General features: G+C 48.2%; 13 protein-coding genes and 2 pseudogenes across 34 annotated transcripts; 5 read left to right on the top strand and 10 right to left on the bottom strand.

Moving 5' to 3' along the window:
- Positions 1-211: 211 nt before the first annotated feature.
- NME4 (NME/NM23 nucleoside diphosphate kinase 4) lies at positions 212-26,301 on the bottom strand. Of its 3 annotated transcripts, XM_084763118.1 has the most exons (6): positions 4,902-5,018; positions 3,748-3,833; positions 3,495-3,628; positions 3,239-3,340; positions 2,998-3,110; positions 212-624 (listed from the first exon to the last, which is right to left on the bottom strand). In XM_084763118.1, exons 2-6 carry the CDS (start codon positions 3,824-3,826, stop codon positions 501-503), a joined length of 552 nt encoding a protein of 183 aa, XP_084619244.1. In that variant the 5' UTR covers positions 3,827-3,833; positions 4,902-5,018; the 3' UTR covers positions 212-500. The 3 variants fall into 3 exon arrangements, with proteins under 3 accessions (XP_084619244.1, XP_084619245.1, XP_084619243.1); XM_084763119.1 differs by lacking the exons at positions 3,748-3,833; positions 4,902-5,018 and adding an exon at positions 26,250-26,301; XM_084763117.1 differs by lacking the exons at positions 3,748-3,833; positions 4,902-5,018 and adding an exon at positions 5,029-5,183.
- Positions 25,878-36,413, top strand: PGAP6 (post-GPI attachment to proteins 6). 2 transcript variants are annotated; one of them, XM_084763062.1, is made up of 13 exons: positions 25,878-26,141; positions 28,873-29,047; positions 29,130-29,337; positions 29,571-29,698; positions 29,906-30,174; positions 30,270-30,589; positions 31,002-31,092; positions 31,174-31,297; positions 31,523-31,659; positions 33,305-33,483; positions 33,559-33,705; positions 34,798-34,914; positions 35,217-36,413. In XM_084763062.1, the coding sequence occupies exons 1-13, from the start codon at positions 26,015-26,017 to the stop codon at positions 35,511-35,513; spliced, it is 2,319 nt and encodes a 772-aa protein (XP_084619188.1). In that variant the 5' UTR covers positions 25,878-26,014; the 3' UTR covers positions 35,514-36,413. The 2 variants fall into 2 exon arrangements, with proteins under 2 accessions (XP_084619188.1, XP_084619189.1); XM_084763063.1 differs by lacking the exon at positions 25,878-26,141 and adding an exon at positions 26,303-26,434.
- Positions 36,414-36,683: 270 nt separating this feature from the next.
- MRPL28 (mitochondrial ribosomal protein L28) lies at positions 36,684-39,648 on the top strand. The gene is made up of 5 exons (XM_084763112.1): positions 36,684-37,041; positions 37,855-38,007; positions 38,434-38,568; positions 38,651-38,737; positions 39,252-39,648. The coding sequence occupies exons 1-5, from the start codon at positions 36,754-36,756 to the stop codon at positions 39,360-39,362; spliced, it is 774 nt and encodes a 257-aa protein (XP_084619238.1). The 5' UTR covers positions 36,684-36,753; the 3' UTR covers positions 39,363-39,648.
- Positions 39,649-52,879: 13,231 nt separating this feature from the next.
- Positions 52,880-109,304, top strand: AXIN1 (axin 1). 3 transcript variants are annotated; one of them, XM_084763060.1, is made up of 11 exons: positions 52,880-53,253; positions 56,997-57,955; positions 87,718-87,858; positions 95,654-95,750; positions 98,129-98,266; positions 101,703-102,220; positions 102,571-102,741; positions 103,961-104,206; positions 106,361-106,468; positions 107,657-107,824; positions 108,445-109,304. In XM_084763060.1, exons 2-11 carry the CDS (start codon positions 57,078-57,080, stop codon positions 108,569-108,571), a joined length of 2,592 nt encoding a protein of 863 aa, XP_084619186.1. In that variant the 5' UTR covers positions 52,880-53,253; positions 56,997-57,077; the 3' UTR covers positions 108,572-109,304. The 3 variants fall into 3 exon arrangements, with proteins under 3 accessions (XP_084619186.1, XP_084619184.1, XP_084619185.1); XM_084763058.1 differs by lacking the exon at positions 52,880-53,253 and adding an exon at positions 53,290-53,510; XM_084763059.1 differs by lacking the exons at positions 52,880-53,253; positions 106,361-106,468 and adding an exon at positions 53,292-53,510.
- Positions 64,085-64,812, bottom strand: LOC311586861 (NADH dehydrogenase [ubiquinone] flavoprotein 2, mitochondrial-like; annotated as a pseudogene). The gene has a single exon. The product of its transcript is annotated as an NADH dehydrogenase [ubiquinone] flavoprotein 2, mitochondrial-like (transcript).
- A 231-nt stretch (positions 109,305-109,535) lies between the features above and the next one.
- Positions 109,536-112,880, bottom strand: PDIA2 (protein disulfide isomerase family A member 2; the record flags this gene model as incomplete). Of its 2 annotated transcripts, XM_084761249.1 has the most annotated exons (11): positions 109,536-109,659; positions 109,756-109,863; positions 109,972-110,153; positions 110,235-110,355; positions 110,436-110,633; positions 110,711-110,836; positions 110,978-111,094; positions 111,166-111,303; positions 111,380-111,513; positions 111,618-111,824; positions 112,457-112,679. In XM_084761249.1, the coding sequence occupies 11 exons, from the start codon at positions 112,662-112,664 to the stop codon at positions 109,615-109,617; spliced, it is 1,584 nt and encodes a 527-aa protein (XP_084617375.1). In that variant the 3' UTR covers positions 109,536-109,614. The 2 variants fall into 2 exon arrangements, with proteins under 2 accessions (XP_084617375.1, XP_084617374.1); XM_084761248.1 differs by lacking the exon at positions 110,978-111,094 and having other exon boundaries at positions 112,457-112,880.
- Positions 112,811-114,955, bottom strand: ARHGDIG (Rho GDP dissociation inhibitor gamma). 2 transcript variants are annotated; one of them, XM_084761250.1, is made up of 6 exons: positions 114,744-114,955; positions 113,865-114,044; positions 113,666-113,749; positions 113,393-113,469; positions 113,249-113,312; positions 112,811-113,170 (listed from the first exon to the last, which is right to left on the bottom strand). In XM_084761250.1, exons 1-6 carry the CDS (start codon positions 114,814-114,816, stop codon positions 112,971-112,973), a joined length of 678 nt encoding a protein of 225 aa, XP_084617376.1. In that variant the 5' UTR covers positions 114,817-114,955; the 3' UTR covers positions 112,811-112,970. The 2 variants fall into 2 exon arrangements, with proteins under 2 accessions (XP_084617376.1, XP_084617377.1); XM_084761251.1 differs by lacking the exon at positions 114,744-114,955 and adding an exon at positions 114,506-114,596.
- A 1,754-nt stretch (positions 114,956-116,709) lies between these two features.
- Positions 116,710-126,296, top strand: RGS11 (regulator of G protein signaling 11). The gene is made up of 16 exons (XM_084764717.1): positions 116,710-116,791; positions 117,042-117,258; positions 117,324-117,430; positions 118,134-118,185; positions 118,284-118,342; positions 119,017-119,093; positions 119,259-119,340; positions 120,115-120,183; positions 122,499-122,522; positions 122,598-122,659; positions 122,753-122,866; positions 122,971-123,086; positions 123,223-123,310; positions 123,390-123,528; positions 125,378-125,460; positions 125,552-126,296. The coding sequence occupies exons 1-16, from the start codon at positions 116,723-116,725 to the stop codon at positions 125,661-125,663; spliced, it is 1,470 nt and encodes a 489-aa protein (XP_084620843.1). The 5' UTR covers positions 116,710-116,722; the 3' UTR covers positions 125,664-126,296.
- A 2,665-nt stretch (positions 126,297-128,961) lies between these two features.
- On the bottom strand, positions 128,962-164,629 carry FAM234A (family with sequence similarity 234 member A). Of its 4 annotated transcripts, none has more exons than XM_084763078.1 (13): positions 164,384-164,629; positions 142,178-142,283; positions 136,227-136,523; positions 134,204-134,320; positions 133,708-133,899; positions 132,841-132,980; positions 132,274-132,406; positions 131,922-132,051; positions 131,381-131,521; positions 131,045-131,120; positions 130,709-130,864; positions 130,136-130,238; positions 128,962-130,055 (listed from the first exon to the last, which is right to left on the bottom strand). In XM_084763078.1, the coding sequence occupies exons 3-13, from the start codon at positions 136,489-136,491 to the stop codon at positions 129,844-129,846; spliced, it is 1,665 nt and encodes a 554-aa protein (XP_084619204.1). In that variant the 5' UTR covers positions 136,492-136,523; positions 142,178-142,283; positions 164,384-164,629; the 3' UTR covers positions 128,962-129,843. The 4 variants fall into 4 exon arrangements, with proteins under 4 accessions (XP_084619204.1, XP_084619203.1, XP_084619206.1 ...); XM_084763077.1 differs by having other exon boundaries at positions 136,227-136,526; positions 164,384-164,628; XM_084763080.1 differs by having other exon boundaries at positions 132,850-132,980; positions 136,227-136,526; positions 164,384-164,626.
- Positions 138,221-139,967, bottom strand: LOC311586373 (V-type proton ATPase subunit F-like; annotated as a pseudogene). Its single transcript has one exon. The product of its transcript is annotated as a V-type proton ATPase subunit F-like (transcript).
- A 5,380-nt stretch (positions 164,630-170,009) lies between the features above and the next one.
- Positions 170,010-200,176, top strand: LUC7L (LUC7 like). 9 transcript variants are annotated; one of them, XM_084763090.1, is made up of 11 exons: positions 170,010-170,211; positions 172,154-172,248; positions 176,498-176,596; positions 185,522-185,632; positions 187,562-187,705; positions 188,826-189,002; positions 192,011-192,099; positions 193,326-193,355; positions 194,342-194,509; positions 195,809-195,963; positions 200,076-200,176. In XM_084763090.1, exons 1-10 carry the CDS (start codon positions 170,151-170,153, stop codon positions 195,945-195,947), a joined length of 1,113 nt encoding a protein of 370 aa, XP_084619216.1. In that variant the 5' UTR covers positions 170,010-170,150; the 3' UTR covers positions 195,948-195,963; positions 200,076-200,176. The 9 variants fall into 9 exon arrangements, 8 of the variants coding, with proteins under 8 accessions (XP_084619216.1, XP_084619217.1, XP_084619221.1 ...); XM_084763091.1 differs by adding an exon at positions 195,281-195,387 and having other exon boundaries at positions 195,809-200,176; XR_014775677.1 differs by having other exon boundaries at positions 170,011-170,211; positions 195,809-196,018.
- A 1,371-nt stretch (positions 200,177-201,547) lies between these two features.
- On the bottom strand, positions 201,548-202,402 carry LOC311586862 (hemoglobin subunit alpha-like). Its single transcript, XM_084763122.1, has 3 exons — positions 202,250-202,402; positions 201,924-202,128; positions 201,548-201,781 (listed from the first exon to the last, which is right to left on the bottom strand). Exons 1-3 carry the CDS (start codon positions 202,342-202,344, stop codon positions 201,653-201,655), a joined length of 429 nt encoding a protein of 142 aa, XP_084619248.1. The 5' UTR covers positions 202,345-202,402; the 3' UTR covers positions 201,548-201,652.
- Positions 202,403-217,048: 14,646 nt separating this feature from the next.
- On the bottom strand, positions 217,049-218,687 carry HBQ1 (hemoglobin subunit theta 1). 2 transcript variants are annotated; one of them, XM_084763121.1, is made up of 3 exons: positions 217,882-218,687; positions 217,566-217,770; positions 217,049-217,452 (listed from the first exon to the last, which is right to left on the bottom strand). In XM_084763121.1, exons 1-3 carry the CDS (start codon positions 217,980-217,982, stop codon positions 217,324-217,326), a joined length of 435 nt encoding a protein of 144 aa, XP_084619247.1. In that variant the 5' UTR covers positions 217,983-218,687; the 3' UTR covers positions 217,049-217,323. The 2 variants fall into 2 exon arrangements, with proteins under 2 accessions (XP_084619247.1, XP_084619246.1); XM_084763120.1 differs by having other exon boundaries at positions 217,566-218,687.
- A 2,669-nt stretch (positions 218,688-221,356) lies between these two features.
- LOC311586863 (hemoglobin subunit alpha) lies at positions 221,357-222,210 on the bottom strand. Its single transcript, XM_084763123.1, has 3 exons — positions 222,058-222,210; positions 221,732-221,936; positions 221,357-221,590 (listed from the first exon to the last, which is right to left on the bottom strand). The coding sequence occupies exons 1-3, from the start codon at positions 222,150-222,152 to the stop codon at positions 221,462-221,464; spliced, it is 429 nt and encodes a 142-aa protein (XP_084619249.1). The 5' UTR covers positions 222,153-222,210; the 3' UTR covers positions 221,357-221,461.
- Positions 222,211-225,742: 3,532 nt separating this feature from the next.
- HBZ (hemoglobin subunit zeta) lies at positions 225,743-227,227 on the bottom strand. Its single transcript, XM_084763245.1, has 3 exons — positions 226,919-227,227; positions 226,098-226,302; positions 225,743-225,987 (listed from the first exon to the last, which is right to left on the bottom strand). Exons 1-3 carry the CDS (start codon positions 227,011-227,013, stop codon positions 225,859-225,861), a joined length of 429 nt encoding a protein of 142 aa, XP_084619371.1. The 5' UTR covers positions 227,014-227,227; the 3' UTR covers positions 225,743-225,858.
- Between the last annotated feature and the right edge of the window lie 5,450 nt (positions 227,228-232,677).

Here is a 232,677-nt window from a genome sequence, read left to right as displayed (position 1 = left end):
AGGTCACCTTTGTTTCTGTGGCTAACCTCGCATGCATGTTCCTGGAAGCCGGGCCAGTAAACGCCTGGGTTCACCAAGCTGGGAATGCATGGGATTGTTACCATGGTCTGTTGTTGGTGCCCTAGCGGGGACAAACAGACATTTATTTGTTCACATCTCCCCACGAGAGGTCACACAATGCTGAGATGGCAGAAATAATAAGTATACTGTCCCCATTTTTAAGCATAACATTTTAATATCTCTCTTTTGAGGCAGGTGAAGTCACCTTTGACAGTGGTGCCCAAAAGGCTGTCTGGCACTTTGGTATGGAAAGATATGGCCCAATATCGTGCTGGCTTTGGATACAAAAAGGCACATAAAGTTGAGGCTTAGACTCCCCTGGACTGGAGTTGGACCAAGGGTGAACAGGAGTGGTTTGGGAAGGGTGTGGGCTTGAGTTCTTGTTGACAGAGGTAGCTGGTCATGGGTGGGCGCTGAAGTACAAGGGGCAGTTCAGACCCTCAGGCTGGGTAGCAGCTGCCGTGGTGACCACCGTCTGCCCAGTTCAACAGTTCGCTGCTCTCAAACCACAGTTGGATCTCCCTCTGGGCCCCCTCCACAGAATCACTAGCATGGATGACGTTCCTGTGAGAGGTGGAAAAGGCGAAGTCTGTGCTGCAGTGAGTGGGCCCCAGAGATAACTTGCCTCTAGCCTCCTGCCCTCTGTCGGGGGACTAAGAGGAATGTAGAGAAAAGAAAGGGATTTGGGAGCTGCTGATGGTGCTACAAGCCTCTAACACCAGCACAGAAGAAGCTGAGCTGGCAGGATTGCCTTGAGTTCATGGCCAAACTTGGAAAGGAAGAGATGGGCTGCAGAGACAGCTCAGCAGCTAAGAGCACATCCCACTCTGGCGGAGAGCTGGAGGTTGGTTCCCAGCACCCAAACAGACGGCTCACAACTAACTACCTTTAAGTCCAGCCCCAGGGCATCTAGCACCCTCTTCTGGCCTCCAGAGGTACTGCAGGCACATGCACAGACACTCAACACACCCACACGTACAGTTAAAAAGGGAGATGAGGGCCAGAGACTTTAGCTTCATTGGTAGAGTGCTTGCCTACCATGCACAAAACCCTGAATTGAATTCAATCTCCAGCACTGTAGTCCTGTAAACAGGAGGTAGAGGCAGGGAGCTCACAAACTCATGGCTGAGCTGGGCATGGTGGCGCACACATTTAATCCCAGCACTCTGGAGGTGGATCACTGTGAGTTCGAGGCCAGCCTGGTCCTCAGAGGGAGTTCCAGGATAGCCAAGGCTAACATAGAGAAACCCTGTCTTGAAAAAACAAAAACAGCAACAACAAGAAAAAAACCCTCAAAAAAAAAAAAAAAAGAAAAGAAAAGAAAAAGAAAAGAAAAAAACCCTCATGGCTGTCCTCAGCAATATAATCAGTTTGAAACCAGCCTGGGTTACACGAGATCCTGTCTGAAATAAATGAAGGGGAGGAGGAAGAGAGAGTGGGTGGGCAACAGTGGGGGCTGGAAATCTGCATCTAGCCTGGCCTCCGGTTCTCGCAAGTTCGGGGGCCACCTTCTGAGAACTGCCTCTCCCTACCAGTTATCAGAGCCAACCCTCATGGTTGTCGACCAAAACATAATACTGAAGAGGTTTTCAGTCAGACATGGTAGCATACAGTAAGGTCAACACCCAAGGCAGTAGAGGCAAGAGGATCAGGAGTTCGTGACAGCCTGAGCTACACACGAGCTCAAAGCTAGACTGGGCTTGCTGAGAATTTATCTCAAACATAAGTAAATAATGCCGGGTGTGGTGGCGCACGCCTTTAACCCCAGCACGTGAGGGGCACAGGCAGGTGGATTGCTGTGAATTTGAGGCCAGCCTGGTCTACAAAGTGAGTCCAGGACAGCCAAGGCTACACGAAGAAACCCTGTCTCAAAAAACAAAAACCAAACCAAACCAAAATGAGCAAATAAATAAATGAAATGAAAATTAAAAAGTTGGGGGACTGGAGAGACGGCTCAGAGGTTAAGAGCACTGGCTGCTCTTCCAGAGGTCCTGAGTTCAGTTCCCAGCAACCACAGGGTGGCTCACAACCATCTATAATGAGATCTGGTGCCCTCTTCTGGTGTACAGGTGTACATGCAGGCAGAACACTGTGTAAGTAATAAATAGATAAATTTTTTTTTTTTAATTTAAAAGTTGGGCTGAAGAGATGGCTCAGAGGTTAAGAGCACTGGCTGCTCTTCTAAAGGTCCTGAGTTCAATTCCTAGCAACCACATAGTGTACATAATTAATAAATAAATCTTTAAAAATAAAAACAGTTTTTTCCCTCTTGGTTTTTCAAGACATGGTTTTTCTGTGTAGCCTTGGCTATCCTGAACTCACTTTGTAGACCAGGCTGGCCTCGAACTCACAGCGATTCACCTGCCTTTGCCTCCTGAGTGCTGGGATTAAAGGTATACACCACTACGCCCAGCCGAAAATAAAACGTTTTTTAAAAATCTTATAGCAGAGGCTGGAGAGATGGCTCAGTGGTTAAAAGCACTGCCTGCTCTTCCAAAGGTCCTGAGTTCAATTCCCAGCAACCCCGTGTTGGCTCCTAACCATCTGTAATGTGATATGGTGCCCTCTTCTGGCTTGCAGGAGTACATGCAAGCAGAGCACTGTATACATAATAAATAAATAAATCTTTTTAAAAAAATATTATAGCAAACACCCCATTATCAGAAGTCTTCTGACTTTAAGCATGGCAAGACACCTACTTGCCAAGGATCTTTTTTTTTTTTTTTTTTTTTTTTTTTTTTTTTTTAGCCAGAGCTTCTCTATGTACTTGTCCTGGAACTTGTTCTGTGAACGGGCTGACCGGCATCAAACTCAGAGATCTGCCTGCCTCTGGCAGCTCCCCAGTGCTGGGATTAAAGGCGAGCACCACCACACCCCAGCTAATACTGGCCTTCCTTACCACACATTGGGAGACTAAGGGTGTCAGGGCGTCCATACCTGCTGATGTGGACGCTGAAGTCTCCCCTGATTGTCCCAGGGGCTGCCTCTGTGGAGTCAGTATGTCCTATCATGGCCCTTGAGATGTGGACCACATTGTGCCCTTCCCAGACCTGCAGCACAGATATGAAGGTTAGAGAGAAGTCTAGGGGCCCGGGGGCCCTGGGCTCAGTCCAAGCCCTTTCCTTTACTTGGGGGAGGACACCCAGACACCCAATCCGTCGCTCCCGCCCTGCTGTACCATGGCCACCACAGGCCCAGAGCTCATGTAGGTGATGAGGGCTGGGTAGAATGGTTTCCTCCGGAGGTCCCGGTAATGCTCAGCAAGGAGGTTCTCTGGTGCCTGTGTGGAAAGAACCCTTGGAGAGTAAACCCCCAATTGGTGTCCTGAGTTTGGGGCACCTTTTGGACACAACTACAGAAGCTGGCCCCCCGTGTGGTCTCCTCCCAGTCCTTGCAGCTGCAGTGCTGGGAGACTTTTGGGGCACCACGGATACCTGCAACATCTTCATCCCCACAAGCTTGAAGCCCCGCCTCTCAAAGCGTTGTATCACAGCCCCCACTAGCCGCCGCTGCACCCCATCTGGCTTCACAGCAACCAGGGTCCGCTCCTGAGGCCGGGAGGGCCCTCCTGTAAAAGAGGCAACGTCAGGGGTGAGGATGGGCCACATTTTCAGGTCTCTCTCACCTAGATCCCTGACAGAGGCTCAGACATGGCGGGACATGGCGGGACAGGAAAATGTTACCCACCACCACGCAGGCAGGTCTGGAAGAACAAACACCAACAGGGCCAGCCCTGGCAGTAGCAGAAGCTGCCCAGTGTGGACATGGTTTCCCTTAAAAAAAAAAAAAAAGGCTCAGATAACTTAGGGGCCAGAGAGGCCTCGTGATCATGTCCCCCTGGGAAGAAAACTTGAATCTAGCCTCGTGTGACTCCAGGGTCCCACACTGCCCTTTAGGTGTGGATACATGGCGTGAAGCCAATTAGAGTTACTGCACCACGTCTAGGCGGGCCGAGTCCTGGGAACCAAGGGAAAAGGGCTTGAGAAGGACGAGGATGCGGGATGATCTACACTGCAGGGCAGGAACTCAGCTGCCAGGCGGGGAGCAGGCTGCCCCTCAGAGCACTGTCAGGGCACTGAGCGGCTCCTCCAAGACCAAACGCTACTTCTGGGAGGGTCCTCGCCCCTGGTAGTCTCACAAAAACCGTGCCAAAGTTAGGAGAAACACTAAGAGTTTAGAAAGGGGCCCGGGCGTGGTGGCGCGCGCCTTTAATGCCAGCACTCGGGAGGCAGAGGCAGGCGGATCGCTGTGAATTCCAGGGCAGCTTGGTCTACAAAGTAAGTCCAGGACAGCCAGGGGCTACACATAGAAAGCCTGTCTCAAAAAAAGAGTTTAGATCCAGGACAGCCAAGGCTACACAGAGAGACCCTGTCTCGAAAAACAAAAACAAAACAAAACAAAAAAAAAGAGTTTAGAAAGGAGGGGCCAGGCTCCATCCTCAGGCCATGATGGATGCCCACTAAACAGGGTGACTAAAACCCCAGGCAGGAAGTCTCGCTAATTTGCTTATTCCTCAAACGGAGACGACAGGAGACCCAGGGTAGCCCCAGAACTCTGACGCCTGCTGGTCTGTGCCTTGGTGACACTATTCAATTTCCAGGGTTCATGAAAGGAACGCCGCCGGTCATTTGACTCTCAGAAAGGCACCCCATGAATGGGTAGCAAGGGCCGAGCCCCCAGGAAGTGGCCGGGTTGTCTTAGGCCTGCTCTGGCTCAGGCTGGCTTTCAAGACCCTGGGGACAACGGCTCCGTGAGGAGGACGTGATCCCGCACCCTTGGGAGTCACGAGTCTGCTAGTCTCCCCGCCTAGGCTTTGGCTTTCTTCTGCTAAAAGCCCTGACCCTAGCTGCTGAGAGTTGCGCTTGCACTGTCCTCCGGGACAAAAACCGAGCTTTCGGCTGCTGCACGTGCGCAAACAAAGGCCGCGCAGCCGCCATCCGCCCAGCTCCCCGCGAGCGTAGGACTCACCGGAACTGGGGCGCACCAGCAGGCCTGGAAAGCGTGGCCCGCACAACAACGCCCGCAGCGCGGCGCGCCCAAACAGGCAGCCCATGGTGCGGGCTGGAGGGGCGCGGGATGCAGCGCGCAGAGGGCAGAGGGCGGTGTCACACTTCGGCCCGCCTCGCCCCGCCTCCACCCCAGGGGCCCGGTGGGGCCCCCTACACCCTGTCTCCCCCACTACTAATCTTCTTAGAATCAGGAGGAAAAAACGGGTAGTGGGCAGCTCAGTGACAGAGCGCTTGGCTGTCCTGCGCAGAGCCTTTGGCTTGACCTCCCCACTTCTGCAGGGAAATAAAAAAGAAATATCTACGTGTGTGTGTGTATGTATGTATGTATGTATGTGTATGTATGTATGTATGTATGTATGTATATACAAAAAATGCAATCAACTATTCAGTTTTTAGATTATACTTGTCTTCGTACCATACAGTCAAATACTGTTAAGTACACTTTATGGAGACGTAGCCCTCGTAAATACCAACTGGCTGTTTAACTGGGTTTAGCAATTGGACTATTTCTCAATTCTGTTACTATATCCTTAACTTTCAGAATATTTGTTTATTTATTGGAATTAATTTTTTTCTTTTTAAATATTTATTTATTTTTTTCTCTGAGTGCTCTATCTGCATGTCCACCTGCAGGCCAGAAGAGGGCGTCAGATCACCTTATAGATGGTTGTGAGCCACCGCGTGGTTGCTGGGAACTGAACTCAGGATCTCTGGAAGAACAGACAGTGCTCTTAACCGCTGAGCCATCTCTCCAGCCCGTAATTTTTTATCTTAAGCATTTTTCTTTTTCTTTCTTTCTTTCTTTCTTTCTTTTATTTTTTTCGAGACAGGGTTTCTCTGTGTAGCCTTAGCTGTCCTGGACTAGCTTTGTAGACCAAGCTGGCCTCGAATTTACAGCGATCCGCCTGCCTCTGCCTCCCGAGTGCTGGGATTAAAGGCGTACACCACCACCGCATTTTTCTTTTGGATCTATCTACCTACCTACCTACCTACCTACCTACCTATTTTACAAACTGGGCAATAGTGATGTCTGTCTGTAATCCCAGGACTCTGGAGGTAGAAGCAAGCAGATCTCTGAGAAACTCTGCCTCAAACCCTCAGTCTCAACCTCCTTCCCCCAGAACATACGTTTGTGTACAATCTACAGTTGTGAGCTGACAAGCCTGGGTGCTGGGGACCGAACTCAGGTCTCTGGAAGAGCAGGAAGTGCTCTAAACCACTCAGCCATCTCCCCAGCCCCATTTGGTTTTAATTTTCTGTGTATGTTGTTTGTCTGAATGTATCCCTGTGCACCGGATGTGGAAGCTGGGAATTGGTTTCGTTTGTTTTTATGACCAAGGTGTATTCCTGTTGATGTCCCTGAACTCCATATGTAGCAGATGCCGGTCTTGAACTTTTTTTTTTTTTAAGATTTATTTATTATTTATACAGTATCCTGCCCACACGTGTGCCTGCCCACCACAAGAAGGCACCAGATCTCATTACAGATGGTTGTAAACTACCCATGCTTCCCATGTCATCAGTGCTGGGATTACAGGAATGCTCTCCCGGACTAGGGTCAAAGCATTTAATTTTTTATTTTATTTTATTTTAGTGTGTGTGTGTTTGTGTGTGTGTGTGTGTGTGTGTGTGTGTGTGTGTGTGTGTGTGTACAGGGTTTCTCTTAGACTAGGCTGGCCTCAAACTCAGAGATCTGCCTGCCTCAGCCTCCCAAGTGCTGGGGTTAAAGGTGCACACCACTGCCCAGCTTCATTTAACTTTTTAAATTTATTTTTATTTTTTAAACTTTTTTAAAAAAGATTTTTTTCATTTACAGTATGAGTACTCTATTTGCATTTACACCTGTATGCTAGAAGAGGGCATTAGATGACATTACATATGGCTGTGAGCCACTATGTGGTTGCCAGACATTGAACTCAGGACCTCTGGAAGAGCAGACAGTGCTCAAGCCATCTCACCAGCCCCCTATTGTGAAACAGACTGCCTGAATTTTAAAAATTGGTCAAGTGAGCTATGGTGGCACACACCTTTAATCCCAGCACTCAGGAGACATAGGCAGGAGGATCTCTGTGAGTTTGAGGACAGCCTGGTCTACAGAACGAGCTCCAGGACAGCCGTGGTTACACAGAGAAACCCTGTCTCAAAAACTCTAAAAAAAAAATTTTTTTTTAAATTTAAAATCTGCCCAAATTTTGGGAGTGGTGACTTGCAACATCAAGCAAGCTCTGTATTTCTTCTTCTTCTTCTTCTTCTTCTTCTTCTTCTTCTTCTTCTTCTTCTTCTTCTTCTTCTCTCCAAACAGGGTTTCTTTGTGTAATAGTCCTGGCTTCTGTCCTGCACTTGCTTTGTAGACCAGGCTGGCCTCAAACTCACAGAGATCCACCTGCCTCTGCCTCCCGAGTGCTAGGATTAAAGGTGTGTGCCATTGTGCCTGGCTTTGATTCTATTATTATTATTATTATTATTATTATTATTATTATTACTTTTAATTTATATGTTTGTACTGGAATGAGTTTGTGTAAATCACACACACGCAGGTGTCCTCAAAGGCCAGAGGATATCAAGTTATAAACTGTTGTAAGTGACCATATAGGTACTGGAAACTAATTCAAGGTCTACTGCAAGAACAGTAAATACTATTAACCATTGAGCCATCACTCTGTACTGATTCTTTTGTTTGTTTGTTTGTTTTTCAAGACAGGGTTTCTCTGTGTAGCCTTAGCTGTCTTACTTAGACTCACTTTGTAGACCAGGCTGGCCTCAAACTCTCAGTGATCTGCCCGCCTCCTGCCTCTGCCTCCCGAGTGCTGGGATTAAAGGCATGTGCCACGATGCCCAGCTCTCTGTACTCATTCTTTTTTTTTTTTTTTTGAGACAGGGTTTCTCTGTGTAGCCTTGGCTGTCCTGGACTCACTTTGTAGACCAGGCTGGCCTCGAACACACAGAGATCCACCTGCCTCTGCCTCCCGAGTGCTGGGATTAAAGAGGTGTGCCACCAAGCCCGGCTCTGTACTCATTCTTAAGGTTCACTGGGCTGTTTGAATTTGTTGATTAATGTCTTTCTTCAAATTTGAAAAATATAGATATTTCAACCAATTCTTTTTTCTGCTTCGTTCTCTTATTCTCTTTCCTGTTCTCTTGGAGCGCTAAGTTCCCTCCTCACTCCTGCTAAGGTTACGGCTGAAGGCATGCAGGGGCGAGGGCTGCGCCTCTGTGGAGAGCCCATCTGCCAGGCTGGAGGCATGCAGGGGTGAGGGCTGCGCCTCTGTGGAGAGCCCAGCTGCCAGGCTGGAGGCATGCAGGGGTGAGGGCTGCGCCTCTGTGGAGAGCCCAGCTGCCAGGCCCGGTAAAGTGATGCCTCCAAGCCAAAGTACAATGCTTGATGACCTCTGTCCCTGCATTGCTTGGAATGAGCGAAACCACTTCCTCTGGTCCCCTGTTCCAGCACAGAGGGACCTTACTCCAGCCTTAGCACAGGCCGAATGTTTGCTTGAGGTTGCTGCCTGCACTGTTTATCTTCTGCTTCATCAGTACCCAACATCCAAGACAAGAGAGGTAAATTAGTCCACTTAATGGTTAATTTTGGTAGTCAGTGGACTAAGATCTCAAGTTATCTTAAGAGACAAGCCCCTGGACTGGTCTGTGAGAGCTCTACTAGGAAGTATTAACAGACAGGGAAGACCCACCCTCAGAGTAGCAGCACCTAATTTGGGGGCTGGGTGTGGCGGCCGCGCCACCGAGGTACCGAGTGGAGGGCGAGGGACTGCAGACACACACTCATGCACACACACACACACACACACACACACACACACACACACACTAACACAGTGGGTCCTTTGTGCTAAGAGAGCAGCAGCCGCAGCAGCAGCCACGGCAGCGGTTTATTATTCTTGTTCGTCCCTTCAGAGTTCCAAAGAGCCTTCTTATAGGCAGCAAAACAAGAATCTTCCTCCCAGGTGAAATCCCTCAAGAGGTGATTGCACACAGCAGGAAAAGTCTTGAGGAAGGGAGGGGTGCATTCTCAGAGCAGTAAACATGACTAGCTAACCAAGATAAACACAGACATGGAAGCTGCTAGAAACAGGACATGAAACAGCAAGACAGGCAGGCAGCCCAGTCGGGCCTGGTTCCTACACTGGGGGCAAACATAAAGAGGTCAGAGGTAAGAGCTGGGCTGCTTGCTAGCCATGAGGGCACTCAACCTTTAATCACAGCACTCAGGAGGCAGAGGCAGGTGGATCTCTGAGTTTGAGGCCAGCCTGGTCTACAGAGTGAGTCCAGGACAGCCAGGGCTACAAAGTGAAACCTTGTCTCAAAAAAACAAAGGAATAAACAAACAGGGACTGGAGAGATGGTTCAGAGGTTAAGAGCACTGGCTGCTCTTCCAGAGGTGGTGAGTTCAATTCCCAGCAACCACATGGTGGCTCACAACCATCTATAATGTGATCTGATGCCCTCTTTTGAACTGCAGGTGTACATGCAGGCAGAGCACTGTATACATATTAATAAATAAATAGTTTTTAAAAATGAAGAAACAGGAGCTGGAGAGATGGCTCAGAAGTTAAGAACACTGACTGCTCTTCCAGAGGTCCTGAGTTCCCAGCAACCACACGGTGGCTCACAACCATCCATAACGTGATCTGATGCCCTCTTCTGGCCTGGAGGCATACATGCAGCCAGAGCACTGTACATGTAATAATAATAAATAAATATTAAAACAAGCAAAAACAAAAATAAAACAAATTGCGGAGCACTGAGTGGTGGGGAAAGGGCGGTGCTATTGTGATGGGAATTAGCTACATGAATAAAAATGTGTAAATGACAACATCGATTAACCCAAAGTGAATAGGAAATGGAGAAAGAAGGGCTGGTGGGGCAGCTCAGTGAGTAAAGGCCCTTGCTGCTGGAGGATGCAGCCTAAGGACCAGAGTTCAGTCCTCAGCAGCACATAGAGGAGGAAGGTGGGAACTGACTCCAAGGCTGTCCAGTGGCCTCCACAATGTACTGTGCCACGCAGCATACAGATCTACATCGTACACATGTGCACATATAACGATGACGACGATGATGATGACGATGATGATGATGATAGGGCTAAGCATGATGACATCCAATTGTAGTCTCAACACTTTGGAGAGACAGGTGGATCTCTGTGAGTTTGTGGCCAGTATGGTCTACATAGTGAGTCCCAGCCAGGGCTACATAGTGAGACCCTCTGGGAGAGAGAAGGCGAAGACACACACACACACACACACACACACACACACACACACACTCACAAACAGAAAACAAAAGAGAGAGAAGACAGGGTGGGGAGTGGGGGGGGGGCTTAATCCTTACTTAGAACACAGGGTTTCCCTGTGTAGCCTTGGCTGACTGTCCCTGGACACACTTTGTAGACCAAGCTAGCCAGGAACTCACAGCGATCCCCCTGCCTCTGCCTCCTGAGTGCTGGGGTTAAAGGCATGCGCCACTGCGACCAGCTAAGCACACTAGTCTTTAAGGCTGATTAGAATTGGGCTCAGCCAAAAAAAAAAAAAAAAAAAAAAAAAAAAAAAGCCAGCCATGGTGGCGTACTCCTTTAATCCCTCCTGTTTGGATCAAATCGTTTCTTCCTCCGCAGAAAACTGAACTGCTGGCAACTACAGAACGGAAGGCAGGGACCCGGAGGATACTTAAGTCTGGGTCCAAGGCATCAGCACCACTGCTGTATCCCGTTTTACAGGGTGCTACAGATGAAGAGTTAATTTTTCCTCCGCCTCCCTATCCTTCCCCTCCGCAGCGGCCACTTCCGCAGGAGGAATCTATGGCTCCGCAGGAGTCCCCGTCACCTCCTCCAGAACCACCATCGCCAGATACAACTCAGACATGGTCACGACCAGCTCAGGGAACTAGAGGTTTAAAAAAAGGCCACCCCGCAAAGCCCGGACTTTACCTGAAGAGCAGCCGGTCCTGCAGATAGGAACGGCCATCAGCCCTTATCATTGGCTGTTTGCTACTAGTGACCCCTGTAATTGGAGGACCCAGAATGCTCCATTCTCTGAAATCCCCAAGAGTTTATTAGTTTACTAGAAACTGTTTTGTTCACTCATCAGCCAGCATGGGACGATTGCCAGCAATTGTTACAGGTTCTGTTTACAGCAGAGGAAAGGAAACTATCCAAATGGAAGCCAGGGAATTGGTACCGGGCACCACTGGAGTTCTCGCTACAGTGGTGATGCTGGCTTTCCGTTGGCTAGACCTGAATTGGATTATAGTACTGTTGAAGGTAAGGAAGGGGAGACTCTCGGTTCATCGCCAGACTCTGTTGGTAGGTCTCAAAGTAGCCGCTCTTAGGCCAACTAATTTGTTTAGGGTATATGATATTAGTCAGGGATCAGACGAAAGCCCAGCTGCATTCTTGGAGCGAATCATGGATGCCTTCCGCAGGTACACTCCATTAGGTCCTGAGGCTAAAAAAAATACAGCCGCTGTGGTCAGGGCTTTCTTCAACCAGTCTGCAACAGACATAAAGAAAAAGCTGCAGCCTGGCGTGGTGACGCACACTTTTAATCCCAGCACTCGGAAGGCAGAGGCAGGCGATAGCTGTGAGTTCAAGGCCAGCCTGGTCTACAAAGCGAGTCCAGGACAGCCAAGGCTACAAGCTTCACAGAGTAGAGAGATTGGGCGAAAAGAGCCTGAGACTTAGTAACTGTGGCAGAAAAAGTGTCTAATAATAGGGACAGTGCAGAGAAAAAGCAAATAAAAGCAGAAGGAAAAAAAAAGGCAGCACAGGGACTTGGCGAGAATTCTGCTAGGAGCCGCCGCAGATCCAGAAGACTGGAGGAGGCGTCTGTGTCAGGAAAAGACGGTAAGGAACAATTCCAGAAGAAAGAGCCACCCCAGTCAAGGAAGAGCCAGTGTGCATTCTCCAAGGAAGAAGGACGCTGGGCAAGTGAACGCCCTAAGAAGAAGGCCCATGGGTACAGGGAGCCACTGGGGTGAAACAATATCCATGGACTACCAGAAGGACGGTGGACTTGGGAGGGGGCCAGGTAGCCTGTTCTTTTATGCTCATAACAGAATGCTCCTACCCCTCGTTGGGGCAGGCAGGATCTATTAACCAAACTGGGAGCCCAAATACACTCCCCCCACCCCTGGTTTTTCGAGACAGGGTTTCTCTGTGTAGCCTTGGCTGTCCTGGACTCACTTTGTAGACCAAGCTGGCCTCGAACTCACAGTGATCCACCTGCCTCTGCCTCCCAAGTGCTGGGATTAAAGGTGTGCGCCACCATGCCTTCTTTCTTTCTTTCTTTCTTTCTTTCTTTCTTTCTTTCTTTCTAGAGTCTCACCGTGTAGTCCTGGCTGTCCTGGCCAGATCCAGATCTGCCTGCCTTAACTTCTGGAGTGCTAGGATTAAAAGCACTCAACCATCATGCATGGCTAAAAAAATAAAAATTAAAATTAAAGAGTTCCAGCAGAGTAGGGCATCCTCTGTGGTGGAATATTTGTGTTTGGAGGGGGAAAAAAAAGGATCTGGAGAGAGCTCAGTGGCTAAGTGTTGGCTGCGCATCCAGGAGGACCTGACTTCAGATCCTGCCACCCTCGTACCAGGCCAGCTTTGTTGTTGTTGTTTTTTAAGGTTTTATTTTTTTAATTTTATTTATGAGTGCTCTATCTGCATGTGCACCTGCACGCCAGAAGAGGGCATCAGATCCCAGTATAGATGGTTATGAGCCACCCTGTGGTTGCTGGGAATTGAACTAAGGAAGAGCAGACAGTGCTCTTAACCTCTGAGCCGTCTCTCCAGCCCCCAGGCCAGCTGGCATGTAATGTGTGCCTCTAGCCCTGTGCTCTCTGAAGCCTGCCAGCTGCCAGTCTAGTGGAGAAATGGAGCAACAGGATCAGGTAGAGACCCCCACCACATAAGAATAGGTCAGAGAGTAGTGGAGAGCACGACCCCCTTCCCGGTCCTCCATGAGGCACACACATACATATACCTGCACACATGCACACACAACACACAAACAGGAATTAAGGGGAGGAAGTCCAAGACCTGAGTTTGATCCTGTGACCTTGCATAAAATTAGGAGGAGTTGGATTGGAGAGATGGCACAACAGTTAGGAACACTGGCTGCTCTTCCAGACGTCCTGAGTTCAATTCCCAGCAACTCCATGGGTGTTCATAACCATCTATAATGAGATCTGGTTCCCTCTTCTGTCCTGCAAGCACACATCAGGCAAAAGACTGTATACATAATAAATACATCTTTTTTTTTTTAAGTGGAAGTTGGGGCTGGAGAGGTGGCTCAGTGGTTAAGAGCACTGACTGCTCTTCCAGAGGTCCTGAGTTCAATTCCCAGCAACCACATGGTGGCTCACAACCATCTATAATGTGATCAGATGCATACTATATACATAATAAGTAAATTTAAAAAAAAAGTGTAAGTTGTCCTCCACACTCTACGACACATTCCATCCATCATGCATATATACAGTATGAAATGGTTTTTACACTGATTTTTGTTATTTGAGTGTGTATGTGTATTTGTGTACATGGGTATGTAGATGTCATTGCAGGTGCCCTCAGAGACCACAGGAGTCTGAGTCCCTTGGAGCTGGAGTCACAGGCAGTTGTGAGCTGCCCAACGTGAGTTCTGGAACTCAAACTCTGGTCGTCTACAACAGCAGTATGTGCTCCTACCCACTGAGCATTTCTCCAGTTCATAAAAAATAATTTTTAGACCAAGAAGAGACTTGATACCCTATGAGCATATAAAGGGGGAGGAAGTCCCCCTCAGTCACAGTCATAGGGGAGGGGAGTAAGGGGAAAATGGGAGGGAGGGAGGAATGAGAAGATACAAGGGATGGGATAACTATTGAGATATAATATGAATAAATTAATAAAAAATAAATAATAATAAAAAATAATAATTTTTAGGGGATGGAGAGATGGCTCAGAGGTTAAGAGCACTGCCTGCTCTTCCAAAGGCCCTGAGTTCAATTTCCAGCAACCACATGATGGCTCACAACCATCTATAATGAAATCTGCTGCCCTCTTCTGGCCTGAAGGCACACATGCAGGCAGAACACTGTATACATAATAAATAAATCTTTTTTAAAAAATATTTTTTAGCTGGGCGTGGTGGCGCACGCCTTTAATCCCAGCACTCAGGAGGCAGAGGCAGGCAGATCGCTGTGAGTTCGAGGCCAGCCTGGTCTACAAAAGCGAGTCCAGGACAGCCAAGGCTACACAGAGAGACCTGTCTCGAAAAACCAAAAAAAAAAAAAAAAAAAAAAAAATATATATATATATATATTTTTTTTTTTTTTTAAAGCCTACCCTATTTTTTGGACTATAACACGCATTTCCCCCAAAAGTGGGTGGAGGGAATTAGGGTGTGCCTTATGGTCCAATTGTTGTTTTTTACTGTCTTTCTTGTTTTACTGCTCTATAAACTGGGTGCATCTTATGGTCAGGTGTGTCTTATGGTCTGAAAAATATGGTACTTTATCATTATAGAGTATGAATTTCATATTTTCTTCTCAGAAAGTGATCCTTATGAACTCATAGACGGTATTTGAATTTGCTTTTTCTTTCTTTTTTTTGGGGGGGGTAGTTGAATTTGAAAAAAAGAAGTTTCTTTTAATATAAGCAAACTTTTTTTAGTTTTTCAAGACAGGGTCTCTCTGTGTTAGCCCTGGCTTGTCCTGGACTTGCTTTGTAGACCAGGCTGGCCTTGAACTCAGGGATCCGCCTGCCTCTGCCTCCCAAGTGCTGGGATTAAAGGCGTGCGCCACCACCGCCCGGCTATATTTGGAAATCTTATGCTGGTAGAATAAGGTTTAAAAGACCAATTGTTAGATATTGATTTATTGACTTGTTTAGTGATTTACTTAGAGCTCCGCCTGTGTCGCTCATTTGCTAACTTCTGTTGCGGCCTGAACAGAGTGGCCTGGAGGAACGGCTGAAGGTGTGGGCCGCTGCTCTTAACCTGCTGAGTGCCATGTGTGCTTCTGTGAAGCAGTTTCTGCTAGCCTGGCCCCTATAAAATGAGAATGGAAATTGGATCTGGGACTGAGGTCTTTCAGGAACCATCCTGGTTTCCATCCACGGTGACATCTGCTCTCTTCCGCGCGCACCGGCGTCCGGGTGCTTATTCCAGAAAGATTCCTGCACCATCGAAGAGAGTATTTCTGTATCTGAAACCCACACATCTAGGCAGCCCTGGTCTAACTCTAACTCACACTAACAAGGTGGGGTACTGTGGAGGGAGAGGGATAGGTTATCTGTCTCCCCTCCTCCCTCCAGGTCACACAGGATACAGCAGGTGGCCTTGAGCATCCCTTGGTCCCTTTGTGGGGTAGACAGGAGCAAACCCTGCCTTCACTTCCTTTCCTCCGTTGGGCTGGCTCAGGAGCTCGGAGGCATCCCTAAAGGCACAGCTCTAGAGCTCATCCTCCTGTTATTTGGTTCAGGCCCACCCCTAGAGGCTCTTCCACCCTCCCTCCTTCCTTTCCTCCCTTGTCCCTGCTTTCCTTTCCTTTCTTTTGATACTGGAGGCTTTGTGCATACAAGGGAGGAATATTATAACTTAGCTCCAGATAGGAATCTTTTGTTGTTAAGCTTTTGAAATTTGTACCCAAAGCATGGGTAGTCGGACCAAAGAGCGCATTGTCTGCGAAAACGGATACTGTGCTAGGGAGGGGGAGCTCAGAGCTTCCCCTCAGCCTAGAAGTAGGACAAATTCATGTTTTTCAGCAACTAGATCCTCCCAGTGTAGCAATTACTCCTCCAGAAGATCCTCAGATAGACCTAAGAGTTGCAGAGAAATTCAAACCATGCTAGCTGTGGTAGTGCCTACCCATAACCACGTGATGAGGTTTGAGCTGAGGGTCAGTTGTCTGGGGGTCTGGGCTCCTTCCTAAGGGTCAACTGTCTAGGGATTCAGGTTCTTCCAAGAGGTGAACAAACAACTGGACACCTAAGAGCAGAAGAAGCAGAGACTCAGAGAAAGCAGAATTAGGTGGTTGCAGGAAGCAGTGAACTCTCTTCTGGGGGGGTGGGGTCCCTGGGCCCCCCTTCCCTGACTCCCCTACTTCATTCCCACTTCCCTTTTTGCCTCTCCCCTCTCCTACTCCTTTATTTCCCCACCGGGATGGGGGCATCATGGACTGATAACAGCTCTAACCTTTACATCAGGATGCTATCTACTCTTGAACCTCTCCCTTAACTCCCTATTGCCAGCTAAGGCCTCACATCCCCGTCCCTCAGGGTAGTTAGGCTTCTGTATGAAGGCAAAGGGACAGTGACTGAGGTGGCTTCTTCCTGCTGTGTGTGTTGGAATTGGGGGTCCAGAGAGAGACATCCTCTTAGAGGTCAGAGGATGGCAGAGAAAAGTGTAGGGCATGGGCTGGGCATGGTGGCGCACGCCTTTAATCCCAGCACTCGGGAGGCAGAGGCAGGCAGATGACTGTGAGTTCGAGGCTAGCCTGGTCTACAAAGTGAGTCCAGGATAGTCAGGACTGTTACACAGAGAAACCTTGTCTCAAAAAACAAAACTAAGGGGTTGGAGAGATGGCTCAGAAGTTAAAGAGCACTGTCTGATCTTCCAGAGGTCCTGAGTTCAATTCCCAGCAACCACATGGCGGTTCACATCCATCTATAATGAGATCTGAGCCGTCTTCTGGCCTGCAGGTGTACATGCAGCCAGAACACTGGATGCATAATAAATAAATTAAAAAAACAAAACTAAACTAAACTAAAACCAAAAAGAAGTCCAGGGCATGGTCACAGTGGCCCCTGCAGACCACCATGATTTAATGGCCTCAGTGTGCTGAGAGGTGAACCTGGTAACACAGTCGAGGAGACAAGGACAAAAAATGAGGGCCACGAAGTCCTAGGAAAGAAACCAGCCATGGTGTCACAGCCTTTAATCCTAGCACCTCGGAGACAGAAGCAAGTGGATTTCTGTGTATTCAAGAACATCCTGGTCTACAATTTTAGGTCCAGGACATTCAGGGCTGTTAACACAGAGACACCCTGTCTCCAGAAACAAAAACATAACACAGCACAACAAAACAAAACAAAAAAGATTGCACCCAGCCTGGCAGTGGCATCCTGTTGGCTAGTCCCTGCCAGGCTCCCTTTGTTTACTTTGCATACTTTTGTACACCTTGCAGGAAAAGTGTCCTGTCGCCTCCTGAAAGAACTCCAGCAGCGAGAGCTGGCAGCTTCATGTTTTGCCTCTGGGCTCCCCTACATCTTTTCCTGGGTGCCCCCTCTTCAGCTCCCCTGGGTACCACTCACTGTGCTCCCTGAAAGGGGTCCTTGGATCTGCAGGCTGTGCTGCTGGCCCCTCCACACCCCTGGGTAGCAACACCTCAGAGCTCCAGAGCGGCTAAGGCTAAGTCTCCACAGCTCTGGGACCCGAGAAAGTGGAGAAGCTGAGAAACTGAAGCCACAGAGAGAGCAGCAGCCCCCAAGGCCTCAGCTGTGGCTGTTGCTGACAGGGAGCTCTGTCAACTGGAGCTAGTTTGTGAGCTCCAGGGCCATCTTTGTGGCAACCATGTATAAACTAGCCATCTCTCCGAGGCAGGGAGCTTTGCATAATCTGACACTGGCAGTTAGGGACCAGAACTAGAAATCTGACCCCATAGTATAAGTTCATGGTGTATTATGGAAAGTTGTTTTAAAGTTCAAGTCTGAGCTGGGCGTGGTGGCACATTCCTTTAATCCCAGCACTTGGGAGGCAGAGGCAGGGGGATCATTATGAGTTCACAGCCAGCCTGGTCTAGAGTCTAGGACAGCCAAGGCTAACACAGAGAAACCCTGCCTTAAAAAACAAAAAAACAAAACAAAAAGGTCAAGTCTGTGTAAACCCCTTAGGGCATGAGCTATTAGACCCCTCCCCACACCTCTCTAACTGTCAAACTGGGAGTTCCAGCCTCTAACTGTCAAAATGTCCATCTCTACCCCCTCAGTGGGACCCCATTCAGATTTATGCTAATTTTAGGTGAAAAGACTGAACAAAACCCCACCAATCCCTAAGCTTTGAACTTGAAATCCCACCAGTCCTCACTCTGAAAATCTCAGGGGGGTGGGGGGTGGGGGGAGAGGGGCAGGATAGGAGGGGAAGGGGGAGGGGGAGGGGTGAGGGGGAGGATGGGGGGAGTACTATGTTTGCCCAGTTCTCCACTGTCTTCACCAGAGAGCAGAGGCAGCCACTCTTGGATTCATTGCCAGCCGGGTGTGGTGGCGCCCTCCTGTAATCCTAGAACTTGAGGAGGCAGAGGCAGGAGGATCTCTGAGTTCAAGGCCAATCTGGTCTACAAAGTGAGTTCAGGACAGCCATGGCTACACAGAGAAACCCTGTCTCAGAAAACAAAACAAACAACAAAACAAAACAAAACAAAACAAGAAGCAAAAAGAGAGATATACTGCCTGGTGTGACTTTGTCATCACATCAGAAGAAGCCAAGAAGCCCAGAAGAGAAAGGAAGAGGAAGCAGAGCTCAGGCTGCTCAACTCCTCAGCGGTTGGGGTAACCCTCCCTTGGGAGCTGCAAGGTCCCTGCTGAGGAGGCCTCCTCTCAGCTGTGTGGTTCCTAGGCTCCTGTGTCTCAGGGTCCCCTTCCCTTAGGACACTGTCCCACCCCAGAGCTGTGTGGTTTCAGGATGCCCTTGCCTTGGGTATACTGTCCTGCCTCAGAGCAGGGATACCTTCCCAGGCCTTGGAGTTGTGCGTTTCCTGGACACCTTCCCACCTATCAGGAAGGGCAACAGGTACATACTTTTAATCCTTGTGGTGGAGGCTGAGGCAGGTGGATCTCTGTGAACTCAAGGCCAGTCTGGCGTACAGAGGAGGTTTCAGGACAGGCGGAAAAGAACATGTGACAGCAAGTGAAGGAAGCTGGAAAGAGACCACTGTCTCAGGCTGTCAAGTCCCTGGAGTGCAGCAGAGGACCCTCATGTAAACAAAGGGCTTATTAAAGGTTGATTAGAACATATGCGTAAGGCAGATTTGGGCCCAGGGGTCCCGCTCAAACTAAGGCACCAGCCAAGGACAATACAGGCAGTAAACCTTAAGCCCCTACCCAGATCTAGCCAATGGACAGAACACTCCCCACAGTAGAGTGGAGAGTGGGATATGACTTTCTCACATACTCTGGTGCCTCACCTTTGACCATGTCCCCTGGAGGGGGAGACCTGGTGGCACTCAGAGGAAGGACAGCAAGTTACCAAGAAGAGACTTGATACCCTATGATCATATAGAGGAGGAGGTAATCCCCCTCAGGAACAGTCATAGGGGAGGGGAATAAGGGGAAATTGGGAGGGAGGGAAGAATGGGAGGATACAAGGGATGGGATAACCATTGAGATGTAACAAGAATAAATTAATAAAGGAGAAAAAAAAAGAACATATGCGTAAAAACTTTACAAGATGAAGGAGATAAAAAGATTTGAATCTGCAGAGCATTGGGAGCACACACCTTTGATCCCAGCACTTGGGAGGCAGAGGCAGGCGGATCTCTGAGATGGAGGCCAGCCTGGTCTACAGAGTGAGTCCAGGACAGCCAGAGCTACACAGAGAAACCCTGTCTCTAAAGGGGGGAAAAAAAGGAGGGGCTGGGAGATGGCTCAGCAGCTTAGACTGGAGTCATATCCCTGAGACCCTCATACTGGAAAAAATAAAGCTTTCTCCTACACACAAGTTTGTTTTGTTTTAAAGATTTATTTATTAAGTATACAGTGTTTTGCCTGCATGTATGTCTGCACATCAGAAAAGGGCTCCAGATCTCATCAGAGATGGTCATGAGCTACCATGTGGTTGCTGGGAATTGAACTCAAGACCTTTGGAAGAGCAGGTGGTGTTCTTACCCTCTGAGCCATCTCTCCAGCACCCATATACAAGTTTTGTTTTTGTGTTAAGACAGGGTTTCTGTTATACAGGGTTTTTTGTTTTGTTTTGTTTTGTTTTGTTTTTGTTTTTGTTTTTCAAGACAGGGTTTCTCTGTGTAGCCTTGGCTGTCCTGGACTCATTTTGTAGACCAGGCTAATCTTGAACTCACATTGATCCTCTGCCTCCTGAGTGCTGGGATTAAAGGCATATGACACCAAGCTTGGCTACATAATAGGGTTTTTTTTTGTTTGTTTTTGTTTTTGAATATTGGGTTTCTCTGTGTAGCCTTGGGTGTCTTAGACTTACTTTGTAGACCAGGCTAGCCTTGAACTCAGAGATCTACCTGCCTCTGCCTCCCAAGTGCTGGGGCTGGGATTAAAGGCATGTGCCACCATGCCTTTATGTTTAAATTAAATTTATATATTGATTAATTTTATATGAATGGATGTTCCCCCTCCCCCATGTAGATTTGCACACCATGTATATACAGTGCCGGATGAGACAGAAAAGTCAGATCTTCTAGGACTAGAGTTAGAGGTTATGGGGAGCCCTGTGGGTGCTGAGAATCAAAGCAGCTCCTTTTCAAGAGCAGCAAGTGCTACCACTAAGGCATTTTTCCAGCTCCTACAGAATGGTTTTAAAAACAATTTGGGGAGCTGGAGAGATGGCTCAGTGGTTAAGAGCACTGACTGCTCTTCCAGAGGTCCTGAGTTCAATTCCCAGCAACCACATGGTGGCTCACAACCATCTCTAATGTGATCTGACTACCTCTTCTGGACTGCAGGTAAAACACTGTATACATAATAATAAATAAAGAAATCTTTAAAAATAAAAACAATTTGGGTTATATAGTCAACTTGTCTTGGAAGAGAAATAAGGTTTTGGAGTGCATCTCTATTCCTTATGCTGTTGAGAGCGCTCTTGGCGTTTACACTAGCAGGCAGCCCTGAGTGCTTTCCTCCTCAGATCCTGGAGTTCCTGCCACATCTAAGTGTTAGCACATTAATTTCCAAGGGCTGAGGTTTTAGGAGGCACTTAGCTGTTTTTGCTAAAAAGCATTGATTCACTTGGAACCAAAATATAACTTAAATAATAATAATTAAAAAAAAAAAAAAGAAAATGTGGTACTTTTTGCCTTTGTTTCATTGACCTTGGGTTGGACTCCGGCTTTATGCACGCAGGGTCATCAGGAAGGAGTCACTGTCACCCAGTTCTTTCCCCTACCAGGCCAAATGCCAAAAGAATTGTTGTCCTAAACCTGCAGTCACCTTAGATTCCAGAAACAGTAAGGCTTTGCAGGTAGGATGGACACATCCACTTCTGGACCCTCTTCCCGTTGTCTCTTCAGGGCCACCTGCTAAAGATGAATGTGAGAGTGCTGTCCTAAGACCAGGACAGTTATTTATAATTTATAATGAAGAAGCTGCATTCTGAGCTGATAATTTTGTTGGAATCAGATCAGCTCCTTTAGGTGGAGATGGTGATTAACAGATCAGACAGCAATTAACAACTTTGAAAAAAACATTTCCATTTTTAATTATATGTGGCTCACCAGTGCCTTCGGACCCAGAAGGATTGGCTGGAGTTCCCGGCAATTGTGAGCCACCCAATATAGATGCTGGGAACTGAAATCGTGTCCTTAGGAGAGCCAAACATACTGGACACTGAGACCTGATTAACAACTTGCAGAACACATTTCCAGACTGACGGTGAGATGATGGTGGTGGGCCCAGCCTTGGGCTAAGATTATGTGTAATTCTAGGCTCCAGTTAGAACTCTCCCTCTATTCATTCCCGAGGTTCATATTAGTACCCTGAAAGTGGCCCTGGGGTCACTGGAACCCTTCATCTGTTCTGATTAAATTACCTCTGATCCCGCTTGGGGTGTGTGTGTGTGTGTGAGTGCGAGCGTGTGCGCTCGCACCTTTAATCAGGAGCATTTGGGAGGCAGAGGCAGCCTGGTTTACAAAGTGAGTCAAGGACAGTCAAGGCTACACAGGGAAACTCTGTCTCAAAAAAACAAAATTATCTCCAATTTTCACCATTTTTATTATTATGGGTATAAGGTCTCACAGTGTAGCCATGGCTGGCCTATAACTCACTGAGAAGGGCCTGCCTCTGCCTCATGAGTGCTAGAGCTAAAGGGGAACACTACCATGACAGCTTTTTTTTTTTTTAAAGATTTATTATGTACATAATGTTGTTCTGCCTGCATTTGTGCCTGTAGACCAGGAGAGGGCACCACATCTCATTCTAGATGGTTGTGAGCCACCATGTGGTTGCCTGGAATTGAACTCAGGACCTATGGAAGAGCAGCCAGTGCTATTTTTGTTGTTTTGTTTTTGTTTTTCAAGACAGGGTTTCTCTGTTTAGCCTTGGCTGTCCTGTACCCTCTGTATAGACCAGGCTAACCTCAAACTCACAGCAATCTACCTGCCTCTGCCTCCCTAGTGCTGGGATTAAAGGCATGTGCCACCATGCCCTGTTCAGCCAGTGCTCTTACCCTCTGAGTCATCTCTCCAGCCCTTAATTTATTTATTTTACCCCTTTTTAAAAATGTCTTATGTGTATGAATGTCTGTGAGCCAAGTGTATGCAGTGTCCAAGGAAGCCAGAAGGCAACATGCAATCCTTTGACACTGGAATGGCAGATGGTTGTGAACTGACACGTGGTGCTAAAACCTGAACCCAGGCCCTCTAAAATCGTGAAATGCTTTTCTGAGCCATCTCTCCAGTCCTATTGCTCATCTTTTAAAGCTGCTAGAACCAGGGCTCTTGCTCCAAAATTCTGGCTACAAGGTAGTTCACAGTCCTGCAGAAAACTGCAGCAAACTGTTGCAGTGTGTGCTGACCAAGAGGCCAACACTGACAGGCCAATAGGACAAAGTGCATTTTTGCACTTCCTGTTGGTTCCCTAACCACAAGGGCAATAGAGCTACATTTCCTGGTAGCGTTCCTCTCGTTCTTCGGCTGTTACTCGGCAGAGGCTCTTAGACTTCAGTCCACGGCTGAGTGTCCACCCTCAGCTCTGGCTCTTAAATGGGTACTGGAGGGAGTGCTGCTGCCTGTGTCCCACCTGTAGGCAAGGCAGCCCTCCTCCACAGTGACAGCCCTCCTCCACAGTGGCAGCTCTCCTCCACAGTGACAGCCCTCCTCCACAGTGACAGCCCTCCTCCACAGTGGCAGCCCTCCTCCACAGTGACAGTCCTCCTCCACAGTGACAGCCCTCCTCCACAGTGACAGCCCTCCTCCACAGTGACAGCCCTCCTCCACAGTGACAGCCCTCCTCCACAGTGACAGCCCTCCTCCACAGTGACAGCCCTCCTCCACAGTGACAGCCCTCCTCCACAGTGACAGTCCTCCTCCACAGTGACAGTCCTCCTCCACAGTGACAGCCCTCCTCCACAGTGACAGCCCTCCTCCACAGTGACAGCCCTCCTCCACAGTGACAGTCCTCCTCCACAGTGACAGCCCTCCTCCACAGTGACAGCCCTCCTCCACAGTGACAGTCCTCCTCCACAGTGACAGCCCTCCTCCACAGTGACAGTCCTCCTCCACAGTGACACACTCACGGAGGGAGAGAGATGAGGGGCCCTGAGGCCAGTCTGGGGCAACCAATAGAACAGACCTCAGTACCGCCCACTGCACATGACTCTGGGCAGCTTCAGCAGGCACCCAGCAGTACACTAAAAACAGAACTCAGCAAAAACTCCAACTGACCTCTGTTCCTTTAAATAGAGAGCTGCCTAGGGGCCCCCTGCAGCTGCGGTTAGAAGGGCTCTGCCTGGATTCCAGAGCAACAAAGGGTCTCCTTTGGCTTTGCATATGGTGCCTCCTTCCTCTGTGACCAACACCCTCCACCTGCTCTGTGGTCTTGACTACCCTGTTGCTAGCAAGCTTAGCTCTCCCTTCTTCCCCCTACAGTGTAAAACATTCAAGAGCTACAAAGCAGGCAAGGTGCAGCCCTCCATCCCTAGCCACGTGCTCCCCTCCCCCAAGGCCTGTTGAGACAAGGGTTGATCTGGGTATTCCAGGCTGCCCTGGCACTCCCTCTGTAAATCCGGCTGGCCTCTGCCTGTCGGCCTAGTGCTGGGATAAAGGTGTGCTCCACCACACTTGCTTTCAGTGTCAACACCTGGTGACCAATTTATAGGTGCATCTATCAGGGTAGCAGTGGGCCCATGCAGTCCCACGCTTCACGGGACACTGGAAGGATAAACAGAGGAAATAGTCTGACTGCAGGTTTTGGCTATTTTTTGAGAGTCCAGAGGCTCCCTGGTGCCTATCTTTCCCTGAAAGATAAAGCGTTTTGATCTTTGTTTGGCAAAAAGATAAAAATGGCCTCGCTGTTTAACATTCTCTAATACAGGAGTCAGCCCTGTTTTAGTTTGCATAATGCTTTAGGAATGCTGTAGCAAGCACCTTGACCTTTATCGCTCCCCTCCCCACCCCCCCCCCCAAGACAGGGTTTCTCTTAAGTAGCCCTGGCTGTCTCAGAGATCTGTAGGCCTCTGCCTCCCAAGTGCTGTGATTAAAGGTGTGTGCCTCATCCCCGGTGCTCTGGCCCTTTTATAACCTTTTGTTTTTGTTTTTCAAGACAGAGTTTCTCTATGTTATCTTGGCTGGTCTGGGCTCCCTTTGTAGACTAGGCTGGCCTCGAACTCACAGCGATCCTCCTACCTCTGCCTCCCAAATGCTGGGATTAAAGGCGTGTGCCACCACCACCACCTGGCTTCTTTATCACTTTCTATGAGAAAGTGTTACTCAGTTACTTAACACTGATTCAGGGAGCCCTTTACCAGGATCCGAGCCTCGGCTGGCCTCAAACTCATGGCAATTTTCTTCTTTCACACTCAGCTTTACATGATTGCTGGCAACCTGCCCTCCTTTTTTTTTTTTCTTTTTGCATATATTTTGTAATGCATTGTTCTACTTCTGTTGTTGCATCGAATGACTTTTTAGAAAAGTCTCTCATGACTGTTTCCCCAAGATCTCTTGTAAGGCTTTGTTTGCAACAGTATCTTTAATATGTCAAATAATTACCCTTTGGTACCCAGAGGCGTTCCTCTAACACCGCCATGAAAGTCAGTTACTCAACTCTCAGAGGTGCAAAAAGCACCTTCCGGTTTCCATTTAGTCCTTTATACCTTTGCTGCTGTGTGTGGTTATTCTGTGAAGGGTCCTGCAGGCAGCTGGAGGTTCGGTTCTGGTAGGCAAGGTCAGAGCGCATCTTCCTGGGATGCTAATTCTGGCGTATTACATAGTCTGTACATATTGCTGAGCTCTGTACTACTGCCCTCCGGCTGGAACATCCTACAGATGCCAGTTCACACCTACGCTACCCTGTGTTCCTTCGCGTTTTGCGTGGCTCCTCTGTTCCATCCCCAAGTCTAGAGTTATTCTTCTGCCTCCTGTCCCCAAATGAGTCCCATGTAACACTTCTGCGTGCCCCAATGCCTTCGACATGACCACTTATGACCACTTTATCCATGTGTTCCATGATGCCTCCACTACGACCATTTTCCCCACCTCCAATGTCTCGTGACCCCCAGTCCCGTGTCCTTCGTGTTCCGCTTGTCCCCTCCGCTCTAAATCTACCCAGGTCCTGTGTTATCCCTCTGCTCCGCATCCCGTCATGTGTCCTACGTGGCCCCTTTGCCAGGCATCCCACCTCACCCTGTCTCCCACGTGACGTCTGTCCTCTGTACCCCAAAGCGTTCCACAGGACCCTCCATCCTGTGCTGCCCGTCCCCTCAAGCTGCGTGACGGACCGTGAATCTGCGTCCCCTTCAAATGCGACCCTCCTGGGCCCCTGCTGTATGCCTCCCCTTTGGCCAAGGTGACGCGGTCGGTCTCGCAACCTCAGGGACCCAGACAGCTGGCCGGCTCCCCGCGGGGCGGGGCCTCGGAGGCGGAAGTGCCCCGGGCGCTGGCGGCAGGTCTGGCCGAGCCATGGGACCTCCGGGCAGAGACAGCGGCGCGAGCCGCAGAGGCGGCGGGGGCTGCCCAGGCGGGGGCGAGCGGCGCGGGACGCGGGCGGGGTAGCGCGGGCCGAGCGCGGAGCCATGGGCCGGCCTGGGGCCGGGGGCACAGCGCGGGAGGCAGCGGCCGGGCCACTACTGCGGCTGCTGCTGCTGCTGCTGCTCCTCGCTCGGCCTCCGCCTGCCGCCGCCGGCAACAGCAAGAGGAGCGGTGAGCCCACGCGGGCCTACAGCGCCATCGGCGACGCGGGCCGGGGGCAGGGGGCGGGTGGGGGGGCCGGGACGGATTGTGACTCACGGGGGGCACCTGTGCGCTCACCTGCCGCGGCGTTAAAAGGAGGTTCTCACTCTGGATTGCGCCCCCTGCGGGGCGTCCGGGGCAGAAACCCCCTCACGTCCGCTTTTCTGTTCCGGGCCCGCTGAGTTCGCTCAATTGGAGCGTACCCTCCTGTCCGTCTCCCCCATGCTTTGGGGGGCGCGACTGTGGCACCTAAGTGCTGGGAGGTAGAGGAACCTATCTCCGAAGAATAGTCGAACCGTGGTAGCAGGGCAGAGCTGGAGAAAGTTGGACAGACCCTGGACTAGGGGTCCAGCCAGCATTATTGTTCATATCCCAGTCTCAGAAAGGTCACTCTTGATAGCTGGTTTTGCTTCTTACCGACTGTACTGCCAGCTGGCCCCAAAGAAGCTGGCTGACCAGAATGGATGTAGTGAAAGGGTCCGTCCTTCCAGTAAGGGAGCTTTCCTGCTGCGCCTTGCATTTCCGCTGTATAAGCGGGAGCGGCTTGACTACGGTTTAAGGAGTCAGCTCTTTAGCCCGCTGGGTTCAGCTTGGGCCGGGATAGGGGTAGAATATGAAATGGGAAACGGGCCGGGTGGTGGTGGCTCCCGCCTTTAATCCCAGCACTTGGGAGGCAGAGGCAGGTGGAGCGTTGTGAGTTCAAGGCCAGCCTGGTCTACAAAGTGAGGCCAGGACAGCCAAGGCTTTATAGAGAAACCATGCCCCCCCCCAAAAAAAATAAAAATAAAAAAGACAAGAAAAAGAAAGAAAGAAATGGGAAGGATAAGTACCTTGTCCTATAAGGCTCTGGGGGTCCTTTGTGCCACCTGGTGTATTCATTAGCCTGTTCCTGATGCAGACTCCGCTTCCCCTTTTCCAACCCTCCCCTTTTTGAAATATTGCTCCTCTGAGCTCTTGTTTCTTTGAGGGCTGTTCTTTCTGGTTTCTGAGCTTGGCACAGCTTGAAATGAAAGGCAATGTTGATAAATTGCTCCATACTACATCCTGTTTGCTCCTCTTCCTCCATCCCTGGGCTTAAGCCGAAGTGAGGGTCACGGGCTAGATTAGGGACAAGTGGCTCTATAGCTATGGTGGCTTTGATCTGTAGGTGGGCCGTATCTCTGACATTTGCTGTGGTTTGGAAAGTGTGGGGCAGAGTGCACATCACGGATGTCAGCTCTGTTCCAAGTTCCTCCCTCACGGAGGCTTTGTGGTGCCCAAAGGCTTTTCCCTTCGCAGGTTAAGAGTGCTGCATGCACACTGTAGGGTGACCTCTCATACCCGGCTTCCTCAGAGGTTTGGGTATCTGCCTGTCCAAGACCCCACAGTCCTAAGGGGTGGGGACTCTACCCAGCCTCAGACCAGAGAGCAGTAGTCTGCCTCACAATTTTTCTGCTTCATTATCATAGCACCATCTTAGGGCCAGTTGCAGCTCCTGGCGGTCAGGCCTCTACCTGGTGAATGGGCCCTGCAGATACCAAAGAGCTTGGAATTCTCATTGAGAGAGAGAGAGCTTCGCTCCGCCCTGCCCCCACACCAGGCTTCCTTGCAACTCCCTTAGCCTCCTTCCAGCAGACTTTTCTCCAGGTGTCTCTCTTGGGAGGAATCACGTGTCTGGCAAGAAAGCCAGCTGCTCACCTGACTCCCTCTCCTCTCTCTCCTGGGGGAACCAGGCACCCCTTTCACAGTGGGGCAAAGGGAGGCTTCCTGAGTGGGAAGGATGCCAGATAGTACTGTGTTTCTCTTAAAGCACTTTTTCACTCATTAACTTCAAAGGGACAAGCAGTCTACCTTAGCCTAGCCTTGGGGATGCAGAGATCTAGAGAGGTAAAGGACACCTACGATCAAATAGGCCCAAGGCCTGAGCTGGAGCCTGGAAGCTGATGCAGGGCCTGAGGCCACATGGTGCCCTAGTCTAGGGGCTTTGGGGAGTTTATCTGCCTGGTCCTCTGCTTTATCTTGTACCACTGTGCATGGGTGTACGCCCTGAGGGCATTTGGAGGTCTCACCCATTTGCAACAGAGAGGGCACCGGTGCCATGGTTCTTATGGCTGTCCAAGCTTCTGGAATGTAGTTCCTTATCATGATCTTCTTCTGGGTGGGGATCTGGCTGTGTCATAACAGGTTGGAGAGACCTAAGCCTCCCTACATGCTGGGGAGTTCAGAGGGGGTGAGGCGGGAGAAGCCTTTGCTGTGGTCCAGTGATCAAGGCAAATGTTAGCAGGATGGGGTCTCCTTCTAGACTGCCTCCTGCTGTCGTTCAGTCTCCATCTCTTGGCCTGGGTGTACCCGGATATTGTGCAAAGGGTGGAACTGACTAACCAGAGAGCTGATGGGCCCTGGGTGTGTCCGTCCAAAGGTGGTGGGTGCTGGGGAGGGGGGGGGCTACCAGTTCCATTGTTTGCCAGTCAAGTCGCTGTAGTGTGAGAAGGCAGAGTCTCTGGTGAGTAGGCAGTGGCCATCTAGGAGGAGGAGGCAGAAGAGACACTTCTGATCACTACAGACTATTTGCAGTTGCTGCTACCTTGGCTACGGTCAAAGTCTGAGCGACAAAGTTCAGAGTGGGTCTAAGACTTGATATTGAAGTTCCTTCTGTCTCATGGGCCTCCTTCTTCCTGTCGGCCCCACCTACCTGACCATCATCACCTTTTTTTCCCTGTAGAGGCTGGGCTGGTATCTGAGCGCTTCTCACAGGCCCCACAGAAGCTGTCCTTCTACAGCTGGTATGGCAGCGCCCGGCTCTTCCATTTCCGCGTGCCCCCGGACACTGTGCGGCTTCGTTGGCTGCTGCATGTGTCCCAGGGAGGCCCCTCATGCACCGACGTAGAAATCACAGTGTAGGTACCCCAGGATTCTGCCCCTAGTGCCAATGCCTGCCCGAGAGACCCTGACCCTGACCCTTGACCTGGTCTCTTCCAGGCACTTCCGCTATGGCGCCCCTCCTGTCATCAACCCACTGGGCACCAGCTTCCCTGATAACACCTTGAGCCATGCCTCCTTCCACATCAGGACATTGCTGAGTACCATGCTGCTAGGCAACACCTCTGTTAACATCTCTCACCCAGCCCCTGGGGACTGGTTCCTGGTTGCTCACCTCCCTCCCTCATCCCAGAAGATCCAGGTGAAGGTGAGGGGGCTGCCTTCCCCAGGATGGAGGCCAACTCCTCCCCCCTCCCCCACCTCTGCCCCCCCCCCCCTTGCCCCATGCATGGAGGAGCAGCCTCTTGTCCATCTCTAGGGCAGACCTTACTCTTAGTTACCTGACTGTAGATTCAACTCTGTTCTCTGACAGAGATCTCCTCCTTTGGCCCACCTCCTGCGCTCTCTGACCGTTTCACTCCTTGCCTTGTTCTCTCCAAGGACTTCGTTCCTACCTGTGCCTACATCTTCCAGCCTGATATGCTGGCCGTGAGGGTGGTTGACGTCTCCATCCTAGAGCCTGATGTCCCGCTCCCACAGACGCTGCTCTCCCAGCCCAGCTACCTCAAGTGAGTGGAGAACTGGGGAGGCCAAGTCTGTCCTTTCCCCCCAACCACTGGGTTTAGAGTGGGTGGTGCCACCATCTCATCTTGCAGGCGAGAAGGCTGTCCCTTAGAGACATTCTGGGAAGAGGGGCCAGACACCTTCCCTAAGCAGATTAGAGGAAGTAGGTGCTCAGTGTGAGCTAGTGAGTCTGAGTTGCCACCTTGCCACAGGATCTTTGTCCCTGAATACACCCAGGAGCTTCGGTTGGAACTACAGGGCTGTGCGTCCAGTGTGAGCCCTGGATGCCCAGTACGTCTCACAGTGGGTGCAGCCACCCTACCTAGAAACTTCCAGAAGGTGCTGACTTGCACTGGCCTCACTCCATCTTGCCATTTGCTTCTGTCCTCACCACCCTGGGGCCGGTGGCTACAAGTGACAATTGAGAGCCTGGCAGAATCTCACGTGCCAGTGGTCTTCACTGCTAAAGCTGAATTTACAGGTGGGCCACATGTGGGCAGAGGGGTGGACTGGCTCTGCCAACCTCCCACAAAACTCCAAGCTTTCTTCTGGCTGAGCCCCTTGTCTTCTTGACAGCGTGTAGACCATGGAGTGTGACGGTCCATCGTCTTGTGCAAAGCACCCCAAACCAGAGCTATGACATCTCTGCGGGTTATCTGTCCCAAAGCTCTGCCCACTGGGAACTGGGCAGGAGTGGCGGGGTAGGCAGTGGCCCCTTCTGTCTCCTGAACTACCCAGTCCTGAGGGAGGACACGGACGTGGTGTCTATACACTTCCAGCCCCTGAATGGGGCCTTCGTGATGGTGCATTCAAGAATGCCTTCTGTGATGCAGCTCCGCCTTGACACGGGCATGGACAGCGGAGGCTCCTTCATCATCCTCCTGAGGGCTAACCAGGTACCCTCCAGAGCCCACTGAAGCTGTCTGTGGCCTGGGCTTAACTCATGGTATATACAGGGTGACTTCAGCATCTAGACTGGGGTGAGGTGGCCTGTCAGGCCATGGAGTGACACTAAAAGCATGGGCTAGAAGGGGAGCCACCTGAGGGGAGAAGATTTCCCCTAGGTGCAGCCCTGTCCCTGTCAGAAGTGATCATAATTCCATCTGTGCTGAGGGCCAGGGGAATCACTAGACCCAGAGCTAATTGAGGAGAATTCGGACCGTAATGGCCCTTGGGTTACCAGGAGCTCTCCCTGCGAAAAAGTATGGCGCATGACTGAGCTAAAATGCAAGGTGGGGAGGTGAGCTGCCGCTTTAGAAGTCTTCTTTGAGCCCGGCCATGGCTAACCTGCGCTACTTCCCTTTCCAGACAGAGGTCACAAATGGCACCTTGGTAGCGGCTTGCGTGAATGCCGCGTCGCCTTTCCTCAGCTTCAACAGCTCACTCAACTGCACCACAGGTATTCTGGGCAGGCAGTTTCGGTGTAGAGACCGACTGGCCCCCTCTAGCCACCTCTGACAGGCCCTCCCACCCCATGCAGCCTTCTTCCAGGGCTATCCCATGTTTCTGAGTGCCTCATCTCACATGGCCAACCTCATCATCCCCTATCCGGAGACAGACAACTGGTACCTCTCCTTGCAGCTTGTGTGCCCTGAGAGTCCTGAGTATGTGAAGCTGGGCCTGGGCAACATGACATGGGCTGGTAGCGACGAAGAGTGGGAAGCATCTGTGTGTTAAGAGGGGTTCTCCTTTCCTACCTGCCCCCACCCCCTCCCAACAGCTCTAGCAGGGGAAAGGGGGTGCCTCAGCTGTTGGAGCCTGGAGGGCTCAGCTCTGGCCTTGGGAGCCCTCCTAGTGGTGGAATAACCAGCAGAGCGCCTTCTTTGCAGGGATTGTGAGAGGGCCGCAGCGCGTGTGGAGACCGTCTTGTATCTGGTGCCCTGTTTGAATGACTGTGGGCCCTATGGCCAGTGCCTCCTGCTCCGTAGATACGGCTATCTGTATGCAGGCTGCAGCTGCAAAGCAGGTGAGAAAGATCTTGCAGGCAGAGACAAAAGCCCCTCCCACTTTCCCCTGTGCTCCCCCTAATTCCCCCTGCCTCTAGTCCAGGTGTAATGGACACTGAGACGTTTGCAGGGAGGTTTTGCCTCCTGACCTTGGCATTGCTTGCATCCTGCCTGTTCTTGACTGTCCATACCCACACAGTGCCTACAACTGTTTCCCTTGGCCACTCTGGTCTGTGCCTTATCCTACTGCTCACACATTTCTTTTTTGTTTTTTTGAGACAGGTTTTCTCCCTGTAATCCTGGGCTGGCCTGGGCTCGCTTTGTAGTCCAGGCTGGCCTCGAACTCACAAAGATCCACCTGTCTCTGCCTCCCAAGTGCTGGGATTAAAGGCGTGCGCCACCACGCCCAGCATTCTTTTTCTTTCTTTCTTTTTTTCTTTCTTTCTTTCTTTTTTTTTTTTAAAGATTTATTTATTACATTTACAGTGTTGTGCCTGCAGGCCAGAAGAGGGCACCAGGTCTTATTATAGATGGTTGTGAGCCTCCATGTGGGTGCTGGGAGTTGAACTCAGGACCTCTGGAAGAGCAGTTAGTGCTCTTAACCTCTGAGCCATCTCTCCACACAGGGTTTCTCTGTGTACCCTTGGCTGGGTGGACTTGCTTTGTGGACCACGGGAACTCACATAGATCCACCTGCTTCTGCCTCCCTGAGTGCTGAGATTACAGGCACATGCTACTATGCCTGGCCAGAACTGGTTTGTTTTGTTTTGTTTCTGTTTTGAAAATAAAGTTTTCTGTTTTGAAAACAAAAACAAAACAAAACAACAACAAAACCCCACACATTTTTGTGACTTCATATTGATCCACACTTTTTCACGGCAGTTTCTACATATTCACACTTGTTTCCATCTGTGCATATGTGCCACACTGGTTCCTATATGTCCATATATCTCTATATCTGTCCCCACCAACACCCATACCTACACACACCTGCTCACACATCTTTCTTCATGCTCATGCCTGCACACAGCAGGGCATACTTGGCCATACTTACCTGTGTCTACACACAGTCATCCATAGCTATTTCCCATGGTCCATGCCTGCCTGCACCAGCTATGCTTACCCTTACTTCTCCATACCTGACCCTTCCTGATCATACCTGACCATACCTGATCATACCTGACCATACCTGACCCTACCTGATCATACCTGACCATACCTGACCCTACCTGATCATACCTGACCCTACCTGATCATACCTGACCATACCTGATCATACCTGACCATACCTGACCCTACCTGATCATACCTGACCCTACCTGACCATACCTGATCATACCTGATCATACCTGACCATACCTGATCATACCTGGCCATACCTGGCCATACCTGACCATACCTGACCATACCTGATCATACCTGACCATACCTGATCATACCTGGCCATACCTGCTGTGGCTGCATATGCTTGTCCCACCTTGCCCACAGCTGTGCCCACTTGCCCAAGCCTGCTCACACTTGTCTCTGCTAGTTTCTATCGGTACCTATTTCTTCGTATCACACCCGTGGGTTCCATTAGGCCCTCTGGGTGAGGAAGGGGACCCTAATGTTCAGAAGCCTCCTGTCCACTTCCAGCACACACCTGGCTATTGTGTGGCCCCCTAGGTTGGCGCGGGTGGAGCTGCACGGACAACAGCACGGCCCAGACTGTAGCCCAGCAGAGGGCAGCAGCGCTCCTGCTCACACTCAGCAACCTCGTGTTCCTGGCCCCCATCGCTGTGTCAGTGCACCGCTCCTTCCTGGTTGAGGCCTCTGTCTACTTTTACACCATGTTCTTCTCCACGGTAGGCTGGCCCTAAGCCTTGGGGGGAACTTTGGGTGAGGAGGTCAGGGCTGCTGCTCATTGCCTTTCCTCACAGTTCTACCACGCCTGTGACCAGCCAGGGGAGGCAGTGCTGTGCATCCTCAGCTATGACACTCTACAATTCTGCGACTTTCTGGGCTCTGGGGCATCCACCTGGGTCACCATTCTTTGCATGGCCCGTCTGAAGACAATCCTGAAGCAGGTGAGTGGCTCCTGATGCCAAGCCTGGGCACCAAGGAAGCCGAGGCCCTCACATACAGTATGTGAAGTCGCAAAGAGGGATAACACAGAAAGGGCTGACTGTCAAATCTCATACGATGATTAGCCACTCTTGGAGGGAGTTGTAGAAAGTGGTGAAAGAGAGTTGTGGCCATCAGAGCACTCCCAGAAGGATCGTGAGAGTCCAGGACCCTAATCTTGAGGAGGAGTCAGGCCAGGCCTCCCTGGGAAGCCTCAGCTATCTCCTGAGTTCCTTGTCTGAGGCCACTCTGGGGACTTTATGCAGCAGCTGGACAGTAGAGATGACTCTTTGGTCCTTGTGAACTGTGTCCTCTGTGTACAGGCTGGGTACTGCCCATCAGGGGCACCCTTATCATATTAAAGAATGGGCAAAGAAAGTTCCAATGTATGAGGATCCCGTAGGCTGAGTCTTGAGGGTATGATCTTGCAGGCTGTAGGCAGATGTGCTGATGGAAACTTAGGCATGGGGTCCCATCCCAGGGATCATATAAGGCCATCCTGATGAGAGACCCTGGAAGGCTTGGTGTGCAGCATCATGCAAGTGTATACAAGACTCCGTTAGCAGTGGGCATCACCACCCACTCCTCAAAAGGTTTTCTGGACACAATAAAGGGGCTAGAGGAAGGGCACCTCCCTCCCTGGTAGCTGAGCAGGATTGGGGCAAAATCTGCCAATAACAATTCAAAGGAGCTGGCAGTAGTTGGGCATCGTGGCGCACGCCTTTAATCCCAGCACTCAGGTAGAGGCAGGCAATCGCTGTGAGTTCAAGGCCAGCCTGATTTACAAAGTGAGTCTAGGAGAGGCAAAGCTACATAGAGAAACACTGTCTTGAAAAAAACAAAAAAAAAAAAAAGAAAGAAAGAAAGAAAGAAAGAAAAAAGAAAGAATAAAACAAAAAAAAATTTAAAAGGCACTGGCAGAGGTGCCAGCATAGTGGGAAACTGATAATGGGTAGCCAGCGTGCTTGGCCAGCAGTACCTCCTGTGTCTGTGCCATAGGTGATTTCACCCAAAGTCTTCTATGACCCCACAAACCATCCTTGTGTCTCTCCTAGGTCCTGTTTGTCCTGGGCATACTGGTCATTGCCATGTCCCTGCAGATGGATCGCAGAGGCATCTGGAACTTGATGGGGCCCTGTCTCTTTGCCTTTGTGATCATGGCCTCCATGTGGGTAAGGAACAGGGCACACAGGTTCTCCTGTTCAGACTCAGGGAGAAGAGAGCCAGGCCCTTCAATCTGGCTACAATCCCATTCTTGCTGGGAGGGCTCTAGAACTCCACATCTGCTCAGAGCCAGTAGCAGCCACCCATAGAGCCCCAGTATGGCTGTGTGCCTGTGGGCTTGGCGCCTGAGGACCACCAGCCATGAGTCCATAGGCAGTTCTGCTGCCTAGATCTAGGAAGGCCCCTATCGCCCCTGGGAACTGTAACTGCGCTTGGCCTGCACTGACACTCATGTGGCTGTCCACTCCAGATATACCGTTGTGGGCACCGGCATCAGTGCTACCCTACCTCGTGGCAGCGCTGGGTCTTCTACCTCCTGCCTGGCATCTCCATGGCCTGTGTGGGCATCACCATCTACACCTCGATGATGACGAGTGAGAACTATTACTACACCCACAGCATTTGGCATATCCTATTGGCTGGTGGTGCGGCGTTCCTTCTGCCGCCGCGAGAGGAGCAGGCTGAGTCCTGGGCCTGTTTGCAGAAGTTCCCCTGTCACTACCAGATCTGCCGGAACGATCGGGATGAGCTGTACACAGTGACATGACATGGCTGGCTCATGGACATATATGATGCTCTAATGACCTCTTCAGCTAGGACAGGAACGAGAGAGAGGTGTCTGTCTAGCCCCAACCAGGTTTCCATCTGAATAAAATTGCCCTGAGACCCTTGGCTTCTTTCTCCAGAGGCGAGGACCCCTCTACCCCCCAAATCTTTGTGGCTGCTGCTGCCTCCTCTGTAGGTCCCAGGCGCTTCCACCTGGAGACCACGGGTACCATGTGTGAGCAGATCACCCTCGTACGGCTGGAGATATAGATGAGGGATCCCTGTGGTCCATCCCTTTGTGAAGCTGTGATGGAAGGCTGAGACCACCGAGTCCGTTATCCCTGACAGCATGTACCCCTGAATGCCTGCCTTGGCATGGAGATGCCCTGCTGCTGTAGTTGCTGTGGTAGAGTGTAAGGTCCTCAGAGAGCTGATAGGACCCTGGGGTGCCATGCACTGTCCTTCATTCTCTGTTGGAGCCCAAGAGCTGGGGAAGAGCCGTTGCTCAGGTATGTGACCTGTGTGGCTCCAGAGGACACACAGCCCTACTGGTGTGCCCTCCTCACCTGAAGGATCAACGGAGGCTTGAGGAGTGGGTTCTGGAGCCTTGGCCCAATCTTTCTGTTATCTCCTGGGATCTCTGAGCTGACAGCACAGTGGTGCCCTGTCCCTATGAGGCTGGCCCCACTGTGAGAGGCCCACTTGCTCGGAGTGCTGGGATTACAGGTGTAGGCTTTCTGATACCCTTTATTTGGCCACCAAAGCACACTTAAGCCCCTGAAAGGGGGAGACATGTATATACTGTTGGGGAGAGGTGGTAAAATGTTACTGTTCTAAGATATGAAGGCATATTTTTTGTAATTAGGGAATTTAATATTCTACCATGATTTTTCAAACCAAATGAGTGTTTTACTTGTGTGTGGTTTTTTGTTTGTTTCTTTTTCTTTTTCTTTTTCTTTCTTGCATCCCTGAAGGGAAAGGGAGGCTGGACCCAAGGTAGCAATTTGCCACAGGACTGCCAAAGCTGCTGGGGAACTCCTGAGCTGCACTTGGCAGACGGTGCCTTGAACCACTGCATTCTCAGCAGATAATTTTCCATGGTCCCTAAAGAAGGCGGAGGATTAGTTTAGATGGATGGGTGTTACTGCCAATCGGCAGTGAGCAAAGCTCCGCGTTTGGTGACGCTTTTCCGGTTCCGGAAGGAGCGGGCGCGTAACTCAGAGGAGTAGAAGGGTCTCGCAATGCCTCTGCACAAGTACCCTGTGCACCTGTGGCAGAAGCTGCGACTGCGGGAAGGCATCTACGCGCGCTTGCCTGCCCACTTCTTGCGCTCGCTGGAAGAAGAACGGACGCCGACCCCGGTACACTACAAACCTCACGGGGTCAAGTTCAAGATCAACCCCAAGAATGGGCAGCGCGAGCGCGTTGAGGACGTACCCATCCCAATTCACTATCCTCCAGAGTCCCAGCAGGGACTATGGGGTGGAGAGGGCTTAATTTTGGGCTACAGATACGCCAACAACGACAAGGTGGGTGCGGGCCATCTTGGCGGCTTTGCATGCTTTGCTGGGCAGGCTCTCCCCTGGGGGCTGCAGACCCTCAGCCTGGCCAACAAGCGTTCTGTTTACGGAACATGCTAACAACTGAAGCGGCGAGGGGTTGGAAAACTCCAGTGGCAACGTCTAGTGAGATCCTGAAGTGGTGTGGTCCTGATCAGCTACCCTTCAAAAGTCAGGATGGGCCGCGTCGTGGCGCACGCCTTTAATCCCAGCACTCCCGAGGCAGGCGGATCTCTTGAGTTCGACCGGCCTGGTCTACAAAGAGAGTCCACCAAAGCACACTTTGGCCACAGTGAGGGCTATTGCACAGAGAAACCCTGCCTCGAAAAACAAAACAAAACAGAAAAGGGATAGAGTAGGGCTGCGGTGGAGCGGGGTGGTAGCCTGCTCTCCTAGTGTACTTAAGAGCTTGGGTTCAAGTTCCCAGCCCCACAGAAGAGAAAATGAAGGATAGATTCGAGGCCAGTACTGAAGAGGCAGGAGAGGTGAAATCTGGTTGTTACCTGCCAGTTTCTATGAGCATTTGCCTAGTTCTTGTGACAGGACACCGTTCCACCTTCCACATAAAAATCACAGACAGATGCTCGCATCCGGACAGTTTACAAGGGGCAGAGCCTTATCTGGCCCGCGCCCCAGGAGCCTTTTGTAGCGGCAAGGGTTCTGTGGAGCCTCTGAGGAAGGGAGGGGGGGGGCAGGGCTCACATAGCCCAGCTCTCAGAAAGGTGCTTTGGGGCCCACTCGATCTGTAGGGAAACAGTCAACAGGTGTCTCTTGTACACTCAGCTCTCGGCGAGGGTGAAGAAAGTGTGGAAACCTCAGCTGTTCACTCGGGAGCTTTACAGTGAAATCCTGGACAAGACATTCACCGTGACTGTGACCATGAGGACCTTGGATCTCATTGACGAGGCCTATGGATTCGACTTCTATATCCTCAAGGCAAGCAGGGGTTAGTGCAGGAGAAGTCTTGTCGGACTCAAGGGGAGTGCAGAGCAGCATTGCATGGGGTTGGGTGGGGAGACATGGTTGTCAGGGTCGCCACTATAGGCCTTAGCAAAACTCCCGTGTATCGAGTCCTCTTTGGAGCAGCCCCAGTGGGCACTTTTCTGCCTTCAGAAAGGTCACTGGTTGTGAGCTGGTGATGTGACCAAGGAAGCTGAATGGTCGTAGCCACCTCTTGCCCTTCTCTTGGGGTTGCCTTGGGCCTGACCCATGTAGGCTGGGATGCTGATGCTTGATCCCAAGTTCTGCCTTGCTCTAGCTTAGGGCTGCCAGCAGCAAAAAGAGGAACTTGCAGGGCCAGCCGATGGGTTGGGTGGGTGAGAGTCTGCTGTAGCTCCCGGGCTTATGTGAATCTTCTGCCAGACCCCAAAGGAGGACCTGTGCTCCAAGTTTGGGATGGACTTGAAGCGAGGGATGCTGCTGAGGCTTGCTCGCCAGGACCCCCAGCTCCACCCTGATAACCCCGAGCGGAGAGCAGCCATCTATGACAAGTACAAGGTGAGTGTCCCCATCCTGCCTGCTGCTCCAGGCTTCTGGCCTGGCCCTGTGCCTCACGGAGCCCCTCCTTCTGCTCTCTCAGAGTTTTGTCATCCCTGAGGAGGAGGCTGAGTGGGTCGGCCTGACACTGGAGGAGGCTGTGGAGAAACAGAGGCTTCTGGAGGAAAAGGTGAGCTCTGGTGGTGTACTGGCCGACCACAGGTCGCTGAGGATGGGTGCTGGGTCGGAGGTGGAGGTGGGGGCCGCTTTGGAAAGAAAGACTAACACTTAGGGACTGCCACACCTATATCCTGACGAACAATTGGTTCCAGTTTCTTTGAGGAAGCATGGCATGCTTTGTCTCTCTCTTCCCGTTAATGCTCAGGGATCTTTGGCCCTGGGTACTTATTTGGCATCCCAGCATCCCTTAGGATCTTCCTTTTGTGTCTGTTTCCCAGGATAGTTGAGAGATTGTGATGGTTTCCAGTACAGGGAAGCCAGGGGTAGGCATGTGTCCCTTGGTGTCCACGAGAAAGCAGTCCTGTTCTCGTGGTTAGGCTGCCCTCCGGGATGGCAGGGGGTCTTCTGTGACTGTGCCCACCTCCAGCTCCTCTCCGTGTTCAGCCAGAGGCAGCTGTCTAGCACCCTCCTTAGAGCCCCATCCCTGGGCTACGTGGAGCCTTACCGTGAACTCTCCCCTTCAGGACCCTGTACCCCTGTTCAAGGTCTACGTAGAGGAGCTGGTCCAGCGGCTTCAGGAGCAGGTTCTGTCCAGGCCTGCAGTGGCGCAGAAGAGAGCCGGTGACCGCGCCTGACCACCGGCCTCAGCCTCCCCTATGGGCTTTTAGCGCTATGGACACAGTTGGGGTGGGCACAAGGACCACCTGTGGGGGAACCCCACTTGGCATGTGCTGACCACGCAGCACCTGTATGTAGTAGGCTTTTCAGAGAACCCTTCTGCGCCGGGACTCGTGGAGGTGTGGAGCGGAGCACATTGCTGTGCACACTGGTGAAGCCCAGGCAGCATTCTGGTTCTTGGGCTGGAGTAAGTAAAGTCTGAGGTAGTCTGAGCCACAGTAAAGTGTGTCAGTTCTCTTGGAAGTCTGGAATCCTGTGTCTTCTTGGCCTGGCCGTTCCTCTGTCCCAGAAACCCAGGTTGGACTGTTGACACTGACCAGCTGCTGCTGCTGCTGTCTCTGCTGAGCTGTGGAGACCAAGGTCTTCTTTGGTGGCTTATCGTCCTTAGGGAAAGGGTCCCTGGTGGATGAGGCATCAAGGACACAGCAAGTTGGATTACGCCCAGTATACGCCAGCTGGGGTCTGGTTCTGGCATTGGAAGGGTCTCTGCATTATGCCCTGAGGAGCTAAAAGGGGGAAGCTTCCTCCCCCGTGATGATGCAGGAGGGGGTGCCACGTGGACTTAAAGGCCATGACTTCAGCACCCCTATCCTTAACTGCTCCATTACTTGTGGTTGGTGCTATGGCTTGAGGCAGGAAGCCAGGCCAGTGACCTCAGCGCCTTTTTTTTTTTTTTTTTTTTTTTTGCCCTGAGAGCTGGGGGCTCGGAGGCATTGGCACTGAACCCATTCCTGTCTCTGGGAAGAACAGGGAGAGCCTACGGAGCTGTGGTTAGAGAAGATGAGGTGGTGGTGGGAGCCCAGCTCCCAGGGCTCCACACCAGGCTGGTGTAAAAGGGAGCATTAGGTTGCTGCTTGATTGGGTCTGGTCACTGACTGTGGGCCAATGGGATCCCTGATGGGGAGCAATAGGAGTGCCTGTGCTTGGCTGTGTTCGTGATGCCTACTCCAGAGCTGGCATGGAGCCCTTCCACCCATGTAAGAGGGCCCCACACAGGTACATAAAGATTAGGGCTGGCCTTGGAGTCAGAACCCAAGGGGTGTTCCCCAGGTCTCACTCTGTCTATGCTGGCCTCTCTGCCCCTGGATATCACATAATACTCTTGCTCTGTGGATAATTAATAGGCTAGCTTTTTGTTGTTGTTGTTGTTTTTTGAGACAGGGTCTCTCTGTGTAGGCTTGGCTGTCCTGGACTCACTTTGTAGACCAGGTTGGTCTCGAACTCACAGCGATCTACCTGCCTCTCCCTCACGAGTGCTGAGATTAAAGGCATGCACCACCACGCCCAGCTAGGTTAACATTTTGTGTGTGTGTGTGTGTGTGTACACGCACAGGCGGACACTTGCATGCGAAGCTTGCCATGGAGCGTGTGAAGGTCAGGGGACAATTTGTGGGAGTTGATTCTTTTACCTTGTGGATCTCAGGCCTGGGATCTGGCCATTAGGCTCGATGGCAAGTGCCCTTAAACCTAAACCAAACAATACTCAGCTACCTATCCCTTGATGTTCCCACAAGGCTCTACCTACTTGTTTGAAACATCAATATTATCCTCACATCACTGGCTTTTAATTTGAATCCCTAAATTTAAACCAGTATCTCCTAGGTCCTTCTGGGGATGTGGAATAGAATGTCCTTACTGTCACCTTAGTCCAGCTAGCTACTTGTCCGAATATCTCTGCCCTTTCTCACTGCCAAGACCTGTGTCAAGAGCTGTGTAGATTTTTTGTTGCTTATTCTGTTTGCTTGTTTGTTTTTCTTTTTTCTTTTCTTTTTTTAAAATATTCATTCATTCATTTATTTATTCGGGTATTATGCCTGCATGTATGCTTGCATGCCAGAAGAGAGCATTAGTTCACATGATAGATGGTTGTGAGCCCCTTTGTGGTTGCTGGGAATTGAACTCAGGACCTCTGGAAGAGCAGTCAAAGCTCTTAACCTCTGAGACATCTCCAGCCCCATTTGTTTTTCTTTCTTTTTTTTTTCTTTTTTTCTTTTTTTAAAAGATTTATTTATTATGAATACAATGTTCTGCCTATGCTCCAGTAGAGGGCACCAGATCTCATTATAGATGGTTATGAGCCATCATGTGATTGCTGGGAATTGAACTTAGGACCTTTAGAAGAGCAGTCAGTGCTTGGAATCTCTGACCCATCTCTCCAGCCCATTTGTTTTTCTTGTTTTTTGTTTTTTTCTTTTCTTTCTTTCTTTTTTTTTCTCTCTCTCTAGACAGGGTCTCTCTGTGTAGCCTTGGCTGTCTTGGACTCACTTTGTAGACTAGGCTGGCCTTGAACTCACAGTGATCCGCCTGCCTCTGCCTCCTGAGTGCTGGTGTAGCCTTGGCTGTCCTGGACTTGCTTTGTAGACAAGGCTGGCTTCTAACTCATAGAGATCTGCCTGCTTCTGCCTCCTGTGTGCTGAGATTAAAGGTGTGTACCACTGTGCCTGGCTTTGTTGCTTATTCTTATTTATTTATTATATAATTAGTATTCTCCCTGCATGTACACCTGCAGGACAGAAGAGGACACCAGATCTCATTATAGATAGTTGTGAGCCTCCATGTGGTTGCTGAGAATTGAACTCAGGACTTCTGGAAGAGCACTCAGTGCTCTTAACCTCTGAGCCATCTCTCCAGCCCCCTTGTTGCTTATTCTTTTTGAGAGGAGATCTCCCTGTATAGCCCATGGTGGCCTTGAACTCCAGATGCTCATCATGTCCCTATTTTTCCAAGTGCTGGATTATGGATGGATCCTCCCTGCCCTAGGCCTGGCTAGGTCCTGTAGGATTTCTTGTGGCCCCGAGAGACCTGTGGCTGCCTTGAGGGTTAGAGTCAGAACAGGGCAGGGGCTGCACATAAGAACTTGTAAGCTCGAGGGCTGGAGAGATGGCTCAGTGGTTAAGAGCACTGCCTGCTCTTCAAAGGACCCGGGTTCAATTCCCAGCACCCACATGGCAGCTCACAACTGTCTGTAACTCCAAGATCTAACACCCCTACACCAATGCACATAAATTAAAATTAAATAAAATATTAAAAAAAAAAAAGAACTTGTAAGCTCTGTCCTCTATATGCAGAAACAGGTACTGAATGTGGTTCAACAAATCACTGCTAGTTACCTCTGCTGAGGTCTGAGCCCGTTTCTTTTTTTTTGTTTTTGTTTTTTGTGTGTGTGTGTGTGTGTGTGGTGGTTTTTTGTTTTTTGTTTTTTTTGTTTTTGTTTTTTTTTTTGGTTTTTCGAGACAGGGTCTCTCTGTGTAGCCTTGGCCGTCCTGGACTCACTTTGTAGACCAGGCTGGCCTCGAACTCACAGTGATCCACCTGCCTCTGCCTCCCGAGTGCTGAGACTAAAGGCGTGCGCCACCACGCCCGGCCTGAACCCGTTTCTTTTTCCTTCCTTCCTTCCTTCCTTTTCTTTTTTTCCTTTTTTTGAGACAGGGTTCGTCTCTGTAGCCTTGGCTGTTCTGGACTCACTTTGTAGACCAGGCTGGCCTTGAACTCACAGAGATCCACCTGCTTTTGACTCCCTGAGTGCTGGGATTACAGGCATGCACCACGTGCCCGGCTTGTTTCAGAATTGAGGAGTACTCTGGTGTGGCCCTAGCCTTGAGTCCCAGAATAGCCCCATTCTACTGGAATGTGGTGTTTCTCTTATTATATCTTCACATACAAAAAAAGAAAAAAAATTTTTTTGAGACAATGTCTTGCTTTAACCCAGGAAGGCCTAGAACATGAGGCAAATTTACTGCCTCCCCCTCTGAGTTTTGGGATTATAGATGTGAGCCATGCCTCACTTCACAAGCATCCTTGAACCAGAAACCTGTGATGCTCCATAGAAACCACTGGCTTATCTCCTCCCGAGTAAAATGATTCAGGTCAGATTGCACTGCCCTCTAGGGGTGTGGTAGGTCCCAACTTACAGAGTAGGGACTGGGTAGCATGGCAGGCGCCTCCTCACACGCGTGCGTATTCATACTGAGGCAATCCTGTGTTCATAATCCACACCACACATGGAATAGGAACTGAGGTGCAAGCAGTGGGAACCTGTCCGGGAAGCAGCTCTCTGCCTCTGTTTCCTCGCTTGCCACAGGCCCTAAGCCTCCACCCCAGCTACCTCAGCCACTCTCCCTACTTCTGTTCTGTGCCCTGTGAACCAACCTGTCCATCTGCTGGGTGTCTCCAGGCCTGCACTGGGGGCGTGTACTGAGACCAACATGCAGAAGGCAGAAATGGCAGAAATAACTCCCTGCTGTGTTTTGATGACAACAGTCCGGGGTCAGCCCTGATGTCAAAAGGACTGCAGCTGGCTGTGCTGATAAGGGTAGGTAGGGGGCTGTATCATCACCGATTCCTCACTGCTATCATCACTGATTCCTCACTGCTCCCATTCCTGCACGTTGGGGCTGCGGAGTGGAGGCCTGAGAAACCGTGCCTCTCATCGCCCCATTTAAAAATGAGAGCAGCGCCAGAAAGAGCCTCTGCCATTCACAGATGGGATGACACGAGGTGGTCTGTGAACTCCAGAGCTCTGTACATGACTTGTCTGAGAGTCTCACATATATGCCGGTTCCTACAGGTTGGCAGGGGAGCGTGGATAGGCTCAGGGGGTGGGGGTGGGGTCGCTGTTGCTTTGGCACTGTTGACTCTGCTCTGTGCCCTGTCACCCCTCTGGGAGCCCAGGGAGCCCACTGGAGGTCTCATTTCACCCTGCCTGTGTACAGCCGTCTAGCTGCTTTGGTGTCTGCTGCCACCATGGATGGTCTCCTGACAACTTGAACCCTTCCTGCAGACCCAGGTCAGGTTGTGCGCTTCCCAGGTCCTCCTTTCCACTCTGAGCCATCCCAGGCTGGATCCCTGGGCTTAGAAGAGCACAGCCAGCAGGAGGAACTCCACACGACCCCCCACCTCACCTGCTGCATCTCACTCCAACCTCCCGAAGTTTACACTGTGCTGTTGAGTGGAGCCTTTCTTTTTTCTTTTTTCTTTTTGTTTTTTTGAGACAGGATTTCTCTGTGTAGCCTTGGCTGTCCTAGATTCTTCTTTGTAGACCAGGTTGGCCTCGAACTCACAGCAATCCGCTTGCTTCTGCCTTCTGAGTGCTGGGATTAAAGACGCGCTACCACACCTGGCCAAATGGAGCTTTTCTTAGGACCAGCTGTCCCAGGCTGCCATTCCCGTCCATACCTGTCCTGTGGATGAGACTTTTCTACTGGTGGTCTCCAGCGTGGTAAGGAGACCCTTTGAGTCCAGGTGCTGTCCTGTGTCAGCTCAGGGACCACCAGGCCTGACCAGTGTGAAGCAGTTGAGCCCTGAGCCATCTTGGGACTGGTCATTGAGGTACCATTCCGAGCTTGGTTCCCTAAGGCCAGCCTGGCTTGTTCTGACCTGGCTTCTCTGGATGCAAGAACCCCCTGGATCTGTGTTCTCCTGGCTCTTTGGTCTCTGTTTTGTTTTGTGTTTTGTTTTTTCAAGACAGGGTTTCTCTGTGTGTCCTGGACTCTCTTTGTAGACCAGGCTGGCCTCGAACTCACAATGATCTGCCTGCGCTGCCTCCTGAGTGGTGGGATTAAAGGTGTGCGCCGCCATGCCCGGCACTCTTTGGTCTCTTTAGTCTTGGCAGGACCCTCTCCATTGGCTGCTTAGGTTCCTGGAACCTGCCAGGCTGTGCCTTTCTCTAAGGAGCCAGAGGATCATACCTGCTCCTGGAAGCCCCCTGGTCATGTGAGACATGCTGAGCAGGTGTGGTATCTCTCGGTTTTACCTAGGAAGTGAGATGCAGTGTGAGAGCTCCCTGAGAGGCCTTTGCAGCGCTGCTCCCAGGGATGTTTAACCAGACGGGGCTATTTCTGAATGTCACACAACTGGGCTGTCAGTGGTCTTAAAGTTGCTCAAAGGTCCGTCACTGGGGTGGGCAGTCCATGGAGGGATGCTCTGGGGGTACAGTGTTCTCCAGAAGGGTTCCAGAATCTTTCCAGGGCAGGGATCCAAGGTCCATAAAGAGCAGGGCCATACGAAGAACCTTAGGAGGCTCTTGGCAGCATGTGTATGTGTTCAGCAGGCAGTGACACCACAGTCAGACTGTGGAGTGCTTTGTGAGTAGAGACAATGTTCTGTCTGAGGTAGGCTGAAAGTTTGGCTCTTCCTACCTGCAATTGGGGTGGGGTTGCTCCCTACTTTTCCTCCCACTGCCCACCATTCCCCTCTATTCACTGTTTTGTTTTGTTTTGTTTTCTCCTCACCAGCATAGGCCTGGCCTTCAGCCCCTGGGGCAAGCCTGACCTGAAATCCTTTTCTTAGTAGGGGCTCAAAAGATGATTGTTTCTACCTCAGCTAGGGAATGAAGCAGGACAAGGAACAGCTCAGGAAAGGCCATGAGGTGGACAGAGACCCCTTCACATCGGACATGTATGAAACATAACAAAAACGCCTCACAGCTAGTTTGGGGACAGTTACCATGTATCCAGTCCCAATTGCCCTTCTGAAGGGACACTGGCATGGGGCCACTGGCAGCACAGCCTGCTCCCTCCACAAATAGGAGTGGCTTGGGGGGGTGGCGGTGTCTAAAGGGGCTGGTTGCCATGGCTACCATAGGGTTCTGAGGCCCGTCATCTGGTCCCTGCCTCAGCCAATAGGCGGCAGGAGCCCGAGCTGCAGCCTAGAGTCACGCTTCTGCCTCCCAGCCACACAGTAGCCAAGAGCAGGGACCCGCTTCCTGGAGTGGCTGAAAGTGCTCGGACGGACAAACCAAACCCATCATGGCGGACGGCGGGACAGTGGGGCGCGACCAGGCACTTGGAGCCAGGCAGGTGAGGTAAGCCAGGCGGGTGGACAGATGGATGGAAAAATGGGTGGACAGGTGGATGTAGGTGGTCCTTGTAGCCCATTGTTCTCGTGGTTGTGGCCCTGCCCTCAGCCCACCCCACCCTCATCACACACACACTCTCCCACCGAACCGTCACTTGGATCTTCACCCCCCCATGGTCTGTGGAAGGGTCAAGGGACGAGACAAAAGGAAGTCTTATGAGCAGAATGGAGCCACACTACACCACCACGGGCTGCAAACCGCCTTGGTTGGTCTCTCACATCAGATTCCATGCAGAGGCGGCTTCAAAGACCCCCCGACTAGCCCAAGCCCTTGGTGTTCTGACCACCATGCCTGGGCTCAGCGACAAGCCGCCTCAAATCGGCATGATTTAAGGAGCATTTTTTTTTTCCAATAAAGGGGGAAAGAAAAAAAAAAAGAAGCAACAGAAAAAAAATGTCCACCTATAACAGGGGGAGCAGGCAGCCCAGATAGATCAGAAGCGCCAAATCCCATTACTCGGGACTTCAGAGCACAGGCAGCTGCGATTAAGAGCTTGTCAATGGAGTCCCCTTCGGAGATCAAAGGGGCATGCCTGTGAGAGTGTGTGTGTGTGTGTGTGTGTGTGTGTGTGTGTGTGTGTGTGCGCGCACGCGTGCGTGCGCACATGCATGTGTGTGTGTGTAGGAGCACATGCTGTGGGGTGACAGTGGAGGGCCATGTGCCACAGCACAGAAGAGACTGGTGTATCACCTGCCTCCTGTGGTCACCCTCCATGTTGCTTCTGTCCTTGCTGCTGTGTATGACATGCGTGGATGCATCGGGGGCCAGGCTGGGCAAAAGAGAGGCCTGGTCCATAATATATCCACTGTAAGGCAGTTCTGGTTAGACCTAGTCACTATTTCTGGGCCTCTACTTTTTACTTTCATCCTGTCCCTTCCCCAAAGTCTACCCAAAGGAGCCTGTAGGAGCTGGGAAGGCATGCTAGGCCATGGGCAATGCTGGGTGTCCGGGTATATAACTACGGCAGTCAGGTCCTGCTGGGCCCGTGGGCCGTGAGCTCTCAGCTGGCCTGGTAAATGCATCCTGGGGGTTGAAAGCTGCTGTCGATGTGATTGGTAGGTTGTTAGGTAAACTCTGAGAAGCAAATCTTTTAATCCACTGTGGCTAATCCAGTGCACTTTTGTTTGCCAAGACAGATTCTGCAGCAACAAAGGGGCTGGAGAGACCCCAGCATACATAATCACATACTTAGAACTTGGCCGCGGCTGCCCACAGGGTTCCTAGGCAGCAGACAGAGACATCTCAGGACAGCAGTGTAGAGGGTGGGTGGTGGGAGGGGCCTAAGTGGGCTGAAGGTGTGGGCCATTAACCTCTCTTGGTGATACCTTTTCAACCTGTGTGGATGTCCCCTGGCCACCTGCCGGATGGGTAGCTGTTGGGCATTGGGACTTTGCAGCTTTGTGGGGGCAACTGAGCAGAGTCAGACAAAAGGAAAACCAATACCCAATACATATAGGGTGCAAGCTTGGGACACAGAAAGGCTTGTGAAGGTATAATAAGGAGCTGGGGAGGATGACAAATGACATAAGGGGAGGGAACAGAAGGAGGAAGTGACAGTGGGCAGCAGGAAGGCAGGTGTGCCCAGGATAGGAAGAGGAAGTGGTCTGAGGCTGGGAAAGGAAGTATGAAAGACATCCGAAGAGACTCTTCAGGGCCTGGTACACTCACAAAGGGGAACGCTACCTGTCCTGGGAGAACAGTGCTGAGGTTAGGGAGGCCAGCAGGCGCCTTCCTCTTTCTAAGACGTATGCTAGGCAGAGCAGTAGACTTTATCCTGCTACCTGGTCTTGTCCGTGCAGACTTGTGCGTGGACCTCACTTTGCCAAGGAGGACACTCTATTCAGACACAGCAGTATTCAAGCCTCCAGAGTGCTGCTGCCGTTCCCTTACGTTCCAGTGGTTCTGTCATTTGGAGAGGTGATGGGCCTGGTGGCTGGTTACCTTCTGCTTACTAGGCTCCAGGACATCAAAAAGAGCTAACTTAGCTGCCAGGCGTAGTGGCTCATGCCTTTAATCCCAGCACTTGGGAGTCAGAGGCAGGCGGATCCCTGTGAGTTCGAAGCCAGCCTGATCTACAAAGTGAGTCTAGGATAGCCCAAGGCTACACAGAAACCCTGTCTCGAAAAACAAACAAACAAAAAAGAGCTATCTGAGACTTCACACCCTCTATGCCTACCCACTGACCTCAATCTCCTTCCCTGTTCCCTTAGTATCTGCATTCCCCTTCCAGATGCCCCCAAACAAGTCCCGGGGAATAGAGCCCTTTCCAACAGCAGCGTGGACGACTGCCCTTAAGACAGCAGGGAGTCAGGTCCCAGTAAGAAGGCATTGACAGTATCCTGGGAAGGGTTTACTTCTTGGGGTCCACTCAAATGGGGAGCTAGCCCAGCACCCACCCCCCCATGCCTGTTTACACTGCTGCCCTGCCTCACTGACTCTTGACTCCTGGAGGCTGGCAGCAGGGGAATGGTATGCTGGGCCAGGCCTGCTGGCTAGAGAAGGACATGACTGAATACTTCTGGAGTCTAACCCAGGGGATAAGCATGGGCCCGGAACACATAATAACCCCAAGGGCACGAACAGTGACCACAGTGTCCATCTCTGAAGAGGCCACACCAGCAAGGCAGAGTGATGGATTCTCTACTCTTCTGTGGATGGATGCCTCATACCTGGGAGGGGAAGGCAGACACTCAGCCGAAACAGCATTCGGAAGCAGGAGCCATCAGACCCCTCCATTGTAGTGCTGTCTGGCATATAACCCAGTATTTAGCAGTGTCAACAGCGGTTAACACCGCAGCCATATTGAATCACATCATTTAGGATGGTCATACACTTGTTGGGCGAAATGCAAACAGCAGGAGTAATGCAACCTGCCAGCTCAGAACACACATCACCAGGAGGGGTACGAGAAGTGGGGGCCAGCAGAATGGCTCGGCAGGTAAAGGAGCTTGCTGCTGAGCCTGATGGCCCGAGTTCAATCCTAGGGACCCACATGTGGAAGGAGAGGGTGAACTTACAAAAGTTGTACTCTGACTTCTTCATATGGACCCTGGCTGTCTTGTGCCCTTACACATTAAAGAAAACATGTGTAAATGAAATCAAGGGTCATGCCACCACTAAGGCGACTGCTGGTAGAGTTAAGACCTCCCGGAGGCCCAAGCCTGGAGCAAACACGGGAACACACAAGTTAATGCTACCCAGGAGCAGTTGCATCCTTCAGGGGCTCGCTTTGCCATTATGTTGTTCCTGTGGCTTGTTATACATTTGTGTCAACTGGAAGGTGGCAGCCACTGCAGAGTTGTTGAGGCTTCCATGTCACTGTAAGGGTCATGTTTAACTGTATCACTTTCATGAAGAATAAAGTAAAACTCATGCTGGGCTTACACATTCTTGTGTTCCTAGCACTTGGAAAGCCTGGGCAGGAGGATCACAACTTTTAAGACCAGCCTGAGCTATACAGTGAAACTGGTTTGGAGGGGGTGTGGGAGGAACCCTTTGATAACCGCTTCCTTTTAGGGGGCCTATGTGAACCCCCTTTGATAGGCTCTTAGTGCCTTCATAGACTCCATGTTCTGTGACTCAAAAATTAGCATCTCTGGCCAGGCGTGGTGGCGCATGCCTTTAATTCCAGCATAGAGGCAGAGAGGCGAGTAGATCTCTGTGAGTGTGAGACCAGCCTGGTCTAAAAAGAGCCCAGGACAGCCTGGGGTGTTACACAGAGAAACCCTGTCTCTAGCCCTCTCTCCCCCCAAATATATATTTTAATATCATCTGTGTTTGTGGCACTATGGCTTTTCTCCTCACTGTTGGTGTCTCAAATTTCTTGTTCTTTTAGACAGAGAGGCCCTGGCCAACTTCCTTTACCCCTACCCTTCAACCCCCTCAACCTCAATCTCAGAAATGATGGGAAAAGAAGATTTGTGGGGGTGAGGCAGAGGCCAGGATTGGGTTTATGGCAGGAAGGTAGCTGGCTGACAGAGGAGGGAACTGGGCCACTCGAGGTCTCTGAGCATCCCGAGGCATGTTGGGTTCGCATGGCTGCCTTGTTCTAGAATGGTAACTCACACAAGATCAGAAGCCTTCACCCTGCTGGGAACCCAGTTGCCACCCACCACTACCCACTACACCTCTGCACGGGGTAGAGAGAGGGCCAAGGGCCAGACAGCTAGAAACCAGCTGAGCCTCAAACCCTTCTTCGCCCAGAATTGGGGATCAGAAGGGCCCCTTCTTGTCCTCTCTTCCTGAGGTGGGGCATGGGCAGTGGCTGTTCATTTCTGTAGCTGACCTTCTGTAGGGGGTTTCCCTGTCCTGTATCACTGGACTAGACTCTGCAACACACATGTATCACTTTCCATGAATGGTCTTCTTCAGTCACAGGGACAAATATACTAAAGGCTTCAAAGACACTTTATTTAAAAGCATTTCTGTATCATGTCAGGCATGTTGGCGCACACCTATAATCCCAGCACTCGGGGAGGCAGGGGCAGCCTAATCTACAAAGTGAGTCCAGGACAGCCAAGGCTACATAGAGAAACCCTATCTCGAAAAACAAGACAACAAAAAAAGTTATTTCTATGTCTACATTGAAGAAAATAATTTCTGCTCATGAGTTTGTTTTTTAAAACCCTCTTTGATTCCTGGGTAGATACCTGAACAAATGTCATGAAAATTAAGTTAAAGCTGCTAGTGGCAATTCTGGGTGGAGCAAAGAGCCCTGCGTTTGCATTTTAAGGCCCCTGTATATAAGGGGGTACCTCTCAGAATCAAGGCTCCCAAATGCTATCTCCCCCCCACACCCCCATTCTCTCTGCAGGCGTTCCCTCAAGGTCTCCATAATTTAGCCCTCAGTTGAGTTTCCTTCTCTGGTCTGCCCTCCCCTACCCCACCCACTATTTCAAATTCTCCCTCCACTGGCCACCCCACAGCCCACCTTAGCAGGCTGTTGAATTTCCTCCAGGCTTCCTGATTCCCTTCCTGTCCCTGCAGGGCAGGGGCCCCGAGGAGCTGGAGGCCCGAGGGTCCTCTTCTGGTCCCAGGGCTTGGGGATACCCACCACCGTGGGCTAGCAGGAGGATGGACGTGGACTTGATCCCGAGAGCCTGGCCTGGCCGCTGCAGCAGCTCTACAGAATCAAGGCAAGCGCTTGGGGCCCTGGTTTGGGAGTGGGGAGGCAGCCCAAGGCCAAGGCTATCTAGTACTGTGTCTTCCTATGATACGTGGCTGAACGGTCTGGGACAGGGTCTGCGATGGCACTGGGGCTGTTTTAGTTGGGCATGTGTGCACATGAAACCTGTGCTGGGATTTGAGTGGGGCTCCATTGGCTTAGCTGTACAGCACTGCCCGTACCCCCAGGCCCCAGCCCTGAGGCTGAGTGATGGGTCTAGGAGGGGAATTTGGCAGGCTAGGTCACCCTAGCAGCCACAGTTCAGGTGGTCCCCTTCTCTATACGTAGCCACCTTGGGCGTCAGCACTATGCTAAGTGCTCTCAGAGGCAGGGCACAGGGTTAGGACCACCCCAGGCAGTTAGGTGGAAGACGGTCTGTGGGTTCAGGAGTCCTGAACCAATACAACTGCTTTTTACCTGGGAGCCATGAGGGATGAGGGGCCAGGCAGCGCGGGCGAACAATGTGTAGGAGAAAGCATGGTAGTGGCATCAGTAGCAGCGGCATGAGAGTGAAGCATGCTGGTGGGCAAAGCAGATGCAGCCAGGATTGGGTGGTAGGAGACCATAACAGAAGGAGAGATTCTGAAATTTTGTGGGTACCAGGAGTCTTCTGGCCACGGCGAGCCCTGGGTGGGTGTACACTGAGCCTAGGTTGCAACCTCTTGTCTGCAAAAATGGATTACCTCAGAGGTGTCGGGGCCTGTATTCTGGGGTCCTGATCTGCATGGTAGTAATTCCTTGTGTTCATATCCTTCTTGGGCAGTAGCTGACAGAAGGTTGCGGTTGTACTGGTACTGACAGGGTAGTATCCCCCAGAACCGGTGTAGGTGCTGCTGCCAAGTAGAGAGCTGGGCATCTATGTGCCTGATGCTGTGGCCTTGTGTCCTGAAGTCTGTGGTTGGGGTAACATGGAGTTGGCCTGTTGGGCTTGCAGACTCAGGTTCATAACCTCAGCAAGAGATGTCTTGGAGACAGTATGTCTGAGTGTGTGTGTGTGTGTGTGTGTGTGTGTGTGTGTGTGTGTGTGTGTATGTTGGGGGAGCGTCCGGATACCCAGAAGCCCTCTCAGTATAGCGCTTGCAACCAGGCGTGTCGGTCCAGACATGGGCGGTCTGCCTTCAGCACAGTGGGCTTGGTGATGGACTTAGTTGTTGAGCGCGCCCAGGGCTGTTTCCCATGCCACCTTTCGGGACCAGCTATAGTCACCGCCCCATTGGGCGTCCTCCGCGACTACTTCCAAGCGGCGATCCTTGCCCACGCCCCGCCTCCACCACAGCAATACAGTGCCTGGCTCCAGTTTCCAACCCTTGACTATGCCGCAGCCCCGCCTCCCACTCCGTCCCCTCCCCTTACTCTTCATGTCTTTGCCCTCCTACCCCGCCCCACTCCGTGGTCCTGCCTCCACACCGAGATCCCGCCCACACAGCAGCCCCGCCCCACACCGTGGCCCCGCCCTCGCACTTCCGGGCGGCGCCGGCGGGGGCGCTCGGGCCTGGGCTTCAGGGCTCTGGGCTCAGGCTCCCGGCTCAGGGAAGCGCTTGCGGCCGTTGCGGCCGCCGCCGCAGGAGCCTGCTGGGGTCGGGCTGGAACCTCCTTCCAAAGAGGGCTGGTGGGAGTGAGCAGCGGGTCTCGGCGGCGCTCTGCGGCCTGTCTCGCGCTGCCTCCGGGCCACCGGTCGCTGAGCCGTCGCCGCCGCCGCCGCCGCGATGGGGGCCCCCCAGGGCCGCGCCCCCACCGTGGCCCGCCCGTTGAGCCGCCGCTGAGCGCATGGGCCTCCCCGGGCCGGGAGCCAGGCCCCGGGCCGCTCCTCCACAGCCGCCGCGCGCTGGTGAGTAGTGGGAGCCGGCGGGCGCGCTCCTGTGGCGCGGAGGCCTGGTGCCCGGGGCTGCGGGAGTAGGCCTCGCTAGGCCGGCGTACGCGGACCCGGAAGAGAGGGGCGCGCGAGTTGCGGGCGGGAGGCGTGTCGGAGCGCGGCCCGCGAGGTGCGATGTTGTGCACCGCGCGGAGAGGCCAGAGCGCCAAGGGGACGCTGAGCAGGAAGAGGTGCAGGCTCCGCAGTCTGAGTCGAGGCGTGGGGACTGCATGGTATGTTAGGCATATGGGATGCAGGGCTTTGGGGAGCTGGTGTGCCAGGGAAGGGGTGATAGTAGGGCACGGGGAAGGCAAAGGCCTCTATGAACAGGACAAGGGAGTAAGAAAGACCAGGGATTCTAAGAATGATCTACAGATGGATGTGTGTCTGCTAGGTGCTATGTTTGTTGTTGTTCATGGGTCTCGGACACGTTTAGGATGTAGGTGAGTTGGTACTGAGGAGCTGCTGATGCTTAGATGATGATGATGTGTGTGTGTCCTCCCTTCGAGTCATCCCTCAACCCCTGCGAAAAAAGCGAAGTAGGGCTTAGTAAGAGCAACCCAACGAGGGCACTCTGTATTTAAAGCTGTGGTTCGGCGTGCCAGATAGTTGTCCTGGTGTTCTTAACTTGTCTGGTTAATTAATGCCGTATTTACCTTCCTCCAAAACAAAACAAGCCCTTAAAACCCAAGTCCCAGAGTGCACGTTTTCAGTGGGGCATGAAGAAAATAGGAAAGAAAAAAAAAATCCACCAGCTTTCTCGGGATTTTTCTCAGCTCACCCTCAAGCTAACTTTCAAAGAGTTCTTACTACGTGTGTACTCCTCCTTCTGACTCTCACGTGTTCCTTTACTCACAGGCTGTTTTGGAGAACATGGAGTCCAGCTTTACCTTAGAGAGGCAGTGGTGCTAGCCAGTTTCAGTTTTAGAGCTTTATTTCATGGATGAGAAAGTATATGAAGCTCAGGAATTTCGTTTGATTTTCCAGCAGGTGTTGACTTGTCCTACATCTTTCAGAGAAACACAGTGGGCTCTCTATTGCTTGTTAAGACTTCATGTGATGGGGAACTGGATTAGATATGTGATATGGGAGCCCTGACCTTTTAAGAATATAATCAATGGATAGTTAGTAAAACGCTAGTCATGTTATTACTTCCTCGTTCAACCTAAATCATAAGTTTGGAAGTTATACTTGAGCATAATAAATATATGCACATATATACCCAGGGCTGTGTATTTTGACAGTGTCAAAGGGCATTTTAAATATGATACCAGACTTGTATATTACTTTTATGGAGTCACTTTACAGGTGGTGGTTACAGATTTGAGGCCAGATTTGGTGTTATGGGCATTGGACTCTTAACAGGATTTTCATAACTGCTCCATGTGTGGCATTTCTGTGTGTGCCTTAAATGCTAGGTGTCCTCTGTGGGAGCCCAGGGATTATTGGAAATTGGGCTCTTTCAGTGTTAGTGATTTGTGGGATTGTTCATGTCCAGGGCCAGGGGGCCTGGACTGCAGTTCCTTTTTTTCTTTGATGATATCCTAGATAAGAGCATAGTAGACACGATGGGCTGGTGTGGTGTTTCAGACATCCAGGGTATTTGCTGCACACAGACAGAATGCCCAGAAAGTGACTGAGCTTAAAGAGAGGTGCAGGAGGTCTATGAGCAGCAGGATACAGCAGTCATAGGGGCTGTGACCTTAAGAAACAGGCTGGTCCTGCTGAGGCTTAGATTATAGCCTACCTAAGAAGTCATTAGCTGCAGAAATGTCATAATTGTGACCCATCTTTTATTTGTACATGCCTCTTCCTTCTAGCCATTAGTAATCTAACCATCAGCATTGTTAGCAGGTGAAGTGTGTATTGTGTGAGAATGAACACAGGATGGATTTCATGAAGTCAGGGCTCAGCACTGTGGAGTGGTGACCAGGGAGAGCCACTCCCTTATTTTTGGTTGTTGATGAGCATTGTGCTGTTTTTGTTTTGGACAAGGTCTCTTGTAGCCCAGACTGGCCTTCTACTATTTTTTTCTTAGTAATTTATTTTTATTTTATGTGCATTGGTGTTTTGCCTGCATGTATGACTCTATGAGGGTATTGGATCCCCAGGAACTGTTAACAGACAGTTGTGAGCTGCCATGTGGGTGCTGGGGAGATTGACTCTGGGTCCTCGGGTGCTCTCAACCACTGAGCCATCTCCACAGCCCCCTTTCAGCTCTCATGTAGCCAAGAATAACCCTGAATTTCATACAAAGGTGCACCACTACTCTCAGTTTATGCAGTGTTGGGCATCTGGGGATGAAGCCCAGGCCTCAGCTTGCTAGGCAACAATCTAGAGTTACATTCCCCAGCCCATGACCTTGAATTCTTGATCAAGGTCTTGAACTCCTCTTATTCCCAAGTGCTGAGATTATAGATTTGTGCCAATACGCTGGCTTTATTTATTTATTGAGACAGATTCTCATTTTGTAGCTAAGGTTAGCCTTGAATCAGGATGATCCTTCTGCCTCAGTTTCCTGAGTGATGGGGATTACAGGCATAAACCACCATGCCTGGCTTTTGTTTTAAGGATTTATTTTGTGCCATCCGGCTCACTTAGTGTTCTAGGTATCTGACCCTGCCATATGCCTTGCTCCAGCTCATTTTTAGCTGGGACCACTTGGGGCTGTGTTGCTATCTCTCTCTTTGGATAGGTTGAGATGCATTGCTAGAGCTCCTGTGGGAGGTAGCAGGAAGGAACAAAGAGAGCAGAAGTTCCTATCCAAATCTGAACTAGTTTGGACCCTTTGTATAACAACATAACAAAAACTATAGTTCCCTAATCTCTAAGAGTGTAGGTGGTACGTTCTTTATTTGGTAGAGCTAAATCATATTTCCTGTATGCTTCTTAATTGAGAAAGCATACTTATATTTGTAATTGTTTTTTATTTTTTCTTCTGCACCTTTTCTGTCTCTCCCAAGTTCCTAGTCACCATTTGCTATCATAAGGGAATCTCCTTGTAAGAGAGAAATTAGCAGCCAAGTACAGCTTTCTGAATCTTTAAGATTGTCTGTGTTGATAATGCATAGCCACCTCTGAAAGTGGACTGTGTTCTTCTGTCACTGGTCCATGTTGCGGAAGATAGCCTGAGATCAGCTGATCTTTTAGCTGTTGAGAGCTGGAAGGACATCTTGCTGTGTGGTTGCTCATGAGGCATGCCAAGTATGAAAAGTGATAGAGCAGACAAGAAATACAGAGACTGTTAAACTTGGCATGTGCCTATCCACCTGAGGATCTGCAGTGTGCCTGCCTCTTGGTTGCTGAGTGTCAGTAGGGCAGGTGAGGTGATTTTCTTCATGTATGAGGGACCAGCTTACTGATGCTGGCAACTGGGGACAGAGAGGCACCCTTTCTTTTTCTAGCTTTCCTGTCCTCCAGATAATCATTTCTTTAGCCAGAATGGGTGATCTTCAGGCCTCACCACTGAAGACATCATCCCTTGAAGGAAAGATGCATGATCCAGGCTTTCACTTAGTGAGAGAGTCATCCTTGTAAAAGTTTCCAGAAACTGTATTGATAGAGCAAAACTTGAGGCCAAAATATGTCTCTGCTGGAAGTCTGCACTGAGTCTCTGCTCCAAGTGGGAGTGGGAGGGCATCCCTGCACATCTCAAGAGAACCTCTGGTGTTTCCATGGACCACCTTTCCTAATCCTTGTCCTCTTAATGGTTTCAACAGGACAGATTGATTCCCTTGGGAGCTGTAAGTACTGAGGTATTAGGGTGCAGCGCTCATTGTTCACTGACGCAGAGTCCCAAAATGAATGTCCAGGAGCAGGGTTTCCCCTTGGACCTCGGAGCAAGTTTCACCGAAGATGCCCCCCGGCCCCCAGTGCCTGGAGAAGAGGGAGAACTGGTATCTACTGATACGAGGCCTGTCAACCACAGTTTCTGCTCTGGGAAAGGTACCAGCACTAAAAGTGAGACCTCAACAGCTACCCCAAGACGTTCAGATCTGGATCTTGGATATGAGCCCGAAGGCAGTGCCTCCCCCACCCCACCATACTTGAGGTGGGCTGAGTCACTGCATTCCTTACTGGATGACCAGGATGGGATCAGCCTGTTCAGGACTTTCCTGAAACAGGAGGGCTGTGCTGACCTGCTGGACTTCTGGTTTGCCTGCAGTGGCTTCAGGAAGCTTGAGCCCTGTGATTCAAATGAAGAGAAGAGGCTGAAGCTGGCAAGAGCCATCTACCGAAAGTACATCCTGGATAGCAATGGCATTGTGTCCAGACAAACCAAGCCAGCCACAAAGAGCTTCATAAAGGACTGTGTCATGAAGCAGCAGATTGATCCTGCCATGTTTGACCAGGCACAGACAGAAATACAGTCTACCATGGAGGAGAATACCTATCCCTCCTTCCTTAAGTCTGACATTTATTTGGAATACACAAGGACGGGCTCAGAGAGTCCAAAGGTCTGCAGTGACCAGAGCTCAGGGTCTGGGACAGGGAAGGGCTTGTCTGGGTACCTGCCCACTTTGAATGAAGATGAAGAATGGAAATGTGACCAAGATGCAGATGAGGATGATGGCCGAGACACTGTTCCCCCCAGCAGGCTCACCCAGAAGCTGTTACTGGAGACTGCTGCCCCGAGGGCCCCCTCAAGTAGACGGTACAGCGAAGGCAGAGAGCTCAGGTGAGTTTGGCACAGGGTGTCCATTTTCTATACACGCCTCGGAGACCTGGCAAAGGAGCTCGGGAAAGATGTTGGTAACAGGTGGCCTTGTTTTCAAACCCAGCTGAAATCTCTGCTGCTGTTGCTGTTGCTGCTGTTGCTGCTGCTGCTGCTTTTGTTGAATTATGGTTTTATTTCCTATTTTGATGCCTTCATTCGTGTCATTAGGCACATTTTTATACCTACAGCTTTGACATGCAACAAATAATACTTGCCAGTTGTAATCCCACCTACTTGGGAAGCGGAGGCAGGAGGATCAAAAATAGTGTGTCACTCTGGGCATGATGTAGCGATTCAAAATGGAAAGGTGTAGGGGTGTAGCCGAGTTCCCTCCTTAGTAACACATGGACTACTAAACTTAGGGCTTTGTGAACTATTAGAAGTCATAATGCTTATACTTTTGAGCACAATATTAATGTCCTGCATAGAATAAGGACCTGATCAGAGATCCTAACCCTTAATAATGGGAGGGGAATACATTCAATGCATAGAGAATTCTAATTACTTATTTTTATTTTAGACTTACTTATTTTATGTACATGAGTGTTCTGTATGTATGTGCACCATGTGGATACCAGATGCTCACAGAAGTCAGAAGAGGGTATCAGATCTGAGACTGGAGATAACAGATGGTTGTGAGCCATTGTGTAGGTGCTCGGAACCAAACCCAGGCCTTCTAGAAGAGCAGCAAGTGCTCTTCTAAGCCATCTCTCCAAACCCTCCTCCTCGACCTTCCTTCCTTGTTAGTTTATTTGTTTGTTTGTTTGTTTATGGTTTTTCTGAGACAGGGCTTCTCTGTGTAGCCTGGGCTGTCCTGGAACTCACTCTGTAGACCAGGCTGGCCTTGAACTTAGAGATTTACCTGCTTCTGCTTCCCAAGTTCTGGGATTATACGCATGCACCACCCACCTGTTAATTTTTTAAAAAAAGATTTATTTATTATATATACAGTATTCTGCCTGTAAGCCAGAGGAGGGCACCAGATCTCATTATAAATGGTTGTGAGCCACTATGTGGTTGCTGGAAATTGAACTCATGACCTTTGGAAGAGCAGACAGTGCTCTTAACCTCTGGGCCATCTCTCCAGCCCCCACCTGCTATTTTTTAAATGAGTATTTTGGATTCTTTCTGGAGGATGAGACAGTAGTGGGGCAGTTTCTGTGTAGTTAGTTGTTAAAGGGTATAGAAACTCCTGGTGGATGTGCGTGGAGTTCCAGAATTGGACCTTTTTCCTTAGTGGTGTCATTAGTGAATGTCAGTCCAAGCATCTCTGATTGTGTGTGTTCAGATATGTGCAACTTGAAGAGCAGCAGCCGTGCTCTTCAGAAGTGACTATAGCTTTCAAACTTGTTTCTTTCTTTATAAAAACCCTTATTACATTTATTTGTGTGTGTATGTCCACCACAGGTATGGTGAGGTGGGGAGGTACTGCCCTCAGATTGTGGCTTGTGTGTGTGCACGTGTGTAGTAACAGGATTACTTGTAGGAATCAATTCTTTTGGGCGGGGCGCGTTTCGAGATAGGGTTTCTCTGTGTAAAACCCTGGCAGTCCTAGAAATAGGAGTCAGTTCTTATCTTACAGGTTCTAGGAGTGGAGCTCAGTCATTAGGCTTGGTGACAGCTCTCTTTCCCTGCTGAGTTCACTTGCCAGACTAAGCTTTACTATCCTTATAGTTATATAGGAGACTTGTTTGGCTAGATTGGTGCTTGTGGTCAGAATTTGTGTTTCCTGTTTATTTTCCCAGAGCTGATTGCTAGAGATGTAGCTTACCATTAACCCCAACCTGAAAACCTTTCCCAGTTGCTAAGATGGTTGGGTGCTTAGAACCTGGACTGAGCTGGGTGTGGTGGCTCAGGGATCCAGTCAAGTGAGTTGTCAAGAAAGGAGGTTCATTGAACTATAAAGAAAAACAGTAGTCAGCTATGGTGGCGCACATCTTTAATCCCAGCACTCGGGAGGCAGAGGCAGCCAGATCTATGTGAGTTTGAGGCAGAGTGAGTTTCAGGACAGGTAAGGCAACACTTTAGTTTAAGAGACAGCTCAAAGCTGGGCGTGGTGGCGCACGCCTTTAATCCCAGCACTCGGGAGGCAGAGGCAGGTGAATCACTGTGAGTTCAAGGCCAGCCTGGTCTACAAAGAGAGTCCAGGACAGCCAAGGCTACACAGAGAAACCCTGTCTCAGGGGGAAAAAAAAAGAGAGAGAGAGAGAGAGACTATTCAAAGTTACTTTTTATTCATTGTCATTATCCAAGGCTATTTACTTAGCAAGATTTTTTTTAATGTTTTTGTTGATTCTTTGTTTCACATCATGCACCCCAGTCCCACTCATCTCCTCATCCCCTCATATCCGCCCTTTATTCTTGCAACCTCCCCCCAAAAACAGACACACCACCAACAACAAAGTGTAGAAACCATATTATGAAAGCTGTAGTATGTCACACTGTGTCCCACAGTTTATCCCTCTGCTCATACATCTTCCCCTGCAAAGGCAATGAGTCATTGGTCTTGTTCGAGATCTCTGGCTTCTGTGACAGCATCAGTATTGGATCCTTAGGGAGACTCCTCCTGGTTATCCTGTTGTTACCTGTGTCATGGAGATCCTGCAGCTTTGGGACAGAGACTGACCCTTTCACATGTCCCAACCATTCGAAGATGATATAGATTTTGGGGTGGGCCGATTCAGGGTTCTGGATCAGGGCTTGGGTTGTTAGCCTGCTTGCTTTCCCTTGTCAGCACCACCAGGGTGAGCGCTCCAGTACTGCCTCTGTTTGGTGCTGTCGTTGGCAGGAGGCAGGATCAGCTCTCCTGCTCTCATGTCCTTGGGGCTGGCTCATCCATAACCATGCCTCCAGAGCCAGTTCCACTATGCTGCTCAAAGTACTGAGCCTACTCTTCCAAGTATTGTAGTATGTGAGAGGCTGGGCCAACTCTTCTGGTCTCACACCCTTGAAGCTGACTCACCAGTGCCTTTGCCATCAGGGCCAGCTCCACTGTGTTGTCCAGGTGAGGTGCAGGGCCCACTCTCCTGAGTGAGGCCCCTAGTGATGGGCAGGGATAACTCTCCTGAGCTCATGACCCTAAGGCCAGTTTTCTCTTTGGCTGGAAGTGATGAGGGAGGTGGACATCACCTCTACCCTTGTGCCACCCACAGCAGATGAGGGCAGTGTCAGCTCTCCCATACTCATGGCTTTGGGCTGGCTTATCCACACCCTTGCCACAAGGACCAGCTCCACTGTGCTGCCTGGGTGAGGTGTAGAGCCAACTCTCCAAAGTACCACATCCAGTGAGGGGCAGGGCCAATTATGCATAGGCCCTGGATAGTTGCATGGTCTGCGGTGGCTCCTTCATCCAGGGACATCCTCATGTTCTCTAGTGGTAACATGAGCCATGAACTTTGATACCAGTCCCCAGTCCCTGGCACTGCATAGCCAGGGACTCAGACATGGCCCTCAGTGGTACCTTGGGTTGGGACCTCTCCATGGACCCAGATGTTGGGGCTGGGCACTCAAAACAGCCTACTACCTACTCTAGAGTTTCCAGCTCCATCTCTCTTCATAATGCTCAAGCTGCTCCACTTCTCTTTCTCTCCCATCACACCACCACATACTTGTACATTGTGGTAGCTTCTGCTGCAGGTGGGTGTAGAGAAATTTTAATTCAGAATATTGCTGCTCTGGCAAGAGACCACATCCAAATACCTTCTAGGTCTGTGTGATGCTGCTGGAATATAGCTATGTCTTTAATCCCAGGAGACAGAGGCAAGCAGATCTCTGAGTTCAAGGCCAGTCTGGAACAGAGCAAGGAAAGAAAAGCTTAGGTCCAGGTGTGGTGGTGCACCTTTTATCCCAGCACTCAGGAGACAGGCATGCAGATCTCTTAGTTCTAGTCAGGTCTGTTGAGGCTGTTTGGTTGAGTCAGTGAGTTGCAAGACAGTGCAGTTGAGTTCGTGGAATTCAGAGACAGTTTTACCAGGACAGTTGTACAGAGACAGGTTGCAGAGAGAGAGAGAGAACAAGATAGACACAGGTGAAGACAAAACGAGCCAGAGAATGAGAAGGAGCCAGATTAGAACAGACTGCCAAAGTTAGTTTGAGGCCAAGCAGATCAATTCACTCAGAAGCTGAGAGAAGCCAGTTAGAATCAGTCAGCTTGAGGAGGAGTTTTGAGCCAGACAGCTGAGTAGTTGGACCAGCCAGCCAGAATTCAGAAAGAGCTATAAAGGGTGAGTTTATTAAGCCTTAAGACTAAGGCTGAAAACATTTTAGGTCTAGATTAGAATATATGGAGGCTAGAAGTTTCTAGGACTAGGTTAGTAGACAGAGGCAGTAAGCCTCGGAGACAACAATTACAGTTACAAGATACTTTTACAGGTGGGTGCCTGGGTTGGGTAACATCCTTGCTTTCCAGCCCTCTTGGAGTTTACCTGAGAATCTGTTAGACTTATCTGTCAGTTTATTGAGTATTTCTGGTGATGGCTTAAGACTCAACAACAACAACAAAGAAAAGAAAAAAAAGGGTTTTTGTTTGTTTGTTTGTTTGTTTTGAGACAGGGTTTCTCTGTTTCACACTGGCTGTCCTGGACTCTCTTTGTAGATGACCTCAGAATGAGAAACCTTGAGCGTTCTCACCCTTGGTGGCTGGGTAACTCCCTGGCCCTTTAGGAACTTACACCCCCAACCCTCCACCCCTGCCCTGTTCCCATTAAGAAATGTCTGGCATAGAGGCCAGTGAGTAGCCCTGGTGTTAAGTTCCCATGGGATGTACTTTTTTTTTCCCGAGGCAGGGTTTCTCTGTGTGGCCTTGGCTGTCCTGGACCCACTTTGTAGACCAGAATGGTCTCAAACTCACAGCCATCTACCTGCCTTGCCTCCCAAGTGCTGGGATTAAAGGTGTGCGCCACCATGCCCGGCGGTTGTTTTTTTTTTTAAGATAATGTATTTAATTTTATTTTACGTATACTGGTATGAGGTTGTCAGATTCCCTGGAAGTAAAGACAGTTGTGAGCTGCCATGTGGGTGCTCGGAACTGAACCTGGGTCTTCTAGAAGAGCAGCTTTTAACCACTGAGCCATCTCTCCAATCCCCAGACCCAAAATATTAAAAAACAAAACCGTTGTCTCATGTCACCCAGACTGTCCTCAAAGTTGTTCTATAGCTGAAGATTACTTTAAACTCTCAGTTTTCCTGCCTCTGTCTCCTAAGTACTGGGGTTGCAAGTGTGAATCATACAGCTCAAGAAATTAAAACGTTTTTTTAAAAGGTCTTTTTTGTTGTTTGTTTTGTTTTTCGAGACAAGGTTTCTCTCTGTAATAGCCCTGGCTGTTCTGGAACTGTCTTTGTAGACCAGGCTGGCCTCCAGCGCACAGTGATCTGCCTCCTTGCCTCCTGAGTGCTGGGATTAAAGGTGTGCCACACCTCGCCCGGCTTAAAGGTAGTTTTTAAGTGTGTGTGTGTATACCTGCATGTGTACACACACACATACACACACACACACACACACATACACACACACACATACACACACACACACACACACACACACACACACACACACACATACACACACATATTCAGGGACCTACTGAGGCCAGAGATTTGTATTCCTGGGGAGATGGAATTACAGGCAATTGAACTGCTTGCCCAACATGAATGCTAAGAATCAAACTTTGGTCTTTTTCAAGAGCAATACATTCTATTAACTGCTGAGCCTTTTCACCCCTTCTCCTCCAATTTCATATATTGCTATTTGTATGTGTGACTGCACACATAACATGATGTATGTGTATGTCAAAGAACAACTTTGGAGTTCGTTCTTTCCTTTCAGCTTTATGTGAATCCCAGGTATTGAGCTGTTTGCCAGGCTTGTTCAACAGTATGTTTAATCACTGAGTCATCTCAGCAGCCCTCAAGAAATATTTTTTTGTTTGTGAATATCCAGTGAAAAATGTAAAGATTATTTCTGAACTAAGTAAATAGAAGCACTACCTTTTCTTTTTAAGTTGTGGTGATGTACTTACATCTTTAATCCTAGCAGAGGCAGAAGGACCTCTGTGAGTTCACGGCCAACCTGCTCTACATAGAGAGAGCCTATCTCACTTTTTTGGTTTTGCTTTTTTTTTTTTTGTAGATAAGTTCATAGTTTATTTCTCCAGTGAGTGACATTTTACAGTTGACAGTAAGTTAAAGCCCTGCTTGCACACCAAAGCCAGGTCCTTTAGGTGGTTCAGTCAGAGAAGTAAGGCCTCCAGCTGGCTCACAACAGAAGCATCCACTCCTTGGCCCAGGTTTTGGAACTTTCCCAGCTCTGAGTTCATCAATAATCTCTTCAATATCCTTTAGTGTCAGATCCTCATAGTGGTTGTCATTTATTTGAACCATTGGTGCATTTACACAGGCCCCTAAACATTCCACTTCTATCAGAGTGAAAAGCTTGTCAGGTGTGGTCTCTCCAACGTTTATTCCGAGCTTTCTCTGAAGGGTCTTTAATATACTGTCAGAATCTCGAAGCATGCAAGGTGTAGTAGTAGTGCAGACCTGAATATATGGTACTTTCCAACTGGCTTTTGATTATACATTGTATAAAAAGTTGCTACTTCATATACTCTCATAGGAGGTACTTGTAAAACTTCTGCCACCTTGTTCATAGCGGAGATGGGCAGCCATCCATTCTGTCTCCGTGCTAGATCCAGGACTGGAAGAACAGCTGCTGATTTATGCCCTTCAGGGTAGTTTTTCACTATTGCCTCTATCCTCTTACAGTTTTCTGGTGTGAAATCAAATGGAGTATCTGGGTTATTCTCAGGAGTATCTCTGTGCTATACCAAAACACAAGAGTTTTTTCCAAAATTATCAACATCTCCCCTGAAATGTAAATACACAAATAAGGCTCCTCCAGCACCATGTTGCACTGCTGTCTTATGCAGAGTCCTTACATGTCGTCCCCACTGAGCGGTGAGGCCGGCCGCCCTGGCCCGCAGCGCCAAGGAGAACATGGCGGGGTACACGGCTCTCCGGTCCCGGCCTCTCTAGGCTGACTCGGAACGAACGAGCCCGGAGGCCCTTTGGTTTTGCTTTTAAGATAAAGATTCTCTGGGTAACATCCCTCTGGGTAACAGCCCTGACTGTCCTGGAACTAACTCAAGCTCTGTAGGTCAGGCTGTCCTCGACTCACAAAGATCCCCCATCTCTGCCTTCCTAATTACCGGGATTAAAGGTATGCTTTGTTGTTGTTGTTTTGGTTTGGTTTTTGTTTTTTGAGACAGAGTCTCTCTGTGTAGCCTTGGCTGTCTTGGACTCGCTTTGTAGGACAGGTTGGCCTCCAACTCAGAGAGCAGCCTGTGTCTGGCCCGCTGGGTGCTGGGATTACAGGTGTGCACCACCACACCTGCCTCCCAGCTTGTTCTTTTAAGCTTTCTTATATCAGAAGCGGCAGCCCAAACCCTCCTCAACCACCCATGTCAGGTCAGCAGCGCTCCTGGTCCTGCTTCTATGTGGAATGGTGTTGGATCCATATCTCCACTTGCCCTTCTCACTCCTCTCCTATTGGATCACAAGAAACCTCCTGACAAAGTCTTGTTTTCCCAGCTTTACAGTATCAGAGGGGCTCTTGTTTTTTTGCTTTTTGCTTTGGTTTTTTGAGACAGGGCCTCTCTGTGTTAGCCTTAGCTATCTTGGACTTGCTTGTAGAACGGGTTGGCCTCAAATTCACAGAGATCAGCCTGCCTCTGGCCCGCTGAGTGCTGGGATTTCAGGCGTGCGCCACCACGTCCAAACCAGAGGTGCTCTTAAAGATACCATCCCTTAACCAGTCGTGGTGGCACATACCTGTAATCCCAGCACTCAAGAGGCAGAGGCAGGTGGATCTCTGTGAGTTCGAGGATACCCTGGTCTACTGCGAGTCTCCAGGACAGGGAAACCCTGTTCTGGGGGTGTGAGGGAGATACCATCCCTTCTAACATCGCTCAGAGATTTTCAGTGTACCCTAATGTACCTACGATGCTATCTGTACATGCCTATCAAGAGGTGGACTTCCCTGCTTTAGGCAGGCAAAGCTTAACACTTTGACAGAACTCCATGCATCCATGAAGTACTATGGATAGGGATCAGACAAAGGGGTTGGGAACAACTCCACTCTTGAGCTCCCAGGACTTGTGATGCTGGAACCTGGTACTGGTTCAGAGGGTTTATGAATGGGAAGCACTTACACAGACTGAACACTTTATGGAGGCTGTCTGTGTGGACCATGCTACGTTGGCTCTTACCCACAGCCATGCTTGAAAAGAGGAAGGTTTATGTATTTGACACAGGTTCCTGGCATGTGTACAGTTTCATTGTGGCAGCAGTATAGTCTCTTCTGAAATTAGGCTGTGCCTGTAGGTCAGATGCCTGGAGACTGCCGGCCCTTGTGCCAGTATTCAAACCAGTCACAAAAATTCAAATTTGGTCTGTGCCCTCTGGCTCTGCCAATATTTCTTTCTTTCTTTTTTTTAACTTTTATTTTTCGAGACAGGGTTTCTGTGTAGCCTTGGCTGTCCTGGACTTAAACTCATAGAAATCTGTTTGCTTCTGCCTCCCTAGTGCTGGGGTTAAAGGCGTGCCCGCCATGGCCCAGCTATCAATCTGTCTGCAATCTGGGCTTCATATATTTTTGTTTACCATGCAGCTCTTGTTATAGCTAAGTTGTGGGAGTTGGTAGAGAGCATGCTAGTCTGACACTGACAGTTCTTCCTTTAGCCCTGTCCAGTCTATGGCTCTATTCCCTTGTGGGGGAAGGAAATTAGCTTTCCTTTTCCCACTGTATCACCGGTAAGAACACCACTTTGTGAGTCATAACCCTCTCAGAGTTATGAATTCTAAAAAGTGTGATCTGCAGAAACATTCAGGATGTTTCTTCGGTCACTTCTTTGGGACAGGCAGCCATCTGACTTTAAACATCCTCCTGTCACTTAAACGTCTTTCTGTGGAGCTTCCCCACCCCAGCCTTCTATAGGTCATTAATAAGTCTAGAAAGAGAGTGCAGCTGTTTGGTTGGGCAGTAGAGTCAGCCCTGTGCTGCATGTCTCTATCTGGGTGGGTGCTATCCCAGCCAACAGGAAAATCTGATTACTGTGGACCTCTTTTGAGCTCTGTGCCCTTTTAAGTAGTATGAATGTTTTTCTCTTTCTTTTTTCACCCCCTGGGTGGTGGTGGTATTGGTTTTCTTTTTCTTTTCTTTTTTGGATTTTTTGAGACAGGGTTTCTCGTATAGTCCTGGCTGTCCTGGGCTCACTTTGTAGACCTGGCTGTCCTCGAACTAACAGAGATCCACCTGCCTCTGCCTCCCAAGTGCTGGGATTACAGGCATGCGCCACCATGCCCAGCCTGTGGTATTGATTTTCTCCAGGTTGTTACTCGCTCATCTGTAGTCTGCTGGACAATTTTCTGAGGCAGTTGTTCATGCATCTCTATAGAGCACTGAGTTTCCCTCTGCTACCCTTTTATCAGGGTTAGTCCCCCAGGGATGCTCTTCTGTACTGTTGGCTACGTGGGCTTCTTCCTTATTTCTCTATTTCTCTGGCATGCATGTGTTGCTCAGACATACATGCAGGCAAAATACCCATATATATGAAATAAAATAAAGCATTTTGACTTAGCCACGTTGCTTCATAACTTTAATGCCATCTTAGTACTTGGAAGGCTGAAGTCTTCCAGATCAAGACCAGCCTGGTCAAACAAGTGAGACCCCGTCTCAAAAAGGCAAAATAACCAGACAACACTTTACAAAAGGCCTGTGTTTAATTATTTATTGATTTGTTTATTTTGTTTGCACATGTACTGATCCTCTACATTTTTGGCAGCTTTCTCCAACCCCCAACCTGGAGACAGGGTTTCTCTGTAGCCCCGGCTGTCCTGGAATTCATTCTGTAGCCCAGGCTGTCCTCAACGTCACAGTTTAGCCTACCTCTGCCCTTAAATGCTAGGATTAAAGGCATGTGCCACCAACGCTGGGCTTTTTGAGATAGGCTCTTTATTTAATTCTGACTGTCCTGGAATTTCATGTGTAGGTCAGGCTGGCCTCAAACTTACAGAGATCCTTTGACCTCTGCCTCTGAGTGCTGGGATTAAAGGCATATGTCACCATGCCTCAAAAGGTATTCTTTTGAGTTGGGCATGGTACTATGTGCCTGTATTACTTGAGCCCAGGAATTCAAACAAAAAATCCAACAAACCTGCCAGTAAGCATAGCACAGAGACTGAGGTCAGAGAATCACAGGTTTGAGACCATTCTACAGAGTGACTTCTAGTTTGGCCTGAGCTATGTAGCAAGACTCCATCTTGAAAAATCAAAACCTCCAACCCCCTTCTTCTGCCCCCATCCAAAACCAAAACCAAAACCAAAAACAACCCAAAATACACTTTTTTAAAAAGTTGCATGCAGAACAGTTAAATATGTCAGTTGGTAAAGACGCTTGCTGACAACTTGAGTTTGATACCTACACCCCATGTGACTTGTACAAGTTGCCCTCACCTCCATTCACTTGCTAAGACCTGCGCATTCCATCCTCCAAATCAATAAATAAATGTAGGCTGCGCTGGTGGTACGCACTTTTAATCCTAGAATTTGGGGCAAATCCTAGAATTTGAGGCTAGCCTGGTCTACATAGTGAGTTCCAGGACAGCAAGGGCTTTGAGGAAAGACCCTGTCTCAAAAATAAAAACAAAAAAAACAAACAAAAAAATGGGTGCCTTTTTTCTTTTAAAGACTTTTATTCTTTTAAAGTTTTTTTTTTTTTTTTTTTAGATTTTTAAAGATTGATTTATTTATTATATATACAGTGTTCTGCCTGCTTGTATCCCTGCAGGCCAGAAGAGGGCATTAGATCACATTATAGATGTTTGTGTGTCACCATGTGGTTGCTGGGAATTGAACTCAGGACCTCTGGAACAGCAATTAGTGCTCTTAACCACTGAGCCATCTCTCCAGCCCAGCTTAACATTTTTGTTTCTTGTTTTGAGACAGAGTTTCTCTGTGTACAGCCCTGACTGTCCTGGACTTGCTTTGTAGACCAGGCTGGCCTCGAACCCACAGAGATCCTCCTGCCTCTGCCTCCCAAGCACTGGGATTAAAGGCCCGGCTCAGCTTAACATTTTTTCAGATGTATTTGTTTTACTTTTGTGTGGTTTCTTTTAATATAATTTTAGGGATTGTTTTTCCTGTACTAAAGTTAGGTATTTTAACAGTATTAACATAATATTCATTACAAACAAACTTAAGTATCTTTTTACATTTAAAAATTAAAAGAATTAACTGGATGGTTGTAGTGTATTCCTTTAATCCCAGTACTTGGGAGGCCAAGACAGGGGGATCTCTATGAGGTTGAGGCCAGCCTGAGCTACATAGTTCTAGAACAGCCAAGGCTACATAGAAACGCCATCTAAAAAGCCAAAAAAAAAAAAAAGAAGGAAAGAAAGAAAGAATGAATGAATGAATTAGCCAGAGGTCTGACAGTGGTGGTATATCTTTAGTCCCAGCATTTGGGAGGCAGAGACAGGAGGATTTCTGTGAGATTAAGGCTATATTGGTCTAAATCTACAAATTGAGTTCCAGAACAGCTGGGCCACACACAGAAACTCTGTCTCAAACACACACACACACACACACACACACACACACACACACACACACACAGCCTTTTGTTGTTGTTGTTGTTGTTGTTTTATTATGTAGACAGTGCTTGTATTCCTGCAGGCCAGAAGAGGGCATCAGATCATTATAGATGGTTGTGAGTCACCATGTGGTTGCTGGGAATTGAACTCAGAGCCTCTGGAAGAGCAGTCAGTGCTCAACCTCTGAGCCGTCTCTCCAGCCCCCATGTTTTTTGGTTTTTTGAGACAGGGTTTCTCTGTGTAGCCGTGGCTGTCCTAGACTCACTTTGTAGACCAGGCTGGCCTCGAACTCACAGTGATCCACCTGCCTCTGCCTCCCAAGTGCTGGGATTAAAGGCGTGAAAGGTAAACTGTATTGCAGATTAATAGGCCAGTTGTTGATCATGAATCATTCTAACTTTGTTCAACAGTAGCTAAAACTTCTGAAGTTCTTGTTATCTTGATAAAAATGTGCTGTCTGGCTATTGGCGGGACTGTTGGTATTTGGTTCATCCATCAGAGGCTGAGTTGAAGTTAAGATAGAAGATACATGTTGGACTCCATTAACCCTGAAGAATACCTAAACATGGTCATACACAATTGGGTGAGACGTTTTACATAAGAACCTAATGATGCACACCTTTAATCCCAAGACTCAGCAGGCAGAGGCAGGTGGACCTCTGTGAGTTCAAGGCCAGCCTGGTCTACAAATCCAGGCCAGTCCAGGACAGCCAAAGCTACACAGAGAAACCCTGTCTCAGGGAGGACAAAACCTAGTAAATGTTTATTTGGATATTCTTTAACAAATTCTATTCTGAAATTCTGTTAGAAAGTGCTACCTTTCTGTTTCAAGTATTAATTACTGTGCTTCACTGAATGATATTTTTAGTTAGGGCACCACTGACCATCCACAGGTGGGTCCTTTTGCCTTTGCTTGAAATCCATAGTAACTTTCTTTATTCAGACTGGGGTTGGCATGCTCTGTGGTTGCCCATGGTTAGTCTGAAAGAAGTCCTCTATGTCTGCATTCCCATCCCCCAGTGGTCAGATCACTGTGAGTCTTCACTGTTTCTGAAACTGCATAAGCAACCTGTGGTCTTAGATTTTTTTTCAAAGATTAATTTGCTTTATGTATATGAGTGTTCTGTCTTCATGTGCACCTGTACACCAGAAGAGGACATCAGCTTCCAGTATAGATGGTTGTAAGCCACCGTGTGGTTTCTAGGAATTGAACGCAGGACCTCTGGAAGAGCAAACAGTGCTTTTAACCACTGAGCCATCTTTCCACTTAGATTTTTATTTTAGATTTATTTATTATATATATGAGTGCTCTGTCTTCCTAAATCCTTGTGGTAGTCTGGTCTAGGTTAGTTGTCCAGTGGTCCCTTTTTGAGGATTTTGCCACTCAAAAGTGAATATCTCTTGGCTCTGGGGAACCAATTCCAAGCAGAAGAAGGCATCCTTAAAGTCAAGCACTGTGTACCAAGTCCAGGTTGGATGAAGGGAGCTCAAGAAGGTGTGTGGATTAGGCACGGTGGAATGAATGTCTAACAGCGTGCTGGAGAGGGCACCAGATCTCAGGTGGTTGTTAGGAATTAAACTCAGGACCTTTGGAAGAGCTGAGCCATGTCTCCAGCCCCAGATTTTTTGTTTGCTTTGTTTTGTTTTGTTTTGAGACAGGGTTTCTCTCTGTAGCCTTGACTGTCTTGGACTCGCTTTGTAGACCAGGCTGGCCTTGAACTCACATGGATCTGCCTGCCTCTGCCTCCCAAGTGCTGGGATTAAAGGTATATACCACCAACACCTGGCTTCAGTTTTTTTTTTAATTAAAAAATTATTATTAGCTCACGGTAGTGGCACATGTGTTTAATCCTAGCACGCTGGAGTATCCTAGCTCGGAGAGGGAGAGGCAGGCAGATTTCTGTGAGTTTGAGGACAGCCTGACTTACAGAGTGAGTTTCAGGGCAGCCAGGGCTACACAGAGAAAACCTGTCTTGAAAAACATAAACAAACAAATGAAATTATTATTTTATGTGTATGGGTATTTTGCCTACATATATACTTGTGCAGCATGCCTGCACAAGTTGGTGGCCATGTTGATGTTGGGAATCTCACCCAAAAGTCTCTGAAAGAGCAGATAATGCTTTTCACCTCTGAGCCATCTCTTCAGGCACTAAAATTTAAATTTTTTGTTTATTTATTTTACATTGTGTGTGTAAGTATTCGTGAACACCTGAGCGGGCCTAAGGTGTCAGATTTCTAGAGATGGAGTTACAGGAGGTTTTGAGCCACTTGACATGGGAGCTGGGACTAGGCTTGGGTTCCCTGCCAGAGCAGTAAGGGCTCTTTACTGCTGAGCCATCTTTTTCAGACCCCTCCCCCTTTTAAATTTAATTTAATGTAAATGAGTGTTTGGACATGTCTGTATGCATGTACAATATGGCAACTGGCGCTTTTGGAAGCCAGAGAGAGTCAGATTCCCTTGGAACTGGAGTTACAGATGGATTTTAGTTACCATGTGGGTGCTGGGAATTGAATCTAGGTTCTTTGCAAGAACAAGTACTCTTACTGCTGAGCCATTTCTCCAGTCCTGTCGTGAATCTTGTTACACATTACCACCTTGAAGTATACTATACGCTGTAATACATGATTGATAAACGAGTGTTCCCTGAAGATGTGTTTCCCAAAGCCTTCTGTATTCGTACTCTAGCTGAAAGAGTTGCCCTTAGGTATCTGTGGTTCTGAGTGCTACAGTTCTAGGTACTGTGTTACCTTGGTGCTTGGTAGTATGTGTGGTGTTCAGTGTTGTTGCCCTGGGTGCATGGTATCAACAGTATGGGTGGTGCTGGACGCAATGTTCCTAAGATTCTGTGTTATGGTGTGCTATGTATGCTCAATGCTGCGGTAGTTGAGTGCTGTGTTGGGTTAGTATTATATATGATACTAGTTGCTGTTCCTGTATATACATTGTCATACATACTTTGTGGAACCTAGTTGACTAGGATTTAACTGGGTGGCATGCCTCTCAAGTTTTGCAAGTTATGTCTTTATGCTGGAGGTGATCTAAACTAGTGACCCATTCTGTGGCTATGACTTCTTTCCCAGGATGGCTTTTATTTGAGACAAAGTCTTGTTGTGTAGCCCAGATTAACCTAGGATTTGAAATATGCTCTAGGCTTACCTCAGACTCAACAGAGATCCTCCTGCTTGCACCTCCTTAGTGCTGATGATGCTCTTACAGATGTCAGCTAGCACACTTGGCTTTCTTGTTTTCTTTAAGGTGTTGGGGATTGAATCTGGACTCCTGCTAAGTAGGCACACTACTACTGAGCTACATGCCTGCCTTACCCTTAGGATGTCTTTGAATGCGTTCTTTGTTGTTAGTGTTCTCTAGTAATAAATATTGCAAAATTTTCCCTCTAACCCTTCTTTCACTGGAAAGAAGAAACTTGTTTTTCGCTTATGGGTTTTGATAATTTCTTCTCTCTCTGATACAATTTTTTGGATACTTTTGTTCCTTTCCAGTTTACCTGTTTTCTTTCTTTCTTTCTTTCTTTCTTTCTTTCTTTCTTTCTTTCTTTCTTTCTTTTTCTTTCTTATTTAGAGCGCCTGTGAATTATAGAGCCTGGACCATATGAAATGATGCCCTCCCACCCCTCTTGGGGAAGGGTAGTGGCCCTGGCTGACTTAAAACTCAGTATGTGTCTCAGACTGGCCTTGAACTTGGAGTGTTTGCCCTCCCTCTGCCTCTTGAATGCTGGGATTACAGGTGTGCACCACCACACTTGGGTCTTAAAACATTTTTTTTTTAAAACATGAGAATTCAGAGGAAAAAGCGTGGGCTAGTCAGAGAAGGTCAGGTGTGACTCCCATCTAACATGACCTTGGTGGTGGAAGGTCATTTGTCACACAAGTTCATTATGAGGTGCCTATGAGGGGAGATCGCGCCCTCTCAGGGACATAATCTTCTGTGCAGCAGGTGTCCCTACACGAGGCAGCTGACGTCTTGGTTTCTATACACGTGCTTCCCGTTCTTGTACAGCATAGTTTCTTACCTGACCCTCTTGAGGACTTTGCTTATTGTAAGAAAACGGGGCCTGGCCACGGTGTTACACTAAGTTAGCCCCCCACTCGGGGAGATGAGGCAGCCAATCTCTGAATTTGAGGCTAGCCTGATGTACATAGCAAGTTCCAGGCCAGCCAAAGCTATGAAACCATCGCAGCGAACTCAGAAAGGAATGTAGAAGATTGGTTGCTTTTCTGGCAGTAACTATTTTCTGGCCACCAGAGGCCAAGGTAAACAGTACACATGGCCTCACAAAAGCAGAAAATAGGAAAGAACACATTGAGCCCATATGGTTGTTCATTTAAAAGTGTTGTTTCTTTATTGTGTGTATGTATTTGTGTACAGTATGGTGTGCATGCATGTTTTGTGTTTGTGCAGGTGTGCCAATGGAGACAAGACTATCGGGCATCTTTCCTCTCTTTTAGATATATTGAAGCACGGCCTTTCACTTAACCTCTTGGTTGCTGATTCTGAAGCACTAGGATTTTGGGGCAGGGGTAAATCTCATCCATCTGATGTTTACATGGCTGTTAGATATACAAAACAAAGGCCCCTTAGTGAAAACAGGGCAGTTTTACAACCTTGCAGAGTTAGGGGTCAGAGTTGAGGGCCAGCTGATTGAGTGAGTTTTATAACCCTCAACAGAGGTCCCTTCCTCTTTTTCCTCATTGGCTGAGTAGTCAGAAGAGTACACCTTAATGTCATCTCTGGCTTTTGTTTCCCTCTGCCACCTACATTTGTCTAGTTTTCCACAGAGATCATGGATGGATTCATCTCTGTTTTACATCCTATTTTATTTTTCGAGACAGGGTTTCTCTGTGTACCCTTGGCTGTCCTAGACTCACTTTGTAGACCAGGCTGGCCTCAAACTCACAGTGATCCACCTGCCTCTGCCTCCTTGAGTGCTGGGATTAAAGGCGCGTGCCACCACATGCAGCTAATAATTTTCTATTTTAAACTTAATAATTTAGGCTGGAGAGATGGCTCAGCAGTTAAGAGCACTGTCTGCTTTTCCATAGGTCCTGAGTTCAGTTCCTGGCAACCACATGGTGGCTCACAACCATCTATAGTGTGATCTGATGCCTCCTTCCGGCATGCAGATAAAGTACTCATATACATAGAAATAAATACATAACTCAAATGAACTTCTAGTTTAGGTGAGGGGTGAGCTAAACTATTGGTTTGGGTGCAAGAATAGAACTATGTTAGCAGAAACTAGAAAGAGTGTAGTGCTTTTATCTGTATCTGAAGCTAAGCTGGCCCAAGGCACTTCTGAATGTGTGTGTGTGTGTGTGTGTGTGTGTGTGTGTGTGTGTGCCACACATGAACAGGAGCCCTTGGTGGTCAGAGGAGGATGTTAGCTTCCCTCAACTTGGAGTGGTTCTTTGCTGCCATGTGGATGCTGAAGCCAAACCCAGGTTCTCTTCAAGAACAGTGAACACTTTCAAACACTGAGCCCTATTTTTTAAAATTTCTTACATGGGAATCTGAACTCAGTTCCTTAAATGGCAAGCACTTCACAGCTCCCTAGTGCCTATAAATACATTTTGACCTTGGCTAAGTTAAAAAATGCAAAGTGTTTACAGTTTTAATAAGTTGTGTTTTACACACACACATACACACACACACACTCTCTCTCCTCTCTCCTCTCTCTCTCTCTCTCTCTCTCTCTCTCTCTCTCTCTCTCTCTCTCTCTCAAAGTAAGTGTGCTGGATGAAGGGAAGGTACCACATCTGAGAGTCCTTCATGGCTGTCTTTGGGTTAGTGGTAGATACAGACCTCCCTCTACATCCCAAAGAAACATAAGACAAAACATAGGCTGGGTATGGTAGCACACACCTGTAATCTCAGCAGTTGGGGGGGGGCAAAGACAGATGGATCTGCGTGAGTTCAAAGCCAGCCTGTTCTACATAGTGAGTTCCAGGCTAGCCAGGTCTACATAGTGAGACCCTTCCTTAAAAATAAAACAAGAAAAGGGAAGGAAAATCAGATGCACACAACACCTACATGGGTCCCAAAGTTGAAGTTTTTTAGTATTTGCTACTTACCAGTGTTTATTTGACTATCTTGAGTTTATGAAAGAGAATTGACTCCCTCCCTCCCTCCCTCCCTCCCTCCCTCCCTCTCCCTCCCTCTCCCTCTCCCTCTCCCTCTCCCTCTCCCTCTCCCTCTCCCTCTCCCTCTCCCCCCCCCCCTCTCTCTCTCTCTGTTTTTTCAAGACAGGGTTTCTCTGTGTAGCTTTGGCTGCCCTGGGCTCACTTTGTAGACCAGGCTGGCCTCAAACTGACAGCAATCCACCTGCCTCTGCCTCCCGAGTGCTAGGATTACAGGTGTGTGCCACCATGCCCAGCTGAATAGGGATGTCTTTAGAACAGACAGTCCTCTGAAATACCTGCTTATTAGGTCACTTCAAAAGAGAGGGGCTGAGCTGGCGTGGTGGTGCACGCCTTTAATCCCAGCACTTAGGAGGCAGAGGCAGGTGGATTGCTGTGAGTTTGAGGCCAGCCTGGTCTACAAAGTGAGTCCAGGACAGCCAGGGATACACAGAGAAACCCTGTCTCGAAAAACCAAAAATAAATAAATAAATAATAGAATAAAAGAAAAGAAAGAAATCTGATGGAAGCTGTGCAGTCACTCAGGTGCAAGCAGAAAAGATAGGGCTCTCTAGTTTTAGGACCTCACTCCTTTTGACTTGTGACTAGCAAGTCCCATGTGTAGTTGTACAAAGCCTTTTCATTTCAAATTCCTCTTTGCATACATTAGTCTACAGTTTTCACTTTGATGTTTAGAGATACATGGAAGGCTGGGCGGTAGTGGCTGCACGCCTTTAATCCCTAGGCCTTAGGAGGCAGAAGCAGGTGGAGGCAGAAGCTTAGTCTTCAGACCAAGACCAGGACAGCCAAGGCTACACAGAGAAACTGTGTCTTGAAAAACCAAACCAAACCAAACCAACCAACCAACCAAACAAACAAACAGAATAGATAGATTTGCTGCAAGGTAAAAGTCTTATCTTTCTATCACCCAGAGACAACACTATATGGCCTAGGTTCTTGTAGATTTTTCTTAGTACATGTGTAGTTTAGTTTTTAATTCAACAGTGGGATTTAAATCCATACCCACTACTAGTATTTTTAGCTATTTATTTATTTGTGTGTGTGCACACGCACATGTGTTCAAGCACATTTATACCATGCATGGCCTTTTGTGGCATCAGAGGACAGCTTGCAGGAGTTAGTTCTTTCCTGCCATGTGTGTCCAGTAATGGAACTCAGGTGGTCAGAGTTAGTAGTAGTTACTTTTACCATCTAAGTTATCTTGTTTGAGTCCTTTAGCTATTACTTTAAACATTTGCTGATCGGAATAACACTAGAATGTGTAGAAATTGGGATGGAGAGTACATGATGTCAGATGAGGCCCTCACTTACCCACATTATCTTCTGTAGAACCATAGTAGAATCACCAGTACTTGGACCTTGTGGTTCTCATGTTGTTCTGACTTCAGAATCTTGAATTAGTTGCACATTTATGTTATTTAGCTATGACTTGTAGCCAACCTCTCCTTTTTTTCTCTCTCTAAACGGATGCATGGGATACTGGGCCAGAGACAGTATAATCTGTGTTGAGGTTCTTCTGCATTGTATGATGAACCCTTCTCCAAGCATACTAGAGTGAGTACCATTCACTAAGAGCTCAGAAACCTTACAGAGAATCTATTGTCCCTTCCTTCCTTCCTTTTTAAATTTTAGATAGGGTCTTTCCATGTAACTCTAGCTGGCCTAAGAACTCACTGTGATGATCAGGCTGGCCTGCATCCTACAGAGATCATCCTGTCTCTGCCTCCTAAGTGCTGGGATTAAAGGCGGACGCCACCACACTTAGCTGACCATTGTCATTTCTGCTTTACAGTGAGGAAATGGTGACTTGGTGGTACCAAGAAGCTTGGCCAGAAGTCTTCAAGGTCACCTCTAGAGGACAAGTATGATGATATCATTCTCCTTAAATCATCTCACATACATCCATGCAGAGTATGGGGTCCATGTGTCCTCTTTACCCCTATTCCTTGATTTCAACCATAAAGAACATTTGATGTGTTATGCAACTCAAAGTGGGTATGACAGCAAATCATAGTAATAAACACAATGCCTGATGGGGAGTAAGCCCATGTGGCCAACCACCTAAGCATAGGTAACCAGAAGGACCCACCCTTGTACTTGATGATTTCTATTTTCTCATCCTTTTGTTTGTTTTTGTTTTCTTGAGACAGGGTCTCTCTGTGTAGCTTTGGCTGTCCTAGACTTGCTTTGTAGACCAGGCTGGCCTTGAATTCACAGAGATCCACCTGCCTCTGCCTCCATGAGTGCTGAGATTACAGGTGTGTGCCACTGCCCTGGCTTCTCTCATCTTTTTATGCCTTACTATCCTGTGGGGTTCATAGAGCTTCATTAGGTGGTACCCAGCTCAATTAGAAGCTGCAAAGTGGATCCATAGTGAATGGTAGGTTGCTTTAGCGTCTAAGGTCACCTGTGCCTGCCCCTTAAGGGTTCTAACAGCTGATTGGCTAATGTTCTGGTGGAGGGTGCTGGTGGAGGCTGGATTCCTGATTTTAGGTGGAGAAGATGAGATTGTGCCAGGTACTGGTGGCTGATGTGACTTTCATTTTATAGGATACTCTTTTACCTTTAGGTGCAGAGGTGAGGTGCTTGTTCTATAAATAGCTGTGTTTACACAGTAGAGTTATGCCAGGAAGATCTTGTGTGTAGGCCAGTGTTTTGCATTTTATACAGATGGTCATTTAGAGTCAGATATTCCCTCTTACCCTTCTAGTACCATCTTCACTGTTCTATTGTAGTTCTGAAGCCTGGTGTAAGAAGATACAACTCTTGGAAGAGGACTTATCTTGGGAAACTAGTCTCTTATCTCCAAAGGGTATAGCACATGGAATGTGTAGTGACAGATACATTGGTGTCACTGTCATGGTGATCTAATGAGATGGACACAATCAGAATCCAGACACATCATTGCTGTCCATGAGTATACATCATAACATGAGTTGCCATTCATGGGTGAACCACATCAGGATGTCAATAACATGGTGTTTTGGCGGGGGTGGGGAGACAAGGGACTGACAGGGCTTCTCTGTAGTCCCAGAACACGCTCTGTAGACGGCCTCTGCCTTCCAGGTGCTGGGATTAAAGGCTAAAGGCATGCAGCATGCTCTTGTCTGTGAGTGGATATGCATCTGAGCATTGGTGGCATACTATCATTTATGAGTAGACAGTATTATGACATTAATGATAAACTGTCATGCCTTCTTTTATGTCAGCTGTCATCTATCTATCTGGGACCCTTGATGCTGGGACTGGGTGTTATTTCTTTGTTGTGGTGGGGCCACAGCTTGTCTGAGTCATTGCATGGATTACAGGGTGGCCTCTTGTCATTGCATCTGGGAGAGGACTGAGGCTCTATGAGATTAGTGGTTCTGCACCTGGGATGGTAGTGCTCATAATTCCTGAATGTGCACCTATATTTGCTGTGAGCTGTTCTCAGGGCAATATCAGACTGGCGTTGAGGGCAGGCGTGCAGCTGAGGGTAGTTTCTTACCAAAGTCAAGTACAGATCAGGTTCAGGAATTACAGATCTGTAAATGATGAGGTTAGGGACAGATCTGGAGACAGTGACCTCCAGGTAGTAGGGCATGATCAGTCTACTTGCCTGTTTCCTATTTGGCTCTAAGGCTGGCTTTTGTACTTTACTAAGAGTCTGTCCTCACCATTGCTATCTGAGCTCCAGAGATGTTGCAGAGCCAACAAGTATTGGAGGAATTCATCCAGTTTGAGTTGGGTCTCTGGGACTTAGGTGGACTGGGGTAGAGGTAGTCCTAAGAGTTAAACAGACCTTCTTCTCCAGCCCAGAGCCATCTGTTCAACCCAGTATGTCCTACCTGCTTAAAGACAGATTTGCTGCCAGGCGTTGTGACACATCTTTAGTCCCAACACTCGGGAAGCAGAGGCAGGTGGGTCTATGTAAGTTCAAGGCCGGCTTGGTCTACAAAGTGAGTCCAGGACAGCCAGGGCTACAAGAGAAACACTGTCTTGAAGAAAGAAAGAAAACCCAAAATTGTGTGTGCGTGTCTCTGTTTCTCTGTCTCTGTCTTTCTCTCTCTCTCTCTCTCCTTTTGTTGTTGTTGTTTGGGTTTGGTTTGATTGAGTCAGGGTTTCTCTGTGTAGCACATCCCTTCCTGGACAAGTATCACTGGCATGTGGCACCCATCATTAATCTCAGTACTCAGGGAGGCAGAGGCGGGCAGACCCCTGTGACAGGGATATGCTGAAAGGGTTATAAACTCTTTTTTTCTTTTTTAAAGATAGAGTGGTGGCTGCATACACCTTTAATCCCAGCACTTCGGAGGCAGAGGCAATAGATTTATGAATTTGAAGATAGCGGGGGTGAGGGGTACATAGAAAAACTGTGCTTTGAAAAACACACTCGGGGTGTGGGGGGCGGGGTGAGAGAGAAAGAGAGCGCGCGAGCATGAGAGTGCGACATGCACATGCGAGAGAGCGCGAGAACAAGAGCACTTGGAACTCACTATGTAGACCAGACTGGCCTTGAATTCCCAGAGATCCCCCTATCTCTGCCTCCTGAATACTGTGATTAAAGGCATATGCCATCATGCCCAGTTCTATCCCTGGCTCTTTATGTATGTGCAATGGTTAAACTAGGTCCTCATGTTTGCACTGTAGACATACTATAATTGAGCTATCTCCCTGAGATAAGTATTTTCATTAAGCTATGTTAGAAGGTTTCCTGGGAAGCCTGAAGAACATTTAGATGAACCAGGAATTGAGATGCTGTAGCAGTGCCAAAAGTGGGTTTGGTTGCCAGCACCCACCTCAGGCAGTTCATAACTCCAGTTTCAGGAGATAAAACACTTTCTTCTGGCTTCTGTAGGCACTAGGCTTATACATGGTGCACGTGCATACATGAGTATATATTATGTGTCCACTCTGGGTTGGCCATAGGTAAGCAAAGTAACCTCACAAAGGCCTGCATGCTAGTATTAGAAGGGGTGGGAAAGAAGCACTGAGTGCCCAGGATACCAGGGTAGCATGCCAGGGCGTGTTCCTAAGCCAAGGTTGGCAGAGGCCAGGGGAATGGAGTGCTAGAGCATCACTATAGCTGAAAACATGCAGGAGCTACAGAGTTTGACTTTCTTTGAAGTGTGAAATGTAGATCAAAGTTGATTCTTTGGGACTGCATGTCTAGGTGCCAAAGCACCATTTATTGAAAAGACTGTCTTTCCTCTATCAATTCACTTTCGGACTTTTGTCAAGAATAAGTTGGACATGTTTGCAGATTCCACTAGGTTTTATTGTGAGGACTTTAAAAAGTACAGAGAGCTGACTGTGGTGATGCACACTTACAATACCCTCTCCACTGCTCCCCACTTGCAGGTTGATCAGGAGTTTAAAGGTCATCCTTGGCTACATAGCAAGTTTAAGGCCAGCCTGGGCTACATAAAATCCTGTCTCAAAAACCATAGGAAGAGAAAAAGCTACAGAAACTTGAAGAGCCTTATGACCCGTGTGTGTCTTTGTGTAGGTGCACAGGTATATACACTGCTTTCAGGCATACCCAGTCCTCCTCTTTCTGGTTCTCAGCTGGCCTTCCACTTCTCTGTGACATTTCTCTTACACACCATTGACAGGACATTCTTTATCTTATCTGCAAAATCTGTTTTCAGTAGAGCAGTTGGATGGCTGATAGATGATTCCCCTGAGCCAGTACTATTGTATAGGAGTTTTAGATGTATGAACAACTGATAGCTCCCTTCCTCCTCTTGTTTTCTCTCATCAGAGTTGTTCTTTTGGACCTTAAGTTATGAATATATAGTATACATTTATGTGTGTGTGTATATAGTGTACATATATACACAGATTTATACACACACACGATCTTCTGGACCTTAGGGATTTTATATATATATATATAATTTTTAAATAATTATATATAATTATTTTTATATAATTATATATAAGTATATGTTATATAAATATTTTTATATATTTATATTAGATATTGTTCTTCGTTGAATTGTGTGAAACACAGACTTACCACACATGAGAAATATATGCCTGGTACTATGTGGGTAGGATGTGTGCTCAAGGAATTCTCCATTCTGCTGGACTGTTGGATGTGGGCACTACTGAACAGGACAGTGTTAATAGTCTGGAGGGCAGAGATCAAATCAGCAATTATAAAAAGATGACATTTAAAAATTTTAATCTTAGGGCTGGGCATGGTGGTGCACAGAGAAACCCAGTCTCAAAAAAAAACCAAAAAAAAAAAAAAAAGAAAAGAAAGAAAGAAAGAAAGAAAAAGAGAAAAGAAAATTTAATCTTGGGGCTGGAAAAACGGTTGGTTCAGTGGTTAAGAACACTGCCTGCTCTTCCAAAGGACGCAGGTTCAATTCCCAGCACGCACATGGCAGCTCACAACTGTATAACTCCAAGATCTGACACCAACACACATAAATTAAAATTAAATAAAATATATTTTTAAGTTTAATCTTTCCCTTATTTCCCCCTTCTTCTTTTTTAAAAAATGTTTCGTGTGTGTGTGTGTGTGTGTGTGTGTGTGTGTGTGTGTGTGTGTATTTTTTTTAAATATACAGCACTCTGCCAGCATGTATGCCTGCAGGCCAGAAGAGGGCACCAGATCTCATTATAGATGGTTATGAGCCATCATGTGGTTGCTGGGAATTGAACTCAGGACCTTTGGAAGAGCAGACAGTACTCTTAACCTCTGAGCCATCTCTCCAGCCCCCTTATCTCTTTTTTAAAAGACAGAGTTTTCATTGTATAATTCTAGCTGGCCTAAAACTCTGAATATAGACCATGCAGGCCACCCTTCACATTGTAGTAATTTTCCCGTATCTGTCTCTTTTTGATTTGCCGGGATTATAGGCATCTGTCATCACATGACACACATACCCCTTCCTCCAGTTTTTCCAGATAGCATTTCTTTGTGTGTAGCCCTTGGCTGTCCTGGAACTTGCTCTGTAGGCCAGGCTGGCCTTGAACTCAAACTCAGAGACCCATCTGCCTATACATTACCACCTGAAGAATGGTTTAGCATTAAGTAGAGTTCTGAGTTTTACTTCTGTGATTGTGTAATGGTAGTGCAGTTGACTGTGACTGATATTAAACTTAGAGGATAATAGTATTTGAAAAACATGTTTCTAACCTGGTGTGGTGGTGCACACCTTTAATCCCAGCAGTTGGGAGGCGGAGCCAGCCTGGTCTATAACGTTAGTCTAGGACAGCCAGGGTTGTTACACAAAGAAATCCTGTCTTGAAGGAAAAAAGGAAAGAAAAAAAAAACAATGAAAGAAAAGAAAAACATGTTTCTGAGAACAAAGTCATAGACTGACCAACAGCATACATGGGGCTAGGGGGCTGTCACAGACATCATGGCAGATACTTGATGCTGATTCTAAAGAGCTGGTTTCTCAAGCATCTGGCAGCCTCATGGCAGTTAACATACATCCCAGGTTGAGGCTGCTAGTCTTGCCTGTCCAATCAGGACTCATTTGTACCCAGTACAAATAATCTAGGGCTATAGTCTGTAGTCAGAATGCTCTCTGACAGATGGCATCGTTTTCCCAACACTGGGGCCTCTCCTTATAGTCTTGACACTTCAAGAATAAGAGGTGTGTTTTGATGTGCTGCTGTTATAAAATCTCACCTTTCTTCCTGAGGCTAGCTGCTGGGCCTTCTGAAGGCCTTCTGAAGGCAGAGTCAAGCTGTGCCTTTTAAGGCCAATTGCTGTCTGGCCCAGCTGATTGCCCATATATTCTAGGGGATAATAGTTTGGGATCCTGAGACACCTATCCAGTCACATCTTGTTGATGGAGTTAGAATTTTCTAAAAGTTTCTGTTCACCTAGCACATGGGTGTCCAAAAGGAGGCCTATTCCCTGAGAAATGATTTGTGTTTTCCTTCTCCTACACTGAGGGTGTGGCAGCGTGGCTGGCAGTCAAGCTTACTCTATGGTTTACTGCTCAGTGGGAAAGGCTCTAACCCTAGGATCCAGGGTCCAAACAGCTTGACCTTTTAAATGGCCCCATCCTTGTTATTTTTTTTTCTTTTAAAGATTTTATTTATATAGTATTCTGCATGTATGCCAGAGGGCACCATATCTCATTATAGTTGTTTATGAGCCACCATGTGGTTGCTGAGAATTGAACTTATGACCTTTAGAAGAACAGCCAGTGCTCTTAACCTCTGAACCATTTCTCCAGCCCCATCCTTGTCATTTTCTAATTTACTGATTTCAGATGCAGTGAGTAGTGCTATTGAAGGCCATCACTATATAGCCCTGGCTGTCCTGGAACTCTTATATCAGTGGTTTTCAACCTGTGGATTGTGAACTCCTTGGCAAACCTCTGTCTCTAAAAATATTTACATGAGAATTCATAACAGTAACAAAGTTGCAGTTCTGAAATAGCAGTGAAAATAATTTTATCCTTTAGGTCACCACAACATGAGGAACTATATTTAAGAGTCACACCACTAGGAAGGTTGAGAACCACTGCTCTAGACAGATCTAGAACTCACCTGCCTTTGCCTTCCACGTGCTGAGGTTTAAAGGATGCACAGCCATTTTCAGAGAAGAAACTGGCAGGAGGCCTATAGATCAGTGGTCCTCAACCTTCCTGATGCTGGTCCTTATTTTGGTGACCTGCAAACATAGAGTTATTTTTGTTGCCACTTCATAACTGTAATTTTGCTATTGTTATGAATCACAAATATTTGATATGCAAGATATCTAATATGCAACCCCTATGAAAAGTTGTTTGATACCCCTAGCAGGGCGGGGTGTGTGTGTCTCACTCCACAGGCTGAGAACCACTGCTATGAATGTACACCTTCTACAGGCTGTCCCTTAGCACAGCAGTGTGGAAACCAGTTCCCTGTGTTACAAGTGAGGTTAGGGCCTGATGTAGTGGCGCACACCTTTAATCCCAGCACTCGGGAGGCAGAGACAGGTGGATCTCTGTGAGTTTGAGGCCAGCCTGGTCTACAAAGCGAGTCCAGGACAGCCAAAGCTACACAGAGAAACCCTGTCTCAACAAAACAAAACAAAAACAAAAAGTGAGGTTAGGATGTGGCCAAGAGTAGCCTCTAAATTTCTGGTTATGTAGTTGTTAGTGCTAACTAGCTATCCATTGTGGGGTCAGAGGATCAACTAGATTTTACATATGTATATTTCTAGAGTTTGATTCCTGGAACCCATGTAAAAAGCCAGATGTAATAGTCCTGGGGAGATAGGGATGGGGTCCTTGGGATTCACTGGGGAGCTAATCTACCCTCATCAGCAAGCCCCAGGTCTTAGTGAGAGACTCTGTCTTAAAAGTAGGGGGTAGGGGGGATAAGATGGAGCCAGGTGTTGGTGGCATAGTCCTTTAATCCCAGCATTGAGGAGGTGGAGGCAGGCAGATCTCTTGAGTTCAAGGCTAGCCTGGTTTACAGAGTGAGTTCCAGGACAGTCAGAGCTACACAGAGAAACCCCATCTAAAAAAAAACCCAAAAAAATAAAAAATAAAAAGATGGATAGTCTCCTGAAGAACATACCCAATGTTGATCTGACTTCCACTTTTACTTGTATGAACATGTGTGAACGTTCACACAGAGACACATCATAGACACACACACACACACACACACACACACACACACACACACACAGAGAGAGAGAGAGAGAGAAAGAGAGAGAGAGAGACACACACACACACTGGTATCAGAAGCTTGGGTGGCAATACATAGATATAATTCCAGCATTTGAAGAGCTGAGGCAGAGGTAATGTAAATTGAACCAGCCTGTACTACATAGTGAGACTCTTAAAAAAAAAAAAAAGATTGATTTATTATGTATACAGTGCTCTGCTTGCTCATACTCCTGCATGCCAGAAGAGGGCATCAGATCACATTGTAGATGGTTGTGAGCCACCATGTGGTAGCTGAGAATTGAACTCAGGACCTTTGGAAGAACAGACAGTGTTCTTAGCTACTGAGTCATGACTCCAGCCCCATGGTGAGACTCTTAAAACACAAGCAGAGGCAGGCAATGGTGACACACATCTCTAATCCCAGCACTTGGGAGGCAGAGGAAGGCGGATCTCCATGAGTTCGAGGCCAGCTTGCTCTACAGATTGAGTTCCAGGACAACCAGCGCTGTTACACAAAGAAACCTTGTCTTGAAAAACCAAAACCAAACAAACAAAACACAAGTTGGGTATGATAGATCATGTACTTGGGAAAGCAGAAGCAAGAGCACTGCAAGTTCAAAGTCAGCCGGAGCTAAATCCCTGCCTCAACAATATCTGTTAATGATTTTAAAGAATAACAGGAGGTTAAAAAGAAAAAAAAGAATAACAGGAGCCGGGTGTGGTGACGCACGCCTTTAATCCCAGCACTCAGGAGGCAGAGGCAGGCAGATTGCTGTGAGTTTGAGACCAACCTGGTCTACAAAGTGAGTGCAGGACAGCCAGGGCTACACAGAGAGACCCTGTCTCGAAAAACAAGAACAAACAAACAAACAAACAAAAGAATAACAGAAGAGGGGGGCTGGAGAGATGACTCAGAGGTTAAGAGCACTGACTGCGCTTGATGTCCTCTTTTGGCATGCAGGTGTACATGCAGGCAGAGCACTGTATATATAACGATAAATAAACAAATAAATAAATATAATAAAAGAATATATAGCCGGGCGTGGTGGCGCACGCCTTTAATCCCAGTGCTCGGGAGGCAGAGGCAGGCGGATCGCTGTGAGTTCGAGGCCAGCCTGGTCTACAAAGTGAGTCCAGGACAGCCACGGCTAACCCAGAGAGACCCTGTCTCAAAAAAAAAAAAAAAAAAAAAGAATATATATACATAACCTAAAATGAAAAGACTTCTCAATGCACAATGCAAAAACTTACAAGGGACCAGGTGTGATGGTACAGCCCTATAATTCCAAGTACTCAAGGAGACTAAGGCAAGATCATGCATTTAAGGGGTCAGAGTTAGGGCCTTAATTGTAACAAAGTATATTTAGGGAGAAAATATTTTACATACTAGATAGATACTTGGAGGGCTAGAGACATGGCTCAGTGGTTAAGAGCACTAGCTGCTCTTGCAGAGAACTCTGCTTTGTTTCCTAGCACCTAAATGGCAACTCAGAGCTGTTCGTAACTTCAGCTCCAGGAGATCCAGTACCCTCTTCTGGTTTTCATGGGCACCAGGCATGCATTTAGGTCAAACACACTTAAATATTTTTGTTTTGTATTGTTTTTTGAGACAGGGTTTCTTTTGTTTGTTTGTTTTTTGTTTTTTTCCTCTTTGTAGCCTTGGCTGTCCTGGACTCGCTTTGTAGAACAGGCTGGCCTGGAACTCACAGCAATCTGCCTGCCTCAGCCTCCCAAGTGCTGGAATTAAAGGCGTGAGTCACCACACCGGCTTGTTTGCTTTTTTGAGACAGAGTTTCTCTGTATAGCCTTGGCTTTCCTAGAACTTGTTCTGTAGACCAGGCTGGTCTCTAACTTACAGAGATTGGCAGGATGCCTGAAGCCCAAGGGCCTGAATTAGAATTCTGGTGGGGCTGACTGGCTGCTCCAGAAATAGTTACTGGGTTGGGCCAGAAGTGGGCTATTTTGTTGCTGTAATAAAGATAATGAATTCTTTCTCTTTGTGCTCCTCAGAAGAAAGATGGAACATTGTCTGCTACCCAAATTATACTCTATGTATGTGTACTTAAATACCTTTCAAAAAATAGGGAACATCTGGAAAGATACCAGAGTTTAAACCCATCTCTTCCCTTTGAATTGGGAAGGATGGAATGAGGGGAGGAGCAAGGAGATGGAGATACATGGCCTTTCTGCTTTGTTTTTCTCTGAATTTCTTCTACACTGTTTTTTAGATAACTCTAACAGTATATATTAAAACAAGAGACTATTGCTCTGTTGCCACTCACATGCCTTTCTTATTCACAGGTATGGATCTTGGAGGGAGCCCGTCAACCCCTACTATGTCAACTCTGGCTATGCCCTGGCCCCAGCCACCAGCGCCAATGACAGTGAGCAGCAGAGCCTGTCCAGTGATGCTGACACCTTATCCCTTACGGACAGTAGTGTGTAAGTCCCATGCTTGCTGGCTGTGTGCTTCAGGGTTCTTTGTTGATCCAACTGGCTAGTCCTTACTGATTGATTCTCTTAGACCTAAGGTTCCTAAGGACAGACGTGAAGCTGGCCCTGGTGGCATGTATTTGTAATCCCAGCATTTGGGAAACTGAAGCAGAAAGAAGAATTGCCATGGGTGCCAGGAGAAACTGGGCTATAAAATGAGACTGTTAGAACAAAAACCTTAAAAAAGATGACAGACTGCCCTGTCAAAACCTAGCTCAAGGGCCAAGGTATAACCCAGTGAAGTCCCTGGGTTCAGTCCCCAGTACAACAAAAATGCTTAAAAATCCTGGAACAGAATCCAAACTAGAGTTGAAGTTTGCATTAGCTGCCTGTCTTGGAGGCCAAGGCTCCTGTAGCTTTTGCTTGTAGGTAACTCTTAGCTGCAGAGTGTGGGTTTCAGTGTGAAGACAGGCACAGGGAGCAGTCAGACAGGCAGTCTTCTCTTCAGGTGGCAGTGCAGGAGACAGCCCTGGCATCCATCAGGCTTCATAACTGTGTTTCTTGCCCATCTTGTTCTGCCCTAGACCTGTTTGTTTATTTTGTTTTTTCGAGACAGGGTTTCTCTGTGTAACCTTGGCTGTCCTGGACTCTGTAGACCAGGCTGGCCTTGAACTCAACAAAACTCCACCTGCTTCTGGCTCCTGAGTGCTGGCATTACAGGTGTGTGCTACCATGTCCAACTCCCTGGATCTTTCTATAATACGGAATCTAATCTTTTCTTTCTTTCTTTCTTTCTTTTTTTGTTGTTGTTGTTGCATTTTTAAATATTTTATTAATTTATTCATATTACATCTCAATGGTTTTCCATCCCTTGTTTCCTCCCTCCCTTCCATTTGACTCCCTTCCCTTACTCCCCTCCCTATGACTGTACTTCCCTCCCCCCCCCCCTTTTTGGTTTTTCGAGACAGGGTTTCTCTGTGTAGTCCTGGCTGTCCTAGACTCACTCTGTAGACCAGGCTGGCCTCGAACTCACAGAGCTCCACCTGCGTCTGCCTCCCAAGTGCTGGGATTGAAGGTGTATGCCACCATGCCCAGCTTTGTAATAAGGAATCTTGATATACCATGAGTAGTCCTGGGGGGTGGGGGGTGGGGAGCTGAGTTCTGGGCTAAGACCAGTTCACTGAGGGCCTGAGTGCCAAGCTATGGGGGCAAATCTTGGCCTCCACGTCCCTGATATTATGGTCACAATTAGAATTTGTTTTGTGTGTCGGGTGTGGTCACATTCCCAGAAGCCCTTGTAGGAATGGACCTGTCCTATGACCTACCTACTGCATGTTGTTTTAAAGAAATACAATCTCAATTGTCTGATTTTACTAAAGACTCAGGAGCCAGGTGCTAGGGTGAAAACCTATTAGCTTAAATAGCAGAGAGAGCACCCAACTGACCTTCCTACTCAGCCAACGTCCCAGGAGGGGGAAGCCAAAGAGCTCCTTCTTCTTCACACTGTCTTAAGTACTCTCTCTCAATGTCCCTCCTTTCTACTTAATCCCTGTCAGTTGGTTACTTGCTCCACCTCTTCACCTAGGGTTAACGCTGTGAACTACTACTACTACTTTCTCCTCCTCCTCCTCCTCCTCCTTCTTCTTTTCCTCCTCCTCCTCTTCCTCCTCCTCCCTCCTCTTCTTCCCTCCCCTCTTCCCTCTCCCCCTCCTCCTTCCCCATCCTCCCTCCCCCTCCCCCATCCCCCTTTCTTCTTCTTCTTTTTGTTTGTTTGTTTTGTTTTTTTGAGACAGAGTTTTTCTGTGTAATAGCTCTGGCTCTCCTGAACTCCCTTTGTAGACCAGGCTGGCCTCGAACTCACAGTGATCCACCTGCCTCTGCTTCCCAAATGCTGGGATTAAAGGCGTGTGCCACCATGCCTGGCTAATGTTATTAAATTCTAGGTACAGAAAGCTCTTGGGCCCAGCACAGTGACACATACCTATAATCTCAGCACAGGGGGGGCAGCCACGTGTGGACGGGACGGGGACAATGAGGGACGACATATAACTCATGGATTAAAGGTGTGTATTAAGACTGAACCACACCAAACAAGAAAGGGGTTCTTTACAGTTCACAATCTCGGGGTTCACAATTGGATCAAATATTTTGCAATACCTCCAGGTGGCTTTTTAGAGCCCTGGTGAAATGTTGGAAAATTGGGTGCAAATAAGGGAAGAAGGAAAAAGAGTGCCCACTTGTAGATCTGATGTATGTGTGTGAATGTGAGTACATGTAGGAGCCAGAGGCCAATACTACATGTCTTCCATCTTTGCTCTCCTTATTTAAAGCTTTAGGGTTTTGTTTTGTTTGTTTTTCAAGACAGGGTTTCTCTGTGTAGCCTTGGCTGTCCTAGACTCACTTTGTAGACCAGGCTGGCCTTGAACTCACAGCAATCGGCCTGCCAAAGGCGTGCGCCACTATACCCGGCCTTAAAGTTTTAAGTTTTTAAAAAATGTATTTCAGCCAGGCATAGTGGTCCATGCCTTTAATCCCCGCATTGGGTGGTAGTGGCAGGTAGATAGCTCTGTGACTTGAAGTTCAACTTGGACGACAGAATGAATTCCAGAGCAGCCAAAGCTACGTAGTGAGAACCCATCTCAATATACATATTTTTTGTTGTCTTGCCTATATCTATGTATTTGTACCATGTGTGTGCCTGGCACCCTGGAAGGCAAATGAGAGTGTCAGCTTTCCTGGACGTGGAGTTACAGATAACTACCCTGTAGATGCTGGGCCTTTGGAAGAGCAACAAGTGCTCTTAAACCTTAATACAGGGCTGACTCCACAGTCCCTAAAAAGAAAATTTTAATGTATTTTATTGTGAGTGTGAAAAAGAAAATGTAGGTACATGTGTGAGCCATAACACATATGGAGGTCAGAGGGGAACTGTTAACATGTGGGATCTAGAGAATGAATTTAGGTCATCAAGCCTGTACCTCTACCTACTGAGCCATCTTGCTGACACTGCACTTGCAGGTCACTGATTCTGTAAAACTAGCTGACCAGTGAGCACCAGGGACCTTTCAATGATAGTGTTATAGGCATACACTACCATACCCAGTTTTCTTTCTTTCTTTCTTTTTAAAATTTATTTATTATTATGTATACAGAGCTCTGCCTGCATGTACACCCGCAGGCCAGAACAAGGCATCAGATTATATTATAGATGGTTGTGAGCCACCATGCTGGGAATTGAACTCAGGACCTCTGGAAGAGCAGGCAATGAATGCTCTTTGCCGCTGAGCCTTCTCTTCAGTCCCAGCTTTCTTTTTTTCTTTTTGGTTGTTTTTTGGTTTGGTTTGGTTTGGTTTTGGTTTTGGTTTTTTTGAGACAGGGTTTATTTATGTTATCTTGGCTGTCTTGGACTTGCTTTGTTGGCCAGACTAGCCTCGAACTCATATCAATCCACCACGCCTGGGTTCTTTTGTTTTTTTAAGTAGATGCTGGAGATAATGTTGGTGTAGCAAACACTTTAGAGTCTCCCCAGTTCCCCATCTCCCACTGGTGGATCTGAACCACTGTTGAGTATATGTGTGGTTATTAGTTTGTTTATTTTCATTGATACAAGTAAACATTTCTTGGAGAAATTAGTAAGTAGCATAACAACATGTCATATAATCTGGTTACAGTATCATTTCATTCTTGGGTTCTAATCTAGATGCTTCAGTCACTTTTCACACACACACACAAAAAAAGTCCACTTAAGCAAATACAATAGTATCCTGAAGACAGGACTGTTAGCAGTTTACCAAATCTAATGGCTCACTTATAAAGGAGGAGACCCTTCTCTGGATATTTTAGACAGTCCACATATATTGAATAACACTGATAACAATTGGAGCCAGTTTCTAATTACCTATTATATAAAAGTCTTAGGGCTACAAGGGGTAGTTTTCAAAATACTTTTACAGGTGCATTCTAATTAAATGCTAGCTACTAAACCCTAGAATGTCTTTTTAAGTAGCGTTTTTTGTTGCTGTTGTTTTTTGAGATAGAGTTTCTCTGTGTAACAGAGCCCTGGTTGTCCTGCCCAGCAAGTACTATATTTATTAAGTAACAATATTCAAAAGAGTAAGCTTGTTAAAGAATGATTTTTGTGCCAGGGGAGATGGCACATGTCTTCAATCTTAGCACTCAGGAGGCAGAGGCAGGTGGATCTATATGAGTCCCAGGCCAGCCTGGTCTACAAAGCAAGTCCAGGACAGCCAGGGCTTTAGGACCTGTCTTGAAAAACCTAACAACAAACAAAAACACCATTGTGCAGTGGTGCATGTTGGTAATTCCAGCACTCAGGGAGGCAGAAGCAGGTGGATCTCTGTGAATTCCAGGACAGCCAAGGCTACACCGAGAAACCCTATTGGTGTACTTTTAAACAACTATTTTTATTTTGGGTTCCCTAAATCTCTTTGTCCCTTTCACACCCCAATCCCTTTCAATACCAGGTAGGGGAGAAAGAAAGTTAGTGGGGAGAGGGGACGTAGTTTTCCTTAGCTGCTTCTTGCTGTTTAGGGTCTTTGGGTTCTTTGGGGGCAAATCCAATCCTTGTTTCAGGATAACTCCAACCTTTTTTTTTTTCTTTTGGTTTTTCGAGACAAGTTTTCTCTGTATTATAGTTCTGGTTGTCCTGGAACTCTCTTTGTTAGACCAGCCTGGCCTTGAACTCACAGAGATCCACCTGTCTCTGCCTTCCAAGTGCTGGGATTGAGGGCAACTCCAACTTCTTATTGTCAGACTGCATCAACAATAATCAGGAGCAGCAGAGGGGAAGCACCCCCCCTCACCCCCACCCCCATAGTTCACAGCAGACACATACCACTTTCAGGAGTCAGTTATCAGCTGTGGACAAACTGGAGAAGCCCACATATCCCACACCTGGGATTAAAACAAAAACATATTTATATATAAACCAAAATTCCACAATAAAACTCTGTCTTGGAAAACAGAAGTCAAAAAAGAATTTTTGTTCTATTGTTCATTGCTACATTCTAAATAATGCCTGGCTTATGTACTTTTTTTGTGCTTGGTTCTTTTCACCTGCCTGCCTTTAAACATTCTTCCAACACCTAGCTTTTAAAAATAGACTGTGCCCAGCCAGGGCTACACAGAGAAACCCTGTCTCAAACAAAACAAAACAAGGGGGCTGGAGAGATGGCTCAGAGGTTAAGAGCACTGTCTGTTCTTCCAGTGGTCCTGAGTTCAATTCCCAGCAGCCACATGGTGGGTCACAACCATCTGTAATGAGATCTGGTTCCCTCTTCTGGCGTGCAGGCACACATTGAGACAAAATACTGTATAAATAAATAAATCTTTAAAAAACAAAACAACAGGGGCTGGAGGGAAGGCTCAGAGGTTAAGAGCACTGTCTGTTCTTCTAAAGGTCCTGAGTTCAATTCCCAGCAACCACATGATGTCTCACAACCATCTATAATGGTGCTCCCCCCCCCATTTTTCTTTTCTTTTTTTAGAAATAACATTTATTTATTTACTATTATGTATACAGTGCTCTGTCTGCATGTACACCTGCAGGCCAGACGATCAGATCACATTATAGATGGTTGTGAGCCACCATGTGGTTGTTGGGAATTGAACTCAGGACCTCTGGAGGAGCAGTCGGTGCCCTTAACCTCTGAGTCATCTCTCCAACCCTTTTTTTTTTCCTGTTTTTCAACACAGGGTTTCTCTGTGTAGCCTTGGCTATCCTGGACTTGCTTTGTAGACCAGGCTGGCCTCGAACTCAGGGATCCACCTGCCTCTGCCTCCCGAGTGCTGGGATTAAAGGCATCTGCCACCACGCCCGGCCTGGTTCCCTCTTCTGGTATACAGCTATACATGCAAGCAGGACACTGTATAAATAATAAATAAATCTTAAAACAACAAAGAAGCAGTATGCCATCTCCTGCTCAGAACCCAGTTTGACCAGTGCCATGTGGCATAAATTGGGGTGTTTCATTTTTCTACTACAATATCCATGTAGTAGTAATACCCAGATGGCCTCTGTCTCTTTGGGTTTTGTTATATCTGAGGGCTCTCATTTCATTCTCTTTTAATTAGGTAATTTTGAGGCAGGATCTTATTTTAATAGCCCTTGCTGGCCTAGGATTCACTATGTAGACCAGGTGGGCCTTGAATTCAGAGACCCACTGTTTCTGCCGCCTTAGTGCTGGGACTAAAGGTGTGTACCACCACACTTGGCTCTGTTTTAATTTTGAACCTTTACATACTGACATTTTTTTTTCTTTTTTTCCTTCCCCTCCCCACCCCCCAGACAGGGTTTCTCTGTGTAATAGCCCTGGATGTCCTGGAACTCTCTTTGTAGACAAATGGAGTCCAGTATACCCAAGGCTTCATGGAGAAACCCTGTCTGGAAAAAACAAAAATAAATAAAAAAATAAGAATTTGGGATACAAAATTGCCACTTATATTTGAACATATTTCTGAAGCAAATAAGTGAAGTGGTGCATCTCACCATATCTGCTGGGTTAGCTCACGAGTTTCACACATTGCTATAACAGTTGGATCACACAACTGTTCAACAAGGTGTTTCCTAGTATGTCACCCATCCTTAGATGTAGATTTTGAGGATAAGCCTAAGCCCCAGAGGCTGGGGATTTTAAAGTGTTGTGTCTAAGTATAGAAGAAACAGGTTTCAGCTGTTGGCTTTAAGCCGCCTACTATCCTCAGTGCCTGGGAAGCCAAGTCTTATGAATTTTAAACTCTCGTTCTTCTATCCTCTATGCCCCCTTTGCCTTTATAAAAAGGAAAAACACTATAATACTATCCCCTTAAAAGGCACACTAAGCACCTGGGCAGGTTGCCAGGGCATCCTTCCCCTGGTTGGGCAATGTCTCCCTGCTGCCAAGAGTAGTACTGTTGGGGTTCCACTGTCCTTGATGCCTTTCCACCTCCTTCAGAGGGACAGGGTACACAGTTCACATACCTCAGTTGCCCTATGGATTCTTTAATTAGCAAGATAATAAAAAAACCCATCTTATTCAGCATGGAGCTTACAGTCCCCCACCCACCTGCTTTCTTGTCACTGGAGAGCTGTAGTGAGTGGCCCCAGCACTTTTCAGGAGTCAGCCTGTCTTTTCTGAGTTGCTAGTTCCACTTGCTGCCATGATTGATTCCTAGAGCCGCTTCCAAAACCATGGGGTGGAGGCTCGGCAGTTGCAAGTTGAGCATAGCATCTGTCTTGAATGAGCAAGAAAGAGCTTGGCCTAAAGTCACTAAAAGTGACCTTAGTCTTTGGATTTATAGCTACCAAAGGCTGTTTATAGATTGCTTTACATGTTTGTTGCACTCTTCTAAAAGGCTCACAGTGACCTAGGTTCAATCCCCTATGGGGTAGAAATTGTCCTCTGACCTTCACACATGTGCTGTGGCACATGTACTCACTCATATACACCACAATCTATAACAAAAATTCTTTTTATGTGAAAATAGTTCTTAGTTATCAAACGTTTAGACTTTGTAGACTTAGAGATACATAAAGTAAGGGCAGCTGATCCTTGTTGAAATGCTCAGTAAGTAGTGTCCGGAAGAACATTCCATGGCTGAGCTCCTGGGCTTTTTGCTTTTAATACCATATATGATTGTGTGTGTCATGCAGTGCATGTAAGTATATCTGGGTCTGTACATATATTGTCCCATGTATGCATGCATATGGGATGATGCAATGTGAATATCATTGCTATCAGTAATGATTGTGGCTGGTAAATAGATGGTGGTCTGCTGTATACCTTGTTTTCTGCTTTCTATGCAGGGATGGAATCCCCCCGTACAGGATCCGTAAGCAGCACCGAAGGGAGATGCAGGAGAGTGTCCAAGTCAATGGGCGGGTGCCTCTACCTCACATCCCTGTAAGTACCACATAATCAACAGCACCTTGCCTTTCCTTTTCCTACTCAGAGTTGGCTACCATGGCACCAGTCAGTTTGAGAGGCACCTGGTAGGCTTCCAAGGACCATAGCTTACTTCTGGGCATAGCAGACAGTCTGAGTGATGTTGGGATGAGAGATTAACCATCCCAGTAGATACCCTAGGCTAGCCCCCAAAGTATAGAAGGCTTCCTGTGCTCAGTAACAGGAAGTCCTCCGGGTAGTGCCTTCCCGTCACTGCATAGTTTCCTTATCAAGTGGGATGCTCTCCCTGATGGAGAGTAGTTCTGAGAGGATGGGTTTTCTGAAATACTTATTTATTTATTTATTATATACACAGTGTTCCGCCTCCCCATACACCTGCACACCAGAAGAGGGCACCAGATCTCCTTACAGATGCTTATTAGCTACCATGTGGGTGCTGGGAATTGAACTCAGGGCTCCTGGAAGAACAGACAGTGTTTTTAACTGCTGAGCCATCTCTCTAGCCCTGAGATGATGGATTTTGACATTGCAAGTCACCTGACCCCAGGGTATGGTTAGAAATCCACACATTAGATATCTACTCAAGAGGTTTAAGGAATGGGTCCCTTTTGGGTCCTGCTGTGTGAACATCTTGGCTCAGAAGCTGCCTCAGCTTTGCCTCTTGGGTGATAACAGTAGCTTCTCCTGCCTGAGCCTGGAGTATAAGGCTTTGTTGACTACATGCTTGAGCAAGTATGCATAGCTCTCTCTACTTGCACTGACCACTGATGACACACAGAACAGTTGTGATTCCTTCTTCTGGCACACAGACTTTGGACAGAAAGACTTCTAGCAGAGGCTAGGGAGCTTGTGGCAGTGACCTCCACTCATGACTCTGTCTCTGCATACTGTTTACAGAGCCTGTGTAGGGAGGATGGGTGCTTCAGAGCATCACATAATCAGCATTTCTTTTGATTTGTTTTATTGTTATTTTTTTTTGATATTTTATTTAATTTTAATTTATGTGCATTGGTGTAGGGGGTGTCAGATCTTGGAGCTGCAGACAGTTATGAGCTGCCATGTGGGTGCTGGGAATTGAACGTAGGTCCTTTGGAAGAGCAGGCAGTGCTCTTAACCACTGAGCCATCTCTCCAGCCCCTTATTGTTATTTTTGAGACAGCAGTTATTTAGCTCTGGCTGACCTTGAGCTCACTGTGTAGACCAGAGTGGCCTTGAACTCAGAGATCCACCTGTCTCTGCCTCTGCTTCCTGGGTGCTGGGATTAAAGGTATGCACTATCACCCAGCCTCATCTGGATTTTTTTTTTTCCCCGAGACAAGGTCTCTCTCTATGTAACCTTGGCTGTCCTGGACTCGCTTTGTAGACCAGGCTGGCCTTGAACTCACAGTGATCCACCTGCCTCTACCTCCCAAGTGCTGAGTTAAAGGTGTGCCCTACCACGCCTGGCTCATCAGGATTTTTTAATTGGAATCTTTAATTCTCAAGTTCGAAAATAGACGTTTGTGGTTAGAAATGTTTATTCTGTGTATCGTGAATTCTGTGTCTCCCTCTGCTGTAACAGAGCAGAGTCCAATCCTCCGGAGTTCAAGTCCACCTTCAATACACTCAGCCACACGTCAGGGCCAGGCACTACTCAAGGATTTTCTTTGAAGAGACTAAGCCTTGGGAATGCCATGGACTTAGGCTACATCAGGACCAGAAATCCACCCTAGCAGCTCCTAGTGACCAATGCAACAGGCATTCCTCGTCTATGTCACGAATGTTTCTTTGCAACAAGCTGGGAGTATTCAGTGTAGAGCATGTTGGCCAAGGCACTGACCACCATCTGTCTTATTGCATGTACAACATGCTCACTCAGGAGTGCCACAGCCTGCATGCCGAGACCTGCCCAGGCCTCCAGTAATGTGCTTGTGAGTGACGAGAGAAAAATCTACATCTTCAGGTCAGTGCTCAGTAAAAGAAAAGGGAGTCAATGAGGATGCTAGTGTCCTAGTAAAAGGGAACCGTATACACCTGCTTTAATGTAGATGTGACCAGCAAGGTTACATAATGGGTAAATATACCTGCCTTCAAGCTTGCTGACCTACATTCTATCTTTGAAGCCTGCTTGGTAAAAGGAGAGAACAGACCCAACTCCTGCAAGTTGTCCTCTGGCCTCTACATGTGTGCACATGTCCACCGTGTTCATAAGCACACTCTTAAAGAAATGTATAAAAACTTTAAAACAAAATAATGTAAAATAGCTTTTAAAAACTTAAAGATGAGATCAAGTGTCTCTGTTAATTACTAGAAGGCTGTTACTGTGCTGCTCCATAGAGGACGCAGGACTGCCCTGTGAAGGCAGCCTCTACTGACTTTACTGTGCATCTCTACAGCGCACTTACCGAATGCCAAAGGAGATCCGGGTAGAGCCACAGAAATTTGCTGAAGAGCTTATTCATCGTCTAGAGGCTGTGCAGCGCACTCGAGAGGCTGAAGAGAAGCTGGAGGAGCGGCTGAAGCGTGTTCGGATGGTGAGTGGACTGCATGCTGCAGGCGGTTTCCTGTGCTTCAGAAGGCCTGCACTTAGGGTAGCCGCCATTCTGAGGTAGCCTGTTCAACCTTTCTCTAGCTTTCCTGCCTTCATATTCAGCACTTTGTCCTTATCTCTTATCCCCAACAATGCCTTTTCCCACCAGGAGATGTCTAGGAGGAAGCTCTCAAGCCTCCAACATTTGAAGAAGACAGGAAACTGACAAAATGCCTGTGTGTCTAGCTTTGGCAGCTAAAGCACAGTGGGGTCATGTAAACTAGGCAGGTACAGGCTCCTGTCCTACTCACTTAGGGGCACTACTGACTGCAGGGGCTGTAGTGGGCACCTCAGATCTCATTTTGGTTTATTAAGAAACCACTGCTTAGCCGGGCGTGGTGGCGCATGCCTTTAATCCCAGCACTCGGGAGGCAGAGGCAGGCGGATTGCTGTGAGTTCGAGGCCAGCCTGGTCTACAAAGTGAGTCCAGGACAGCCAAGGCTAACACAGATAGACCCTGTCTCAATAAAACAAAAAAAAAAAAAAAAAGAAAAAAAAAGAAAGAAAGAAAGAAAAGAAACCACTGCTTTTGTTTTTGGTGGGTTTTTATTGTTGTTTTCGGGACAGGGATTGCTGTCCTGGAACTAGACCAGGCTGGCCTTGAATCAAGAGATCTACTTGGTGGCCAGTTCAGAGAATTTATTCTCTTACAAACAGTAAATAAATAAATTCTCAGAATGCACACGATGGCTCAAAGAAGACAGTGAAACTTTCCAAAAAGAAGGAGTTTGTGTGGAAATATCTTAAGATGAATGGTCTCTTGTGCATCTCCTCCCCCTCCTACACCCCCACCTCCACCCCACCCCGGCGGCAACAAATTGGTTTGTCACTGAGACTAGCAGCATTCTCTGACTCCTTTTGGTAACAGGAAAGATGTTCATTAGACTGCCAGGTAGCCTTTCTGTGTTGGAATGGCCACTGTGTGATGGCCAGCACTGCAACATTACGCAACCATGCAGTGCTGTTAGGCTACAGGGAGGCAGCCTGTGATGGGCCTGCTGGAACCTACAGTGCACCTTGTTGCATAGGGCACTCCATGGTATAGAGTCAGGCAGCTGCAGGGTAGTGAAACTATGCAAACTGAAGCCAGTTGTTTTTTGGCCCATGTGGTTTTAGTATTCTGATAGTGTTTTAAAATAAGTAAAATGGGGAGCTGTATTGACATGAAACACTGAACGTTTTTCAGGTGCTAAGTCCAAATTTATTTGCCTATGTGATCCAGATCACCATCTTTATTTCTGTAGCAGAGTGTTTCCCCTTCTCTGTGAGGGTACAACATCTATGGCTGTCATAGATGATTCTGTAAGCTGGGTCCTCCAGGAACCCTGCTTATCCCAAGGCTGGCGTGCACATCCTGTCCTGTACACCTGGTCCAGTCCCAAAGAAGCTAACACTAGTTGAAGGCAGAGGTGAACACGTGTTAAGGGATTTCCTGATGTCTGAGCCTTAGAGCTCCCTCAGCTCTGTGGAGTGCCAGCTGTGTCCAGGTAGGATGGCAAGGACAGCAACAGGAATAAGGTAGTCTGGAGATAACACCACAGCTCTGAAGAAGAGAGACTAGGTCAGTGCCCAGAGTGAGAACAGTGATAGAACCTCCGAGTGATACTTTTTCTCTCAGCTCCTGAGACAGTCTGAGCTAGAGGAGCTCCAGCTCGGATGGGCTGCCACCAAGCCTTTATCTTGGTGTTCCAGCCTGTTCTAAGCTGTCTCCTGTTGGATGGATGAAGGTGTAACCACAGACATAGAATTTTGTGGCTTAAACCTGGCATGCTGGCACACACCTTTAATGGCAGACACTCAGGGAGGCAGAGGCAGGCGATCACTATGAGCTCATGGCTAGCCTGGGCTACAGAGAGAAACCCTGTCTCAAAAAAAAAGAAAAGCAAACAAACATAAAAAGGACTTTTGTGGCTTGTATACGTTGAAACATTTACTGGAAATGTTAATTCTTTTTTGTACAGAAAAAAATACTGCCCCTTTGTGTTTTTTGAGACAGGATTTCTCTGTGTAGCCCTGGCTGTCCTGGAATTCACTCTATGTAGACCGTGCTAGCTTTGAACTCAAAGATTTAACTGTCTCTGCGTTCCAATTGCTGAGATTAAAGGCATGCACCACCACCACCTCGCTATAATTTTATACACACACACACACACACACACACACACACACACACACACACACACTTTTTTTTTTTAAATAAAGGATTTATTTATTTATTTATTATTTATACAGTGTTCTGCCTACATGTGTGCCTGCACCTCAGAAGAGGGCACCAGATCTCATTGTAGATGGTTGTGAGCCACCATATGGTTGCTGGGAATTGACCTCAGGACCGTTGGAAGAGCAGTCAGTGCTCTTAACCTCTGAGCCATCTCTCCAGCCCACACACACACTTTTTAAAGTGGTTTTTCGAGACAGTGTTTCGCTGTGTAGCCTTGGCTGTCCTAGACTTACTGTGTACACCAGGCTGACCTTGAACTCAAAAACGGTCCACCCACCTCTGCCTCCCGAGTGCTGGGTTTAAAAGCATGCACCACCATGCCCGGCAAAATTATTTATTTTTTTATTTTTACAAGACGGCGTCTCTCTGTGTAGCCTTGGCTGTCCTGGACTCGCTTTGTAGACCAGGCTGGCCTCGAACTCACAGAGATCCACCTGCCTCTGCCTTCCTCGTGCTGGGATTTAAGGTGTGTGCCACCATGCCCAGCAAAATAATTATTTTTATGTCACAACTGAAGAAATAAAAGTTCTAAGAAATGGCCACGCTCACGAGTTCAGGTCTTAGTTCCCATGAACAAGCTGGGTGTCCACATAGACCTACCTTAGGGAACATAACATCAAAAGCTAAAGCAGGGCTTGCTGCCAAGCCTGACAACCTGATTTCTGTCCTTTAGATTCATTCTGTAGAAGGATAGACCTGACTTCTACAACTCTGACCTCTATAGGTACAGCACACACATACACACAATAAATAAACAAATAAGTAAATATAATTTTAAGGAACCTAAAAGAGAATATATAACTGAAAGCATGCCAGGGGGTGGTGGCACACACCTTTAATTTCAGCACTTGAGAGGCAGAGGCAGGTGATTTCTGTGAGCTTGAAGCTAGCCTAGTCTACAGAGCTAGTTTCAGTACAGCCAAGGTTACACAGAGAAACTCTATCTAGAAAAACCAAAAAAGCAAAACAAAACAGAGTTGGGGTCAGTTCAAGTTCCTAGGGCCTTTTGAGATTCAAGCACAGGGTATCCAGGACTCAGCACCTTTCCCTGACCTAGCCATACTGCAGGCAGCAAACTCTTTGGTTTGACTGTCAGGACTGTGGCTCACTTCCAGGTCTGTCTCATTCTTGTTCTGACAGTGCTGCTATTTCTCCACAGGAGGAAGAAGGGGAAGATGGTGAAATGCCTTCTGGCCCCATGGCAAGTCACAAGCTGCCTTCTGTCCCAGCCTGGCACCATTTCCCACCCCGCTATGTGGATATGGGCTGCTCCGGACTGAGGGATGCCCATGAGGAAAATCCTGAGAGCATATTGGATGAGCATGTGCAAAGAGTCATGAGGACACCTGGTTGCCAGTCACCTGGTCCAGGCCACCGCTCTCCCGACAGTGGGCATGTAGCCAAGACTGCAGTGCTGGGGGGTGCAACCTCAGGGCATGGGAAGCATGTTCCTAAGTTGGGGTTGAAGCTGGATACAGCTGGCCTGCACCACCATAGGCACGTTCACCACCATGTTCACCATAATTCAGCTAGACCCAAGGAGCAAATGGAGGCTGACGCTGCCCGCAGAGTCCAGAGCAGCTTCTCATGGGGCCCAGAAACACATGGTCATGCCAAACCCCGAAGCTATTCAGAGAGCACAGGCACCAACCCCAGTGCTGGGGACTTGGCCTTTGGGTAAGTCCTGATCCAGCCCTCTCACATGTTTCTAGTGTGTCCTTGTATCCAAGTCATGGTCCAGAGAGGTTCAGCCCTGTGGTGACCTGTTCTTCTCCAGTAATAGTCATACGGCACCAGGGTTGGGGTTCAGTCAGGCTCCAGGAATTGCTATGGCTGGGTAAGGAGGGGCTATGGGTTTGTCTTGGGCTCTGGTCAGCACGGCTCTCCTACCATATTAAAACAAACCTCAGACAGCTGACCTTCACAGAGACCACTGTCTTCACAGTGGGTTACAGGCCCTCTTGTTGGGCTTGAGGGTGTAGGAAGCAGCAAGGAAGCCGGAGTGACCTCATGTCTCGTTCTCACAGTGGTAAAGCTAGTGCGCCCTCCAAAAGAAATACCAAGAAGGCTGAATCTGGGAAGAATGCCAGTGCTGAGGTACCCAGTACCACAGAGGACGCAGAAAAGAACCAGAAGATCATGCAGTGGATCATTGAGGGCGAGAAGGAGATCAGCAGACACCGAAAGGCGGGCCATGGGTAAGTAGGGGCCTGCCCCAGAGCAGCTGGCCACCTGTCCTCTTGTTGCCAGCACCCTTACTTTTAGGAGTTGATTTATGGCTTCAGGGTCAGATGACTGCACCTAAGTCCTTGTCACCTATGAACTTACATAAGTGGCAGCTGTGAGAGAGCTTTCTGTCTTTTATACTTACTTTTCGGCTGGACCTGCTGGCACACACCTTTAATTCCAGAGGCAAGCTGATCAGTGTGAGGCCAGCCTGGTCTACAAAGCAAGTGCAAGACAGCCAAGGCTACACAGAGAAACCTTGTCTTGAAAAAAATAAAAATAAAATAAAATAACCTACTTTTCTTCTCTCCTAAAGGTTTAAGGCTGCTCAGCCCCAGTGTGACCTCTCTGGATATCTCTCATCCATCTTGTCTCATATTGCTTGTGTGTTTGCATACATTCCTGGCTCCACAGGGAGCTAGTGCCATTCCTGTGATCCTCTACATGGCCCATTTCTGAGCATATTAGGGGAATCTAGAACTGAGGAGGTCCATTTCCTCAGTCCCAGATTACCCCAATGTGCTGCCTGCTCACTACCTACCCTCACCATACTGGGCAACAGTGGCTGGGAGGCTACCCTCCTGTGAGGCAGGGGGATAGAAGGAAAGCAGTAGGCATCCCGGTGTCTGAACCTGTTTTGTAAGCACAAGGATTGTCATTGGAATCACAGGTCCTTATGGGTCCTGTTGTATAGATGAGCCTAGCCTTGAACTTCTGATTCTCCTTCCTCTCCCTCAAAGTACTGAAATTATAGTCATGTACCACCACACCCAGCTCATCCTGGGAAGCTTAGCAAGACCTTTCTCAAAAATAAAGAGGACAGCAAGATGGCTCAGTGGATAAAGCCAAGCCTAATGATCACAGTTTAATTCTTGGGGTACACATGGTAGAAGTACTCTTATATTGTTCTCTGACATCCTTAACATAGGCTGTGGTACATGAGTGTTTGTATTCATACACAAAATAAATATGTAATAAATTTTTCAAAAAGGAAGGTCTAGAATGTAGCTCAGTGGCAAAGCGCATCATGAGCAATCCCCTGGTTCTACCTCATTTCTAACACAAAAAGAAAAGTGTGCAAGAAGGGTTTATCTGTGGGATCAAAGGAGGCCCATATGGCTCCTGTAGTTGGGTGTGGACACACTTAGTAGCTACCACTGCTCATGCAGTCACTTGTCCTTGTTCCCTTAGGTCTTCTGGGATGAGGAAGCAGCAGGCCCATGAGAGCTCCAGGCCCTTGTCTATTGAGCGGCCTGGTGCCGTGCACCCCTGGGTCAGTGCTCAGCTACGGAACTCTGTCCAGCCTTCTCATCTTTTCATCCAAGATCCTACAATGCCACCCAATCCAGCCCCTAACCCCCTGACCCAGCTGGAAGAAGCCCGCAGGCGTTTGGAGGAGGAAGAGAAGAGAGCCAACAAACTGCCCTCCAAGCAGAGGTAGGCTCATGTGGTATGGGGTGATCTCACTATGGCCCCAAGGTCTGAAGAGGGCCCTTGGGGGAAGATGGCCATGCTGAACTGCTTCTCTATTGAGAAACAGCCGTAGCCTTGCTGCAGGACAGAGGTCTGTGAGGTGAATGTTCTCACCAGGCAGGGGATCAGGTGGACAACAGTTTCTGGGCATGCTTGGCTTAGTGGTGGATGGCTCTGAAAGCAGCCACACAAAGCACAAGCTCAAGATGGACGGCTCTGAAGCGCAGGCAGTTGTAGGACTTGTCTGGAAAGACCATGGCTCTCACCCCACCCCACCCCGTCTTCCTTAGTCTCAAGTACATCAGCATCAGCCCGTTACCACCACAGTTTAGCAAGCCTGTTTATCCTTTGGGGGTGGGGTATGTTCTGCCCAAACTCGAGGGATTGCTCTTTGGTTAGCAGCATTCTTGGAGCCAGAATATGCCTTCTCTGACCCTTTTATTGTGGCTTTGAGTCAGTTGCCTAGAGATTGTGGCTTACTGCAATTCCAAAATGGGTAATAATCTCCATGAAGGCTTAGGATCTGTTTCATACCCAGTCCCTGGAACCATGGTTACACAAAGGCCACTATCAGCTTCTTTATTCAGCTTGGGATATATGGAATCTGAGTATCCTGGCCACCTTGGGATACTAAAGTTTATGGCTGGCTCTGTACTTCTGGTCTCTAGCAGGGTCAAGCTGCAGTTGCCCTGAAAGTTTAAATATGTCCCTGGTCACTAAGGTCTCCATAGGCCCATACCAGGCTCTGAGCCTATGTTAGCTTTTCTTCCAAAAGAAGTTGCAAGCCAGGTGAGTGCGATGGCATGCGCCTTTAATCCCAGCACTGGGAAGACAGAGTCAGGCGGATTGCTGTGAGTTCAAGGCCAGCCTGGTCTACAAAGTGAGTCTAGGACAGCCAAGGCTACACAGAGAAACCCTGTCTCAAAAAACCAAAAAATAAAAAATAAAAGTTGCAGCTGCTTTGAACACAAGGACCACATTATGCTCTTGTGCTGCCTGTTCTGTGCAGGAGTGTTCCTCCTGGTGCTGAAACACTATGTGCATCTGGCAAGGGCCTGAGGCAGGAGAGCAGGGTGTCATGTGGGATCTGCTAGGATTGATGCTTTCAGTGGCTTAGGCAGGGTGCTCTCAGAGAAGCAAGTGTTTCTTGGAGGCAGGATTCTCTTGTGATGCAGAGGTTATATCTGTTCATCCTACCAGTATCTGGCAAGCCCCACATGATGGCAGCAGCTGTGGTTTTCTCTTGGTCAGTAGCATCAGCTAAACCCCTCTGGTATATGCTTTTAGGTAAGACATCACCACCACCACCACCACCACCACCACACACATGTCCTAACTGGTGTTTCCAAAATCTTCATGTGTGAGAAAACTGAATGTGTTTTGTCTGTCTGGAACTTTGTAAGCAAGTGTAGATTTATGGGGTGAAAGCCCTAGGCCCTATTAAGATAATTCAGAATAAAGTCACTATTAGGAACCCACAGTGATATACTGGATTCACTTAGAAAGGCTTTGCTTTAGTGGGGTGGTAGTGGCACGTGCCTTTAATCCCAGCACTTGGGAGGCAGAGGCAGGCAGAAGATCTCGGTTAGTTCAAGGCCAGCCTGGACTAGTTTGGCCTAGAACAAAGAGTACTAGGACAACCAAGGTTTCACAGAGAAACCCTGTCTCGAAAAAGAAAAACAAAAAGGCTCTGCTTTGCAGAGACCTGGGACATTCCTCAGTCATGGAGACAAGAACTCCCCAAAAACAGTGCATCAGAGCCACTGCTCCTGTTCACTGTCTGGTACCCATATCCGCTTTAGGAAGTTCATGATAAAACTGTATAGAAAAACAGTATTTCCAGATGTCTTGGCAGGCCCTCTCCAAGAACTGTTAGCTTGGAGAAGACACCCAAGCAGGGGTGAAGAGGCAGCCTGTAGCACCTTGTTCAGCAGTTCTCCAGAGCATATTCCAAAGAACAGACTGGCATTGGCCCTGGGCCTAGACACTTATGACAGGGCCCCTGATAATGTATAAGTGGGAGGTTTTGGCAGCTAGGTCCTGCTGCTCGCCCTGTCTGTGCCCATTGTCCACAACACTGGCTGAGCCCCATCCTCTTTGATGCGGGTTGTTCCCTAGGTATGTGCAGGCAGTCATGCAGCGGGGACGCACCTGTGTCAGGCCAGCATGTGCGCCGGTGCTGAGTGTGGTACCAGCCGTGTCGGACTTGGAGCTCTCCGAGACAGAGTATGTGCGCCCTGTGGGTTCTCCTGGTTCTGCCCAGTCTAGCCCAGGCCAAATCCCAAAGTGGATGACTACTTTAATAGGATTGTCACTGAGCCAGGAGCACCAGGCCTGCTGGAGCTTCTCCCTTCTGTGCCCTAATAGAGGAGATCATGCCTGATCATTGTAATGACATGATCACATGGTCACGTGTGGTCCATGCAGGCACCACAGCTTGCCTTTCATCTTATCTTTGCTCTCCTGAGCTTCTGAGCTAGATTTAGTGACTGGCAGGTCCACCACCATCCTACAGAGGGTCAGGCCCATAGTCCTAGTCCCCTTGAGATAGCACCAGGAGTTTGAGGCAACTTTATAGTAGGATCCGGATGGTGTGGCTGTAGCCAAGACTGAAGCTGTCACCTCCTCTTGACCACACGTAGGTCAGGGACATTGCTGACTCTGCTCTTCCTGTACATTTACAGGAAGATGAGCCTTGCTGCTGACCCAGTCCAAGCTCCATTACACGCAGTTCATAAGACAGGGTATCGTGAGCTCAGAGCCTCTGCTTGGGGCCTCTGTGGGTGGGCTTCCAGTTCTGGAGAAGTATGCCTCCCCAGGATCAGCCCCCAGAGAGCTTCAGAAGCCCATCACAGGGAGAAGGTCCAAGAACCCAGACGTCTCACAGCCAGAATGGCCCACTGTGGCCATGGGCGAGGCCACCTGTGGAAGCTTCTGGGTGATTGAAAGATACAGAACACAGGCGCATTGTCTGTCATCCAGACTCAGAGCAGCTACACAGCACTTTGAGAACCTGAGCAAGAAATGGCTCGGGCTTTAAGTGAGCTTTGGAGATCCTGGCCATCCTGGTTCTAGGAACACCTCCCTTCCAGATCTGTGCTGCTCTGATTGGTCTATCCTTGAAGGGAATCTTGGAGCTAGGACTTTATGTGCCAAGGGCATGGCCTGGTCATGGTCCAGCAGGAAGTACTTGCTGCTCCTAGAGTTAGACCTGTAGCTCATTTCCCAGTGACTGGTCCAGTAGGACTGGCACCCAGATTTTGGATAGGTGGGTGGCAGGGCCTGTGAATACTACATTGGCGAGTGAGGTGCTAATCCTGGGGTGTCTTGTCCTCTGCTGGTAGATAGTGCCTTTGAGGTACTCTGTGTGACCTTTACCAGAGCCCACTACTTACTGCTGTTTTTCTGTCCCAGGACAAAATCACAAAGAAAGGCAGGTGGCGGGAGTGCACCACCATGTGACAGCATCGTTGTGGCCTACTATTTCTGTGGGGAGCCCATTCCCTACCGGACCCTGGTGAGGGGCCGTGCTGTCACCTTGGGCCAGTTCAAGGAGCTGCTAACCAAGAAGGGAAGTTACAGGTGAGAGAGGGTACAGCCATGAGTGCACTTGCCCAATGTGCTGTTGGTTTGCTATAGAAGAAAACAGCTTTCTATCCCATTGCTCCTTTATCTCCCTCTTCACCCCACTTTTCTCAGCCATGAATTCTACTCACTGCTCTGTTGGGTGGCATCAGGACACTGCCTTAACGCTGGACTGGCTCTTTGTTCTAGCCGTAGCCCTCTCTCCCCCTCCATGTCAGCCAGCTCTGAAACTCCAGTAGAAAGACAGCTGAGTGATACGAGAACCTGCCAGCCCTGCTGGAGTCAGCCCGTGTGAATAGCAGAGCTGGGCCCCCAGGTTCTCTGCTCTTCAGGAGTAAAAGCCTGTCAGGATTGGAGCTCCCAGAGTGTGTTTGTTTGTTCTGGGGTTTTTGTTGTTGTTTGTTTGTTTGTTTGTTTGTTTAGCAATTCCCAACATGCTATTAAGTCAGCCCATCAGTGGTCCCAGCTCTACCCCAAGTGCCGCAGGCACCAGCCAGGAGCCCAGCTCGCTGTTGGAGGGAGCTGCACTTCAGGGTAATAGGTCTTCTGGAGGGCCAAGCACAGGCATCCTCTTGGAGCGGGCTTTTCTCACTGTCTCTACAATTTTCTGTCCCTAGATACTACTTTAAGAAAGTGAGTGACGAGTTTGACTGTGGTGTGGTATTTGAGGAAGTACGGGAGGATGAGGCAGTCTTGCCCGTCTTTGAAGAGAAGATCATCGGCAAGGTGGAAAAGGTGGACTGAGGACTGGGCAACGCAGCCAGAGCACACCATACTAAGGTGCACTGTCATCAGCCAGCTGGGCAGCCTCATTCTCAGGAGCCCGGTGTGGGGAGCAGCACAGGACTGTGTCACAAGCTCTTCTGGGGTTGGGGGTGGGGGCCTCAGCTGTCTGCCATACCTCTGTCCCTCTGGGTCTGGGAAAGTGGGTGGGGTAGTCCTCCTGAGCGGTTCCATGGGTTTCTCTGTTTTGCTTTTCAAAAGGAAAGCTCCACCTACCCCCACGCCACCCCTGAAGCAATACCAGGAGCCATCTCATGCCCTCAGCAGCTCTTGCTTCTGAATGCAGACTGACCCAGGGATACCTCTCCCTGGGCTTGTATCCCAGTGTCCTCTTCTCCCTCTGGAACCTGTCCACTGCATCTGGTTGGGCTCAGGCCCAGAAGCAGGGGATCCTGTGGGGGCCTCTGTATATTGTACATGTCACTGAGTGCCTTCAACATAGCTGTCTCTTGCCTGCCACTGTGTGAATCTGGCGGCTGAGTACCTCGGGCCCCTTTGCCTGCCTCCAGCCATCAGCTTGGTTCAGCAGAGGGGTGGGGGTCTGGTCCCTTCTAAGTGTCTATGTAAATATGTACATTTCTCAGGCCAGGGCCAGCAGGGGGTACCCTGAGCCCATTTTTCATGCGATGACTTGTACAATTATCTTTTCAAAGGTACTTGGATAATAATGAAATAAAACCATTTTTGAACCTCCCTTTGGTGTGTGATACACTATCTGCTGCCAATGACTATGCAGCCCTTAAACCAAATGGTGAAGGAGGCAAGATGGCCTCTGAATGTGTTAACCTATTCTTGCCTAGGCAAGCCCCAAAGGCCAGGAGCATACCAGAAGGGTCAGGCTCCATGAGACACTAAGCTAGAGACAGAACCATGGGCCAAGCTCGCAGACTAGCAGCCAGCCCTGTTCATGAACCACACAAAGTCTGGGACAATGTCTTTATTCATAGTGCACAGTTCCCGCCAGCACTGAGGACACCACTCCCTGGAATGCATGGTCCAGAAGGCTACAGCTCTTCCTTGGGCCCCAAGGTAGAATTGGCTTGTGCTTCCTAGAAAGAATCACAAAAGCCAGCTCAGACCTGCCTTTGCTCGCTCTGCTAGGAGAGAACCTGTTGAGTAGCTGGTATCCTGAATGGAGTACCCACTGGGACAGAGACTTCAGGCTTCTTGGGCTCCTCCTCGGGCAGGTCACCTCCGCTGTCCAGGAACTTGGAGAATGTCTCTACATCCCTGGTGCTTTTGTAGTCTATAACCTGAGGAGAAAAAAGATGACCTGTAGACATGCTCCCCAGCCTCAGCCTGACTAGCACAGGCCAGCCATGGAGTAGTAGCCCATTCCCCACGCACATCCATCCCTTCACCTTCCGGTCAGGTCCTGCAGGGAAGAACTTGAGAGTGGGATAGCCGTGCACAGAGAAGGCCTCCAGCTCATTAGCCGTAGCATCAAACTCAGCAATGACAATGTCCTCACGATCCCTGTACTTCTCTGCCAGTGCCTCCCACGCCGGAGCCATCTCCTTGCAGTGGGTGCACCATGGGGCATCTGGAAGAGGCATCAGCTTGGCTAGCCTCACACCCCCATCCCCGCCAGCCTGCTGCTACCTTCCCCCTCTTCAGCACTCACAGAACTTGACAAACACATTCTTGGTCTCATCAAAGGCCACCTGCTCAAAATTCTTGCCCACAAGAGTCTTGACTGGCCGCTGGTCCCAGTCAGGTGGTATCTCCTGGCTCAGGAGATAGGGCTGGGGAAGCAAGCATGGAGTCATGTGCAGGGACCCAGGGGCCTAGGACTGCTGTTCCTCCCTCCCTGTAAGTTACAGACCTTGATTTCCCCACGGAAGACTGCCTGGCAGAAGGCAGCCACAGAAGCTGCAGTGATGGGTACCACCCCTGAAGGTGCATACTTCTTGGTGGTCTCAACATTGATGAGGCGCAAGGTGGGGGCTTCCTCAGCCTTGAGACCAAAATAATTCAGCACGTGGCCGTTGTCAGCAGCCACATCCACCATCACAAACAACACCTGCCGAAAGCCATACCAACTTGGGGTCTCCCTCAGTCCTTCCACCCTACCATTCGTCCCCCCAGAGCCTCCAGTACCTGTCCCCGGAATGGGGGAGCTGCCTCCCTGAAGGCCGTCAGCAATTCCCTGTGCTGAGCTAGTGTCTGGTTCACAAACAGCAGCAGGTGGTTGAGGATCCTTGCGGCAAAGATCTTAGGTGATGTCTAGAGGGGTAGGAAACTTAGGACTTCCATGGGCCTCTCTGTCCAAGGGCCTCCAGCCCAAGTTCCCTCCACCCCAACCAAGCCTCCCACCTCCTAAGCATCCCTTTACCCTACCTCGCTGTGACCCACAGCTTTACTTGCCTCGCTGTTGAATTCTGTGACCAGGTGCATGCTATGTGTGATGAGGAAGCGGGACAAGTCCCCCATGTCCAGGCCAGTCTCCTCATCTACCGGGAAGTCGGCTCGACCCTCATCAAACTAGACACCAGCAAGGTTAGTAGGAGCAGAGTATGACCCTGACCCCAACCCTCTTCTTAGCCCCAACTCACCTTCTTGAAAAGAACCACAGTATTCTTGGTGAGACCAAACTTCTGAAAAAGCTGTGGCTCATCAGTTAAGCCAAAGGTCATGTCTAGGGCATCCTTGGCCAAGTCCAGGAAGGTTGTCACATCCTCTTCCTGTAGATCCTACAGGCCCAGCCCCATGAGAATGCTGGGTGCCACCAGCACTGTTCCCACAGCCTGTCTACCCCTCCCATTATACCTGAAAAAAGCCAATGACCACCACATCCCATTGGGCTATCAATGCCTGGACACCTTCCTCATCCTCCAGACGTATGGCACTGGGCCCCACTCGCCGCCTCAGCCACTCAACAATGCTCTCAGCCTTCTTGGGCCCTGTAGAGAGGTCCCTATTTCAGACTGGACATCTGCCCCATCCCTAGGCCACACCCACTCCACACCCGTGTGCTTGCCCACCCCAGGCCATACCCACCTCATACCTGTATATTCTTCCGGGTTCGTGCGGTTCCCGTTTTGGAAGAACTTGATCGTAGGGTACCCTACCACGCCAAACTCCTTGGTCAGCTCTGGTTCTGCAGGCCCATCCACCTTGGCCAAGGTGACGGCGGCTGATTCAGCTGCCAGCAGGGCAGCCGCCTTGCTGTACTCAGGAGCTAGGGCCTTGCAGTGACCACACCATGGGGCATCTGGGGGATGAGGCTGTGAGTACACCAGACCTCAACAAACCCAGCTGCAGCCCAGGCTCAATGGGGAACATGCTCTGCTCACACCCTCCCTCAGGCTCACACTAGACGTCCATCACGACCACACCTGGGTGCCAGATACCCTCAAGTCCCAGGCACAGGGAGGTTTGGGAGAGTTTGAAGAGAATTCTGCTTCCTCTCTCCAGGATCCCATGTAGCTGTTTCCTGAAGCCTACCAGCTAAGAATGCTTTGACTTTTGTAGAGGATTTTAAGAAACCAGAGACCCATATGCCACAGGACCCTGCATGGGCCACAGAAGGAAGGACAGTGATCAGCCATTTGGAATAGAAGCCCCAAAGGCAGTAACATGAGTATGTGGCCTTGGCTGACAGAGCAGGGGGTTATGGATGTCTACATATCCTCAGTGTGCCCACTGCATCTGCCACCGTTTCTTCCCACTCAGTCTGGACCACCACCAAGCCCAGCTCAACATCAGGGCTTCCTGTCCAGGCACCCTCTCAGGGATACTGGGATTCTGGGGCCAGGGTGCCCACAAGGAAGGCCAAGTCTAGGAAGTAGAGGCCCCGAGCCCCTCTACCACCATGGTTCCCAGCCCGCTGGCCCAAGCACTCACAAAACTCCACCATCAGGGCTGAATGCTCCTGTAATGCCAGGCTCAGGGTGCGGTTGCTCAAGACCAAGATCCCATCCTCCTTGGGGACTTCTTCCCTAACGGACTCCTCGGGGAGCGCCTCTGAGGGACCCTCAGGCTCCTGTCCCTGTCCCCATGGGCCTGAGACCCCCAGCAGGAGCAGCAACACTGGCAGGAGCCGATCATCCATGGTGTGCTGGGCCTTGAAGGCTGGAGCAGATAAAGAGAGCGGGGACCAAGCAGGTACAGCCACGTGGCACCTGGCTGGGTCTCGGGTTAGATAAAGCCTGAAAGGCCCCTCAGGGGCGGAGATAGGCAGAAAGAGGCAACACAAGGGCAGCGAGACGGGGTTACATTTAATAGGCACCAGGCAAGGGGTCAGGACACAGCAGAGGGTGGGGGACATCTGGTCACCAACTGGGAGGTCTAGGGAATGCTTGCAGGTCTCTGCAACCGACAGAGATTGGGAATACAGCCCCCCCTCCCCAAGTGGGGTTCAGTCCTTCCAGTCCTGGCAGACGTGAAGGCACCACTCCCAAGACAGGTGGTTCAGCCTATCGTCATCAGTGAAGAGAGACCTGACCACGTAGAGGCCACGTGCCAATGCGCCCCTCGGTGCTTCCTCCACTGTAGTCACAAATTCATACTCCTGGGCCCTGGGGCCATAGCTGCCCACCATGAAGATGGCCTTGTCCACTGTGAGAAGGAAAAGTCATCAGGAGCCACCCTCTGTCCACCTCCCCCAGCCTCAGGCTGCCCTCCACACTGCCTCACCACGCAGTCCCCGACGATAGGTGTGATGCAGACATTTGAGGCCACTGACGATCTCCTTGTTGACCTGGGGGGAAGGAGGACATTAAGGGCCTTCTCCGGTAGGCTGGGACATGGCTGCCCCTGACTGCATGCAGCTACCCTCACCTTGAAGGTGATCTTCACCTTGTATTCAATGCCTTCCTTCAGGACAAACACCTGGTTTTTCAGTGCAGCTAGGTCTCCTGTTTAGAGAAAATGACAGGTACGCCCTGATTTTCTAGGATGTAGAAGATCCTGCCCCAGCAACATCTACGTAGGGACTGGTGGTGCCCATGAGGTCTGTGGCAATGCACCCGACACGAACTAGGATTCGGCAAAGGGTTCCTAGGATTGTCTTCAACCAAAGATGGGTTGTAGTCTGCAGAGGGCGTTGGTTACCTGTAAGGTCCATGATGACAGGCCCCGGAGCCTGCTCCGTCAGCAGTGTCAGCCTAGTCACCTGCACGTTGGGCAGGCTGGGGTCTGAGGAGAAACAGCATCCAAAGGGTGCCCTGCTGACCCCACCTCCTCCCCCCCCTTCCCCCCCCCCCCCCCCCCCCCCGCTCGCAGCCCTCCACATCCAGGCCCCAGGCCATACCCATAATGGGTGGCAGAGGCCCCAGCAGCGCCTGCTTGTACTTGACCAAGCTCACGTCCTCAGGGTCCAGTTGCCAGATTGCCAGCATGCTCTTCTTCCCGGGGGCCTGGTACTCTGGCACAGTTTCATCCAGCACCTCGTCTGATGGGGTTGGCTCCCCATCCTTGTCAGCTAAGAGGACTGGGTGTAGGGGAAAGTCTGTAAACACCTGCTACCTGCTCACCCCAACATTCAAGTGCTGAGCTGGGACCCACAGGCTCACCAGTTGTTCCTCCCACTGCCCACTGGAGCTAAAGAAGCTGGAGGAGCGATCATGGACACACAGTGCTCCCCACCCGACCCCAGATCCTAGAAGTCCCTATACTTGGTCTCTTCAGGAGGGGCTCTTGTGACTGGAAGAGGTTCCTAAGAGACCCTGGATAGACCAGTTTGTTTCTGGTCAGCTTACAGGCCACTGCTGAAGAGTTTCGGCCCTGGGGTACTCTAGGAGCACCCTAGCTCTGCTGCTCTTCCCATAATGTCCTAGATACCTCCAAGGGTGCCCCAAACTAGGGGGTCTCCATACCCCCTTTGGATGTCCTGAGACGGGGGTCTCACTGAGATGCTGCCCACTGCCCTCCAACCTTAGGATTGCCTCTCACCGGAAGGAGCCCCAGCCCCACCTACGGGAGAGGCCGCAGCCTCCCGGCTGGACACACTCCCTTCCTCCTGGCTCATTTCCCCAGAAGGGTCTGCCTGGACTGAAGTCTCACGCCTGGCCAGAATACAAGCCACGAGGTCCCCCACGCGCCCCAAAGTTGCCGCGGGGACTGACCCCCAACCGCGCCGCTCCCTTGCTGCCCCCGGCGCACGTGGCCGCCGCCCGGCCCGGCCGCTCACCTCGGGCGCACAGCGCCAGCCGGAGCAGCTCCAGCAGCTGCGCCCCCAGCTCGCACGCGTCCAGGCCCAGCATGGTAGCCGCGGCCCGCCGCGGAGCCGCCGCCCGCTCGGCTCAGCCCCGGCGCGACTGCGGTGAGCTCATCCCGGCCGGGAGCGCCCCCCGCGCCCAGCGCCGCGCCCGCGCCGCGCGCCCCCAGCCGCTCCGCGGACCCCGCGCAGCCCGCAGAGACGCGCGTGTCGTCCGCACCGCGCCGGAACCCGGTCGTCCCTGCCGCGCCCGGCGCCGGGACGCGTCGCCAGGGACCCAGGGCCGCCCCACCCCCCAACTGGGAATCGGGTCCCCCGGGATCCCCTGGGCGAGGCGTGCTGGCCAGAGACGCCAAGTGGAACAGGTGCGACGCCCCCACGTCCCTGGACTCCTATTATCAGCAGGCGGCGCAGGGCACACCTGGAGTCCCGCAGCCCTCCACCTGCTCCCTCCCTCGGGTCTGGGCAAAGGGGACTCCTGGGGCCTATCTGCCTCCAGCTGGGCCACACCCTGTTGGCTTTGGGTACCCACATACTGAAGTGCAGTCTGGGCCACACAGATTCAAGGATCCCTTAAAGCTTATTGGTGCCGACTGTAAATGTGGGGTGGGGGGGATATGTTTGTGGGGACCTGGGACTCAGACAATTCTGCAGGTTCCTACTATGGGGAAAGGAAGGGGATAATGAAGAAACAAAGTGGGTGCTGAAGGATTTCTTAATCTTGATATCCAGGGGAGACCTTAAGGCATGCGAGGTGGCTGCTGTGCTGGGCCTTTCAGCTGAGAATGACAGCACCAAAGGCCTGGATCTGACTGAGTAAGGAAGTTGTGCAGAGCAGCGTGGTGCATTTCTCGGTGTACGCAGGGAACAGACCCTCTTTGGTCTGTGTGTAGCAGGCCAATCATCAAGGCTGAGGCGTTGGGGCTAGTGGCCACACTCCCCACTGTCTTTCCAAAGCAAGATCCTGCAAGGAGGACCAGGATGCCAGGGAGACCAGCCCTGCCCTTCAGGGAATGTGTAATGTTACTTGTCCTTAGCTGGGGCTGCCAGCAGTCTGCAACCTCCATAGATGCCTACTCACCCCGGGGAAGACAGCTGTCCTATAGCCAGCCCGACCTTGTGCTTAGGTGAAGTGGGGGTGGGGGAGGGGTGGGAGGGGTGGGAGAAGGCTGGGATCTACCTATAATATACTGTCTCTGGGCAGGACGCCCTTCCAGCTCCTCTGATCCAGTGGAATAAACTCGAGTGCCATGTTGAAGGTTCCTGGTCTCAGTAAGGCTAATTGCCTCTCCTTTGGCCCCTGGCATTCCTTGGGTAAGGGAGAGAAGGAGAGCACACTATCTCCAGGAAAGAACAAACAGCCCATGTGACCCTTTAATAAATGGATCCGTGACCCTGCCAGGTGAGGCCTACATGTTACAAACCCTATGTCTTCACACAAGCCATTCATAGTGTCACATATGTGAAAGGATACTCTTCGGCCAGTCAAACTACAGCCCTGACCCCACATCCTTGACTCTGCTGGTCCCTGCACTCCCTTACAGGCTCACCAATAGAAGAGTAGCTACCAACATCCTAAACCACGGCTCCCAACAGGAGCCACCTGGCCGCTGGCTCCTCTGCTGGAGTCTTTCATCCCTTCTAGGCTTTATCCTTTTATACTGTCTCCACTCTGATGGAGACCTGTCCTATTCCAGAGCTTCCGTGACAGATCCATCCCATCCCTAAGACCAAGCCCTGCAGCAATAAGTAAATCATCAGACTCAGGCAGGCTCCTCTGCCTAGCAGGCATCTGAGGTTTCAGGCTGTCCCCACTGCAGGCTCTCCCAAGTCACACCTTCGATGGCTCAGGTGGTTCAGGTAGTGTGAGAACCTGGACCCCGAGGCTCACATGGTTAACCTTGGCGGGCGGGGCCTGCGTGGGGCGGGGCGTCTCCTCTCGGACATCCGCCATGGCCACCGTTACGGGCTGCACACCCCACCGCGGGTACTCCCGCCAGCAGAGGCCACATCTCACCAAGGTGGGCCCTCCGCCTGTGGGCATAGGGTTTGGGCAGGAGAGGGGGCGTAAAACGTGGTAGGTGAAGCGGGTGAACAGCACTGGGGACACCCAGGAAAGCACTGGAGTTCATAATGACCGCACTGGGTGGCCCGGGTCCCGGCCTTTACTGCCCTAGTCTGTTATCCCCGCGAAGTGACCTGGGGAGCCTGGGGGCAAGTGCGCGCGATCTGAGTTGTTCCCCCACCCTCCCCCGCGCGCGCTCGCTTCAGATGGAGCGGGTGATCGTGAGTATGCAGGACCCGGACCAGGGCGTGAAGATGCGAAGCCAGCGCCTTCTGATCACCGTCATTCCCCACGCTGTAGCGGGTGAGGCTCGTGGACACCCTGGGGGAGCAGGGCGCCGCGGTCTCCGCCCACTTCGCTTCTCCCGTGCAGGCAGAGACATCGTGGAATGGCTGGTCCAGAAGTTCTGCATCTCCGAGGAGGGTGAGAGTCGGCGCACCACGGTTTGGGGCGGGGGCTGGCAGAGCGCTCACTTTCGTTCTCCTCAGAAGCCCTGCACCTGGGCACGCTCCTGGCGCAGCACGGCTACATCTACCCCCTGCGTGAGTCGGGAGGCCTGATGCTCCGGCAGGATGAGACGCCCTACAGGTTTCAGGTCAGGCCAAGGGTTGTAGAGTGCATCCCCCCCCCCCACACACACACTTAGGGGAGGGCGGAGCTCACTGGGGTTGGAGCGGGACGTTGTGACGTCACTGGACCGCCCCCCCCCCACTCCCAAAAGACTGGACTGAGACCAGTCAAGGGAGCTTCTTCAACTCCCTGGTGCTGCAGCAGCCATGGAAAAGGCAGTGTCTGGGCTCCCAGCAGGTCCCAGTCCTGAAAGATTATCTGCTGCGTGTGGTGACAGGACCCCTGCACCTTAGTGTGTGAGACCAGCCACCCCAAATTCAGACTGTGATCACACCCGTGGATTATCAGGCTCCCCTGGCATTCAGAGCCAGAGAGGTTGTCCCTTTACAGAACCCCACGTTCCAGGAGGGAAGAATGGGCTGGTGGCACAAACCTTTAATCCCTGTACTCAGGAGGCAGTGACAGGCAGATCTCTGTAAATTCGAGGCCGGCCTGTCTACAGTGTTACAAAGTGAATTCCAGAAGAGCCAGGGCCACACAGAGAAACCCTGTCTCACTCACCGTTCCGCACCCCCCCCCAAAAAAAGAGAGTGGGCAGTGGTCAGCTGGAGCGAGAGAGATAAGGATGCCCCTCTGACCAGCCGTAGCCGGGAGCTAATGAGATAGTGGTGGGTAACCGGGAGAGAAATGAGGCAGCCTTGGACACCATTTTCTCTGCACGACACAAGACACCCTACTTCTGGACAAGCACCCTGTGGCCAGCTGCTGAGCTGGACTATGGTGAGTGGAGTGGATGTTAGGCCAGGCTGGGACCTGGTGGTCCCAGAGTGATGCCACGGGGTTTGGACAGCGACGGCCCCTCTGTTCTATCCTTCCAGCCATCTACCTGGCTAAGAAGAACATCCAGAAACAAGGGGCCCTGGCGGACTATGAGAAGGTGGGGCTCAGCCCTTAAGCCCAGAGCACACAGCCCAGGCCTCTGTCTCTATAACACTCACATACCTGTTCACCCCCTGCAGTCTCCCTGAGAGGACCACCCCACCATACCTACAGGGGAGGCTTAGGGTCCTCAGAAGGGGAGGCAGCCCCGTTTAAGACCCCCCCCTCCCCCATGGCAGAGCTGGAGAGATCACTCAGAGGTTAAGACTGCTCTTCCAAAGGTCCTGAGTTCAATTTCCAACAACCATATGGTGGCTCGCAACCATCTATACTGGAATCTGGTGCCCTCCTCTGGTGTGTAGGCAGAAGAATACTGTATACATAATAAATAAATAAACAACATGGGCTGGGCAGATGGCTCAGAGGTTAAGAGCACTGACTGCTCTTCCAGAGGTCCAGAGTTCAATTCCCAGCAACCACATGGTGGCTCACAACCATCTATAATATAATCTGATGCCCTCTTCTGGCCTGCAGGTGTACATGCAGGCAGAATACTGTATAAATTTAAAAAACAGACCCCATGGGATGAGCTGGTTTCTGTACCAGGTACACACACACACACACACACACACACTCCCTGCAGTGTCCATGGGAACTTGGGCCCATATTTCCAGGGGTAGGCCTGTGTGGGGATTGCCCACTTTACCCACTGGATACCCTGCTGCCCTCCAGGAACACTATGCCCAGCTGAACAAGAAGATCAACCATGCGTGGGATCTAGTAGTGATGCAGGCTCGAGAGCAGCTACGGTGAGACACCACGCCACAGCTCAGGATGCTCAGGATGGCGGGCTGGACGCTGGCAGCCCTGGGGCCAAGAACATCACGCCACAAGCTCCACAGCCCATGGCCGAGTGTGGGGTGTGCTGTGTGTGGGAGGATTAGCTTCCTCTCATCTCTGCCTGCCTCTCACAGGGCAGCAAAACAGCGCCGCAAGGGAGACAGGCTGGTCATTTCGTGTCAGGAGCAGACATACTGGCTGGTGAACAAGTCCCCTGTGAGTCCTTGTGTGGTGAGGGCGGAGGATTTTCCCTGGCTGTCACAACAAGGGGTCTGTGCGCTTTGCTGAAAGGTTTTCTCAAAACTGCTTTCTTGGCGGGCGTGGTGGCGCACGCCTGTAATCCCAGCACTGGGGAGGCAGAGGCAGGTGGATCGCTGTGAGTTGGAGGCCAGCCTGGTCTACAAAGCACCAGGACAGCCAAGGCTAACACAGAGAGACCCTATCTCAAAAAACCAAAAAGAAAGGGAAATGTGAGAGAGAGAGAGAGACAGACAGACAGACAGACAGACAGACAGACAGAGACAGAGAGACAGAGAGAGAGAGCTGCTTTCTTAAGCTCCAGGAAGTTCGTTTCAGGATCTCTCGGTGAGTGACAGGAAGTTTGTTTTTGTTTTTGATAATGTAGAGGTGACATGGTCACAGAACAAGCCAGCTTCACTCTAAAATATACCAGAGCCTATGCGCAAGACTGAGGTTTCCAGGAGGCAAGGTGTCGGGGGGGGGTGGGGGGGGAGAGCTCAGCTGCAGCAGAGGGACTGGCTTTAGCGGGGCTGGTGCCTGAAAACTGAGGTCCTAGCACATGGCTTGAGGTCTGCTTACTATCTGAGGGACTCACCCTGAGTCATAGTGGGCAGAGAGATGGGGTTCAAGGGCAGGTCAAGGCTCAGTTCCTGACTTCCTCGCAATGTCAGTCCCCACACCAGAGAGTAGAGGGTATTGAAGTCTGTTGGCTAGTGGGCTCAGCACCTCCATCTCATCATCCGTCTGCAGCCTGGGGCACCTAACGTCTTGGAGCAGGGTCCTGAGAGAGGCTCTTACAAGTCCAGCCGCACGCAGGTGGTAAGCACCTCACGGTCAGGCCCAGCACCCTCACTGCCGTTGCGCTAACCTGAACTCTATCACATGCCCTTGCACTCAGGCCACTTCCGGCTTCTTTGGACTGCTCACCCATTCGTTTATCCTTTGAGCCACCTAAACGTACCTGATGCACCCACTCCAAGGTCCCTATTTGGTGCTGTGCCTGGTCTCGGCTCCTACACCCCAATCTCAGGCTCCCTTTGTAACTCGTGTCCTCTTTTCTCCCACCTGCTGCCTTGGGTGTGAGTAAGTAGTGGTCCTGGAGGAGGGTGAGGGGCTCTTCCCCCAGGATAAAACACGGGCAGCCTTCCCGGGGTGGTGGGCGTGATGGCAAGCAAGGCTTTGGCCTGGGGGACCTGGTAACCTCCAAACTAGAGAAGGCGGAGCCCAGTACACACAGGCCCTCCCTAACCAACGCAGCAGCAGACGACAGTGCCCCTTCACTCACATCAGTCACCCCCACCTGAACCCAAATTCTAGAACAGATCCTGTTGTCACGCAGCATCTTGCTAACTTCAGCCCCTAACTTTTTTGTATATAAAAGCAGAGAGAGCTAAGATGACCAATGGAAGTCAGAGGCCTCAGCCCCATGCCCAGTGTGGCCAGTCTCCTGGGTACTCCAGCCATGCAGAGATGCCTAGAGGGGTTGTGACTCAGTAAAACCAGACCCCGCCCGCCCCAGAAGCATTTCTCAGTATACATTTAAAAAAGAAAAAAAGATTTATTTATTATTATGTATACGGTGCTCTGCCGGCATATACACCCACAGGCCAGAAGAGGGCACCAGGTCTCATTATAGATGGTTGTGAGCCACCATGTGGGTGCTGGGAATTGAACTGGAAGAGCAGGCAGTGCTCTTAACCGCTGAGCCATCTCTCTAGACCCCTGGTATACATGTTTAAAAAAAGACACCATGCCAGGCATGATGGCATGATGGCACATGCTGTTAATTCCAGCACTTGAGAAGCAGGGGCAGGTGGATGTCTGAGTTTGAGGTCTACAGAGCACGTTCCAGGACAGCCAGGGCTACATAAAGAAATCCTGTCTCAAAACAAACAGTCAGGCTTGGTGGTCCCAGCACTAGGGAGGCAGAGGCAAGGGGATCTCTGTGAGTTCAAGAACAGGACAGCCACGCTACACAAAGAAACTATGAATTGTAAAACAAAACCAAACGACAAAAACCACTAGCACCACCAAGCTGGGCGTGGTAGCCTACACCTTTAATCCCAGCCAGCACTTGGGAGACAAAGGCAGGTGGATCTCTTGAGTTCCAGGCCTGTATGCTCAATTTTTTTTTAACCAATATATTTTATTAACAACTTAGTGACCGAGCATATGTCACTTATAACCCAACTACCCAAACAGTAGGAAATGAGGATTAATGAACACAATAACAAAACCGTAAGGATATTAGTTCCGAGGAGCGATTCTCTTGGCACAATCATCAGGATTTCTTCCGATGGAACCTAGAGTAACCAGAACCCAGAACCTCAGCAGGACCCAGAGCCCGGAAGCTTTCCCTTGAGCAGTTCTTCTAGGAGCATCTCGAAGTGGAGCAATGAACAGCCAAAACTATCCCAAGTCTCCAAAAAGCCCTGCCTCCAGTTCTGGGCTCATTTGTATATCTCCTCCCAGAGTCTGTTCACGGGATCTTTTCAGCTGGCAACAATCAAGCTCCCGCACGAGGTGGTCGGTCTTCTAGTGGATTAACCTCACCTGTTCTCTCATAAATCCGTTCCAATCCCGCACTTGGGATCCTAAAAACAGGTTTATCTCTCCTTCACAGGCCAGCCTGGTCTATAAAGCAAGTCCAGGACAGCTAAGGCTACACAGAGAAACCCTGTCTTGAAAAGCCAAAAAACAAAAACAACCCCCCCCCAAAAAAACCCTCAACTTTCCCCCCTCAAGAAAAACAAAACCAACCAACCAAAAACGCTTTAGTTCCAAGTATGGTAGCAGGCACCTCTAATCATAGCGCTTGGGAGGCAAAGGCAGAAGAATCATTAATACACAGGTGTCCTCAGCTACATAGTGAGTTCAAGGCCACCACAAACCGGAGAATCTGAAAGTATGACAGGCTAATAATAATTTCTAGAAGCCTGGAGAACCATAGGGTTTTGTAGGACATCTTCAAAGTCTCCATTTAAAGGTTGTCAGAGGCCTCAGCTAGGGCTAGGAGGACGGGGCTCTTTGCTGCATCCCAGTGGGGCAAGGTCTCAACCCTGGGTGGTAGCATAGGTTTTCTGAACCCCGAAGGCTGCTTTGTAACTCAAGTTTCCGCTGTCTTCCAGACCTAGAGCTCGGATTTCTATAAGTGTGAGGTAGGTCCAAGGGACATGGGGTGTGGGGATGCCCACCCTCCAGCCCAGGTCGTGACTCAAGCCTTGGTGTTCTAGATTGAGTGCTTCAGGAAGGCGCTGGGCCGGAACCGGGTGAAGTCCTCTGCCTGCCTTGAGGCGTGAGTGAGGGGCAAGAGACCCTCCCCAACCTAGACCCTTTATAGAGCCCCTTGTCCCTGAGGCCACCCTGCATTGGCCCCTGGAACCCCCAGGTACCTGAAGTTCAGCAGTCAGCACGGCCCGCACGATCCCATTATGTCGGGGTGCCTGCCCAGCAACCCCTGGATCACAGATGATGTCACCTACTGGGCCATGAATGCGCCCAAGTAAGCCCTGGGTGTTCGGGTGGGCGGCATTGCTAAAAGCTCCCGGACTGGTAGCAGCAGGGTCAGCAGCCCACTCTCTCTTGTTTCCACCTCCCCTTGCCCAGCGCGGCTGCTCCCACAAAGCTCCGTGTTGAGCGATGGAGCTTCAGCTTCCGGGAGCTCCTGGATGACCCTGTGGGGCGTGCCCACTTCATGGACTTCCTCCAGAAGGAGTTCAGTGGTGAGAAGCCTACCTTCCTGCTGTAGACACCCCGAGGAGAGGGAGGCTACCGCCTGGGACCCCGCCCCAGATAATCTCTGTCTAGCCTGCTCAGCGCACCCCTTTAACCCTGGCTGCTGCCCTGTCCTGTCCTCAGCGGAAAACCTCAGCTTCTGGGAGGCCTGTGAGGAGCTGCGCTTTGGCGGACAGGCCCAGGTCCCTGCCTTGGTGGATGCTGTGTATCAGTAAGTGTGTGGAAGTGGAAAGCCAGTTGGCCCTCACTCGGGCCCAGCATGGCCCAACGCTGCACCATCGGTATCGCAGGCAGTTTCTGGCCCCTGGAGCTGCCCGCTGGATCAACATTGACAGCCGGACGATGGAGTGGACCCTGGAGGGGCTGCGCCAGCCACACCGCTATGTGCTGGATGCGGCGCAGCTGCACATCTACATGCTCATGAAGAAGGTGGGTACATCCTGGTGTCCCCCACCATCCTAGCCTTTCCCGCTCCGCTTTCAGTTCTGTTGTTTTTGGCCTGTTCAGCTTCGAGAGGAGAGAGCACAGCTTCTGCCACTGGCTGCCGTGCGGTGGTGTTCAGACCTCACCGGTCATCTGGTGATAGGTATATGGATGGGGTCAAAGTTCCACTCTTGACACTACTATTGTTTAAGATAATTCGCTAAGTCTTTAGTATTTGTTTTTAGTGCATAGTGGGGGGTCTTAGCTTGTCTGAATCAGGGTCTCACTCTGTATAAATGTCCAGACTGGCCTTTGACCTGTAGGTGATGCTCCTGCTTCAGCCAATTGGTGGTGTTTAATACCATAATAAATTCATATATTTCTTAAGGCATGATGACGAAAACCTTTAGCCCTGTCTTTAGGGAGGCAGAGGCATATGGATCTCTGTGAGTTCAAGGTTAGCCAATGGTACACAGTGAGATCCTCTCTCTCTCTCTCTCTCTCTCTCTCTCTCTCTCTCTCTCTCTCTCTCACACACACACACACACACACACACACACAATCATAGATTTCAACACATTTAATAAGCTCCAATCCGCAACAACTAATCACTATTAGTGTCACCATTAGAGACAGTCTGTTATTCAGACTAGCTTTGTATTTTCTTTTTCTTTTTTTCTTTGAGACAAGGTTTCTCTGTGTAGCCCTGGCTATCCTGGAACTCTCTTTGTAATCCAGGCTGGCTTCGGACTCACAGCAATCCACCTACCTCTGCCTCTGAATTCCCTAGGAATGACTTTAAATTTTTTTTTTTAGATTTATTTATTATGTGTACAGTGCTCTGCCTATATGTACACTTACACACCAGAAGAGGGCATCATATCACATTATAGATGGTTGTGAGCAACCAAATAGTTGCTGGGAACTGAACCCATGACCTCTGGAAGAGCTGTCAATGCTCCTAACCTCTGAGCCATCTCTCCAGCCTGACTTTGAACTCTTTATCCTTCTGTTCCCAAGCCCATTGTGCTAGGAACTCAAACATGCATCATCACACTATTTTCTAAAAACAAACAAACAAACATTGTTTTCTCAAAACAAAAACAAAAACTAAACTAAAAACCAACCAAACAACAAGGAAAGCCAGGCATGGCGGCACACACCTTTAATCCCAGCACTTTGGGAGGCAGAGCAAGTTGATCTTTGAGTTCAAGGCCAGCCTGGTCTACTATAGCGTAAACACCAGGACGGCTAGGGTTACACAGAGAACTCTTGTCTGGAAAACAGAAGAAAACAAAAACTTGGGTTCTCTCTTTGTTCTTTAAGCTTGACTGTGAGTTCACCGGCTTGGGCTCAAGCTGGCAGGCCTGGCTTGGTTATTTATTTATTTATTTATTTATTTATTTATTTATAGACAGGGTCTCTCTGTGTAATAGCTCTGGATGTCCTAGATTCACTCTGTAGACCAGGCTGGCCTCGAACTCACAGTGATCCACCCTCCTCTGCCTCCTAAGGGATGGGATTAAAGGCGTGCACTACCACACCTGGCTCTTGGCAAGGTTATCTTAGTGGCCACATTCCCTGTCTTTCCTGTAGAGGCGGAAGCACTCTGCTCCTCATCCCTGGCTGGAGGTGCTTGGCCCTTCGCTCTATGTGTGAAGCTGGTGTGTTTTGCCTATGTTTTGCCATCTAGTGGCCCTATCAGATGCTGTCAGGTCTCTGTAGGTCTTGCTTTGGGCTAGTGTGGGACAGTTGCCCCCAGCACCCTGTCCTGCAGGGCCTGTGAACAGGAGGTGGCCCCGGCAATGTTTGGCTAGGAGGCCAAGAGTCAGAGACTGGACACTGTCTCTTGCAGGACTCCTATCCAAGGTTCCTCAAGTCTGACTTGTACAAAGGCCTGCTGGAGGAAGCTGTGATCCCACTGGAGACCAAGCGCTGGTGAGCCAAGCCAGTGGCCTATGTCCACTGAGCTGGGAGGCCCCTACAGGGGGAGACTGGTGCGGCCTCCTAAGCACTTTCTTGTCCCCAGGGCATTTCCGTTCTTGAGGAAGCCTCTGCACTCAAGCCCTAGCCCTGCCCTCCAATCTACCCCTGGGGAGCCTGCGACAGCCAGCATCCCCACAGGTGGCAATGGGCAGTAGATGGGTACTGGGCCCCAGCACTGGGACCTCCCTGTGCAGAGAGGCCCTTTAGCCTCCACTAAGTCATTCCCTGCCTAGTCTGGCCCAGCCACTGATTCCTAGGGAAAGATTTCATTGGCTGACCCTTGCCAGGACAACTTGGTCTAGAAGAAGGGTAAAATCAGGGTCCTCAGGGTTTCTGGTGTTCTGGAGGGTACAGCTCAGGACAGGTAGCTATTTCAACTCTAGAATGTTAAGTGAGTGACACAGGAGGAGTTGTCTCTGGCCACACTATCCTATTCAGAGGAGTCCCCCACTGTGTGAGTCTCCAGTCCTGCTGAGGCTAAACCCAGCGGATTCTCAGTGGACTGTGTCTGCAGGCGTCGTTTGCACTGTCTTCTGATCAGATCTGTAGAAAAGCAAGTGCATGTTGTTGTCCGGACTGTAGGGCTCTCAGATCCCTTAGGGCAAGTCTTCGCCGAGCCCTGGCATCCAGTCTTCCTGTCCAGGCTGCCCTGTGCTGCTGGCATTGCCACCCCCACCCAGAGGTAGAAGTAAAGATGCCACCTCCTTCTGCCATGAAGCCCCCAACAGGGCCATTCTCTAGTCTCCCCTCACAACTCACCTCTACAGAAATAAAAGATGGAGACCCTTGCTCAGTCTGTTCTTCTGTGGGTCCGGCTTGGCCTAGGCCCGTGGCTTGAGTGTCTGTGGCGAAATGCACGGTGGGCGATCTGTAGTGTGAGTGGCCTATGTGTGAATGATGCGTGTGTGTGTGTGTGTGTGTGTGTGTGTGTGTGTGTGTGCGCGCAGCTGTGGTGTAACTATGTAGCATGTTAGTGTGTGTGTGTGTGTGTGTGTGTGTGTGCAGCTGTGGTGTAACTATGTAGCATATTAGTGTGTGTGTGTGTGTGTGTGTGTGTGTGTGTGTGTGCAGCTGTGGTGTAACTATGTAGCATATTAGTGTGTGTGTGTGTGTGTGCAGCTGTGGTGTAACTATGTAGCATATTAGTGTGTGTGTGTGCAGCTGTGGTGTAACTATGTAGCATATTAAGTGTGTGTGTGTGTGTGCAGCTGTGGTGTAACTATGTAGCATATTAGTGTGTGTGTGTCTGTGTGTGTGCAGCTGGTGTGTAACTATGTAGCATATTAGTGTGTGTGTGTGTGTGCAGCTGTGGTGTAACTATGTAGCATATTAGTGTGTGTGTGTGTGTGTGTGTGTGTGCAGCTGGTGTGTAACTATGTAGCATATTAGTGTGTGTGTGTGTGTGTGCAGCTGTGGTGTAACTATGTAGCATATTAGTGTGTATGTGTGTGCACGCAGCTGTGGTGTAACTATGTAGCATATTAGTGTGTGTGTGTGTGTGTGTGTATGTGCAGCTGTGGTGTAACTATGTAGCATTTGTGTGTGTGTGTGTGTGTGTGTGTGTGAGCAGCTGTGGTATAACTATGTAGCATATTAGTGTGTGTGTGTGTGTGTGTGCAGCTGTGGTGTAACTATGTAGCATATTAGTGTGTGTGTGTGTGTGCAGCTGTGGTGTAACTATGTAGCATATTAGTGTGTGTGTGTATGTGCAGCTGTGGTGTAACTATGTAGCATATATGTGTGTGTGTGTGTGTGTGCAGCTGTGGTGTAACTATGTAGCATATTAGTGTGTGTGTGTGTGTGTGCAGCTGTGGTGTAGCTATGTAGCATATTAGTGTGTGTGCGCGCAGTTGTGGTGTAACTATGTAGCATATTAGTGTGTGTGTGTGTCTGTGTGTGTGCAGCTGTGGTGTAACTATGTAGCATATTAGTGTGTGTGTGTGTGCAGCTGTGGTGTAACTATGTAGCATATTAGTGTGTGTGTGCAGCTGTGGTGTAACTATGTAGCATATTAGTGTGTGTGTGCGCAGTTGTGGTGTAACTATGTAGCATATTAGTGTGTGTGTGTGTGTCTGTGTGTGTGCAGCTGTGGTGTAACTATGTAGCATATTAGTGTGTTTGTGTGTGTGTGTATGTGCAGCTGTGGTGTAACTATGTAGCATATTTGTGTGTGTGCAGCTGTGGTGTAACTATGTAGCATATTAGTGTGTTTGTGTGTGTGTGCAGCTGTGGTATAACTATGTAGCATATTAGTGTGTGTGTGTGTGCACACACACTCGAGTGCATGTGTGTGAAAAGGCAGGGAGGGAAAGATCAAGGGTGTGGTTCTGGTATAAAAAGTAGCCACTGTGGGAATGGTGGGATGGTTCAGTGTGTAAAGCTGCTTGCTGTCAAGCTGGAGGAGCTGAGTTCAATCCCCAGGATATATATGGTAGAAAGGAGAGAAGTGATTCCCACAAACTGCCCTCCGACTTCCGTACAAACCCCTACTCCCATAGAAGTAACTGTATTTTTTCAGTGGCCACTGTGGAGGGTGCCTGTCCTGTTGGGGCTAATGAGTGGCCCAGCCCTCTCACGTTTCAGCAGCCTCAGTCTGCACTTGGTCTTTGGAGGAGAAAGGGCACCAAAGTGACAGGGGTACATGATTATGGCAGAGAGCCAGAAACTTGTTTTAAAAAACAAAACAAAACTATGAGTGGATCTGGACGTGGTGGCGCACGCCTTTAAGCCCAGCACTCGGGAGACAGGCAGGTGGATTGCTGTGAGTTCGAGGCCAGCCTGGTCTACAAAGCAAGCCCAGGACAGCCAAGGCAACACAGAGAAGCTGTCTTGAAAAACCAAAAAAACCTGAGTAGACAGGATGTCTAGTGTCCCCTGGAGCAGGTGTGCCCAGCTGCAGGAGGCATGACGCAAAGCTAGCCCTGGGATCCTAGGAAACCATGGGCAGGCTATAGTCATTAAAGCTTTGGTTGTTTTGTTTCTTGAGACAGGGTTTCTCTGTGTAGCCTTGGCTGTCCTGGACTCGCTCTGTAGACCAGGCTGGCCCCGAACTCACAGAGAATCACCTGCCTGTGACATGTGCTATCACACCTAGCTGTCCTCAGTAGCCACTAGGTGGCCTGTGGGGAGTGGGGTGCAGAGCACATCAAGCCTGGTTCTGAGATGGGTGGCCACCCTTGGACTCTGTACCTCATCCTGTGCAGTGGAGAGCCAGATCCTGAAATCTGGAGGCACACCCCACTCCCCCCAACTGCCCTTCCTTCTCAGGGCCACCTGTGTGACCTTTACTTCCTGCCTTGAAATCACCCACCCATGAACCTCAGCCCTCATGGTGACGCCTCAGGCACACCTGTGTACACCTCATGTTCTCCCGTGCCGACAGGGAGACAGCCAGAGCTCACCCGACCCTCCACTGCACTGCATAACAGAACAGACAAGACTGCAGGCTCATGCTGGGCTACTACTGGGGCTTTTCCCCCCATCAGTGCAAATCATTTATTATGTTGGTTTCCATGGTGACTGGGGGGTCATGGGACTGCTTTGGCTACAGAGCTAAGGAACTGGTCTGGGCGGGGCTGCTCTGTTGCCTTTGGGCCTCAGGAGCAACAAGGCACAAGGTGAGACCTGCATCAGGTAAGCACCAGAGAGGAGGGAAAGGGACGTGCCTGCTGTGCCAGGGGTGCAGGGGCTTCTGTGTGGACAGCAGGTGCAGTGTACTGAGGGAGGAGACTGACTCCCTGTGCGCTCTCTACATCCCTCAAGTGCACCCGTGGGCTCCGGTCAGACTCCCGTGTTGCTTACGCTTGCAGGGAGAAAGACTCCCTTCTGCTTTGGGGACATAGCTTTAAAGCCTCAGGTTCCAGCTGTGGACCTGAAGCCACCCAGGGCCCAGCACCCTGAGAGCTTCATGACCCCTGAGGGACAGCACAGACAAGGGGAAAGGCAGGCTGGAAGGAGAGGGGTGGCCGTCACAGGCAGGGCCTAGGAAGCAGTACACCTTACAGCAGTGGCTTTTCCAGTGAGAGGGCAAGGATGCACTAAGTGAAGAGCTTCCTGCAGGGCCGACCCCGCCCATGCTGACCCAGGGAGACCACAGGGAGGCTTCCTGGCCCTGACCAGATCACATGGGCCACACAGTGAGACCTTTGGGGGAGGACATGGCATAGACAGGAGGCTGGAGGTGCTCCCCCAGCCCCCATCCTAGGGTATGGCTGGTAAGGCCAGAATCACTAGGGCGAGAAGTGACGTCAGCATGAAGGCTGAGGGCAGGCCAACTTCCCAGGAGGCTTTGTTTTCACAGTTGGGAGTCTCTCCAGGTGTTCCAGCTGACACCACCTACACCTCACTCCGGTACCGTAGTCGAGAGAACCGGTCCTGGATAGCCTGGTCGCTGTCTGAGTGGCCTTCCCCGAGGTGGACCACTCTACTGCCTGGGACAAGGTCCCGCACTTTGTGTTTGGTCACAGAGACCAGGCCAGGCATATCTGAGCTTGCGGGGCCCGTCAGGAGCACGTAGGCAGCATGGCGGCTCGGCTCAAACAGGATCGCTGTGGAGGGGGCAGTCAGTGTTGCTCAGGACTAGCAAGAGAAAAACTAGGACAGGGAAGACCTGGACCCATATGCTCACCATCAAAGGCCACGACGTTGGCAGACACGTTGGTTAGTTCCAGCAGGATGCCGGGCAGGGTGGGGTGGAACATGTACAGGCTGTGCTGCGTGTCTTGGGGGTCCTGAAGTGAGAACAGCAACGCAGTTCACTGACCTGTTGTACCTGGGTCACAGCCACATCTCAGTGGGCCCTGCAACTCCTGGAACCTTCCTGAGCAGACCTCAAGTTACCTTCAGAAGCTGCTATCCAAGCAACCCTGTTTCTAGCTACGTTTACCAGTTACCTCTAGAAAGCTGACTCCTGTTTGATGGACACCTGCCAGCCCCTTGCCCCTCCCGGTGTTCATCATTATCTGTCCTTCTTGTCACAGGTCTGATCCCACCTCCAGGATCTTTCTCCTACAGCCGCACAGTCCTTCAGGGTACTCCCCCTTGGCCTGCACTCCCTCCCCACAGGTCAGGACTCCACTCAGTGGAGACTTCTGGTGGCCCCGCCCCTGGCAGCTTCCAGGGGGATATGGGTCTGGCCCCTCTGGCCCTCCAGCTCAATCAACATCCGGTATTCCCTGAGTGCGCGTGCACGACCCCGTACCATCTCATTAGTGTCCACAAGCTCATGGAGGCCCCAGAAGAAGAAGACTGAGCGGTGGTCTGCAGTCATCAGGCTTGTGGATGGTGGGCTCCCAGGCAAGCTGGGGAGGGGCTGGCTCCACAGCAAAGACCCCGTGCTGAGGTCCAGAAGTAGGATCTGGGGAGGGAGGGAACACCATCAGCAGACAGCCTCAGCTTACAAAGGATGGGCAGCCCAGCCATGGCAGCCACGAGGGCGGCTCTCCAAACATCTCTTCTTAGGGCAGCAGTCTCGGGCTCGGCTTGTCATCAGCCATGGATGAGGGAGTCTCCCAATCCGCAAAGAAGTCCAGCCTACCTGCCTGTCAGTGCTGGTTCCATTTTCAATGACCACAGCCAATGTGTCTGGTTTGTAGTGGCCAAGGATGGGTTTTCTGGAGGGATGGAGGAAGAAAACCTCACTGAAGGTCTTGGTATAGGGATCTGAGAAGAAGTTCCCATGGCTGCATGCTCCTGGACTGAAGTAGGGTTACCTACCCCTGGACCCAGGGTGAGGGGACCTGTGGCAGGTTCAGCAGCCCTTGATCACAGGATAGGCTGATGTCCTCAGCAGGGTGTGTGTGTGTGTGTGTGTGTGTGTGTGTGTGTGTGTGTGTGTGTCCGTCCACTCAAGCTCAGCAGCAACTGCACATACCTCAGAACCTGAGTTGCGCTGAAGGTCCACCTGGGCACCAGATCTTGTCCATCCAGCAGCATGCAGGCCTCGGAGCTCACGAGGAGCAAGTCCTGGCCAGCCTTCCCTGGGACATTCATTAGGTAGCGAACTGCTCCAGAGCTAAACAAGGGGTGGCGGGGTGGGGGTGGGAGTAAGGGTGGAGCAGACACGTGGCCTTTGGAATGAGCCCCCCACCATGACAGGCCCGTTCGGGACTGCTTCCCTCAGGCACTCATAGCACACCCTTGTGCCTCTCAGGCCCCTGGCTTGAAAGTATAAATGAGACGCTGTTTGTAGAACAAGGTTGGTCTCCCCATTTGGTATTTGTGTTTATTCCTAGGGGATGCGAGCCAGGGACTCTATCTCTACCCCAGTCTGCCCAATTCTTTCTCTGCCTTTGCTTGCCCATGTCTCATTTCCAAGCATTTATTCAAATGTTGGCCTCATAGTGCAGCCAGGCCCTGACCCGGCCCCTGTGCTCCACACGAGGCAGTCCTGAGACCTTGTGTGTCAGACAAACCTGAGCAGAAGCCTCCGCTGGGCAGAGCGATTGAGCATGTTCTCCCAGTGGGAGTCATCCTTAAATGGGCTGTCTCTCCCAGTAACTCTCTCATGGAGACTTTTCACAGAGACGCCACAGAGGGCATTTTCTGTTCAAAACACAGAAGGATGAAGTCACCATGAGGACCAGGTGCACCCATCAGCTCATGTTGGGCCACTTCCTGACTGTTAAATGTCAGCCCATGAACAGGGTTGGCCGCAAGGTGGCCAGCCACCAACTTCTTGGCATGCTTCTTACTCCCCAACCCAGTGACCAGCGTAGCATCACTTCCGGAGAGAAGCCCGTCCCAAGAACGTGGCATCCAACTTACCACAGGGCAGGAGAATATAGTGAGCACCCGATCTGGTCACATGAAGGAGGGCGACACCATCTCCATCCACACCAAGGCTGTCTCTGTGGCCAATCTGGTACCCAGTGCTACCTGAATAGATAGTCCCACTGACCTGCAGTAACAAAGGGCAGCAGGGGAGAGATAGAACCAGCTCCGTGGGAGGGCAAAGGGAACCTTAGGAAGTTGTAGAGAGGAGACTGCAGCCAACACTCTTTGGGTGGGTGGGGAAGGTACTTTCAAGAGAGGGACCAGCAGGAGCTTGTGTGACTGCGTTGCATAGCCTGCCTGGGAGGCATGGCAGCTGTGGGCCCAAAGCTCACACCAGCCCACACATAGGCCACCTGCATTCTGCCACTCGTGGAGAAAGGACAGCAAGCCGCCTGCAGAGATGGAGCCTCCCAGCATTGCATTGTGTGCACCTCAGGACAGAGTCCTGGGAGGACTCCCCCCCCCCCCCCCCCCGCAGCTGGGTGGCCAGAAAAACCTCTCTCTAGGGAGGAGAGAAGAGGTTAGGAGGTAAGTGGGCCCGGGGGACTTGAGAACTACTCTGATCACCTCTTGTCCCTCCCGGGTGAGGATCAGTAGGTCCGGGGTACCATCTCCGTCCACGTCAGGCAGCTGGAGCAGAGGGCTCAAGATGGAAACGTTCCCACCAAAGGCGCTGGAATGGTTCCACAGGGTTTCCCCTAAAAACCAACGACACAGTGGCTCCAAATCCTCTTCTTGACAAATGAATGGCAGACTCACCCGAGGGCTTCCGTCCTCCGGACCCTGAGGTTACTTAGATACAGGAGTGTGCATGGCAGCCTGAAATCCAAGAGCAGGCACAACCAGGCAGCCTCTTGAAAAAGTAGCTGGGTACAGCACCTCGTGCCTGTGCATTTGGAAGGCTTGCTGCAGGTGGAAGGGTAGCCTGGGCTACATCACAAGCTCCAAGCCAGTCTGGGCTGCAGAGCGAGACCTTGCAAAAAAAAACCCTAAAAAGTCAGCAAGAGCGGGGAGATGGTTCAATGGTTAAAGCACTTGCCACACAAGCGTGAAGACCAGGGTTCGGATCCCTAGAGACCCACAGAAAAGGTGGGTGGGCGTGCTTTTCATTCCCTGGCCTAATGCCAAGGCACAGAGGGTTGTTCTAGAAGAGGAGCATCAGTAGGCTCGGTCCCTCCACAGTATCCCTATCCCCTCATAGCAGGTGACACTAGTTACCTCTGCTGGCCTCAATAGTAAGATACAAACCGGAGTTGCAAAGACACAACTGCACCATGGCAGGGCAGGTGAAAGCAATGACACCATTGGCTTCCAAGTGGTTCATCCCTCACTTCAAGGGTTCCTACCCAGTCAGCAACCCCCAGGGGAGAGCCAGGCCTGACCCCTCCAATGAGAACCTTCCAGAACCTTTCCCAGGTGGCTGACCTGTGAATAAGTTGACTGCGATGAAAGACCCTCGTCTTCCCGCAAGGATACAGGCAGAGGACACATCACTGTCCGATGGATGTGGCACGGCACACTTTGCAAGGGCGACATCTTGGGCCACAGGCCTTTTCCAGAGCACACTGCCATTGGCCCCTGACACAGCAGCCATAAAGGCACAGGGAGTGGAGAAGCCTGGAGGGTGGAGGTGGCAGGCACTTGGTTAGTCTCAGAGTGTGTTCTGCTACTTCCTGTCTTTCTTATTCTGTGCCTCAGGCACACGACAGCCCATGTCTTCTATTATACCTTTAGCCCTGAGCCCATGGGTCTCTAGTGTTGGCCCCAAGTAGAGTAAAGGGGCTGACAGTATTACCTAGATTATTCTATGGGGGGGGGGGAGATGAAATGGTCCCTGAATCCCTAACATTCACAGGCCCCACATGAACAAGTGAGCAGGACACAGATCTCTCTTCCCTGTGTTAGACAGAGCAGGAATCACCTTCATCGGCACAGGATCTGCTGACGTTGTCACTGCTGTTGGTGTTTTTGTGAAGGAAGAGGACATCCTGGATCTTGTCTCTGTTCACATCTCCCACAGCCAGAAAGTCATACGTGACTGAAAAGGAGAGCCACAGATTATATTCCATGGGCTATGCCTGTCACCAGAGTCAAGCTGAATGCTCTGAGTGGCCTGGTATCTCCACTGTGCACCTTGCCCCTGTGAGGTCCCCTGCCCCCAATGAGCAGAAGCCTCTTTACTAGGACAAGCACTTTCTTCAGAGGCAGGCAGACCTCTGTGAGTTCAAGGCCAGCCTGATCTACACAGAGTTCCAGGTCAGCCAGGGCCACACAGAGAAACCCTGTTTCAAAAAATTTTCATAAAATAAAATAAAATAAAATACAACATATGGTGGGAAGAATCAGTATTTAACATATAAAAACCTACCAACGACAGTGCAATCAGCTGGTCAAAGAGCAGGCAAAGGATTTGAAAGCTACTTCTCCTAGGGATGTACACTTAAGAAGATGCTCAACACCACTGGTGATCAACTAAGTGCAGCTTTCTCCACTAAGAACTGAAGGCAGAGCTGGGTGGTGGTGGCACACACATTTAATCCCAGCACTCAGGAGGCAGAGGCAGGAGGATCGTTTTGAGTTCGAGGCCAGCCTGGTCTACAAAGCAAGTCCAGAACAGCCAAGGATACACAGAGAAACCCTGTCTCAAAAAAACCAATAAATAAATAAATAAATAAAAATAAAAAAGAAAGAAAGAAAAAAGTGCCAGGCAGTGATGCCCCACACCTCCTGATCCCACACTCAGAAGGCAGAGGCAGGTGGATCTCTTGAGTTCAAGGCCAGCCTGAAACCTAGTCTCAAAAAACAAGAAACAAAAAGCAAAAAATAAAAACAACCAATGCCAAAATACCTAGAGATGTAGCCTAGCTTTAGAGTATTTGCCTTGCACATATGAAGCCAAGGGTTCAATACTCAGCATTATATAAACTGTGCATGACGACACAAAACAGGAAAAAAACATAAGGAAACACCACCTCAAACCCACCAGGATGAATACTTGAAAAGCAAAAAAAAAGTAAACGTCAGCTCTGATGCTCTGATAGTGGGAGCAGTGAACCCAAAATTCAATTCCTTAAAAAGTCCCGTTACAACAAAAGTAAAGTGAATATTTTGAAATACATTTATTAAACGAACAAGACGTGGGGAGCTGTGGCTGTGGCTCAGTAGGTAGAGGGACTTCCTAGCATTCATGGAGCCCTGGGCTCATCTCCTGTGCCTCATGAAGGCAGGTATGGCAGGCCACTCCTGTAACTCTAGCAGTTGGGGTGTGAGACAGGGATTCAAGAACAGGCCAGTTACACAGTATGTCTGAGGCCATCTTGAGATAAATGCGATTTTGTCTCTAAATTAAAAAAAAAAGTAAGCCGGGCATGGTGGCGCACGCCTTTAATCCCAGCACTTGGGAGGCAGAGGCAGGCGGATCGCTGTGAGTTCGAGGCCAGCCTGGTCTACAAAGTGAGTCCAGGACAGCCAAGGCTACACAGAGAGACTCTGTCTCGAAAAACCAAAAAAAAAAAAAAAAAAAAAAAAAAAAAAAAGTATAAAATAAATAATGGAAGGCTTTTTGGTTATTTTTCATAAAGGCTAAATTCACGGGACGGAAATAAAGCAAGCCTGGTAGAGCTTCCTGTGTGGAGCACTCTGGTCAGCTGGCTTCTCTCTACACCAGCCGCACAGTTCTCCACAACAGCAGATGCCTGCTCTAACCTCAGCCAGTTTTGTCTCGCTGACCGTTTCCATGAAGTAACCTACAAGTCTGCCTTTGCCTAATTACCTCACCAGAAAAACGCATCTGGTTCCCTAAAGGCTCCTAAAGATCCCCAAGTTCAACTCAGTAGCCACTTAGGCCTGACTGTCAAAGACCTGGACTGTGTGACAGTCCTGCGAGGGAGGGAGGGGTCTAGAACTCAGCTGGGGCCAGAGCCCCGCCCCCTCGGCAGGCTCACCTGCCGCGTTGTAGTCAAGCCGCCACGTGGCCTGAGACGAAGGTCTCTCCGGGCATGGGATGATGAAAGACACGATGAACACCACAAACAGACAGACAAACAGGGAGAGGAAAAAGGCCACTGTGCGGCATCGGGAGAGTCGGGTTTGCAGCGGCTTGCTCTTCAAGTTGCCTTCGTTTTTCGATTGTTTTCCCAGGTTCTCCTGTGATTTACTGTCCTCATTCTTCAAGGGGTGGATTTCGGCTTCTAAATCCTTGTTTGCCATCGCTCTGAGCACATTCGGGAGCTTAAGGAAGGCTGCTGTCAAGGCAAGCAGGAAATCTGTAAGGCCAGCGGTGAGCTGTTGCAAACGGTAAATTATAGCTCTGGCTTCCCTCCTTCCTCTTTTTGATAACATAAAGCAAATTCTTTGCTAATTATTATTATGCAAGTGTCTGAATGCACCCGCCGCAGCACGCAGCACACGGGGGTTCAGAGAGCAGCTCTGTGGAGTCAGAGCGCTTCTTCTGCCTTACTGTGGGTCGCCAGGCTCAGGCTCTGCACGACAAGCCTCCCAGCCTACCCTGTTTTGTTTTGTTTTGTTGGGGCTGGAGGCAAGGTCTCTCTGCCTTTGGATTACTATTGCTGGGATGAAACACCACGACCAAAAGCAAGCTGGGGAAGGGTTTATCTAATTTACATTTCCACATCACACTCCATCACTGAAGGAAGTCAGGACAGGACACAAACAGGGCAGGAACCTGTGGGCAGGAACTGACGCAGAGGCCTCGGAGGGGTGCTGCGTACTGGCTTGCTCCTCATGGCTTGCTCAGCCTGCTTTTTTTATTTTTGTTTTTTCGAGACAGGGTTTCTCTGTGTGGCCCTGGTTGTCCTAGAACTCACTCTGTAGACCAGGTTGGCCTCAAACTCAGAGATCTACCTGCCTCTGCTTCCTGGGTGCAGGGATTAAAAGGCACACTCAGCCTGTTTGTTTGTTTGTTTGTTTGTTTGTTTTAATAGAACCCAGGACTACTAGCCCAGGGATGGCATCACTCACAATGGGCTGGGCCCTTCCCATGATCACTAAATAAGAAAATTTGCCAGGGGCTTGCTTACAGCCCAACCTTTTTGTTGTTTTGGTTTGTTTTGTTTTTTTGAGACAGGGTTTTTCTGTGTATACAGCCTTGGCTGTCCTGGACTCGCTCTGTAGACCAGGCTGGCCTCAAATTCAGAGGCAGCCTAACTCTGCCTCTCAAGTGCTGGGATTAAAGTCATGTACCACCATGCCCAGATTACAATCCAAATTTATGGAGGCATTTAAAAAAAGAATGTATTTATTTATTTATTTAATGAGCGAGTGAGTGAGTGAGTGTATATGAGTGCCATGCACCCCTGCAGGCCAGAAGAGGGCATCAGATCACTTTATAGAAGGTTGTGAGCCACCATGTGGCTGCTGGGAATTGAACTCAGGACCTCTGGAAGAGTAGACAGAGCTCTTAACCTCTGAGCCATCTCACCAGCCCTGAGACATTTTCTTGTTTTGTTTTTTGTTTGGTTGGTTTTTTGCAGATAGGGTTTCTCTGTGTAGCCTTGGCTGACCTGGATTCCCTTTGTAGACCAGGCTGGCCTGGAACTCACAGAGATCCGACAGCCTCTGCCTCTGAGTGCACCACCATGCCCGGCATGGAGGCATTTTCTTAATTGAGGCTCCCTCTCCTTCAATGACTCTAGATTTTGTCAAGTTCATATGAAACTACCCAGGACAGCTGACCCTTTGTCAATTTGACATACAAATACATCACTACTAAGTTAGAACCTTTCCTTCCTTTCTTCCTTTTGGTTTTTCAAGACAGGGTCTCTCTGTGTAGCCTTGGCTGTCATAGACTCACTTTGTAGACCAGACTGGCCTTGAACTCACAGTGATCTGCCTGCCTCTGCCTCCCGAGTGCTGGGATTAAAGGCATGTGCCACCAGGCCCGGCTTTTTTTTTTTTTAAAGAAGAATATTCCTTAATATCAACAATGACACTGCTTAACAGCACAAGGAGGAGGTAGTGGAAAGAGAAGACAGTTGGACTTTCTTTCCCTATCCACCCTGGACCTGAACAGCAGAAGCCAACAGCTTAGGAGGCACACAGTTAAGGGAACGGAGGGGCTGGAAACCAAGGCTTGAAACTTAACTAGAGGATGGCAAACTGGGAGAGGCCTGGTAGTGAGAGGGGGGCTCAGGGCTGAGCAGCCCAAGCACAGGTCTTCAGCAGTGTACATGCTCTTGGCCCTGCGCAGGATGGAGTCTTTGGCTGCATCATAGGGGTGCTCCTTGGATGGGATCTCCGGGACAGCGTCCAGGGCACGCCGAGCCATCTCTGCGATGTACTGGTTGATGGGAATGAAACTGCCTAGAAGAGTCTTCAATCTCACTGATGGAGGTATCCTTCTCCACTACCAGGAAACTAGGGTGGCGGTTCTTGCTAAGCTCCCCTATACCGCCCAGCAGGAAACCAGTCACCCTGCCCTCATCTCCAATCACTGCAATTAGTCCCCCCTGCCCGCCATTCTGTCCCGGCCAGGCAGGGAGCTTCCCACGAACCTGTGATACCCCCGCTGGTCTCTTCTTCATTATTTTATTTTATTTTATTTGGTTTTTCGAGAGGCTTTCTCTGTATAGCCTTGGCTGTCCTGGACTTGCTTTGTAGACGAGGCTGGCCTCGAACTCACAGAGATCCACCTGCCTCTGCCTCCCAAGTGCTGGGATTACCGCTGGTCTCTTCTTAATTACCACCAATTTCTCAGCCCCAGCAGACCAGCATCCGTTATTCCAACAAACACCGGTTTTTACTTCAGTGGTTCTGGTCTCTTGTTAATCACGGAAACTCTTTGGCTCCATCTGACCAGAAACCAGAGTCATCACACAAAAGGCCTGGTGGAGTGACTGCGTCCCTCTGAAAGGTCACATGCCAGGTCTCCATCACTCTCACTGCCCTCAATACTCTCATCCCCAGCTCCTACAGAACAGCTCACTGGGCTCTCAGAATTCAAAGGTTTTCCTGCCCAAAGTTCCAAAGTCTTTCCACAATCCTACCCAAAAACAGCGCGGTCAGGTCTGTCACAGCAACACCCCCACAGTCTCCTTGAAACTCACTTGTGTAGACCAGGCTGGCTTTGAATTCATAGAGATCTGCCTGCCTCAGCCTTCCAAATGTTGCGATCACAGGCATTGTGCCTTCAGTTTGATTACAGCTGTTCCTGTGGACCACCAGCCCAAGAAATAGGACAGGAATGTTTGGGTACCATCAACACACATGGGTAGAATTCGAAGCAAGCAAAGAAAGGCAAGCTGACTGTAGAAATTCCGCAGCCGGAGCCCGGCGTGGTGGCGCACACCTTTAATCCCAGCACCCGGGAAAGTGACAATCTGACGGAGCCACCATCCGTGCAAATGGACTCCTAGAAGGTCTGTTGTAAAGCAGTTTTCTCTGAATTGAAACGTTCTCTCCAGGAGGAATTGGGAGGCAAAGTGGAGGCTTGAAAGATTCTGGAAGGACCCTTCCCAGCTTTACAGAAACAGCAAACAGCTCCTGGAGAAGGGGACTGCCAGCCAAGGGCCCAGGAGAATCGCAGGCCTGTAGGGCTGCCTGCCAGCTGTGCAGAGAGAGCGCTCCAGAACCCGGGGTCCCACGAGTGAAGGTGGGCCTGAAGCTGCCCCTGAGTCTTCTCTGCTCCTGAAAGTGACCTCTCACCCATATTCTTGTTAGTAACCTCAAGAAACGTGGTCTTTGGTATAATCATCACTTTGGTCTGTTGTGGGTTCCCACTCTGGGGTGAGTAGATGTCTCCCCAGAAAAAGTCTGTCACTTAAGATCTAGACTCCACTTTCTTTCTTTTTCTTCCTTCCATCTTTCTTAAAAAGATTTATTTATTTATTATTATGTATACAGTGCTCTACCTGCAGGCCAGAAGAGGGCATTAAATCACATTATAGATGGTTGTGAGCCACCATGTGGTTGCTGGGAATTGAACTCGGGACCTCTGGAAGAGTAGCCAGTGCTTTTAACCTCTGAGCCATCTCTCCAGCCCCCTAGATTCCAATTTCAAAGAAATGTTTGCCCCCTTGAGACAGGGTCTAACTATTTAGTCCTGGCTGGCTGGCTGGGAACTCACTACAGGAAACTAGATTTACCTTGAACTCAGAAACCCACCTGCCTGTGCAGCTCCCCCCACCCCAGTGCCAATTTAAAATAATCTTAAGTGGGCCTGGCAGTGGCGCCACACACTTTAGCCCCAGCACTCAGGAGGTAGAGGCAAGTGAATCTGAGATTCCAGGCCAGCCTGGTCTATAGACTGAGTTCCAGGACAGCCAGGGCTACACAGAGAAACCCTGTCTCAAAGAAACAAACAAATGAAATCATATGTGAAGGCAGGTTCTGGAGGCACAGCTTTGCTCCTAAGTATGTGTGACCTGGGACAATGGTTTGGTTTGACTGTGCCTCAGTTGCCCTGCTGGTAAAATAGGCGCATCTACTTTAGAAGACAATAATAATTTTTGCTTATCTGTTCTGAAACAGTCTTACATAGTCCAGGCTGGCCTAAAACTTGTTAAATAGTCAAGACTGGCCTTGAACTCATGATCCTGTGTCATTCACCTCTCTAATGCTAGCAATACAGTTATATAAGGTGGTGAGCTGCCACGTGGGTGCTGGGAATTGAATCTTGGTCCTCTGGAAGAGCTGTAACTGCTCTTAACTGCTGATCTACCTCTCTGGCCCCATGTTTTTGTTTTTGTTTTTGGTTTTTTGGTTTTTTGAGACAAACTTTCTCTGCATAGCCTTGGCTGTCCTGGACTCGCTTTGTAGACCAGGCTGGCCTCGAACTCACAAAGATCCACCTGCCTCTGTCTCTCAGTGCTGGGATTAAAGGCGTGAGCCACCACGCCCGGCCATTTTTTTTTTTTAAAGAAAGGGCCTTATTATGCAACCCAGGCTGGCCTCAAGCCCACAATTGCACAGGTGAGGGGTTACAGTCATGTGTTTTCACATGCTTTTATTTTATATCTTTTACCACAAGCAAAATCTGTGTACATTCTCCTGAGTATTGAGGCCAGAGTTCTCTCTCACTCCTCCAAGGTCAGAAGAGGTATTCCTATCAAAGGTAATGAGTTGGACACAAGGAAAATCAAACACTGAGTCATGCCAGGTGCCTCATTAAGCCCAAGAACCTGAGCTGGGAGGGGCGGTGCAGCGGGCTCTAAGGGAAAGATAACCAGGGGAAAAGTCAGCAACTGCACCTGGCAGGGGGTCAAGGCAAGGCCCAGGGTGGGGTCAGGGCCTGGAGAAAAGCAAAGCTTCAGCAAGCGCGGCACCATGAACCCAAGCGAGGAACATTTGAAATATTTAGAGCATAATTGTTTTTGGCAAAGCAAAGGGACCCAAGTGAGAAGTGACAATGCTAACATTCTGGATTCTATCTTTAAAGCCCTGGAAACCTTACACTCCAGGCAGGAAACTCCAGCCTTAGCTTGGCTGCCGTCATTGCTTCTCAGAAGCCAGAGCATCTTTCGGTGCTGTGAGGCAAGTACCCCTAAGCGTCACACACCGAGCCAGGGACGGTGGCTCACACCTGCAGTACCGGCATGGGGGAGGTTCAAGTAGAAGGGCTGGCCTGGGAGGAGGCCAGAGCAGACTAGCTGCAGAACCAGACACTAGCAGGATGAGACCCTGTCTCAAAAACAAGAGAAATGTCAAGCCGGGCGCACGCCTTTAATCCGAGCACTGGGGAGGCAGAGGCCGGCTATCTCTGTGAGTTCGAGGCCAGCCTGGTCTACAAAGTGAGTCCAGAACAGCCAGGGTTACACAGAGAAACCCTGTCTTGAAAACCAAAACAAAGAAACAAACAAAACCACAAGCAGGCATGGTGTTGCATGCCTTTAATCCCAGTGCCCATCTGTACTCAAGGCCCACATTTTCCCCGACCTACCTGGTAGGGGGACACCTGAGGGTGTTCAACAGAAGCTCCCGGTCAGCTGCTGGGGCATCTGATCATTAGTGTCCGGGGGTCTTTGTCTCCATACGCCCAGGTAGACCTAAGGGGTTGTAAAGCCTTCAGTAAATGCATTTGAAGTCACCAGTGACTGCAGCAGGTCCTGCCACAGCCGCTGACACCAGAGCCACCTGGGTGCTTGCACAGTCCTGATCCCACACCTCTCAGGGTGAGGTCGGAGTCAGGACGGCAATCAGTGTTCTCCTAGGGACGGCCAGCAGCAGGCAGGTGGGGAAGGGCTGTTGAGATGCACCCTTGTTTGTCATCCCCATTAGGCTCCCCTAATTTAGCCGCTACAGTTTATCCAGTCAGAGGACGGGTGCAGTACTCCTCACGCCAAAGTGGAGCCTATCTCCTCACTGTCAGCCAGGAGCCACGCAGAGAGGGAGAAGGCCTCCCTTGGATCAGTTCAAACAAGGTATATCTGGGTGTCTTCTTTCTGAAGCTGTATTGTCACTGTGTGTGTGGTTCTGGGGACTGAGCCCCAGACCTTGCAGACCCTTAGCCATAGCACTCAAGCACTGAGCTACAGCATCAGCTCTTTTCCCTTTAAAAAAAAAAAAAAAAAAAAAAAAAGACAGGGTTTCGCCGGACATGGTGGTGCACACAGAGGCAGGTGGATGTCTGTGAGTTTGAGGCCAGCCTGGTCTACAAAGTGAGTCCAGGACAGCCAAGGCTACACAGAGAAACTCTGTCTCGGAAAAAAGCAATAAATAAATAAATAAATAAATAAATAAATAAAAGACAAGGTTTCTCTGTGTAGCCTTGGCTGTCCTGGACTCACTTTGTAGACCAGGCTGGCCTTAAACTCACAGGGATCCTCTTGCCTCTGCCTCCTGAGTGCTGCTGGGATTACAAGCGTGTGCACTGCACCAGGCTGGTTATCAGTTTCTGATTGTCTCTTCAGAAATAGCCTATGCACTGGCAAGTACACATACAGAAAGGCTGCCTTATAAATATGACTAGACAACCAGAAGCCAGCACGGTGGCACAAGTTCCAGGCCAGTCAGGGCTGTTTGGTGAGACCTTGTCTCAAACAAGTAAAAGTGCCTAGAATAGTAAGCTATGAAGGTGAAGTCTCAAAATTAAAAGAATGATAAATTCTTTATTATTATTATATTCATTCATTCACTGTGTGTGTGCATGTGCGTGTGCAAGTGCACGTGTGTAAGTGGAGTCGGGAGTTGGTTCTCTCCTTCCATCGTGCTAGCTCCTGGCAGGATTAAACTCAGGTCAACAAGCTTAGGAGCAAAAGCCCTTCCCCCCTCCCCACAGCCATTTCATCAGCCTGCAAATGGTAAACCGTTAATATATTTTATGATTTATCTTATGAAATCAGATTAAACGAGACATCTGTGGCAGAAATGGAGCACTACCATTTTCTGCGGCCAGCTTTTGTTGCTGTTTTGAGACGTGGTTTCATGTGGCCCAGGACGGCCTCAAACTCACCATGTGATCAAAGATGGCCCCTGAACTCTAGTATCGGGATTGTAGGTGGGCGCCTGTAAGCCCGGGCATTCCGCTTTGCTTGGGTTTTGTTTGAGACAGGATCTCACAATGTTGCCCAGGCTGGCTTGAAACTTGTGATCTTCCTGTCTCTGTCTCCCACGCACCTGGATTGCATCCCTCTGCCGGCAAGTTAGCTGTCTTTTGAACATGAGAGCCCAGTGAAGGAAAACACACTGTTGTACACAGGCTCCCAGCTCTGCCACAGACCTACAAGTTCACGGGGCCACTGACTGCTCCTGAGTACCATGGGAAGGAAGGGCATCGGGTCTTCTGCCTCAGAGCACATGTGGAGGTCAGGGAACGACTTGTGGGACTTGTCTTCTGTCAACCTGGTCCTGGGACTTAAGTCATTAGGCCAGTAGAAACCTTCACCGAGCCATCTTGCCAGTCCCTGGACTGTGTGATTTGTTTTGTTTTGGTTTGGTTTGGTTTTGGTTTTTCGAGACAGGGTTTCTCTGTGTAGCCTTGGCTGTCCTGGACTCTTGGTAAACCAAACCGGCCTCACAGGGATCTGCCTGCCTCTGCCTCCCGAGTGCTGGGATTAAGGCGTGTACCACCATGCCCGTCCTTTTGTTGTTGTTGTTGTTGAGCAGGTTCCTTATATATAGCCCTAGCTGCCCTTGGGAAAATGCTTGGGAAAGCCTGATGCGGTGGCTCGAAAATCTAAAAATAAATAAATAAACAAATAACAAGTAGGCACTACTAAGCCTAATTGAGTTACTTTTTGTTTATTTCCTTTTCCTTTTTTAGCACTAAGGATGCCTTATTAGGAACAAGTGGCTTAACGAAAAGAGGGCAGTTAAACTAAAAAGTTATAAAAATATTTTATTTTGGCAGACACAAACGCATCTACCAACAGTCCCAGCTACTCAGGAGGCTGGCGGGAGGGGGGCAGCTAGAGCTCAGAAGTTTGCAGCCAGCCTGAACAAGAGAGACCCTGACTCACAAGTCCACCATCAGAAAGGGGTGGGTGCCATCTGAGGCCTTGAAGGAAGACTAAGCTTTCAGGAAGAAACAGGGGAGCCAAAGAAACAGAGTGCGGGGATTGAAGGCGTGGGCCACCACCGCCCGGCTTGTAATAAACTTTTGTAATCAAAGGTTGGGGGCATAGCTTAACCAGCAGGGTGTTTGCCTCGATGCATGCACCCCTGAGTTTGCTGCCCAGCAGCACACACACTGGGCATGGCCATCTGTGCCTGGAGTCCAAAGGAGGCAGAAGCCAAAGGATCCCAAGTTCAATGTCATGCTCACCTACACAGCAAGCTCAAAGCCAGGGGCTACACAAGACACCATTTCAAAATGAAAAAACAAAAAAACCAATAAATATAAGGGTGGTTGGATGGCTCATCGGGTAAAGACACTTGTCATCAAGCTTTGTAATTTGAATTTGATCTCTGGGCCTCACAGAGCAGAACCAGAAAACTGCAGATTGCCCTCTAAACATGTAACCACTGTGGCATATGCACACACACAAATAAATGTAATGAAAAAAATCAACCACAACCAGGCACAATAATATATGATAGGCTTGCCTGGCTTCTTTGTTTTCTTTTCTTCTAGTTCCCCACATACCCCACTTTCTTTCTGTTTTCTTTTTCTTTTCTTTCTTTTTTTCTTTCTCACTTTTGTTTTGTTTTGTTTTGTTTTTCAAAACAGGGTCTCTCTCTGTAGCCTTGGCTGTCTTGGACTCACTTTGTAGACCAGGCTGGCCTCCAACTCACAGTGATCCACCTGCCTCTGCCTCCCAAGTGCTGGGATTAAAGATTTGCACCACCACCGCCTGGCTAAGATTTGTCTTTCAATGCATCCCTGGTTGTCCTTAGAATTCCTATTTAGACCAAGCTGGTCTCAAACTCATAGAGATCCACCTGCCTCTGCCTCCTGAGTACTGAGATTAAAGATGTGAGCTACCAAGCCTGGTACACTGGTAACCATTAAAAAAAAAAAAGGGTCCACCTACAATTTTGCAGTAATCATGTACTCACTATTAAACTTTGTAAATACAGACTAGAGAGGAAGTTTGGTGGTTAAGAGCATTTGTTGCTCTGGCAGAAGACGCAAACTTGATTCCTGGCATCAACACAGTGGCTCACAACTGTCTGTAACCCCGGTTCCAGAGGATCCGGCAAACCTAGACATTCATGCAGGCAAAACATTCATAGACACAAGTAAAATGTAAAAATCTTTTTTAGTGCAGAGCATGGTGGCACATGCCTTTAATCCTAGCACTTGGGAGGCAGATGCAGGTGAATCACTGTGAGTTCCAGGCCAGCATGATCTACAAAGCGAGTCCAGGCCAGTCAAAGCTAATACAGAGAAACCCTGTCTTGAAAAAACAAAAAACAGGGCTGGAGAAATGGCTCAGTGGTTAAGAGCGCTACCTGGTCTTCCAGAGGTCCTGAGTTCAATTCCCAGCAACCACATGGTGGCTCACAGCCATCTATAATGTGATCTGATGCCCTCTTCTGGCCTGCAGATGTATATGTAGGCAGAACACTGTATACATAATAAATAAATAAATAAAAAAGAAAAAATAAAAAATATTTTTTAAATGTTTAGAGACTAAAAACAAGTTAAAAAAAAGTTAAAAAAAAGTGAGTGACAGATATGGTGGCACACACCTTTAGTCCCAACGCTTGGGAGGGAGAGGCAGTCGGATCTCTATGAGTTTCGAGGCCAACCTGGTCTACCTTGTGAGTTCCAGGCCAGCCAGGGCTACACAGAGAAACCTTGTCTCAAAAGCCCCCAAACCCCCATGTTTAATGACAAATACAGTTGTTGAAATGGCTCAGTGGTAAGAACTGAGCTCAATCCGCAGAACACACAGTGGGAAGAGAAAACCCAGTCCAGGAGCTCATCCTCTGACTGTCTCACTTGCTCTGTGGCTTGTGCTTAAGCAAACACATTACAACAACAACGTAAAAAAAGTCAAGAGAGAAACAAAATCAAGAGACTACTCAGCACTTCAATTTGCCTGCAAGATGTACTCTTGTGCAAGAACCCCGTTTCCATAGAGGCGCTGGTGAGTGGCATCTGCTAAAGCGGGGCCTCAGTCTGCTTAGGCACTGAAGGAGTTCACAGCGAGTCCCTCCCACAGGCTAACTACCTGCTTAGTCAGTACCCTTGGGTTATGGGACACTGGCAGCAGCAACAGCCCACTTTACAGACAGGTAACAGAGGCCGAGAAGGTGGGGGTCACTTATTTGTTGCCCATGGCCACTGTCCAGGAAGCAGCAGAGGCTGCATCAGCAATCTCCAGATTCCCGGGCCAAGAAACCTGGGACCAAGAGGCAAGCCTGTGAAAAGGGGTGTGGGAGTGAAGGACGCCCCATCTTATTATTTGTGATGCTAGAGATTGAAGCTAGGGCCTCCTGCACAGGAGCCAGGTGATCTCAGTTAGTCCTTAATTAATTACTTTTAAAAAATAAATAAATAAGAGGTTGGCGAGGTGATTCAATGGTTAAGAGAACTGGTTGCTCTTCCAGAGGACCTAAGCTGAATTCCCAGCACCCACATGCTGGCTCACACCATCTGTAACTCTGGTCCCAGAGAATCTGATGCCCTCTTCTGGCCTGCCTGGGCACTGCATGCATGAGGTACACAGATACACATGCAGGCAAAATACCCATAAACAAGAAAATAAAACGTGAGTTTAAAAAAGATATATAAATGGAAGCTGAAGAGATGGTGTAGTGGTTAAGAGCACTGGCTGGTCTTCCTGAGGACCCCAGTTCAATTCCCAGCACCCCGGCGGCAGCTTACAACTGTCTGTAACCCCAGTTCTGGGTGATCTGATACCCCCATACAGACATAAAATTAATTTTTTCCCCCGAGTCAAGGTTTTTCTGTGTAGCTTTGGCTGTCCTGGACTCACTTTGTAGACCAGGCTGACCTCGAACTCAAAGCAATCCACCTGCCTCTGCCTCCCGAGTGAGTGCTGGGATTAAAGGCATGTGCCACCATGCCCGGCTGTAAATTGTTTTTTTTTAAAGATATATAAATGAATAACTCATTGATGACCCAGACAAAACAATGTTTGCCTGTAAGTAATCACAGCAACTGAAGGGTGGAAGTCAAGTGACCAGAACTTTAACATCAACACTATCTTTACAAAATAGCTTACTACAGGAGACCTTCTGTCAAATCAAACAAAGGGCTGGGGGAGGGGAAATAGAGGGAGGGCTCACAGGCACACTGGAGGTGTAGCTTGGGGACATAAATAGAGTCTATGTTTATTTTAGCATGCTGCCAGCTGTGTTTTTAATCCTGTTGTGACCTCCAAAAAGAAAGAGTAATGAAACTATGTTTCTCGGCTCTGGGGGCTGCGGGGAATTTGAGTGCAGTTGCAGACACCAGTGCTGTGCTGGAGTGGCCAAGCCTTTGGAATACTGGCACAACATGAAAACTGTGTACAGCCTTGTAAACAAGCAAACAGAGGATCCCCCAGACAACCCACCATCACGTATTAAAGCACTCTGGTAGGCATCTGGCGGGGAAGCAGTAACGGGGCTGCTGAAAATGTGCCAAGCAGCCTTTTCAGTAAATCCCGATGAGACAGCAAGAACGAGGATTAAAGCTTCACCATAGTCAAGATTACTTAACAAAATGTGGAAATGGTTCCTTCTGGAAGGGTGAGAGAGGTCAGGCCTGGCTGATCCGTGCGATGATAGCATGTGGCAGGCACAGGCGGGCAGGAGGACCAGAAGTTCAAGGCTGCTCTTGTCAACACAGTGAGTTTAAGGCAGACTAAATACATAAAACCCTGTCTGGAAAATACAAGAAAAGGCCAGGTGTGGTGGCGCATGCCTTTAACCCCAGCACTCAGGAAACAGAGGCAGGTGGATTGCTGTGAGTTCCAGGACAGATTCCTCTATACAGTGAATTTCTATAAGTCAGTCAGTTATGCGCTAACCAATCAAGTATAAGGACCGGAATTTGACACACACCCCACCCCACCCCACCACGTAACACACACACACACACACACACACACACACACACACACACACACACACACACGAACACATATGAGCACATACACAGAGTGGTAAAACTATGAGATGAAGGGCTGGAGAGACGGCTGTTCTTCCAAAGGTCCTGAGTTCAATTCCCAGCAACCACATGTGGCTCACAACCATCTGTAACGAGATCGGGTGCCCTCTTCTGGCGTGCAGGCAACACATGAGGGCAGAATACTGTATAAATAATAAATCTTAAAAGAAAACAACAAAAAACCTATGAGGTGGCTCATGTAGCTGGGCTGAGGCAGGTGGGAAAAAATGTTGTAATGCTTCATCATTTCCATGTTTGTTTTATTTCCTTATTTGTGTCTAAATTATTTCCTTGTTTGTGTCTAATAGTTGGAGTTTCTTTCTCTTTCGGTTTTTATTTTAGGTTTGACTTTCTAAATAGTCTGTCAAATGCATAACCGCCCAGTTGGTTTAAGTACAGTGTGATGTCATTACTAATCATGACATTTCCATTTTAAACATTAATTTTGGATTATTTATGTATAAACATATGAGTTTATGCTGTATGGAACAGAAATGTAGGACTGAATGCTACCCACAATTTCTGAATTTTTATTTAGATTTCTATATATCAGAACTGGTTTTTTTTCCTCAAAAAAATTTTTTTTTCTTTTCTGTTTTTTCGAGACAGGGTCTCTCTGTGTTAGCCTTGGCTATCCTGGACTAGATTTGTACACCAGGCTGGCCTCAAGCTCATAGAGATCCTTCTGTCTCTGCCTCCAGAGTGCTGGGATTAAAGGCGTGCGCCGCCACTGCCCGCCACCACCATGCTACTGAAGAAACGGCTCAGTGCTTCAAAGTCAGTCAGTTATGCACTCTTGCAGAGTATGCAGGTTTTATTCCCAGCACCCACATGGTAGCTCACAACCCTCTGTGACATCAGTTCCAAGGGACCCAACACCAACTTCTGGTTTCTCAAGTGTATGTGATGCACACACTACACATGGGCAAAACACTCATACACAAAATGTAATTTTTTTTTTTCGAGACAGGGTTTCTCTCTGTGTAGCCTTGGCTGTCCTAGACTCACTTTGTAGACCAGGCTGGCCTTGAACTCACAGTGATCCACCTGCCTCTGCCTCCCGAGTGCTGGAATTAAAAGTGTGCACCACAAAGCCCGGCACAAAATATAATTTTAAGCCTTTAAAAATTTAAGTGTGATAATTTTCAAACCCAGGACTTGGGGCTGAGGTGTCTGTTTATTATGGTTTTTTTTTGTTTTGTTTTGTTTTTTTTTTTTAGTTTTTCGAGACAGGGTTTCTCTGTGTAGCCTTGACTGTCCTGGACTCACTTTGTAGACCAGGCTGGCCTCGAACTCACAGCGATCCGCCTGCCTCTGCCTCCCAAGTGCTGGGATCAAAGGCGTGCACCACCACGCCCGGCTTATTTTGTTTAAGCGGACCTGGCCTCCAGGTTCTCCCACCATCCCTCAGTCCCTACCTGTTACAGGGCACGGCTGGCACACCCTACCCTCTACCCTGAACTGTCTAGCCCAGGGCTGGGCTGCCCTTTCCCTAGAGGCTCTTCTCTATAACCAGGCACTCTGGCTACCGCCCCCTTTGTTCTCTGGGGCTGTGCTTGGTTCTCTGCTTTCCTTTCCCCTCTCCCTCTCCTACATGGCTCAGGGTCATGTCCACTCTGGACTCTCCCAGATGTGTCTGCCTCTGGCTATGCTCTCCCACACATCCATAATAAACTTTCGATTCTACCATCCCTAGGAGGAGTTGTGCCCTGTGTTTTCTTTCTCTTTTTCAGTGTGTATGAGTGTTTTACCTGCGTGTATATCTGTGAACCACACATGCAGTGCTCATGGAGGCCCCTGGAATGGGAGGCATAGTTACTACCTGCCACGGGGTTGCTGGGAACTGAACGCAGGTTCTCTGCAAGAGCATCAAGTGCTCCTAACTGCCGAGCCATCTTTCCCGCCTAAGAAGCGAGTCTTAAAAGTTGTCTTCTGGAGGGGAGGGGCTCGATGGTTAAGAGCACCGTCTGCTCTTCCAAAAGTCCTGAGTTCAACTCCCAGCAACCACATGGTGGCTCACAACCATCTGTAATATGATCTCATCCCCTCTTCTGGCCTGCAGGTGTACATGCAGGCAGAGTACTGTATACATAATAATAAAATATAATTTTTTTTTCAAAAGTTGTCTTCTAACCTCTGCACATGGCATGCACAGGCCTGCATATAGACACAATAATAATAAATAAATTTTAAAAAGTGAGAGCGAGGGCTGGAGAGATGGCTCAGAGGTTAAGAGCACTGACTGCTCTGCCAAAGTTCCTGAGTTCTTTCTCTCTTCTTTCTTTCTTTATTTTTCTCTTTCTTTCTTTCTTTCGGTTTTTCGAGACAGGGTTTCTCTATGTAGCCTTGACTGTCCTAGACTCACTTTGTAGACCAGGCTGGCCTCGAACTCACAGTGATCCACGTGCCTCTGCCTCCCGAATGCTGAGATTAAAGGCGTGTGCCTGGTCTCTTCTTTCTTTCTTCTGCTCCTCCTTTTTTAAATAAAGGTGTTCATGTAAATAGGCTGGTCTGGAATTGCCTCTATAGTCAAGAGTGACTTTGACCTCCTGACCCTCCCAAGTGCTTGATTAAAGGCATGCCCACTCATGCCCAGCGGATCTGTCCCATTTCTAAATATTGTCTTCAGAGAGCGCCGTGTAAGTGGATCACAGTATGTGAACACTGAAGTTGCTTTTTTCTAGTCAGTATGACGAGGCCCACCCACGTTGTCTCAGGTAAAACAGTCTCTCCTTTTAGGGCTGAGCAGCTCACAGTGTGGACGCTGCGGTTTGCTCAGACATGTAATGAAAGGCATTAGCACTGTTTCTACTGTGAGCTAATACAACTGAAGTCACAGTATATATAAACACGCCAACCCGGGCTTTCTAAGTTCTGCTGGACTAGCCACAAGGTCACAGGCCTCCTGTCACCTCACCTTTGCCATGCCCAAAGGCCACAGTCCTTGTCCTCGACGAAGGCTGGCTTCAAAGGGCTGTTTTTATATTGGAGTCTATAACAAATGATTCACAGAAGGGGGAGATTAAATTCTACCCAGGATGTCTTTGGAACTTTGAAGGCTTCCCATGGAAAGGAGCCAGCAGACAGAAACCTTGGGAGGTACTCAAGAGTAAAGTAAAAACTTCAGGGCGGGTACATGGCCCAGTGGGTAAAGGCACTTGCATGCACGCAGAGACTTGAGTTCAATCACTGGAAGAAGAAGGAAAGGACAGACTTCATTAAACTTGTTTTTTGACCTCCACCATGGCACATATGCTCCCCTGAGAAACACACACACACACACACACACACACACACACACACACACGAAATAAATAGAACTAATTATCTTGCCTATTAATTATTAACACACATCCAAGGCTTAAAAGTCTTTTAAGTTTTTTCTTTATCTTTTTGTGTATGAGTGTATGTGTCGATAGAGCACAGAGCCTATGGAGAGCAGAAAAGAGGTCCAAGTCTCGGAACTGGAGTTACAGATAGTTGCAGATGCCACGTGAGTTCTGGAGACTAAACCTGGGTCCTCTGCAAGGGCAACCATTGCTGGTTTTTGGTTGGTTGTTATTTTTTTGAGACAGGGACTTGTGGTGTAGCCTTGGCTATCCTGAAACTTACTCTATAGACCAGGCTAGCTTCAGCCTCACAGAGATCCACCTGTTCTGCCTCCAACTTCTAAGATTAAAGATGTGTGACACCATACCAGGATTTATCACCGAAATGAAAAAGTAACTAAGATAAATACTTCATGAAAGACATTGTGATCTTTAAAAAAAAAAAAAAAATATATATATATATATATATTTTTTTTTTTTAAAATTTTACATGTATAAGTATGTCACCTGCATGCATAGTACGCATGTCTGTATACCATGTATGCTTGATGCCCACAGAGGACAGAAGGGGTCACTGGACCCCCAGGAGTCACATTGGTGGTGAGCTGCCATGTGGGTGCTAGGAAATGAACCCAGGTCCTCAGCAAGAAGAGCAAGTGTTCTTCATCACCGAGCCATCTCTCCAGCCCCACTGTCATCTTTCTTTATAGGTTTCTGTTCTGACAGAATCCTGAAGAACCAAGCACCGGGGAAGACTCTAGGCCCAAATCAAATCAAATAATGCCATTTATCCCTAAAATGCTCCTGAGCTGGACAGATGGAGAGAGGCGACTTTCCTTCTGCCTCTGTAAAAGACATAGAGTGATGGCCAGGGATCACTCACTTCCTGGGCTGAGTTTCTAAGAGCAAGCTATAGGGCTCCACTGTTTGCTGCAGAAGAGTAATAGTCAGTGACAAGTCTTCCTTTTCCATCAGAGGTAAGGGCCAGGCGATGTAGCACAGGCAGTGTGTCTGTCCTAAGATACAGCCTGGCAGCCGGATGTGAGGCTGGGCACATCAGGGCCACCCTTGGTGACGGTTATGCAGCCAGACCCGCACACAGACCAGGGAATGTAAAGGCTGGCAGGCTGATAAAGTCGGCCTCTGATGAACTCACACTGTGGGGCAAACAACTCCCCGTGTAACAACTCCCCGTGTAAGACAAGATGCCCCATTTTGTGCAACGTTACCACCCAGGCACAGGGGAGTCAAGACAACAGTACACTGTTTTTTACAAAATCTTTTGAGTGCATAATTTGTTCAAAACAAAACATAGTACAAAAGAAAAAAAAAAGAAACCTTGACAAAAGGAGGTGAAGTCAGAGGTTCACAGAGTTCAGGAGGAAGCAGCAGCTGCCCTGGGCGCCTTAGTCGATGCCTCCAAGCCCCCATCCTAGGAAGCTGTTTTTGCTCCAAAGACAGGACCCTTTTGTTTCGCTTTGCTTTGCTTGTGGATGGGAAGAATGTCACTAACGGAGGAGTTTTTCAGTCACTCAGGGACACACTCCAGGAGCAGCCGAGCCACTGGTCTGCAGCAGCTCTCTATCTCGGAATAATTGCCGGGCTTCTTGAAAGCCACCCTCTGGAGCCACTTCCCTCTTCAGAGCGGACAAAAACAATACAGCCTAACTCACCAATCAGGAGACCCCAAACACTCAGAGCAGAGCGCAAAGGCCACAGTTCAGCGAGGATCACTCAGGCCGCACCACGGTGACAGCTTACACATGGAAGGGACAGATGGTCCTTTTATTGCTAAGCACCCTCCACACAGAGCTTAACTCCTTGTTGCAGAAAGGGTAAGTTCAGGCGTCACTTGGAAAGGAAAGTCCTTGAAAAAGTAAAAGACTATTGAGAAATTCCTTTCCGGCACCTGTAAAATATATCCCTAAGGACTTTCTTGGTGGGACTATCAACAAATAAAGGTAGTTATTAAAGGCCTCAAGAGCAACAAAACCAAAGGCAGCCAGTTCATATTTCACGCAGCTTGCAAACAGGCACCAAGAGACTGGTTCAAAGATCTGTTCATCATTGCCAGGAAGGTAGTAATGCTTTCCTTTGCTGTGGTCATTAAAAATACCTGGAGCACTAGACAAAGCTTCACAAGGCCTGGCTGCCAAGAAAACCTGTGATGGATTCCAGGCACTGCCCCTGGCACACTGCGGAGTCTACACTAACAGCCAGAATCAGGACATTTGGTTATTCGAAAAACAAGACCAGGCACAGTGGAAAAACATCTGCAGTGCCAGCAGGAGGGAGACGGCAGGGGAAAGAGGCATCAGGGTCAGGGTCAGCCTCAGCTTCAAAGCAAGTTCAAGGCCAGGCAGAGCCACATGAGATCCAGCAGTGAAAGCAAAACTGCCTGTGTGGAGGCGAGCGCCTTTAGTCTCAGCACTCGGAGGAAGAGGCGAGCAGATCTCTCTGAGTTCCAGGTCAGCCTGGTCAAAAAAGAGAGTCCAGGACAGCCAGAGCTCTGTCTCACAGAGCAACCTTGTCTCAAAGACAAAACAAAAGAATTCCAGTTTGGAATTAGGATCAATTTCTTAAATGGTTTTAAACATATTTTTGGCACTTTTTTTTTCAAGACACGGTTTCTCTTATGGTCCTGGCTGTCCTGGACTCTCTTTATAGACCAGGCTGGTCTTGAACTCACAGAGATCCACCTGCCTCTGCCTCCCAAATGCTGGGATTACAGTCATGCACCACCATGCTTGGCTACTTCTGGCACTTTTTTGTTTTGTTTTGTTTTTTAATTTTTGTTTTTTGAGACAGGGTTTCTTTGTGTAGCCTTGGCTGCCCTGGACTCTCTTTGTAGACCAGGCTAGCCTTGTACTCACAGAGATCCGCCTGCCTCTGCCTCCTGAGTGCTGAGATCAAAGGTGTGCGCCACCATGCCTGGCTCCTAGCACTTTTTTATTATGCATTTATGCAAAGCAGCAATTACAAAATCAAAATATCACCCAACTCAGCAAGCTCTGAAGCTATTCTGTCTTGAAGTATTGAATATTCAACCTAATTGTACTTATTGAGACAGAGTTTTTATATAGCCCTGACTGTCCTGGAATTCACTATGTAGACCAGATTGGCCTTGAAGTCACAGAGAGTCCATTGGCCTCCACCTCCACCTCCAAACCACTGGGATCGAAGGCGCCACACACACCTGTGTCCAGTTTAACTTTAATTCCTCAGGTCAAAATAAAAGAACACTGGGATGCAAAACTGCCATCTTTCTAAAATAATCGCTACAATTACATGTAAATAAAAAATTTGTTTTAAAATACTTTTCTTGCAACTTATTGTCAGGGCTGGAGAGATGGCTCCACAGTTAAGAACACTTGTTGCAGCCGGGCTATGGTGGTGTATGCCTTTAATCCTAGGACTCGGGAGGCAGAGGCAGGAGCTGTGAGTTCGAGGCCAGTCTGGTCTACAAAGAGTCCAGGACAGCCAAGGCTACACAGAGAAACCCTGTCTTGAAAAACAAAAACAAAAACAAAAACAAAACAGGGCTGGAAAGATGGCTCAGAGGTTAAGAGTACTGGCTGCTCTTCCAAAGGTCCTGAGTTCAATTCACAGCAACCACATAGTGGGTCACAATCATCTATAATGAGATCTGGCGCCCTCTTCTGGTGTGTAGGTGGGCATACAGGCAGAGCACTGTATAGATAAATAAATCTTTAAAAAAAACAAAAACAAGGCCTGGCTTCAGGCGTGGTAGCATAAGCCTTTGATCCCAGCACTTGGAAGGCAGAGGCAGGCAGATTGCTGTGAGGTAGAGGCCAGCCTGGTCTACAAAGTGAGTTCAAGATAGCCAAGGCTACACAGAGAAACCCTGTCTTAAAACAAAACAAAAACAAAAACAAAAACAAAAACCCAGCCAGGCGTGGTGGCACAGGCCTTTAATCCCAGCACTTGGAAGACAGAGGCCGCAAGATCACTATGAGTTCGAGGCCAGCCTGTCCAGGTCAGTCAAGGCTACATAGAGAAACCCTGTCTCAAAAAAAAAAAAAAAAAAAAAAAGAAAGAAAGAAAGAAAGAAAAAAGAGAAAAAGAAAAAAATATAAAAAGAAAAGAAAACCAAACCAAACCAAAACAGAGCACGCGTAGCTCTCCAGAGGGCTCAGGTCCCATTCCTAGCACTTACACGACAGCTCACAACCATCTGTAACTCCAGTTCCAGGGGCTCCAACGCTCTCTTATAGCCTCCATGGGCACCAGGAATTCATATGGTGTGCAAACACACACACACACACATACACACACACACACACACATAGACACATATACACACACACACACACACACACACACACACATACACACACACACGAAAAGCACTCATGTACATAAATAAGTAAATATAAGATCTATGGTTGAGAATAACTGAGAAAGATACCTGATGCTGATGTGGCCTCCCAGTGCACACTCATGAGCATCTGCAAACACGCACAAGACAACATACATTTGGACATATACACGTATACATTTTACAGTAACTAGGGATTGGGGCTTTGTATGAGCCAGATGAGGAAGGATCTAGTAAGCAACACCCCACCACTGTGGCACATATCACTTAAGGAGGGGAAACAAAACCTGACAGCTTAAAGCCAGCTAGTTCCTAGGGTGGCTTTTCAAGCAGATTATCTGTAGCACCAGGGACCAGAAGGAAACTAGCCGCTGTTCACTGTCCCAGTCAAATCCGTGGGGCTGCCACACTGTCCTCCAGGAGGGCACAGGCTATCTCACCCTGAATAAAAACGTTAATTGTGGGGAAGAACAATAAAATTGTGCAACAGCTTGAGCAACTCATGAACATGGTAGGCGCAGACAGGAAATAAATATGCTTTCCCTTTCCCCAAGGGCTCCATGTTTCTAAATCAGAGACAGCCGAAAATAAAAAATGGACTGGGTTCTGTTTGCTTCATACTTATGGAAGGTTTGAAATCCCCAGGTCGGACAGAACAAATAACTGGCAATGGCTACATTACTGATATCTGGAAGTAAAGAATCATAGTGCGTGTGTGTGTGTGTGTGTGTGTGTGTGTGTGTGTGTGTGTGTACATGCATGTGGAGTCAACACTGGATTTTACTTTATTTCTTGAGGCAGGGGCTTTCTCTGAGCCTGGAGCTAGACTGACAGGACCAAGCTCCAGGCATCAGCCTGTGTCTGCTCCAGCAATACCAGGGCTATAAACACACACCACAGCACTTAAGACTTTTTTTTTTTACTTTCTAAAACCTCATTTCATTTATTTATTTATTTATTTATTTATTTAATTTATTTTTATTAATTTATTCAGATTACATCTCAATTGTTATCCCCTTGCTTGTCTCCTCCCGTTCCTCCCTCCCTCTTTCACCCTATTCCCCTCCCCTAGGTCTGTGACAGAAGGGGACCTCCTCCCCCACCATATGGTCATAGCCTATCAAGTCTCATCTTGGTAGCCTGCTTATTCTTTCTCTGTGTGCCACCAGGCCTCCCCACCAAGGGGAAGTGGTCAAATATGGGGCACCAGAGTTCATGTCAGAGTCAGTCCTCACTCTCCACACAACTAGATCTGAGTAGGGGTTCAATATTTACTGCATGTATTGTCTTTGGTTGGTGCAGTAGGTGAGCAGACCCCCCCCCTCTTGGGTCCAGATCTGCCCATCATAATGTCCTTCTTGTAGGTTTCTAGGACTCTCTGGGTCCTGTTATTTCACTTAAGACTTTTACTCAGGGGCTGGCTTCTCATGCTTGCACAGCAAGTACCTTAATGTCTAAACCACCTCCCAAATCCCCTTTCCTTTGTGGCCCAGGCTGGCCCAGAACCTACCTTGAATTCCTAATCCCGTACCTCCCAGATACAGGCTTGTATACCACTACACTAAACTTATTCTTTTAAACAGGGTTTCAATGAGCAAAGGAGACCAGCCAAAAGGACCTAAGATTAAAAATTAAGCACTTTGATTTAAAACACACTTTATGCATGTATGTTTGTATGTCACATTCATGCCTGATGCCCACAGAAGCCAGAGAAGAAAATCAGATACCCCGTAAACAGAGTTAGAGACTGCTGTGAGCTGCTATGCAGGTGCTACCGTGTCCCATAGGCCACACACACAGGAAACACTCAAATGTCACTGAAATGGGCACAAGATTCTATGGAGCATGTCTCTGGATTAAAAAGAGGAGCAAGAGCTGGATGTGGTGGCGCACACCTTTAATCCCAGCACTCTGGAGGCAGAGGCTGGTGGATCTCTGTGAGTTCGAGTCCAGCCTGGTCTACAAAGTGAGTCTAGAACGGCCAAGGCTACACAGAAAAACCCTGTCTCCAAAAACCAAAAGAGGAGCAAGATAACTCAGTTTCATTTATTTGTGGGTTTTTTTGTTTGTTTGTTTTTTGTTTTTTTGTTTTTCAAGACAAGGTTTTTCTCTGTGGAATAGCCCTGGCTGTACTGGAACTCTCTTTCTAGATCAGGCTGGCCTCAGTTATCTGATCTGAACAAGATAACCTTGTTCAAGCCAGGTATGGCAACCTTTAATCCCAGCACTCAGGAGGCAGAGGCAGGTGGGTCTCTGTGAGCTGGAGGCCAGCCTGGTCTACAGAGTCCAGGGGCGCTGAGGCTACACAGAGAGACCCTGTCTTGGTAAAACAAGTAAGCAAACACCTTGTTCTGGAGCCTACCATGACCAACCAACCTTACAACAAGTATGACTAAATGCTGGTCCCTAAACCAGATGTCATCATCCACACAAAAAATGAGAAGATGTACTTACATCTGGGCTCGATGGTACGTGTCAGCTATTAAAGCGCCTGTGCTCTCTCTTCTATCTCACATACACAACCCCCCACACACAAATACACACACACACAAGATCACAGGAAGTTGAATTCAGCCTAAGATATTTGTACTCTCAGATATCTGCCTGCCTCTGTGCCAGCACCAGCCCCCCTCACCTCGACCCCCACCCCCAGAGCTGGGATTTTACAAGCCAGGTGTGGTTGGACACACCTTTAATCCCAGCAGTTGGGAGGCAAAGGCAGTTCAAGACTGGCCTCAAACCAAGCATGCCTTTAATCCCAGCCCTCGGGGAGGCAGTGGCAGGCGGATCATTGGGAGTTTGAGGCCAGCCTGGTCTACAAAGTGAGTCCAGGACAATCAAGGATACATAGAGAAATCCTGTCTTCAAAAATCAAAAACCAAAACCAAAACCAAAAAAAAAAAAAAAGACTAGCCTCAAACTCAGAGAGTTCCAGGATAGGCAAGGCTGGACAGAAAAACCAAAACCAAAGGATGTCATTTATCCCACACGGCCTGTGCCACCTCCAAGACTGGTTCCCTGTATTCTAATGTAACTGCATTCAAATAGCAGATCCTTGAGAGAGACACCCACAGAAACCAACCAGGCAGCTCCGGGTTGTCTAGCTGAGCCAAGCAGACGCGAGACAAAGATGGCTATAGTGCTCTGTTGTTTACGGGGAACAACTTCAACTCTCTCCACAAAGCATAACCTCAGAACACGGAACAGAGCCTCCTCGGATCTCTCAAATGTTAAGGTCATGGTCCCCTGACTAAGACAAAAAGTATCACAGCACACACAGACCACATTCAGCCCAGAAGAAACATCGTCTCCGATAAGTCTATAAGCTTGGCCTAAGGAATAAACTTTTCTCTGAAGTCTCCTGTAATTTCCCTACAAATTAGTGTTGTCCCTTTCTCGTTCCTATATCTAGTAAGCAGACTATTAAGATAAGTTATAGCTCTAGTTTTCCATGAACTTACTTGAAGCTTTGAAACCATTTACCTCTTATCACTGGTTTTTGTTTGTTTGTTCCAGTATTTTGTTTTGTTTTGTTTTTTGTTCCTTTGTTTGTTTGCATGTTTTCCACACAGGCCTCACCTCACAACCCAACCTGGTCTTCAACTTGCTATGTAGCTGTGACTGACCTTGAATTTCTGATCCTTGTGGCTGTACCTCCCAAATGCTACAATTATAGGCCTGTGCCACCATGCCTGCCCACCACATCATTAAAAAAAAAGAAAGAAAGCTCATAATGTATATATCTATATAGTCACAAAAGGAGAACACCAGCTCCAGGAATCAACTACTAAGACTGAGTGAGGTCAGCAGATAACCGTCATTTTCACCTATGAACTAGCACACTTCCCCTGCATGCTTAGCATATGACCATTCTAAAATCTACTCCACTTCAGAGATAAGTCACGTGAACTGTCTACTTTCTTGCTATTTAGCTAGGAGTCAGTATTTCATATGTACGCTATACCATGACACCCTAAGTTCCATGAAAGAGTTTACACCTGAGCTTGGGAACATGTCACATCAAGTGTGTGGATTTCAAGATTAATTGTGAGTGAGATACATGGTGACTTTCAGGAACACTTAAGAAGCCTCATCTGTCTGGTCAATCTAGCCCCTCCTGTGTGTAATTTTTCAATTTCATTTTACTTAGTGTGTACATATGCACACGGGCACAGGCATGCCACAGCAGAGCACGTGTGGAAGTTGGTTCTCTCCTCACGCCGTGGGGGGCCTAAGGACCAAACTGAGACCATCAGGCTGGATGGTCTGTGCCTTCACCTGCTGAGCCATCTCAACAGCCCCAGGTCTCCCTCTCATGGCAACCACTTAGGTTATATTTTAAAACCTCTCACGGTGATTTCTGGAGCTCTCTCAAATGTTCCAAAAATATCTCCTGGCCATGTTACTCCGCTTTCAGTTCTACGGTGACTCATCACCAGATCAGAACAAAGTCAACACCTTGGTTAACTCCAGTTCTTCCCATCCCTGGTTCCTGCCTGTCTGTCCAGTGTCATCTTCTCCGTATCTCATAGCCACTATTTGTCGCCATCATCTTGCTGCTCCGCACTTGTCCCTTCATCTGCCCTCCTTCCTCTACTTGCTCCTATTTATCTGCAAAACCCAGATGGGTCCAAAATCTACCAGGACGCTTTCCACCACTGTGGCATAGGGTGCACCTCACGCTGCATGGGGTCCTCTCCCCAGAGATCTCAAGAAATTTAAGGGTACACACTTGCCACTGCTTCCCTCCACTGCACCCAAGGACAAAGAAGCTGGCAAAGAAAACAGATCTCGGGGCTGGAGAGATGGCTCAGAGGTTAAGGGCACTGACTGTTCCTCCAGAGGTCCTGAGTTCAATTCCCAGCAACCACATGGTGGCTCACAACCATCTATGATGTGATCTGATGCCCTCTTCTGGTACATGCAGGCAAAGCACTGTATACATAATAGTCAATAAATCTTAAAAAAAAAAAAGAAAGGAAAAAAAAAACCAAACAGATCTCAGCATGCGCATGCCTGAATAAATGTCCTTAATAAGGCCATTCATTATCAGCCTCTCTTGGGAAAGCTATTTACTAACATGTGTGTTCCTTAACACACACAAGCTATTTACTAAAATATTTTCTTTTTTTTTTTTTATTTTTTGAGGCAGGGTTTCTCTGTGTAGCCTTGGCTGTCCTGGACTACCTTTGTAGACCAGGCTGGCCTTGAACTCACAGCGATCCACCTGCCTCTGCCTCCCGAGTGCTGGGCTTAAAGGCGTGCACCACCACACCTGGCTCTAAAATGTTTTCATTAAAGAAATCTCAAAGGATCAGGTGACTTTAAATGCTAACTATGAACACAGGATGTCAAGTAGATGTGACAACACCTGTGCCTTTTTAATACTGCAGTGGCCATGCCTTTCTCTGTAAGACCACTTGCACTTCCTACAGGACAGTCAGCCTTTCCACGTGCTCACCATCATCCTGGGGCTGATCACTTCCCTGGGAAAGCTCCACCCCAAGACCTGATGACTAGTCAGCCTCACAGAAAGTAAAGCTCATGTGAATGTGAGGCGCAGCACTTCAGCTGCCACTACAGGAAGTAGACAGCCTTTTCCCCACAGGCATGGTCACAAGGGGCTAGAGTGTTGGTTCAGAGGTTTTAAGAGCACTTGTTGCTGCTCTCGCAGAGGACCTAGGTTCAATCCCCAGCACCCATGTGGTGGTTCACAACTACCTGTAGCTCCACTCCTAGAGGATCCAACACCCTCTTCTGACCCCCACAGCACCAAGCATGCCCATAGTGCACACACATACACACACGCAAACCAGTCATGAAGTAACTGTAAAAATAGGTAACACTCACAAGCTGGGCTTGGTAGTACATTTCTGAAATCCCAATACTTGAAAGAGCAAAGAGGCTCACCACAAGGTTGAGGCCAGCCTGGTCTACATCATGAGTTCCAGGCCAGCCAGGGATACAAAGCAATACTTGTCTCCAAAAGAACTCCATTCCCAGCCGGGCATGGTGAAGCACGCCTGTAATCTCAGCGCTCGGGACAGAGCCAGGCAGATCTCTGTGAGTTCCAGGCCAGCCTGCCTGGTCTACAGAGCAAGACCAGACAGTCAAGGCTAGACACAAAGAAATCCTGTCTGGAAAAAACAAAAGAATGGAAGGAAGGACGGAAGGAAGGAAGAAAGAAAATCCATTCTCAAAAAAGAATTGGGGAGCTGGGGTGACAGTTCAGTTAGCAGGGTCCTGGAATGGTGACACTCAGTCCCAGCCCTGGGACCCACACGGTGGAGAGAGAGGCCTTACTCCTACGAGCTGTCTTCTCTGACACATGGACAGGCGCACTCACTTGCATGCGCACACACAAACTTCACAAACTCTGCTGGGCCTACTCTCTTTGCACCCAGTAATACAAAAAGAATGTGGAGGGGGCGATAGGTTGTTAAGACTTCCAAAACCAGGTCATAAAGAAATACAGTGGCTCGGCGGGGTGGTGGTGGTGGTGGTGGTGGTGGCGGCGCACGTCTTTAATCCCAGCACCGGGAGAGGCAGAGGCAGGTGAATCTCTGTGAGATCGAGGCCAGCCTGATTTACAAAGTGAGTCCAGGATAACCAAGGCTACACAGAGAAACCCTGTCTTGAGAAAAAAGAAAAAGAAAAAAGAAAAGAAAGAAAAGAAAAAAGAAGTATGTGGTTTCTATTGCCTCACTTCTCTTGCATACAGCTCCTTTCAAGGGAAGACAGCTACCAAAAGAAAACAGGGAAGATTCAAGAGGCGTTGAGGACTTCTGCTATCTTGGATTTAGATCCTTCAACCTGGTGAGCCGCACTGGGCCATCATGACCTTGGTGGACTGCATTCCCAACCCACAGAAGGCGTTGAATCATAAAGGTCACTTTATTTTGTGCATTTGTTTAGAGAAGACCTCATATTGTAGGCCAGGCTGATCTCAAAATCAGAATTCTTTTTGTTGTTGTTGTTGTTGTTTTGTTTGTTTTTTTGAGACAGGGTTTCTCTGTGAAAGAGTCCTGGCTATCCTAGACTCACTTTGTAGACGAGGCTAGAACTCATGTATTGGACTCAACTTCTGGGATTATAGGTATGCACCACTACACCCAGCATAAAGATTTGGTTTTTTGTTTTGTTTTGTTTTTTTCGAGACAAGGTCTCTCTGTGTAGCTTTGGCTGTCCTGGACTCACTTTGTAGACCAGGCTGGCCTCAAACTCACAAAGATCCACCTGCCTCCCTGAGTGCTGGGATTAAAGGCTCGCGCCACCACGCCCAGCTCGTAAAGATTGTTTTAACCCATTAAACTTTGTGTTTATTTGTTATAAAGCAACAGATAAGCAACATGAGGAAGCAATGGACGAGTAAGAAAAATGGCAGTACAGAAAAAACAACATACAGCTCAGTGTAATGGTGACCACCTGCGAGGCCAGCACTTGAGCGCCTGAGGCAGGAAGACTTTCAGTTCAAGGATGCAGGAGGCGTTGGCCTCTTTAAAAGCACAGCAGAGAGAAAAAAATGTGAGGGTGGAGGACGAAGGCGTCCTTATCACTACTCCTAATGCACTGGCCCTAAACTTGAAGAACTACATAAACTGGATTCTCACTGACTCTTCACTCGCGGGGCCCAGAGAGCCCCTGGTGAGCGCCGCAGGACTTAAGGAAATGCACGAGATTAGTAGATGTCCACCTGAGCCCAAGAGTCCCTCCGGTAGGTCACTCCGGGTCAGCACTGCGCCCTCCAGGGAACAGACACGCCGAGTTCGGTGCGCCGGAGGGTGCCAGGCCCTATGAACCACTCTGCCACTCTTGGAGCTCAGCAGGGGCGGACCCGAGCTGTGCGCCGCACTACCGGAGGCCGGACCCCCTCAAGGTGATCGATCGCCCCACGGTCGCGCTTAAGAGGGTTACCTGGTTGGCTCCTGATCTGGTCTCGGACGCGTCCGCAAGATCTTGCTCCTCTGCAAGAGGTCCAGGACTGCTGAGGCTGGCTCAACGGCGGTCGCTGGAGTCCGCGATCCACATTCCTAAGGTGCGCGGGAGGAGAGCTGCGGAGAAGGAGCACAGACTGCGCCGGACAGCAGCGCCCCTCCCCGGCGGTCCCCGGCCTGCCCGGGCCCGCCCCGGCCTGGAGGGCAGCGTGCCACGCCCCCACAAGACCCGCCCTACTCCTGCCCAGCAGCAGGCCCCGCCCCAGAGAGGCTGTAGCTCCTTCTTAGACCCGCCCCATCTGCGCTTGCGTCACTTCCTGTCGGCGGAAGGGCGTGCCAGAACGGTCAGGTCCTGCAGCCTGAGTCAGTTGCTTAGCAACGAATAGGCCGTGTCCAGTGTTGCTCCTTTCAGGCGGAGAACACACCTGTGCTAGCATTTTGGCGTGGTAATGCTGAGATAGTTTAGGCCTCATATTTGCAATAGTGACCCCAGAAAACCATGAAGGGAGGCCTTGGTCACCTGGCCTGCAGAAGAACCTCGCTAAGGGTTCCTTTTTCTAGGCTGCATATTGTTCGAAGCGGTTTTGGCCACGCTATTTTATTTCCTCTACGCACATGGCACTTGCACACAGACAGTTTGACTAGGACAACTTTGTAGAGTTTGTTATCTTCTTCCACATTTTTGTGAGTTCCTCGGATCAAATTTAGGTTACAGGCTTGCACAATTGCTCGGCAAGAACTTTTACCCACTGAGACATTTCAACAGACCTCTGTTGTTCTTGAAACGGGGTCTGATAAAGCTCAGGCTGGCCTTGAACTTTAAATCCTTCCGTTCTGAGCTATTCCTCCTAAGTACTGGGACACAGGCACGTTCCTCTCCACTGCCTTTGTGCAGTACTGCTAATCTAATGCAGGGTTTTTGCTTGGTAGGTAAACCCCCTACCAATTTAGGTACAACCCTACCTTCTTTTTTGTTTCTTTTTCTTTTTTCTTTTTTTGTTTTTGTTTTTTTGAGACAGGGATTCTCTGTGTTATCTTGGCTGTCCTGCACTCTCTTTGCAGACCAGACTGGCCTCGAATTCACAGAGATCCACCTGCCTCTGCCTCTCAAGTGCTGGGATTAAAGGCCTGCACCACAGAGGCCGGCTCTTTTTCTTTCTTTCTTTCTTTCTTTTTTTTTAAAATGGATTTCTTTTTTTGTTTTGTTTTGTTTTGTTTTGTTTTTTTTTTTTTTTTTTTTGAGACAGGGTTTCTCTATGTAGCCTTGGATGTCCTGGACTCCCTTTGTAGACCAGGCTGGCCTCGAACTCACAGCGATCCGCCTGCCTCTACCTCCCGAGTGCTGGGGTTAAAGGCATACGCCACCACGCCCGGCCCTCTTTTTTTTTTTTTTTTTTTTTTATTTTTAAATATCTAAGGCTAGCTTGAACTCTTCCTTTTCCTGCCTCTATCTTTCACTTGCTGGGATTACAGGCCTGCAACACCACACTTAGTGATTTTTGCGGGGAGGATGGTACTTGGAGCTAACTCCATGGCCTACTGTATTTTAGACAAGCTCTTATCACTGAGCTATATTCCCCAGCCCTTAATACACTTTAAATTGTTAATCTGTTCATTGCTGATGGTACAGCCTCATCACTATACATAATTGTTTCAATGGGCGAGAGCTGTACTGTCAGATTTTGCACCTCCTGGGATTGTTCAAGTAGAAAGGTTTAGAATAATGATGAATATTTGCCTTCAGTTAAAGGAGACAGACACAAAATGAAAGCAGAAGTACTAGGCTCTTGTCCTGCTTTTATTTACTCTATGGGCCCAAGTGAGGAGTCAATATATTTGTGCAAAAACAACTGATAAGGGTTTGTTGTGGTGTGTACCTAAGTGCCACTGTTCCTAAATATTTTGTTGCTCAAATTTGTCAAAAGAACTTGTTTAAGTCAGGGTCAATGCCTGTAATACTAGCACTCAGGGAGGCAGAGGCAGACAGATCGCTGTGAGTTCAAGGCCAACCTGGTTTACAAAGCAAGTCCAGGACAGCTAGGGCTACACAGAGAAACCCTGTCTCAAAAAAACTAAAAATCAAAAACAAAAACGAGAGGGAGAGAAAGAGGGAGAGAGAGAGAACACATATTTACTTGTTTGATCTGATTTTTGTTTTAAAAAAACTGATGAAAACGCTGGGCGTGGTGGCACACGTCTTTAATACCAGCACTAGGGAGGCAGAGGCAGACAAATTGCTGTGAATTTGAGGCCAGCCTGGTTAACAAAGTGAGTCCAGGACAGCCAAGGCTACACAGAGAAACCCTGTAGACTCAATTTTTTACCAATATATTTTATTACAACTTATTAACCGAGCGTAAGTCACTTATAACCTGACTAACCAAACCAATAGGAAAAGAGGATTAAGGAACACAATAACAAAACCGTAAGAATATCAGTTCCGAGGAGCGATTCTCCTGGCGTGATCAGCAGGATTTCTTCTGCTAGAACCTGGAGTAGCCAGAACCCAGAACCTCAGCAGGGTCCGGAGCCCCGAAGCCTTCCCTTGAGCGGTTCTCTCTAGGAGCGTCTCGAACTCATGATGAACAGCCAAAACTATCAGAATAAAAGCCCCGCCTCCAGTGCTGGGCTCATTTACATATCTCCTCCCAGAGTCTGTTCACAAGATCTTTTCAGCTGACAACAATCAAGCTCCCGCATGAGGTGGTTGGTCTTCTAGTGGATTAACCTCACCTGTTCTCTCACGAGACTGTTCCCCATCCCACACTTGGGATCCTAAAAAACAGGTTTATTTCTCCTTCAAAACTCTGTCTTGAAAAACAAAACAAAACAAAAAAGACGAAAATATTTCATGTGTATGTCAGGGGAGGGTGCAAGTATGTGACTGCAGGTGTCTCCTGAGGCCAGATGAAGGTGTCAAATTTCCTAAGGTTAGGGTTACAGGAAGTTGTGAGCTGCTGGACTTTGGTGCTGGGAACCAAACTCTAGTCCTCTACAAGAGCAGGATGTCCTTTTGACCGCAAAGCTGTCTCTTCAGGCCCTTGTTTGTTTGTTTACTTATTATTATACAGTGTTCTACCTGCATGTACACCTATATGCCAGAAGAGGGCACCAGATCTCATTGTAGATGGTTGTACACCACCTTGTGGTTGCTGGGAATTGAACTCCGGACCTTTGGAAGAGCAGCCAGTGCTCTTAAGCTCTGAGCCATCTCTCCAACCCCCTTGTTTAGTTTTTAAACTGACCAACAATATGCCAGCCCAAAGGCATAGCTCTTGACTGGAAAGGGATAAGAGATTACTTATTCTTGAGTCAAATGTACAAGTGACCAGGACACAGGAACACAGAATCCGATTGTCCTTTGTCTTACTTAGGGTTGTTTTGTTGTTGTTGTTGTTGTTGTTTTGTTTTTCAAGACAGGGTTTCTCTGTGTAGCCTTGGCTGTCCTAGATTTGTTTTGTAGACCAGGCTGGCCTTGAACTCACAGCCATTCACCTGCCTCTGCCTCCACATCAGAACAGAGCCATGTGTGTCAGCCCTCTCAGAAGCAAGTGAGCAGAGCCAAGGGAAATCATTAAAAGGGAAGCTGTAAATTGAAGAAACGGTTCAGGGGTTTAAGAGCATTTGCTGTTCTTGCACAGGATTCATGTTTGGTTTCCAGAAGCCACATGGCAGCTCACAAACATTGGTACCTCCAGTTCCAAGGGAATTTCAATATATTATAATACAAATATTGTACTAAAGCCAGTGTGATGGCGCATGCCTTTAATCTCAGCACTTGGGAGGCAGAGGTAGGCCGATTGCGGTGAGTTGGAGGCCAGCCTGGTCTATAGCTAGTCCAGGACAGTCAGGGCTACAAAGAGAAACCCTGGGTTTTTTGTTTTGTTTTTGTTTTCTTTTTTCTTTCTGTTCTTTCTTTTTTTGTTGGTTTTTTTTTTTTTTTTGAGACAGGCTAGCGTCAAATTCACAGAGATTCAGCTGCCTCTGCCTCCCAAGTGCTGGGATTAAAGGCATGCACCACCATGCCCAGCTCAAAACTCCGTCTTGAAAAAAATCAAAACCAAAACCAAAACCAAATATTGTACTGTAAGTGTCTTTGTGAAGTGGAAACTCCAATGAACAAAGAGACACATAAGCATTCAGAGAGAAAGAGAGAACTCTTTAATAATCTCTTGCTGGAAATTTTTACAATTTTTATAGAGTAAGCATCATTGTCACAAATGTCTATTGTCCTAGGGTGGTCTTTCCAACCCTGTCCCCAGATTACAGACTTGAATCACCCCACAAGTAAATAATATGTATATATTATTTTGCTTTGTATTTTTACAAACATTACATTACTCTCAATAGTAACTGGTACTTTACAGCACAGATAAATCAACATCCAAACAAGCTTATATCTAATTAAAAAAAATCTCTTCCAACTTTCACTGAAATAAGCAAAATAGTTTTACAGATAGTAAATTATGAAATGGAGAACCTGGTGCGGTGGCACACGCCTTTAATCCCAGCACTCGGGAGGCAGAGGCAGGCGGATGGCCAGCCTGGTCTACAAAGCAAGTCTAGGACAGCCAAGGCTACACAGGGAAACCCTGTCTCAGAAAAAAAACAAACAAACAAACAATAACAACAACAACAACAACAAAAAACCCCAACAAACAAAAAAACCAAGAAATGGAAAAAGGGGCTGGAGAGATGGCTCAGAGGTTAAGAGGTCCTGAGTTCAATTCCCAGCAAACACATGGTGGCTCACAACCATCTATAATGTGATCTAATGCTCTCTTCTGGTGTGCAGGTTAACATGGAGGCAGAGCACTGTATACATTATTTAAAAAAAAAAAAAAAAGACATGGAACAAGCAAGCCGGGCACGTCTTTAGTTTCAGCACCTGGGAGGCAGGTGGATCGCTGTGAGTTCGAGGCCAGCCTCTACAAAGCAAGTCAAGGCTATACAGAGAAACCCTGTCTCGAAACAACCAACCTCCCCTCCATAAAGAAATGGAACAAGTGTTATATCATATGCTGATAATCTCAGCAGTCTGCCGGCTGAGTGGAAACAGGATAGCAAATTCAAGCCCAACCTGGACTATATAGGAGCCTGTTTCCAACAAAAGAAATGGAGGCAGGTAGGTACACTTGCACATTTCTGTAATTGCAGTATTTAGTAAAAAAGGAAATGTGGGAGGGTCAGGAATGCAAGATCATCTTCAGCTACATAGTAAGTTCAAGGTCAGCATGGGCAACATGAGATCATATTATATAAAGAAAGAAGGAACAAGATATAAATGTTTAAAAAATAACTTCTTTTTTTTCTTTTTTTTTTTTTTTTTTGGTCGAGACAGGGTTTCTTGGTTGTAGCTTTGGCTGTCCTGGACTCACTTTGTAGACCAGGCTAGCCTCGAATTCACAGTGAATCCCCTGCTTCTGCCTCCCGAGTGCTGGGATGAAAGGCGTGCGCCACCACCTCCTGGCCAGCTATATTTAATTTGATCGACTAACATCTCCTTAGAGCATAGAATTTGGTGTTTCAGAGACCAGGGCGAAATCAGGGTTGGAGCGACGCCTGGTGCCCGAAACTACATTTCCCGGCAGGCCCTGCATCAACGTCGACGAACTTCCTCCCAGCATTCCCTGCGGCGGGAAAGTGCCAAGCGGGCTTCAGGCCGATAGGACTACCTTTCGTCGTCGCTGTTTGCCGCTGCTGCCGTTGAGTTGTGAGGAGCTTCCCGGCCGTCTCCACTGGCCACCATGTCCGCCCAGGCGCAGATGCGGGCCCTGCTGGACCAGCTCATGGGCACGGCACGGGACGGTGAGTCTGAGCAGCCGTCCCAGCGCTAGGCGGGGGCGGGAGCAAGGCGAGGCCGCCTGGCAGCCTGAGGCGAGGGCCGTGACAGTGTGCGCCTGCGCGGGGCGCCATTTCCCTCCCCTGCTCGCCGAGCCTAGGCTCCGGGCCTTTGTCTGATCTTCTTGGCCAGCGGGTCTGCCGCGGCCGCCGTGTCTTACTCGTTCCGCCGGCCCTCCTCCATGAGAGGCCGAACCGACGGTGGGGTTTGGCCCCCTTCCCGTTTTTCATCATGCGAATTCTCTTGGTCGGCACCGCGGCTCGGCGCCGCCCGGCACACTGGAGCGTCGGCGAGGGGCAGGATCCAGCTCAGGCTCCGGGGTGCTGGCTGCCGGGTGGCGGAATTCCTCTGATGCTTCTCGGAGGAGAGGCGACCCCGGAAGGAGCTGGACGGGTTTCGAAAACCCCGGGTGTTTCTTGCTCCAGACGGTTACAAGGGGAGCCGCAAATGAGCATTTCTAACGTGGGTTCCTCCGTGTACTTTTCTAGTCTTCCCACCCTTCATCCCCCGGCCTCACAAACTAGCCTCGGTTTAGTCAGCTCTTGGCATTCGTTAGGTAGGTGGTTCCGTAGGGAGGCGTGCAAGATCATGGTGTCTCAGGAGAGAGCAGTTGCATCCTAGCAAAGCTAGGTCCCTGCTGTGGTTTGTGTTTTCATTTTTACTAAAGTAAACGGAGTTGTAATTTCACACTGGCACATTTCGCAGGGCTGTGCAGATTTCTTGCACCATTTCGTAGGTCAATAAGTGCTTTTAGCTTTCTTTGTATGTTGAGTTGCTTTTGAATTGCTGCCCATATTTTTATTTCATACAAACTGAACAATTGTGGCCCCTCTATTTTATTTATAAAGGTTCAGTGTATCTTTGCCTGCCTACATCAATCTGCAAGGGAGTTGCAGAAAAGCCTCATGTTCATCGAGCCGTGAGTCACAACCAATTTCTAAGCTGTTATAACAAAAAAGTGTTTGCTTTTTTTCCACAAGTAACTTTAAAAGTGTAGTTTAGAAAGAAAACATTTTCAGTAAAAAGACACTACATTAATCCTGGATGCTTGCAAATCCTGAAATTTATTCCTCCTTGACTATTACACAGCACTGTGTCCTATACACAGATTAGCCTTAAAATTTGTCACATACCACTTTGCCTTTACTTTTATGTATCATTCCCCCTGACTTCCTTACTGCAGGTGTGGGCAAGAAAACTTTTCCTTTAAAACTTTTCAACAGCGGGCATAAATTTCTGCAGCTGAGTTCTTGAAGAATGCAGATGGGTACAGTATGTGTTGGAGTTCACAGTGTGTATTGACTAACCTGATGCTTTTTTTATTTTTTTATTTTTTTCCTTTCTTTGGTATTGTCTGTTAAAAGTGACTCCCAGGTGCCAACTTTCCTTTATGGGTGGGGATAAAAGGGGAATAAGAAGAAAAGGTCTAGAGATATTTAACAGTCAGTGACAGAGCTTGAAAGCTTTCTTCCTCTTGTAGTTTTTGGTAAAATACTGCCTATTAATTTGACTATAACAAAAAGATTAGATTTCTAAATAGCTTTGGTTGGTGGAAATTACCAGCCATAAGTCATATGTGCTGGATTCATGGCACTTTGATTACATGGGTCTTGGTATGTCATTGCCCACATGTGTACTTGGGCTGATGCCTTTTGATGCTCACTTTTACTTCTGACTCCTTGGTTTAATGATGGAGTTAGATGTGATTAAGTGTGCTTCTTATAAAATACTTAGATTAAAAAATACCTACATTTCATTTCAATTGTAAATATCTTTAGATCAGTTTCTTAGTGTACATGATGGGAAAAATACGGAAATGCTAGTCTGCAAATCATCCAGGTGTATTATTGTGCCAGATAGTGGTGTGTAGTTAATGAGACTTTATTTAAAACCACAAATGAATTTCAGGAGATGAAACCAGACAGAGGGTCAAGTTTACAGACGATCGTGTCTGCAAGAGTCACCTTCTGGATTGCTGCCCCCATGACATCCTTGCTGGGACGGTAGGTGAATTTCTGAACATTGTTATGGATTACTCAGAAAGTGTGGGTCAGTAGATGTAAAAGTTTTGTTTTTTTTTTACATCGGAAAGAGGGAGATACTATTTTAAAAAACTAAATGGGGGCTAGTGAGGTAGCTTAGTGGTTAAGAACACTTGTTGTGGGGCTGGAGAGATGGCTCAGAGGTTATGAACCCTGTCTGCTTTATGAGAGGTCCTGAGTTCAATTCTCATCAGTCATCTGTAATGAGATCTGGTGCTCTCTGGTGTACAGGCACACATACAGGCGAACACTGTATACATAATAAGTAAATCTTTTAAGAAACAGACAATGATTGTTTTTAAAAACAGAACACAAAAAACACTTGTTGCTCTTGCAGAGGACTGGGGTTTGAGTCTCAGTGCCCACATGGTAGCTTACAAATATCTGTAACTCCAGTTTCGGGGCATCTGACACATATGAATTCTATAGACAACTACATTCATGTGCAAAAACCTATACACAGGCATATACATATACATAATTTAAAAATAATGAAAATAAGTCTTAAAATTAAATAATGCTTAAAATATGACTTTTAAGGTTAGAGTTGCTGAAACACCCACTTCATACTGTTGTAAAGAATTAAGTTGGAGCCAGGCATGGTGGCATACACCTTTAATCCCAGTGCCTTTAATCCCAGCACTTGGGAGGCAGAGGCAGACAGATCACTATGACTACCAGAATATGACAGTCTGGGAGACACAGACGAAGGGATATAAAAGACACAAGGATAATGCTGGGAAGCCCTGGAGTTTGGTGGAATGTGTGTTGATTAACAGTGTAATCCAGCAGGGTACAGGCTGTGATGTGCCACAGTGATGAGTAGGAAAACCAAGACAGAGACTCTATACTGTCTACAGCTTTTCTATAAAACTAACATTCCTAAACCCAGAGTACCTTTAAATGCCATCATGGAACTGGTTTTGGTGGTGCACGCCTTTAATCGGGAGGCAGAGGCAGGCAGATCACTGTGAGTTCGAGGCCAGCCTGGTCTACAAAGTGAGTCCAGGGCAGCCAAGGCTACACAGAGAAACCCTGTCTCAAAAACAAAACAAAAAAATTACAGGACTGGAGAGATGGCTCAGTGGTTAAGAGTACTGGTGTTTTCCAGAGGGCCCAGGTTCAATTCCTAGGACCCACTCAGCAGTTTACAGCTGTCTTAATTTTAGTCCCCAGGCAATCTGACACCCTCTTGTGGTCTCTTTGGGGACCCGGCATGTACATGGTGCACAGACCATATATGCAGGCAAAATATCCATACAAATTAAAATAAGTAAAAATGTAAACAGATTACAGAAGAATTGGTGCCCATCTGTTATCTTTAAAAAATAGTTCTTGTTGAAATTTTCATATACACATACAGTGAATTTTAATCATATTCACCCCTCCTTTCTTAGTAGATATGTTTGTGAGAGTCTCATGGGACACTTTGAGTAGGAATTTGTGTGAGGAGTTGGGTGTTTTTCAGGTAGAATTCCATTTTCCTTTACTATGCAAAATCTGTTGTCCTTCAAATTATAGATTGTTGGTAGAGTTTTGGGGTTATGAAACTTTTTCTAATATAAAATTTATAATGCAGTTAGATTTTTGAAAAATTGTTTTGCTTTGTTTTCCAATTTTTTGAGAAAATTGGCTTTCCTCGACTCACTTTGTAGACCAGGCTGGCCTTGAACTCACAGCGATCTGCCTGCCTTTGCCTCCCAAGTGCTGAGATTAAAGCCTTGCTCTGCCACGCCCAGAGGCCAGAAAAAAATGCATTGGATCATCTGCAATGGGAATTACAGGTGGTTTTGAATTACAGGGTACCTGACAGTAAACCCAGGGCTTCTGAAAGCCCAGCAAGTGCTCTTGATTTCAGGACCATCCTATAAGTCCCTGCTTGGTTTCAACTTCATTACTTATATTTTTATGTAGAGTGTGTATGTGTGTGTGTGTTTATGTTTGGTTTTTTGAGACAGGGTTTCTCTGTGTAGCCTTAGCTGTCCTAGATTTGGTTTGTAGACCAGGCTGGCCTCGAACTCATAGCGATCCATCTGCCTCTGCCTCCCAGTGCGCGTGTTTGTATTTTGTGTGTCTGTTCTTTTAGGCACCACAGTGTTCATGTAGTCATCTTGGAGGACAACTTGGAAGAACGTTTTTTTCCACCCTGTTAAATTGGGTTGCACTCAATTGTCACGTGGCTTTTCCTGCTGGGTCATCTTATCAGCCTCTAATAGAAAATAAAAATCAATTGACGATCACATTGATTGGATACTTTTGTAACTCTTTCTGAATAATACAGATAAATACAGGCTTTGTGTTTGGAATGTGGTTTCATTTGAAATTAAATTTATGACAGAACAATGGAGAGAATCATCTGCCATATTTTTGCCACTTAAGAGTGAAAAATGTTTTACAAAGGACTAGTTTAAGGCTTCACACTATTATGAATGAGGATATAAAACCAACCATTGATTGTATGAAAGTATGTGTGCCAAATTAAATATTTCATGGTGAATTATGGAATTAAAAAATTGTATAGTGGTATTTATGCATGTATGTGTGTTAATACACTCATGTAGAGGCCAGAGGAAGATAGTAGGTATTGTCCTCTCATCACTGGTCCCCTAGTCCCTTGAGTAAGAGAGTCGTCTTTGTTTGTTTTTTCAGAGAGAGGGTTTCCTCCGTAGCCCTGGCTGTCCTAGGGCTTGCTCTGTAGACCAGGCTACACTTGCCAAAACTTGATTTCTCTCTGTACTTCCCCTCCCTCTTTTGGAGACAGGGTCTTTCTATGTGCTCCAGGCAGCTTCCTCACAGTGATCCATCTGCCTCTTGCTCCCAAGTGCTGGGATTAAAGTTCCCTACTTCTCCTGGCATGGAGCATCTGACGAGGAAAGATTCGAGAACTGCCTGAATAGAAACTTCCTAGAGTGTCTTGCCCTTACCAATCCCATATCTTGTCGTCTTCTTCATTAAATGCTTGGGATAATGGAAAAATAAAAGTAAAATTGACCGAGTCCAAGACAGCCAAGGCCACACAGAGAAACCCTGTCTTGAAAAACCAAAACAAATTGGCAAAAGCTAATACCTTTCTTTCTTTCTTTCTTTCTTTCTTTCTTTCTTTCTTTCTTCTTTTTTTTTCCAGACAGGGTTTCTCTGTGTAGCCTTGGCTGTCCTGGACTCACTTTGTAGACTAGGCTGGTCTTGAACTCACAGCGATCTGCCTGCCTCTGCCTCCAGAGTGCTGGGATTAAAGGCGTGCGCCACCACGCCCGGCTCTTTTTTTTTTTTTTTTTTTTTTGACCAGGTGGCTTGGAAGTCACAGAGGTTTTGTAAGTGCTGTGATTAAATAAATGCACCATCACAACCCCACTGGTCTTATTTATTTATTTACCCAGTTTTCAGGGTCTCAAAAATGATACAAACATTTTTATTGCTAAATGTATCTTTCCACGTGTCATATAATTATGGTAGTAAAAGAGAATTACATGGGCTAGAGAGATAAACTCAGTAGTTAAAAGAGCATTTGCTGCTTTTACAGAGTATCCTAGTTCACATCTCAGTACCTACATAATGTTCATAAGCACTGTAATTTCAGTTTCAGGAGATCTCATTTAGCTAGCTTCTGACCTCTGAAGGGGCCACGCAAAACACTCATAAACAAAATAATTACCCCCACTCCGACAGGGTTTCTCCGTGTAGTCCAGCTGTTCTGGAGAGGAGCTCACTTTCTAGACCAGGCTGGCCTTGAATTCACAGAACAGCCTGCTTGGGATTGAAGGCAAGATCACCACTACCCAGCTACATAAGTCTAAAAAATGGAAAAAGAAAAAAGTGTACATTTCTAGGTTATACCTTATTTTTTTGTTTGTTTATATAGTATGGTCTCCTTGCCCGTGGTCTATGTAGATGAAGATTACTTAGATTCCTGGCCTTCCTTTCTTTCCTGACCAAATGCAGTTACAGAAATGTACAAATGTGCCTCCGTTTCTTTTGTTGGAAACAGGGTCTTATGTAGTCCAGATTGGCTTTGAACTTGGTATCCTGTTTCCACTCAGCCTCCAGACTAATGAGATTATCAGCATACACCATTATATTTGTTCATTTCTTGATTTACTACCTATAAAACTATATTGGCTTATTTCAATGAAAGTTGAAATGCTAAATTATATCAATTACATGCTTTCTAAAATAGATATGTATTGATGTATAATTTTTTTTTCTCCCACAGCGCATGGATTTAGGAGAATGTACCAAAATCCACGACTTGGCCCTCCGAGCAGATTATGAAATTGCAAGTAAAGAAAGAGACCTGTTTTTTGAATTAGATGTAAGATTTCTTTTGGATGTTGATTTACCTGTGTTCCAAGTAGTATCAATCACTATTGACAGTAATGTAATGTTTGTAAGTTACAAAGGGAAATAATTAAATATGCACTTGCTAACCACTTTAAAGTTGTAGAACACAGCAGGTGCAATTTTTTTTTTTTTTTTTTTTTTTTTTTTTTTTTTTTTTTTTGAGACAGGGGTTCTCTGTGCAGCCTTGGCTGTCCTGGACTCACTATGTAGACCAGGCTGGCCTTGAACTCACAGTGATCCGCCTCTCTCTGCCTCCCGAGTGCTAGGATTAAAGGCATGCGCCACCATGCCCGGCAACAGGTGCAATCTTATATTCATGTGATTCTCAAACTGTTACTGTCTTGAATTTTTTTTCTTTTGGTTTTTCCAGACTAGGTTTCTCTGTGTAGTGCTGCACTCGCTTTGTAGACCAGGCTGGCCTCGAATTTACAGAGATCCACCTGCCTCTGCCTTCCTCCCAAGTGCTGGAATTAAAACCCTGAACCAGGCTGGATGTGGTGGTGCACGCCTTTAATCCTAGCACTTGGGAGGCAGAGGCAATTGGATCATAGTGAGTTCGAGGCCAGCCTAGTCTACAAAGGGAGTCCAGGACAGCCAAGGCTACACAGAGAAACCCTGTCTAAACAAACAAACCAAACCAAAACAAAACAAAAAGCCTGTACCACCGCACCTGGCCATTGTTTGCCTTTAAAAAAAAAAATAATATAGAGAGGTTTATTAAGAGAGGGGGATTATTTGCCTTTTTAAAAAAAATAATAAGAATACAGAGAGGTTTACTATATGAGCATGGAGTAGAGAAAAAAGGGGGTATACCCCAGAGAGAAACAGAGAGATAGGGAGATAGAGACAGCAAGAGAGAGAGGGAGGAAGAGAATAAGAGTTAAGAGCCATAGTTTACTTTTAACACGTGTCTCATGTAGCCCATTCAGGTAACACTTGCCATATAGCCAAGGAAGTTGGGATTACAGAAATATGTCATCATGATAGATTTATGTAGTGTTGGCAGGTGAACTCAAAGCTTTATGCATGTTAGGCAAGCATTCTACCAATTAAACTATATTCCCAGCCCTTGGAAATTTTTAGCAAAGAAGCTCTTACCTTAAGATAACAGCTTTCAAAAAGTGATGGAATTGATTGGCATTTCACTTCAAGCAGTGTTTCTCTTTGGATGTACTAAGTCAAAAGGCCAATATACTTGTATCTTTCATTATTTATTTGTAAATGGGCATTTTGTCTGCTTGTATGTCTGCTGTCTGTGCCATCTGTCTTTTCTGGTGCCAATGGAGACCAAGACTAGGCTTTGGGTTCCTTGAGACTGAAGTTAGATTTGTGAGTCACGTTATAGGTGCTAGAGACAAAGCCTGTGTCCTATGGATGAGCATCCCATGTTCTTGACCTTTGAGCTTATCTCTCCAGCCTCTTAATTTTTATTAGGTTTATTCATTTATTTTTATTTTATGTGTATGGATGTCTGGTCTGCATATATATTGTACATCATGTGTGTATTTGGAGACTTTGGAGGCTAGAAGAGGTCATTGAATTCCCTGGAACTGGAGTTAACAGCTAGTTGTGAGCCACCCAACTCTTAACTATTAATCCATCTCTCCAGCTCCCTAATTAATTGGTTCTTTGAGACAGATTCACACTAGCAACTCAGGATAGCTGGAACTCCTGATGCTAGGATTATAGGTATGAGCTACTGTGCTTGGCTCAATGCCTTTTGTTTGCTTGCTTGCTAGCTTTTTGTTTTTTGAGACAGGATTTCTCTGTGTAGCCTTGGCTGTCCTGGACACACTATGTAGTCCAGGCTGGCCTTGAACTCACAGTGATCCACCTGCCTCTGCCTCCTGAGTGCTGGGATTAAAGACATGCGCCACCACATCTGGCTTCAATGCTTTTTAAAAGTGTCCTGGTTAATAATTCAGAAGAAGTTGAGATAGATCTTAAGAAGGCAACTGAATACTGTATTATGAAGAGTGTGTTCAACCAGTGTAGAGTTCATGGTTTATACAACAGTATTGAAAACTACTGATCAAGCAAATAAAAAATGAGTAAACAGCAAGTTGTTTTTTTCAAAAATATATAGTCTTAGGTTTTGTTTTATTTTATTTTTAGCCAGGGTTTCAGTATATAGCTTTGTTTGGCTGGAACTCATATTGATACAGGCTGGTCTTGAGCTTACAGAGTTTATCCACCTCTGTCTTCCTAGTGCTGAATTTAAAGGTGTGCACTCTCCCACACTCAGCTTCTATTTTTATTTGTATTAATGTAGATGCCTGTGGGCTATGTACATCTGAGTACACGTGTTTGGCAGGAGTCACAGAAGATGATGCAGTGCCTGGAATTGGAATTACATGTGGTTGTGAGCCACCTGACTTGGATGTAGGAACTGAAATCTGGTCCTCTGCAAGAGTGGTACATTTTCTTAACTGCTGAGCCAGTATACCTGCAGGCCAGAAGAGGGCACCAGATCTCTTTATAGATGGTGGTGAGCCACCATGTGGTTGCTGGGAATTGAACTCAGGACCTTTGGAAGAACAGCCAATACCCTTAACCTCTGAGCCATCTCTCCAGCCCAGCTTATTTTATTTTAATTTTTTTCTTTGAGATGGGTTCTCTCTGTGGCTTTGGCTGTCCTGGACAGACGAGATTGGCCTCACAGAGATCAGCTTGCCTCTATCTCCTGAGTGCTGGGATTAAAGGCGTGCACTACCACGCCCTGCTCCATCTATTCTTCTAAACAGCATTATTACATGAAAGTACATTTTATATTGATCTGCAGGAAATCTGCCCAACAGAGTGAAGCAATTGTACCAGAGCATAGGTAGTGAAGATTTTTCTATGCCATACCAAAGAGATGAGAGATACAACAATTACAAGCATGGAAGGACATATCGGCAGCAGGAAGTCCCTGGGGCCATGCCTCAACCAGGGTCCACCCATTGCTTGGCTTTGCAGAAAACAGTGGGCTGCCTCCAGGAAGCTCACTTATTTTTCATAGGCACTTTCTGCATACATGGCTTCTGGCATTGATGTTTAAAATTGTTCAGCGTGGTCTAGAGGTTGAGCATGCTTAGTGGTAGAGTATTTGCCTAGCTTCTGGAAGGTCCTAGATTTTATCTCAAGTGCCCTCAAAAGAGAAGAGGGGGAGGAGCTGGAGGATGGTTTAGTGGTTAAGAGCACTAGCTGCTGTTCCAGAGGACCCAGGTTTAATTCCCAGCAACCACAGCAGCTCATACCTGTCTGTAACTGCAGTTCCAGGAGATCTGATGCCCTCACACAGACAGACATGCAGGCAAAACACCAATGCACATAAATTAAAAATTTATAAATAAGCTGGGAGTGATGGCCCATGCCTTTAATCCCAGCACTCAGGAGGCAGAGGCACGTGGATTGCAGTGAGTTCAAGGCCAGCCTGGTCTACAAAGCGAGTCCAGGACAGCCAAGGCTACACAGACCCTATCTCAGGGGGAAAAATAAACTTATAAATAAAAAGAAAAATTTTTTCTAACAGGACCTTGGGGGTGGAGAGATGGCTCAGTACTTAAGAGCACTGACTACTCTTCCAGAGAACCTGAGTTCAAATCCCAGCAACCACATGGTGGCTCATAACTGTTTGTAACTCTAGTTCCAGGAGACCTAACATCCTCACAGACATAAATGCTGGCAAAACATGAAATGAAAATAAATAATAGAGCCGGGCGGTGGTGGCGCACGCCTTTAATCCCAGCACTTGGGAGGCAAAGGTAGGCAGATCGCTGTGAGTTCGAGGCCAGCCTGGTCTACAAAGTGAGTTCAGGACAGCCAAGGCTACACAGAGAAACCCTGTCTCGAAAAACAAAAACAAAACAAAACAAAAACAAAAAAAAGAAAATAAATAGTAAACTTAAAAAAGAAAGGGGAAGGAAGGAAAAGTGAGAGGGATGAAAGGAAATTACTCAAAAGAAATACTTATGCGTACATGTGAGAAATATGAGGCTGTGTGAGGTGTTAACTAGTGGCTCAGAGGCTAGAATAAATATTTCTCTTGCTGAAAACTGGAGCTTGGTTCCTGTCACTTCTTTAAGGTTGCTCAAAACTGCCTATAACTCCAGCTCCAGGTGATCCATTGGCCTCTTCCGGACTCTGTGGGCACCTACACTCATATCTACATACAGATAATGAACATATTTACATAATTTAAAAATGAAAATATTTGTTTACTACTGTGCAGATGTAGAGCATAGAATTTAGATGTGATGTGTGTTGGAGATAGAATCTTGTTCTTATTCATGGCTCTCCAGTTCAACCTTTCAAAAATTGCTTACAGTAACATGAGCAGTACAGATACAAAGCATTTTTGAAAAAATTTATTTTGCCTGGCATGGTGGCGCATGCCTTTAATCCCAGCATTTGGGAGGCAGAAGCAAATGGGTCACTGTGAGTTCGAGGCCACCCTGGTTTACAAAGTCCAGGATAGCCAAGGCTACACAGAGAAACCCTGTCTCAAAATAAATAAATAAAAAAATAAAATTTAAGTTGGGCATGGTGGCACATGCCTGTAGTCCCAGCACTGGAGGAGACATAGGCAGGCCAGTCTCTGTACATTCAAAGCCAGCCTGGTGTACAAAGGTAGTCCAAGACAGCCAAGGCTCTACAGAGAAACTCTATCCCAAAAAACAAAAAGGAACGTATGTTAATTATGTATGTGTGTCTGTATTTGGATATGTATATATAAGTTCAGGTGCCTGTAGAGGCCAGATATATCAGATCCCTTTGGAATTGGAATTACATGAAGTCGTGAGTCATGTGACAAACTAGGGTCCTCTTCAGAACCAGCGTTGGTTTTTAACTACTGAGCCATTTCTCTACAAAGCACTCTTTTGGTTCTCTTTAGGGATCATGTCTTTCTTTTTGAAAGATTTTATTTATTATGAATACAATGTTCTGCCTGAATGTATGCCTGCACACTAGAAGAGGGCACCAGATCTCATTATAGATGGTTATGAGCCACCATGTGGTTGCTGGGAATTGAACTCAGGACCTAGAAGAGCAGACGGTACTCTTAACCTCTGAGCCGTCTCTCCAGCCTGTGATCTTGTGTTTCTAAATTGAGCAGTTTCCAGAAGGGTCATTTCTTTAGGAGACTCTATGCTGGCAAAAAAAAGAGGAGGCCTGGATACTGTATTCATAGAAATTTTCTAAAATGATATGATAAGCATTGAATGTGTTGTTTTTACTATAAATTTTATTTATTTTTGGTTGTTATTTGATACAAGGTCTTGCAATGTTGCCTTGGCTGCTCTGGATCTCACTGTGTAGACCAGGTTAGCCTTGAACTCACAGATCTGCCTGCGTTTATCCTGTTTGCTGGTATTTAAGGACTATGTCACTATGCCTAGCTTATTTTTTTATTAAAGCTCCTTCCCCTCCTTCCCTTTTTCTTCTTTTTTTTCTCTCTTTGGAGTGAGAGAGTCTCCTGTAGCCAAGGCTAATTTGAAACTTTGCAGCTATGGTTCTACTTTCCCTCCCAAGTGTGGTGACTACACACATTTACCTAAAGCCAAGTAGGTACTTTTCTACAAAAATATCAAAGCTTAGAGTGTTCACCTATAATCCCAGCACTCAGGAGGCTAAAGCAAGAAGTTTATTGTTTTAAGACTGGCATAGCAAAGTTCAGGGCTAGGCAGGATACATAGTGTAACCCTGTCTTCTCCCTCAGAACATAGTTATCTGGGTATGATGCAGGGTTGAATATGCCTAGCTCTTAGCACTTGGTTTCATTGTATCACCCCATGAGACCACTGTAGACATTCTTGTAAGTGGTAGATTGTGATTAAACTCTTGTTGTGGATTCCTCTTATATTATCATTTAAATTTTCCCTTTTTAACCAGTCTACATTTTAGACAGTTTGAAAGGAGAGAAAGAGACAGCAAAATAGACTTGAAAAAAATTTTTTTTTCTTTTTTTCTTTTGGTTTTTCGAGACAGGGTTTCTCGATAGCCTTGGCTATCCTAGACTCACTTTATAGACCAGGCTGGTTTTCAACTCACAGTGATCCACCCGCCTCTGTCTCCCAAGTGTTGGGATTAAAGGTGTGCACTACCATGCTTGGCTCATACTTGAATTTTATTTTATTTTTCTTGTTTGTTTTTTGTTTTGTTTCTTTCTTCCAGACGGGGTTTTTGTGTAGCCTTGGCTGTCCTGGTATCACTCTGTAGACCTGGCTGGCTTCAAACTCAGCAATCCCCTTCCTCTGCTTCCCAAGTGCTGGGATTAAAGGAGTACGCCACCATGCCTGGCTGAATTTTGTTTTGTTTTTGTTTTTTGAAACAGGGTCTGTGTGTGTAGCCCTGGCTGTCATGAACTCACTTTATAGATCATGCTGTCCTTGAACATCAATCCACCTGCCTCTGAGTGTTGGGATTAAAAGTGTGGGCCACCATGCCCAGTGACTTCCTTGAATTTTAAAGGGTCAGCCTGGACTATAAAGTGAGTCTAGAACAGCCAAGGCTACACAGAGACCCTGTTTCGAAAAAACAAACAAAGAAACAACTCAAACAACAGAAAAAACCACGTGGGTCCATTCTAAGACATTCTAAGATCTACTTTACTTGATCTGTTGTGTTATCATTTAGTTTTTAGAGTTTTAGACATTTGAGTCCATTACCAGTGGACTAAGAATCTGCTTTAGAAGCATTTTTGCTTGATAAAAGTGTGGCTGTGCATGGCTCCTAGGAGTAGGTCATTGGTCTGTCCTGGGTACACAGTAGGGGAGCACTATTTGAGAGAGCTTGGGAACACCTTAGGATCCTGTATTGGGAGCTGTTATTCTGGGTAAGGTGACCAGCTTCTCATCTTTCCAGAAGTACAGCTTGCAAATATGTTAGCAAACATAGGGCAGATCTTTCCTTTCCTTTCCTTTCCTTTCCTTTCCTTTCCTTTCCTTTCCCTCTCTTTCTCGTTCCCTCTCTTTCTCGTTCCCTCTCCCTTCCTTCCTGTTTTGAGACGGGGTTTCTCTGTGTAGCCCTGGATGCCTGGAACTGGCTCTGTAGACCAGGCAGTCGTGGAACTCACAGATCTGCCTGCCCCTGCCTCTCAAGTGCTGAAATTAAAGGAGCGCATCACCACTGCCCAGCTTTCTCTTAACCATTTTTGTCTGAGTTCTTGGAAACAGATTCAGTTTTAATACTTTCATGCTTTCTCAGCAAAGTCTTTTTACCCACTGAACCATCTCCTCCCTGAACCTCCCCTCTATGTTTGGAGTGCTACCTCTTTATCATAGACTCAAGCCCCACATTGGCCTCTAACTCATAGTAATCCTCCTGTCCCAGTCTCCTGTATGCCTGTTGAGGCCAGATGACAACCTTGGCTTTTTTCATAGGTGCTGCCCATTTGTGGGATTTTTGTTGTTTGCTTTTATTTTTTACTTTTACATTTATTAGCTTATGTGTATATGTATACACATTTGTGGAAAAGAGTTCTGTCTTTCCATCATATGGTTTCCAAGGACTGAGGTCAGAAAAATCAGGTTTGGTGTCCAGTTCCTTTACCCACTAAACTATCTTTACCAGCTCCTCACCTTAATATTTGAGGCAGGATCTCTCATTGGCCTTGGATGTGCCAAGTAGTTGAGGCTGGCTAGTGGGAAACGCATGAGGCCAACCTGTTTACACCTCCCCAGTGCTGGGGTTTTGTTTTGTTTTGCTTTGTTTTTTGAGACAGGGTTTCTCTGTGCAGCTTTGGCTGTCCTGGACTCGCTTTGTAGAGCAGGTGGGCCTTGAACTCACTGCGATCCACCTGCCTCTGCCTCCCAAGTGCTGGGAGTGCTGGGATTTTAAAGACTCATTGCCATGTGTATACTTTAGAGGGATTGAATTCAGGTAGTTATGTTTGCATGGCTAACACTTGACCAACTAAACAATTCCTTGGTCTTGGTAATGTTACAGAGAGTTGGAGAACGTTCTACAAGTTTAGAAATTAATCAGATTTGGTTTGAGAAAACCTTGATTTAAGATGATTATAATTATGTTAACTGTCATAATAAATTTATAAGCAGAATATCTTACAGCTGTGCTGTCACTACAGATACCAATTGAAGAGATAGGAATTTCAATTTTTTGTCTTATTTTGATTTTTTGAGACAGAGTTTCTCTGTGTAACATCCCTGGTTGTCCTGGACTCACTTTGTAGACCATGCTGGCCTTAAAGTCACAGAGATATGCTTGCCTTTGCCTCCCAAGTGCTGGGTGGAATTGCAATTTTTACATTTTTGTGTTTCTGAGATAGGGTTTCTCTGCTTAGCCTTGGCTGTCCTGGACTCATTTTGTAACCTGGGCTGGCCTCAAACTCATAGAGATCCACCTGCCTCTGCATCCCAGAGTGCTGGGCTTACAGGCGTGTGCCACCACCCCTGGGTTTTTTAAAATTTTTTGAGATGAGGCCTTATATGTAACCTTGGCTGGCATAGAACTCAGATGTGTCTACCTCTTCTCTCGAGTGGTGAGATTAAAGGCATGTCTCCCTAGTCTACATAGGGAATTTTAGGCCCACAAGGGCTGCATAGTATGACCCCCACCTCAAAACAATAACAAAAGAACAAAATAAAGACTTTTGTTCCTATTACATACATAGGTGCCAAGACTGTACAGTGTTGGCACTCTGGAGGCTAAGGCAAGAAGATTGTGAATTCAAGGCAAATTTTGTGCCAGCCTGATCTATGAGAAAGTTGGAACTTGGCAGGGGAGACTCATCTGGAGATAAAATTCAGTAGAGTGCTTTCCTAACATACTCATTCATGGTCTTCAGTTTAATCTCCACTATTCTTCCCAAATAAAAGCCATAGGAATGACCCTACCACCACCTCACCCCCCCAAATGCAATGTTGATCATAGCTCTCTGCTTTTCCCAAACTAGGCTATGGATCACTTAGAGTCCTTCATTGCCGAGTGTGATCGGAGAACTGAACTTGCCAAGAAGCGCCTGGCAGAAACACAGGAGGAGATCAGTGCAGAAGTTTCTGCCAAGGTATAATAAGTGACTGGTATAACTTACTCTTTGGGGATTCTGGGTAGATGGTGCTTTCTACCTTGACTGTCCCCAGTGGAGACAGGGTCTGTGACCAGGCATTTGCGTGTCACAGGAATCTGTCTGTCTGCCTGCCTTTCATTCTTTTTGAGACAGTCTTATTAAGTAGACTAGGACAACCTTGAATTCACAGAGATCTGCCTGTACCCCCACGTTCAGCTACAGAAGGCTGTATGCAGATACCAATTAAAATTTCTTAGGCTATATGCAGTTACTAATTTTAAAAAAGATGCTTCTGTCCTGGGAAGACCTAGTAATTAGGTATTTTGCTTGCAACCTAAGTTTGTATGTTAAACCTTGACATTTTACTACCCATACCCAGAAGACATAAAGAGATACAAAAAGTGACTTGTACATCATTGCAAAAGAAAAGAAGCATGCAATAGTGCACATGGATTTACTTAGTGTTTGTTGTAATGACAGTAAGGACATCATAGTTTTATTTTGAGACAGAGTTTCCAGCTGGCCTTGAACCGACTATGTAAGTGAGAATGATCTTGAAGTTCTGACACACACCCCTGTAGGTTTTGAGCTTTTTATTTTTATTTTTTGTTTTTCCAGACAAGGTTTCTCTGTGTAGCCTTGCCTGTCCTAGACACTATAGACCAAGCTGGCCTTGAACTCAGTCTATCAGCCTGCCTGCCCCTGCCTCCCTAGTGCTAGGATTAAAGGTGTGTGCCACCAGACTCGGTGGCTTTGAACTTTTTTAAACCTCCTTTATTTGATGCTCTTTAATGCTTATGTCTACTTTATTTGTAGCTCTTTAATGGTTAGTGGGAACAGGAGAAGTAGACCTTTTTGTTTTGTTTTGTTTTTTGAGACAGGGTTTCTCTGTGTAGCTTTGGCTGTCCTGGACTCACTTTGTAGACCAGGCTGGCCTCCAACTCACAGTGATCCGCCTGCCTCTGCCTCCCGAGTGCTGGGATTAAAGGTGTGCACAACTACATCTGGCAGAGTAGACCTTTTTAGAATCAGTTCTTTGGAGCAATGTCACTGGTTTAAACAGTAAACCATCATTTCAGCAAAGGTGACTCCAGCCACAGCTGCTGGACCTCAAAACATTCTCTGGAGCGGTTCTCTCTAGGTCTAGAGGTGGAGCAATGAACAGATGAGACAAAAAAGCCCAGCCTCAGAGTCCATACTAGGACCTTTATCAGTTGGCAAAGACCATGCCCCCACAAGAGGCAGTTTCTCTTCTAATGGACAAACATCACTTCTCTCACAGGTCTTTCCAGTGGAAAAACACAGCACAGCCTCACACAAGTCTTCTTTCACATCCCTCACTTGGGATCAAAACAAAAACATATTTACATCCACTAACTACACACACACACAATGTTGTGTGTTTATTTATCAAAATGTTGGCGGATAGGCCACTAGCTACATTTTCATGAACTTCTAGGCCTTTTTTTTTTTTTTAGATTTATTATGTATACATGACTCTGCCTGCATATGCACCTGCAGGCCACAGGAGGGCATCAGATCACATTTAGATGATTGTGAGCCACCATGTGGTTGCTGGGAATTGAACTCAAGACCTCTATAAGAGCAGCCAGTGCTCTTAACCTCTGAGCCATCTCTCCAGCCCTGAGGTTCAAGTCCTTAGGATACATGTGAGTCTGGATCTTAAGGTGATGATTTATTTTCAGAGGAATGGGCCAAACATGCAACAAGAAAAAGAGATATATTTGTGTCGTCGTCCCCCCCCCCCCCCCCCCAGCTGTCCTGGACTCACTTTGTAGAACAGGCTGGCCTTGAACTCACTGAAAACTGTTTATCTATGCCTCTGGGCCACCAAACCCAGCTACTTCTTTTTCTTTGTAATGCCAAGTATTACTTGATGTTTGATGTCTGATTCTCTGTCCTCAGGCAGAAAAAGTACATGAGTTGAATGAAGAAATAGGAAAACTCCTTGCTAAAGCTGAGCAGCTAGGAGCTGAAGGAAATGTGGATGAGTCTCAGAAGATTCTTATGGAAGTGGAGAAAGTTCGTACAAAGAAGAAAGAAGCAGAGGTTGGTCATTGTTTTTGAGATGTGGTCTCTTCTTTCTTTTCTCCCCTCCACCCCAGACAGGGTCTCTCTGTGTAGCCCCGGCTGTCCTGAACTCGATTTGTAGACCAGGCTGGCCTCGAACTCACAGAGCTCCTCCTGCCTCTGCCTCCTGAGTGCTGGGATTAAAGGCGTGCGCCACCATACCCGGATTTATTTATTTATTTATTGTGACAGGGTCCTGGCTGTCCTCGACTTGCTTTGTAGACCAGGCTGGCCTCGAACTCAAAGAGATCAGCCAGCGCCCGTTTTTGTTTGAAATCTCTTCCTACTCTGAGTCAGAGACTTACCTCTCTGCTGATCTCTGAGAGCAGTTCTTTTATAAAATGGTATTTGCTGCGATATACATAAATGGTAGGGTATGTTTTTCTTTTTTTCTTTTTTTCTTTTTTTTTTTTTTTATTATTAATTTATTCTTGTTACATCTCAATGATTATCCCCTCCCTTGTATCCTCTTTCTTTTTTTCTTATTTTGGCTTTTTGAGTCAGGGTTTCTCTGTGTAGTAGCCCTGGCTGTACTGGAGCTCTCTTTGTAGACCAGGCTAGCCTTGAACTCAGAGATCTACTTGCCTCTGTCTTCCAAGTGCTGGGATTAGAAGCATGTGCCACCACGCCCAGCTGGGGGAGGGGTTTTTTTCAAGACAAGGTTTTTCTCTGTAGCTTTGGATGTCCTAGAAATCAGAACTGCCTCCCTCTAAATGTTTTGGGGGGGTTGTTTTATTTTTGTTTTTGATTTTAAGATTTATTTATTATGTATACAATGTTCTGCCTGCATATACACCTACATGCCAGAGGAGGGCACCAGATCTCATAATAGATGGTCGTGAGCTATCATGTGGTTGCTGGGAGTTGAACTCAAGACCTCAGGAAGAGGAGCTAGTGCTCTTAACCTGTGAGCCATCTTTCCAGCCCCTTATTTTTGTTTTAAATAAACAGTGAAATTTAAGTTCCCAACATACCCAAAGCTGAACAATTCAGTTTTCCACATGTAGTGAAAAGTTGCCTATATTTCAGATTTTTCTATTTTGGGAGGTCTGTGAGTGGTGACAGTTCTGAAATGCTTCATCTTTATTTTTTCCCATAGGAAGAGTATAGAAATTCCATGCCTGCATCCAGTTTTCAGCAGCAAAAGCTTCGTGTCTGTGAGGTTTGTTCAGCTTACCTTGGCCTCCATGACAATGACCGTCGTCTTGCAGACCACTTCGGGGGCAAGTTACACTTGGGGTTCATTCAGATCAGAGAGAAACTCGATCAGTTGAGGGTATGTTAATTAATATATTCTGTTTCTAAGAGGCTTGTATGGATGCCTTTAGCTTCTTCTTAAAAACTCATCTGTATTCTTGATTTGAACATGTTTCTGGGATTTTTTATTATTTGTTTGGTCTTTAGTTTTGTAATTTTGTTTTTTAGGTAGGGTTTCTCTGTGTAGCCCTGGCTGTTCTGGAACTCTTTAAGATTTATTTATTATATATACAGTGCTCTGCCTGCATTTGTGCCTGCAGGCCAGAAGAGGACACAGGATCTTATAGATGGTTGTGAGCCACCATGTGGTTGTTGGGAATTGAGCTCAGGACCTCTGGAAGAACAGTCAGTGCTCTTAACCTCTGAGCCATCTCTCCAGCCCTGGAACTCATTATGTAAACCAGGCTAGCCTTAAACTGAGAGATCTACTTGCCTCTGCCTCCTGAGTGCTGGGATTAAAAGTATATGCCATCATTGCCTGGCATGTTTCTGGGTGGTTCCCCATCCCCACCCCCACCCCCAGAGTAGCCTTAGCTGTCCTGGAACTCACTCTGTAGTAGACCAGGTTGGCCACAAACTCTTTAAGAGTTCCATCTGTCTCCCAAATACTGGGATTACAGGTGTGAGCTACTGGTGTGGCCAGTTCTTTCTTTTGTGGGTGTGGGAGGGGTGGGAGCTTAGGTGTTTATGTTTGTTTGTTTTTGTTTTTTATTTTTCGAGACACGGTTTCTCTGTGTAGCCTTGGCTCTCCTGGACTTGCTTTGTTGACCAGGCTGGCCTCAAACTCACAGCAATCCTCCTGCCTCTGCCTTCTGAGGGCTGAGATTAAAGGCGTGTGCTGCCATGTCCAGCTCTGTTTCTGAGATTTAAAAGAGAAAAAAAAAATTAAGTGTGTGAGAGGCAATTTGTCTGTAGGTGTGTCTGTGTGCCACTTTTCTACAGTGCTCTTGGAGGCCAGAAGAGGGCAGTGGATCATCTGGAACTGGATGATTTTTAATTCACCATATGGGAATCTAACTTGGGTCCTGTGGAAGAGCAGCAATTTAACTGCTAAGCTGTCTTTCTAGCCATTTTCTTTCTTTCTTTATTTTTCTTTTCTTTTTCTAATTTATTGTGATGTTGGGTAGAGCCAAAGTCTCCTACTTGCTAGGGAACTTGTGCTTTACTGAACTAAATTCCAAGGTAATGTTCTTTTTGATAAGTTGAATTGTCAGGCTTCAAAGTGATAGTCCTTTCTCTACTCACTACATGCAATTACATGCAATATGCTTTACCTCCATATTCATGAGGTGGGAAAACAGATATGTGGCACCTGACTGCAGAATGTAGAATGTTCTTAAGATTTCACAGTCAGCCAGGCGCAGTGGCGCACACCTGTAATCCCAGCATTCCAGGAGACAGAGGCAAGTGGATCAGTGTGAATTCGTGGCTAAGCTGCTCTACAGTTCCAGGACAACCAAGGCTACACAGAGAAACCCTGTCTCAAAAAACCAAAATCCAAACCAAAAAAAAAAAAAAAAAATTCATAGCCACTGTTGAGTCTTCTGTGCTCCCAAAACAGATCTGTTCACTTAGTCAAAAAGAAGAACTTTAATCCAAGGAAGAGTCTCATGATTTATGCAACAGAGGAGCCTGGAGCTGGAGGGGCTGGCACTGAGATATCCTCAGAGCATTTTGCTGAGGTCTATTGAGAAGTCTTAGTAAAGTACAGAATACCTGGTTCAGTTCCCAGGACCCACATGGTGCTCAACAACCTTGGTATTGGAGAAGTAGAGACAGGAAAATCAGAATTTTAAGGTCATCTTCAGCTATCTGGCCAGTTAGAGGTCCATCTTATTGAGACCTTGCCTCAACAAAAATATTTGCTCTGTCTTCCCAATAACTCTTTTATTTAAGATGGGTTTCTCTTGAAGTCCTGGCCTTGTTTTGTAGGCCATGCTAGCCTCGAACTCAGAGAGATCTGCATGCCTCTGCTGAAGTGTAGGGATTATAGTCAGGCACCACCATGCCTGACTTGCGGTAGCATTGTAATGTACTACTTCACATCTTCCTGTGTATAGGTTTGGTTTGCTGGTCATGTGAGGTGAATGATAAGAGTCAGAGAGGAAGTGCAGTCATACCCGTGCCTTATTCTCAGCCAGACCTGCTTTAGGGAAGTGTGAAAAGGGACTTTGGAGCTGACTCTGCTATTTGCCTATCTCAGATAAGGTTTGAGGTGCTGGGTAGGACATCTCACCTCAGTCTCTCATCTAGCAGGTACATGCTATACTCAATGGAGATTTTCTTTGCTATCCCTGCTCTAAGTAGGGAAGACTGGTGGTGAGTGTGCGCCTTTCCTTACATGAGACTTCATTTCATTCACTCTGCCCAGTTGATGTATTACAGGGTTTGAGTTAGTATTTTTTGTTTGTTTGTTTTGATTTTTGTTTTTTCAAGACAGAGTCCCTCTGTGTAACCTTAGCTGTCCTGGACTCACTTTATAGACCAGGCTGGCCTCGAACTCACAGGGATCCACCTTCCTCTGCCTCCCGAGCACTGGGATTAAAGGCGTGCGCCACCACGCCCGGCTTTGAGTTAGTATTAATATTAGTGGTGGGTTACTTTTCAACTAGCTTAAGCTGATACTGATTTGGTGGTAGAGGTTCTCAGAACCTCCTGCCTTCTGTTGCGTTTAGAATCAAGCCTAATGAGTTGAGTGTGCAATTGTGCTAGTGTTATCATAGCATGCATCAAATCACAAGCATGCTGCTTCCGGCTACCTAGAGCTCCACTCCAGCAGCAGGGTGTGTGTGGACTGACTTACGTTTCTCTTTTACCACAACGCTTGGTGAAACTTTATGGCTTGGTTTGAAGCATTGTGATCAATCCCGTATGACTTATAGGTTCAGCCCCTCCTGTGTAATTTGTCACCAAATGTATAAAATGTTTACTTTTTAAATGTGTTTTCTGTTGGTTTTTAACTGAATAGAGTATTGTTTCCTAAAAGTTGTTGCTTTCCCCTTGTTTTATCCATTTTCATTTATTTAGAAAACAGTGGCTGAAAAGCAGGAAAAGAGAAATCAGGATCGATTGAGGAGAAGAGAGGAGAGAGAGCGAGAGGAGCGCCTGAGCAGGAGGTGAGCTTGGACCAGCCTCAGGAAACTGCTATCTGCTGTGTTGTGACCTGGAGCACTCAGTGCTTGCTACATACAAACGTGGCATTAGTTTATTAGTTTTGAGGCAGGGTCTCACTAATGTAGTCCAGACTGGCCTAGAACTTGAAGAGATGTGCCTGCCTTTCCCTCCCAAAGGCTGAGATTAGGGCATGTGCTACATGTGGCTCCTGGGTAGCTTTTAAAAGAAAAAAATAATTAAATCTATAATATATTCAGGATGGTAAAGTGCAACATGGATTTCCCTTTCTTCTTTCAGACTGGGGTTCTCTGTGTATCCCTCCGTGTCAGCTCCCTCTGTCAGCCAGGCTGGCCTCAACTCACAGATCTGCTTGCCTCTGTCGTCCAGTTGCTATGATTAAAGATGGGAGCCACCACTGCCCAGCTGTCTTATAACAGAGCTGTTCCTCTGACAGCTCGGCATGGATATCTTAGCAAATACTGAGGGCAAAAGGGGGTCTGCTGCTGCTAAGCAGTAGCCTCATAGTAGTGCATCGCTGTAGGAAAACCATCAGCTTTGGACTTAAAGAGTAGAGGCTTTGTATAGGCTCTGTCATTTTTTTAATTGGTCATGTGGGGATACTGGACAGACTTTCTCATAAGACATGCAGTAAGAATAAATTCTTGCCCGTTGTGAAGCAAAGTATAAGGTGTTCTGCAAAAGCCCCTACACCGGTGAGTGACTAGCAGGAGTTTAGAGGCAGGAAGAGTGTGGGTGGTGTGGTCTGGGGCACAACTTTAATTAGACATGGTAGTGTGTGAGGAGAAGGAATGAGGCTGGCTGGCCTTGTGGTTTTCTTCTCTATTTGGCTTTTTGAGACAAGGTTTTTCTGTTTGTCCCTGGAACTTGCTTTATAAATCAGGGATCTGCCTCCCTGTGCTGGGATTAAAGGTGTACACACTCTCATGCCCAGCTGGCCTTTTGGTTTCTAATCTGGAGTTGTCCTTTACCTAGGACAGGGGGCACGGGAGCAGGAATAGGGGCTAAAATTTGCCTATATTCAGTTTGAGATGCCTCAGAAGTACTCAGGTAAATAAATGTGTTAGCTTGATTTCAAAGAAAAGATCAGAGCCAGAAGCAACCGTGCTCTATCTCAATGTTTTTGCTTCAGATTCACAGAGATCTGTCTGCCTTTGTCTCCTGAATGGCGGGATTTAAGGAGCTCATCTCTTTTTATTTTCTTGTTTAGGTCTGGATCAAGAACCCGAGATCGCAGGAGGTAGGTTTTCAGAACCATTATAGAGTTCTTAGATTGAGTGCCCTTTTTCTTCAGAAAAAATTTTGTTCTTTTTTGTTGTTGTTTTGTTTTTCAAAACAGGGTGTCTCTGTGTAGCCCTGGCTGTCCTGGACTCACTTTGTAGACCAGGCCGGCCTCAAACTCATAGTGATTCCCCCACCTCTGCGTCCCGAGTGCTGAGATTAAAGGCGTGTGCCACCACTGCCCAGCACAGAAACATTTCTTAATAATTGATGCTTATAGTTTCACAAGGCTGGCTTGTGAAGAGCAGAGCATAGGAGTTGGTTAAGGTTTAGCACAGCAGAAAAGCAACATGTATCTGAATATATAATATGGTGTGTGCATGTGAGTGTGTGGGGTGAGAAAAGAGCCTGCTGAGGCCTGTAGACCAGCTTGGAGTGTCCAAGTCCTGTTGGGTTTTTGTTTTGTTGGTGTTTTGCTTGTTTTATTTTTAAAGACAGGGTTTACCTATGTGGCCCTAGGTGTCTTGTAACTCCAGCTTCAAATTTAGAGATGACCTGCTTCTGCTTCCCACGTGCTGGGATTAAAAGCATGTGCGACCACACCTGGCCTAGTCCTGTGCTTTCAAGAACTATTATTTAGGGGAAAGGTTTGACCATAAGATTAATTCAGGGGAGTTTTTCAGTTCCAAATTGTACATTTGTAGGAGGAAAGAGAAATCCCAGCAAAGCTGAAGACCAAAAGATGCTGAGTAAAGCCAGGCTTGGTGGCTTATGTCTTTAATCCCAGCAGAGGCCGAAGCAGGTGGATCCCTGTGAGTTTGAGGCCAGCTTGGTCTACAAAGTGAGTCTAGGACAGCCAGAAAGTCAGGGCTACACGAGAAACCGTATCTTGAAAAACAAATAAAGAAAAAGCAAAAGATGTTTAGAGGACAGGAATGGAGGTAGACCTTAAAAATGTTTGGCCCCAGTGACATCTTGGATCTCAAAATTATTTGGGTTTTCTAGGTCACGTTCCCGGGATCGGCGACGGAGGCGGTCTAGATCTACCTCCCGAGAGCGGCGGAAGTTTTCCCGTTCCAGGTCCCGAGATAGACACCGGCGACATCGCAGCCGTTCCCGGAGCCATAGCCGGGGTCACCGCCGGGCTTCCAGGGATCGGAGTGCAAAATACAAGTAACTACCATGACCCCTTCAGTAGCTGCAGCCAGGAGTGAGCCCTTTCTCTTTGTGTTCCTGGGGCCTGCCATTTTGGCCCTTTGGCCACTGTATCTGGTAGGGACAAAGTTGGGCTTGTGGGGAGGCAGACTCTGGGTGAGTGGCACCCAGTGCTTGGAATAGGGTAGATATATTGAGCTCTCACATGGCCCCTGGGTAGCACTGCACTTGGCTGGGCACTATATTCTTTAACTTGGTAAAGAACAGCTGAGATTTTTGTCTTAAACAAGCCCTAGTTAATTATTTCTCTTGTACTTTTTATTTTATTTAGAGACAGGCTCTCACTTTGTAACCTAGGTTGGCTTGAACTCAAGATCCTCCTCCTTCAGCCTCCCGAGTGCTGAAATGAAAAGTGTATACTGCCGTGATTGGCTTGTGTGGTTTTCCATTCAGTTTTTTCCATTGTCTTTACATAATGGGTCATATTTCACATGTGTAACCTTGTTGTATTCCCATTTGCCTTGTTTCTGTTAACACTGAAAACTTTCCTTATTAAAAATCTTTTCTTTTTATTTATTTATTTATTTTAAAGATTTATTTTATTATGTGTACATGTTAGTGTATTAGGTCATGTGTGTTACTGTCTGTGTGTATAACATACTGTTGGAGGACAAAAAAGGTTTGGCTCCTCTATAGCTGGAGTTACTGGTGATTCTGAGACACCCAACATGGATGCTAGGAAATCAGTTCAGTTCTTCACAAGAGCATCATTCTGACCTCTCTCTCCAGCCCCTTAATCCTTTTCAGATGTTGCTTCGAAGACCAAATCTCTGTAGCCCGGGCTGACCCCAGACTCCATCACTCCTGTCTCACCCTCCTAAGTGTGAGGATTACAGGTATTAGCCACCATCCCCAGCTCAAAGAGCCACTTATTTATTTTTCTTTAATGACTATCTCTGTCATCAGACATCAGATACAGTCAAACTTAGCTATCTTGTGGAATGTTAAGAGGCACCTAAGGTCAGGTGGTGGTGGCCCACACCTTTAATCACAGTACAGGGCTGTGCGGAGCAGAGCAAATGGATCTCCGAGTTTGAGGCCAGCCTGTTCTACCGAAGGAGTTCCAGGACAGCCAGGACTATACAGAAAGACCTTGTCTTTTTTCTTTCTTTTTTTTTAAAGGCACCTAGGCGTGGTGGGGTCATGGCTTTCCTTTGTCCAGGGTTGAGGGTGAGAGTCTACCTTACTGGTTCCTGAGCAGCAGCCAACCAGAAGGAGATGGCAGCCTCTGCTGAGCCTCTGGTTCCACTTTCCTAGGTTCTCCAGGGAGCGCTCATTGAGAGAGGAATCCTGGGAGTACGGGCGTGAGCGAGGGCCCACTGACTGGAGGCTGGAGAGCTCCAATGGCAAGACTGCATCACGGAGATCGGAGGAGAAGGAGGCTGGCGAGATCTGACCCTGGCTCTGGCGCTGTAAATAGTCTGACAGATGCTCAGCACAGCCTAAATTATCCTTTATATTTGCTGGGTACAACTCATCTTTTGTAGTCAATTTCTATTGTTTGGCCCTAGCTGTGAGTTTCTAGAGTTGTTCAGAGCTGCTCCTGTGTTTGGGGTTATGTTGTATAGGAACAAATAAATCTGGCGGCTGCCTCCTGACAGCTGTGTTGGAGTGTCTGCTGTCCTCCACTCTAGAGGCACTTTGCTAGGACGCTGCACTGGTGGAGACAAAGGCAGGTGCTGCCTTTAACTCAGAAAGGTGACCAAATGTCTGACCACTTTAACTTTTGGCATCTTGTGCCAAGGCACTCCCAACACACAACTGAGCCAGATGTATGTAGCTTTCCTGCCTGGCTCACACTCTGCATCTTAGCTGCTCATCTGCTATCCCAGTGCAGACAATAGAGCCTGCTCTGTGTAGGAGGGGCGGCCATATTACACACTCATTTCCTTAGGAAGAGCTATATCTGTTGGCCTTAGCTCAGGTGACTCACATTGCAGTTCCACTTTATTACTTGGTGGAGTAAAGACATAGATGCCCCCTACCTGCCAATCAGGAGGTCCTTTGGAGAGGGTTACAGCTTAGGTCAGGCATCTTGGGTGGTTTACACCCAAGGTGGGCTTATTGTTACCTACTGAGCATGTGTTGCTCACAGAGGACCAATGCCTTAAGACCAAAGTGAAGCCCAAATAGAAAGGATCACCGAATAGGAGCTTCTTCCTTCATGTATCTGGGAGTTACAGTTTGATTTTTGGAGGGAACTTTAGTTGGTTGTGTTAAACATAGAAGCTCCCCCTCTCCATGCCATGTTTGTAAAAGTTTAGGTGCTGTTCTTGAGCTTTTGGTTTGATGGTCACACATAGGATCTTGTGCTCTTGTAATGTGGTTCCTGGTGCTGCCCTTGGCTCCTTTCTACAGGACATGTGTGGGTGCCTGCTCTGTTAATCTGTGAAATAGGCTTTTCCTGGTCAACTGTCTCCATATGAAAGGAGGTAGGATAGAATATCTCTGAAGGAGCCATTGGGGCTCAGTACTATACACAGGGCCTGTGTGTAGGTTTCATCGTCTCTAGCCCCTTGGCCTCCAGGTGGAGCTCTGTTCAGCTCTGCTCTGCTATCTCCCTGGAGTAAGGCCCATACCTGGGGTTCTTGGTCCCAGGTGGACTTTTTGACTAGTTGTGGCGCTTATGCAGGAACATTTTGTTCCCTGGACTCCTTAAGGCCTTAACTAGATGGGCCTAACCTCTTGGCCAAGCCAACATCAGCATGTCTGTTTGGATCCTTTCTGTCTAGATATAAATTTGTATATGGAGAAACAAGTGTTTTAGTTTCTTTTATCAGGGAGTAAAGTTACTGGAAACATTTCTGAGCTATGGCCTATAGTACCTACAGGATAATCCCTGGGCTCACATGGCACACAAACACTGCTACTGGGGTATACTAGGCAGACCCCTGTTTTGGTAATATCTGTTTGTTTGTTTGTTTGTTTGTTTGAGAAAGGGTTTCTCTGTATAGCCTTGGCTGTCCTGGGACTCACTATGTAGAACCAGCTGGCCTCAAACTCAGAGATCCGCCTGCCTTTGCCTCCTGATATTTTGCTTTCTTAATTAAGTTAACTAGGTTTTCTTAATGAGAATTTCCTAGAGAAAGGGAACTAGGAAGACATAGATAACTAGAGGTTTGTTGTGTGTGTGTGAGGGTGGCTCAGGCCATTATGCAAGAAGTGATAGGATCAGCCAGGTGGGGGTGATGCATACCTTTAATCCCAGAGGCAGAGGCACTGTGAGTTCGAGGCCAGCCTGGTCTACAAAGGAAGTCCAGGACAGCTAAAGCTACACAGAGAAAAAACCCTGTCTTTAAAAAAAAAAAAAAAAACTTAAAAAAAAAAAAGAAAAGAAAGAAAGAAAAGAAAAATAACTCATAGGATCTACCATCTGCAACTTGAGGGACCAACTTGAGATGCTGATTAGGTTCCAGGCCAAAGAATTGGAAGAGCTGGTAGTTTTTATCCTGCCTCTCTGCAAGGTCCAGTAACCTGTAGCACCCACAGGCCAGGGCACAGGAGGTGGATGTCCAGCTCAGAAAGAACAGATATGCCCTCTCTGGACCATTTTGTTTTTTGCAGGCTTTTAGTGATGCCCAGTGCTTTGGGCAAGGAAGTCATAATTCTGGCTGGTGATTGTAATGCTTCTCTCAAATCCATGCTGTGTTTTCCCATGTCATACAATGTATGTCATACATGTGCTCTGGGAGATGCCTTCACAGTTTTTTTCTACTTGCTCAAACAGGACTTAGTTTGTTTTATGTCGAGTAAGAACAATTATGTAAGTAAGGCAATAATGTGCAGGACATACATATTCCTGTGTTTGGGATATAGCAAATGGGGACAAGGCAGCAGCTTAAAATCAGGTTTCTACAGTGACCATGATTGATTCTTAGGTAGGAAGAAGGCATTACCTTCTCTCTGAAGTCAGATTAAAAAAAAAACCAGGGTTTGGTAGCCCCCGATCCGTCTGTCTAGATGATAGGCACTGGGCCTGAGGACCCAATTCCTACCCTAGGTCTGGAGTACGCCAGCTTTCCTAATATTAGAAGTTATTGTCTTGTCTCATGTAGGTCAGCCTTGTGCCAATAGGTGGCACTGCTCTAGTTTTGGAGACTGTCTTAGATGTTCTGGGCACCTCAGCTCCTGAGAGATCAAGCTCCTAGAGAGATCAAGCAAGACTACTCCTACCCTTACGGAACCTGTTACTCTCTTAGAGACAGAAGGCCCAGGGTAGCCAAATTCACCCTCAATATTTGTGATGAGTAACCCTAGATTTGCTAGGTTAGAGGCCTCTTGAATCTCCTAATGTCCCATGGTCATTGTAACAGGTATAAGGCTGGACCTTCATCATAACTTGGCTCATTACAGTAGAAGGGTAGTCTCTTAGTACATGAGAGAGGAGATGCAGGGTGTGCCCCTTGGAGGACCCATTGCCAGCTCAGCAGTACTTGGAAGCCAGTACCCAAGTTGTGTGGCTCAGGAATTTTATCTAGGCATGCATGGTGGGACAGAAGTATCTAAAGTAGGGCTAGGTAAAGGTTAACAGGATGACAATGGCCCAAGAAGCTCTCGGCAAGGTTTACCTTGATTGGGGCCTCTTCAGCAAAAGCAAGGTCAGTCGGTCAGCCACTTTGCCATGAGCTTTAATCTACAGTCTGGTCTTGGTATGTGTGAACTCAGTTTTTCTTCCAAAGTTAACTATGGCATGGGAGTCTTAAGTTTCCTTGGGGTCCAACACTTCACATTTTCCATACATGGCATGCATTATTGGAATACACTGAATTTCAGTGTGTGTTTCGTTATTGTTGGTGTCTTTTACCTCCTGAGTTTTAACACACTTCCCTGGGTTTATTTACTGCTAAAATGAAAAGTCATGGCTTCTCAACAGCTGCTAGGCCTGTGATCCTAGCACATGTTCCTTTCACAGCAGTGTTGTTTATGGAATGCTGTGATGTGTCCCAGGGATGATAGCAAAATGCAGCAACGCTTCCTTTAACAAACTGCACTATAGGCATTTCTGGTATGTATAAGTCACTGACGCTTATATACCCACAGTGTTGAGCCATCATCACTGTTGACAAGTTCCATCCAGACAGAAATTTCATCTACTAGCTATACTACCCAGCTTCTTCCTGAAGTCTCTGGCAACCAGGAAGCTGTTTTCTATCCCTAGTTTGCTCATTTGGATATTTCACAAACATGGACTCATGCCTTTTGGTGTGTGGGCTGCTTCCACTCAAGGTGTCTGCACAACTTGGCTGAGTGATGTAATCCTATTACTTTATGGGTAGAGAATATTTCATTCTGGGTGTAAGCTACATGTTACTTAATCACTCTCATGGTTAACCTGATCAATGCCATGGGCTTTAGAATCACCGTGGAAACACCCAAGTGTGTCTATGAAAGTGTTTCCAAGGGTTTTAGTGAGAAGACCCACCCTGAATGTAGGCTGCACCATCCTGTATGCTGGTGCTGTAGACTGAATAAAAAGGAGGAAAAGAGCTGAGCACCAGCCATCTTCTCTGCTTCCTGACTGCAGATGCAATGTGACCGGCTGCCTTAAGTTCCTGCAACCATGACTTCCCACCACAAGGACTGTACCCTTATACTGTGAGCCAAAATAAAATCCCTTCCCTCCGTTGCTTTTGTCAGGTGTTTTGTCACAGCAATGAGAAACATCTAACATCACCCACCTCCTGATGCTTCAGGACGGTCACTAATGGGCTCTGTAATGGCTATTTCCCAGAGATGGCTCATGGGCTCAGGGAAAAAAGACACTGCTGTTTCTGCCAAGAATTACTAACAACACTGACTTTGTAATTCATGGCTGGGTTCATTCCTACACTATGGTTTTTGTTTTTGTCTTGTCTTTTGAGTCTCACTGTATAGCTCTTGAATTCACAGAGATCTGTCTCAACCGGGGGCCTGCTCTGCAGGGTGGATGTGTGTCTAGGGGAGCATTTGGTTATTCCTTCCAGCTCCAATCTGTTTACACCTAGGTGGGTACTGAGCTAGCCCAATGTGGGACTGCACGAAATGAAAGGTAACAGTGGGGCTGGAGAGATGGCTCAGAGGTTAAGGGCACTGACCACTCCTCCAGAGGTCCTGAATTCAATTCCTGGCAAACACATGATGGCTCACAACCATCTATATAATGTGATCTGATACAAGAAAAAGAAAGGTAACAGTGGAGAGGTAACTTGTATTCCAGCAAATTAATGTTGAACCTGAGGCACTGTGGGGCCAGGGGTTGTCCAGAAACTCTGGGCCGAGGACTGGTTGGTCCCTTTACCCTCAACACCCTTCTGGCCCTTCCCCTCTGTCCTGCCTCAGCACACGGGACCTTAGTCCCAGGCTAGGAGTGTGTCCTCCCAGGCCCTAGAGAAGTAGTGTTCAACCTGTGGGTCACAGTTTTGGGATTTTATGTCAGGTGTCCTACATAACATTTTTAAAAAGATTTAGGGCTGGAGAGATGGCTCAGTGGTTAAGAGCACTGCCTGCTCTTCCAAAGGTCCTGAGTTCAATTCCCAGCAACCACATGGTGGCTCACAACCATCTATAGTGAGATCTGGTGCTCTCTTCTGGCCTGCAGGCATATATGAAGGTGAAACACTGTATACATAAATAAATGAATTTTTTTAAAAAAGATGAAACAAAAGATTTATTTATTATGTATACAATATTCTGCCTGCTTATACGCCTGCCCCCCGGAAGAGGGCACCAGATCTCATAATAGATAGTTGTGAGGCCACCATGTGATTGCAGGAAATTGAATTGAGGACCTTTGGAAGAGCCTTCTCTCCAGCCCCACATAACAGATAATTACATTATGATTCCTAAGAGCAAAATTACAGTTAGAAAGTAGCAAGGAAATAATTTTATGGTTGGGAGTCTCCATAACATGAGAAACTATTAAAGGGTCACACAGTATTCTGAAGTTTAGGGCCCAGAGGCTTCCCACACACACCAGTAGTGGCACCTTTGCAGCCGCAGAGAACCAAGCACACAGACTTCCTACTCAGGCTTTATTCAAAGACCAAGAGGTACAGGTGCGAGGGAGGGAAGAGGGCCTGGCCAGAAGGCAAGCTGGGCAGGAGGCAGCCCCAAGGCTCCAGCTTAACGGTACTTGGAGGTCAGCACGGTGCTCACAGTGGCAAGGAATTTGTCCAGAGAGGCGTGCACCGCGGGGGTGAAGTCCGCAGGGTGGTGGTTGGCCAGGGTCACCAGCAGGCAGTGGCTCAGGAGCTGCGGAGACAGGAAGGGTCAGTCTGTGGCAGCAGTAGCTAGCCTGCTGCCTGGGCTCCCCTTTCTGGAAGCACTGTGTCCTTCCTACTGATCCCGTATGTCCCCCCGCCCCCCCACCCCCCCGCCAGGCTTGACCACACACCTTGAAGTTGACAGGGTCCACACGCAGCTTGTGGGCGTGCAGGTCACTCAGAGCGGACAGGGCACTGGGCAGGTCATCCAGGTGGGATGCAGCTGTGGCCAGGGCATCAGCGACCTTCTTGCCATGACCCTGGATCTGGGCGGAGCCGTGGCTTAGATCAAAGTGAGGGAAGTAGGTCTTGGTGGTGGGGAAGCTAACGAACATCCTGTGGGAAGAGAGGTGGGAGGAGGGCTTGAGGTGACAAGAAAACAAGCTAGGAGCTGCCCACTGAGCACCAGGTTTGCAGTGGATGCCTTGGTCCTTACAGAGCAAGGCCCCGGTCTCACCTCTCTAGGGCCTCCGCACCATACTCAGCACCATGGCCGCCAATCTTGTCCCAGGCAGCCTTGACATTGGCTTTGTCGTCCGCAGAGAGCACCATGGTGATTTCTTCCTGAGTCTGTCAGAATCAGAAGTGGGTTGGAGCTGCAGCAAGCTGACTTATATGCCTGCAGCGCTTGGGACACGCCCTCAGAGAGGCCCTCATTGGCTGGCCTTCTGTGCTCTGCCCAACAAGGCTAGCTAGGGCCCCCCAGACTCTGTGTGAGTATGTGTGTGTGTGTGAGAACTGGCCTCTCCTGGGTGCAGCTAATGCTGATCACCCACCTGGATGCTTTTTGCTCCTTCCTATGTCTCCGATGATGGTGTTTGGGAAGAAGGAAGGACCCCACTGCTTTGGGCAGGGAAACAAGTCTTTCAGACCTGCCTGAGCAGTGCCCATCCCCCTCCACCTAGCACAGGGTCCCAGTTTCTCACCCTCCTAATCCACAAGCCCCAGGCTTCACCCCGATTTTGAGACCAAGAAGGGTAAAGTGCTAGAGACCCACAGAGGACCCCTCTCCCTCTCTCTTCCTTTGTCTACTCTCTCCTCTCCTTTCTCTTCTCCTCCCTCCCTCTCTCCCTTCCTCTTTGTATGGACAGGCCCTGCCCTAGTGTCCAGCTGGCCTGGAGTCCTTTGGTTCAAGTGACTTCTCCTAGCTCAGCTCAGCGCTCTGGGGACCCGGGAGTGCAGGAGCAGGTCAGCAGCCTGACTTGCACCTTAGCTGCCCAGTGCTACCATAGGAGAAGAAGGAGATGCTGAGAGCTGGGTTTGCTGTCACACACGGAGAGCCTCAGGTACTGGCAGGCTGAGGCAGGAGGATTGCTTGAGCCCAGGACTTTAAGGTCAGCCTGTGCAAAGAGAGACCCCGTTCTGTCTTTATGATAGAAGCAAACAATACCAAAAAGCTGGGGTGTAAGTGACTAGCATGGGGAAGGTTCTGGATTCAGTCCCCAGCACTGCCAAGTAAGTAGACAAGAAACCAGAGCAGGAGGCAGTGGTCAGTGGAAACTTGTGGGCTCAGTGCTGGCTGCTTAGACTTGGGGTGAGGGAGACAGAGCAGAAGGGCTAAGGTCCCAAATGGGAATAGTGTACACAAAAAAGGGCCAGGGAGGCAGGCAGGATGGCACACCCTGTAATCCCAGCACTCAGGGAGGCAGAGGCAGGCGGATCACTGTGAGTTTGCGACCAGCCTGGTCTACGAAGTGAGTCCAGGACAGCTAGGGCTACACAGAGAAACCCTATCTCAAAACCAACTCAAAAAACGTCTGGGAAATAAATGGCTATCCATTTCCTCTTTTTTTTTTTCCTCATCATTTTTCTCTCTTCCCCCTCTCCCTCCACCCATTTCTTCTCTCTGTCTCTCTCTCTTGCTTCCTGGCTCTCTCGTGTACAATTGTTCTGCTGTGATCTATGTTGTATGTTTAGCTGGTATGGGTCAAATGATATTTCAAAAGAGGTGGCATATATTAGGACTTTCCTTTTCTGTCCCTTGAGAGGCTCTCTTGAATGCTAGGCCCTCCTAGGACAAAGGCATTGATTGAAAACTTCTCTGCAACTCTTCCCTCTTGCTCTTCTCCCCCACTACAGCCTCAGAAAGGTCCCCTGGCCACACAGTAGGACCATACTCCATGTTGACATGTCAGGCAACTCAGGGTGGTATCTGCAGTGGGCGGACATCACCTTCACTGACCCCAGCCTTTGGTTCAGATGCTTCTTTCTTTTTTTCCTGCTCCTCTCTCCCCAAGACAGGTGCTTAGGACGTCCAGAGGTCCTACTGTCGCCTTTGGTAGAACTGCCCCACATCGTGCCTCCTATTCTGTTTCTACCTTGTACCCTTCTCTTACTCCTGGTGCAGCCCCCCCACCCCCCGACTACAGACTTCATTCTGACTCTGAGGACAAGATAAGATGCTGGGGACTTAGAGGCTTAAGGCATGCCTGTCCCTGGCCGGACCCTCCCTTCTCTCTGCCTACTGTTTCAGTCTTTCCTCCCTGAGATCCTTGAAGTGTCCGTCTTAGTTTTAGGGAGCATCGAGCAGCTAAATTCTTCTTCCTTCTCTCTTTCCTCCTCTTCTATCCCTCCTCCTTTCTTTGGTTCCCACCTCCACCCTCCTTCTCCTCTTCTCCTCCCTTCCTTCATCCCTCCTTCTCTCCAGACATGTTTTGACTTAGTGAAGACTGGGCTCAGTCCCAAACTTTACTTCAGCCTTTTCTGGGTAGAGAGATATGACAGAGAGACTCTCCCTGTTGATAAGGCAAAGGGTGTGAAAGCTTGGGTGGACTTCAGCTTGTTTCTTACATGTTTTCCTACATATAAATAAAAATGAAGTGACTGCCAGAGAGGGCTCAGCAGTGAAGAGTATTTGGTGCCCTTCCAGAAGGCTGGAGTTTTGTTCCCGGGACCCATGTGAGGTGGATCACAACTGTGTGACTCAGCTCCAGCTCCTGGGATTTGACACCCACCTCTGTAGGCATCTGCACACAAGGCATACCTACAAACATGCATGCACATAATTAAAGTTTAAAAAAAACGTGTTGGCTTTGAGGGAAAGGAGAAGTCCACAGGAGAGAGGAAGAAAGAACTGCTTAGGCATTCAGAACAGTCCTTTCCCAGACACTAGTGAATGTGGTGCTTGCCACTTTCCTGAAAGGTATATCCATGTAATATACATTGGCTCCTTTGGATGGGTGGGTGGGGGGTAGTTGGGGAGAAGCCTGGAAACCTAGAGCAAATTCCAGAAAACAGAAGCCAGGCCAGATGGGCTAAGATGGCAGTCTGGAGCCAGTGGCCTCAAATGCAGGACAAGAGAGTTCTGCCTGCTGCTAGCAGCCAGGGACATGGAGGGAAATTATACAAAGGCTTCTATAGTGATGCCGGTGCTCAGACTCCCTTCAGAGCAGCCAGGACGTGCAACAACCTGTTGCTTAACTGTCCTTCCTGCTAGCCTGACACTACACAAGCCATCTTCCACAGCCTGTGTTTGCATGGGCAGCATGTGTGGTTGGGCAGGTCAAGGGTAGTGTACAAACACGTACTCGGTGTTTATGTTTCTCTCTCTCTCTCTTTTTTTAAAAAATATTTATCATGTATACAGTGTTTTATACCAGAAGAAGACACCAGATCTCATTATAGATGGTCGTGAGCCACCATGTGGCTGCTGGGACTTGAACTCAGGACCTCTGGAAGAACAGTCAGCGCCCTTAAACCTCTGAGCCATTTCTCCAGATATTCTCTCTCTCTCTCTTTTTTTTTTTTAAAAGACAGGGTCTCACTGGCTTGGAACTCTGTAGACCAGGCTGGCTTTGAGCTGACAGAGATCTCTCTACTTCTGCTTCTGGAATGCTCTGATTACAAACATGGGACACAGTCAGGGCTACATACAGAGAAACCCTGTCCATACAGGTTCATTTTTTGTTTTTGTTTTTGTTTTTTTTTGAGACAAACCTTGTAACCTTGCTATCTTGAACTTGCTTTGTAGACCAGGCTGACCTTGAACTCAAGGTGATCCCCTGCCTCTGCCTCCAGAGTGCTGGGATTAAAGGCATGCGCCACCACTGCCCAGCTTCATACATACTTTTGATAAGATTTTTGTCTTAGGTTATTTGTTGCTAGTTCCCTTTACTATTTTTTAGAGGTTTGTTTAATTAAAACATATATAGCCAAGTATTATGGCACAAGTGGGTTTTTTGTTGTTGTTGTTGTTGTTCTTTTTTTTTTTTCATTATTTTTGTTTTTGGGATTTTTTGTTGGTTTGTGTTTTTCCTGAGATAGGGTTTCTCTGTGTCACTCTAGCTGTCCTGGACTCACTTTGTAGACCAGGCTGGCCTCAAATTAACAGCGATCCACCTGCCTCTGCCTCCCAAGTGCTTGGATTAAAGGCGTGCACCACCATGGCTGGCCCATAGCACAAGGTGTGTGTACACACACACACACACACGCACACGCACACGTACACACACACACACACAATCTGGCCATACAGACCAGGCTGGCTTCAAGTATATGTATTTATACTTGACATAGAACATATTTATACAGACATAGAACCTCCATGGTCACCAGGCACAAACATGGTATATAGATACCATAGTTCAGGCAAAACATTCATATACATAAAACAATTTAAAATATTGTTTTGGGGCTGGAGAGATGGCTCAGCGGTTAAGAGCACTGACTGCTCTTACAGAGGTCATGAGTTCAATTCCCAGCAACCACATGGTGGCTCACAACCATCTATAATGTGATCTGATGTGCATTGTATACATAATAAATAAATAATAAATCTTAAAAAAATAAATAAAATATTGTTTTGCTTTACTTTTCCAGACAAGGTTTCTCTGTGTAGCCTTGGCTGTACTAGACTTGGCTTTGTAGACCAGGCTGGCTTCGCACTCACAGCAATCTGCCTGCCCTTGCCTCCTTAAGTGCTGGTATTAAAGGCATGTGCCACCAAGCCTGGCTGGTAAAAATAATTTATTTTTTCCAAGACAGGTCTCTCTGTGTAGCCTTGGCTGTCCTGACTCACTTTTTAGACCAGGCTGGCCTTGAACTCACAGCAATCCGCCTGTTTCTGCCTCCTGAGTGCTGGGATTAAAGGTATGTGCTACCACCACCCGGCTAAAAATAATTTTAAAGTATTTATTTTATTTTTTTATTTATGTATATATTTGTATGATCCTGTGTGAAGTGTCAGTGGAAACCAGAGGCATCAGATATCCCTGCAACGGGGCTTTCAAGCTCTTGAGATCTGCCTGACGTGGGTGCTGAGAATCTAACTAGGGTCCTGTGTAAGAGCAGAACATGCTCATAGTTTGCTAACCCGTCACTTCAGCCTTAATTTGTTTCTTTCTTCCTTTACTTTTGATTTTGAAGCAAGGCCTTACCATGAGCCCTTGCTGGCCTGGTACTCACTATGTAGAATAGGTTGATCTTGAACTCACAGAGATCCACCAGCCTCTGTCTTCAGCTCGCTGAGATTAAAGACATATTCCCTGTGGTAGCCAGGGCTGCAGAGGCGGCTCAGAGGTTAGGAGCATTGGCTGCTTTCCCACACGACCTGGGTTTGATTTCTAGGACTTACGTGGCAACTCACAGCCATCTCATTTCCGGTTCCAGGGGATCCAAAACACTCTTCTGGCCTCCAAGGACACTGCATGCACATAATAGACAGTAGACATACAAAATACCCGTACAAGTAAATACATATACTTGAAGCCAGCCTGGTCTTTTGGCCAGTTCCAGGTCAGCCAGAGCTAATTGGGAGTATTGTGTATCAGTTTATCAGTTTAGTGGTTCATCTGTGCAGGTGTGAATCCAGGTGCCTGTGGAATCCAGAGAAGGGCATGGGCTCAGTCAATCTCCTTGAAGCTGGCATCGTGGGTGCTATTTGGCCACCTGAGGTTTTGTTCTGGGAGCTGAATCCAGGTCCCCTAAAACAGCAGTACATGCTCTTCCCTGCTGACTCTCTGGAATTATCTAAGTCCATGTTTGTGCTACAGACATAGACCCATACCTGTCCGTATATGCGTTCAGACGCTGGGTGGCTTTGGATGAATGTAGTGCTTAGTAGTCCCCCTTCTGCTTGTTAGGACCCTCAGTTAACCTTATGCTATTCAGTATGTCAGTCATTTGGGGTGTCTCTTGGTACCATCCCAAGTTCATAGGGAGATTCTGTATTGATACATCCCTGAAAAGCCACACTACAGCCTCAGTGTCAGAAAATTAGGAACAGTCAGCTGGATCCCATCCCAGAGCTGGAGACCTTGAGCTCATGAGATGCAGCAGCAAGAAGGAACAGATGCTATGCTATGGGTTTCCCAGCCCAGCCCCTGCCTCCCATCAAACAGCCCCGCTCCCTGGGGTTAGTGTACTGGTAGGTGCTGGACTCATCTGACTCAGGAAGTATTTCTGGCACCTGCCTCTGCATCTTCAGTGTCTGGTTTTGGGTTGTGAGCCAAGCCTGTAATAATGGCTGAGCGATCTCTCCTGCCAACAGACTAGTTTTTTTGTTGTTTTGAGTTTGCTTTTCATTTGTTGGTGATTCTGTGATACTAAAGATCAAATCTTTGCCTATACAAGACAAGGGCTCTATTCCTGAGCTATTATCTCCAGTCCTGCCGTGTGTGTGTGTGTGTGTGTGTGTGTGTGTGTGTGTGTGTGTGTGTGTGTGTATGTGTGTGAGTGTTTCTAAGGTGAGTGAATTTTATACAGCTCAGACAGTCTTTGGACCTACGATCTCCCTGCCTCAGGCTAGGAAGTAGCTGGGATACAAGTTTGTGTCACCAGCCGGGCTCAGTGCTGATGCTTGTAAGCACAGCAATCAGGAGGCAGAGGCAGGCAGATTGCTGTGAGTTCGAGGCCAGTCTGGTCTATAAAGTGAGTCCAGGACAGCCAAGGCTACATAGAAAAACCCTGTTTTGAAAAACAAAAAGAAAAACAACCACAAGATAAACAAAGAAAGAAAGAAAACAAGTTAGTGCCACCACAAACTCTTGTTCTATTTTGATTTGTGGCTGGATATTTAGCTGTTATTGGTCAGTGATATTTCAATGGAAACTGTTCATCCTGGCGCTTTTCTACTTTCCTCAACATGGGGACATAGGTTGGTACTTTTTCTACAGATGTTTGAGCTAGCTCCACTCCTTTACTGAAACCACAGAAAAAGTAGAGCCATGTCCATCATTGATGCATGTGAGACAGGGAGAATCCAGACATATACAGATTTTATTAAGAGGTGTATGATAAAGGCGGGGCGTGGTGGTGCATGCCTTTAATCCTACCATTCAGGAGGTGTAGAGGTAGGTGGAGCAATGTGAATTCAAGGCCAGCCTGGTCTACAAAGTGAGTCCAGGACAGCCAAGGTTGTCAAGTCAGGGAGATCTTGTCTGGAAGAAAAGGTGGGGGGGGGGGCAGGGAAAGAGGGTTATGATGGGGCTGAAAGGAAGGCCAGGCCAGAGCTAACTCATGGTAATTAGAGGGTCTTCCCATGCTCAAGGCAGCAAAAACCTTATTCAAGGATGCCTAAACCAGAGAGGAGCTTGGCTTGCACCTGGAGGGCTGTGTGTGTGCGAATTCTTCCTGGCTGCCCCTGGTCAGAGGCACTGTTGGCCCGAGAGCCATGGGAGGAAGCCTGCGTAAGAGACAGCAGAGACCCCAGGCACTGTTGACCTCCCTGCCTTCCCTCCTGGCCTTCTCAGGACTTCAGTGCAAGTCCTCTAGGCCTGGATGCCTCTTTCCCTGGTCCTCACACTCGCCCTGAAGTGCCAGCTTCTTCATCCAGCATGACAATGGCTGCAGTCCCAGGTCATGAACCCATACTGGCAATCTCTCATGTCTCTAGACTATGTCCCAGGTCCCACAGGAGGAGTGGCCCTTATTCCTAAGGACTCTTCCAAACATCTGAGCTGTGCCTCATGCAAGACTTTCTACAAATAGATGACGAGGTCCACAGGCTGCACAAGCCGAGAGGATTCAGCCTGGGCAGAGACCTGGCTAGTCATTCTGTCATCATGTAGCACACACAGGTGGAAGGACCAGAGGAACGGATGAAGCGGCTTGGGCTAGTGTGAGCATCAGGATGGGCTTCCTGGAGGATGTGAGCTATAGGATATGTATTGGGTGGAGAAGGGCGGGGACTGATGGTTTCTGTGGTGGCAGAGGAGGGGGGGGGGACGGGGAATGGCCTGGCGATAGTAAACAGATCCTGAAGTGGGAAAACTTTTAAAGAAGCAAGGTCAAGAGTGCCAGCTGGTGCTGTCCCCTGATCCCAGCCTGCTGCTCCAAGTACCCTTGCTGGGCTCCAGAAAGACCTTGTTTTGGGGGGACAGGTTGAGTGGGTACCCTTCTGCTCACTGCTGTGGACATCCCTCCCCTAGGTTCCTTCCTGGAACCTGCCCTGAAGATCTCTGAGGATGTGGGGTCCCCACGGTTTCGGGCTGAGAAGGAGGCAATTCATTGACCAGCTCACATTGTTCCCACTTCCTCCATAACCTGGACCGTTCACTGTTTCTAGCCACATCTTTATATTTAACCCTGGCTCTGAGTGATGCGTACAACTGTGTGTGTATACATATGTAGTTTAAATGAACTTAGGTCGCTTGGAGCTGACAGTGCTCTCCTAGGAGCCATAGACTATTGTCCTTGCTAGCTTTATGTCAGCTGGACACAAGCCAGAGTAATTTTTGTTTTGTTTTATTTTTATACAGGGTTTCTCTGTGTAGCCTTGGCTGTCCTAGACTCACTTTATAGACCAGACTGGCCTCAAACTCTCAGCGATCCGCCTGCCTCTGCCTCCCGAGTGCTAGGTGGGAGTAATTATGTTTTGTTTTTTTAATTTTTTATTTATTATGTATACAATGTTGTGTCTGCCATGTACACCTGCAGGCCAGAAGAGGCCATTAGATCACATTATAGATGGTTGTGAGCCACCATGTGGTTGCTGAGAATTGAACTCAGGACCTCTGAAAGAGCAGCCAGTGCTCTTAACCAATGAGCCATCTCTCCAGCCAGGAGTAATTTTTGAAGAAGAAATCTCAATTGATAAAATGCTCCCATCAGATTGACCCGTGGGCAAATATGTGGCGCATATTTCTTGATTGATGATTGATGTGGGAGGACCCAGCTAACTATGGCAGTGGTCCTGGGCTAGTAGCCCTGGGTGTTATAAGAAAGCAGGCAGGAGCCGGGCGGTGGTGGCGCACGCCTTTAGTCCCAGCACTTGGGAGGCAGAGGCAGGTGGATCGCTGTGAGTTTGAGGCCAGCCTGGTCTACAAAGTGAGTCCAGGACAGCCAAGGCTACACAGAGAAACCCTGTCTCGAAAAACCAAAAAAAAAAAAAAAAAAAAAAAAAAAAAAGAAAGCAGGCAGGGGGTTGGGGATTTAGCCCAGTGATAGAGCACTTGCCTAGCAAGTGCAAGGCCCTGGGTTCGGACCTCAGCTCTGGGGGTGGGGGGTGTGGGGTGGGAGGGAAAGCAGGCAGAAGCCAGGCATGGTGGCGCACGCCTTTAATCCTAGCACTCAGGAGGCAGAAGCAGACGGATCGCTGTGAGTTCGAGGCCAGCCTGGTCTACAAAGTGAATCCACGACAGCCAAGGCTACACAGAAAAGCCCTGACTCAAAAAACCAAAATAATAATAATAATAATAATAATAATAATAATAATAATAATAATAATAAATAACAAAAAGAAATAAATAAAAATAGAAAGAAAGCATCGCTCTTCCACAGCCTCTGCATCAATTCCTCCTTCCAGGTCTCTGCCCTGACTTCTCTGGATGATGGACTACAGCAGGAAGAGGAAATAAAGACATAAATACTTGCTCCCCACGTCCCTTCTGGCCATGGTGTTTTATCACAGCAATAGAAACCCTGACCAAGACAATTATCTAACAAATACCTAAATGCCTAGTATTCCAGGCAAAAGAAACCTCTTTGGATCTGTTGGCCAAAGGAGTCTAAAAGACTCCCAAAGCAATATGCACCCTTGCTTTTCCCTTGCCTGCCTCCCGGAGAGTTAAGGCGAGTCCTTACTGTTGAAGGCACCTTGCACTTTGGACATGGGGTTCAGAGGATCCATGCTGGGTCAGATCTGAAGGCTTCATCGCCGAGGACTGGCCTTCGCAGGACTAGAAGTCGCTGTGCAAACTGCCAAGGGAAGCCAGCAAGCAATAGTCCTACATAGCCGTCGCACCAATGAGCCACAGCAATGGCCGCCATGGCAAGACATTCCTAGGGTGCAATAGTGGCGCTCGGTCTTTGCAGCAACCACCCGCTGTCTAATCGGGGCTGTTAAGCCTGCTTGGCAGGAGGGAAATCGGACCTGGCCCTGGCAACCTCGCCAACTCACAGGGACTATGGCGTGACAGAGGAGAACTTACTATTGCAGGTCACCACACCACCACGCTTCTCAACTACATTCTTTTGTTTGCTCCCTTGTTTTGTTTGAGACAGGATTTCTCTGTGTAGCCCTTAGTGCCTTGGGACTTGCTCTGTACACCAGGTTGACCTCACACTCAGAGATCTGCCTGCATCATCCTCCTGAGTGGTGGGATTAAAGCTCCTAGCCACATTCTGATACACATCCTCACACTCTGATACACGTCCTCACACTCTAATACACGTCCTCACACTCTGATACACGTCCTCACACTCTAATACACGTCCTCACACTCTGATACACGTCCTCACACTCTAATACACGTCCTCACACTCTGATACACGTCCTCACACTCTGATACACGTCCTTACACCCGTAGACAAGTGTGGGTGCCCTCCTCAAAGATGCTTCTTTTTGCAACACGTGAAGACCATTACAGCAAAACACAAGTAGTCGAAACTGATCAGAGAACAATGGTTCCTGAGGTGCCCACCCCCAGTGGACACGTGTACAGCACAAGTCTTGGGCCTAAGGTTCCGGGAGCAGAAGGAATGGGTGGAAAGATCTAAGAGCCAGAGGCCCAGGGACTCTGCTGTAAAAACCGTGTCCTCTAGAAATGACAAGGAAGCTTCTCCCATGACATTTCAACAATATGGCTGCCTAAAGACGACCTGAACAAGGACACCACCAATAGACATGCTAATGTGGGAGGGGGAACCCAGACTGGAAGCTGGGCGTAGTGGCACAGCCTGTAATCCCAACAGAGGCAGATGGATCTCTGTGAGTTCGAGGCCAGCCTGGTCTACAAGGCGAGTCCCGGACAGCCAGAGCTACACAGAGAAACCCTGTCTTGAAAAACAAACAAACAAAAAGATGGGAAACCAAAGAATTACAGACAACTAAGGCTGACAGCAAGAGAATTATTCTTCCCCAGGGATGAGCCCCCTAATTGGTTATCCAATACAAAGGAGTCAGCCCTGAAATCCTATATACACAAATAACGTTAAACAAATCAGCAGACTGCATTTGTATAGTGTTTTCTCTCTCTCTCTCTCTCTCTCTCCCCCCCCCCCGCCCCTGTGTGTGTGTGTGTGTGTGTGTGTGTGTGTGTGTGTGTAAATAAAGCAAAAGAGACCATGCATTTAAGAGGGAGGAGGGGGCCGGGCATGGTGACTCACGCCTTTAATCCCAGCACTCGGGAGGCAGAGGCAGGCGGATCGCTGTGAGTTCAAGGCCAGCCTAGTCTACAAAGGGAGTCCAGGACAGCCAAGGCTACACAGAGAAACCCTGTCTCGAAAAACCAAAAATGAAAAATAAAAAAGAGGGAGGAAGATTATGGGAGCAGTTGGAGGGAGGAAGCAAAGGGAATAATGATAAATTATACTGTAATTTTAAAAATGCAATGTCAGCTCTGTCTCGGAAAAAAAAAATGCAATGTCGCTGCGGGATGGTGGCTTATGCCTTTAATCTCAGCACTTTGGAGGCAGAGGCCCACAGAAATCTGTGAGTTCGAGGCCAGTCTGGTCTACAGCCAAGACAAAGAAATCCTGTCTCAAAAAAAAAAAAAGAGGAATGTATCAGTCTTAGGATCCCCCTTTTTATATACTTACAGATACAGCATTTGTTATCTCAGAACAGAAGGGAGCCATGGGACCCCTTCTTTCTAAACTTCAGTTTGACTCTTTCTGGTTGGGGGGACACTAAAGAGAGAGCATCCTTACTTGGAGAACAGAAAGGTGTGTGGGTGTGTGGGTGTGCGCGTGCACATGTTTCTTAAATGTTTTCCTACATTTCCATAAAGACAGTTTATCTGTGAGGCAAAGATACAGTTCATAGGGATAGAGGAGGAGGAGGAATTGCTCAGGTGTTCAGAAGGGCTCCTATGTAGAAAGTAGAGTTTGCAGTGGGCATGTGTGTGGAATGGAGTGACCCTACTGCCTAAAAAGCTGTAGCCAGTCCTACCTAGGCTGGCACTCTCAGGGATGGGTCTTGGGGGCATTACTGTATTCCTAGGGACCAACAACCAGACAAGGTGTTCAGGATGCCAGCCTAGAGCCAGGGACTCAGACTGGGACAGTGGTGTTCATGGCTGCTGCTACCAGCAGGAAAGTAGACTCAGAAGGAGCTCCCAGTAGGTGTGGGTAGACCAGGTCATGGGGCAGTGAGCTGGGTCTTGGGCTAAGGAAAGGGGGCTTTTCGCCTCATGAGCTACAGAAAGAAGGGACAGATACTGTGCTGTGGGTGTCCCAGTGGCACTTTGTTGTGGCCAGCCCACCACCCGCCACTCTGGCCTGCTCTCTCAGGGCTACTATGAGGGACCAGGACTCCCTACATCCCTGCCCTCTGGGATGGGAAAGGAGGAGGATCGGGGCAATTCTGACACCTGGGACTATACCAGAACAGGTACGGTCACACACAACACACAACACACACACACACACACACACACACCCAAGCAGCAGCAAACAGACTCACTAGGGTGTCCGAGCATCCCCTCTTGGCTGTGGTGGTTTTGCTTGTGTTTGGCTTGACTGTTGCCTTGCCGGGGAGGAGATGGAGCCTCTAGCACTGACGTGCTTTCTTTATGCTGTGGGAGAAGACTAGGGCTCTTGCTCTGTTCCCACGTTTGTTTCCACCCACTCTGGGGCTTGCACCTCTCCTGCCTGAGCCCCAGAGTGACTAGGATTACAGGCTTGTGCCACACCACCAGCCGCTTTGTTTTGTTTTGCTTTCTCCCTGCGTTAGCCACAGTTCTCTAGAGGAACATACCCAGCAAGATGTGTGGAAGAGAAGGGTGTGACTCACTATAAGGGGTGCTCCCTGTTTCTTCAAACATGGAAAGTCCGAGGATCTGCAGTCTGCCTTCTGGGAGCCAAGGAAAACCTGTGGTGTCAATTCCACATGAACATGAAGAACCACAAGCCAGGGGAGCCAAGGATCTTCATACTGGGCCTTGTCACAGAGTACCCACAGGCCAGGCACAAGGGTATGGATGTCTTGCTTAGGGAAAATAGGGCCTTTTCTTCCTCCCTGGCCCCTGGTGGGTGGGTGGTCTCCAGTATTGTACAGAGGAATTGTTACTCTGGCTGCTAGTCTGAATGCTTCTTCTTGTTTTGTTTTGGTTTGGTTTTGGTTTTTCGAGACAGGGTTTCTCTGTGTAGCCTTGGCTGTCTTGGACTCACTTTGTAGACCAGGCCAGCCTCGAACTCACAGTGATCCACCTGCCTCTGCCTCCCGAGTGCTGGGATTAAAGGCATGCGCCACCACACCTAGCCTTCGAATGCTTCTCTTTTTTTTTTGCATCTTCACAGACACTCTAGAAGCAAGGCTTCATCGGCCACCTGAGCGCGCCTAGCCCAGTCAGGGCTAACTAACCGTGTATGACTAACCATGTATGTATGACTAACCATGGCATGTCCCTTGTACATTTGCTTCTCCATGTCACAGAAAGTGTGTCATGGTTGTGCTCTAGGAGACGACCTCACATTTTCTCCTACTTTCTCTGAAGTCCACTGAGGGCAGGGTTGCTGGGGCAGGGGTGTGGTCGGGGTGTGGGGGAGGGGAGCCTTGTCGCTTTTCTGCATGATAGCCTTTAGGGTCAGACTCATCTCATTCCAAGAAGTTCAGTTTGGCATAGAATGCTTTAACCATGCCCCCCAACACCTGAACTCCCCCAAAATGCATACCCTGGGCGTGGCTGGGTTGGGCAGGCCAGGAGTTTAATGACCGACTTTCTCTGGGACAGTGCCCAGTGTGTCTTGCACCATCACTTAGCATCATCTACCCCATGTATATGTATCCAGGCAGGTGACTGCCCTGCAATAGGACCAGGTCCACCCTACCTGAGTCTGAGCAGAATCTAGAGCAAGACCAAGCCAGAAGCCCAGGGGATGGTGATGGCTGGGGAACAAGCCATTGTTTTGAGCATTGTCACTTAGGATGACTTGTGACCTCTGTCCCTGTCACCCTTCTGTGAGACAAAAGCTGCAGTAGGTCTGTAGCTGCTGTGGTCAAGGCAACATGCATGAATTTGCCAGTCGGCCTTCCACAGTGGAGATGGCTTGAGCCTCCCCTGATGCTTAGGGACATGTGAAAGTGGTAGAGCTGACACCGCAGCTGCAGGTGCCAGGCACTCTTGTTACTGCCAGCCCATTGTCCTTTGCAGTGTGTTCTACAGAACCGGTCCTTCTACTCTGATTTATAGCTTGAACTTGTTCACAGCATGCCATCTCCTTCCCAGTCAGTTTTGACCAGGTTGGTGTGTAGGAGGCCTCTGTCCCACCTCCAACACAGAAAACAAATAAACAAAAGGTTAAAATTAAAAGAGTCGAGCTGGAGAGATGGCTCAGAGGTTAGGAGCACCGTCTGTTCTTCCCGAGTTCAATTCCCAGCAACCACATGGTGGCTCACAACCATCTGTAATGAGATCTGGTGCCTTCTTGTGGTGGGCAGGCACACGTGTGGGCAGAAAACTGTATAAATAATAAATAAATCTTTTTTAAAAATTAAAAGAGTCAAAAAAATTATGAGTCGTGGGGGAGGGCGAGTCAGGCTGGAGAGCTGGTTCAGAGGTTAAGAGCACTGACTGCTCTTCCAAAGGTCCTGAGTTCAATTCCCAGCAACCACACGGTGGCTCATGACCATCTAAATTGAGATCTGGTGCCCTCTTCCAGTGTACATGCAGGCAAAAGACTGTGTATATAATAAACAAATACATTTTTTTTAAATTAAAAGAGTCTCTGTGGGGCTGGGCACGGTAGGGCATGCCTTGTAACCCATGTACTGGTGGGCAGGACTTGGGAGCGGTGAGTGGGTTGGAGATGGGGGTGGGGAGGATCAGACGTTCACGACCAACCTAGTCTATATTATGGTTTTCAGAGGCCAGCCTGGGTTCCACGAAACTATGAAACTCATCTCAAAGACAAAAACAAAGCAAAACAACAACAAAACAAGGAGCCAGTGACTTTCATTTGAGGTCTGTGAAGCCAGCTTTGCTGTAATTCCAGCCTTTTGGAACCTTGATTTGGGATACTAGAAGCGCTGTGTACATTTCTCCTGTGTCTCTCTGCAGAGAAGACAGCAATGTCGCCCTGGGGAGGTTTACTCGAATTTTGTGAGTTTGAGGAAGGGCATGGCTGAAGACCACACCACCGCACATCTTCAGTTCAGCGATACTTGGAGACAAGTGCCGAAGTCACATGGCTCAGAAACTTGTCCAGGGAGGCGTGCATCTCCGGACTGAAGTCTCCAGGATAGTGTCGGGCAAGAGTCACCAGTAGACAGTGGCTGAAGAACTGAAGAGAAAGAGAGAGAACCGTCCCGCCTTGCGTTTATCTCTCCTGGGCACGAGCCTTGAAGGGACCCATATCTCCAGCAAGCACAAATGCAGCTCAGACCCGGGGCTCACCTCAAAGTTAGCGGGCTCCACGCGGAGCTTGTGCGCATGCAGATCGCCGAGAGCAGACAGAGAACCGGGCAGGTCGTCCAGGTGGTGGACGGCGACAGTCAGTGCACGGGCCACCTTTTGGGCATGGGCTTTAACCTGGCTAGAGCCTGGCCTCAGGTCCAAGTGTGGGAAATAGGTTTTGGTGGAAGGAAAAGCCACAAAGGTCCTGCGAGAAGACTTGAGGGTTGGGCACAGCCAGACTGGGAGGTATAGAGAACCCGCTTTCTCCCCGCAGCCACTGGGAGGTGAGCCCGAGGGCGCCCGACTGGGTCCGTACCTCTCCAAGGCCTCGGTTGCGTAGATTCCGACGTTGCTGCTCATCTTCTTCCATAGCGCGAGGACCAGAGCGCGTTCAGCCTGGGACAGAGCCATCTTCATTGAGCTGTGCCTGCGCCCTGGCTGTGCTCAAAGATGCATCGAACCCCAAGAAGCTGCTAGGGGGCGCTGCAGCGTTCCAAGTCGCCTGGGCGTTCATGAATTCTGGTTCAGCCTGGACATGCAGCCCTGCGTCTCCCTAGACTCCAAAGCCTCACATTTTAAAGTATTTACTGTATGAACAATGTTACCTAACAGACACTACCTGTTTATAATGGATTTTAGTGTGTATTTTGGCACTGTCGACTTATCCTGCCTCCTGAGTCCCTAGCATACTTCATAGGTTTTTTTTGATCATTCACTATGGAAAGGATTTCTTCTTCTTGGCGTTGTCACTGAAGGAGCCCTTACCCATAATCGGGTGTATCTTATTTTATTTTTCCTGGAGCACATCTTTTTTCATTAAATCCCATACATAATTAAGTCTACATCTAAAGGGAGTGGAGAGATGGCTCAGCAGTTAAAAGCACTAACTGTTCTTCCAGAGGACCTAGGTTAGATTCCCAGCACCTGCATGCCGGCTTACAGTTGCCCGTAACCTCAGGTCCAGTGGATGTGAAGCTCTTTTCTGTCTTCCACGGTCATGCAAGTAGTTCATGGACATTCATGCAGCCAAAGCGTCCACATGTGTAAGATAAAATTAAGGAAATTTAAATGTACATTAAAAATCCCCTTTAAACTGGGTGCTGTGGCCCAGGTACAGATTAATCTTAGGTGGCAGATTAATCCAGGAGGTGAATGCAAAGGATCTCTGTGAGTTCAAGACCACCCTGGTCTAAATATGGAATTCCAGGCTAGCCAGAGCTGCATAATGAGACCCCCCCAACTCTACACTATGTCCCCCTCTGCCCCCCACAAATCCTCTTTAAGAAGATCCAACTGTGCTTCAAAAATATATCTTCTCAGAGGTATGAAAATTAAGGGGATGAGAAATAGTATAACCCAGATCCTAGGGCAAGTTCCTTTGGGGACAACGACATTTATGAGTGCCTGTAATAGAGCTCAGTGATGACAGCAAGAAGCAATGACACACTTGCTTGGTTCTATGTGGCATACTACATTAAAGATGTTATTTTTGTTTGTTTGTGTGTGTGTGTGTGTGTGTGTGTGTGTGTGTGTTTGTGCGTGAATATGATCTACCTCCCAAGTTCTGGTATTTCAGACATGTGCCACAAAGCCCTGTGTGTTTTAGCCATCTTTGATGTGTACAAGTCAGTGACATTACCTTCATCCACAGTGTTGTGCCATCATCACTGCTACCCATCTCCAGGACCTTTACTCACCTAAGCAGAACCTCCAGCCCACTAGCCATAGCTACCCAACCACCCAAGCCCCTGCCAACCAGGAGGCTGTCTGCTGTCCCTCTCCTTTGCTTTTTTTTGATATTTTGAAAACAATGAAATCATGCACTGTGCGGCCTTTGTTCTATATGGCTTCTTCCACTCAACAGTTTCTTTTTTAAGGGTTCAGCCACATAGTATAAGAAATTTACTCTTTAGTGTCAATGGCTGAAAAATATTCTATTATGGGGTACAGATGTACCTCAGTTGGTAGAATGCTTGTCTAGAGTGTGTGTATACTTGCATGCATGCAAGTATGTTTGGGTGGATGTGTGGATGGATGGATGGGTGGGTGGATGGATGGGTGGATGGATGGGTGGGTGGGTGGATGGATGGATGGATGGATGGATGGGTGGGTGGATAGATGGGTGGATGGATGAGTGGATGGATGGATGGATGGATGTTTGGATGGATGGATGGATGGATGGATGGATGGATGGATGGATACAGCCCTGAGTTCTCGTGCACTGTATAAACTGGACATGGAAGCACAGATCTGGAATGTCAGCACCCAAGAGATAAAAGCAAAACCAGCAGGTGCTCCCAAGAAGAGACCTGATACCCTATGAGCATATACAGGGGGAGGAAGTCCCTCTCAGTCACAGTCATAGGGGAGGGGAGTAGGGGGAAAATGGGAGGGAGGGAGGAATGGGAGGACACAAGGGATGGGATAACCATTGAGATGTAATATGAATGAATCAATAAAAATTTTAAAAAACCCAGCAGGTGCTCAAGGTCATCCTTGGCTGTGTATAAAGTGTTTGAGGCCAGCTTGGGCTACCAGAAGCCCTATCTGAAGAAAAAGAAAAAAGGAAGGAAGGAAGGAAGAAGGAAGGAAGAGCAAGCAGACCTTTTTGTTGTATTAGCCACCTGTTGCCTACCCACATGCTCATGTGGCATCTCTCCAGTTTTAGCTGTCTTTCTAGTGGATCCCACACTAAAGTACACTGGTGTTAGGGGCATCGCAACCTGAGAGGGTCTGTGACAGGGATTCTCAAGAGATGATTCTTTGGCTCAGGGAGAAAAGACATAGCCATCAGTGAGGGTTTGGGATGGACTGCTGCCAAAGATTCTGATACCCAGACTCAGAACCTGCTTTGTAAGGAGAAGGCATATGTGTGTGCAGGATGGGTATGTGGGTGCTGAGCCACCTCAAAGACTGGGTCTTCAGCTCTCTCTCTCTCTCTCTCTCTCTCTCTCTCTCTCTCTCTCTCTCTCTCTCTCTTAATTTGCTCAGTCTTTTACATTTTTTCTTGTTTATTATTATCTTATGTGAATTGGCATTTTTGCTTGCAGACATATCTGTGTGAGGGTGTCAGATCTTGGAGTTACAGACAGTTGTGAGCTGCCATGTGGGTGCTGGGAATTGAACCCACATCCTCTGGGACAGCAGTCAATACTCTTAACTGCTAAAGCCATCTCTCTAGTCCCAAGTCTTGGGAGGCCCTTGATGGTCCTCAGACATTAGCGTCCAAAGGGTGGGCATGCTGTGTGGCACCTGCACACACCCGAATGGTGTCTGTAGTTCCACCGATCACCCCCAGTTTCCCTCAGGTTATGTCTGGCCTTCTCAGGGAGCCTAGGGGAGGGTGGAGGATTCATTATCACGCTGGGAAAAGGAGGATTGTACTAGCCATCTGTTGTGGAGGCCTGAAAGATCTGGTCCTGTGTGTGTGTGTGTGTGTGTGTGTGTGTGTGTGTGTGTGTGTGTCTGTGTGTCTGTGTAAAATGAAAGGTAACAGCGGAGAAAGAACTTGTATTCGAGCAAATTTATGTTGAACCTGATGGGAGAGCCAGGGTCGGAGTGAACCGAGTCAGGCACTGTGGGGCCGGGCATGGGGGGCGTAGGAGGAGTTGGGGGGTTAGGGGGGGAGAGGTTGTCCAGAAATGCTAGGCAAATAACTTTGGTTGGTCCCTCTTCCCTCTACTTCCCCTTTCTCTTTCCTCCTCGCCCTTCCTGTCTGTGTCTCCCATACACTCTAGGGCTCCCCCCACATCTTGGCACCTTTGCAGCCGCAGAGAACCAAGCACACAGACTTCCTACTCAGGCTTTATTCAAAGACCAAGAGGTACAGGTGCGAGGGAGGGAAGAGGGCCTGGCCAGAAGGCAAGCTGGGCAGGAGGCAGCCCCGAGGCTCCAGCTTAACGGTACTTGGAGGTCAGCACGGTGCTCACAGTGGCAAGGAATTTGTCCAGAGAGGCGTGCACCGCGGGGGTGAAGTCCGCAGGGTGGTGGCTGGCCAGGGTCACCAGCAGGCAGTGGCTCAGGAGCTGCGGAGACAGGAAGGGTCAGTCTGTGGCAGCAGTAGCTAGCCTGCTGCCTGGGCTCCCCTTTCTGGAAGCACTGTGTCCTTCCTACTGATCCCCTATGCCCCCCCCCCCCCCGCCGCCCCGCTAGGCTTGACCACACACCTTGAAGTTGACAGGGTCCACACGCAGCTTGTGGGCGTGCAGGTCACTCAGAGCGGACAGGGCACTGGGCAGGTCATCCAGGTGGGATGCAGCTGTGGCCAGGGCATCAGCGACCTTCTTGCCATGACCCTGGATCTGGGCGGAGCCGTGGCTTAGATCAAAGTGAGGGAAGTAGGTCTTGGTGGTGGGGAAGCTAACGAACATCCTGTGGGAAGAGAGGTGGGAGGAGGGCTTGAGGTGACAAGAAAACAAGCTAGGAGCTGCCCACTGAGCACCAGGTTTGCAGTGGATGCCTTGGTCCTTACAGAGCAAGGCCCCGGTCTCACCTCTCTAGGGCCTCCGCACCATACTCAGCACCATGGCCGCCAATCTTGTCCCAGGCAGCCTTGACATTGGCTTTGTCGTCCGCAGAGAGCACCATGGTGATTTCTTCCTGAGTCTGTCAGAATCAGAAGTGGGTTGGAGCTGCAGCAAGCTGACTTATATGCCTGCAGCGCTTGGGACACGCCCTCAGAGAGGCCCTCATTGGCTGGCCTTCTGTGCTCTGCCCAACAAGGCTAGCTAGGGCCCCCCAGACTCTGTGTGAGTATGTGTGTGTGTGTGAACTGGCCTCTCCTGGGTGCAGCTAATGCTGATCACCCGCCTGGATGCTTTTTGCTCCTTCCTATGTCTCTGATGATGGTGTTTGGGAAGAAGGAAGGACCCCACTGCTTTGGGCAGGGAAACAAGTCTTTCAGACCTGCCTGAGCAGTGCCCATCCCCCTCCACCTCGCACAGGGTCCCAGTTTCTCACCCTCCTAATCCACAAGCCCCAGGCTTCACCCCGATTTTGAGACCAAGAAGGGTAAAGTGCTAGAGACCCACAGAGGACCCCTCTCCCTCTCTCTTCCTTTTTGTCTACTCTCTCCTCTCCTTTCTCTTCTCCTCCCTCCCTCTCTCCCTTCCTCTTTGTATGGACAGGCCCTGCCCTAGTGTCCAGCTGGCCTGGAGTCCTTTGGTTCAAGTGACTTCTCCTAGCTCAGCTCAGCGCTCTGGGGACCCGGGAGTGCAGGAGCAGGTCAGCAGCCTGACTTGCACCTTAGCTGCCCAGTGCTACCATAGGAGAAGAAGGAGATGCTGAGAGCTGGGTTTGCTGTCACACACGGAGAGCCTCAGGTACTGGCAGGCTGAGGCAGGAGGATTGCTTGAGCCCAGGACTTTAAGGTCAGCCTGTGCAAAGAGAGACCCCGTTCTGTCTTTATGATAGAAGCAAACAATACCAAAAAGCTGGGGTGTAAGTGACTAGCAGAATGTTCACCTAGCATGGGGAAGGTTTTGGATTCAGTCCCCAGCACTGCCAAGTAAGTAGACAAGAAACCAGAGCAGGAGGCAGCGGTCAGTGGAAACTTGTGGGCTCAGTGCTGGCTGCTTAGACTTAGGGTGAGGGAGACAGAGCAGAAGGGCTAAGGTCCCAAATGGGAATAGTGTACACAAAAAAGGGCCAGGGAGGCAGGCAGGATGGCACACCCTGTAATCCCAGCACTCAGGGAGGCAGAGGCAGGCGGATCACTGTGAGTTTGTGACCAGCCTGGTCTACAAAGTGAGTCCCAGACAGCCATGGTTACACAGAGAAACCCTATCTCAACCCTATGCCCCTCCCCCTCTCAAAAAGGGTCTGGAGCTCTTAGTGGCTGTCCATTTCTTCTCCTTGTCTTCTCTATCTCTTTGTTTCAGTCTCTCTCTCACTCTTCTTTCCTTTCTTTCTTTCTCCTGCTCACTTCTTTTCCTTCTACTCTTCTCTTTCTCTGTTTTTTTTTTCCTTTTTCCTTTGGAATAGGTAGTCATTAGCCTAAGCTGACCTTTGAACCCCACATTGCTGTTGCCAGACTTGATCCGTTTTTTTTTTCTGTGCTCCCATTGATCCTGATCTTCTGCTCTTTCGCCTTCCATCTGTGAAGTTTTAGGGTTACAGTTGTGCCCCAAAAACATTTAGTACCTTAGTTTATTTCAAGATCAGTCTGTCCTTGAACTAGTTATGCCCCTGCCTCAGTCTCCATAGTATCTGGGGCCCAGTACCCTGAGACTTGTTTTGATTTGTTCTAATGTTGTATGTTTAGCTGGTGGGGGGGGGGGTCCATGACATTTCAGTGGAGGTGGCACATCTTCAGACTGTCTTCCTCAGTCCTCTGAGAGAGCCATCCTGGGAACAATGACTCTTGCCAGGATTTGGGCATTTTCAAGCTATTCCCGCTTGTTCCCTTCCTCTGCTACAGCTGCAGAAGTGTCCTTCTGCCAAGACAGTAGAATCAGAGGCACTGCTGACATGTTAGTGACACAGAGAACCCGGACACATAGGTCGCCACCCAGACAGATGCTATTCAGGACATGCAGGACTGAGACGAGGGCCTGGGATGGCAGGGCTTCTGTCCCTACGCTTCTGGCTTAGCAGAATCTAGAGGTCAGCTCCTTGGCCACAAGTCCCAAAAGGTGTCCAGAGAGCTGCCACCTCTGGGGTGACTTTATCTGGGGGGGAGGCTGGAGTTATCAGAAGCTATGGAAAGAGGTACTGTTGGTCGTTTGTCAGAGTCGGCGGAGAGCTCCTCGCTTCGGTTAGGAGTTTCTGGAACTCCTGGGGTTGGTTTCAAGTCCTGAGCCGTCCACCCGTTCCTCTTTCTGAGCCCTGCCCACTCTCTGGCTTTGAAGCTGGCCTGGAGCCCACACTGCTGGTGGACATGTAGTTCACTCAGACTGACAAGAAAGTAGGGAAAGTGCTCAGTTTGGTCCCTTTCATGGCTCAGCTCCTGGGCTGCCTTTTTGGCTTGAGTGTTGACCTGGACAGAGTCAGGGTTCTGGCTGTAGTCTAAGGAAGTAGGCCCTGAGGAAACTACTGAGCGTCCTATGAAGGGTAAAGGGTAAAGGGTAAAGGGGATTGGGAAAGGTTGGGGCAAGTACAGTTAGGGGCTGCAAACTGGACTGAGAGGCTGCATCTGGGGTTCAACCCAGGGGTTAGAGCAGGGGAGTGGGCGGGAGACCCCTTCTGACAGTAATCAGCCCCCAGTCTTTCAACCTCGTCCCGGATAGCCTTATGTTGACTTTATCATCAACAGAGAGAGGCATGGGGGGTTCTTTCTGAGTCTGTGTCTGAACCTGCACTGCTGGATGTGTGAAGCGCTGCCCGTTTGTGTTCCATGTTTGCCTGCAAAGGTCACGGGCATTGGCTGCGAAAGGGAGGATGAATGCATGAGAAAAGTGTGGATCTGTTTTGGGAATGGTATGAGGACTTGGAAAAAGATACACTCCCTGGCCCTAGGCTGCTTCCTAAAGACCCTGGAGAGTGCCCCCACCCCCACCCCCGCCATCACCATGCAAGTAGCAGGTGTTCCCCTAAGTGCGCCTGGTGGCAGGCAATCAGCCTCAAGGTAGCCGCACTCTAGGGTGCTGAATTTGGCACAAGTGAGGAGTGCTCTAGGGGCCAGACCTCTCCAAACAGCGCTCCCCTACCCCCTACCCGCTCTGCCCCATCCACTCTGCGGAGTTCTGCAGGAACACAGAGCCCTTCCGCCTGTCCACAGAAACATGCCCAGAGTGAGGCGATCAGATGGGGCTTTTGTCAAAGACTCACTTCTGTGCGGCAGAACCTATGAAGGCAGTTAGTTACTGGAAGTCTTCTATTCCTTTAAGAACAGAGACACCCCCTACCCTAGCTGCTAGGGTGGCGGAAGTTGTGACGTCAGGCTTTGAGGAATTCCCGATATCCACCCACCACACTCTGCGAAGCAATTAGGAAAGGTGAGGAGAAGCACAGCTGACAGAGGACCTGCGTGGGGCTAACCCTGCGACGCTCTGCTTCCTGCGTGCTGTTCTCAAGGGCAAGACCCTCCCCCAACCACCCTAGGAATGTCCTCTAGGTAGTGTGTAAACACGGCGTTCCTGCGAATCCCCAGTGCATCCTGTAGTGCCCCTTCCCCCATTTCCTTCCAAGACTGAGAACACAGGACAATTTATTTCCTTCTTCAACCATTTATTGGAGATTCTGGGAAAGACCGGAGGGAGGGTTCAATGAAGGGGAGGAAAGGGGTCGTAGCCGGTCTTGGGCGGGGGTGGGGGTGGGGCCGTCGTGGCGGTCGTGGCGGTCCTGGCGATGGCTTTTAGCGGTACTTCTCAGTCAGGATGGAAGACAGGATAGACATGAACTTGTCCCAGGCTTCGTGGACCTCAGCCGTGAACTCGGCGGGGAAGCGTGCGGCCAGGGTGACCAGCAGACAGTGGGACAGGAGCTGCGGAAGAGGGGAAGGAGGTTCAATGCTCAGTGCAGCGGAGAGGCCACCCGCTTTTCTTCCGCGTCTCCTTCCCTCCTGACCTCCCCCTTGCATTTTCACAAACCCACCTTGAAGTTGACCGGGTCCACACGCAGGATATAGGCATGCAGCTCGCTCAGCTTGGTCAGAGCACTGGAGAGGTTATCGATGTTCTTAACCGCATCCCCCACGGCAGTCAGGATCTTGTAGCCATGGGCACGCAACTGCTGGGACCCCGGGTGCAGGTCGAAGTGCGGGAAATAGGTCTTTGTCTGGGGGTAGCTGCAGAAGAGCCTGGAGGTTGGGAGAAAGCGTTAGCTCTGCAAGGGCCCGTTAGGCCGAGGGCTAGGTCCCCGTCTATTGCCTTGAACTCAAAACTTAAGGGGTACGCAGAAAAACAAAACAAAACAGTATAGTGTTTAAAGAAATGAAATTAAATGCCAAAAAAAAAAATGTACATTGAGGGTAATACAAAAAGTAAAACCAAAACCGGGTCTGGAGAGATGGCTCAGTGGTTATGAGCACTTTATTGTCCTTGAAGAGAACTCACAACTGTCTGTAACTAAGGTGCAAGAGGATCTGATGCCTCTAGCTTCTACTGGCACCTGTGCTCACACACACACACTAACTAACTTAAAACCCAAGTTAGATGCTATCATTTCCTGTTGCACCAGGTCCGTATGGCAAGGCCCCGTGGAGCCCCATGGAGGACTTTGGTGAGTGAGGACTGTAGGACTAATTTCACAGTGCCCTCCATGTTTTCCCCACTGCCACTGTCCTTACGGTCCTTACCATGCTCTCCTCACGACCCATTTTCAGCGGCTTCTCCTCACTAACATCTCCTCGTCACCCGCCTTCTCGCTGATCCCTCTTTTGAACTGGCTACTCAAGCCATGGCTCCCGGACTTACCTCTCCAGAGTCTCAGTGCCGATGCTCTCTGCCTGAGCAGCCATCTTGTCCCACATGGACATGATAATGGCTCTCTCGTTCTTCATCAGAGACATGGTGGTGCTGGTGGTGAGGGTTGGAGGCTGTGCTGGAGCTGAGTGCACTCAAGACTGGCCTGACAGTGCTTGTCCCAGGGTCCCCTTATATACACATAGTCGGGCCCCCCCCCCAAGGCTGTGGCCACTGGTTAGGAGAGGGGAGGGGGCTTGCAGGGTGGAGCCTGTTATCAGACCCGGTGACAATGGGGACCAGGGCCTGGTGGCCCCTTGGCCTTAGGAGGGGTGTTGGTCACCGTCTCACACAGAATCCAGGAGAGATAGGGGCCCAGCCGTGGTGGGACGTCATTCCTGTGTCCAGATCTGCGCTGTCCTTTCTTGTTTCTGAATCACAAATTGTCTGTGCCATCGCTGTCCCCTAGTTTCTGTGACTCTTGGGTTTCCTCCAAGGAAGCAGTCGCTCTCACTCGGTACTGAGGGAAGAACATGGAAGTCTGTTCCCACCAGGAAGAGGTGACAGGTCCACAAAAGACAATTGTCAGTTTGCAGCATGGCCCCTCCACCAACCAGTGAAGCGCACAAGTCTTGTAGTTTGACCTTAACATGCAGTTAAGTTGACTTGCTCATTGTCCTGGATTGACACATACATAGATTTATGTAGTTCCACCGTCCCATAAACTCCCACAGCCACCAGTTTGCAGCCTCGTCCTCCTCTTGTTCCTAACCTAAGCCTTGCTAAACCATCTCTTTTTCAAAACTGTACGTAACTGGAATCATACAGCATCGTGTCCTTTTAACGCTGCCTTCTTTCCCCTTGTACAATGTCCCATAAGTTCCTCTGCTCTTATATGTCTCAGTGGTCCGCTACTTTCTATTTCATGGATTGAATGTACAGCAGTTTAGCCTTTCATGCACTTTTTCTAGTGTGGGGCTGTTACAGATACCGATGCTCTGAGCCATCCTGGAGAGCTGTGTGAATGGGGGTGGGGGGGCTGGGGGTGGTGGTGGTGGTGGGGGCTGTTTCTCTCTATCCCTGTCTGCAGATGTGTCTGTATCTAAGTAGGATTCCTGGCGCATGGAAAGGGAACATTTACCCTTATAAGGAATTACCAAACCGTTTTCATGAGTGTCTTTTCTGTTTTGTGTTCCTTTGTATCAATGCTAGAGTTTTTTAAAAAATATATTTTATTAATTTATTCATATTACATCTCAATGGTTATCCCATCCCTTGTATCCTCCCATTCCTCCCTCCCTCCCATTTCCCCCTTACTCCCCTCCCGTATGACTGTGACTGAGGGGGGACCTCCTCCCCCTGTATATGCTCATAGCTAGAGTTTTTTTTTTTTTTTTAATTTTAGCTGTTTGACAGGTAAATACTGACGGTTGCATTGTGGCTGAAAATTGTATGTCTCCAATGACCAGTGACGGAAGATCTCTCTCTCTGTGTCTATTTGCCATCCTTAGTAGCTCAAGGACTTTGTCCACTTCTTTTTTTTTCCAAAACAACAACAACAAAGTACTTTATCTACTTTTAAACTGAACTATTTTATTACTGGTGATTTGCAAGTGTTCTCTGTATAATCTGGATGCATTTTTAGGGGATCAGATATGCTATTTGCAAATATTTTCTACTAATTTTCCACTTTTCAGTTCATCTTTAATTTTTTTCATATCATTTATTTCGTGAGGGGCATATGTGTGCCACAGCACATATGTGGGACCAGAGGACTACCGACTCAGGTTGTGAAGCGTGATGCTAACTGCCTCTACCCACTGAGATATCTCACCCAGGTCTCAGTTCATCTTAATAGTCCTTTTTATAGAGCCAACATTTTAATTTTAATGAAATCTAACTGATCTAACTTCTATTTATCTATCTACTACCTATTTATCATCTATTTACCTATTTATTTTGATTTTTTTAAAATTTTCTTTCTTTTTATTTTGTGTGCATTGATGTTTCGCCTGCATGTATGCCTGTGTGAGGGTGTCAGATCTTGGAGTTACAGACAGTTGTGAGCCGCCATGTGGGTGCTGGGAATTGAACCCAGGTCCTTTGGAAGAGCAGTCAGTGCTCTTAACCACTGAGCCATCTCTCCAGTCCCTTATTTTGTTTTGTTTTGTTTTGTACTTTTAAGACAGAGTTTCTCTGTGTAGCCTTGGCTATCCTAGACTCACCTTATAGACTCGGCTGGTTGGAGTGATCCGCCTGCCTCTGCCTCCCCGAGTGCTGGGATTATAGGTGTATGCCAGCGCACCTGGCTCAAGCTTCTATTTTAGAACTCTTTCTTTTGGGCTGGGCTTAATGGTGAATGATTTTAATGCCAGCACTCAGGAGGTAGAGGCAAGTGCATCTTGGTGAATCTGAGGGCAGCCTGGGCTAATAGCAAGTTCTGGACCAGCCAGGGCTACATGGTGAGACTCTATATCAAAATTAAGTTAAATGGAAGAAAGAAACCCTGCTTCTTTTTTTGAGTCAGAGTCTCCTTGTGTAACAGTGGCTGCCTTGGACCAGGCTGGCGCTTTGAGATCCCACTGTCTCTACCTCCAGAGTGCTGGGATTAAAGTTTGGCCACCATATCCAGTTTAGGAAAGAATTCTTTTCAAGTCATGCGTATGAATTCACTGCCTGACCACAACACACAAAGGCTTTGCTTTTGTTTTGTTTTGGTTTTTTGGTTTTTTCGAGACAGGGTTTCTCTGTGTAGCCTTGGCTGTCCTGGACTCGATTTGTAGACCAGGCTGGCCTCGAACTCACAGGGATCCTCGTGCCTCTGCCTCCCGAGTGCTGGGGTTAAAGATGGTGTCACCATGCCTGCCTCCACACTAAGATTTTTTTAAAAATCAATATTTCCTTCTAAATGTTTCATAGTTATGTTTGATAGGTGATTCATTTTGAGATAATTTTTGTATGAGGTGTGAGGGTTAGGCCCATGTTAAATTTTTTGTTGTTGTCCATAAATGTCTGTTTCACTGTCAATTGTTGCAAAGGCTCGAAGGTCTTTATACATTCACCTCTTACACTGACTGTCTCCTGTGGATGTGTGCTTGCCTGGCGTGACTGTCTCCTGTGGATGTGTGCTTGCCTGGCGTGACTGTCTCCTGTGGATGTGTGTTTGCCTGGCGTGACTGTTTCCTGTGGATGTGTGCTTGCCTGGTGTGACTGTCTCCTGTGGATGTGTGCTTGCCTGGTGTGACTGTCTCCTGTGGATGTGTGTTTGCCTGGCATGACTGTTTCCTGTGGATGTGTGCTTGCCTGGCGTGACTGTCTCCTGTGGATGTGTGCTTGCCTGGCGTGTGTGAGGCTCTGAACTCAGCCCTCAGCTGGACATTCCCCCACTCCATGCTAATTAGCTGTCACTTCTCTGCATCTTGGCCAAGATGGAGCCTAATCATTAATTAGACACGTTTTCATTACATTTTACTTATTTATTGGGCCACGGCACACAACTGGAGGTCAGAGGACTTTCCAGAATCAGTTCTTGTCTTCTACTGTGTGGATTGTAGGAGTGGAACTCCATCATCAGACTTCCTCAGCCATCTTGCTGGCCTGAATTAGCCATACTGTGATAGGGCAGTTTGTGGACTCTACTCGTCTGGTTGATTGATGGATATATGTTTAGCCACATTGACACTGCCTTAATTGCTGTAACTTTATGATAAGGCCTAAAGTTGGGTAATACCCCAAAAAATGAGAGGAAAAAATTACTTACTAATTGATTTTTATTTTTTTATTTTATTTTTGGTTTTTTGAGACAGGGTTTCTCTGTGTAGCTTTGACTGTCCGGGACTCATTTTGTAGACTAGGCTGGCCTTGAACTCACAGGGATCCGCCGGCCTCTGCCTCCCTGAGTGCTGGGATTAAAAATATGAGCCACCACACCTTGCTAGTTCTGTCTTTTTAAATTTTATTTTAGATATAGGGTTTTTCTGTGTAGCCTTGGCTGTCCTGGAATCATTTAACACAGGCTATTAAGACAGTTCTTAGCCGGGCATGGTGGTGCAGGCCTTTAATCCCAGCACTCGGGAGGCAGAGGCGGGCGGATCGCTGTGAGTTCGAGGCCAGCCTGGTCTACAAAGTGAGTCCAGGATGGCCAAGGCTAACACAAGAGAAACCCTGTCTCGAAACCCCCCCCCCCAAAAAAAGGCAGTTCTTTAGGCCTCTCTTGAAATCATCAGCCGTAGTGTAACCAACTGCTGGTCTTCAGTCAGGGACATCACAGGAATATTACCAATCCTAACCTGAAGTGGAAATGACCCAAATGTTCTTTCTTCTCCCTTCCCTCACCCCCTTTTCCCACCACAACTCTGACAGGGTGTAGCCATGCATGACCCTGAACTTCCGGTCCTCTACCTCTGGAGTGCTGGGGTTCCAAGCCTGTGCCACCTCAGTCATGTGGTGCTGGGGGACTGAGCCCAGGGCTTCCTGCATGCTAGGCAGGCACTCCCCCAGCTGAGCTACATTCCTAGCCCTGACAGGGGCATTTTCAAAGTTAGAAAAAACAAAACAACAATAAACTGCTGGACTTTCCCCAAAAGATGGTCAATTTACATTTCCGCTGATGCTGTGAGTGTCTCTCTTAAACAACTGAGTCTGCTGATCTTCCGGTCTCCTTTAATTTAGCCTTTCTGGTCAGGAGGGCAGAGATTTCTCTTGTGGTTCCCATTTCATTTCCTGTTTCCTTTTCACAACTTCACTGGCTACCGGATTTCCTCTTTCTTTCTTTCTTTTTTCTTTTTTGGTTTTTTGAGACAGGGTTTCTCTGTGTAGCTTTGGCTGTCCTAGACTCGCTTTGTAGACTAGGCTGGTCTCGAACTCGCAGCAATCCTCCTGCGTCTGCCTCCCGCGGGCTGGCATTAAAAACATGCACCACCACATCCAGCTTTTTTTTTTTTTCCAAGACAGAGTTTCTCTGTGTAACAGCTTTGGCTGTCCTCGAACTCACTCTGTAGTCCAGGCTGGCCTCGAACACACGGAGATCTGTCTGCCTCTGCCTCCCAAGTGCTGGGATTAAAGGTGTGTGCACCACCACCGCCGACCTTTTTTTTTTTTTTTTTTTTTTTTTTTTAAGACAAGAGTTTTCCTGTGTTGCCATGGCTGTCCTGAACTAGCTTTGTAGACCAGGCTGGCCTCAAACTCCCAGTGATCCGCCTGCCTCTGCTTCCTTGACTGCTGGGGTTACAGGCGAGTGCCATTGCTCCAAGCTGATTTCCTCTTTCTCAAGTATCTAAGTGATGCTTAGTTTTCTGTTGTGCTGGTCATACTGATGTGTCAAAATTTGAAAAATATTCTGGATATAATTTCTTTATCAGTTTTACACATTTTATCTCCCCTAACTCTGTAGTTTGTAGTGTTTCTCCTAGTGCTGGACATCAAAGCTCAGCCCTAGCACATGCTGCTAAGTTGACACTCTACATTGAGATATAGCTCCAACCTGCCTCGTTCTGATGAGTAACGGTGACAAGTTTGTAATGTTTTTCCCTCTGTGTGGACTTGGCTCTCTTGAAACTTGCGCTCTAAACCAGGCTGGCCTCAAACTCACATCAATCCGCCTGCCTCTGCCTCTTGAGTGCTGGAATTAAAGGTGTGCACCACCACTGCCTGGGCAAGTTTGTAATTTTAAACTAAAGAGTGGTGGCATACAATTGTAATACCATATACAGTATTGGAGGCTGAGGCAGGAGGACTGCTGTGAGTTTGCAGTCAGGCTGAACTACATAGTG

Source organism: Acomys minous (genome assembly GCF_964271855.1).
Source record: "Acomys minous genome assembly, chromosome: 16".
Lineage (NCBI taxonomy): Eukaryota > Metazoa > Chordata > Mammalia > Rodentia > Muridae > Acomys > Acomys minous.
This window is presented reverse-complemented; position numbering and strand designations above follow the sequence as displayed.

Bases quoted from the DNA above. Each gene is read 5' to 3' on its own strand.
- RGS11 (XM_084764717.1), top strand. From the start codon at position 116,723: ATGGCCACCGTTACGGGCTGCACACCCCACCGCGGGTACTCCCGCCAG. The intron at 120,184-122,498 runs GTAAGCACCTCA...TTCCAGACCTAG, and splicing joins AGTCCAGCCGCACGCAGGTG to AGCTCGGATTTCTATAAGTG. The intron at 125,461-125,551 runs GTGAGCCAAGCC...TCTTGTCCCCAG, and splicing joins CCACTGGAGACCAAGCGCTG to GGCATTTCCGTTCTTGAGGA.
- HBZ (XM_084763245.1), bottom strand. From the start codon at position 227,013: ATGTCTCTGATGAAGAACGAGAGAGCCATTATCATGTCCATGTGGGAC. The intron at 226,303-226,918 runs GTAAGTCCGGGA...CCCAACCTCCAG, and splicing joins GGCACTGAGACTCTGGAGAG to GCTCTTCTGCAGCTACCCCC. The intron at 225,988-226,097 runs GTGGGTTTGTGA...CCTCTTCCGCAG, and splicing joins TGGACCCGGTCAACTTCAAG to CTCCTGTCCCACTGTCTGCT.
- HBQ1 (XM_084763120.1), bottom strand. From the start codon at position 217,982: ATGAAGATGGCTCTGTCCCAGGCTGAACGCGCTCTGGTCCTCGCGCTA. The intron at 217,453-217,565 runs GTGAGCCCCGGG...CTTTCTCTTCAG, and splicing joins TGGAGCCCGCTAACTTTGAG to TTCTTCAGCCACTGTCTACT.
- NME4 (XM_084763117.1), bottom strand. From the start codon at position 5,113: ATGGGCTGCCTGTTTGGGCGCGCCGCGCTGCGGGCGTTGTTGTGCGGG. The intron at 3,629-5,028 runs GTGAGTCCTACG...CCTCTTTTACAG, and splicing joins GCTGGTGCGCCCCAGTTCCG to GAGGGCCCTCCCGGCCTCAG. The intron at 625-2,997 runs GTATGGACGCCC...CACCTCTCACAG, and splicing joins TTCAGCGTCCACATCAGCAG to GAACGTCATCCATGCTAGTG.
- FAM234A (XM_084763078.1), bottom strand. From the start codon at position 136,491: ATGGCAAACAAGGATTTAGAAGCCGAAATCCACCCCTTGAAGAATGAG. The intron at 132,407-132,840 runs GTAGTTCTCAAG...TTGTTACTGCAG, and splicing joins AGGGACAAGAGGTGATCAGA to GTCAGTGGGACTATCTATTC. The intron at 130,865-131,044 runs GTAGGCTGGACT...CTCCCTCCCCAG, and splicing joins GAACCAGCACTGACAGGCAG to ATCCTACTTCTGGACCTCAG.
- LOC311586862 (XM_084763122.1), bottom strand. From the start codon at position 202,344: ATGGTGCTCTCTGCGGACGACAAAGCCAATGTCAAGGCTGCCTGGGAC. The intron at 202,129-202,249 runs GTGAGACCGGGG...CTCTTCCCACAG, and splicing joins GGTGCGGAGGCCCTAGAGAG to GATGTTCGTTAGCTTCCCCA. The intron at 201,782-201,923 runs GTGTGTGGTCAA...CTGTCTCCGCAG, and splicing joins TGGACCCTGTCAACTTCAAG to CTCCTGAGCCACTGCCTGCT.
- MRPL28 (XM_084763112.1), top strand. From the start codon at position 36,754: ATGCCTCTGCACAAGTACCCTGTGCACCTGTGGCAGAAGCTGCGACTG. The intron at 38,008-38,433 runs GCAAGCAGGGGT...ATCTTCTGCCAG, and splicing joins TCGACTTCTATATCCTCAAG to ACCCCAAAGGAGGACCTGTG. The intron at 38,569-38,650 runs GTGAGTGTCCCC...CTGCTCTCTCAG, and splicing joins CCATCTATGACAAGTACAAG to AGTTTTGTCATCCCTGAGGA.
- AXIN1 (XM_084763058.1), top strand. The intron at 102,221-102,570 runs GTAAGTCCTGAT...TCGTTCTCACAG, and splicing joins GCTGGGGACTTGGCCTTTGG to TGGTAAAGCTAGTGCGCCCT. The intron at 106,469-107,656 runs GTATGTGCGCCC...TTTCTGTCCCAG, and splicing joins TTGGAGCTCTCCGAGACAGA to GACAAAATCACAAAGAAAGG.
- ARHGDIG (XM_084761251.1), bottom strand. From the start codon at position 114,581: ATGAGCCAGGAGGAAGGGAGTGTGTCCAGCCGGGAGGCTGCGGCCTCT. The intron at 114,045-114,505 runs GTGAGAGGCAAT...CCCTACACCCAG, and splicing joins TGGGGCTGGGGCTCCTTCCG to TCCTCTTAGCTGACAAGGAT. The intron at 113,171-113,248 runs GTGAGGCAGTGT...TCCTTCTCACAG, and splicing joins CTATCGTCGGGGACTGCGTG to TGGACAAGGCCATCTTCATG.
- LOC311586863 (XM_084763123.1), bottom strand. From the start codon at position 222,152: ATGGTGCTCTCTGCGGACGACAAAGCCAATGTCAAGGCTGCCTGGGAC. The intron at 221,937-222,057 runs GTGAGACCGGGG...CTCTTCCCACAG, and splicing joins GGTGCGGAGGCCCTAGAGAG to GATGTTCGTTAGCTTCCCCA. The intron at 221,591-221,731 runs GTGTGTGGTCAA...CTGTCTCCGCAG, and splicing joins TGGACCCTGTCAACTTCAAG to CTCCTGAGCCACTGCCTGCT.
- LUC7L (XM_084763090.1), top strand. From the start codon at position 170,151: ATGTCCGCCCAGGCGCAGATGCGGGCCCTGCTGGACCAGCTCATGGGC. The intron at 172,249-176,497 runs GTAGGTGAATTT...TTTCTCCCACAG, and splicing joins ATGACATCCTTGCTGGGACG to CGCATGGATTTAGGAGAATG. The intron at 194,510-195,808 runs GTAACTACCATG...CCACTTTCCTAG, and splicing joins GATCGGAGTGCAAAATACAA to GTTCTCCAGGGAGCGCTCAT.
- PGAP6 (XM_084763062.1), top strand. From the start codon at position 26,015: ATGGGCCGGCCTGGGGCCGGGGGCACAGCGCGGGAGGCAGCGGCCGGG. The intron at 29,048-29,129 runs GTAGGTACCCCA...GGTCTCTTCCAG, and splicing joins ACCGACGTAGAAATCACAGT to GCACTTCCGCTATGGCGCCC. The intron at 31,093-31,173 runs GTATTCTGGGCA...CACCCCATGCAG, and splicing joins CTCACTCAACTGCACCACAG to CCTTCTTCCAGGGCTATCCC.